General features: G+C 32.8%; 7 protein-coding genes, 6 long non-coding RNA genes and 2 other non-coding genes across 26 annotated transcripts in view; 11 read left to right on the top strand and 4 right to left on the bottom strand.

Annotated features, from left to right (window-relative positions):
* Nucleotides 1-6,296: 6,296 nt before the first annotated feature.
* Nucleotides 6,297-9,313, top strand: LOC143068510 (uncharacterized). Its single transcript, XR_012976187.1, has 2 exons — nucleotides 6,297-6,501; nucleotides 7,291-9,313. It is a non-coding gene; the product is annotated as an uncharacterized LOC143068510 (long non-coding RNA).
* A 2,058-nt stretch (nucleotides 9,314-11,371) lies between these two features.
* LOC143068509 (uncharacterized) lies at nucleotides 11,372-15,969 on the top strand. Its single transcript, XR_012976186.1, has 2 exons — nucleotides 11,372-11,442; nucleotides 14,134-15,969. It is a non-coding gene; the product is annotated as an uncharacterized LOC143068509 (long non-coding RNA).
* Nucleotides 15,970-37,112: 21,143 nt separating this feature from the next.
* On the top strand, nucleotides 37,113-43,536 carry LOC143068508 (uncharacterized). Its single transcript, XR_012976185.1, has 2 exons — nucleotides 37,113-37,216; nucleotides 41,651-43,536. It is a non-coding gene; the product is annotated as an uncharacterized LOC143068508 (long non-coding RNA).
* Nucleotides 43,537-53,600: 10,064 nt separating this feature from the next.
* LOC143068507 (monocarboxylate transporter 12-B-like) lies at nucleotides 53,601-59,604 on the bottom strand. Of its 3 annotated transcripts, XM_076242617.1 has the most exons (6): nucleotides 59,309-59,603; nucleotides 58,385-58,484; nucleotides 58,151-58,294; nucleotides 57,376-57,522; nucleotides 55,832-56,986; nucleotides 53,601-54,802 (listed from the first exon to the last, which is right to left on the bottom strand). In XM_076242617.1, exons 3-6 carry the CDS (start codon nucleotides 58,272-58,274, stop codon nucleotides 54,642-54,644), a joined length of 1,587 nt encoding a protein of 528 aa, XP_076098732.1. In that variant the 5' UTR covers nucleotides 58,275-58,294; nucleotides 58,385-58,484; nucleotides 59,309-59,603; the 3' UTR covers nucleotides 53,601-54,641. The 3 variants fall into 3 exon arrangements, with proteins under 3 accessions (XP_076098732.1, XP_076098733.1, XP_076098731.1); XM_076242618.1 differs by lacking the exon at nucleotides 58,151-58,294 and having other exon boundaries at nucleotides 59,309-59,604; XM_076242616.1 differs by lacking the exon at nucleotides 58,385-58,484.
* Nucleotides 59,605-73,145: 13,541 nt separating this feature from the next.
* On the top strand, nucleotides 73,146-82,327 carry LOC143068504 (monocarboxylate transporter 12-like). Of its 2 annotated transcripts, XM_076242614.1 has the most exons (5): nucleotides 73,147-73,456; nucleotides 77,156-77,299; nucleotides 78,466-78,612; nucleotides 79,375-80,529; nucleotides 81,565-82,326. In XM_076242614.1, exons 1-5 carry the CDS (start codon nucleotides 73,411-73,413, stop codon nucleotides 81,723-81,725), a joined length of 1,653 nt encoding a protein of 550 aa, XP_076098729.1. In that variant the 5' UTR covers nucleotides 73,147-73,410; the 3' UTR covers nucleotides 81,726-82,326. The 2 variants fall into 2 exon arrangements, with proteins under 2 accessions (XP_076098730.1, XP_076098729.1); XM_076242615.1 differs by lacking the exon at nucleotides 78,466-78,612 and having other exon boundaries at nucleotides 73,146-73,456; nucleotides 81,565-82,327.
* Nucleotides 73,682-75,177, top strand: LOC143068506 (uncharacterized). The gene is made up of 2 exons (XR_012976184.1): nucleotides 73,682-74,088; nucleotides 74,823-75,177. It is a non-coding gene; the product is annotated as an uncharacterized LOC143068506 (long non-coding RNA).
* Nucleotides 82,328-89,476: 7,149 nt separating the features above from the next.
* On the top strand, nucleotides 89,477-129,259 carry LOC143068503 (monocarboxylate transporter 12-like). Of its 3 annotated transcripts, none has more exons than XM_076242611.1 (6): nucleotides 89,477-89,610; nucleotides 117,750-117,825; nucleotides 119,777-119,920; nucleotides 123,694-123,840; nucleotides 125,325-126,470; nucleotides 127,110-129,259. In XM_076242611.1, exons 2-6 carry the CDS (start codon nucleotides 117,756-117,758, stop codon nucleotides 127,316-127,318), a joined length of 1,716 nt encoding a protein of 571 aa, XP_076098726.1. In that variant the 5' UTR covers nucleotides 89,477-89,610; nucleotides 117,750-117,755; the 3' UTR covers nucleotides 127,319-129,259. The 3 variants fall into 3 exon arrangements, with proteins under 3 accessions (XP_076098726.1, XP_076098727.1, XP_076098728.1); XM_076242612.1 differs by lacking the exon at nucleotides 89,477-89,610 and adding an exon at nucleotides 89,622-89,699; XM_076242613.1 differs by lacking the exon at nucleotides 89,477-89,610 and having other exon boundaries at nucleotides 119,791-119,920.
* Nucleotides 91,011-94,361, top strand: LOC143068502 (uncharacterized). Its single transcript, XR_012976183.1, has 2 exons — nucleotides 91,011-92,072; nucleotides 93,855-94,361. It is a non-coding gene; the product is annotated as an uncharacterized LOC143068502 (long non-coding RNA).
* LOC143068501 (uncharacterized) lies at nucleotides 100,948-108,192 on the bottom strand. Its single transcript, XR_012976182.1, has 2 exons — nucleotides 107,844-108,192; nucleotides 100,948-104,367 (listed from the first exon to the last, which is right to left on the bottom strand). It is a non-coding gene; the product is annotated as an uncharacterized LOC143068501 (long non-coding RNA).
* A 1,668-nt stretch (nucleotides 129,260-130,927) lies between the features above and the next one.
* Nucleotides 130,928-164,179, top strand: LOC143068500 (uncharacterized). Its single transcript, XM_076242610.1, has 5 exons — nucleotides 130,928-130,985; nucleotides 149,107-149,275; nucleotides 151,260-151,492; nucleotides 155,886-155,952; nucleotides 159,003-164,179. Exons 2-5 carry the CDS (start codon nucleotides 149,107-149,109, stop codon nucleotides 159,188-159,190), a joined length of 657 nt encoding a protein of 218 aa, XP_076098725.1. The 5' UTR covers nucleotides 130,928-130,985; the 3' UTR covers nucleotides 159,191-164,179.
* A 10,942-nt stretch (nucleotides 164,180-175,121) lies between these two features.
* LOC143068499 (monocarboxylate transporter 12-like) lies at nucleotides 175,122-189,088 on the top strand. Of its 4 annotated transcripts, none has more exons than XM_076242609.1 (7): nucleotides 175,122-175,192; nucleotides 177,702-177,792; nucleotides 178,814-179,079; nucleotides 180,611-180,744; nucleotides 182,531-183,331; nucleotides 183,733-183,783; nucleotides 188,783-189,088. In XM_076242609.1, exons 4-7 carry the CDS (start codon nucleotides 180,648-180,650, stop codon nucleotides 189,055-189,057), a joined length of 1,224 nt encoding a protein of 407 aa, XP_076098724.1. In that variant the 5' UTR covers nucleotides 175,122-175,192; nucleotides 177,702-177,792; nucleotides 178,814-179,079; nucleotides 180,611-180,647; the 3' UTR covers nucleotides 189,058-189,088. The 4 variants fall into 4 exon arrangements, with proteins under 4 accessions (XP_076098724.1, XP_076098720.1, XP_076098722.1 ...); XM_076242605.1 differs by having other exon boundaries at nucleotides 180,598-180,744; XM_076242607.1 differs by lacking the exon at nucleotides 180,611-180,744.
* A 952-nt stretch (nucleotides 189,089-190,040) lies between these two features.
* Nucleotides 190,041-197,969, bottom strand: LOC143068498 (monocarboxylate transporter 12-like). The gene is made up of 5 exons (XM_076242604.1): nucleotides 197,755-197,969; nucleotides 195,298-195,444; nucleotides 192,910-193,713; nucleotides 192,511-192,561; nucleotides 190,041-190,595 (listed from the first exon to the last, which is right to left on the bottom strand). The coding sequence occupies exons 1-5, from the start codon at nucleotides 197,966-197,968 to the stop codon at nucleotides 190,207-190,209; spliced, it is 1,605 nt and encodes a 534-aa protein (XP_076098719.1). The 5' UTR covers nucleotide 197,969; the 3' UTR covers nucleotides 190,041-190,206.
* A 20,218-nt stretch (nucleotides 197,970-218,187) lies between these two features.
* LOC143069902 (U5 spliceosomal RNA) lies at nucleotides 218,188-218,307 on the top strand. Its single transcript, XR_012976520.1, has one exon. It is a non-coding gene; the product is annotated as a U5 spliceosomal RNA (small nuclear RNA).
* A 3,683-nt stretch (nucleotides 218,308-221,990) lies between these two features.
* LOC143068497 (monocarboxylate transporter 12-like) overlaps nucleotides 221,991-235,675 on the bottom strand; it is a 17,742-nt gene continuing 4,057 nt past the window's right edge. The window contains exons 3-7 of one of the 4 annotated variants that reach the window (XM_076242600.1): nucleotides 235,514-235,660; nucleotides 230,177-230,980; nucleotides 229,821-229,871; nucleotides 227,325-227,878; nucleotides 221,991-222,057 (exon numbers count right to left, since the gene is read on the bottom strand). In XM_076242600.1, coding sequence (XP_076098715.1) covers nucleotides 227,472-227,878; nucleotides 229,821-229,871; nucleotides 230,177-230,980; nucleotides 235,514-235,660 — 1,409 coding nt within the window. In that variant the 3' untranslated portion in view covers nucleotides 221,991-222,057; nucleotides 227,325-227,471. Of the gene's footprint in view, nucleotides 222,058-226,356; nucleotides 227,879-229,320; nucleotides 229,528-229,820; nucleotides 229,872-230,176; nucleotides 230,981-235,513; nucleotides 235,661-235,675 lie in introns of those variants that run through there. The other 3 variants (XM_076242603.1, XM_076242602.1, XM_076242601.1) reach the window with 3 other exon arrangements.
* Nucleotides 224,499-224,618, top strand: LOC143069901 (U5 spliceosomal RNA). The gene has a single exon (XR_012976519.1). It is a non-coding gene; the product is annotated as a U5 spliceosomal RNA (small nuclear RNA).

The raw sequence follows: 235,675 nt of genomic DNA, 5'->3' as shown, positions 1-235,675 counted from the left end.
AAATAACAAAATATATTTGGATTTAATATAGACAATCATGGACAACAATCCTAAATTGAAACAGGTGCACAGAGTTGGAGCTAGGTTTAACTTGTTGTAGCTCACCTTCAACAAAGGTCCATATGAGTTATTACCATCAATTGGTGTGCATCACTATTAAAACATATTTTAACATAACTTTGTGTGAATGTTCCTTGTGGTATCTAATTTAAAAATTGCATTGGAGATTGATTCAACAAACAAAGTTGCTTTTGCTTAAATTAGAGTATCAGAGATTTATCATATTTTGTAGTAATATGGGATATTATCTTGAAAATTATTTCAATATTTCCAAAAATCAGACAACCAGTTTTGGAGTTATGGTCCCTGATATGTAATTTTTGTTTTAAATTTTTGCAATTTTGAAAACTATAGCAGATGAATAAAACAATTTATAAATTGCAAAAATTATCAGCAAATCACGATCTGTCTCTTTCAAAGTTTAACAATGCGAAATAAGATCTATCTTCCTTGAAAATTTCAGAAAAATGGAATGCATCATTTGTCAGGGATAACTTTTAAAAAAGCAAGTCTGCAAACTAATTTTATTTAAACTGTTTGTAAATTTCCAAATAGTATCTAGTTTATAAATTGTATGAAATGTTCTGACTCATCAATAAACATGACTTCAGTTTCTTTGAATTTGGGGGTCCAACTACAGAAATTGGCTTTTTTCTCAAGCACTATAAGAGATTTAAAAAGATTAAGGTAAAAATAAGAAGATGTGATTTGATTACCAATGAGACAACTCTCTATTAGAGACCAACTAACATAGATAATAACGGCCTGATTTATGTACTTGTGTACACAAATATGATATCAGTGGCGGATCCAGGGGGGGGGGGTCCGGGGGTTGGAACCCCCCCTTTTTTTTGGCCGATCAATGCATTTGAATGGGAGCATATAGTTGGAACGCCCCTTTACTCTGGGTTGGGAACCCCCCTTTTTAAAACGGCTGGATCCGCGCCTGGATATACAGCAACAACCGACAACCTCTGAGTTTATAATGGCAGGGAAACAGTACATGATCGTAAACAAGATCGTTCTACATCATCATTCACTCCTCCTCTTCGTGCTTCTCACAGCAGCATAAAAGGCCACCATATTTGCCTGTCTTTTGGCTTCTTCTCAATCTTCCAGATTTCCTACGGTCTCTCATCTACGCCAAGTCTATTTTGGCTTCCCTCTTTTTCGTCTTTCATCATGTGTCCATTGCAAAGCAATCTTTGTGATATCCTCATTTCAATTCCGCAATACAAGACCAATCCAACGTCATGTCTTCCTTTTAATCTCAGACTCAATACAACATTGACTGATTTTGTGATCCAGGTATTAACTGTTAACAAAACTTTGAATTTTTAAAATACTAAGGCTTTTTCTATCTCAGGAATAGATTACCTTAGCTGTATTTGGCAAAACTTTTAGGAATATTTGGTCCTCAATGCTATTCAACTTCGTATTTTATTTGGCCTTTCTAACATTTTTTTATTCGAGCGTCACTGATGAGTCTTTTCGCGCTTCTGGCGTAAATATAAAATTTCAATCATCAGGGTATCTAGGATGAGTTTATTTAGTCGGTTATCGTACTGGGCCAGAATATCTTGCTGATGTTATGGAATGAGGAAAGCCTTTTCATGTCTGATTGGATAATTCTCCAGCATTCTGCCCCATATAGAGGGACTGACTTCACATTGCTGGTGTATATTCTGATCATCCATATGGACTGTAATTGGCAGAACACATATCTGTCTTTGAAAATTCTGGCTCTAATATCTTTGCTGTTCATATGGTGTTACTAAGCATGCTTCCAAGTTATGTAAAGTCCTCACCTCTTCTATGATGTTATTTCCCTAAGTACACTGGTTGTATTATGTTACTGTTGATGTTCATGAGTATAGTCAGGCCTATACTTTGTGCTGTTTCATTCAGTCTGTTGGCTTTGTTTAACAAGTTGGTCCAGATGCTGGAAAGAAGGCAGATATCACCAGCAAAGGAATTCATGGTCCATATGATGCCTGTGACTTCATTTCCTAATGTTGTTCTTATACACCAATCAATTGCTGTGCTGAATAATATCTGAGATATTATACACGCTTGTCATACCCTATATGTTACTTGCAACAATAACTAATTCTGACTGTTGACCATTATGTAATACACAGCATTCATAGTTGTTGTAGAAAGCTTATATATAATAAGATGATCATTTTAATTGCACCATATGCTCTAAGGATTGACCATAGGCAACTTTTTATATTACTGCTAAGGCCTACGACATTCGATGAGATTAAGGACTAGTTTGTTTTGCCAATCTATACTCTATTATATTTCAGATGGTAAAAATATGGTCGGTACATCCTCTACCTGATCTAAATTCTGCCTGCTATTTTCTCCGAATTTCACCTAAATCATCATCTATTCTGTTTAAAAGTAGGCACTGACAGCAAAGTTATTCTACGCCAGTTGTTGCAGTCACTTCGATCTCCTTATTTGAGTAGTTTTATTATGAGACCATTTGCCAGATATGTCTTAACAGCCCATGAAACATGGTCGTGCTAGTTTCTATGTCTACTTTAGGAATTTCAGCTATTAATGCATGAATGGAAATGGGAATGTGTCAAATACACAACAACCCGACCAAAGAACAGCAAAACTATGTCTAGTAACATCTCCCTGGTGTTCAGTGTCCAAGTGATGCTTCTTTGAAGTTTTCAGTCCAGCTTTTCAGTTGATGACTTTCTGAGGCTAACACTTTACCATACTTGGACTTGCATGGAACACTGGAGCTTGTGTGTTTACCACTTAATTATTTTGTGATTATATGGACAGTCCTAATTTCTCTTTTAAAAGCTGCTGTCTACTTTTGCAAGTGACTCTAGGTATATTGCTTTATCTGATTTGGTTGTACGTTTTACTTTTTTGTCTTTGACTAAATAATATTCTTTTCGTAGAGAAGTTTGAATTCGTTCTGATTTTGTCCTATTTAGTTTTGTCTTTATGTCTTTTCTCTGCTCATCCAGGTGTTATCACTTATCCATTTCTTTCTTTCACGTTTTCTGAGTCCTAGAGTGTTTCTTGATGTTTCTTTAAACACTGTTTCGATCTTACTCCAGCCCTGTTCTAAGCTTTCTACAACGCTTGGCTCATTGTTTTGTAGGATTTCTAACACTTAAAATCCTATTTTGAATTCGATTTAAAATTTCTTCCGAATTTTAGGCTGTTTCAGTATGTGAGAAATTATTTTAAATTAAGGAATGTATCTCCCTCATACAAAGCTCTGATTTCTTGCCTGGCTTTGGCTATACTTTTTGTACCTTTTTGGATAATAGCTCCTTATCTTTTAATAAGCTTTTGATTTTCATCTGTTTAGTCCGCGAGCATCACTGAAGAGATAATCATCTGATGCGTGAACATTGGTACCGTTAATCTTATTGACTGTATCGAATATTTCCCTTTTGTTGGATCTATTCTTTACTGCTTTTCTTAGCTTCAGCCACATTTTACCACTGATCACGTGATGGTCACTACCACAGTCTTCTCCTCACATAGCTCTTATGTTACAAAGTGAGTTTTTCCATTGTCCGTTTATGCTCTATTTTTGTTTTTATCACTAACATTTGTGGAGTTCCAAATAATATAATATGGATGTTTTGTGTGCAAAAAGTGTACCTCCAATAACAAGGTCATTATCTGCACAACAATCAACAAGTAGTTCTCCATTTTCGGTTATAGTGTCAAGTCAATGTTTGATAATTACTTTTTCTCCATCTAAGTTGTCATTTCCTACTTTAGCATTCATGTCACATAAGACAATAAGATGTCATGTCGTGGTGTTTTGCAAGTAATACTTTGAAGTTTCTCATAAAATGTTCTTTTTGTTTCTTCACCCGCATCATTTGTTTGGTGTTCAACATATAATGAATCTTATCTGATCTTATCTTATCTTATAATGTGAGTTTATTGAGGTAATTTATTGTCGGTGCTTTTATTGTTGTTCGGTTAAGACGATGAAATTGTACGATAAGTACTATGTTTATCTGCAGACAGTTAAGACAGAGTAGAACATATTTACGGTTGTTTATTACAAAGCAATTAAATTGCAAGGCAAAGTATAACCACTCTTTCGGGAAAATATCTAAGGTAGAGCTGTTTTGGTTCTTAATATGTTTGGACATTTTTTACTTATTTCACAGTTTGTTGATTTATTTTGATATCATACAAACATACAAAAATTTTATTATTTATCTTTATGATTTGTATATTTGTTAATAAATATTTTCTTAACATATGTGTTACCCATCTCAAATTATGGATAACATTTATGGACGCATGGATATGGATTCAAATGAGGTTAAGTTACTGAATAACTAGCTAATAATGCACCAGGAATATTTTTTAACTTATTGAGCAAAATCGGATGCTATAATCGAAATACTAGCAGTTATTAAATTCAGATTTTATAAATCTTTGAATCAAAGGAAAATATATTTTGAGTTTTTTTGTTTAAATCGTAGCTATGTATGGGCAAAACGTGATATATCCGAAACGCAAAAATTATTGTTGATCGGCCGACGCCAAATATCAGTACAACAATTTGTGTTCACGCATCGATGTCAATATAATGGAATTTAATGCGACTGTCGTACAAGTGAGAGGTATAGCGCTATAAAACCATGTTTAATCCACCATTTTCTACATTTGAAAATGCCTGTACCTAGTCAGGAATATGACAGTTGTCATCCATTCGTTTGATGTGATATCATTTGATTTTGCCATTTGATTAGGGACTTTCCGTTTTGAATTTCCATGGTGGTCAGTATTTTGGTGATTTTACATTTTGTTAGAATTGCAACTGTTTAACATGGACTCATTTAAAAAGGGGGGACATGGAGAGCATTCTTTTACGTATTGACTTTCAAATATTTGGTATAGAGGGTTCCTGACTAAGGTTAAATCCTGAAAAGCGCTTCAGATTTTAATGTAATTAAAAGAGGGTTATTTTCATTATTTTACAGTATTATGTTACTCTATCGGTACCGCTGCTGGTGGATTATCAGTGTCGGAGGGTATTATCAGCTCAATCGTCAGTACAGCACTGTTGATTTATATATAACAAACCTTTCTCAAATATACGTTTATAAATTTATGAGTTATAAAGAAACTAAGGTATTTACTCTCTCAGACAAAATATACCTTGGATTTGGCTATTCGATTGTTCTATTTGTACAGATCTTTATCTGTTTCCGTTCTTATTTTATAGATTTCCTTAGACGTATTTGGCACAACTTTTTTGGGAATTTTGGGTCCTCAATGCTCTTAAACTTTGTACTCGTTTGGCTTTATAACTGTTTTTATCTGAGCGTCACTGATGAGTCTTATGTAGACGAAACTCGCCGCGGTTAGGTGTAATAAATTATAATCCTGGTACCTTCGACAACTAATTATGCATTCTTGGTATTCAAATATTGAGTTCTGAGCGAATGTAATGAATATAAATCGAGAACAGCGTCTTGGACGCATGATTTTCTTATTGTTAAGATTTGAATTTCATTTTTTGGATGTTAAAGTATCATTGTTGTTAGAGCTAACGTGAGGGTACCCAAATCGCACCTATTTTGACTGGTTTTTTTTTTCGCCTACGTTTTTTATGATCCTACATGTATTAGTTTGTGATTAGGTCAGTTTATGGGGAACCACAAGTGGTAGGTCAATGATAGTTGGTATGCATTGGAACATCTCATTGCCATGGAGATTATTTGGCTCCGCCCCCTTAGTCATGATCTATTGACTTTGCAACTTTTGCTTATTTTACATGTATTAGAAGAACTGCTAATGTGAAGTCAGTGATATTTTGAATGCAAATTTATTGTCATTTGCAACAATTCTTTCCATGAAGATTATATAGCCCCACCCACTCTTCATAGTTTATTGACTTTGAAACTTTTACATAGTTTACAAGTTAATGTTTGTACTATCTGTTATACTGAAATAACGAGGTCCAATTTGTTAGCTGGCATTGGGTATATGAAGGCAACAGAGGTATACCGGTGTTCAAAGGTCATAAATCGATTGAGAGAAAACAAATCTGGGTTACAAACTAAAACCGTGGGAAAAACACGCAAAAACATTAATCACAGGGAAACACACAAACAAATAGTATAAAATTCGACACAACATGCAAACTGCAGAACAACAACGACAAACACTACAGGATATAAAATTTGTCACATTGTTTCCTATTATTAAAAGTAGTTTTATCAACATGACTTTATTAGATACTTTTATTCAGTCAAGGACCCGCGGGTGTGTTCCAATCTACTCCTAAAATATTATGCATTTATCAGTTTGTTAATCGTATATCATGCCATTATCAGTAAATGAAGATGTACCCAAGTAACATTTTTGTCAGATCACGAGACTTACAACTGACGTAGATAGTGTCACTCGGAGACGATATCAAAGGTAAATTATTAATTTGTATTTTTACACAGCAAAGAGTATGCTACTAGTAGAGCAAATGCTATTTGAGACAAACACCTTTTTGATATTTATGCATGTAATTTTCGCCTAATTTCGCGGGAATTTCATAGTATGATTAGCTAGTTACTTCATATTTGTAAAACAACAACATATTTTGTTTTTTAAATATTTGGTTCAAATAAAAGTGTAAAGAAAAAACAAACGAAATAAAACATTAACATCAACAAGCAATTTGCAATTGATGCCCTGCTGATAAACATTTTTTTCATGTTTTCAATAATGTCCTGTTGAAATTGAAATGTTCAATGTAAGGAATCGAGTTTGGAAGTAAATCCGACAAAATATGTTTATCTGGATTAAAACTGATTGATTTCTGTTTACTTGAAGTTATATGACAAAATCAAGTTGAGGATTGACTGAATTTTGTTTGCTTAACTTCCAGTAACAAATCTTTCATGTATTTTCAGGACACAGTTATGTACGGTTCATTAAATTCTATCAATTGTTACGACATGGTCTGTGGTTTAATCTTTAATGTCAAGTAACTTGACATTTCAATAAAAATTACAAGAAGTAAACTCGTAGTCTTTAAACATCGAATACCACCTCTATGTTTTTCTGTTTGATACCCCAGATAATTCTTAATTTTTTTCATAGACAGACAATTCGTTCAATTTCCTGATGAAGTAGTAAAAACTGTTGATTTCATACCTCTGATATATACTTTTTTATATTGGTAATAATACATATAGCAAAACTATACTTTTACAGATGTCTGATTTGATACTTTGTGGTCCTTGTGGTAATGCGAACAATAATAAAAATGCCGAGAAATGGTGTACTGTCTGCACAGAGGGATTATGTACAGATTGTGAGAAGGTTCATAATTCTATCAGAACATCACGGAATCACAAACTTAAATCCATCGAAGACAATCGACAAATTAAAGATATTTCTAGTAGTCTAACTTGTAAAGACCATGAGAAGCGTCTCGAACTGTACTGTAAAACACATGATGTTGCAGTTTGTGTAGGTTGCATTCCATCTCATCATCAGACATGCACTGACGTCATTCCTTTAAGAAAAGCTGCTGTAAATACCAGAAATTCAACTGCACTGGCCGATTTAGAGGACACTTTAACCAGAGCATTACTAAATGTTCACCATATCATAACCGATCGTGCTGAAGCATTGAAAAATATTGATTGTCAAAGGCAAAACATCAAAGATACAATAAACAATACACGAGCAAGAATAATGAAAAAAATTGACGACTTAGAACAAAAACTACTTCTTGAATTAAACACAAAATGGGGAAATTGTAGTTCTGAAGCGACCAAACTTTTGAACCGTTTAAAAAAATCAGAACGAGATTTAAATTGTCTCAAGGAGCAAACATCGCAATTGAAATCACTTGCATCAGACATTCAACTTTTCCTTAGAACGCGCCAGATCAACGAAGCTGTCTTCAAGGAAGTGGAAACTATCAAAGAAGAAATTAAGTCTTTGTTCAACTATGAAATACACTTGGAGTTACAATCTTCTATCGTGTCATTAATGACTATGGTGGATCAGCTCGGAAAAATATCCGTTGAGAAGATCTCCATTACTTTACCGTTCAATGCAGGGAAAGTAGATCAAGCTGATATACAACTTTCGGTGCCAGAAATGAAAAGTATTGATAGCATCCAGGTTAAGTTGAAAAAGAGATTTAAAGTGAAACAAAAAGAAGACGAAGAGATTTGGCTAAGTGGATGTACTATGTTACAAAATGGTAATTTGATGATTGCTGATTATAAGGGAGAGGGTGTACTAATGGAATATAATGAAGACGGTCAGCATATTCGTAACATACCATGCTCGGAACCCCCGTTTGATTTGACAGTCATAGACAATGATCGTATTGCTGTTACTTATGGGCACAGGAAGTACATACAGATTTTGAACACAAAGAACCATATTGTAGAGAGGAAAATTAAATTTGATAAAGACTGTTACGGGATATCATACCAGGCTAACAAACTTTTTATTATCATTGATGATGAAATTGTGATATTAGATATCGCAGGAAACGTACTTATAACATTAACAACTGACTGCCGGTTCTATTTAGAAACAACCGTGGATAGAATTTATTATAACAGAGATCATACTGTACAATGTATCTCCATGGCAGGTGAAGAAATATGGGTACATAAAGAGAATTTTTTAGTCTCTCTGGGCGGCATTACTGTGGATGATTATCAAAATGTATTAGTTGCGGATGCAGAGTCGAATTCGCTGATTGTAATACAAAATGATGGAAAATCAAGTAAAACACTACTTTCCGAAACCGATGGTCTAAATAGGCCAACATTTCTTCATTATAACAAAGACAACAAAAGATTACTGTTGTGTAATGAAGATGGAAGTGTTGCTCTTTACAATGTTGAGTAATTTTATGAACTAAATTTCATTTGTTTGTGCATTTATATTATTTTTCATGAATGATTAAGTAAAGCAGAAACTAATTTGGCAATTCATTTTCCTAAACAAATCATGCTTAAAAGCAGTCTTTAATTCAATTATGAAAAGGAACAAATTATTTTAAAGATATCTTCCAATTTACAAATGGTTGTGCAAATAAATGCATCATAGATACCAAGATTAAAATTATGTCATAACTATGATTAAAACAGAGTTTGATTTTATGTTCATATATTGAAGTTAGTTATTTAATTGCTTTTTTATGGACAAATTTAACATCATTTCATTAAAAAAAATGTGTGTACACATTATAGGCATTTTTTCACTAGTTACTAGTACTTTATTTTCATTTGATGAAATTATCACAAGCTGAATGCATACATGTTTATTTGTATTTCAGTGATTTGATATAAGGGATATATCTCTAGTCCTATTACGTAAGACTTCTTAGGTTCATATCGTTTTCATTCAAAGTCTTTTATCGGATATAAACCACACAATGATAGTTAAGGATGTTCGCTACTCTGTTAAAAAATAACAAGCTTTTTAAAAGACTGTTATGAATTGATAGTATATAAATAAAGAAACTAAAAAAGTAGAAAAAAATGGAGGGTCCGTGTGCTCGTTTTCGAAATATAAGCCATTGAAAATTTGGCGGGAAATAATTCTCTCTAGATTTTTCATATATTTAACATTGGCACCTTATCTGTTTCAAAAACTATGAAAAAATAACAAGAATTCTATAAAATTTTGAAATATGGCTTTTCAAACTTTATGTTATAAAATTATAAAAAGAAAAGTAGGGGTTATTGGGCAATTTTTTTTAATGACAATACATGGATAAAACAAGAGGATTCCGAAAATCTGACAAAAAATAAAAAAAATGGAGGAGCGAACATCCTTAAATAAGATATGCGATAAAAGCTGTTGAATACAAACAATATGAACCAAGAAAGTCTGATATTATAGGACTATGCATTTCCACAACCTTTGCTTTTCATTTAAAAGTCTCACCAAATTACAATCATTTCGTAAATTGAACTGTTCAAGATTAAGACGATATGGTATGATTGCAAATTAAACAACTCCCCGCCAGAGACCAAATGACACAGCAATTAACAACTAAACGTCACCGTACGGCCTTAAACAATGAGTATAAATCATTCTGCATAGTCAGCTTTTAAAGGTGCCGTAATGACAAATGAAAAACCATTCAAACGAAACAAATAATGGCATCATTTATGTGCAAAGTAATGAACGAAAACAAACACAAACATGATATACAGCAACAAACGACAACCACTGAACTATAGACTCCTGACTGTCATAATTCTGAAACGGTACAGGCACTTCTTTATTTTGAAAATGGCGGAATGAACCTGGTTTTGAAGCTAGCTTAACCTCTCACTTGTATGACAGTCGCATATCATTCCATTATATTGACAACGATGTTTGAGCATACAAACAGACATAATATGTAAAAATGTGAAAAATTTGGGTACAGCCGTCAAAAATGTGTTATTATCTTAATCACATTTATAGCAAATAACTATTTCAACCAAGAAAAACAGAATAGCATATAGACCCTCTATAAATAGAAAACATCAGCAAAATAAAAGACAATAAAACACAAAAAAAAATCCATAGGACAGAACCCATTGGCGGGAGTGTGTCAAAGAGACAACAACCAAATTTGGTTCGGATATTTAATAGTTGTATATATTCGAATTTGTTTTTATCAATTGTATTGATCTATACGCTCTAACAGGGTCTTTTGACATAGAAATAACGTAGGCTACTTTGATTTGGTTTTGATTAGAGGACAGAACCGGTTTGATGCTTTTAAAAGGATGAGAATTTTCGTACCCATTGATTTTTAGAACGGATAACGTGTATTGACATCTATATACCTAGTCCTAATTACAGCAGCATGCCCTAAAAGGATAAGAATAACCAGGTTATATCGGAAACAATGGCGTTCTGTAAAGGCTGGGTAATTAGTAATTGGAGTAATTCTGGAGTGTTGAGTTGTCACTGAAATGTACGTATTATATTTTGCGTTTTGTTTGACTCATTTGGGTGAAATTCGCAAATTAAATGATATTGTTTTTTGCTATAATGATGTTCAAATTATAGTAAATTAACTCGAGCCGAGAGTGCTCTATTAAAATCAAACTACTGAAAAAAGTATGAAATTACTCGCAGAAAAATGTATTGGTCTAAACCGTGTCCATTGCTATCATACATTACTATTTTAACTTTAGTTGTAACACGTTATCCTAAATACCTGTTATATCATTATGAGATAGAAAATAATGATTGAGAAATTTAACCTCAGTTCATAACTATTTAAATAACCAGGTAGAATTTGTGTGATAACGCGAGACTTGCCATTGACAACAAGCTGATGTAGACACTAGTCATTTTATGACGACAGTGAACGTAATTAAGCAACATGTAAGTCTTTCAAAGAAAATGTTGTACTTCTAGAAGAGCAAAAGTAGTTTGAGTGAACACACTTTTAGTTGATAGATAAAGGAAGATGTGCTATGAGTGCCAATGAGACAACTCTCCATCCAAGCCACAATTTATAAAAGTAAACCATTAAAAGTTAAGGTACGGTCTTCAACAAGGAGCCTTGGCTCACACCGAACAGCAAGCTATAAAGGGCCCCAAAATATTACTAGTGTAAAACAATTCAAATGTTTATTTTATTAGTTCACAATCTTGAAAGGATTTCATTTTTCGATTTACTTCCTTGTTTCATAAATAAACGAAAGAGAATTGTCTTTAGGTTTGGTTTGATTACAAATATAAATCTTCAAAAAACTACAAAAGCAATGAAATATGAACACAACAAGCAATTGTATGTGAACCGAATGCTCAGCATCAACGACCAACACTGTCATCAAAGATCATTTATTAGAAATAGAAAAAGGCAACAGTAGTATTTCGCTGTTCAATAGTCATAAATCGATTAAGCAAAAACAAATCCGGATCATAAAACAAAACCGAGGGAAATACATAAATTATTAGAGGAAAACAACGGAACAGAAACACTGAACTGTAACAAAAGCAAACGCCAACATACATAGGAACATTGACCTCTAGAATTCTATTTGTTCGTGTCGATGGTTTAATATGTTGGCGTGTACCTCATATCTCATTTTGACATCTATATGTCCTTGGTTTTGTGCGTTGTACAGTTACTGGATATCTTTTAATGAAGTATACCTCGCTTCTTTCCAAAATAAAATTAAATTTGAGAGGGAACTTGAAAAAAAAATACCAAAGGTGGTATCAAATCTTTTTCATAATAAGCACTTTGTCAAGATGTAACGCGTGGTAAAACTGTTCCGAAATAACTCAATTTATTGATTAATTTAAACGACGTTTCACTCAAATTTGTTTTATGATTCTTTATAAAAATTCAACAAAAATATTTATATTTCCAGTATTTGAGTAAGAAAAATGCCAATTCATTTTTTACTATTTTTTTTTTAAAGTCATAAGAAACGAGTGACCGGTGAAAAATATTGTTCTTCCAATTCTTAAACCAATGCATACAAACATCATTAACTTAGTCTTCTGTGCTCGAATTTATCATTTTTTTCGTGTAAATATCGTATAATCGTCAATTTTTTTTTCAATCGGTCAGTGTTGTTGTGAAAATATGGCAGGTAATTAAAGTTCGTGTTTTAAAGCCGAAGTTTAACGATTGTCACCTGTTTGTCAACAATTGACGAAAAATAAACAAAAAAGCATGGAAATTGAGCACGTGTTTAACATGTAAATTCAGATAATAGTTTATTTTAAGGATATCCATGCGTATTGTGGTCACCGGATTATAACGAGATGGGTCACACTGAGGTCATCTTGCATACGGAAAATATATCGGGGGAATAGCTTGCTGGAAGGAAGCAATTCAAATAAAGTAAACTTCTTCTAAATATGAATAAATTAAAGAATTTTCTTCAGAAAAAAGTATATGAACATAAGTTTTACAATGAAAACTATCCATTGAGTTATAAAAAACATATGCACTATTTTTTTTGGACTTGAGGTTTCTTATGACTTTAATTTGTTCATTTTTGACTAATTTTTTTTTAATTTGTTCATTTTTACCGCCTGGTCTGTGAATAGTAAATGCTCAGTAAATTAAATCTTTGATAAAAATCACAGGAGGTAAGAATAAACTTCTTACTATTTTTCATTGCACATACCTCAGATATTTCTTTATTGAAACATAGTAAAACACTACTCATTAACAAGAAATGTAATGATAGCCACACTTCGATTGAAAAACTACACATATATCATAAATATATTTTGAACCGTTTTTAGTGTTGTGTCGTTGTTCTCCTCTTATATTTAATGCGTTTCCCTCGGTTTTAGTTTGTTACCCCGATTTTGTTTTTTGTCCATGGATTTATGAGTTTTGAACAGCGGTATATTACTGTTGCCTTTATTTAACTATCCATTAAATTGAGAATGGGAATGGGGATTGTGTCAAAAAGACAACACCTCGACCAAAGAGCAGAAAACAGTCAAAGGCCACCAAAGAGTCTTTAACACAACGAGAAAATATCGAACCCGGAGGCGACTTCAACTAGCCCCTTATCAAAAATGAGTTCTATTTCAGTGAAAATGAACATCCCAACTAAACTCCGAAACATTTAAATAAACTTAAATTAAAAACATACAAGACTTACAAATGTCAGGGGCTGCGAACATAGGACAGACGCAGACATATCGCCGGGATGAATACTAAGTTGATATAGGTGCCAATGAGAAAACTTTCCATCTAAGTCACAATTTGTACAAGTAAACCAAAAAAGGTCAAAGTAAAACCATTCAAACAGGAAAACCAACGGTCTAATATACATGTATATACATTAAAAAAAAACGAGGAACGAGAAAAAACTTATGAACCACTTCAACAAACGACAACTACTAAGCATCAGGTTCCTGATTGTCAGACAACTTCTTTAACTTTCATGAAAATTTAAAGAATGAAATACCAGAATAGACAGATGTTTTTCTTGCAATTATCTAATCAGATAAAATTTATAAAAACTGAGGATATCATACCCATGTAAATTTATTATAATGGTAAAAATTCATACAGAAGAAAATATACTTTTACAGATTTAACACCATGTCGGATTTAATAATCTGTGGTCCTTGTGGTTATGCTGACAACAACACAAATGCAGAAAAATGGTGCACAGTTTGTGAAGAGGGATTGTGTGCGGACTGTGAGAAGGTTCACACAACTATAAAAGTATCACGTGACCACAGGCTTATATCAACAGAAGACTTCCAGCAGATTAAACATATTTCTGTCAGTCTTACCTGTGAAGAGCACGAAAAGCGACTTGAACTGTACTGTAAAACTCATCATGTTGCAGTTTGTGTATGTTGCGTTCCATCTCACCACAGAACATGTCATGACGTCATTCCGTTAGATAAAGCTGCTGAAAATGTAAAACATTCCACTGCACTGGCTGATTTAGAGGACAATATAACCGGCACATTACAAAATATTCAACAAATCATTACCGATCGTGATTCAGCGTTGAACAGTTTTGATGATCAGAAGCAAACTATCAAAACTACAATCAATGATACACGAGTGAGAATAACGAAAAAGTTAGACGACTTAGAACAAAAACTACTTCTCGAGTTAGACAAACAACTGGAAAATTGTAATTCTGAGGCCACCAAACTTTTAAATCGTTTAAAAAAATCAGAACGAGAGTTAAGTAGTCTCAAGGGGCAAACATCGCAATTGAAGTCATTTGCATCCGACATTCAACTTTTCCTTGGAACGCACCAGATCAATAAAGCTGTCTTTAAAGAAGTGGAAACTGTGAAAGAAAAAGTCAAGTCAGTGTTCAACTACAAATTATACTTACAGTTTCAACCTTCTATCATGTCGTTGATGAATGAAATGGACCAGCTCGGGAAAGTTTCCGTCAAGAAGACTATCGTTTGTTTACCGTTCAAAGATGCAAAGGTTGATCAAGCACAGATACAACTTCCAGTGCCAGAAATGAAAAGTATAAACCACATGCATGTCAAGTTGAAGAAGAGATTCATGGTGAATCCACCAAAAGGTGAAGATATTTGGCTAAGTGGATGTACTATCTTACTAAATGGTAATTTATTGATTGCTGATTCCTGGGGAAGTATTTTTGCACTAATGGAGTATAGTGAAGACGGTAAACATATCCGTGACATACCATGTTCTGGACTACCATGTGATTTAACAGTCATAGACAATGATCGTATTGCTATTACTTATAGTAACAGAAAATACATTGAGATTTTGAACATAAAGCAAAATACTGTTGAGAGGAAAGTTGAATTTGCTAACTCCTGTTATGGAATATCATACAATGCCAACAAACTGTTTGTTATCATTACAAATGGTATTGTGATATTAGATATTGCGGGAAAAGTACTGGAAATATTAACAATTGAGAGCGGATTATACTTAGTGACAACCATAGATAGAATTTATTTTACCGACGAAAGTAATGACATTTTACGTTGTATCTCCATGACAGGTGAGGAAATATGGGTACATAACATGGAATCGTTAGTCTATCCAAGGGCCATCACTGTGGATGCCCATCAAAATGTATTAGTTGCTGATAGCAAGACGAAGGCTGTGATTGTAATACAACATGACGGGAAATCAAGTAATATATTACTTTCCGAAATCGATGGTCTGAATACGCCAATTGCTTTATACTATAACAAAGACAACAAAACATTACTATTGTGTAATGAAGATGGAAGTGTTGCTCTTTACAAATTTGAGTAGTTCTTTGAACTAAATTTCATTTTTTTGTGCATACTTCTTTAATATTCACGAATGAAGTAAAGAAGAAACAAAATGACAATTCATTTATATAAACAACGCATGCATTAGAACATTTTTTTTTAATTATGAAAAGGAATAAATTAATACAGAGACATCTTCTAATTTACAAAATGAAAAACGGTTTGTGCACAAAAAAATCATCATATATACCAGGATCAACATTTTGTAATGAGTATAATTGAAACAAAGTGTGCATTTATATTATATATTAGTATTGCAAGTTAGTTATTTAATTGTTTTGTTTGTCGGACAAATTGAACACTACTTCATAAGATCTAAAAACAAAATATGTGTGTACACATTATTGGCAGTTTTTTCCCTAGTTACTTTAATTTAATTTGATGAATCACAAGTTGAACGAAATTGATAAACTGAAAAGTAAGATCGTATTCTTTTTTTGAAATTGTTTATTTGAATTTCAATAACTTTTTATTCGTCAACTTATCACAAAAGAAAAGGCATGAGTGTTTTCGGCTCCACGTTTCCATGTGTGTTGGCGTTTGTTTTTGCTGCACTTCGGTGTTCCTGGTGTTCCTTTGTTTTCCTCTTATAGCTGTTGTGTTTCCCTCGGTTTTAGTTTGTAATCCGGATTTGTTTTCTCTCAATCGACTTATGTCTTTTGAGCATTGGTAAACTACTGGTGTCTTTATTTACTATCATCTTATAACTGTAAGCAGCAAACATGATCAGAAGTCCATGAACTTACATGTAATTCGACATTACCGAAATTGTCGATGGAATTTAAAAGAGTTATAGCCCATATTACCTTATATAATGAAAAGAAGATATGGTATGATTGCCAATGAGACAACTCTCTAAATGAGACCAAATGACACAGAGTATACAACTATACCCCACCGTTCGGCCTTCAACAATGAGTATAACCCATATTGCATCTTCAGGCCCCGACATGACATATACAGCCCGTAACAGAGTAGTGATCGAATTCGCGTTTCTTTACCGTCAGAATAAGTTACGTTATCGACAGACTTATTTCAGAAGTGACATAATTTAATTTTCTTCATCGACAAAATATTTCATGTCCAGCGTGTAAGTTTTCATTGTTTAAGTCGAAGTTTTTTTTTAACACAGTAAAACATTTTTTATAATCAACCTCTGTCATTGGCATTTTCATTTTAACGGTAAAGGATCAAATACGGGATCTCCGAAATTTATATCATTTGTTACGAGGAAAGATTGCGATTGTTGGTTTATTCACACCTTTGAAGTATTAAAATTATTTCAGTGTTTATTTAAAGTTAAATTTATTTTCAAATCTCTTCTGTTGAAAATTGTCGAAACTTCCGTTTAAGATTTCTGCTGTAAACTATCTATTTTATAGTTAAGACCATTTTATAATAAATACCCTTTTGTACAAGAATACTTTCTTTATAGAAGTATAGATCTGCTGGTTATAGATTTTTTTTTATAACTTTCATTATTGTGACGACGCGCTATGAAATTCAGATTAATTTATAAATGAAGTTGTATATAAATTTTTGGTCATAAACACAAATCGTTTAAACAGTTCGACGAGTGCGTCAATGTTTCAGTAGTCTGTTTACTGTAAGTTACTAAGCTTGGCCCGATTCATCTGTCATTTATGGAAACTAATTCACCACTTTCTGAGACATTCATTTTTATTTCACCATCAGACATGGAGCTACATTTGTAACTAAAGGAAAACTCTCAAATTAAAGAAATTTGACGATATACTGAAACTTTCTTATAATCAATTAAACGACTGCTTTTTAAGGTCTTTCCTCTTCTTAGATATGTGATTTTTCACGGTCAAACTTTTTCATTGTTAACGGACATTTTGAGATTTTTTATTGTAAAAAAATGGTGTTTTTTTAAAGAAATCAACATTCAAAATTTAGAACTTCATGAACATGTACAGGAAGCTGAATTATTGCACAGCTATGTACTACTTAAACTTGTACATCGATCTGTTGAGTCCTTAAAATGTTCTGACCGTCCTAAGATTTAACGTACGGAAATGTTTCGGTAAATTAAATTCAAATCCGAATTGAATGTTTATGACACACAAATAGAGAAACCAGAATCTCTTGATGACCAAACGTATGAACACGTTTGGGCGATTTAGAGCTTTTCAGAAGGAGTGAGATTCCACCCTTGTTGAAAGCCTTGCGGAGACCTCTAGATTTTTAAATTCCCTCCGTTTTTCTCATGGATGGAGTGTGGTCTGTCTGTAAATTACCCCATATCTTTTAATTTTCCTATTTACCGAAGGTTCCATGTGAAAATTTCCATTGGATCATATCTGTTAAACTAAATGTACAAAACAGGCTCAAGAAAAGGCGAAATTTCTTTTTCAAACGCGAACTGGAAATCCATTTTTTTTCTAATACAGCACCTTACATTATCGTCAATGAGTTCAGGCATGTGAAAAATTATATAATCATACACAAGAAAGAACCCCTGAACAGGCTTTCAGCAATATTTTTTATCTATTTAATATTAAGTAAATATTAACATGTACATGTATTTGATAAAGTACAGATATAACAAAGAAACTGCCCGGTATCCGACGTAAGAGTACACTTTTTACTGCATGCGTAGTCGGGTGCGTTCACTACGAAGACACTTGTACCCAACTACGCGTGAAGTATGAGTACAGAATCGTCCCATAGAGGACATTTTCTATGTTATCCTAGTATATTATCCGACAGTTAAGAATAGAATCTGGTCAAATTTTGAAGTTGAACATGTTGGAATTTTTTATTTTTGCCACGGACCATTTAATTTTCATGGAGGAAGGGGCCTGGTAGTTTTTAGAAAACAATATTCTGACCCTGATTTTGACTTTAAAAATCTGCTGCCTCAATATTTTGTCATATGAAAAAAAAATTGTCAACAAAATTTTCCTGTATAAACTGTAATAGAAAACAGAGAAGATGTGTCTATGAGACACAGATGCTCCCGCCAAACAGGAAGTAGACGAATGACAGACCTGAAAAGGGGAGACACGGTACAATTCACCTTGATAAAGCTGCAGACCAAATATCAAACCAATCCGACATACACAAGCCGATATATATTTGACAAAAATTTTATAGACCGGACGTACAGACGTACAGACAAGGGTAAATCTTAATGCCCCGTCGCCTAAAGGAGGGGGCATAAAAATCTGACCAGCGAAGCGGTTATTAAAATATTCTGAGATATATAACTATATAACCCCCCTCCCTTTTCCCCTCCTGAAAATCAAACTGTTTCGTGCCTTAGCAGATGTGTGTTATTTCAGCGTGGCGGCCAAACATTTTCAAGAACTCACTGGAAACGATCAAGATTCTATCAAAATTGTTGTTTCATTTACACAAGCACGGTGGGCCGTGGAAGTATCAATGCAAAATTTTCACACTTCTTTGTCAGCTATAGAGCACATTTTTCTTTAGAAATACAGCGTCTAAAATGAATTAATAGTACTCGATATACAATGCAATGAATTATTCCAAACATTTAATAAGTATTCATATCTTCAAAATTTCTGTGCATGAAAATACCAAACTTTTTGTTTCATATTATTAGAATTATTTTCAATATTATCGGTATTAAACTTGATTATCGACACATGAAAGTTTGTCAGCATTGTCAATCTTTTTAACGTTAAAGTACCAATAGTTCGGTCACTACTCAATTAAGTTTGTCGATAACGTAGCTAATTTTGACGGTAAAGAAACATCAATTCGATCACTTCTCTGTTACGGGCTGTATAGAACCATTTAAACAAGAAAAGTAACGGCGTCATTTATGTACAAAATGATGAACACAAAAACAAAAAAAAATATGATATACAGCAACAAACGACAACCACTGAATAAGAGGCTCCAGACATACTATTTATAATAGAAATAGTGTTAACAGCAAAAAGACAAGAAAGAAAAGATTTACTATTTCTAATTTATTCTTGGTCGGGACTTCTTGCCTTCGATGGATTTTGAATAAAAATCTTCCTAGAGTGGATCGTGATATTAACTCATCACAAATAGAAGGATTGAAAATTTGATTTTTGAGCCAGACGTCCGTTTCGTCTACAAAAGACTCATCCGTGACGCTCGCATCAGAAGAAGGTTAAAAAGGCTAACTAAAGTACGAAGGTGAAGAGAGTTGCGGACCAAAAATCACTAATATTTTGCCAAATACAGCTCAGGTTATCTGTTCTAGAGGTAGAAAAGCCTAATAATTTAAAGAATTCAAAGTTATGTAAACAGCTAATTTATAATTATTACCATATCAATGAAAACTCATAGTCAGAATTGCTGACTACTGGGCTGGTGCAACCCCGAGGAATTAAAAATTCACAAGCAGTGGCGTCGACCCAGTGGTTGTAAATAAGCTCATCTCAGCTACCAGGATTGAAATTTTGTATTTGCGATAAAAGAGGGGCGAAAGATACAAGAGGAACAGCAAAGCTCATGAATCGAAATTAAACTGACAACGCCATGGCTAAAATTGAAAAAGACAAACAGACAAATAATAGTACACAAGAAACAACATAGAAAACTATAGACTGAGCAACACGAACGCCACCAAAAAACCGGGGGCGATCTCAGGTGCTCCGTAAGGGTAAGCAGATCCTGCTCCAGATGTGGCACATGTTATTACAAATCCGGTAAATGGTCTAATTCGGTAGGTCACATTCATGAAAAGGGAAGGGTATTGTAGTTTCGACGTAAGAAATATATATATACTCATTTTCCAACTTGCTGTGTTGAAATTTTTGCCTTTGTTATTCATTTATATGTTTATTCTCTGCTGCTTATATAGTTATTTATAATTTTGCCCTTGCTAGTTATTTAGTTTTATTCTAAACTGCTATAATGTGCTTAATGCTGTGGTTGCTATATGCTTTACTTTATTTAATCAAATGCAGACTGACACAAATGAGTTGAAGTTAGAATATGTAAAGTACAGACCACTTTTAAAGTGATGTTTATTTCAAATTAAGAATGAGACACTTGTTTAAAATTATCTTTCCTTGTTTGTGTTGATGGTACATGTACATTATAATGAAATGACCTAACTGTAGTAAGCTTTGCACAATCTTTGCTGAAACTAACTCATTAATATGATAAGCATACACACACTCAGGATGTGCAGTCTGTGTTCGATTGTTAGATAGTTTTGTTAGTTTTTAAGATATATTGATGATGCATTATTTTGATTTACACTGTGATACAAAAGTATTGCTACAGATATATATAGTGATACTACATTTGAAGTCAGTCAGAGTTCTTAATTTTTTGAAATCGTCTCTCAACTACGCACTGTTTTTTAAACAAGAAATATTAACATTTAGATAAATCTTATATATTAAAAGTTACATCTCATAAAGAATATTGATCTTTAATTGTACAAATGTATCAGAGATATAATGAGTATAAAACATCTCTGCCTTGTAAATAGACATAGGATCATATAAATCTGTATATTTGACATGGGAGTTTTAATACATAGATACAAAGGACAAACATAGAAATTCCAATATCTACATGTAGTCATTTGAACAATTCTGACAGTCTTGAAATATTGTACATAATAGGCTTATTTCGATTATATATAGTTCATTTAACTAAAACTGTTTTCAAAAAGAATGAACGCGTTAGACAGAAAACATCTTATGATAAAAATATTGACAAATCTGACTGGATCAGATTTGAAGGCAGAACAATGGACATTTGTATACTTGTGCTTCTTGTGTGATCTTTTCTTTTTTTGCCATAACCACATATAATGGAAAAGTGTCTTTGTGTGTTGGAAAGAATTACAGTAAGGAAATTAAATGTAATATGAAATTATAGGAATGAAATAATCTTTCAAAATATGTACATAACATGAACTATACAGATATTCACTGTTGGGTTTGCTCAAATTAAATTTCCATCTGAATCCAATGTATTTAATAAAATTTATTCTGAGTTATCTCCCTTAGACCATTTAGAGTGAATATCCTATACAACAACAGTGAATGTCTCAGAGTGCAGATTTAGTATTTGATTTTAATGTTGGACTCTGTCTTGCTATTGTATTTTATGCTTTCATATATATGTATTTATTGTAAATTACAAATATGTCTTAAGGTTTCACAGATCTGGAAAAACTATACAGTTTTAAAGGAAAAGAATTTTAAAAGTCCCTTGATTTCACAAATTTCATGGTATATTCATGTATACTCACTCATCATTAGAGTTATAAATATTGATAAAGCTAAATGCATGCATGAAGGGTGATTTTCTTAAAATAATTTCTTATAATTGTCAAGGTCTTTATACAAAGGAGAAACGGAGAGATGTTTTGAACTATTTAAAGTCAAAGAATTTTAATATATACTGTCTTCAGGACACACATTTTACAGAACAAGATGAATTAAACATTAAAAATCAGTGGAAGGGAGAATGCCTTTTCAATTCATTTACATCCAATCAGAGAGGTGTGGCCATCTTTTTTAATGAAAACTTTGATCTTCAAATTCACAAAGTTAAAAAAGATGAGGGTGGAAATCTTCTTGGATTGGACATTACAATTGAAGAACAAAGAATTACCTTAGTAAATATTTATGGGCCAAATGTAGACACTCCTTGCTTTTATCAAAAGGTGGCAGACATTATTGAGGAATTTGATAACCAATCTTGTATTCTTTGTGGTGATTTTAACCTCATTCAAAGTTTTAATCTTGACACCCATAATTATGTTAATATCAACAACCCAAAGTCTAGAAAAAAGTATTACAGCTAATGGAAGACTTTAATCTAGTTGATCCATTTAGAGAATTATACCCCAATTTGAAAAGATTTACTTGGAGGAAAAAAAAAACCTTTAAACAATCTCGTTTAGATTTTTTTCTGATTTCTGATAATATTTTTCACTTTGTTAGCGATGTTAAAATTGATAATAGTTACAGGTCTGATCATTCACCTGTGGTCTTTTCTTTCAAGATTAATGAATTTATAAAAGGCAGAGGCCTTTGGAAGTTTAATAATTCCCTTCTTCATGATACTGACTATGTTAAAGAGATAAAAAACCTCATAAGTATAGTAAAAGAACAATATGCTGTCAAGATATATAGAGATGAAAATTTACAAAATATTGACAACTCTGAAATTGAATTTACTGTTGATGACCAGTTATTTTTAGAAACTTTACTCACAGAAATACACGGTAAAACTATTTCATATGCCTCTTATAAAAAAAAAGGCGAGTATAAAAATTGAAAATGAAATTATTTCAAAATTAAAACAATTAGAAGAAAATGCTCTAACAGTAGAAAATCTGGAAGAGATTGATCAGAAAAAAGCAGAACTTAAAATTTATAGACAAAAGAAGGTTCAGGGACAATATGTTAGGTCAAGAAGTCAGTGGATTGAAGAAGGAGAAAAACCTACCAATTTTTTTTTTAAATCTAGAGACTAGAAATTATATAAATAAGACTATTCAAAAACTTACTTTAGAAAATGGTGTTATAGTGGAAGAACAAAAAGAAATCTTAAATCAGACAAAGATGTTTTATGAAAAACTTTATAGAAAACAAGATTGTTTGAAAAAGGTTGATTTAACACGGGACTTTTGTTATGACGAGATACCGAAGCTTAGCGAGGATGAAAAGCAGTTATTGGAGGGAAATATTATTTTTTCTGAATTAACTGCAGCATTAAAGAGGATGAAAAATAACAAAAGTCCGGGGTCTGATGGTTTCACTGCAGAATTTTTCAAATTTTTTTGGATTGATATTGGTAAATTTGTCCTTAGATCTATAAATTTTGGATATGGGAAGGGCCAAATGTCTGTCACCCAGAGTCAGGGAGTGATTACATGTATTCCAAAAGATGGTAAACCAAAACAATTTCTTAAAAATTTGGAGACCAATTACTCTACTAAATTCTACATATAAATTGGCATCAAGCTGTATAGCAGAGAGAATAAAATCTGTTTTGTCAAAATTAATAAGTTCGGATCAAACTGGTTTTGTTCCAGGTAGATATATAGGCGAAAATTGTCGTTTAATATATGATATTTTACATTTTACTGAAGAAAATAATATTCCAGGAATTCTCTTGCTGATTGATTTTGAGAAGGCATTCGATTCCATATCGTGGTCATTTCTTTATGATACATTAAGATATTTTAATTTTGGTGAATCCGTTATATCCTGGGTTAAAACCTTCTATAACAATATAACAGTGCGGTGACGCAAAACTGTTGTCTGTCAGAATTCTTCACTATAGAGAGAGGCTGTAGACAGGGAGATCCTTTATCCCCTTATATTTTCTTGCTATGTGCAGAAATATTAGGCATTTTGGTAAGAAATAGTAGGGAGATAAAGGGTATTACTATAGATGATACATCATTTGTACTTTCTCAATATGCGGATGATACATCATTGATATTAGATGGCTCGCCAGAATCGCTCGATGCATCTCTTCGTGTTCTCCAATTGTATGCTGAAATCTCGGGACTTAAGATTAATATAGAAAAAACAAGTGTTATTTGGATAGGTAGCAAAAAACATAGCCAGGATCAAATTTGTGTCAAGTGGGGATTGAAATGGGGCTCCAGTACATTTAAGTTGCTTGGAATTACGTTTTCAGTCGACCTAGATAGAATGATTAATTTAAATTATAGGCCAGTTTTAGATAATATAGACAACACTTTGAAATAATGGTCAAAACAGTATCTCACCCCCTTTGGAAAGATTACCATTTTAAAAACTTTGGTCATAGCTAAATTAAATCATCTGTTTCTATCTATCCCTAGTCCAGATGAGAATATGTTACGTAATTTAACAAATAAAATGTATGCTTTTATCTGGGATAATAAACCAGATAAGGTCAAGCGAGATCTTTTATGTCAAGATTATTATAAGGGTGGTTTAAAAATGCTAAATTTAAAAGCTTTTATACAGGGACTAAAACTTACATGGGTAAGACGTCTGTATAATTCGAACTCAAAGTGGGTGAGATTAGTCTCTATTGTGGAGCAAATAAATTTTATTGAAATAAGTTATATTGGGCCTATTAAAAGGTCAACAAATAAATTTTGGCAAGAGGTTTTTGATGCTTGGAAAACCCTTAATCAAATTAGAAAACCAAGATGTATTGATGAAATTCTATCGTATTCTTTATGGGAGGTAGAAAATTTTAAAATTGGTGGTTCAAGAGTCTACTATAAAAACTGGGCAAATGCGGGAATTTGGACAGTACAAGATTTGTTAGATGACCAGGGCAAAGTTATGTCATTTCAAAATTTCCAACAATTATATCAATTTAGGCCAAATATTTTACATTATTATGGAATAGCGCACTCGCTTAATGAGTGGTTAAACACGATTAATATTGAAATAAATGAGAAAAAAATTCATGCAATACTACCTTTTAACATAAGTAACTTTTTTGAATCAAAAAAAGGTTCAAGGGAAATGTACAAAGTATTGAATGAAAAATATGTTACATTTGCTGCAAAGGAAAAATGGGAGAACCATCTTAATATGACTGGTATTAACTGGAAAAAAATACACACTTCGTGTACAAAATTTAGTAAAAGCACTAAGCTTTGCTGGTTCCAATATAGAACTATCCATAGAAATTTGGGAACTAATTCACTACTTTACAAGATGAAAATAAATAGCAGTAACATTTGTACATTTTGTAAAGAAGGACCAGAGACCATAGAACATTTATTTTGGAGCTGTCCGATGGTTACCAGTCTCTGGCATGCACTTAACATCTGGATTTTTGAAATGACAAGTATTGAACTGCCTTTGAATATTATGATTATTTTATTTGGTATCTACGAAAATGTTAAATTGAATTTTGTTAAAAATAAGATTATTCTACTTTCAAAATACTACATTTACAGAACAAAACTACAAGAAGTTTTGCCAAACCTAAATGCTTTAAAAAAAACTATTTAAAGGAACACTTGAACTTAGAAAAATACATTTCATTTAAAAACCGCTCTGTAGAGGAATATAACAAATACTGGAGTCCCTGGGCACCTATCATAGAATAAATAATAAATGTTAAAATTTGATTGAAACACCACTTATGTATATTGCAAGAACACATAAGATTTCAATGTTTATAAGATATTTATTTATTTTCAACCTATTATTGCACCATCATATTTATTCAATTGTTGTTTTATTATTTAATACTTCCTTTGTGTGAAAATGTCATTCTGTATACCTTTGTTCATACATGTTGTGCTAATCTATCTGTTACAATAAAGAAAATTCATTATAAAAAAAAAAAGAAATATATCCGATATCATCTGTGAAACGGTTATTCCATAACGGTCAACCAACTCGTAATTACGGGGCGCCGAATGGGACTCTTGTGGTTTTGTACAAAATTCAATTCTGTCATAATGCCCGCGTCACACTGTCCCGATTTTTATATACGATGGACACCCGAATGCGAAAATTGTAAGTTCGTACGAAGTTGGTCCCGATCTCGTTAAAATACCAAAAAGTGACCGAAGCAAGTACGATGAATAACGAAGTCTATACGATGGTGCCGAAATTATATACGATAGCAAAAGATGGACATACGAAGGTTAACCGAAGATGGGTATTTAAGCTTCATATCTCAGCCGAAGCCTACACGATGGATCACGAAAGCTACACGATGGATTACGAAGGCTACACGATGGATTACCATGATGGCGCGATGGCCATACGATGTCTAAAAGATACGAACAGAATTTCGACAACATATCGTTTCTGTACAAATCGATTTTTTTTTCTAATTCTTATAAAACTTAGTGTATTATCCCCTCGCCTACTACATGTAAGTTGAGTGTAGATTAAATTGTTATGGACACTCTAGAACCAAAATGCTCAAAACTTGGAATGGTGTTACTCGTTAAGAATATCTTAAGCGCTATTGACTTTAAAGTTCAAAGGTCAAGGTCACAGTGGCAGTTGTAATACAAGGTAATATCACCATTGTGGACACTCTAAAACCAATATGCTTCAAAAGATTTTAACCACATTTGGTATATTGTTCCTCCTCGTAATAATCTGACATTTTTTTACGTTCAAGGCCAAAGGTCAAGGTCATGCAGATGGACTTTTTTTCTCATTGAAATAGCATAATACACAGGAAATTGGTTACTGATTTTTTACCTGCTGATTCTAAAGACAATATTAAAGGCATTTCCAGTTACTGATTGTTTTTGTTGATTTCTAAAAAAAATAGTTTATGTATCAAATATGCATATTCAATTTACCATTTTCTGCATGTGTCATATACAAATATAGTGTCCATATTTGTCCCCAATATGTTACATACGAGGGGGTGCCACGCTCGGCATTGCCTTATTTGAACTGTAAAATGTGTGCACTAGTCTGAATAATCACCCATAATTATGCCCATGTTTACTGATCTATCTTAAAGGTAAGGTAATGGGTTCGTTGATCCCTTTTATTCAAAAAGAGCTCTTTCCAGGAGAATATCATAATAATATAGACAAAAGGAAGGATGTGGGGAAAGCAACAAATGCGGCAAAATATGACATATAGAAAACAAAATGGTTATGGAGTAAACATTCGTGTGACAACAACTCAGACGATACATAAAAAATCAGAATAATGAAGAAAAAGTTGGTTTACCAATATACGTGTACCTGCAGTGTTGGTGTACGAGGCGCGTTTATGATTTTCATTATGTTACTTGATATGACAAATTGACAAAAAATAATATTTTACTTGTAAAAGTAAATCCTGAGCCTGTAATAGCTGCTCTTGTTCCATTTGAATTAATAGAAACAACGCTGTCACCTTTCTTGTTCTCATAGAATCATATGATATGAGCTCCATGTTTTGTGAAAGTCTTTCTCAACTGTCGTAATAAACTGACCAGTGAATATCGCGCATGGCACTTTAAATGTATTTTAGCGCGAAATTAACTTACATTTAGCTTGATTTATTGCCGTCGTAGTTCCATCTTGTCGCCTTCGTACTTTTATTCGATGGCAACACGACGGGATTACGAGGTCTTCACGAAGTCGTGTCGACATCGTAAGACCTTCGGGTATCTTCGTGATTCGTTCGTGTAGACATCGTAATGTCAAAACTGCCCGATGGAAACGATGGAAACACGAATGCAATACGATGTGCAAAGATGCGTTCCCGGTGACATTACGATGGTGAGGATGGTGATACGAACTCGATACGAACCCTCAACATCGGACGCACCTTCGGGGATTTTTTAACATGTTAAAAAATTTAGAACCCTTCCCGAAGTTGTCCCCGAAGGCTAGAAAAAGTGGCCGATGGATCTACGATGGTTAAAGATGGCACTACGAATAGCCTGATCTGGATACGATCAGTCCCGATTTTGAAAATTTCCATTATCGTGTTGCCATCGGCGTAAAAATCGGGACAGTGTGACGCGGGCATAACAAAATCATTTTTGTCTTACAAAACTATGTGCTACAGACTTGTTTTGTGAGAACTTCAATTTTGTGATGACAAAATTCATTTGTGTAAACAAAATTAATTTTTGTCATGACAAAATTCATTTTTGTAGACAAAATTCATATTTGTCATGACAAAAGTCAATTTTGTCTAAAAGGTTGCATACAAAATTGATTTTTGTTACCTGATATGGAAATTAAATCACAAAAGTCAATTGTGTGAGGTAAGATTCAATTTTGTGAGACAAAATTGACTTTTGTGAGACAAAATTAACTTTTGTGAGACAAAATTGACTTTTGTGAGACAAAATTGACTTTTGTGAGACAAAATTGATTTTTGTGTCAATTTTGTTGAGACAAAAGTCAATTTTGTTAATTTTGTTGAGACAAAAGTCAATTCTATCAATTTTGTTGAGACAAAAGTCAATTTTGTTAATTTTGTTGAGACAAAAGTCAATTTTGTTAATTTTGTTGAGACAAAAGTCAATTTTGTTGAGACAAAAGTCAATTTTGTTGAGACAAAAGTCAATTTTGTGACGACAAAATTCATTTTTGTGACGACAAAATTCAATTTTGTAACAACAAAATTGACTTTTATGAGACAAAATTGACTTTCGTGAGACAAAATTGACTTTCGTGAGACAAAAATCAATTTTGTTGAGACAAAATTCAATTTTGTCAATTTTGTTGAGACAAAAGTCAATTTTGTCAATTTTGTTGAGACAAAAGTCAATTTTGTCAATTTTGTTGAGACAAAAGTCAATTTTGTCTCACAAAAGTCAATTTTGTCAATTTTGTCTCACAAAAGTAAATTTTGTCAATTTTGTCTCACAAAAGTAAATTTTGTCAATTTTGTCTCACAAAAGTAAATTTTGTCAATTTTGTTGAGACAAAAGTCAATTTTGTCAATTTTGTTGAGACAAAATTCATTTTTGTCAATTTTGTGTAACAAAAGTCGATTTTGTATGCAAATTAGTTCACAGAAACCAAACTAAACTAATTTGAATACAAAATTGACTTTTGTCGCCCAATTTTCAAATTAGGTAACAAAATTCAAGTCTGTGTAAGAAAAATGAATTTTGTCATGACAAAAGTGACTTTTGTCCGCTGATAGATAATTTTGTATGACAAAATTTTAAATTTGTAGTATGATACAAATTTTGTTAAACTGAACTTATTTTTGTTGAACAAAAGTCACTTTTGTCCGTACAAAATTGAATTTTGAGTACAAAACCACAAGAGTCCCATTCGGCGCCCCGTAGTAATGGCGTCCGTAAAATATACGAAGGGATGATTTCAACTTCACCATTTGGAACTCTTTGTCTAATAGCTTCCTTGTAAGCAGCAACCCTCTATCAAGAAAATCATGATAGGAAATACAAAAGCGGGAATATCGTTTCAATTGGGAGATGCATACTCCGTATGCAGGTGCTGCTGGAATTTTGCTACATAGAAATGGAAAGTTCACAATTAAAATATGTTAAAAGATAAAACATGGTAACAATTGTTTGCCTAGATTGTGAAAGATTGTTTTTGCTTAAGGTGTTAATTTTGCTGAATTTTTGCCATGTCAGTGATTTATGCTCATGGTTTGACATAATTCTAAGACGCTCTACTTACAGAAAGAATGTACAAGAAATAAAGAAAGTGTTCCCCACTTAGGGGGAGGGTTGGAATCCCGCTAACATGTTTAACATCGCCACATTATTTATGTGTGTGCCTGTCCCAGGTCAGGAGCATGTAATTCAGTGGTTGTCGTTTGTTTATGTGTTACATATTTGTTTTTCGTTCATTTTTTTTTACATAAATAAGGCCGTTAGTTTTCTCGTTTGAATTGTTTTACATTGTCTTATCGGGGCCTATTATAGCTGACTATGCGGTATGGGCTTTGCTCATTGTTGAAGGCCGTACGGTGACATAAAGTTGGTAATGTCTGTGTCATTTTGGTCTTTTGTGGATAGTTGTCTCATTGGCAATCTTCTTTTTATATCCCCATATTGTTTGTGACTTTCGATCGAAGTACTTTTCCAGGTAAAACTACAAGATCAAACTGTCTGAAAATATTGTATGATTGCTTGTTTCAAAATCGTTTAAATGTTAGACGAAACAACATGGAATTTTAACGAAAATGCGTTTTTGTTATAATTAAAACGATATGGAAAGAAAGTTAATAGGCATACACACAACCACTATGTGTACCATGGCCTTATTCATTTAAAATGATATGCAATTAAAGCTTTTGCTACAGCCGTTACATGTTTCTAGCAACCCTGGGAAAGTGCATTGCCCGAGTTTTATGGTTCGATTAGGTATGTATGACCCTATATGAAAAGGTTAAAAAAAAATACAAGCTAAGGTTTTCCTTTCAATAATTTTTATTCAAAATATACTGTGTTTAGTCTTTTTCATTACCGGATGCAGGGCACATCATTAACCAATTGTTTTGCTTCATGTTAATTCATTTTTAAATATTAGTGACCAGACAATTGAATACTAAAAAAAAAATAAAATAACTAAAAATACCGACCTCTAAGGAATATTCAAAACGGAAAGTCCTTTATCAAATGTCAAAATCAAAAAACTCAAAACATATCAATCAAATGGATAACAATTGTTACATTTCTGAATTGGTGCATACATTTCCTTATTTAGAAAATGGTGGGTTGAACCTGGTTTTAAAGTTAGCTAGACCTCTCACTTGTATCACAGTCTCATATAATTCCATTATCTTTACAGCGATGTTTGAACATAAAAACAGACGTAATATGTAAAAACGTCAAACATTGGGCTATAACAGTCAAAAATGTGTTATACAACCTATACCATACATTACCATCAGCTAAAAAATTTTGAGAGCGTGAAATACCTTTGTAAACAAACCAACAACATACATGAGAATCCACTAGAATCCTAGACTTCCCCAGCAGAAACATTGGTTGCTGCTAGTCATCCGTCAATATCACCACATACTGCATAGGCACAGATCAGCCAATCAATTGAATACCCTGCTATAGAAAACTTGATCATGGATATCGCAGAGCGGCTCGTTTCTGCCTATAAGGAAAACTAAAATCTTGTTACGAATATAGGGCAATGAACAACTAAAATGAACATTTGTGTTTACGCTGAAGTGAACCAAACAAAGATTATACCAGTTTTCCAAAATTTTAATATTTAACGTCAAACTCTCAAATCCATTTTCAAATTTGTGCAGAAAATTAAGAAAAATGTTATGATTCCAAAAGAACCTCTCATAAAATTGGCGTCTACTGAAAGGGGAAACAGGTTATTTAATGATCTGTGTTTATTAATTGTGAACTGATAGTTATCAAAGGTACCAGGATTATAATTTAGTACGCCAGACGCGCGTTTCGTCTGCATAAGACTCATCAGTGACGCTCATATCAAAATATTTATTAAGCCAAACAAGTAAAAAGTTGAAGAGCATTGAGGATCCAAAATTCCAAAAAGTTGTGCCAAATACGGTTAAGGTAATCTATGCCTGGGATAAGAAAATCCTTAGTTTTTCGAAAAATTCAAAGTTTTTACTGAAACTTGCATGGTTTTTTTTCCAATAGTTGTTTGTTATTATAGTGATTAAGATTAGAACACAATGTTGACTACTGTTTCCCTTATCTTTGACATTTTATATCTGTTATGGATTTATTGGTTGAAACAGAACATATTTAAAAAATTATTACAGATGGGGACTGCTCCATCAAAACGATCAGAACATCAAGTTTTACCATTCTTCCTGATGCTCCGAATTCAGCAGTCCTATCCTGATAGAACTTATTACCATTAAGTGACAAATTCTAATCGTTTTAATGTTTTGGGATCTTTTCTCTTGGCTATTATTCCTAAATCTTTAATAGCCAGATAGAAATTGAATGAAGCAAAATGACAAAAAAAGATAATTTCTACAAATGCGTTACCTGAATGAAAAACAATTGACTCACTATAGGTCTTATTACGACTGCTACTGTTGGATTGTTAAACAATTGTCAGGTTATTGTTTATAACTCATGCCATAACCAGTTGATTTACACGTACTTGTGCAAATAAGTATTGTCTTTGGCTTATTGTCTTTTCAATATCCAATCAGTATGAATGTATGATTGCATGTGATAGATTGAGAATCGAAACGGAATGTGTCAAAAAAGACAACAACCAGAACAAAGTTTGTTTGGATATTTGATTCATGTATACATTTGAATTTGTTTTATTAATTTTATTGATTTATACGACCTAAGTGGTTTTGTGACAAAGACATAACGTAGTCTGTTTTGATTTGATTCGATTATATGAGTCCCCGGTTTTTCTGAAAAAAAAACCGTCGTTTTGAGAAAATTAGTTGACCATCCTCCTTTTCTTTCGAAACCACTTGAACACCTTTTATCTTATTGAATTAATAGAAAGTCAATCATTCATAGCTCATGAATTACACACATGTTCGTCGTCCACCTCGAAAGGATCAGCTAGTTTACCGAGGTCCCGAAACTTTGTTTATCTAGATTATAATACTTGCGATGCGCGAGCACATCTAGGATATTTGATTCTGATCTACAAACATTTTATTATAATTTGAGCGCAAAATATAACAAATCGGACCAATGATATACTTATATTGAGCACACATAATGATAACATTGAGCGCACTAAAAGTATATTTAATACACAAAGTATCAAATTGAGCGCCTAAAATAATAATTTGTGCGTCTAATATTTTTCATTGTTTGTAATGGTCTCAAAAGGAGTTTCTTAGAAAAGTAATATAGTTGTGTTGTGTTGCCTATCTCTTTTTCGTTCATACAGAGGTATACATCACTTTGTAATACGCGTATGTTTTTTGTTTTATGCGTATTATTGTAAATTGAATAATTCTTGAGTGTTGCGTGTTATATTTTGCGTTTTTGTTCGACTCTTTTGGTTGTAGCTTGCAAATAAAGTGATATTATTATTTCTATAGTGAAATAAATTTATTCGAAGCGAGCGCGCTCTAAATCCAGCTGCTTGATACAATCGGACAATAAACTGTAAAAAGTATTAACTAACTTTCATGAACGTATTGCGCTTATTCTTTTACATTGACACTGTACTATACTATTTCATCTTTAGCTGTAAGAAGTTACCAAAAAAAAAAAACCAGTTACAGTCTATGGAAGAAGCAAGTCGATAAAACTTTTCTTATATCAACGAGCGATATTGTCTTATATCAACGAGTTGCATTGTGGGAAATTTCAGACGAATGTTTGTACAAAGAAAGGCAGATTTCTCGGTATAAAGTAATGACTCTAGTCTTAAAACAGGGTGACATCTAACACGACATACGTCTGCTGTATAATTTCCATGAATTATGTTATGTAATAACAAGCAAGATGTATTTAAACGAGAAAATTGAATTGTTGAATAAATGAAACATAAATGCACGATTTATCATTTGTAGATGTACACATCATCAATAAATATCATGTAGCAAATTCAGTGGAATGCAATTGAGATGAATTCAATTGTTTGCTAAGCCAAAATCACCTATAAGTCAAAGATACTGCTATATTTTATTATATCAATGCGATATTTGTCTTATATCAAAGCGATGTTTTTTTAATATCAACAATTTATGAATGCGATACTTTTCTAATATAACTGCTATAGTTTTCTAATATAAGATGAATACGATGACTAGTCACAATGCATGTCAAGAAAACCGCAAACATAATTCACAAACTTAGTTCATGACCGGCTTAATGTTTGAGGATCAATATCACTAAAATTTTGTATCTGTAACAAAATTAACGCTTACATGAACTTATCATTTCGAAAATGTTGCTTGACCCTATTGATAGTTGAAAGTGTTAACAACCTGTTCAGTCTATTGTTTTCAATCACATGGTTTAACCGACTAATTCTATTTGAAGTGATGATGTAATGGCGGAATTTAAATGCGGTTGTAAATAAATAGTCTACCGACCTATAGATTTTTATAAAGGTCCGTCCAGTTGCGGATCAAGGGGGTTGGTGGGTCCGGGGGTTGGAAACCCATTTTTTTGGCCGATCAATGCATTTGAATGGGGACATATAATTGGACCCCCCTCTTTATCCTGGGTTTGGAACCCCCTTTTGAAAACGGCTGGATCCGCCCCTGAGGTCACACTGATATAGCCTATCCACATGGGTAATATCGAAATAGACAAAAAAATATCATTACTTAAAAGAGAAAAAAACATTCATTCAAACAATCCAATCCTATACAGCTCCAAATAACAATAAATATTCAAATGGTAAAATAAATATTCAAAACAAATCAAAATGTACAAATGCTGATGTCCCGAACTTTGAAGATACCAACTGAGTAGCCTCAGACTATAAATTGAACAACTTCAGATACAACGAAAATCTAAAATCTTGTCAAACAAAAAATGTATTTATTATTAACATAGAAAAAAAACATTGAGATGGAAAACAGTTCTTTTTGGATATCAAAGACTTTTCCCGTTGGTAAATCGATATCTCCATGAACATAATCAGCTTGCCGCGTTGACGCTCTTTTAAATCGCGATGACCATGAGGGCATTCTGATGTAATGTTGCCACAGAGATTTGACTTTCGTTTTTGACTAGTAACCGATCGTATAAATACGCGAACATTAATTAGTGCAAAATAACAATTTGTATCGCTTGTTATAAATTAATTTCTTCACAAAATACGTTTAGAAAACAAATAAATAAGATGTAAATGTCTGTTGACGTTAGAAATGTGTATATATCTTTTCTATATTTATAAATTTAGATCGTTCAGTGCTGTTTATTTGGTATTTTTATTGACGTAATCGTTCTTGTACCATCATAACTATCGTTACCGTTAAAGCTTTAGAAGTGTGCTAGTTCATATTGCACTTTACAAAAGATTCAGCACCCTAATGACGTTTTTGGAGGACTGGAAAGCAGTTATTTATAAGGGGAAATTTTAAAGATTTATAGATATAAGAAGATGGTGCATGAGTTCGAATGAGACAACTTTCCATCAAAGAAATATTTGTTTCAAGTAAACCATTATAGATCAAAGTAGGGCCTAAAACAAGGAGCCTTTGCTCACAGGGAACACCACGCTATATTTAGGAACCAAACAAATACTAGTGTTAAACCATTCAAACAGGAAAACCAACGGTCTAATTTGTATAAATTAAGGAGATTCAAAAGTACAGGTCAGATTTTGTCGAATCAATCTGAACGAGGACAGTATGATTCATCTTTGTCACAAGTTAGTTTCATTGTTATCAATAAAGAAAGTCTTCCATGCGTGCGTTGCGAGCATATCAGATATATATTATTTCGGTGCGTTCATTATAAAATTTGCTAAATTATTATATACGTGAACAATAATTTTGATACTTAGTTATTTGATTACGACACTTTTTATTAAACCCCATCGGTACTGGCATTTTCAAATTTTGAAAATGGTGGATTGAACCTGGTTTTATAGCGCTAAACCTCTCACGTGTATGACAGTCTCATCAAATTCTGTCATAGAATGAAATTCAAAACAGTGTGGCTGTGGCCATTGATTGGTACATTAAATTCATCCATTGACTGGGACAATTTAGGTGAACGTTTGTATGTAACGACCACTGCTCACTATGTACTTTTTAAAGACACTTAAACTATGGGGTCACCAAAGGTTCTCAGCACCTTAATAAAGTAATTCGAAAAATTAATCAGAAATAACATGATGTTTTGATTTATATCAATTATATAAATCAAAACATAAAGGTTATTCCTGGTTAATTTTTCGAATTATTTTATAATTAAAGGCGTTAAGAAACCTTTGGTGACCCCACAGTTTAAATGTCTATCGTAGGTACGTCGTGAACAGTGGTCGTTACAGACAAACGTTCACGTAAATTGTCCCAGTCAATGGATGAATTTAATGTGTCAATCAATGGCCACAGCCACACTGTTTTGAATTTCATTCTATTTATGTAACGTTGCGTGAGCAAAACAGACATAATAGGTAAAACTGTCAAAATATTGGTACAGCAGTCAAATACTAATAAGTACTAATATTGATATAACAAAAACACCGCTATGATATATCAAAAGTATCGCATTGATGTTAGAACTAAGGCAGCAACCATTTGATTTTCTGGGGGGGGGGGGGGGGGGGGGGGGGGGGCTATGGTTTTTTTTTCTGGACAATTTTTTTTTTCGCCTATGGCGAAAAACAATCTATTTTTTTCGCGACAAGTCGAAAACAATATTTTTCTTTCAATTTTAGCATTACATATAGTGGCAGCTGAGGGTGAAACAAACAATTTTTTTTTCTCAGAATCAAAAACAAATTATTTTTTTCTCCAAAAACTGGAAACAAACTTTTTTTTCCAAAAAAAACCAAAGCCCCCCCCCCCCCCCCCCCCAGAAAATCAAATGGTCAAATGGTTGCTGCCTAATAGCATTTGTATATTTATGTATATAAGAAAAACACAGCACTTCAAATTTTACACGGACATGAACGTTTGCTTCTAACTAACTTCTGAATGTATATTTAAACTCAATTGATGTTTATTTTTTAACAATAAGTTTTAAAGTTAGTATTTTCTTAATTTTTCGTTGCCAAAAAACAACATTTTCCGCATGGAATGTCTGCATGTTTACAATTGAGACAATATCGCTATGTGATATAAGAAAAGTTTTTATCGATTCGCTTCTTCCATAGACTGAGTTAGATAATAATCTATGTTGGATAGAAAATGATGTTTGAGTAATTTAACTCCTTTGATAACTATTTTTAAATCACCAAGGTAAATTTGTGTGGTATCGCGAGACTTGCCATTGACAACAAGCTGACCATGCTGGCGTAGACACTAGTCATTTTATGATGACAGTGAAGGTAATTAAGCAACATGTACACGGCCGACACTCGGCTAACCGAGAGATTGGTCGGTTAATCTATATTGAGTATGCGGCTATATGGGAGATTGGTCTGTTAATCGGGTTGGTTATACGTCTGTTAAGAGTAAAACGCACAATTTAATGTTAAACTCTATTAAATATAAAGATTTTTGGCATATTATAAGAACCAAATCAAAAAAAGAAAACTGTCTGACAAAATGATGTCTATCATAGAACATTTTCCACTTGTAAAAACATTTCATAGTCTACGCAGTTTTCAGTAAAATCAAAAGGCGTCGCGCAAGTATGTAGTATTTATGCTTATACGCATAGCATTTTTTTTAATAAAAGTCGGAACAAACAATTTTAGATATCATTTAAAGGACACAAAATAGTACTTTGGTTCTAAAACATAAATTTACATTGGTAAATATTTCATAATTGTAATAAAAAGTGAATATTACCACGTTTTAGTGAAAATTATGGGAATAAAGTCTGTTAATGGGTTGGACAATTGAAATTGTGTCAGTTAAGAGTAATTTAGCCACAGTTATTTTTGCTACCTTTATATTTTCCTTTAGAAAAAGTTAAGAATGAGATGTTCCTGAGTAAAAAAAAAATGATAATACGGTGCAACAGTATCCTACGGAAGCGAATTAGCGCAACACATTTTTTTTTTAATTTTTCGTCCTATATTTGCGTTACAACGCAAACCTTTTGCGTTATAATGCAAACCTTTGCGATAAAACGCAGACCTTTGCGTTGTAACGCAAACCTCTGCGAAATAACGCAAACCTCAAATATCTTGATTTCAATTGTTCATTAAGTTTTGTAAAAAATGTCCGTCTGTCATTCATTTCGATTGTGATTTACTAGTAAGAGCATTTTTATTTTGACTTTCTTTGCATTTTATTGAAGGGTGTGTCACTTCAATATAGTGTGATATGGATTGGCCACTGGAATACGCATGAATTTATTATTAACGTTTTCAATCAGCCTCAATTTTTGTGTTTGTTCAAAGTAGCACGTTCTGAAATCCGACTGAAAGTGTCTTTCTAATACAACACAGGGTACATATAACGTGTTGTCATTCTCATATGCACATGATATTTGTCACTGGACGTTTAACCCTAATTCGTAAGCATCGTCCAATTGGTTCTTTATTTCTATTACTTAATCATATGTTGTTTACAAATCATTCTCAAGTAGTAAATGGAAATGAGCGAATGCAGCTACATTTGGTCATCTTGAGTTTAGTTCCTTTCTTCATAAGTGTAGAGGAGAACGGCAGTTGTCCGCATGTAAACCTCTAGCATTTGTCACCAATTAGAGTACATCGAAATCTGTTACTGTTTCAACATCCAGGGATGTTTCTTAAACAATTATTATTTTTTCTCTCTTATTTAGCAATGCATCACTCTCTTCTGTCCTTATCTATTATTCTATATTCTGCTACTCCATCCAGATTATCGTGTATACCATGAGGGTTCGGATTGGGGGGGGGGGGGGGGGTGTTTATTTCTGTATTCTTTAAATTGTTATGTCACGTTTCCTCCGTGACTTTTTTTCATTTTACCTTTTATTTATCTTACTCATTATTCTTTCTCTATTCTTTATATTTTAGCATCCCAATATATTTTACTTACTGATGTTTAGTTACATTACGATGTTTATCTCTGATCTATATACTGGTTACCAATGTAGATGACAAATTGGTGTCATTCATGACAATTAAACAGAATCCACATGACATATGCGACCATTCTTGGATGAAATTAACATTACTTTAATATTACACTTTTTGAAACCGTTTTTATCAATTTTCAATTTCCATTGTTTAAATTGTTCATTGTTCATGTGTTGTTTCCGTATATTTTATGTTTCATTGCTCATGTGTTGTTTCCGTATATTTTAGCCGCTCGTCTTGAGCCTACCCATTTGATCCGATAACACCCCATATAGCAATAAAATTATACTTTTATTGCCATTCATAACTCTTAACAGACCAATTAACAGACTGGGTTTTATACATCCGACCCATTAACAGACCAGGTTTTAAATAAAGATTGATTTATGTCACCAAAATACAGATTTTCGTGAAGATTTTTCACACAATGATTTCATTATGGTTAACAAACATAATGCCTGTATTTTCTCGATGTTCAAAATATTGCATGCACGTAAATTCAACCAACGTGTCATTTTGTGTACAGTTTGTGTGTGTAAAATGTGTATAAATTTATTGATGAGTAACCCGCCTTTTCATTTTATAGATCGTACATTGAAGCTAGAAAAATAATAATTACACCTCTGGATTCAGTACATTGAATTGTTTTGTTAGACATGAATATTTTTTATGATAAAAATATATTTAAAAAGTTATACAATGAAACATGCTGAACTTTCAATGATTTTCTCGATAACACCTGATTAACAGACTTTAGCCAACCCGATTAACAGACCAACCGCCGATATAGCCGCATACTCAATACAGATTAACCGACCAATCTCTCGGTTAGCCGAGTGTCGGCCGTGATGTAAGTCTTTCAAAGAAAAGGTTGTACTTCTAGTGGGGCAAAAGTTGTTTACCTTAAGTCAAAACATTTTTAGATATGTTGATTTTATAATTTCATTTTATGATTAACTTCCTTGTTTAAACGGAAGAGATAGTGTCTAGAGATTTGTTGGATAGCGAGTATAAATCTTAAAAATCAACAACAGCAATGAAAAATTAATACAACTAGCAAATGTAGGTCAGAATTGAATGCTTAGCATCAAACGCCAACACTTTCATAAAAGTTCATTTATTAGAAATAAATAAATGGAGCAGTAAAATATTGCTGTTCAATAGTCATAAATCAATTAAGCGAAAACAAATTGGGGTCACAAACCAAAACAGAGGTAAATTCTTAAATTATTAGGGGAAAACAAAGGAACAAGCGAAGCATGGAACTGCTACAAAAACAAATGCCATCATACATAGGGACAATGACCTCTAGATTTCGATATGTATTTGTCGATGGGTTGACGTATTTCACATCTCATTTTTACCTTTATATAATCCTTGGTTTTGTGCGTCGTACAGTTGCTGGATTTTTTTGTAGTGATGAAGTATACCTCGCTTCTTTCCAAAATAAAGTTCATATTTGAGAGGGAACTTGAAAAAAAATACCAAATGTGGTATCAAATCTTTTTCATAACAAGAAGGTTGTCAAGAAGTTTGTCAAGATGTAAGGCTTGGTAAAACTGTTCCGAAAATAACTGAATTTATTGATTTATTTAAACGACGTTTCACTCATCAATTTGTTTTATTTCTGCTTTATTAAAAATTCAAAAAAAATATTTATATTTTCAGTATTTGATTCAGAAAAAAAAACTGAATTTATTGATTAATTCATACGACGCTTCACTCATAAATTTGTTTTATTCCTTCCTTATTAAAAATTCAATCGAAAAATTTATATTTCCAGTATTTGAGTAAGAAAAATGCCAATTCATTTTTGACTAAATTTTGTTATTTAAATTTGTTCATTTATGACTATTTTTTTTAAAATTAATTTTTAATAAGGTTAATTTTTACCGCCTGGTTTGTGAAAAGTAAATGCTCAGTAACTTAAATTTTCCATTAATATCACAAGAGGTAAAAATAACCTTCTTACTATTTTTCATTGAACATACCTCAAATATTTCTTTATTGATACATAGTAAAATACTACTCATTAACAAGAAATGTAATGATAACCACACTTCGATTGAAAAACAACACATATATCATAGATAAATTTTTAACCGTTTTTAGCTATCCATTAAATTGATAATGGGAATGGGGAATGTGTGATAAAGACAACACCTCGACCAAATTTCAGAACACAGTCAAAGGCCACCAAAGAGTCTTTAACACAGCGAGAAAATCTCGCACCGGAGGCGACTTCAACTAGCCCCTAATAAAAAATGTGTACCAATTCAGTGAACATGGACATCCCCACTAAACCCCGAAAAATTTAAATAAACTTAAATTAAAAACATAAAAGACTTACAAATGTTAGGGGCCCGGGCTGCCAACATAGGATAGACTCAAACATATCGCCGGGATGAAGACTAAGTTGATATAAGAGTGCCAATGAGAAAACTTTCTATCTAAGTCACAATTTGTAAAAGTAAACAATAATAGGTCAAAGTAAAACCATTCAAACAGGACAACCAACGGTCTAATCAATATATAAAAAAGGAGAAACGAGAAAAACTTATGAACCACTTCAACAAACGACAACCACTGAGCATCAGGAAACATGTTTTCATGAAAATTTAAAGTGTGAAATACCAGAATAGACAGCTGGTTTTCTTGCAATTTTTTAATCAGATGAAATTTATAAAAATGATGATTTCATACCAATGTAAATTTATTATAATGGTATAAAATCATAGAGAAGAAAATATACTTTTACAGATTTAACACCATGTCGGATTTAATACTTTGTGGTCCTTGTGGTTATGCTGACAACAACAAAAATGCAGAAAAATGGTGTACAGTTTGCGAAGAGGGATTGTGTGCAGACTGTGAGAAGGTTCACAAATCTATAAAAGTATCACGTGACCATAGGCTTATATCAACAGAAGACTTCCAGCAGATAAAATATATTTCTGTCAGTCTAAACTGTGAAGACCATGACAAGCGACTTGAATTGTATTGTAAAACACATGATGTTGCAGTCTGTTTAGGTTGCGTTCCATCAAATCACAGAACATGCTCTGACGTCATTCCGTTATACAAAGCTGCTGAAAATGTAAAACATTCAACTGCACTGGCTGATTTAGAGGACAATATAACCGGCACATTACAAAATCTTCAACAAATCATTACCGATCGTGATTCAGCGTTGAAGAGTTTTCATGATCAGAAGCAAACTATCAAAACTACAATCAAAGATACACGAGCAAGAATAATGAAAAAGTTCGACCACATAGAACAAAAACTACTTCTTGAATTAGACACACAATGTGAAAATTGTAATTCTGAAGCGACAAAACTTTTAAGTCGTTTAAAAAAATCAGAGCGGGATTTAACTTGTCTTAAGGAGCAAACATCTCAACTGAAGTCATTTGCATCCGACATTCAGCTTTTCCTGGGAACGCGCCAGATCAATGAAGCTGTCTTCAAAGAAGTGGAAACCGTTAAAGAAAATACCAAGTCTGTGATCAACTATAAATTATACTTACAGTTTCAACCTTCTATCATGTCATTAATGAATGAGATGGAACAGTTCGGGAACATATCCGTTGAGAAGACGACCATTAGCTTACCGTTCAAAGATGCAAAGATTGATCAAGCCCAAATACAACTTCCAGTGTCCGAAATGAAAAGCATTAACAACATCCATGTAAAGTTGAAAAAGACATTTATGGTAAAAAATAACAAAGGTCAAGCAACTTGGCTTAGTGGATGTACTATATTACTAAACGATAACTTGATGATCGCTAATTATTTCGGAAAACATATACTAATGGAGTATAGCAAAAAGGGTAAACATATCCGTGACATACCATGCTCTGGAGTACCGTTTGATTTAGCAGTCATAGACACTGATCAAATTGCTGTTACTTATGGTATCAGAAAGTACATAGAGATTTTGAACATAAAAAAAAAAATACTGTTGAGAAGAAAGTTGAATTTGAACAAAGCTGCTATGGAATATCATATCAGACGAACAAACTTTTTGTCATCATCGGAGATGATATTGTGATATTAGATACGACGGGGAAAGTACTGAAAACATTAACAGTTGACTGCGGATTATACTTAGCGACAACCATATATAGAATTTATTTCGCCATCAAAAGAGATCACACTGTTCATTGTATCTCTTTCACAGGTGAAGAAATATGGGTACATCAGGAGGATTCATTAATTAATCCGGACGGCATCACTGTGGATGGTGATCAAAATGTGTTTGTTGCTGTTGAAGCGTCGAATTCGCTGATAGTAATACAACATGATGGGAAGTCAAGTAAAACATTACTATCCACAACTGATGGTCTGACCGGCCCAACTGCTTTACACTATAACAAAGACACCAAATTATTACTATTGTGCAACAAGCATGGACCAGCTGCTCTATACACTGTTGAGTAATTTTATGAACAAAATTTCATATGTTTTTGTGTTTTATTCAATATTCCTGAAAACAAACCAGTCTTGTATTTAATTAAGAAAAAGGAATGATTAATACAGAAATCTCACTCAAATTAGAAATGTACTTCTTTGATCAAAGCATGATGACTATGATTAAGACAGCGGTTGTTTTCAAATTCATTTCATTAAAAGATTATAAATTATTTGTTTTGCTTGGTGACACATTTTAACATCCAGGATAAAATGTGTACACAATATCGGCTGGTTTTATTTTTCTAGTTAAAATATTTTTATTTATTTTTTTGGGGGTGGGGGGCTTTATAGCTTGCTGTTCGGTGTGAGTCTAGGCTCCATGTTAAAGACCTTACCTTGACCTATAATGGTTTTCTTTTTTAAATTGTGACTTGAATGGAGAGTTGTCTCATTGACACTCATACCAAATCTTACTATATCTATATGATAAATAACGTATAGAACTTATGCCAAACAGCATCTCAAGATGCTCATCAGACACGGACATCTGTATTTATGTTTATGATTTTGTCTTGCATATTAGCATCAATGGGGCTACATATTCCCTTTATTTAATGAAAAACTGTCAAACTAGTAAAATTTTGATATCCAGTTCATAAGTAAATGGTTTACCCAAAAAGATATTTACTGCAAGAAGTTATTTACAAAAAATGCTAATGTGGCCGGGTAAAATATGTCTTTATCACACCTGGCCAAAATGCCATGTGAGATATTGCCAACACTTACTGTCCAACGTCGTCGTCCGTGTTTACGTAAACCTTTTCAAATCTCTCCTACTCATAGGACGTTTAAATAAAGTTATTTACTTTTAAAAAAAATAACCTTCTTTTGTATTTATTTTTCCGCAGAAAATCATGATAGCAAAAATGTTAAGGTACAAAAAAGAGATTTTACTTTTTGTTATATTTGAAGGATAATCAAGAGGAAATTTTGTCACATATACGATGTATGTGTTAACTTGTTTTAGTCGTTCTTTGTTTTCAATTATTATAATAAAATGCTCCGCAGGGCGCAGCTTGATACGACCGCAGAAATCGAACTCTGAACAATTGGGGCCAGTATGGACACAACATTCAAGCTTGATACAGCTTTGAATTTGGATTGTGATTAAATATTTGACACAGCATAGGTTTCTGACACAGTATGAATGTGGTCTAATGAACTTAAAAAATTTGAATTTACCAATTATGGTCCAATATCCAAAATCAAAATACATGGATTTATTCAGCATATCTAAGAATCCTAAGAACTCAATCTTTTATAAAATCTAACAAAGTTTAATTTTGGACCCTTATAACCTCAATGTGGACCAATTTGATAACAGGGCCAAAAAATCAAAAATCTAAATACATGGTTAGATTAAGCATATCAAAGAACCTCACACATTCAATTTTTGTTAAAATCAAACAAAGTTAAATTTTGGACCCCAATTTGGACCAACTTGAAAACTGGGCCCATAATCAAAATCTAACTACATTTAAAGATTCAGCATATCAGAGAACCCCAAGAATTGATTTTTGTTAAAATCAAACAAAGTTAAATTTTTGACACTTTCGACCTTAATGTAGATCAATTTAAAAACGGGACTCAAAATCAAAAATCTAAAAACAAAGTTTGATTTGGCATATCAAAGAACTCCAATAATTCGATTTTTGATGAAATCAAACAAAGTTTAATTTTGGACCATTTTCACCTCAATGTGGACCAACTTAATAATGGGGCCCAAAAATTAAATATCTTTATACATGGTTAGATTGAGCATATCAAAGAACCCAATATATTACATTTTTGTGGAAATCGAACAAAGTTTAATTTTGGACCCCAATTTGGACCAACTAGAAATCTGGGCCCATAATCAAAATTCTAAATACATGTTTAGATTCATCATATCAATGAACCCCAAGAATTCATTTTTTTTTGTTAAAATCAAACTAAAGTTTAATATTGGACCCTTTGGGACCCAAAATTAAAATCTAAATACACGGCTTGATTCAGCATATAAAAGAATCATAATAATTTAATTTTTGATGAAATCAAACAAAGTTTAATTTTGGACCCTTTGGACCTCGTGTTGAGTGTTGACCAATTTAAAAACGGGGCCCAAATTCCAAAAACTTAATATAAGGTTAGATTCAGCATATTAAAGAACCCCAAGAATTCAAGAATAAAACCCCAATGAAATTGGTTAAGAAATAAGCAATTTATACAAAGTATAAGAAAAGTTTGTTCTTGGCCCCTTTTCTGGCCCCTAAACAGTTTGGGCCATAACCCCCAGAATCAATCTCAACCTTCTTTTTTTGGTATGGAACCTTGTGGTACATTTCAGAAAGATCCATACACTTACGCACAAGTAATTGTAAAAGTCTGGAAACTAGAAAATACTTATTTGGGCCCCTTGTTCCTAAACTTTTGGGACCATTACCCCCAAAATCAATCTTAACTTTTCTTTTGTGGTTTTAAACCTTGTGTTTGAATTTCATAAAGATCCATTTATCTAAAAGTTATTGTCCGAAAACAAATGTCTTCTCACGACGCTGACGACGACGACGGAAGACGACGACGACAATGTGATACCAATATACGAGGCTAATTTTTGTGCGCTCGTATAAAAATAAATGATGATGTGGTATGATTGACAATGAGACCACTATCTAACAAAGTCAAATGAAGTGAATTTAAGCAATTGCACGGCATTGAACAATGAAAAACTATGTATTAATTTTTTTTCTTGTGAGCTTATAACCAACAGAGTCTTTGAAGGTACCGAATAAATTTGATTGAGTTCTAATAGGAGGAAAGAAAATAATAAATATCACCAATTTTCCAATTGTCTTGATAATTTTATTATTAATTATATTACTTACCAAACATAACAATTTGCGACAGAATCAGAAATGCTACGTCTGGTGCAAAAGCGTTTAGTAGATACCCTGCAGGAACCTGTAGCTCTTATATATAAAAATGATAGAATCTGAAGCGAGATGTTGTATCAAATACTCTCGCTTATACGTTTTCAAGACGAAATATTCAACTCAAACTAGCCCTAACATAAAAGGTACACTCGATTTTCTCTTTTTGATACAATCGTTACCCATTTTTGGGAATTTTTTCTTGAGTCACATAATGGAAGGGCAAATACAAAAATTACTGAACTAATAGATTGATATGCTCTCCGTCCGTGGTAATTTTTTGTCGAGCCTGCAACTTTTGTTACGGATAGTGATCCGGCGGCTACGGCGTCGGCGGCGGTGGCGGCATTAGCTAACTTCTTAAAAGCTTTATATATTAGAAGGTGGAAGGCCAGGCCTTGAAGGCATAAAACTTTGATCAGTGCTCAGAGCACAAAAATCATGCTCGAAACATGAAATCAAGCGTTTTGATTGGTTGATTCTTGAGTCTGAGTACAAAAATTGTGCTCGAAAGTTTTATGACCGCAAGGCCTGGATGTTTCATACTTTGTATATAGATGCCTCATGTTACGAACTTTCCGTCAGTCACATGTCCAATGTCCTTGACCTCATTTTCATGGTTCAGTGACTACTTGAAAAAAAAGTTCAAATTTTTTGTAATGTTAAATCATCTCTTATTATAAGTAATAGGATAACTATATATGGTATGTGCGTACCTTGCAAGGTCCTCATGCCGGTCAGACAGTTTAGACTTGACCTCGACGTCATTTCGTGCATCAGTGAACAAGGTTAAGTTTTTGTGGTCAAGTCCATTTCTCAGATACTATAAGCAATATGTCTAGTATATTCGGTGTATAGAAGGACTGTAAGGTGTACATGTCCAACTGGCAGGTGTCATCTGACCTTGACCTCATTTTCATGGTTCAGTGGTCAAAGTTAAGTTTGAGTTTTGGTCTATTTTTCTAATACTATATGCAACAGGTCAACTATATTTGGTGTATGGAAATATTTTATGATCTACATGTCAGTCACGCAGGTTTTATTTGACCATGACCTCATTTTCATGGTTCATTGCTAAGTGTTAAAAGTATTTGTGTTTTGGTCTTCTTTCTTAATTTATACGCAATAGGTCAACTATATTTGTTGTATTGAAAAATTGTTAGCTGTAAATGTCTGCCTGGCATGGTTCATCTGACCTTGACCTCATTTTCATGATTCATTGATCAATGTTTAGTTTTCTTTGTTAATGTTGAGTTTATGTGACTAGTTGTAATAAAGCTTTATATTTAGGACTATCAACACAATAAAAATGATTAATAAAGAAGGCGAGACATTTCAGCATGTGCACTCTTGTTTTTTTTTTTTAAATCGGAGGTTATGCATTTTATACATCCAACTTGATAGATACCCATGTCGTCGACTTGATATCTAATCATAGTCTGCTTAACTTTGTAATAGATAAATTGAAAACTTATGCAAATGGTGTTTTTAAAATAAAATACTTCGTAATTGAGCAGAATTTTTTCATTTTATTTGTTTCTATGAACTTTTATTTTTTTTGTTACGATAATCATTACAGAGAGTATTTATCGCCTTCCCAAACAAAGAGCTTCAATTATTTTGTTCTATTTCAACCGGGTTTCCGTCTGCAATGATGACCAATTAACCTTAAGGATGTACACCTCTGAGGAGCTAAAAATTTCTAGAATTAAACTTTTTTTCTTTACCTGATTTTTAGGTTTATAAGACTGTAACAAAATATTTGGTGAAGAAAAAAACATATGGTGGTGCACTTCTTTTTCTGCTACGGCCCTTTGAAAATGCCCAATTTTGATGATTTTCCCATTTTTCATCGATTTTTACGTATTTTTGGGCTATTATCGTGAAAAAAAATTACAGTTCCACAATTAAACTTTTTTTCATACTTTCTATAAAGTTGAAGTGGACCAATCTGAATAAATCTTACTTAAAAAAAACTATAGGTAGGTGTTAATATAAGAATGTTTTATCATATTTTGACGCATTTTTGTGTAAAATTTACCATGCTGTCAATTTTGTATTTTTGTGATTTTCTCAGTTTTAAGAACAAAATGCATATTATTTCAACTTTTTTGTTATAAATGATTAAAAATATATATATCTAAGAAATTTGAAAAGACCAAAATGATATGGGATGTACATGATTCTTGAAAAATATTTTTTTTTATCCCTCACCCATTTTCTTAAAATTTTGGCTGAAAATACTGACTTGATTGGTCATAAAATTTGAAAACTGGATTACTCAAAAACCGTTCATTGTAAATACACAATTGTTTCACAGAGTTATGCTTGATTATAATTTTTTTTAAATTCATTGATATTTTCTACTTGTACCACATGTTTTGGAAATAATTCAAGAACGAGATTTCAACGAGACTGAACGAGACTGAAAAGTCAGAAGAATACATCCTTAAGAAACACCATATACTGAAATCATATCACAAAAAAAAACTTGGTTTATAAATCCTATGGTCTCTGTCGTTTAAAAGGACATTACTTGAAATTATTCCCAAAGAAATTCTTCGTGTCTTTTGGTTTTCTTGAGCGTTTTTAGTTTTTTCTTCAGTTGCCGTCTAATTGTCATATACTACACAACTCATTTAATCAAATTCTATATTTGAAACCATTAATCTTTGACCCCATCCCGACCCTATTGTTAAATATCAAATAATTCTTTTAGTACCTTAATAATAAAAATGTATGCAAACTGAACACTTTTACACTTATATAGAGCTAAAAAAGAAAAGCAGCATTTGATTCTTATATCGTTGTCATGGAGAGAACAAGCAGTTATCATCGGATGCTGCTTTTTGTTGGAAATGAATACTACGTAATTGTATCGAGTAATCAGTATAGGTAATATATCTTCTTTTTTTAATGTTCAATTTATAATAAGTATCTTATTTGTGAGAATACACACCACACATAACCACCCATGCCCAACTTCGGTCTACTGGTCGTTGATACTCAGTCTTTGTGACGACAGTATTTTTTCATCTAAGAAAAATGTACAAAAGATAAAAATTCTACGTAATTTGCACACTATCTTCATGTTCTAAATAAAGCTTATTAAAATACAAACATTTCGATTAAAAGAGAATACACAGCTAGATTAAAAATTATCAAAATATGCCCTTAAACATATTTAATAACGCCACATTCTGTTTGTATCTGTCCATACTCTGGTGCCAGTGTAATTCAGTTGTTATCTTTTTGTTACTGTCGAAGGTCGGTAGTTTTAGTCGGGCACTCCGGCTTCCTCCACCAATTAAAACTGGCCGCCACGAAATACCCTAAATGCGGTGATTAAAAGTGGCGTTAAAAACCAAAATTAAAAAAAAAGAAGTTGTTGCTGTTTTTCATATTTTCATTCCGTTTATTGTATTTTACAAATCAAGCTGTGAGTTTTCTCGTTTGAGGTTTTTTATTTCTATTTTACATGTCTGTCAGTGTGCCTTTAATAGATTGCTATGCGGTATAGGTTAAATGTTGCTCATTTCTGAAGGCCTTATTCGGTTATTTATATTACCTAACATATCTACGTCAATTAGTATCCATTGGAAAGTTATCTCATTGACAATCATATAACATCTTCATCCTTTTATAAACTTACATGTAGATATAGCTATGAAAAATATTTTTTTTAGATGTAGCTGTGAAATATTTATGCCTCTTGTAAAACAAATCAGCACCTGTTACACGATCAACGCTGGTTGCTGAAAGTGAGGAATGCCAGAACAACAATATGTTGGGAGTTATAAAAACAAAAAGGATTTTCTTTAAAACAACCGAAATGGTCGGAGTGACTTCAACATAACTTGAGAATGTGACATTCTGATTTTAAATGATAGGTCACGAAGATTAGTATTAAAATTGAGAATTGAAATGGGGAATGTGCGAAGGAGACAACAACCCGACCATAGAAAAGACAACAGCAGAAGGTCACCAACAGGTCTTCAATGCAGCGAGAAATTCCCGCACCGGAGGCGTCCTTCAGCTGGCCCCTTAACAAATATATATACTAGTTCAGTGATAATGAACGCCATACTGAACTCCAAATTGTACACAAGAAACTAAAATTAAAAATAATACAGGACTAACAAAGGCTAAAGGCTCCTGACTTGGGATAGGCGCAAAAATGCGGCGGGCTTAATACAGTTTGTTCCAAGGAACTAAAACTGCATGAGTGATTGTCCAATCTAGTATGTAGTTTTTGTCTAGTTGCATTTTAATTTTAAATGCATTTAAAGATGAATAGAACTGTTATGATAAGTTGGTCCTGTTCCAACTTTACACGATGTATTTCTATTTTATATATTAAAGCCTTCATATAGATACTAGTAATGGAATACTTTTGGCGACAGAGGATTGCAAAGTCTTGGTTATTATTCGTCGAAAGAAAAAAAAAACCGAACAACGCATCAATTATTTTTTATGACTAGCTTTTAAAACATATTTGCTTTATGAAAATTGGGGAGATATTTAATATTCATAGATATTATTTTTTTTGTGTTTACTTCCTTGATCCTAGATATGATCTCTATGTTTCATCTCAAAGAGAAATAACTTGGGAATGTTACCAGTATAAAAACACATGGCAGCAGTGAAAAAATAATTCTGAGGAAGACCCAAAGTAAAGGTAGGGGCAGTACAGAATTTATTATACATTTTAACTCTTAGAAGTTCGGGGCATATACATGTTGAAAATGTGCCGCACAGCACTATGTTTTGACCTTTGAATAAAAATGATCAACTGTCCAATCTAAGATATAACGTTTTACGAAACTTCATTGTAAAAGTGGCACAGCTTAAGCTGCAAAGGAAGTTCCTCTGGAAAATTGCAATGCCAACATTTACAGAAGTGCATTTATGACATATAAGATACATTCTATTTGACAAGTAGACTAACGGTTCACTTTTCTGCAGATTCGCATCATGGACAACTTACTTATATATCTCCGATATAATGAACTTACAATTTTTCAGTACGAATGTCCTGAAAAAGGCTGTTTATTGTTTGTGGTGTTATAAGGTGTTACGAATCAATATAGTAACATCGGTATGATTTAATTAACCTGTAATTCAAGTGTTCAGCACCTTCGGCTAAGTCTCGGTATTTAATCACTTTGGCATTCCATTATTTCACAACACCTTGACAGAACGATATTTATGACCTACACATATGACAGATTTAAAAACCAAGGAAAAGAATATATCTCTTTATATTATCTCATATTATACTATTCTGGTTGTAGAGATTACAATATTTACAGGTCTTCGAACTAGATTTATCCGAGGATTTATCCCGTTATAAGTATTTTATTTTGATATTATGCTGTTGTACTTTTTGATATGGAAGGTGACCTCAGGTTGCAGCCCTTTTTATTCGTAGCGCATGTAATGTCGAGGGGTTAAATCCTATTTTGGGTAACAGCCGAATGCATATGAACCTACACTCCTAAATCATCTGTATACATATATTTGATTTTAAAGTAATCTATAGAGGTACTACCACTTAAACATGAATCTGTCGTAGGGTACACCCATTCCTTAAAGGATGAACAAATGCACTGTTACAAAAAGTTGTTGAATTGGTACATGTATGTTACATACACAATATAATCAACAACCACACTTGAAAATTCTTACCCCGATACTGAGATATGAGTTTAAACGGTGTAGCGTTAAAATAGTTTGCACTCTATAGATATAATACTTTAGAATTTTCAAGCAAGACTGTAAATTCAGTAGTACGAAATGTCTCAAATCTTTAAAAAAAAAAATAAAAAAAAACCCAATTACAACTAATAAACATGAACTGTGTTTTTCCGTAAATGTCAGTTCGTCTGTGTTGGCAGTTATGATGTCTCTATTAAGCGTATTACAATAACACATCATTTTCATAAAAACAATGTTCCTATCTATCAAAACTGTTTTTCGATAGATCTTGTTTCTGCTATATCTGTTGCAGTTGTAACGAATCCCCGGAAACATACACAAGTTGGACATGCAAAGATTTGAGTATTTGGCAATTTACGTTTTGCCTGATAATATGCATGTTCGTTTTGGAAATACGTAATGACGCCAAGTGGCTGGTATTTATATTGGGAATAACTGTACCTCTCCAATCGCAAACTTATTATTTTACTGTTAACGCAAAAGGGCATAACTTCGTTCTCATTGTAATCTTAATAGCCAGGTTTATGATAAACGGGACGGTTTATCCTTTCCTATTAATTCTTCTTTCCTTCTGTTGGCTCCAACGTATACGTTTTTATATAGTAGTTCGACTCCAACGTGTTACTTGTGAAGCATGAATTAGGCGTGATAAATTGTAAAAATATTTGAATGAGCTCTCGTCGCGATATAGCATTTTTATGTTCATGCGGCAAAAAGCAAACACCAATCAATCAATCAATCAATCAATTAGACGTGTTCAGTTATCAAAACGGAGAAAACATGTCAACGTTGAAAGTGAAAAAATAGGTAAATCCTTTAATTGACTGATTCGATCCATAAAAACGTTTTCTTATACAGATTAAACGATAATTCACATATATTTTTAACCTATATATAACAATATGAAATCAAACAGACATAGAAAAAATAAATTGCACGAGTTCGCTTACTATTGATGTCTACATTTTTGTTTATAACGTGTTACATGACCGTCGACAGTCTTCGGAGGTCACATCACTGGTTGATAAGATGGTGTCTAGATTTGAAATCAAACAAAAAGCTAAAAAATATAAGAAGATGTGTTATGAGTGCCAATAGGACAACTCTTCATCCAAGTCACAATTTGTCAAAGTAAACCATTATATGTCAAAGTATTGTCTTCAACACGAAGCATTGGCTCACGCCGAACAGCAATCTATAAAGGGCCCCATGAATGACTAGTTCTAAACCATTCAAACGGGAAATCCAACGTTCTAATCTATAAATAAAAAACAGAAACGAGAAACACTTATGAACCACATCCACAAACGACAACTACTGAACATAATGTATACTATCGGGCCCATTCATTACATTAAGTAAAATTGAGAATAGAAATGGGAAATGTGTCAAAGAGACAACAACCCTACCAAATAAGTTTTTTTATATTTTGGACTTTTTAAGACTTGGATATACGTTTCAGTACGTGTATATAACAAATCAAATATGAGAATTTGAGTAAAATCGGCGAACATGACTTTGACACTAATGCCCCTTTAATATTAATAGTATTGACGTATTGACGAGAGGCGGTTTTGTTTTTCATCTCTTGAGTTCAAGTATACAACTTTCAATTAAATAATACAGTTTATTTAAAGCTTTCTTTGAATTTGATTCAAAATACAGCACATATATATCTGCTAACTTAAGTAAAGTATATAGAATGAAATTCAAAACAGTGTGGCTGTGGCCATTGATTGACACATTAAATTCATCCATTGACTGAGACAATTTACGTGAACGTTTGTCTGTAACGACCACTGTTCACGACGTACCTACGATAGACATTTAAACTATGGGGTCACCAAAGGTTTCTTAACGCCTTTAATTATAAAATAATTCGAAAAATTAATCAGGAATAACCTTTATGTTTTGATTTATATAATTGATATAAATCAAAACATCGTGTTATTCCTGATTAATTTTTCGAATTACTTTATTAAGGTGTTGAGAACCTTTGGTGACTCCATAGTTTAAGTGTCTTTAAAAAGTACATAGTGAGCAGTGGTCGTTACATACAAACGTTCACCTAAATTGTCCCAGTCAATGGATGAATTTAATGTGTCAATCAATGGCCACAGCCACACTGTTTTGAATTTCATTCTAACATGTATAAATAGTACAAATATAACTCAGCAAACAAACAAATTGTTTGATGAACTCTGAACACAGGCCAAATAAAAAAAATATGTGTGTTTCCTATTACCCTACCCTTCCTATTTTAAAGCTAAAAAAAGCATACCCTACAGGTTTGTTTGGCATTTTTCAAAAAGCCACGTTAAAGTCGGAATGTCCCTCCCGTAGATCCAATGTAAAACAAATGGTAAAATAAAAAAATAATCCCTCCCTATTTTTTTCAAAGATGTAATAGGAAAGACACATATTATTTTTTGGCCTTATGATTATTAAAATAAGTAATATAAGTATCGAATGGATGATAAATGCAACAAAATAAAAGTCATGATTTACAAACAGTTCAAAATATCCAAATCTATGATGAATCAGCAACATACATAATAAAACAGTAATTCTTTGGAAATTTTGTGTCAGACCTTTGCCTTCCCAGTTAATTGGTATGTCATGAACACTCATCGGCTACTAATGGTTGCTTAGTCTTGATTGTTTTCAGATAAACATCGTTGTTGTCGTCTCAATTCCATTTTCTTGACTATTGGTAAACCGAACAACAATAGTAGCGCCGACAATAGATTACCTACTCCCATTATGTAGAATGTTCCGGTGTACGATCCTGTGCTGTCTCGCATGTAACCTTAAATATTATTTAAAAAAAACTTAAGTATATAAATCAAATCATAAAAAATAATTCCTAAAACAAAATTTATTAGAAACTGAAAGTTATTAAACTATCTTTTATATTTAGGTTTACATAATCAGATACTGATTTAAAATTAACGGGCGAATGAAAAATCCTTTACATATTGTACATTCAGGAATGGTTCATGTGAGAAAGAACTGAGGATGTTTTGAAGGAAATTTCTTCTCTATGTTTTGTTTCCTTCAGTTTATGATCTAATATGTCAAAATTTTGAAAACTGTAACACTGTTTACATAGCGAAATGACCAGGTTATGTTTGAGGAGTTATCTATTCACGAGGCACCTAATATTAACTTCCGTTTGTTTATGAAGGGTTACTCATTGAATTCTTTACTTTTTTATGAATTGTTTTTTAGACCGATGCTTTTTCTTGTGTTTTACATTTTCTTCCTTGATTTTGTCGGTCTTAGACTTTTTTTTTATTTTCCTTCGGTATCTTTCTCCTTTATTTTTATTAGTCGAGCATAAATGAACTTATAATTGCTTCTGATTCTGAAAAAAATGTAATTGTAAGTATAGAATGCTTCTCATTATAAATTTATAGGGTTGTAAAAGCGTTGACCGAAGTACATTTTGTATGAAGCCCAATGAAGTTACAAAAGAAGCATTCAATGCTTAATTGCAAATTATTTATATTGCCATAACGACAAATGATCAGCATTTTGTTTTATTAAATTACCATGATTACGATCGAGTTACCCGTTGAACTATTCAATATCATGGTAGAGATACATAGGCAAGCCGTTCTGTCTTTGTTTTTTTTCTGTTACTGATTTAAAAAAAAGTATGATGTGAAGTAAACGTTTAAGGATATCTGAATAAAAGCTGAAACAATCTGCCAAGCGATCTAGGGACATACTTCGCAAAATTAGCATAAGTGAAGGAAAATTGAGCATCAGTGTCAGACTAAGAAGGGAAGCTGTACAACACGGTAGATACACGGTATTCGTAAAAACATTTTACCTAAAATCGGCGCCATTGCTGATATTGAAACTCCGTGAACCTGGATTACAAATGCCAAAGCAGGTGACAAATTCTTTGGACCTACAGCATCAACCAGTAAAAGTGCTACCACGGAATTATACAGTCCACCAAATAATCCATATATAACACAATACGCTATAAATGTGTGGAACTCACGAATAAAAGAATTACACATACATGTTACTCCCATTATAATAAGTGATGCTGATATTATAGAACTTAGTTTAACCCGTTTGGAGTCGGCAATTAAAGCAACACCAAACCTTCCAAAGAAGTCACACGTGCCAATGATGGTCACTAAGTATGAAATTTCTCTGCCTGAAATTCCACAGTCTCGTGCATATGGTGGAATATATGCCAATTGCAATCTAGCACTAAAAACTGCGAGAAAACCTAAAAGATATACTAGCTTCAAATGATGATTTCGTAAAATCTTGAAATTAATAACACTCAAGATGTACTTAGAAAAACATGTTTCTGTTTCATCATCTTCTGTTTCTCTTTTAGTTACTTCCACATTTTTTGCAAGGAAAACACTTTGCACAGAGGAAGACACATCCGCTAAACTACCAAAGATAGCCGATAAATTCGTAAACTTAGATGCATCAGCTGACTTTGGAATGCCAGTTTGATGAGGGACAGTTGTTACACGATATTCATGCAAGTTTTCTGAAAACGTTCTCATTCTGTAGTGAGTATTCGGTGGCGGAAGTTCTATCAAAAGTTTTTCATGTTCATTTTTTGCTTTTTCGGATTTGTAAAGTTTGCTCCTTATATCGTCAGCCGATAAAGACAGGTCTTCTTGATTCAGGTTAATTGCAATGTGGTTTCCATTTTTTGCCTCATCCTCATCATCTACCTTTACTTCCATATTCAATTTATCTTGTGGAACGGTGTTTGTCAATGGTCTTAATAATGCACCAGATACTACGATATTTAAAAGCATCCCAGAAACAACAATTTGAGCACCCTGTAGTCCATACGTCTCTAAAAGAGCCTGTATAATCAGGGGAAGCAAAAGTCCCCCAAGACTACCACCAGAGTTTGCTAAACTGTTGGCTAGACCTCTTCTTTTGTCAAAATATGAATTTAATACTACTACTGATGGCCCGGATGCTGCAGCTTGGCCAATACCTGAACATAAAATACATTAAAGTAAAATGGTAGAATATACTGCAGTTGCATAATGTTTTCTGAAATATATTAGTTCAGTTGATAAATTCAGATGCAAAATTTATATCGTTTGTGCAAAAAAGGTTATTATTTTATACCATGCGCACGATACATGTTTCTGTAAGGATTATTGTGAAAAAGTGAGAAAGAACATGAATGTATTTATTAATGTTTGTTTTTATGCATGAATTTATGTTTAGTGTTTATCAATATGCATATATGTTTAAAAAAACAAAATACTATCTCAGGTAAATATTACTACAATTATCAGAGAAGAAATAATATAACACAGGTTAATATATCGTCCCATATAAGTAATCCTGCATTGGAGGAATGTAAAAATGACTTACCAAATAATACTCCTTGCGACAGGAGTAAGAATTGTACATTTGGTGCATATGCATTCAGGAAATATCCGGCTGCCATAAGAACTGATCCAAGTATTATTATAGGTCGGAAAGTAAAGAATCTATTTCCAAAGGTCAGTATTAAAAATGCTGAAATGAACAAAAATATATATAAATGCATTTTTAAAACCCACAACTGTTCTTCAAAATTTGTGAAATGTTAGGTTCAAAATAAAAAAAAACCGTATTTTCCAGTCATACAGCCAAAATACAGATCATACTTCTATTGCATCACTGGCTTTCAAATGTTTAGGTTTGAGATTTTCCGAAAAGGTAAATCCAGGAAAGCGCTTGGGACGTACGAAATTTATATAATGTTCATTTCATTGAAACAATTGACCTAGTCGTCATATGCTTCGCCAAACTTCTAGTTTCACTAGTCTGACCTCCATGAGACCAAATGAGCGGTAAACAATTTCAGTGCAGTGATAATTCTGGTGACTGAGGAACTGATGTGTTTACGCTTCAAGCTACTTATTCGCTTAATATATGATATACGGTTAGTTTATGAATACAGATGTAATAAATACGTATACAAACAAGTTTTTCTATAAACAACATAACCCAGTGTAGAAGACAAGTTAACTGTGTTCATATTTGGGTTACACTGTACCAAATGAAAGTAAAGTCGTTTAAATATGTCAAGAATGGTTATTGCAACTATAATAAACATTAAAAGGGCATTACTTAGATATTTTCAGTTCTAAATTATACTTACAAGACACACTAAACATTATTTGTTGTGTTGATATTATAAGAGATACCGTTGATGCATTACTTTCGAAGGCTTCAATATATTCTACGAAAAACATTCCAAATGCTTTGTTTATGCCTATCACCATGAAGGATCTTAGAAAACATGCTGAAATAACAGGAAATAACAGAAAAAAAGTAAGACAAATTGCACAGATAAAAGTTAAGATATAGTTTCTTATTTATACATGATATTTACCTCTATTGAAATTAGTCTACTATGCAGATACTTATATATCTCAGATTGGTAAGATTCATAGTCTTTTTTCAGATAAGGTTGAATATCTATTGTATCTCTTCTATCAATAAAATTAATAGGAAGAAATGAAAAAACGTAGCTTAGAAAACTGCCTAGCAATAGAGCTACCTTTTATAATTTGTTTAATATTTCATGAGATTTTTGTCTCGTATGCATTCATATCACGTCCATTTGTACTATTTTTATGTATTTTCCTTTTTATTTGACTGTAAATGTGTGTGATAGGGAGCAATAAAGAGATTTAACTGTAACGTTCATCTAATCGTTATGGTTATACAGATTATGTGGAAGAATAAAAAGTCGCATGGTTAGTTTAACAGAGGAATTAGTTTAAGTAAATTAAATTAAATAGGTGGAATATCATACGAACTTTTGTGTATAGGAAAGCGAGATGTTCGATAATCCTGAACCTACCACTCTTTATTATAATTAAAGTAGACAGTTTAGTCACTCAAAGTTGCTATATTTGTCTGCTTTCTTGCTGCGCACTAATATTATTAAAATTATCAAAAATAAAACATATCAAGCAAACAATACAAAGCAACAAAATGATATAAACTATAGGTAGGATATTAATAAGTACAGGTATATATTAATAATATATGTACATGTTGACATATAGTATTTGCATGTGTCCTTGATCCTAGAACATATTATATATATATGTAGAGAATGAAAGGAGATTGTCTTAGATGGCATTGTTAATACATTTACAATGATGAAATTAACTGAGAAAAATAAAATAAAATCTGATTTTAAAGACGTTTATGGTACCATGATTGATAGTATTTGTCTCGAGTGGTTTTTCTTACACGTGATCGATTTCAGTTTCAAATCTTTCATTACAAAGAAAGTTGACTATACCTGCTAATACAATCCAAGCCCAACCTCTATCCACGGATCCTTTCATTCTCTTTTTTCTGTTTTTCTGCCGACTTTATTTCCCACGTCCAAGTTACATAAGTTCGTCCTACATTTTCACATGACCAGTTAATGTGCAAAGTATTTTTCCATGATAAGTAATGAATTTTTGTGGTGTTAAATAGAATATTTGTCTCTAACGAGATGTTTAACCGGTATCAGTAGTATTTCGTTTGTTGATAACGATAAAATGACATTGGAATGTTCAAACTGACAATAAATACTCAGACTGATGAAAATGTATGTAGTGATTACACTAATACTACGATGTATTTCGTCAGAAAATAACAATCGATTTATAGCAATAAGATAGCAATAATCATCTGATTTATCCTTGCATATACATGATATGTATATAATGATTTTTTCAATCCTCCTCGAGTGACCTTAACCTTTTGCTCATAGACTTGATATATATATATTATATATAGGGTTGTCACTGACTCAGACGTACTTATGAATATAATTATTTTCTGTGACTGTATCTTACATTAATTTGTAGGATCCTTTACTATAGATAATTTAGCTGATCTGTAACAATAACATCTTCATGCCTTATATATCATGTACTGTAGTACGCCGCTAGATTAAAACTGACGTGGAAAGGTAACATATGGCCACCGAAAGCTCTTTTTTTGAGAGCCCAGGTGGTCGTGTGGTCTCAGAGCTCCAGATAAGCTGCGTATTTGCGTGATCACGCAATACAAATAATAAAAAACCCAATGCAATTGCCCATTGCAGGGTTCAATAACCCAATTAATTCAAAGGAAAACCCAATTATATTCCAAAACCATGAGTTCTCAACCCTTTTATTGACTACCATTTGCGTTATTTACCCTTATCTGTTTACAGTCGTTGCGTAAACTATTTTTATAATATTTATAATAGGAAATTTCCTTTCGTTCTAAAAATAGATCCCTGCATCAAGTAGCTGAAATGGGTCCCTGTTAGAGTTTTCCGTTGCTCAATAGGTACACGTGTTTTTGAAAACATTTCGATCTTCTCGGCGTTTATCCAATTAGCGTGTGTCATGAAGTCATATTTTTTCGCATTGCTCGGATTTATCATAACATACATTGAATTAAAACAAAAGTGAATGTCCGGTAAAAATATTGAATAGAAGCATGTTTTCTGCTTCTTTTGAAAAGCTTAGGGAAAGTTATGATGATAACAAGACTCAGCCAGTGTTTTTACGAAGCGTCCATCGAACAAACAGGCGTGTGTGCGTACCTTAACGAGAACATTGCTAATATAAGCAGGGTTTCCTCAAAAACGAAATCAGTTGGAAAAAGTGAAAGGCCAAATCAATTATGACATGATAAAGCATCAGAAACCAAAAGTTCTAATAAAAGACAACTAAACCCAGATTTATGAAAATTGGAATAAAACAAAAACATTCAAGTATAATTAGAGTTTATATACTATTTTTTTCATTTTACGGTTAATTAATGAATACACACACAGGCACTGGTATCAGAATTTATTATATAAAGGTGAGGGCCCTCATGGGGTTTTTGATTATGTGATTACTTGGCCGTTTTTTTAATGATTATTTGATTATTAAGCCAAATATTTCATGATTATTTGATTACCTAGGACTGTATTTTTAGTTTATGATTATTTGATTACTAAAGATAAGCAAATATTTAATGATTATGTGATTATATTGGCAAAAAAATGGTGATTATGTGATTACTAGGACCCCCCCCATGAGGGGCCTCAAAGGTATAAGACGAGTGCCTGTGAATACACATATATATCCGTTTTTTTACAGTTTATATGAGAAAATACAAAACTGGCAGAAGGTTTGAAACGGAACACAAATTAAACCTACAATTGCTTCTCAGTCAATAAACCAAATAAAACAGCTAGCAAATAATCCTAACCCTAACCCTAAACCAAATAAAACAGCTAAACAAAGAAAGAAACATGGAAAAAAAATCTGGGGTTGATATTGCCTAAATATTCAATATTGTGTTGATGAAAAAACCCAATACATTAAGGAGCTTGGTGGTGAAAAACCCAATTTGATATTAACATGAGGGGTGAATTGGAATTGATAATGCAATCAAAAAACTTTATCACCCAATTATATAAGAAAATGGTGGGTAAAAAACCCAATTTGTGAATTCTTATCTGGAGCTCTGGGTCTAGCGGGACGGCTGCAGTGCAGGCGATTTGGTGTTACGATATCACAGTAGCATGGGTTCGAATCCCGGCGAGGGAAGAACCAAAAATTTGCGAAAGCAAATTTACAGATCTAACATTGTTGGGTTGATGTTTAGACGAGTTGTATATACATTATGTACACAGTCATGTATCACCATCATTGATGGATACATCTGTTGTAGGGTTGTCACTGACTCAGACGTACTTATGAATATAATTATTTTCTGTGACTGTATCTTACATTAATTTGTAGGATCCTTTACTATAGATAATTTAGCTGATCTGTAACAATAACATCTTCATGCCTTATATATCATGTACTGTAGTACGCCGCTAGATTAAAACTGACGTGGAAAGGTAACATATGGCCACCGAAAGCTCTTTTTTTGAGAGCCCAGGTGGTCGTGTGGTCTAGCGGGACGGCTGCAGTGCAGGCGATTTGGTGTCACGATATCACAGTAGCATGGGTTCGAATCCCGGCGAGGGAAGAACCAAAAATTTGCGAAAGCAAATTTACAGATCTAACATTGTTGGGTTGATGTTTAGACGAGTTGTATATACATTATGTACACAGTCATGTATCACCATCATTGATGGATACATCTGTTGTAGGGTTGTCACTGACTCAGACGTACTTATGAATATAATTATTTTCTGTGACTGTATCTTACATTAATTTGTAGGATCCTTTACTATAGATAATTTAGCTGATCTGTAACAATAACATCTTCATGCCTTATATATCATGTAATATAGTACGCCGCTAGATTAAAACTGACGTGGAAAGGTAACATATGGCCACCGAAAGCTCTTTTTTTAAGAGCCCAGGTGGTCGTGTGGTCTAGCGGGACGGCTGCAGTGCAGGCGATTTGGTGTCACGATATCACAGTAGCATGGGTTCGAATCCCGGCGCAAATTTACAGATCTAACATTGTTGGGTTGATGTTTAGACGAGTTGTATATTATATATATATATATATGTATATATATATATATAAAGTTCAATGAGACTAATTTGAAAATAATGGAATCAAAATGACATTATATAATATAGTGCCTCTAAAACATCTCCATAATATTATCTACTATATATTAAACCCGTCGCCCAATCTTGCTCGTTTCTGACATGAATCATACGTCACGCAAAACGGAAAGGAAATAAGCAGTATTTTTTTTAAAGAAGGAGACAGTCTTCTTCATTTTCCCCTTAACACTATCAAAACAAAAAATAAACAGGCTACTATATGTATTCCAATGAGTTTGAATGTGCCCCTTTCCTTACAAATGTGTTATTTACTCTCTCGAGTTTTGTAACACTTATATGAATTTGATGAAAATACAAGAAATAGAATTTTGGTCATAATAAATAACATAGAGACAAAATCAAAACGCTCTTCATAAACACTCTTTAACTTGCTGACCTGATTTCAATAATTTGCGAATGAATGTATGGTTTTATTATCTCGCCTGTGACGAATGTCGTAAAATGCATTACATCCCAGCTCCTTGGTTCTAACAGGGTTGATCTGAGCCTGATCACCCCTACCAGCTCACCCCCGTTTCAGTTTCATTGTGATGCATGCTTTCCTTTGTTCTGTAACATTTTGGCGGGAATGTCAAATAAACTATAAAACTTATGATTAATTATACGGAAAAGACTATCTATCAAAATTCACAGGGATTCGAACTCAAAACCTTTAGCATACCAAGCCACGACACATACCAATACACTAGGACGACTGGATACGAACTTTAGTAACTTAACATACTTAAAGGAAACAAGATATTTTTAAAAGTGAGGCGAGTTGGCAGACCTTTATTCAGTGGAGTTTAAACCCTTTTCGTTAATAAGTGAGTTGTCAGACTGTTCAATTTGATTTTACTACGTTTCAAAAGTGGGGCGAGTCAGTAAACAAGAGGGGGGCGATTTTTTTTAAAGTGGCGATATAGTGTGGGTCGATTTGCCATTGGGGCGAGTTGGCATTGGTTGATATCTACTCATCGTGTTCGGGGTCATAAAGGGTACACATCATATAGTAATATATAAAGTATATTATTATGGTTGTGTGGCGTTCTAAACTAGATTTTATGAATTGTAAATGGTTTTTAGTCTAATCTATAACAGCCTGGATGTAAAATAGTTATCCCATTCGGCCATCGGGGTGATCTTACATTGACACACCGCGTCCTCATGGGATAACTATTTAAGACATAGCGATACATATACCGAGTCAGAGGTGTCCTTGATAGAAGTGGGACATTTAAAGACGTATCGTATCTGTATCTGATACGTTGACATAGGCGGATCCAAGGGGGGGGGGGGGTCTTTTGTGGGAAAAATTTGGTTGATTATATAGGGAATCACTGATGCATGACTGGAGTGGGCCCCCCTTAGGTCAGTCAGCGCCCCCCCCCCCCTTTTTAGGAAAAGTTCTGGATCCGCCACTGGTTGACGTATCTATTGGTTATTGTTAAAATACATATATAGCAATAGAGAGAATAGGAGTTGGAAGACATAGTCAAAGGACAACGACATTGTGTTGTCTCTTTCATTTTTAATATAAACTGAATTGTTTTTTAATAATTGTTTAATAGATATATAAGATGGATTTACATTATTGCTTCTTGTATACCATAATCCTAATTTTTCAAATCTATTTTTACATTTATTGCCCTAAAAGTTATGTTTCTACGATACATATATTCACACTTCCTATAACCGTGACAATTTTGATTGATTGATTGTTAGTTGCTAAACGCCCAGCAGTCCCACAATTATGCGGCAGAAGATAACATTTACACACATTTTACAATCACGTGTTTTTCGTGTCAATCCATATACTTGTATATGTTTTTTAACACCCGATATTTAAATCAGTAGAATAATCTAGGCGTGAAGTTAAATTATAAAACAAATAAAGTTAACGTTAACAATATTTATACGCGCACTTTAAATTTGGGGATAAATGGGGACTGAACCATTCAACATAAGCAGAGTCGGATTGATGACTGATACCAATAATAATACATTTATGAATTAGCAGGCAATAGTTTTTTTTCAAACATTAAAAATGAAAGAGAACAAAAATTGTCATCACCCTATCCCTTTTTGTTCCCTCTCTTTCCCTGTTCTAGCAATTTTTATCACAGTTTTTACTCAATTATTAGCATTTTCAAGGTTTTTATTTAAATTCATGTCTGAAAAGTGATGATTAAAGGTTTAAATATCGAGTGTTTAGTTATAAACAAGTAAACATAAATTGGTTGAAAACTATCGTGTAATAAAAAAAAAATCGTGCTAATGACCGAAAGACATCTAACAAAACAAAAATAAAACATATAAACATGTTCTATCTAAACACATAAATAATGAATTATAAGCAATAACCCACAGATACGTTCATATACGTCAACGTATCAGATACGGATACGATACGTCTTTAAATGTCCCACCTCTAGAACGAAATTCATAACAGTGTGGTCGACAGTAAAACGTTTATTAGTAATTGTACTGAAAAGTTTACCTTTAACTTGTTTGTCGTGGGCGATGATTTTATGCTCACTCAGTCTATCGGAGGCCTTCAAGTGGGGATTTAAATAATCATTTGTTACACATTTTGATACATAAAATGAAACTTTCTTTTCACATATCATTTAAGGAATTTATTTTAAATAATTGTTATACCATCACTTACAACAGTTTCACTTTTAAGAATATTAATGTCCAGAGCTGATATCAATAAATAATAATAAAAAAAAAAAGTTTATTCATGGTAAAAAAAAACAAAAAAACTTTTAAGTTAATAGGGACCCGCGTTATTTCAGAAAATATCTTATTGATTAAGAGAACAAAAACTTCTACGTTGTGATCATTTAAGAGTGGCCTTCTATTTATTCAATGCTAACCATGTGGGCTTTGTTTTTTTTATATACCATAAATCGATTCGTTCATTCAGATATTTGTCAGTTTGCCTTGGCTCTTCAAGTCCAACACACAACTTCTCACGAAATTGGTATTTTTCTTACAAAAATTACATCCATGTGATGTATTCTTTTCATGGAGAATGAATGTTGCACCTTATTTTATTTGTTATCGTTTTTTTTTGTGTGTATCATTGACGTATAAGACAACCTGAATCTTCTTTATTCAAATTTAAAACATACGAGATGGCAATTATGACACAAAATAACTAAATTAAACTTACAGCAGAAGAAAGATAATGAACATCGCTTTTATAGTCTTCTAAATATCGAAGACGCGTGGTCTTTTTAAAAATGATGTAAATTTATAAAGGAAACAACAAACAAAATAGTACGAATATTTATATTGGAAAAAGTAACGGTGTGTAAATCATAACAATTATTTTATTTCAATGAAAATCAAACTGTTGAATTTTTTCCGCTGCGAGCAAATTTTTTATTTTGGTCGCATTTTGAAAATCAATAAATCTTGTATTCTTGTTGGAAGCTGCACTGTGTAGTTGATACCCGTTTTTTTCAATGCCACACAAATCCAACACAGACAAAAAAAAAAATGGTAGGTTCAAGAAATAATTGATGCAAACTATACTTTATTGTAGTTTTAACATGGGTAGGCATTATATTCATGATTATTTTTGCCCGAGCGATATCGAAAAACTATTATAAAAAGTGTCCTAGTTCAGTGAAAATGTACGTCATACTTATTTCCTAAACAAATAAATAAACAAACATTAATTAACATACAACACTACCAAAGGCCAGAGACTCCTTACTTGTATGATTTTGTAAAAAAATGCATCTTTTTAAAACAGTCGAAAACAAAATTGTCTGTCCAATGGAAAAGTCGAAGCCCAAAAAAGATGAACAGTGCATTATAGAAACATAGAAGCTGGTTGAAAAAGTTGACAAGATCTATTTTATAACTTGAGTATGGCCTAATACTATTAACCTGAAATAAATATATTTATAGCAATTCCCTTGATACGAAAGATCTACATGTTGCCTTGGGCTTTTTTTTTCTTTTTTTTTTTTGCTCTTTGGTTGGGTTTTTGTCTCAATGACAATTCAATTTTCATTCTTATCATAGATATAACTGCATGTTAAAATAAGAATATGAAGTGTGATAGGCAATCAGACACATTCTTTCCAGGGACCAACAGGCGTTATCAAGCTATAGGTCCCCCTATGGCCTTCGACCATTAGCAAAATACACACTTTATAGAATGAAAGCTCCAAGAGGTCTTGGGATGAAAAAAACAAACATAAAAGATGAGCGAGAAAAAAAATAGGGATACCGCATGGAAATTGGAAAATGGTCCGCAACATTAATTTAGTCAACTCACTTAGTTGAAATTAAAGACCTGGCGAATGTTAGCCTTTTGCAATGGATGTGATGTATGTTTAAAAAAAAATCATGGTTTGTTTGGACATTTTTATAAATCAAGTCTTGTTTTTAAATTATTTGCAAGTAAGTTTTAAGGCAGCAACCATTTGATTTTCTGGGGGGGCGGGGGGGGGGGGGGGGGGCTATGGTTTTTTTTGGAAAAAAAGTTTGTTTCCAGTTTTTGGAGAAAAAAATAATTTGTTTTTGATTCTGAGAAAAAAAAATTGTTTGTTTCACCCTCTGCTGCCACTATATGTAATGCTAAAATTGAAAGAAAAAAATTGTTTTCGACTTGTCGCGAAAAAAATAGATTGTTTTTCGCCGCAGGCGAAAAAAAAAAGTTTGTACAGAAAAAAAAACCATAGCCCCCCCCCCCCCCCCCCCCCAGAAAATCAAATGGTTGCTGCCTAAGTCATGAACAAATAATCACTCACAGAAAGACGTCAAATCCATCAACAAAAGAAAAAAGTTAATAGACGACCGACAACACACAGAATATCATGTATGTGTTCCGGACCATATGAGTATTTGGACCATACGCATATATCATGACCATAAGGGTATACTAATATGGTCCAACCATACACGTATGGTCCAAATACTCATAAGGTCCGGAACATATTTTATTTGCGATCACAAATGCACGAAGACGTCCATTTCTATGTAAATTGGGTCGATTTTTTTATATAGATAAGATGAATGCGTTTCTGTTGCCAAGTGTTTTTCACAAGTATAGTAGCAGTATAGCAGAACGGTTTAAGTTTCCTATATACACCAAATGATACATTTTGCCAATACAATAACGTAAATGCATGCAAATTTCACAAGGTTTAATCCAAATAGCTTTCTTACTATCCAATGACTTTCAAGTACGAAAAAGACGGGGCAGAAGTATATTTTGTCTTTATGTTTCGTATTTGCACAACTTTTGAAAGTGGATTATGCATTCGTTCTAAAATAAAATTAGACCAGATAAAAGTTAAAAGATTACATAACTCGACAATCGCAATTGTTAAATCCGAAAAAGATAATCAATCAATACATGCATTCAGTAAGTCATTCTTTTTTCTGAAAGAACATGGCTTTGCGATATCTTATTATGAAAATTGATTGTCGAAACATAACAAAAACACAAGTAAAGGACGTTTAATTAATCAATATAAATCAAAACACAAATTCCTGATTAGTATTTCGAATTATTTTATATAGGCGTTGAGAACCTTTGGTGACCCCACGGTTTAAATGTTCATATTAAGGACGTCGTGAGCAATGGGCGTTATAGACGAACGTTCACCTAATCTGTCCCAGTCAATGGGATATTAAAGTGCGCCAATCAATGTCCATAGCCACACTGTTATGAATTCGATACTAATTATGTGTATACAGCTGGATAATGTATCACCAGGGTTCATTTGCACTTTACCTCAACTCATGTTTCAATGGGAAACAGTATGTGCGTTTCATAATTACTTTAAACCAATATTTTAATCTCATTTGATGTACATTAATGTATATAGAGTAGTTGTAAGATGTATACCTGTCCTTTTGCCGGGGTTAAAATGGGAAAATGATGCCAATTTCATGGTTCTGATGTAATTGTTAGTGTTTCGAGAATAAGTCCATTTTCTCAGTAAGTAGTTTTCAACATAAGATTTTCAATCATAGTCGATAAAGCAGGCCATGCCATTTCACCATTGTTTTAAATTTGGGTCTTCTTTTTTCTTTTCCATTAGTAAATTCCATTAGTTTGACAGCCTTATCGAACTCTAACTCTAACACTGTTAAATATGATTTCATCCTTTAAATGTAGAATAATTTGACCTTTTCCAATATAACCGTAAACCCTCATACTAGACTTTCAAATTAAATTCATCATTAGTTCATATAGATTAGATCGTTTGTTTTTCCTGTTGGAATAGTTTCACACTAGTCATTTTGGGGCCCTTTATAGCTTGCTGTTCTGTTAGCCAAGTCACCGTGTTGAAGACCGTACATTCACTTTTGCAAATTGTGACTTGGATGGAGAGTTGTCTCATTGACACTCATACCACATCTTCTTTTATCTTTGTACTTCACACCTTTTTCCAGTAAGTATTGTGATAAGTGGTTTTGGAGTGATATATAGAAATTTATATGTTCGACCTTTACAGTAAGTTTTGAATAGATATATTTTAAAACAAAAAATGGGGGGTTTGATTCGCATGCGCTTGGGTATATGATACAAATATTTTGTTTAAATGTTTTTGTTGTTGATTAAAATTTTCAATTTTCTATGTTTATAATACATATATCTGTCACTTCTGTGCATGTCTCAGTTAGTTTCGAGTGATTTAAACGACTCAGAGTAAAACCCCAATTTTACTATCCATACCAAGACAAATTGGGTTTTTCTCTGAATCGTATAAATCACTCGAAACTAGGTGAGACATGCACAGAAGTGATAGATATGTATTATAAATATAGAAAATTGAATATTTTAGTAAACAACAAAAAAATAAAAAAATAAATGATCTGTATCATATACCCAAGCGCCTGTGGTTTGATTTCGATAAGTTTGAGTTCAAAAATTACTTGAGAAACAAATTGTTAGCAGACTTTGAAATTGACAATTCTTAGTCTGACGAAACACTTTAACGTTTTTTTATTAGTTTTCAATTACACTATAAGGAAGAAATGTACTAATGAGCACTTGGACGGTAAAAAGACAGCACATCATGAAATTAAGAGTGCCTCTTTATTTCATCATTCACCATTCTGGTCACGTTAGTTTTTAATATATGAAATGAAATATATAATAAAAATGTTGCAGCAAGACTGACTGTTGAGGTTATCCAAAATACAGAAATTGACTACATGTTGAATTATCATTATTGTAATTAAAGCTTAGCATTTGAGCTAGTCTTTTCGTATAGGGCAATACATGCTACACTGTGGGAGGGTGGGGGTTGACAAAAACAAATGTTGACCGCAACAGAAAACTGTAATTGTATACCATATTATACATCGTATTACACCTTTTTTGCCATGTTACACTTTTATTCCTTGGTTTGTTTTGTACATGGCCGTGAAACTTTTTCCGTATGTTTCGATTAATTTTTTTTTTTGCGTCAGTCTAAACATTACAGAAAAAAGGAAAGTGTTTCTTACTAAATTTTTGTGTGTATTTCCTAATGTCCATTTCTGTAATTTACAAAATAACAACTTATACGTTGGCGTGAAGGCAGGTTCATCCGGCATGCATATGCAAGCATTCGTATGATAATCCCAGGCACTTTGGTCTTGAATGTTTACAAGATATGATTAAATCGTATGTCACAAACAAAATGGTGGAAACGTATATTATATATAAGTTTATGGAAGAGGGTTTATCTTGACTGGTGCTTATAAGAATTATGCTAATCCATAAGCATAACAATCCATATTAAGAGTCAATTGAAAATACGAAGATGTTGTCCTTCTGGTCATTACAGTTTCACTCAATCGTATAATAGTTTAAAGATAACAAGCATAATAACTTCTCAATGATATCCTTGACGATATTGCTGAGGTACATGTGAATCTTGCATGGTCTACTGATCATGTTTGCCGGATACAGTTATTCTCTTTCTAGTATAGTTCCACGAAAATAGCAAAATATTTAAAAGGAATAAAGCATTGAAAAATAAATGAGGCATCAACAACTCTAATCAATGCGTCCATTAGCGTGTTTGAAAGTCTTTACGTTTTGACTGTATTTGCTACTGAAGATTTTTTCCCCCCTCTAATATAAATTTTCAAAATATACAAACACATAAGATGAGTGGAGGAGATGTCGTCTGTTTGAAAACAATAAATTGTAAAGGATTTAATTGGCAATTTCGATTGTAATGCGTATTTGTAGTTTTTGTCTTGTTTAAGTTGCTAATGTTGAGAAATACGCCAAATATGCATATATTTGCAACACTAAGTTGGATTGTCGCCAACAAACTAGTTTAACCCAACCCGTCTATTTCTATGAAAAGTAAAATAACAAAAAATACCGCACTCCAGGGAAAATTCAAAACGAAAATTTCTTTATCAAATAGCAATATCAAAAGTGTATGAATCTTTCTGAAATTATACCACAAGATTCCATACTACTAAGGGATGGTTAGGATTGACTTTGCAGAGTTATGGCTCAAACCATATATGAATTCGGGGCAAAAAAAGGAAAAAACAAAGGTTTTTTTCTGGTTAAAGACAGTTAAGACAATTTGAAAGCAGTGTAAGGGAGGTAATCCAAAAGTAATGTTGGCACTACTTTACACTGCTTTAAAAGATGTGTATTGGAAATTTGCCAATAACTTCAGTATTAATTAACTCTATGGAAATTTGCAAACAACTTTTGTATAATAAACTCCATTGGAACTTAAGTATTATTGGAAATTTGCCAATAATTTTAGCATAATTGGAAATTTGCCAATAACTTAAGTATAGGTAAATATAAATCTTTGAAATTTTTACACAAGGTTTGAAACCACAAAAGGAAGGTTGGGAGTGATTTTGTGGGCTATGGTCCCTTTCAGAGGCGGATTTAGAGGGGGGGCCCAGGGGGCCCGGGCCCCCCCCTTTTTGGGAAAAAATTTGGTTGCTTATATAGGGAATCACTGAAGCGTGACTGGAGCGGGCCCCCTCTTAGGTCAGTCAGTGGGCCCCCACTTATGAAAATTTCTGGATCCGCCACTGCCTTTGGATTAGGAATAAGGGGTATAAAAGGGGCCTAAATAAGCATTTTCTGATGTCCAGAAAAAAATGGTGGAAAAGTGTCTATAATTGCCTGATATGGTATCACAAGTTTCCACACCACAAAAGGATGGTTAGGATTGGGGTTGTGAGTTATAACTCTATCTGTTTAGGAATTAGGGACAAAAAAGGGGGAAAACAATTTTTCTCATTTCAGATTCCAGAAATTAAAAAGAAAATTTCTTCAAATATTTGTTTTGAGGCAATTAATATTCAACAGCATTGTGTACTGCTCAAAAGACCACAGAAGTCTCACCCTGAACAGTTGGGGCAAGTATGAACACTACATCATTGAAGCTTGATACAGATCTGAATTTGGATTGTGAATAAATAGTTGACACATCATAGGTTTCTGACACAGAATGAATGTAGTCTAATGATCTTAACAATTGTTTTGTTGCTTTTGAGCAATACACTATGCTGTAATTTGCCCCAAAGTTGGTCCTCAGGTGCAAAAAGCGTCAATTTTGACGGTTTTGTTTTTAATCTTTTTCTCGACCTGTAAGTCCGAGAGCTGATAATAGATGCATTCATCTGTAGTTTTCATGCAGAGTGGACTTGTTAGGTCGGAGTGAAACTGGTCTAGGTTCATCAGTGCAAAGAAGGTCATTTGCACCAAAATTACCTTGCCAACATTTCCGATTTTTTCCGATTTTGAACTTTAACTAGAATTGCAACCGGAAGTAGTCGTTTCATCGGCGTATTTTGATAATAAACACGATCAGTTGTTATGTGCCTTTAGGTTAACAGTATTTGCCAAGGTGTCAGTCCTCTGAACTCCGTGTTTCAGACCTTGAAGGTGAGCCCACCCCTCCAAAAAAAAACAATTTTATCCGATATCAAATTTTAAAGTTCGTATTTGAGCGCAAAATGAATATTAAAAGTGAGAAAGATGACAATCAATAGTGTCAGATTGAGGAAATGTGCATACACTACGAATTAAATGGCATAACGATGACCTCTAAATGTATGGAGCACCATTGATGCCAAAATAACGGTGATCTGGGTACGGCTGTAATATTACGGCCCCCGCACGACAAGGATTAAAAATTTATTCATTCCCAGAATCATAGAGTGCATCTTATAATTCACAGTAGTACATTTTTAGCTAGTTTTGATGAGAACACTTATCCTTCTGATTGTCTTTTAGTTTCCAAGCACAGCTCTTAATATAACAATATTAAATGACAAAACTATATCAAGTCAATACGAAACCATATAGTGTAATATCGGAATATCATTAAGTAATGACTATTCCATATTGAGTTATATTAAAACATCATTACTTAATGTCAAAACCATATTATTAAAGTAAAGACAAAATATCATTAATTAATAATAAAAGGTGATATCAGAGTTCCACATAAGACAGCTGTGGCGTTCCATAAGTATTGCTATATTGTTGCTATTTCAGCAAAAATCGATCGTTATTTCCTGACGAAATACATTGTAGTATTAGTGCAATCACTACATACATTTTCATCAGTCTGGGTATTTTAATATTGTCAGTTTGAACATTCCAATGTCATTTTATCGTTATCAACAAAATCAATAAACGAATTACTACTGATACCGGTAAACATCTCGTTAGAGACTGAGGTTAGAGACAAAGATTCTATATAACACCTAAAAAATTCATTACTTATCATGGAAAAATACTTTGCACGCTGAATGTTCATGTGAAAATGAAGGACGAACTTGTGTAACTTGGACGTGAGAAATACAGTCTGCAGAAAACCTTAAAAAGAGAATGAAAGGATCTGTGGATAGAGGTTGGGCTTGGATTGTATTAGCAGGTATAGTAAAATTTCTTTGTAATGACAGATTTGAAACAGAAATCGATCACGTGTAAGAAAACCACTCGAGACAAATACTATCATGGTACCATACGTCTTTGGTGAAAGTCAGATTTTATTTTATTTTTTCTCGGTTAATTTCATCATTGTAAATGTATTAATAGTGTCCGATTTTATGTTTCACATTTCTCCTTTCATTTTCGACATAACTATACTAAGTTCAAGGATCAAGGACACATGCAAATACAATAAGTCAACATCTATTTTTAATATATACCTGTACTAGTAGTTTATATCATTGTTGTTCTGTATTGTTTGCTTGATATATTTTTTTTTTGACAATTTTGTTAATATAAGTGCGCAGCATGAAAGCGAACATGTATAGCAACTTTGAGTGACAAGATAATTAATGATAAAAAAAATAACAAATCGTGAGAACTCTCCAATATAAATATATTCAGTGGGCGAACTGGTGACAAAATATTACCTCCCCTGTAAACAATGCGCTCTTCTGACTAGAGGTAATCGGTAAAAAAAAACGGATGATGCTGTAATTGTTTAGCTTGTTTAAAATGAGCCAGCATTAACGAACTAAGACGTGTCAACATAATGTGAATATGATAACGAATCAGGTAAATTATTTCTTGTTAAGTTTATCACCTCATCGTATCATCATATGATAGGTAAATGCGTGAATTTTCGATTTTCAGTGTCGTCAGGGATCAATCTTGTAATCATGACATCCTTTCATTATTTTTTTTTTAAATATTATCCAATGGTCGGAATACCTTGATTTTCTCCCAATTAGTAAAGTTGATTATGTTGCATGATATATATTTTTATCGGGGGAAAAAATTGATATGCAGCAAAGTCTGGCAGTTTTTAATTTGTGTTGCTATGTGAAATAATGGGAGGTAAATTAAAGTATAAGAAGGCGCGCTTTTTCAAATAGTAAACAATTTAATTCAGATGCATAGTATTTTGTCAAATGATAAAAAATATCGTAGAAACTTACTAGAAATTCATCTTATTTATAAAATATATACAACATGACATACTGAAATCTGAAAAGGGGTAAAACCACTATACCTTGAACAAATTCAGTTAAAAAAAAGGGGGGGTGGTGAAAATGCTACGAAATTTAGATTATATTTATCTGGGGTCTACAACCAAAGGATGATGGGACATGCAACTAACTACTTTTTCAATTTGATTGTAAAGTAAAATGGCTGGGGTTTTGTGGGGGGATTTTTTTTTAGCATCTCTGTTCAAACGTACGTTGGTCTAATATTTTCAGGTTCTCTTTGGATTGCCAAATAATAATTATATTATAATCACCTAATTGAATGTTCAAATTATTTTGCAGTGATGTTCTGTATGGAAGGAAGACTGTCATCAAATCTAACAGTTCCGGATGGCCTGTTAAACTAATTGCTTAACATCAATAACGATGTAAGATTCAAGTGTCTGATCCAGCACAAGTTTAGCCAGATTTCCCACACTATGTATATACAGTGTCTGGCATTGAAAGGATATCAAACAGATGTTTTATGGAATGATTCTCACGTACATATGACAATCATATGCATAGGAATGTGGAGCTAGACTCTTTCATCGAACAATTTAATTTCCAATATAAACTCCGAAAAGACAAGAGCATAGAAATGTACATCAATGAGAAACATTCTTTGTGAATAAAATCCTTCCAAAACTTAAATGTATCATTAGTGTTGCATTATTTATCAGTAGCGATAATTAGATTCCAGTCAGATTGCCCAACTGAAGGTTTTTGTTGGAAATGTTTTGTAAATCTTGGCTGTTTTGCAAGACAATATAAAAAAAAAAGATGTGGTATGATTGCCAATGAGACAACTATCCACAAAAGACCAAAATGACACAGACATTAACAACTTTAGGTAACCGTACGGCCTTTATCAATGAGCAAAGTCCATACCGCATAGTCAGCAATAAAAGGCTTGGCTGTGCAGGTTGCTCGGCCGCCCCTTTCAGTATGAGACAATATTTTGTTTATTACTAGTATATACTAAATCACTGACGCAAGACTGAAGCGGGCCCCCTTTTAGGCAGTTAGTGCGAATCACCTTAGGTTTCAACCATTACATGCTTAATCGGGGGAGGGGGAAGGTTTTTTCATAATAATAATACATTGAGATTTAACATATACTTTCCTATATGTAGTGTTTTTTATGTATTGCCAACAAAATTCCTCAAATTTGGGATCATAATATTGTTTAAGAAAAACACCTTACCCCCTGTACTTCATAAAAGTGCAAAGTCTTCTTCAATGCACGTGCATAGTTAATTCGGATCACATATTTTCTATTCCGATATTATAAGAATTCGAAGGTTCATATCATTTACAATATCAATCAACATTTTTCTGGGATTTTTTTTTACTACCAACGTTTAACCTCGAGGTTACATTGTAGTAAAAAAAAATCCAATAAAAACGTTGAATGTAAATGATATGAACCTTTAAAGTTTTATATTATAGGACTCATGTTTTTCAAATATAATGTGTTGTTCAATTATGTTATGATGATTTTAATAAACTTCACATTAGGTTATTTGTCACGTATATTGATTACATTAAATCGAGTTGTCCCAACGATACACTTGTCGGTGTGCTCGATCATACGAATTTACCGACATTCATATAGACAAAATGACCCAACTTTGAAAAATTCTTGTGACGAAACTACATTTCGGAACACGTTAAAAATTGGATACTCAGAAAGCTGCATTATTAAGGTTTGATATATATTTTTTTCAAAAAAAAAGAAAAATATGCAGTCAAATCTGGCAGTTTTTTACACACCCCTATGTTGAACAATAGATTGTTCAATTAACAGCATGTTTGGCAATTAAAAATTCATATATTAACAAATTTAGCTTACGCATATACTTTATTTATAGTGGTTGTATAAAAGTTATATAATGGTTTTGTGTTTTAAGAGATATTCATCCCTATGCATATCGGTTTTTATGCGTAAATTGTCTCTCCTTTTTTTCTACCTTTTCTATCTCTTTCATAAGAAGAGTGATTTTTCTATTGTTCTAGTGTCACTGGAAATCCCACTGTATTATAGAGTGGTGGGTTCAGGGTAAGCGAAACTCTCGCTTTCTTATACACCAATGTTCGTATCTGTTCGTATGAACTTTCATGATTTTCAACCAATTTAACTATTACTTATTTCCTCTGTTAAACTAACCATGAGACGGTTTATTCGTCCACTTAATCTGTATAACCATAACGATTAGATGAACGTTGCAATTGAGTTTCTTTATTGTTCTTTTTATCACACTCATTTACAGTCGATTAAAAAGGAAAATACATTATTCAAAAATAGGACAAATGGACGTGAGATGAATGCATGAGACAAAAATCCCATGAAATATTCAACAATTTATAAAAGGTAGCTTTATTGCTAGGTGCTTTTCGGCTACATTATTTTTATCATTTCTTCCTATTAATTTTATTGATAGATATAGAATTAATAGATGTATAAATAGTTATTAAACGATCAACCTTATCAAAAAAAGACTATAAATCTGAACAATCTAAGCTATATTACATTGTATAAGTATCCAAGTATTTCAATTGAGGTAAATATTATGTATAAATAAAAAACTCTATCCAAACTTTTTTTTTCTTACTGTCATTTCCAATTATTTCAGCATGTTTTCTAAGAGCATTCATGGTGATTGGCATAGACAAAGCATTTGGGATGTTTTTCGTAGAATATATTGAAGCCTTCGAAAGTAATGCATCAACGGTATCTGTTATAATTTCAACACAACAAATTGTGTATAGCGTGTCTTGTAAGTATTATTTAGTACTGAAACTATTATTTCTAAGCGATGCCATTTTAATGTTCATTGTGATTTACAACAATTCCTGGAATATTTTAAACTTTTCTTTTTGATACAGTGTAAAGAGTTTGTTGATTACAACCCCACTACCTAATCTGACTGAGTCAATGATACCTGAGAGCGCCAAGAAATGGTATTGTCCACGCTGTTAGTATGGTCTCATGGAGGTCAGACTAGTGAACATAGGTATTGTCCACGCTGTTATGGTCTCATGGAGGTCAGACTAGTGAACATAGGTATTGTCCACGCTGTTATGGTCTCATGGAGGTCAGACTAGTGAACATAGGTATTGTCCACGCTGTTATGGTCTCATGGAGGTCAGACTAGTGAACATAGGTATTGTCCACGCTATTATGGTCTCATGGAGGTCAGACTAGTGAACATAGGTATTGTCTACGCTGTTATGGTCTCATGGAGGTCAGACTAGTGAACATAGGTATTGTCCACGCTGTTATGGTCTAATGGAGGTCAGACTAGTGAACATAGGTATTGTCCACGCTGTTATGGTCTAATGGAGGTCAGACTAGTGAACATAGGTATAGTCCACGCTGTTATGGTCTCATGGAGGTCAGACTTGTGAACATAGAGGTTTGGGGAATCATATGACGACTAGGTCAATTGTTTAGATTAAATTAACCGTAGTGCTTTCCTGGATTTAGCTTTATCGGAAACTCTCAACATACCCGTAGCCAGGGGGGTTAGGGGGGTGTCCGAACCCCCCCTTGAAAACAAATAATGACTGTTAAAGTCAACGTTCTGTTCGAATTGTGACTGTTAAAGTCGAGTTTTTGAGGCCAACGAACCCCCCTTTGGAAATTCCTGGCTACGGGCCTGCTCAAACCTAAACATTTGAATGCCAGTAATGCAATAGAATTATGAACTGTATTTTGGCTGAAAATACATTTTTGTACTTGTAATCATATACGATTCATATACATGTACTGATTTTTTTTTCACCCTTGTAAATTTAGAATATGTTGAAACTCAAGCTATGAATAACATAATTAATAAGTTATTGCGTAGAATTTTGAACCAAATATTTCACCAATTTTGAAGCATTGCAGTGTTGGGGTTTAAAAAAGCACACATATATATATTTTTTAATTTCATTTCAGCATTCTTGATACTGACCTTTGGAAATAGATTCTTTACTTTCCGACCTATAATAATATTTGGGTCTGTTCTTATGGCAGCAGGATATTTCCTAAATGCATATGCACCAAATGTACAATTCTTACTTCTGTCACAAGGAGTATTATTTGGTAAGTAAATATTGGTTTAAACGATGGGCTGTTAGTATTCTCGTTTTACATTTGTGATTTCGGGGCCTTTTATAGCTGTTTGACTATGCGGTACAAGCTTTGCACGGTGATCTATAGTTGTTAGTTCTATGTCATTTGGTCTCTTGTGGGGAGTTGTCTCATTGGCAATCATACCACATCTTCTTTTTAATTTTATATGGGAAGCTGTAGGTAAAACCATACTTGGATTTTTCTTTAATAAAGAATACTCTTCTAACATCTATACAAATTCAGCATGATTGAGATCAATAATGGTTAGATTTTTCCTTTCTTCGGTTCGATTCTTGTTTTGCAAAAACACTTTTATATTGCTTCATAAATTATCAATTGAACTAATTTTGTTATGATATATATAGAACTAGTATATGTCACAGTAAATACCAGTCGTACAAGGTTTTATTATAACATATCAACTTTGTTTTAAATGAAAATTTTGCTCAATTTCAATAATGATCATGTTATCTACAGTTTTCCTATCACAAAAAGAATTTGTAAAGAATTAGAAAATGTTTTGACTAAAGCATACATCAAGCAACTTGATGTAAAATAATATCAGGACGAGTGTTTTATTTTTTTGTACTTTATTGATATGTATTGTAAAACTATATTATTAGGGGCCTTCAAGATTATTACTTAAACACTGTTCACCCTTTCCGAAAACATTATGCAAAGTAGACTCTACAGTATATTCTACCACTTTACTTAAATATGTTTTATATTCAGGTATTGGCCACGCTGCATCAGCCGGACCTTCTTTAGTAGTACTTAATTCATATTTTGACAAAAGAAGAGGTCTAGCGAACAGTTTAGCAAACTCGGGAGGTAGTCTAGGAGGACTTTTGCTTCCCCTGATTATACAGGCTCTTTTAGAAACGTATGGACTACAAGGTGCTCAAATTGTAGTTTCAGGGATGCTTTTAAATATTGTTGTTTTTGCTGCATTATTAAGACCATTGACAAACACTGTTCCACAAGATAGATTGAATTTGGAAGTAAAGGTAGAAGAGGATGATGAGTCTAAAAATGGAAACCACATTGAAATTAACCTGAATCAAGAAGATATGTATTATTCTGCTGACGATATAAGAAGTAAACTTAACAAATCAGAAAAAGAAAAAAAAGAAAACGAAAAGCTTTTGATTGAACTTCCGCCTCCGAATACTCATTACAGAATGAGGACGTTTTCAGAAAACTTACATGAATATCGTGTTTCAACGGTCCCTCTTCAAACCGGGAGTCCAAAATCAGCTGATGCATCTAAGTTTGCGAATTTGTCGGCCATTTTTGGCAGTTTAGCGGATGTGTCTTCCTCTGTGCAAAGTGTTTTCCTTGCAAAAAATGTGGAAATTCCTAAAAGAGAAACAGAAGATGATGAAACCGAAACTTGTTTTTCTAAGTACATTTTGAGTGTTATAAATTTCAAGATTTTACGAAATCATCATTTGAAGCTATTGTATCTTTTAGGCTTTCTCGCAATTTTTAGTGCTAGACTGCAATTGGCATATATTCCACCATATGCACGAGACTGTGGAATTTCAGGCAGAGAAATTTCATACTTAGTGACCATCATTGGCACATGTGACTTTTTTGGAAGGTTTGGAGTTGCTTTAATTCTCGACTCCAAAAGAGTCAAACTAAGTTCTATTATATCAGCATCACTTATGATAATGGGAGTAACATGTATGTGTAATTCTTTTATTCATGATTTCCACACATTTATAGCCTATTGTGTTGTTTATGGATTATTTGGTGGACTGTATAATTCCGTGGTAGCACTTTTACTGGTTGATGCTGTAGGTCCAAAGAATTTGTCAACTGCTTTGGCATTTGTACTCCAGGTTCACGGAGTTTCAACATCAGCAATGGCGCCGATTTTAGGTAAGACGTTTCTACGAATACTTAAAAAGCTGTTATGCGTTATCTACCATATTGTACTACTTCCCGTTTTTGCCGGACTCTTGTACCTAATTGTCTTTCACTTTTGCGAAGTATATAGTTAGATCAGCTTTTATTCAGAAATCTTTAAACGTTTAGTTTACGTCTATATTTTTAAAATTAATCCTCTGTTTTATATTTGAGAAATCAGATACAAAAAATACAGAGCTATAAGTGAAACACAATTTTGATAGAACGGCATGCCATATTTATCTCTACAATGATATTGAATAGTTCAATGGATAACTCGAGCGTAATTTAAAAATAACAATGCTGGTCATTTGTCTTAATGGCAATATAAATAACTTTACATTGAAATCTGGAGGTAGTAATCAATTGAAATAGTAAATTTGATAGTTTTATCAAACCAAAGGCATTGAACACTTTGTTCATAGTATCGTATAGATGAGAAACTATTAAGTATATTTATCTCGACTTATAAAAATAGAGGAGGAAGATGATATCGAAGGAAGACTTCGATTTTTTTTAGTCGAAGACCGACAAAATCATGGAAGAAAATGTAAAACACAAGAAAAAACATCGGTCTTCAAAATAATTCTTCAAAAACTAAAGACTGAGTAACCCTACAAAAACGAAGTTAATATAGGTGCCCCATAACCTGGCCATTTCGATATGTTTACAGTGTTTCAATTTTCAAAATTTGGACATCTACGATCATATAAACATGAAAAAGAAGGAAACAAAACCTAGAGAAGAAATTTCCTGCAAAACATCCACTAAAATAGGACGGGAAGGACAGGTTAATATTTCTCTCTTACATGTACCATTCCTGAATGTAATTGTGTAAAAGGATTTTTCAATCGATCGTTAGTTTGAAATCAGTATCGGATTATGAAAACCGAAATACAAAAGATATTTTATTATAACTTTCATCCTAAATAAATTTTGTTTTAATAGGAATATTTTTCAATATTTGATTTACTTACTTGAGTTGACTGTGTTTAAATTATATTTAAGGTTACATAAGAGACAGTACAGGATCGTACACCGGATCGTTCTACATAATGGGAGTTGGTAATTTATTGTCGGCGCTACTATTGTTGTTCGGTTTACCAGTAGCCAAGAAAATGGAATTGAGACGACAACAACGATGTTTGTCTGAAGACAATCAAGACTGACCAATCAGCAGTAGCATAATATTAGACTACGTGTTCATGACATAACAATTAATTTGGAAGGCAAAGGTCTGAGAGGAAATTTCCAAAGAATTGCTGTTTTATTATGTATAGTGCTGGTTCATCATATATTTATATATTTTGAATTGTTTGTAGATCATGACTTTTATTTTCAGTGTTGCATTTATCAGCCATGCTATACTTATAGTACTTATTTTAATAATTATAAAGCCAAAAAAAAAAATAATATGTGTCTTTTCTATTACAGCTTTGAAAAAATAGGGAAGGTAGGTAGGGGTTATTTTTTTAATTTACCATTTGTTTAACATTGAGTCTATTGTAGGGACATTCGGACTTTTAACGGTGCTTATAGAAAAATGAAAAAAAAAAACCTTTAGGGTAGGCTATTTTTAAGCTTAAAAATAGAAAGGGTAGGGTAATAGGAAACACACATATTTTTTTATTTGGCCTTAGTTCAGTGTTCATCAAACAATGTGTTTGTTTGCTAAGTTATATATATATACTATTTATACATGTTATATACTTTACTTAAGTAAGCAGATATATATGTGCTGTTTTTTTAATTAAATTCAAAGATAGTTTTAAATAAACTGTATTATTTAATTGAAAGTTGAATACTCCAACTCAAGAGATGAAAAACAAAACATACTCTCGTCAATACTATTAATATTAAAGGGGCATTAGCTGTCAAATTCATGTACACCGATTTTACTCAAATTCTCATATTTGATTTATTATATACACATACTAAAACGTATATCCAAGTTATAAAAAGTCCAAAATAAACTACTTATTTGGCAGGGTTGTTGTCTCTTTTGACACATTCCCCATTTCTATTCTCAATTGTACTTAATGTAATACATGGGCTCGATAGTATGCATTATGTTCAGTAGTTGTCGTTTGTTGATGTGGTTCAGAAGTGTTTCTCGTTTCTAATTTTTTATATAGATTAGACCGTTGTTTTTCCCGTTTTAATGGTTTAAAACTAGTCATTTTTGTGAGGCCCTTTTTAGCTTGCTGTTCGGTGTGAGCCAATGCTCCATGTTGAAGACCATACTTTAACCTATAATGGTTTACTTTGACAAATTTTGACTTGAATGTTTTCTTATCTATGAGTTTTTTGTTTGTGTTCAAATCTAGACACTATCTTATTAAGAGGCTGTCCAAGTAAATATCAGGCAAATCCTATGATATGGGTGGCACAACAGAATTTTTTTCCCACTGAATTTTTGGTCCCAATGCAATGTTTATATCATACAAAGGATATATATGTTAAAGATATTTTTGAATCAACAGTGGATGGCTCAGAAAATGATTTTAAAGTTCACTAACAATGCAACAAAATTTTGTACAAAATGAAGAGTTATCTCCCCTTTTCAATGAATTTTCAGTGCTTTTTATGTATTTTTTTTCTCTTTATTTGTTGCAGTTAATAAAAAAACAAAATTTAACTTTGAGAAAGAATGAATTTGTGATATGAAATAGATGAAAAAATTCTGAAAACAAAATATGTCATGTGCCATCCACTGCCTGGTTTTTCCATGGACACCCTCTTAACCAGTGATGTGACCTCCGAAGACTGTCGACGGTCATGTAACACGTTATAAACATAAATGTAGACATCAACAGTTAGCGAACTCGTGCAATTTAATTTTTCTATGTCTGTTTGATTTCATATTATTATACTAGAACACACCCGTGATATCGCGGGTCCGTGACTGAATTAAACATTAAAGTATATAACTATGCGCAAGCCTTATTTTAGTATTAGTATTGTCATCTGATAAAGTCATGCCGATTATAAGATACACAGTTTTCTCTGCTTTCAAATCTTTCTGTTTGAACCCGTCGAACTGGAACTTATCAATTATTGATAATATTAATTATTTGGAAAACAAAAGGTCCTGGAATGGAGTATTTTTTAATCAACAGCGTTGTCCTATATTAGTTATAAATAAAGTTGAATTCGTTGATTCGCTGTTTTATGTCATGCCCGCTAACAAATTGAAAACTGTACCTATACGCCTTATTTTTTAGTATTCGTATTGTTATCTTAGAAAGTCTAACTGATTAAAATACTACAATAGGTAACAATTTGACAATTAAGTAGTGTCAACCCTGTGATTATGACCCGTGTAATACTATATAGCATATTAATCCTGAATACACCGTTTGGTGGTGCGCCTGTCAGATGCGGAACGTACAGATAAGGTAATCGGTAACAGGTGAATATACTATTGGTATCGGTATCGGACTCGACCCGGAACTTCTTAATTATTGGCAATATTAATTACGTGGAAAACAAAAGGGCCTGGAGTTGTGTAATTTTTAATCTACACCTTTGTACTATATTAGTTATATATAAAGTTGATTTTTTTGATTCGTCGTTTTTACGTGATGACGGCTGACAAATTGGACCTCGTAATTTTAGTATTATAGATAGGATAACAATATATGTGAATCATCGTTTAACCTGTATAAAAAACTTTTTTATGGATCGAATCAGTCAATTTAGGATTTACCCTTTTTTTTACTTTCAACGTTGACATTTTTTTACCGGTTTTGATAACTAAACACCTGAACGCGCCTTATTGATTGATTGATTGATTGATTGCTGTTTGCTTTACGCCGCATGAACACAAAAAGGTTATATCGCGACGAGATTTCGTACCACTGAATGCACGGTCTTGCTTGAAATTCTAAAGTACTGGTATTATATCTATAGAATGCAAACTATGTTAACGCTGCACTGTTAAAACTCATATCTCAGAATCGTGGTAAGAATTTTCAAGTGTGGTTGTTGATATTAAGAAACTTGTATGTAACATACGTGTACTACGGGGCGCCGATGGGACTTCAACTTTTTCTAATCAAAATCATTTTGTGTACACAAAATTTAATTCTGTCATAAAATCATTTTTACAGAGGATGACCTTGAGGTCACTCCGATGTATTGTTATCGCTTAAATTTCCGTCATGCATAAATTAGTCAAATTAGTTTTGGGTTTTCAACACCAGTGAAAAAAGTGCATTTTCATACCTGCGATTTCTGTTCTCCGGTTGTACGATGTTTCAACAAAATATGGAATCCTTTCAGTTGTTGATTTAGTGGTGAAAATTTGACTGAATTATATCTTAATAAATACGGTTTTATATGTTTAATTGGTGTTTAAGAAAGAGGTCAGGTGCTCTTGTTCATTCATAAAATTATCGTTCATTCATAAACTACTAGAACACACCCGCGAAATCGCGGGCATATACAGCTTGTGAACTGTTGTAGGATGAATTTTTGTAAAAGATATTATGTATGGAGAATTTCATAGAAGGTATCAAAAGCCATCTCCCTTTTCCCAAAGTCCGATATTTGTTTCCTTTCTGTTAAATACAATTCTTTTCGTGTGTCTGGCCTCAGACCACAATTATTCTTCTCCTTTGCTACAAGGCTTCTTTTTGGTAAAAGTCAAATCAAATTAAAAATTTGCACTGTTTCAAACATGAAATAAATGTAACTGCTTTTATATAGATCATTATTAGTCTTGATAAAATACGCTTCTAGGTCAATCCATCAGTGCTTTTTTTTTCTTTTTAGAGCCTTATTAGTTAACATGCCAATGGTAGGATATGAATCATGTATAAATGACTAAGACCGACTAAGGCTAATTTGAGGGGTGGTCGGAGGGGTCCTGATCCCGAAATCCCGGGCTAATAACCATGAAATCCCGAGATGTAGAATTTAAAGAAATTCATATCCCGAAATCCCGAAATCGAAAAATATATTCCCGGATCCCGTAAGGATCAATCCCCAAATCCAGAGCTTAAAAACACCCGAACCCGACGCCCCGAAAGAGGTCATGCCTCCCTCTCATCTCTACCGTACTTTCATTTTTGCCAAATCACTATTTTCCCTTTCAACAATAAATGTTTATGCCCCATTTATGGGCATTATGTTTTCTAGTCTGTCCCGCTTCAGGTTAAAGTTTTTGGTCGAGGTAGTTTTAGATGAAGTTGAGCATGTTTTACCGTTATTTTAATATGTATGCAAGGAGTATGATCCCTTAAATAGTAAACATTTCAAAGAAAACAGTAGACAGAATCAGGGACTTTCTATACTAACATAGAAAGTCCCTGACAGAATACAGAGAGTATATATTAAAGTACTACAACCGTAGTTTACTTGTAGATATCATAAACGCGGAAAATAATTGTCCTCTCTAAGGATGTATATATAATAGTTGTGATTCTTGCGATCTAAACACCATGATGTGAAGAACGCTCTAATGGCCTTTTTAGGTTGTTTTAGATGAAGTTGAGCATGTTTTACTTAATTTAATATACATGCAAGTGGTATGACCCCTTAAATAGTAAACATTTCAAAGAAAACAGTAGACAGAATCATAGACTTTCTATACTAACATAGAAAGTCCCTGACAGAATACAGAGAGTCTCTATATATTAAAGTAGTATAATAGTAGTTTATATGTAGGTAAACTCGAAAAATAATTGTCCTCTCTAAGTATGAATAATAGTTGTGAGTCTTGCGATCTAAACATCATGATATGGAGAACACTCTGAATGGCTTATTTATTTTTCATTTTTGTTATCCATCATTCGATTGGTTGTACTTGTGTCACATGTTTTACTTATTTTAATATATATGCAACTGGTATATTTAATCTTAAATAGTAAACATTTCAAAGAAAACAGTAGACAGAATACAGAGTCTCTATATATAAAGTAGTATAATCGTAGTTTACATGTATATAAATGCGAGAAATAATTGTCCTCTAGAAGGAGCTATAATAGTTGTGGTTCCTGTGATCTAAACACCATGATATGGAGAACGCTCTGATTGGCTTATTTATTTTTCATTTTTGCTATCTATCATACGATTGGTTGTATTTGTGCATGTTTCAAACCGGAAGTCTTATCTATGACTAAAAGTCAGTCCGATGACGGAATCATATCCGGACTCCTTTTGGTGTCAGACCACCAATTACTCCCTCCAATTTAGAACGTATGTAAAAGTAGCCCTACTCTGACACAAAATAGTGCTTTTGATGTCCTTGTTTACTTAAACTAACCAACAAATTTGCAGAAATGAAACTTTTGGTGAAAGAGAAATATATCTAGATCATTTTGAGCCAAAATTTACTTGTCTATGAGTTTGCATTAAAAATTGAGGATTAATGCGCTCCATAGTATACTAATTTTAGATTTCCAGAAAACCAGGTTTTTGTCTTGGAGTACCTCTGTTTGAAGGTCAGTTATTTTGTTAGAAGGCTTTAAAGGTATGGTGAAAATTGGCATGTAGAAAGCTGATACATGTACAATTAAGGATATACCTGGTTTCTATGAAGTTAAACTTAAGGTAAAATATTTAGAAAGCTGTGAAAATTGCAAAATTTGGTTGAACAGATAGGGATTTTTAATTGGTGGTCTGACACCTTTTTTGTTGTTTTTCTCCCAAAATAACTTAATCTGAATAATTATAAGAATGGATGACAAATGCGACTATGCATGTTACCTATAGGACACAGAGGCATGGTGATTGATTTATTGTGGAAGGAAGAGAAGCGACACACAAAATGAGGTCTTCTCGTTTAATAGTATAGAATCGTAAAATAAAAATCACTACACAGGTTATACGTGTAGTGTAAATGACTACCTGTTATCTAAAAATAGCGGTCTCACTAATAACGACAAGAAGAATTTTAGCGACAAGAAGCGTCAAGAACGGACCAGAAGAATAAATTTAGCGACAAGAAGACTACATTTTGTATTTAGCGACATGAAAACTTCTCGTATCGCATGAGGATGACACATATCAAATGAACAATTATGTGTGGAACTTAGTTTTAAGAAATGATGTCAAAGTAACACTATGAAAATATTTTTAGTAAGGTGAAATATATATTTATTTTTTACATGTTTATGTCTTGTAAATAAACTCATCATAGATACCAGGACTAAATTTTGTATATACGCCAGACGCGCGTTTCGTCTACAAAAGACTCATCAGTGAAGCTCGAATCCAAAAAAGTTAAAAAAAAAAATTAAAAAAAGCCAAATAAAGTACAAAGTTGAAGAGCATTGAGATCCAGATATTTTATTTCTGTCCCATTTTTAAACATTAGCGTCTCGAAAGGTGAAATGTTTTAACTGAATGGTTAATTTAAATTAATTATGAAAATTGTTAAAATTAAATCAATAAAAGTAATTATTGCCCAGTTACAAACACTACCAGGGGATAATCCATAATTATCCCCAACTTTAGCCTGGTAAACTTGTTGTCTCCTTGTGAAATATAAAACATATTAAAAATGATTTCCTGCTTAAGTCTTTTATTGATATAAAGTCAAAACCTTCTTGCTTTTCACTAGACAACCATGTCCTTTCAGGTTTAATTCTTATATATGTAGATGAAAAATAAAAGTCCCCAAAACATTAACATGGCAGCAATTGCTTTTACAGCCTTTAAGGCTTTGATTTCTTTTACAGAAGAGTGTCCACCATGCACTTGCACTGCACTATAATAATAGTAGTATAGAATAATCATATACAAATAGATGAAAATTATATAAACATGCAATCGTAATATTAATAATATATATAACAACAAACCAGTGTATTCTCTACGACTATTATTATATAAGTATAATAGTCCAAGGTATACTGATTTCTTGCACTACAATATAATAGTTATTACGGTGAGGTTGAATTTCCTGTCATTTATTCATCATCCAAGCACGAACTTGTATCAGAAAAAAATATCTTAGTAAATTAACCCCAGTTTCAGGTATAGAGATGTGATCTGTTCCTGTGACAAGTGCTTTTGACCATCCACAAGAACCTGCGGTCATCCGATGTTCAGTACTTCAGTACTTTGATTGTGTTTTAATTTCCATATCAGGTAACAAAGGTCAATTTTGTATGCAAATAAGTTTATATTTAATAATCCATTTGACAAAATTGAATTTTTGTCACGCAAAATTGAATTTTTGTCACGCAAAATTGAATTTTTGTCACGCAAAATTGAATTTTGTCATGACAAAATGAGTTTTGTCTACAAAAATGAATTTTGTCATCACAAATTGAAGTTCTCATAAAACGAAGTCTGTATCACATAGTTTTGTAAGACAAACATGATGTTGTTATGACAGAATTGAATTTTATGTACACAAAATTGATTTTGATTACAAAAAGTTCAAGTCCCATTCGGCACCCCATCGAATTGACTGATTCGACCAATAAAAACGTTTTCTTGTACAGGTTAAACGATGATTCACATATATTTTTATCCTATATAATAATATGAAATCAAACAGACATAGAACAATTAAATTGCACGAGTTCGCTAACTGTTGATGTCTACATTTATGTTTATAACGTGTTACATGACCGTCGACAGTCTTCGGAGGTCACATCACTGGTTAATACGATGGTGTCTTGATTTGAATACAAACTAAACTAATTTGCATACAAAATTGACTTTTGTCGCCCAATTTTCAAATTAGGTTACAGAGGTAAAGTCTGTTTTACAAAAATGAATTTTGCCATGACAAAAGTAACTTTTGTCTACTGAAAGATAATTTTGTATAAAATCTAAACAAAATACATATAACGGGATAAATCTAGTGAGAAGACCTGTAAATATTGTAATCTCGACAACCAGAATAGAATTATATGAGATAATACAAAGAGACATAGATTTCGGTGGTTTTTTTTTTTTTTATCTGATATATTTGTATGTAGGTCATAAATATCGTTCTATCTCGGTGTTGTGAAATAATGAAATGCCAAAGTTTGTTCAGACAATTTATGATAAAAGCCGAGACTTAGTCGAAGGTGCTGAACACTTGCATTACAGGTTAGTTTAATCATACCTATGTTTCTATATTGATTCGTAACACCTTATAACACCAAGAACAACAAACAGTACATACGTACTGAAAACATGTAAGTTCAGAATATCGAAGTTTTATTATCAAGTTGTTCATTACGGAAGCCGATAAGGGCCATTCAAAAAAAAAAAAAGATGTCGTAATTACGACATAGTTTGTCGTAATAACGACATCGCTATGTCGTTAAAATGACATAGTATGTCGTTATAACAACATAATTTTAAGTCGTAATAACGACATGATTTGTCGAAAGAACGACATAATTATGTCGTAATTACGACATATTATGTCGAAATTACGACATAACATGTCATAATAACGACATAACATGTCGTAATAACGACATAATATGTCGTTATTTCGACATCGCTATGTTGTTTAAACGACATAATTTGTGGAAATAACGACATAATGATGTCGTAAATACGACATAATCTGTCGAAATAACGACATAACATGTTGAAATAACGACATAACATGTCGTAAGAACGACATAATATGTCGTTATTTCGACATCGCTATGTTGTTCAAACGACATAATTTGTCGAAATAACGACATAATGATGTCGTAATTACGACATAATATGTCGAAATTACGACATAACATGTCGAAATAACGACATAACATGTCGTAATAACGACATAATATGTCGAAATAACGACATGCTATGTCGTTATTACAACATAATTATGTCGTAATTACGAGATGGTTTTCTCGTTACCGCGTTCGATTTGACATTGTCACGTGTATATTGCCTTCCGGAAATGGTAGACAGTACAAAGAAGAAAGGTTTGTTTTTAAGAATTTTCATTGTAAATAGCCAAATTATTTTATGAAAATGGTCAGTAGACACAAGCAGGATTTCTAGAAAAGAGGATGGACACGGAGTGGAACAGGATTCAATAAGGAAACTCACAAAACTTGAAAAATACAAGACCAAGAAGTTTTTTGGGTGTACAGGCGCGGGGAGGGGGGGGGGGCAATGTTGCGACTGGTTTATATAAAGCATTATCGTCCGTTTAATTTAAGAAATTTCTTTAAGAAATGCCAGAATAACCTTTATTACGGAATAGTTTAGCTAATTATTTTAATTTAGCTAAGAACTCAATAAAAGTTTTCCCGTTTGAATGGTTTTACACTAGTAATTTTGGGGCCCTTTATAGCTTGCTGTTCGGTGTGAGCCAGGGCTCCATGTTGAAGGCCGTACGTTGACCTATAATGGTTTACTTTAAAAAAAAAAATATTATTTGGATAGAGAGTTGTCTCATTGGCACTCACACCACATCTTCCTACATCTATATAGTACATAGTGAATAGAAATGAGACAATGTATATGTGTTATTTTATTTTTGTTTACTTCAAATTGGATACAAAACGGCTAAAACACGTATCAAATATAATTTTTTTTAAAGATTTAAAACTGTCTTTGTCGATATTTTCACTATTCTTAAACAGCTAAGCATAAACCATATATTTCCCATACACAAGCATTAGCTGTAAAAATAAAACGGGGGTCCAATATGAAAATTAATGCAGTTTTGAATAGGTTATTGGCTGCTCGGGACTATTAACGGTTGAGTGCTAATCTCTGTCTATTTTTTTTTATTTCAGATTAAAATGGATATTGATAGAACATCTATCTGTAAATTCTATTTTCGTTTGGGATTTGAGTACAAATACATCTTAAAGTTCCTCGCTGAACAACATGGGATTGTCATTAGTATGAGAACCTTAAAGAGGACACTAAAGGGGGCCGGATTAAGGCGGCGCAAGTCAAAGACAGATGTATTGGAAGCAGCGCTCTTCATACAAGACAAGATTTCGAGTGGTGCTGATTACGGATACCGCTGGATGCACCTTCAGTGCACCCAGAATGGACTAAATGTTCCTCGTGATACAGTTGAAATGATGATGAAGCTTCTTGATCCTGTTGGCGTTAAGATGCGTTCAAAGAAAAGATTAAGACGGAGACATTATTTTGCAAGGGGCCCAGATTTCGTGTGGCATCTTGATTCGTATGATAAACTAAAACGGTATGGTCTCTGCATAAATGGCTGCCTTGATGGATTCTCCAGACAACTTATTTGGCTAAATGCATATTCAACCAGTAGTAATCCCAGAATTATTGCAGGCTACTATATGGAGGCTGTTAGCAAGATAAAAGGGTGTCCTTCTCGAGTACGTGGAGACCATGGAACAGAAAATGGTCATGTAGCAGCGTTTCAAAACTTTCTAGCTGAAAAAGAAAGTTTTATTTACGGACCAAGCACAGGAAATCAAAGAATAGAGAGTTTTTGGTACATTTTGAGACGCCAGTGCTGTCAGGTTTGGATTGAAAAGCTCGGTGTCTTGGTAGATGATGGTCTATATAATGGCGATCTTCTTGATAAGAATTTGATACAGTATTGTTGCATGTCTGTGCTTCAGGTAAGTTACTGCTCTAATTACATATTTTTAACAAAACTGAACCTCTATTTTTTTCTACTAACGATTCTATTTTAATATCGTTGCGAAATGATAATAGGTTACCAGCTGACAACTTCGGTTTTCCAGATATATGTTGACTCAAAGTATATAAAACAGAAGATGTGGTATGATTGCCAATGAGACAACTGTCCTCAAGAGTCCAAAATGACACACCCATTAACAACTATAGGTCATCATACGGCCTTCAACAATGAGCAAAGCCCACATTGCATACATTATATTGCACTATATAAGGGATATCAGTACAAGATCCATAAAATTTCAATTAAGAAAAATAATAGTACAGTTCCTATTTTATCTTAGTGACTTACAAATATGTAAGAGATTGGAAGTTTAATTATTCGGTATAATAATAATAATAATAATAAACCAATATACGCATACTGTCAAAGTATATATATAATTCATTAGCACAAACTTTAGAAACAGTAAGATTTTGCGAGTCTTGGTGAGTAGTGGAACCGTTTTTAAAACAACTATTTCGAAGCGAGCGTATATAAATTAAATATTTTTGACAGTTTATCAATATGGTCTTTAAAACTGAAACTTCATATCACGTGAACCGACTTAACTGAACCCGTTCATATAAGAAATTACTCTTCTATTTTTTTTCTCTGCCAAATAGTTTAGAAATAACATACAAATTGTGCTCCATCCTAATAACTCGCGTAGTACCTTATCACATGTTAGATGTTGTTTCGATAAGAAGCAAATAATGAGAACAAAACCGCTGATGACGTCATGTTCACGTTTATAAAATTATGTATATGACTTATAGTAAAAAAACCACTTTCAGATAATCAGAATGTGTGTTACATCCAAACTTAGAATTTTCCCTGTGCTCATCGTTCCATTTGTACCAGGTACTGTGCGCTTAATGAGTATACGTTAATTGTACATTAAAAGCTAATCCTTATGAGCATGCCTTTTTCAGACGGAAAATGGGCTTATAAGTTATATTAGCATAAAGAAATCTACGGGTAACCAGCTTTACGAGCAGTGTATATTGTTCCTGGCTATGCCAAATCAGCAGGCTGTCTGGTTTCATATACAAGGGTAATATGTTGGGAAGGTATATGTGTGTTGCTACCTCGTTGTCATGCATGCGGGGTTAATAGTCAAGATTCGAAATAACTCCGACATATTTAATTTATATCTCAACATAGTCCAGATATGTTTAACATAACTTGTCAATAAGCCAGAGTGGACTTTTGTGCTGCTTTTTATTGTTTGTTTAAAAAAATGGATTTAAACTCGTGTAATTTTCTGTCGAATTTTTTTAATGAAGGATAAAGGCCAGACCCATTTAACTTGATTGAACGGGGGCAGTTCATGTTCATTTCCCTTTTTTTTTGAAGTATTTTTTTACGCGGCGTGACCGATTTTTTATGTATTTTGACGTTATTTTTACTCAGAATATTTCTTTTTTCTTTTTTCATTGTCTAATTATATTTGACGGCAAAAACATACCCCTCCCCTCAGAGTTAAAATAATCGGCTCCTTAAGTTACTTGTACTTTTCAAGTGCATGCATAGTTTGTAACAGGTCGAACGACGACGTTCTTAAGCTGCTTGTTTGCAGCTTATATAAGTCCGTGTACCATTATTCTTTGAATTTGAGTGTTGTAAGAAATCGAAATTTAAATCAGATTCACATTGTTGATTTTGACAAATTAGCAGAGATATCATCTGTTTTATTGAATGTCTTTCATTTTTATTTTAGAACGAATTGAATGACGTGATGACAACCTGGAATATACATCAGATTCGCCCTACAAAAAACCAGAATTGTCCACATGGCAGACCTATGGTCATGTATATGATTCCGACTTCATATGAAACTCGAAGTTACAGAATCGAAGTGGATCAAGATAAAATCGATGTCTGTAAAACTGAATGCATCTTTCGTCAAGATCAAGTTTGTGATGAAGACATATGGGATCTATGTGGAATTTACATGAAGGAAAACGCTCTTTCATTACCAACCAGCCTTGATACAGCAATTGCACTGTACAAAATCCTGAGGGATTTATTTCATGAAGATATATAGCTGATACAATGTGAATGTGAACACCATGACCGAGTAACCCACATGATGATATTGATATTCGTTCTGTTTCAACATGTAAAATTTTGAAATAAGCATTGAAAATCAGACGTATACTCAGTAAAATCAATATAGTGCTTTTAAAACCAAAAAATAATACAATACTACAATACTGTTTTCAGTCTCTAGATAGTTCATGTTTCGTTCTGTGTTGACCAAAAGATAAATGAGGCAAATTCAATTATTTGAAGGATTCAAAGTTATGACCCACCTACGATACTAGAGGGGCTTTATGTTTTCTGGTCTGTACGTCCGTCCGTCCGTCTGTTCGTCCCACTTCAGGGTATAGTTTTTGGTCAAGGTAGTTTTTGATAAAGTTGAAGTCCAATCAACTTGAAACTTAGTACACATGTTCCTTATAATATGATCTTTCTAATTTTAATACAAAATAAGAGTTTTGACCCCAATTTCACGGTCCACTGAACAAAGAAAATGAAGATAATTTGGTATGAGTGCCAATGAGACAACTCTCCACCTACGTCACAGTGTAGTTTAAGTAAGCAATTAAAGGTCACATTACGAGCTTCACCGCTCAGCTGTAACTCCCGACGATCAACACGTTATACTTGTACTATATTTTGCCTTTCTGTTTTTCGATTCGGTCGCCACTCATGAGTCTTTTACAGTCGAAATGTGCGTCTGGCGTAATTCTAATAATAAGCCTGGTACCTTTTATATGTATTTATAAGGCTACCAATGGGTCTTAAATGTATGACCAGGTTGTTGGTCACCTCTCTCCTATTCCTTAGTTTCGGGGGAAACTAGCGGTAGTTTAGATAAAGTCCAAGTCGCTTGAAAGTTTACATATTTATTTCACATCCATATAATTCAAATATCAAAACATAACTGAATAACAACATAAAAATAAATACAAAATAGAAATACAAAAGACTGATTGACATACGGAAAAGGAACCAATCAAATATCTTTTAATAAATAATATTAATTCGCGTTTTGCCGAAAGCGGGAATAAGGATTAAAAACATGCTTCGTATAAGTTTGTCAAGAATGGCTTTCGGCAGTTATCACTTAGTGTCAAATTATCTATGTTCTTTGTTACAAAACCTTTTATCTTAAAGACAGATATAAATCTTTGATAATTAATCTAAATGAAAGGATTATAGTTAAGTGTAAAATACAAGTAACTTTTGAATAGCGTAGAATACAATAAACTGATAAATTATTAAAACGCAATGAGGACTCGGAATAATTGATAAAAAAGCAAATATTATAAAAATATACAAAATCCTAAATATGAACTTTGAACGAATAATTGTCGGGTCATAAATGCACCGAAAAACTCCCTCACCTAGAGGCGTGCTTTATCGGTCCCTTAACAAAATTGTCTACCAGCTCAGTGATAATGGACGTCATACCACAGGGACTCGGTTAGCAGATTAAAATTTTGTAAATCAATGTTTTTAATTACTTTTGTTATTATTTCCTGTCTATTTCATATGCATTACTATATGAACGTATTTAACGTTGCCATCACTATTTCTTTGTTTTCTGGCAATGTGCAGTTTACTATCCACATCCATATACTGAAAAAAACCTAGATTTTTTTCAGTATATGGATATGGATAGAACTATATTAACGTATTTAGCGTTGCCATCACTATTTCTTTGTTTTCTGGCAATGTGCAGTTTACTATCCATATCCATATACTGAAAAAACCTAGTGATGGCAACGTCAAATACGTTAATATAGTAATGCAAATAGACAGGAAATAATAAGAAAATTAATTAAAAACATTGATTTACAAAATTTTAATCTGCTAACCGAGTCCCTGTGCGTCATACTAGTAAACTCCGAAATATACACAAGAAACTAACATTGATAATCATGCAAGACTAACAAAGGCTAGAGGCTCTCGACCTGGGACTGGCGCAACAATGCCGCAGGGGTTGAACGTGTATTTTGAAATCCCAACCCCCACCATCTAATACTACTAGCGTATGGAGAGAAAAAACACACAACAACACGCATAGTAAAACTAAGTTCAAAAGAAGTCCGATGTCAGAATAGGTAACAAATGAAAATAAAAAAATATATATCAGTATATGCATTCTACACAGTAAACTTATTTAAGATTTCCAGAAAACAAGGGGTTATTTCAGTAGTTATTGTCTTCCAGAAAGCAATTCTTTCGTAGTAGACTTAAAACATGGGTTGAAAATTTATATGTAGAAAGGTGATTCATGTACAATTTAAGATATAAAATTGAGTATGGAATGGGGAATGTGTCAAAGAGACAACAATCCGACCATAGAAAAAACAACAGCAGAAGGTCACCACAGGTCTTCAATGTAGCAAGAAATTCCCGCATCTGAAGGCGTCCTTCAGCTGGCCCCTAAACAAATATATACTAGTTCAGTGATAATAAACGCCATACCGTAATTTCCAATTTCTACACAAGAAACTAAAATTAAAATGATATAAGACTAACAAAGGCCAGAGGCTCCTGACTTGGGACAGGCGAAAAAATGCAGCGGGTGTTAGAAAGTTTAGAAAAAAATCGTAATAAATCTGTGAAAATTAAAAAAATCGGTAGAATAGATAGGGATGTGAATTGTGGTCTGACCCCTGAACAACAGGCTCCTGACTTGGGACAGGTAATATAAATTCTAGTATCTGAGAAATTAAAAAAAACGCAAAAATTTTACCGAGTCACTCATGTGTAAAATGTAGATCAAAGTGATCTTTTTGTTTGGTGAACTACCCAAGGTCTATCTACTGACCAAATATCATTGCTATCCCATATAAAGTATATGTGAAACAACATGAAAGGCATAACTTTACTAGTCTAAGATAGGGTCGGATGTATGGACGACCAGACAAGGGCAATACTATATGCCTCCTTGACCTATGTGATTTGGGGCATACAAATCATAAAAAGTTTAACATAACCAATGGGCTGTGAACTTGAAGACCAGTGTCAGATGACAGGTTTCAGACGGCAAGTAGCAGTACACCCCTGGATGAATCCATTGACCAAATATCATTGACCTACCATTTAGTTACTGAAACAGACTTTAACAGGTTGTTAACATAGTTGGTGGACCATGAAAATAAGGTTACGGTCAGGTGACATGTGCATCTTCAGCCGATTCGATAGATCAATACATTCATTTACCACTCATAGTTACATTGAATAAAAAAACATAAAAATTTTCAACCTGGTCGGTCAATGGGTCATGAAAATGAATGAGGTCAATGACAGGTGTCAGACTGACCTAAACAAACCTGCGAAGTGTTCCATAGACCAAATACCATTGGCCTATCACTTGCAGTTACCGAGAAACAGACCGAATCACAAAAAAATATTTACGCCGCTGTCGCAGGAATTGCAATTCATATATAGATATAGGAAGATGTGGTGTGAGTGCCAATGAGACAACTCTCCATCCAAATAGCAATTTAAAAAGTAAACCATTATAGGTTAAAGTATGTCTGGCTTTCTACGACTTTCATAGCAGGCGAGTCAAAAACTTGTTACTTCGCTCATGCGGTTTATTTTAAGTAGATGTGTCCATGTTGTCGCTTGTTGGTCATAATCGACGGACGCCAAGTGGTGACAATAGCTTCCCAAAATATATTTCAACTATGATGATGGGTCAAACTTGGGAAGAACAAAATTTGCAAATATTATATGTTATTCAGGTCTTAGACAGGGTATATACTGTAACATTCCCGGCTAACAGTTTATATCCCCTGAGCCGAAGGCGAAGGGAATTTAAGTCCTTAGCCTGGAAAGTCACAGTATATACCCTTTCTGAGACCTGAATTACACATATATTACGGATTACCCCTGACTTAATGTTATTTTCCAGTGCAGGTATTTGATTACAACACATAAATATAAGTTGAAAAACCCAACCTGATATGTTCGGCATACGTGAAGGATTTTCTAATTTGCTGTGAACATAATTTTATCGTGTATATAATAATTCATAAGAACAATTTCAACATTAAATTTAAGTATTAAAAGCGTTAATTGCGTGATTTTGTATCAAACATCTATTATTTACTGAAGCACGTCATTATTTTCCCTCTGTGAGCCTCTGACAGTGTGATAACTTTTGACTACAATTGGGGATGAAAACGTCGTATATACCCCGGGCAGTTTCCTGAATATATACTGACATCTCTGTGTTGTTATCCAATCAAAACCTTATATGTTTATGTCCAGCGCGCCGGTTACAGTGCAGGCGATTTTGGAAAAAAAATCTCAGTAGCATGGGTTCGAATCCCGGCGACAGGAGAACCAAGAATTTCCAAAGGCAAATTTACAGATCTACCATTGTTGGGTTGTATATATATCGGTCATTTCCCAAAAATGTCGAATTTTCAGTACACCCATGCTAATTTTTTTTTTAATTTCCAATGGAAATTTCAGTTGCAATGGTTTTAAATGAAAGCTTGTAGGATTTGTGATTCAGAACATTAATAATAAACACACCTAACATCTATTTTAAGGCCGATTTTGGGGGGGGGGGGGGGGGGGGGGGTATTTGTGTGCGTACGGTATCAGAAAAAGACCATTCAAATATTTTTTTTCCCGATTTTCTGATCGCCTTGATATCTGCAAAAGAGACTTTTTAAGAACGTTTATTATTACTCTAAAGAAAAATCGTAGCTTCTTTATCATTGTATACGTAACATATTATCTACAAATTAAATTCAATCAGCGTACGGGAGGTTCATGTCCATCCTGTTACCGCTACTAGTATCAGCCGTTAAACTTTTCTCCCTTTGAAATACCTTAGAATCATTCCATACATGATACACGGAATATGCTAGACCTATGGCTTATAGTATCTAACATATGGACTTAACCTTGCTTACTGATCCATGAGGTGGAGGTGAGGTGAAAACTGTCTGACGGGCATGATGATCTTGCAAAGTACGCACATACCAAATATATTTATCATGCTACTCATTATAAGAGAGAAATGCATTTTAAAAAGAAATAACCACTTTTTTCAAGAAGTCACTGAACCATGAAAATGAGGTCAAGGACAATGGACATGTAACTGATGGCAACTTCGTACCATGAGGCATATATAATCAACGTATGAAGTATATAGGTCTTCCACCTTATAAGTTATTAAGCTTTAAAGAAGTCTGCTCACGCCGCCTCCATATCACTATTTTTATGTTTAACTTTCTGCGAAATAAGGCTTTCTAAGGAGGAAACCTGAACACATCAATTTAAGAGCAAGCATATACGTCCCTAGTAAAACTATCACTAGAGTATGTTGGCTCTGTTTGTGATCCATACTTACAACAAGACATAGATAGCTTTGAAAGGTCCAAAAGAGGGCTCCGCGTTTTGTAACAAAACAAAAATGTGTCCAAAGTACACTGATGCCCCACTCGCACTATCATTTTCCATGGTCAATGGACCGTGAAAATTGGTAAAAAATATAATTAGGCATTACTATTACAAAGATCATATCATAGGGAACATATGTACTAAGTTTTAAGTTGATTGGACTTCAGCTTCATCAAAAACTGCCTTGACCAAAAGCTTTAACCTGAAACTTGCACTTTCATTTTCTATGTTGAGTGGACCGTGAAATTGGGGTCAAAAGTTTAATTTGGCTTTAAAATAAGAAAGATCATATCATAAGGAACATGTGTATTAAGTTTCAAGTTGATTGGACTTCAGCTTAATCAAAAACTACCTTGACCAAAAACTTTTAACCTGAAGCGGGACAGACGAACGTACGCACAGACCAAACACATAATGCCCCTCTACTATCGTAGGTGGGGCATAGAAATCAGAAACACCTCAACCGTTGGTAACATGTTACACCATCTTGAACGGCGCAGTCTTTCTCATAGAAGAAACGACTCCGGATTGGTAATGCTATATAAAATTGAACACAAAAAGGTTGCAATACCTAAAAATAATAAATTTATCCCACAAAAAAGACGAGCAAGGCATTATAATTCGAACAGCTTCCAAATTCCATCCTGCAACACACAGAACAGAAAAGATCCTATATTCCAAGAACTATTACCGAGGAACAAACTTCCGGAAAACATTGTAAACTGCACTTCAGTAGACTCTTTCAAATCTTCAATTTCAAAGCATCAATATTAACTCAATTATAACATCTTACTTAATAATACAAACCATTTTTTTATTTTTCATATTCTAAAAAAAATGTATATATATATCAATTTAAGTTTCCTCCTGAGACATACAATGTAATCTTCAATTTGTTAAAGGCGGTCACTATATGGTAGAATAGAATAGAATAAAATCGGCTAATCAGAACATTGAATTGTATCTTTGATCGATTCTACAAATGTTCATTTAAACATGTGCGTGCAGCAGAAGTCTTTGTGACTTGATTCTGAAACTAATAGTAGTCTCAGCTTGATTGAAAGGCACAGGTCACTCGAGGATCTTGAATTTTCTCGGGATTTGGAGTTTCGTGTGGACCGGCTTTTTTTTTTTATTTGTAAAGAAATATAATGGACGAGTCGCTCTTGTTCTTCCCATGGACCTTTTAGTGTTCCGTGACAAGACTGTTTCTGATACTACAGACCATGTTTAATGAAAATGGGATCAAAAAGAATTTTGACACGCTAGCTAAGCAACAAACAGACAGAAGCATATTATTTCTATATATATGCACATTTCTAAACACTGCAATATATATTACCTGAAATTCAATATAACAAAAGATGTAACAAACTTTAATGTTTATTTGAACACAAAAAAAACAATCTTCTTAGATTGAATATAAATCATGTTAAAAATAAGTTGAGGATTTACACATGTAGAGTTAAAAGTATCCACAAGTCTATTTGTATCTGGCTATGGGAAACTGTTTTAACATTCATTCGCTATTTAATATATCTTGATTGATATTAGATATATTTACTAGCTATACAAGACATCTGAATTCATAAAGAAATCTTTAAAATAGTACATCAGATATAAATTCGTTAACTCAGTGATTATATATCTGAATTCTTATAAAAACATCTCATGTATAGTACATGTTATATGTTATAGGTTATGTTTATTTAGACATCTGAATTAATATGTTTTAAGATATGCCTTACAGGATTTTCGAATATATTATATTATTGTAATTCAAGTATATGATATATTGTAGATGTCTTAAATAGCAAATAAGTCCGGAAACGGCTTAACTTGTCACATATAACACCCTTTGATATTAAGATTAAAGAATATAACAAATAAAAATAAAAACTTTTTGTCATTCTACAATAACATGGTGATGTTTCATCAACCGATATAAACTAAGCAAACAGAAAATGTTCTATCATTTTAAAATAAATAGCTGTACCTTCAGCTCATGGTCATAATATGACCGTCATCCAGAAATGATTTCAGAAATTTATATTTTTTAGTTTAGGTTCGGAAACAGGCTCCCCTTTTTAACGAATCAAGTCTTATAACTCCAAAAGGTAAAATAAGATATTAATGAAATTGACAATAATTAATATAAATAATTTACCATCGAAGCCTTTTTTAGTATCATCCAAACTGTGGACAACGAATGGACAACAAACAGTATAGTATTTACCATAAAATTTCGTCTTCACAAAAACAATGATATCTCATCAATTACTATAAAACAAGCAATTGTTTGTTGGTCATTTTACATATTCTACCAAAACAATTATGTTTCAGCATTAGAAAGAACAAAAAATTAGTCACAATAGCTGAAATCCCAAATAGTATATACATATATACTCAAAAATGTGTTAGCTCATGAACATAATATCTGATAGGTTGCCTGCACATAAAGTTGTCTGAAAATAATATGCTGTCATTGCTGTATCCATCTATATTGCCCGCGACCCATTACATATGTTCATTTGCCATCACATTTTAGTGCGATTTCATCAATTTAAACCAATTTCTCACTATTGTATATGTTGTTTTACCTATAATATGTCATTTAACCTTCTGATTTCAGGTTTTATGCACAATGTGATAAAAAAGGTAAAGATAAATTACTATTGCAATATTCTATAAAAAGTCAAAGATACTGCTTCTCAATGAAGTATGTCTTTTTGTGAATTAGATTAAGTTTCAGAAACAAATTCAGATGTTCTATCTCAAAATTATTGTCATTTGTGTATTGAAATTCTACAGGAATGTCTAGAATTCATCAACAGTTGCAGCTATATGATATCCATCACCCAGAAATTATGTTCCAGGATTTGATCAAACTCTGATCGAAAAGACATAAAGTCTTCGAAAACTTTGGGCAGTTTCAAAACACAACCACAAGTATGTGCTGTTGGTCTACGCTCTAAACCAGTGAGGCTATTAAATTCAATAGTGATGCATTCAGCTGTCAACAGGTCTGAGCCGGTACAAAACCTTAAAAATCTTTTCAAAGTATCTGCCTCAAGGTTTTTCACAAATCTCTTAAGGTAATTGGAAACTTCTGAACAAGGTGCATCCATAAAATCTGGAAACTTTAAAATTTGAACAACTTTTCTATTAGTTGGTTGAAGTTTTTCATATAGCTCAGATAACTTCTTCAGGTCTATAAATTTTGCGTTGGTTTCTTCAAATACTGTTTTCCAACAATCTATGATATACTTTGGAGCTTGGATTATTTCTTTATGTGCGATTTCTTTTAAAATAAGCTTTATATTATTGTCTGTAGGTCTGGCCTTACATTCATGCGTCTCTAGTGCATCTAACAGTTCGTCGATATCTACACTGGAAAAATCATCCACAGCTTTCTTAAACACTTCTCTATCTGGTACCGATACAAATTGATAAAAGTCACTCATCAATTCTTTTGTCTCAATTTCATCACCTGGAGCTATACATTGTTCCATAAATGTCTTGGCCAATTGAATAGGCCAATAGCCACTAAACTTATATCCATACATCATGATGCGGGCAACAGACTTCCACTCCATATAGCCAAAATCATGTCTGAGACTTGGAATTTTAAATGTCTTACCTAGTGTACAATTCTCTAGAAAATAGCCCCAAAATTCGCTCAACACATCTCTCAACACACCACCTGTATCCTCTGCAATTTCCTTCTCCCCGTTCGGAAGGACCCGAATAATTGAAACCGGGTTGTTTATCAAGGATGGATCTTTGAAATAACATATCATCTCCATCATTGATAAACTTCCTCTGTGTATTTTAAGAGAGGCAGATGTTGGAATATCCTCATTTTCGAGATCTGGTCCAACATTTTGGAATGTTAAATGTGAACTTATATCACGGTCTGCTAATGGCGTACTTGTATTAGGGACATATCTTAATGTCACATCATTATTGTTTTCTCTTGGAACATTGTCAGTGCGGAAAGCTATTTCTGGGTCATATAGCTCATGATCACTTTCAAAGATTTCAATAGGAGGTAAAGGTGGAATATTATCAATGCTTCCAAAGAAAAAATCAAGTTCTGGATCTGGTAAGGAATTGTCAGACTGGTCTGTGTCCAATGCTGATGGTTTTATGCTTGCTTTTGTATTTTTAGGTGTTGTTGAAAGTTCTTTATTTTTATGTGTAGTTGAAAGTTCTTTATTTTTAGGTGTAGATGGAAGTTCTTTATCTATAGGTTTGGTTGAAATGTAAAACCTTAACATGGAAACCCCAGTTTTGTCGTACCATTCTTCAATGGTGTCTTCTGATTTGATCAATTCATGTGAAAAATCTCTCAATTCTATTTCAAAATCATTTATGTGTCCTATCTTACTCACTCCACCAGGGAAAAATACGGACTTGCCTTTTACCAAGACTGCTTCCGTGCCATCATCTTTATGAAAATCGAATTTTCTTGTACTTCCACCATGCATTTTCAGTTGTCGGAATTGGCTGGCAGACACGTCATAGTTCAGCCAGCCGATTGAGACCTTTTTGGTTTTTTTCCAGGCATTTGCGTTCCCAATCAAATGTGATTTTTTTACTGGTTCCTCATCGGAGTCTGAATCCACTTTCTGAATATTTAATCTTTTACGCAACTTCTTGATTAGTGTGTTTTTTTTGGTTTTCGGTCCCTTCTTACAAAATTCTCTTAAGACAAACCGATCGCCAGCTAATGGAATATATTCTTTCAACGAATCATCTGGAATGGCTTGCAATATATCACGATCAATCTAAAAAAAATAACAGACATAATTATGACATGCATTTATCATTGTTAAGGGATAAACAACATCTGTTACTAGAAAAATGTAGAGGCTTGCTTCATTTTTGGAGCTTGGAAAAACCTGAATTAACAATACATAGTCCCCTACCGGCTAAAACATAATTGTACTGGAGCAAAATGTTCCTCTCTGAACCAACCACTACTCCATCTTCTTCAGAACGACCATTAGATAAGAAAGTCCTTCACAAAAACTTCTAGATGAATGATTATTACCTTCTGATCATGCTAATAGAGACGGGTTAATATTTCAATATTCACAGAGAAGAAGACTGTAATATATGCCATGAAACTGATACATTGTAACAAAGAACATTTCCTCTTTAAATGTAAAAGAAATAATAACTGATCTAGTTATAAGCTACATGTATATACGGATGATGATTGTATGTCTATTTCTAAATACAAACAAGTAACCAAACTATTAATCTCTGTAATAAAAAATCATAAGAACTTATCAGCATTTTTTTTAAAGTCAGTCGGTGGAACTAGGGACCGAAGCAGTTATTTTTCTTGATGAAAGGATGTCGACATTCAAGGCATTAACCATTTGATCCACAAAAAAATAATTCTTAGCCAGCTTTATTTGATAATTAACATATCTATAATATAAAATTAAAAAAGACCTAGAAAATTCAAATTGCACGAGTTTGTATTGTATTGTAATGTATTGTATTACATTGATTGCAGTGTACAAATGTATTGTATTGCAATACAAGATGATACTAAACAATACAACACAATACCATTGTGCATTATATTGTTTTTTATTGCATAGGAATATAATATATTTCCCACAGAAAGTAACCAAAAGTTAGTGATTTATCTTCAAAATTCATGACGTCATCAATGACAAAATCTTAGTTAAAACCATGTTTCAATTTCAAATATTATATAATTATACATTAAAAGGGTGAATATATTGTCCCTCGTAGAACAGATATTGCACTCGTAAAAGGTAAAATCACAAAAATACTGAACTTAGAGGAAATTCTATTCGGAAAGTCCACAATCACATGGCAAAATCAAATAACAAATAGATATAGGAAGATGTGGTGTGAGTGCCAATGAGACAACTCTCCATCCAAATAACAATTTAAAAATTAAACCATTATAGGTTAAAGTACGGCCTTCAACACGGAGCCTTGGCTCACACCGAACAACAAGCTATAAAGGGCCCCAAAATTACTAGTGTAAAACCATTCAAACGGGAAAACCAACGGTCTAATCTATATAAACAAAACGAGAAACGAGAAACACGAATATATTACATAAACAAACGACAACTACTGTACATCAGATTCCTGACTTAGGACAGGTGCAAACATTTGCAGCGGGATTAAACGTTTTAATGGGCCCAAACCTTCTCCCTTTTTCTGAAACAATAGCATAACATCACAACATATAAAAACATACGATAAAATATCAATTGGCAGACTTAACTCAATCAAAAAACAAATGGACAAGAACTCATATTCCTAACTTGGTACAGGCATTTTCTAATGTAGAAAATGGTGGATTTTAAAAACCTGGTTTGATAGCGCTAACCCTCTCACTTTAATGACAGCCTCATCAAATTCCGTTATATTTACATTGATGCGTTAACTAAACAGACACAACTAGATACCATTGAGATGGGAGCCATCTCTGTTGGCCCCGCTGTCAATAAGGTGGGGTAAATAAGTTGTATGGATAATCTGATATGAAGCGTTATTTGAAGTTATTACATAGTCTCATGTGTGATTTTATTCTAAGATTTTAAGTTAAAACTGATAAATATTCTCAACTTACTTTCATAGTATAATATTGATATGACTGCATGATGTGAACTCATTGTTGACTACTCTAAGGTGACTTCTGGATATATGAATTGATGTTTGAACAATATGTTTAAAGGTGCTGCCCAATTGATATTTGTCACATATTTTTAGAATTATGACCCACCAAGTATAAAGTATGAAATATTAACGGTTCTCGAGAGGTAGAGCGGACACAATTTGTTAAGAGCAAAGAACAGATGAACAGACCGACGGACTGACTTTTGACCTAGGATGCATATATTATGACACATTCTCTGGTGTTGGTTAATATATATGTTAAGTTGAAAATGTTTGTCAGGTATAAAGTATGAAATAATAACAGCTGTCCTCTCAAAATATAGTGTGGATCAAATTTGTTAGCGATGGACAGACCAACAGACAGACAGACCTTTGACCTAGGAAGTTGTACATACATCATGACCCACTCTCTGGTGTTGGTTAAAATGGATGTCAAGTATAATATTTGAAATCATAACAGTTCTCAAGATATAATAGAACGGACACGATCTTCACCACTGTGAGGACACAGGTTTGTCAACTGAAACCAAAGTTTATTTTACCTTGACCTTTGACCTAGGATGTTGTACATACATCATGACACGCCCTCTGGTGGTGGTTAAAATGGATGTCAAGTATAAACTTTGAAATCATAACGGGTATCAAGATATGGAGCGGACACGATCTACACCACAGGACACGGGGTTGTCAACTGAAACCAAAGTTTTTGACCTTGGACCTAGGAATTTGAACATACATCATGACACACACCTCTGGTGGTGGTTAATAAACATGTAAAGTATATAGTATAAAATCATAATGGTTCTCTAGATATGGAGCGGACACAAAGTGTTACGGACGGACATACTGATCACTATAGGGCGCCCCGCCTAAAGGCGGGGCCCTAATAAATAAAATAGTCAAAATATGGGTACATCAGTCATCATCGTATAACAATTTTAAAAGGAACAATTTAACAGAACATAAAAACATATAGTATCTACAAACACATTCATTGGTGCAAGCTCGCGTGATAGAAAATTCTACTAGGGACAATATTATACAATTACTGTCTTTTGGTGAGGTAAATGTGTGGTTTTGTTGACTTTTGAAAAAAATTATATTCAATGAGGCCAACGGCCGAAGTGAATATTAGTTTTTTTTCAAAAGTCAATAAAACCACATATTTACCGAAACAAAAGACAGTATTAAATGTATTATTCCATATTCCGAGAGAAATTAATGTAATGGAAAATATTTACCAAAACCAATTGTACATCAAACGTTTTTTTTACCAAAATTATACACGTAAAAGCACGCGACGTTTTGCGCGGTGAATATCCTTTTTCCGCAGGTGAATATGCTTATTTATTCAAAATCCCATTCATATGAAAAACCTACTAATATTTTATCAATATGGAATAATCCCCAATATTCATGCAATAATCCCATATTGTATTATACATGTATTGCAAATGTATAGTTTTTCAATGCACTGCAATGTAATACAATATAATTTACTATTGTATTGTATTGTATTGTTTAGGTTGCAAAGTTTACATCCAAGTTATTCGAAAATAAGTGTTAGTTAAAACTTAAGAATACTTACCAACTTGTTATCACTCAAGTTTTTTATTTGTGTATCAGTTATCCCACGTTCTTTCAGTAATGCTATAATTTTCTCCTCCATATTTATTGAGCTTGCTGAAATTTAAAAAAAATGTGATGAAAAGATATGCGCAGAGTAACATAAAACCATTGCAGCACTATCAAGGCAATAAATTGAACTAAGTCACAGCTGAATAGTTCCTGTATACTTATTTTAAAAGAAATATCAAATTTTAGGTATGGCAGCATACCCTTCTATGATTCACTTTTCAAATTAAAATGGAAGAGCCATATAGTTTACTGTGGATTCATTTATTTTCGTGAGTACCAATTTTCGTGGATTAAGAAAAGCTTGCATATTTGTAAAGGCGAAAAAGAAAGTGAATCGTGAAGCCCGAAAACAGTATTTTTTCAATCTTTGCATCCAAATTGAAGATTACTAGTATGTCATATATTTTACATTAAATATATTTGCAGAATAAAAACATTGGTAATGACAGTCCAAGACAACATATTAGTCCCCTCTAACTACACGTGTGTTAAGTAGTAGTTTACTCGTAGTAGCCCACAATGCAATGTAGTTCATTGAGTCGATTGGTCGGTTTTTCAAGGCCTTATTGGCCTTCGGTTTTGGAAATTACAATGCAAAATTCTGACGTCAGAAAATCTAGTGTTCTCGAAATGTTATATAAGTGCAAAGCTTGAGCTCTAAAAAATTTCGACAGTATTCGAACACACGGATCATCTGTCCACAAATTAATGGTACGACAATTTTCAAATTGACTTAACCAATGTCTTATTTGGCAATTTGTCCGATTGTGTGACCTTGTCAACGCGGGTTTAAACGAGCGCGGAAGTAGTCTCGGTGGTGACGAAAAGCGTGTTTGTGAACTCCCTGTATATTTATCCCGAACTGTCACAAAAGCAGCCCAAACTCTTGTTACCTCTGGTATATCATACTGATCCCCCTGATAGATACTCTCATACCTAGCTAGGAATAGGTGCCTTTTTAATGAGACTATGTAGTGATTGAAGTCGCTGGGGAGTAGATTTATATCTCTCGACCCGATCAGGTTTGGCGAGAAAGTAACTCTTATGTTATGCTCCTCCTTAACAGGAACAAGTCTTCTTCTCCTGGGTCTAGCACCTGCATATTCCATGAAGAATACAGGAGAACCAGGTGTGCCTGTACCCATGTCATAGAATTGAGCCCAAGCTCAACCTAAACTCATTCTCGTCAATCTTTTGTTTCATTTCCCGCAAACAATTTTTTTAAAGCGATTTAACTGATTATTTTAGTTTTTATAAATAAATTTATCGAGTTTACATAATATATGTGGATATGTGACGTGGGTGCCAGTGAAACTAAACTGGGATGCTGTCACCGAACTTTATAAAAACTAGACAGCAACCCAAAATTTCATCTAAATCTAGATCTAGGTAGGGTTTGCCCTATGCTTTCGCTCTAGGACTTCTTTCAAGGTGATGCCCATCTTCGCTAGCCAAGGGTTACGATCCACTCCCACTCCCGCTCTCTTCTGAAGAGAGCGGGAGTGGATCGTACTGAAGAGAGCGGGAGTGGATCGTACTGAAGAGAGCGGGAGTGGATCGTAACCCTTGGCTAGCGAAGATGGGTGATGCCCGACTTATATCTTTTAATTTATTTTTGGTATTATTTTTACCGGTCTATGCCACCAGTTTATAATTTGTTTAAATATGCGTATTCTGGAACAAGATGTCTGAAGTTCAGTACTCTTCAAGTTTCGGTCAGGAGTAGTCCAAATAATTATGACGTCTTGAAAGGCTATTATAACTAAGGCGTCAAAGAAAAAAATTATAATAGCCTTTCAAGACGTCATAATTATTTGGACTAGGTCAGGAGTAACTTCTGGATTCTTTTTTAAATGGTGATTATAGAAAGTCTAGACACTCCGATGGCTAACCAAGTCATAACATTTGACCTTGACCGCAGTCATGCTATCAAAGTATCGGACTAAATGATCAACTGGAATAATAATCTGGACCGTTACCAAATAAACAAGGGTCTGGTTCACCAGTCACCGCATTCCCGTCCAAACTCCGTAGTTCTGGTAGTAGCAGTAGTCGGACCCCGATATAAACTGCACCTCTGTATGAATCTTTGAAGTTTATTTACACTCGGATATGAATTGCAATCCCACACTCACTCTGTATTATAGATTTGTATGTTACAGAGTAAAGTTTAACCTAAAACATTTCAAATAAACCTTGGGGTAAGCAAGGAATGTAGGGGCAGACAGACGATAGTGGTCAAGTACGACACCACAATTGCAACTGACTTGTCAGAAAAAAAGTTTACGTTACCGGTATTAGATTAATATACCAAATATACAAGTAAAAAAAAGGAAGGGAAGATAAAACAACATTACACTCGTTTTGTCCTGAATATGCTTTCTCTCAAATGGTTTGTAATCTGTTACCACTAAAAGGGAAGTAAACAGGATGAATGTTAATCAAAGGATCAACTCAGGCAAGGGACAAGGCGTAATAAAATAAATCAGTAAGGTACAAGTTCAGTTTTATTAACCAACACACATATGAATCAGCTGCACATTTAATTTGTTATGTTACAGTTTGGCGAGTCAAGGGTCTATTTCTACAGTCTATATTATGATTTCTTAGACCAAGAATAAATTCTTTCAGTATCTTATTTTCTTTAACGACTCACTCTGCCGTTTTGATCAGGGCTTGCATATGGATTTCGCTTGTTGACGCTCCAATACTTAAATTTACCGTCTACAAGTTCAAGTCATAGATTTGACACGCGTGAATGTCGACAAATTATGGCCCCAAACTTTTACTGACTTTAACCCACAAGTTATAATTAACTTTAACATAAACAACAGTCTACTGATCAGCTGAACAGTCCGTCGAATCTCGTTATTCGCCAACTGACAACTTTCAGAATTTTTCAAAACCTTTCAATTCCTCAATTCTTAATACAACTCATTTAACCAGCGAACTGCTTTCTAAATAAATTACGCCTGGACACGTTAATATTCTCAAGTTTTCGCTAAATCTCCAATGCAAACCGTGATCAAAAACCAGCGTTTGAGCCAGATTTAGTTAATCAAAATATATTCATAAATAGGAGGGAGACTTCCTACCTAGAACAAACAGTAAAACACATTTTATTTAATACACTAGTATATAAAATAGCGCGAGATTTCCCACTGAGACCACTTCGAGAAATTCGCGCATATGGACTGAAAATTCCCGTCATTGCCTTACCTCTTAACACCTGAGAATCTGAGCTGAAAATAATGTTCAGAAGACAATCACTGCACGAGATAATTTTTTCCCGGGAAATCAATCGAGCTCTGATTGGTTGAGAAAGGAAAAATATTTTGAACGCTAATGCGAGGTTCGTTACGTCATTAAAAATTAAGGAGTGAAAAGAAAAAGCTCAATGGGGTAGAAGACATATATAAATCAACACAATACATCATACAAAAATAGCATATTATATACATATATGTACCCAGAGGCGGATTTAGAGGGGGCCCAGGGTGCCCGGGCCCACCCTTTTTTGGGGGGAAAATTGGTTGCTTATATAGGGAATCACTGAAGCGTGACTGGAGCGGGCCCCCACTTATGCAAATTTCTGGATCCGCCAATGGTATCTATCATGCAGTTGTTGAGTCCACCCTCCTCAGTGAATATGACTTTTTGACAAAGGGAGCCGTATATTGCATAATTGACGGACATGAAAGACATAAAACGAATGTATCCAAAAAATCCATATTATCTTTATCAGAATGGATATTTCTAACTTTCTGCAAAAATTCAAGTCTCAAATCTTTATTGTTTATACATGTAAATAAAAAATGTTCTTCATCATCTATTTTATTTAGACAACAATGTTGACATAAACTTTCTTCCCTTCTTTTTTTTGTATCTACTCCTTTCAATTTCCAAAATATTGTCACTTACCCTTAATTTAGTATTTTTTTTCCTTATTTCAAAGTTATTCTCTTTAAGTAAATAATTGGCTCAGTTTCATATTTCTTTTTGATTTTACTATAGATATATATACTGAAATAATTTATTTTTTTCTGTTAAAGAATTACATTTTTTAAAGAACAGCTTTTTATAGTTTTCTTGCATAATATCTTTCATGTGTTTATTTTTCTTTTATAAAGTCAATATTTTGTATATCAGATATATTCAAATTATTTTCACGAGTTAAATGTTTTACAAACGTATACAAAAGGTCCCTGTTTCAACCAACAGTTTACCTGTGTAATATGCATCATATAACAGCGGATTAATTTCTGTGTTGAATACTCTTGCCATATATTTTAGTGCTTGAACCTTTACATATGCATGAACATCTATTGGCTAATGTCCTAACTCTGTCCTTGGTGCAATGTTAACTACTTTTTTAATTAAACCTAGAATTGATTTGCAAAATTTTAAATTCACCTTTTCAATAAAGCTATTATCAATTGCTGTTAGTTAATCAAAATCTTTATACTAATGAAATAAATAAATAAAAAAAAAAAAGTGAACCACAAATTTTATAATACAATTACACTATCCGAATGTATCTGCTATGATAGGGTGCTGTTTTGCCTCAAACATTGAAATAACAGCGTGGATATAAATATTTTCTCATAGCTTCACCGAATAATGTTATGTAGTACGCTAAAATGTCGTATCCACAGCCGAGATCCCCGGCACAGGACTGGACCCTGGGTTTATTACCGACTATCCTTTCATGTTTAACTATGCCGACGACACTAACCAAATTTTATCCTGTTCTTACCAGAAAACATTTAAAAAAATACCCTGTTCTAAACTGAAATATTTAAAATTATACCATGTTCTGGACATAAGTATAGATTATTACATGGCATTTGTCATATCAAACCGTTTATCGGCCCAAGGTTGTGATATCACGAACGAGGGCCGATAAAGTGTCTGATATGAAAAATGACATGTAATTATCTTTTTATCATATACTTCAGCACAAGATATACAGACAAGAACTATTAAAATTGAATTTTGCTTCTCTTTGCAATTTCAGAAAATATTTACAGACAACCAAATCAAATTCTTTACTTTAATTGTTTTATTGATATATAACAAGCATTTTATTTGTTTTGTCACAACAATTATCATGTTCTTCAATCATATTGTCACCTTATTTAATATGTCTTTCAAAAAATGTTTTACTTAATTCATTTTTGCTCCTCAACTATTTTATCACTTGCCGTTTTCCGCGTAACCGTTCTGTTGTCGTTTTCAATAAAATTTCCGGAAATGCACGAAGTTGCATGTGATAAACGTCACGGAAATTAACGGAAAGGCATGTGATAACATTCCGGAAGCATTCAATAAAGGTACCTTTATCAGCCCGCTATGGCAATTCTTAGAAATCTGGTCAATAAACAAATTAATCCTTTCATAGCCTTTTGATATTTTCAAATGTTATTGAACTGTAAAATTTTAGTAAATATTTTACAAGTATATGATAAATATATATCATCATGGAAATAGATGCTGTCCTAGACCTGGGTTCTATAACCTCTATACTGTATTTTTAACTGTTTAATTAGCAACCCTATTTTAGAAAAAAAGACCATGTTCTCACCAGCAGACCATGGAAAATCGACCATGTTTACCGGCACACTCATACCTCTATAAATATGTGTGCGTAATTTTTATATGATTCACATTTAAATGGAACTACAAAATAACCAAATCATTTGCTTTCCATGTTTGTTATAAAGTAAATATCGTGACAAATCAGTGACGAACTGAAACCTGTATAAGCAACTATTAAAAGGTAAATGTATGGCCTTCAACAATGAAATAAAACCTAAAGTAAGCCGCTATATTAAAACAGTATCAACTTATTTCATAATCGTTTTGTTAAATGTTTCAATGTTTTTTTTATAAATAGCACAAACATGTTATGTACAGATATGCAAAGGGTCAAATTTATTGAAAACAAATCGGGTGATACTATGTCCGGTTTGGAATTGATGTATTTTTTTTTACAATTCCCCGTGTTACGTGACATCAACGTTAATAAGCACAAAAAAAATGTAATTGCTGAAATCATGGGCATTATAGAAAGCGCATTACATGTACATTGTATATTACGATAATTAAATTATTTTGACCACTCTCTTTATCAACATGCTTTCAAAATCAAAACTGAATATTATATGTTTCAATAGAATAAAACTGTAAAGACTGGGTCCATATCTCATAAATATGCATTTGAATGTAAACTTTCATTTATATTGATGATCTATGTTGCCTGGTGCTTTTGTGACATTCTCCTCATATATCTGGTTTTTTTTCTACAGTTAGATTTTTCGCAAGATTTTTACGGGGAGTTATATTAACACATCCATTCTTCTTTTCTATGCACACCCCACAAACAAATTAATACATAATTTCTTACTTGTATAATCAATCTTCAAATTGACATTATATTTTTTCGGAGCGCAAGAGTCGTTTAGTGATTGTAAACGATGTTAATCGGAAAACAATTAATCAAATGCATATGTTTCAACCAAACATCGTTAAATTTGCCAATATAGCGGTATATTATTTTTTTCTCGCTATTTTTGTTTACTTTTGTTTCTTTGTTTGAGATATAATGTCTATTTCGCTGAATTAAATTAAAAACATAAACTGTTTAATAGTATCTCTCCATTCTTGACTTTGGATGTAAATATGACCATTAACTCTTACAATATACATTTAACAATTCTAAACATACCTTTCTTCTTTGTACTGTTTGCCATTTCCGGAAGTCAATATACACGTGACAATGTCATAACTCGCACGCGGAAACTATCTCGTAATTACGACATAATATTAACATGTCGTAATTACGACAAGATATGTCGTTTAAACGACAAAGCGATGTCGTTATTACGACATAAGGTTGTCGTTATAACGACATCTTATGTCGTAATAACGACATCGCTTGTCGTAATAACGACATCGCTTGTCGTTTAAACGACATATTTTGTCGTAATTACGACATCTTATGTCGTAATAACGACATATATTACAACATATTATGTCGTAATAACGACATCGATATGTCGTTATTACGACATAATATGTCGTTATTACGACATAAGATGTCGTTATTACGACATAAGATGTCGTTATTACGACAAAGCGATGTCGTAATTACGACATAAGATGTCGTTTTTACGACATACTATGTCGTAATTACGACATATTTTTTTTTTTTGAATGGCCCTTATCGGCTTCCGTAGTTCATGATACGAATCTGCAGAAAACATTAGTCTACATGTCAAGAAAAGTTATTATAACTTAACTAATTCTTGCGTTAGTGATATAACATTATTACCGGTCCAATGTTTTGGCTTTGTGTCTCTTCTGTTGACCTTTCATAAGGCAACTAATATTTTTAAGTAAGTCATAGCAATTTTTTTATTTGTAATTTGTCTATAAGGAAAAAGTACCAACACTGTATGTGTCACTCTCTATCGCCAAATGTGTTCCATTGCTAGTAGATACGTATACGAAGGCCTAAATTATAAAACACAAATACATCGTGTAAAGCTGGACCATGATCAATTTATCTGAACAGTTTGGTTTGTTTATGTAATTTTTACCTGTTTCTTGTTTCTTTGAAATAGATTAGACCGTTGTTTTTCCCGTTTGAATGGTTTTACACTAGTAATTTTGGGACCCTTAATAGCTTGGTGTTCCGTGTGAGCCAATGCTCCGTGTTGAAGGCCGTACCTTGACCTATAATGGTTTACTTTTATAAATTGTTATTTGGATGGAGAGTTGTCTCATTTGCACTCATACCACATCTTCTTATATCAAGTTGTATGCGTCTTTAAATATACATTTCAAATTTAAAGGCAACTGGATAAAAAAAAATAGATTTTAAGATCACGCATGCAGTTTGCATTTCTTGGAACGAACTGCATTAATACTTACAGTCGGAAACCCGGTTGAAGTAGTACAAAAGAATCGCAGCTCTTTGTTAGAAGAGAATGCGATAAATGCTTACTGTAATGTTTACTATAGTGACAAAAACTTAAAAAGTTAAAAGAAACAAATAAAATGACAATTTTCTTCTCAATTGCGAAGTGTTTCATTTTAAAAACACATTTGCATAAGTTTTCAATTGATCTAGAACATAGTTAAGCAGAACAATTATCAAGTCGACGACATGGGTATCTTTCAAGTTGGATGTAGAAAATGCATAACCTCCGATTTTTTTCAAAAAATTACCACGGACGGAAAACATCAATCTATTAATTCAGTAATTTTCGTGTCTGCCCTTCCATTATGTGACCCAAGAAAAAAATCCAAAAAATGGGTTACAATTGTATCGAAAGAGAAAATCGAGTGCACCTTTTTATGTTAGGGCGTGTTTGAGTTGAATATTTTGTCTTGATATCGTACAAAGCAAGCATATTTTATACATAGTCTCGCTTCAGATGCTATCATTTTTATATATCAAAGCTACAGGTTGACTTTATAACATAAAAAAATCACAGTACTAAAAGATGAAATATATGGGTCAAGTGAAATACCTATCTAATGAATCACAAAAACAGAGTAGGTGTGTTCGAATAGCTATTTTTTTTTTAACTAAAAGTGCTTGACGACAGTCTTTCAAGTTGGGTGATGAAAATGCATATCTTCGAAAAAGATATATTTTTTTGTGTGTGATAACTAGGGTTTAAAATCTGCAACCACTAAAAAAATCTAGTCTGCCCTTCCACGAAATATTTAATTAGAATTTTTTTAAATGTTTATGAATTTTCGAAAATTCCACCTGACAACCGATCAGACAATTATAGTTTTAAGTTGAATCAATGCAGACACGATCATTTACTGATGTTCATTAGCTAGTTGATAAATTTGTCTTTTAAAATACAACTGACATATAAGGATCGTAATGGTGCAATGTGGATAAATTTATCGGTTTCCAAGAGCAAAATTAGCAGCGCGTCATTCCTACAATTGATTCCATTTCTACGATTGTGAGAATGAACTGGCGTAATGAGCAGATAATTTTGACAAAGTAGACTCCTGACTGCTTATATTCGTAAAAAGTAAAATAACAAAAACGTGAACTCCGAAGAAAATTTAAAATTGAATGTTCGCAATCATATGACAAAATCAAAAGTTCAACCACATCAAACGAATGGATAACAACATAAGGTATCATTTCAAAATTAAAATGTCAATTTCTGAGGTTATGTTGAATGTTACTGCGATGTTTTTTTGGTTATTTGATATAAATCATATGTAATACTAATAGCTAAACGAACATTTCATTGGTTGAGACTGACAATGTGATTTTGATCAAAACGGTTTCTTAACTCCACCCTCTCAAAACACATTAATGTTTTGGCTTTCCTCATTTTCATTACCCAGCCCTTATAGGAAAAACAGATGCAGTGTGTATCATTTTTGTATAGTTTGTATAGATAGCCGTATAAAGCCTTCAGCAATGAGAAAACCTATAATGCATTGCAATTTATAAAAGTTCTAAACATGTAAAATGTAAAAAAAAAACAAAAAAAAAAAAAAAAAACGAGAGAACTGGTTTATGTAAGAAGCAATAAATGAAAAACAAATATGACAAAAGTGAGATACAGCAACAAACGATAACCACTGAACTAAAGACACTATACAATAAACAGACACAAACGGAATGTGGCGTTATGAAACATGTTTGCAGGCGCATAACCATTCCTTGATCCGGTAGTTTTGAATCTAACTGACAGGGCATTTTGTTTTTATCGAAAAATTTGTATTTTAAGGAAAGCTTTGCTTAGAAGTAGGAGATAGTGTGCAAAATATAAAGATTTTTTATTTGCTTTACAATTTTTTTTTTCTTTAGAAGAAAATGACTGTCGTCAAAAAGACTGAATACCAACGACCAGTGGACCGAGGTTGGGCATGGGTTGTTATGTGTGGTAAGTTTGTTACAAATCAATGGTGAAAATTAAAAAAAGAACCGATGATAACACAATTATTTTGATCATTTTAATTGGTCGAATCAATCACGTAGTATTCGTATCTCAACAAAACGCAGCATCCTTGACTGCTCGATTTCTCCATTACAACGATATAAGAATAAAATGCTTCATTTTTGTAGCTCTATATGAAAGAGCCATCTGATCACGTGTATTAGCAATGTGTTGGGTTTTTATTTCGTGTGGTTTGTTTTATTTGATTTTTTTTAGGGTGGGGTGTGGTTCGGTCAATTTTTCTCAGTATTAAATATATGATTTGATTCAATGATTTATCAGTGTTGTAAATGTCGATAAGACCGCAACCAAATATTAAAAACACACTCAAGAAACCTTCATTTGGAATATTCAGGTTTTCCTAACAAATGTTTTTTTATGATATTTTTTTGGCATCTTGAGTCAATTGCGGATCCAGGGGCCAATTTCACAAAACATCGTAAGTCTAAGATTACACTTAAGTCGAGTCTTAAGTCAAAAACCAATTTCACATAAGAACTTACGTCAAAACTTACGACCAACTTTGATCGTAAACTTAAGAGTGCCTCTACCCACTCTTGCGTGTCTAAGAAATACTTACGACCACTCTTACGATTATCTTAAGTATTTATAAAATGATCGCCGAGTTGCCAATTTTATTCTTTATACGTCACTTACGTAGCAAAAGCATGTGAAGAGACCGTACGAACCCATTAGATATGTATACAGATGCCGAGATCATAAACCGCTATCGTGTCAGGTAAAATTCGATCACGCCCGCTCGATTAGTATTTATATCTGCGCTGTACCGATGACGTCCCCAGGTCGTGGTGTTAATGTAATAACATAAACTTATAATCGTCCGCATTCAGCTCAATCACCGGGTATTGTCGGTACAGCGGACATAGGCACCAACCAAGGGGGGAGTGATCGATATTTACCTGTACCGGTAAGACAATCTTTGTGTTGTTTACATAATATCAATGTGTACTTCCTTTGATCTAAACCGATAATTGTGGTGTTTTTTTAAGAAATATGATTTAATCGTTGATGATTAAAGAAGTTTCATTATTTTCCAAAACAAGAATACTTACTAAAAACATGTGCAATTACTTGTCAAAGACTTTGGTGCTCGTCTGATCCACAGGTATTTGGGGCATTGACCCCCCAGTGGCGGATCCAGGGGGGGGGGGGTTCCGGGGGTGCGCACCTCCCCTTTATTTTTGCCGATCAATGCATTTGTATCGGGACATATGTTTTGCACCCCTTTGCACCCCCCCTTTGCCCTGGGTTAGCACCCCCCCTTTCGAAAATTCCTGCATCCGCCCCTGCCCCCCTTTTTTGGACCTCACTAAAAAAAATTGTTAGGTGTTTTTTTTTATTTATTTACAATTTTCTACAATGTATAAACATATATCAAGTCTCAACAATCCATTGCTAGTCGATTACAATAAATTTTTTACTATCCATACGAGCCCCAATAGAAAAAAGAAGCTTCTTTTTTCACTCGGGGCTCGTATGGATAGTAAAAAATTTATTGTAATGGTCAGATCCCCTGATATGATTCTGTATTCATTGCAACTCTTATTGTGTGTGCGTTATAAGAATAGCTTTTCATAAGTGTGTGTGGGGGGGGGGACTGACCTAAGAAGGAGGGGGACAATCAAGTCATGTATCAGTGATTCCCTATATAATCAACCAAATTTTTCCCACGAAAAGGGGGGTGGGCGGGCTCACAGGGCCCCGCTGGATCCGCCTATGAGAGTACTGTTAGATTGATTGAGTATTATTGTTTGCTTCAACGATCATTTCAATATGTAATGAATATGTGTGACGAGAACAATTGCATGTATTCTTAGAAAACAATAACAAATTAACATAATATTTTTTTGTTTCACTGTTGATATATTTATTGCAGCCATATTCTTACAGCTATTCCTAAATGTTGGTATCTCCAAATCTTTTGGACTGTTCTTTATCCAGTTCATAATCGTTTACAAGACAAACGCTTCGCTGATATCAGGCGTTATAGCTTTACAGACAGCAATGTTCAGCCTTTCGTGTAAGTTATTTGTTTTAAAAAACAGAAAATTCCCAAATAAAAACATAAAAATATGTGTCTGTGTCTATATTTCCTCAGTCTGATTTGAAAAAAAAACAGGGAGTAAGTAATTAAACCGTTGCCCCTGAGAAAAATTAGTCCAAAATTACCGTTCTTAGTCATCACACCTTGAAGAACAGCAAATGGATGATGCTGCAATCTGATATCGCATAAAAGTATTAGACCAACGAAATTAACCATGACATTTTTCAGTAATACGATAAATATCTATAAGAGAAATAGGTAACATTGTTCAGTCATAATAGAAGGGACAAGAACACATTAAAAAAGAAGAAATATATGCTGAAATTTTTTTCTTCAAAATTTTAAATTGACTGAAAATATCTGTAACACAGAAAATGACGAGGCTTACACAAAGCGCTTGTGTTCTAGGCAAGATACAATTGATAAGTCAAAATATACCAATTATACAAAACTATACCATTATAGTATCAATTTTAGTACTTTTATGGTTCACAAGCTTCATTGATTAATTTAACTATTTCTATTTTTTTTATAAAAGCAATGGCAATTTCAGAATCGAAGTTTAGTGCTAAAATTAAGTTATAGTTATTGACCAAGCAAGTCGGTATATTGTATTTAATCTGCACAGCTTGTGTGACCCTGATTAACCCGAACGACGTGCAGATTAAATCCAATATACCGATTTGATTGGCCAATAACTGTTTTAACACATGACGCCATCAATTTACGTGAACGTTTTAGAAATATGCGGAAGATATTCCGCAATCCACGACTCCTATGAACGTTTCTTGTATAGTTAAGAAAGGGGGAAACGAGGCTTTATGTAGTAAGAGGTTGGTAAGTTTTAAATAATATTTGTTTTTATATTCAGGCTTCATCCTAAATTGTTACATTCATTTTGTTAAATTTATTTAAAAAAAATTCTAATCACTCAGTGACGATTCAAATCGGTGTTATTGAGTAAAGATTAATTTCTTTTCTTTCCTTAATGATATGTTTGATATGTTTAAAGAAAGATGAACCGAGGAAGATGTTAGTACATAAATTTAAGATGTTAAATAAACAGAAATAATGATTCTCATTCCAATCTTTAACACACACCCCTTTCCGACCCCAAATAATTCGATACCCAAAGAGTGCCTTTATATGAATTAATATGCAAAAAAATCGTAATGAATTTCATTGAGTCTAAAACTTATTCAAATCAGATTTAATTTATCTAAATATTCTTAAATACATGATTTTTTTGGCAGAAACTAGAAAATAATGTTATTATCTGTTCTGACTTTAAAACACTGATTTAAGATTTACATTGTGTACATACGAAACAAAATAAAATATGTTATGTCCCAGTTTAGATAATAAAAAAGGAAGGAGAAACCTTTTTTTTTCATCAGGGGCCTGGTTTGCCAAGACGTCTAAAAAGGTCTTTTTGACTGTAATCACTAGTTAACACTGAGGGTTTGAGGGCGAACTCCCCCATGCGGGAGTTTTCGACTCCAATTTCAATTGATTGGGACTGTCAGTATTCCTGTCAAAGGTGTGTGGTTTTCTCCGGGCACTTCGGCTCCCTTAACCAATAAAAACTGGGCGCCACGAAATAGCCGAAATGTTGCTCTTAAAAGTTACGTTAAAAACACAAACAATCAATCCATCATTTTGTTTTCTTATTTTGAAACTACGATGTTTGTACAAAGTGTTTAATTGATCAACTTTTTTTGTAACTTCAAGCCAAATGGCGGATTTAAAAAAAAAATGGGGGGGGGGGGGGATAGGTTGTTCATCCTTGAATTGGACAAGTAACATTTTTAGTCTCGCTACAATCGGGCCAACCTTAAAAATATGTTTGTTTGCAGTTTTCCGACTGTACCTTCAGACTGAATGGTCGGTAGGTAGGAAAAATATTTTATTTTATCAGCCAAAATACAGTTTAAACAAGCAGTTACACTAAACCAAGTTTCTTGTGAAGAAAAAAAAACATTTTAAAACAACAAACACTGGACATGCTGAAAACCAACATCAAATGAACAGGCATTTTCAGATAAAAAACTTTTTAACCAAAACTGAAACTTTAACATAGTGTCATTATCCAATTTATGACATAAAATATGGTATAATTATTAAACACTTATAAACAAGGAATGTCATTATGACTAGAACTGTTTTAAAGAAATATATTCAGACATGTATGCTTCTTGACTAGAATGTTTTCATGAGTAGAGTATTTTCATCAGAAAAATGTATATATTAAAGACTTATAAGACAATGTATTAAAGAGTGTATTTTTAATAAAAAAAAATAACCATTGAATCTTCCTCAATTGAAAAAAAGGCAACTTGAAAAAAAAGTATTAAGACATTCGACTGTTTTCATACCTCTAACAATATTTAATTATATGTGATAAGGTTATATTTTTGCCAGGCTTTAATGAAAACCAAAGAAATCTAGTTTGGGGTGAAATCCATAGCACCCCATTAAAAGTAAATGGCCTGTACTGAAATGTTTTTAATGCATAAAAAAAATTGGCAGCATAGCTCCTAAGGACATGTTTTAATTGAATTCACACAGGCCACACAGTTTGGGTATATTTAATATTGTAAGAAAGAATAATTGAAATGAGTGGGGCAGCCCCCCTTATCCTAAAGGAGCATACTCATTGCAATCGAAGATAGATTTAATATAGAGAGAGTATATTTATTTTTCAAGCTAACCATTTATTTTCTCTACATCTTTGTGTAGTTACGGTTGCTTCTTATTGATTTGGCATGATCTATATCCATTAACATTTCAAATGAGCCCTTCCTCCGTACCTGCGTACAGGCGTGTTTACAGATATCCATGAAGATTTAAGTCACGGAGGAGTGGTTTCATCTTTGTCGTCTTCACAACGATTTGTAGAAAATATGCCATACTTCAAGCTGCTGTCGAATTTTTTAACCACTGAAATTGGTTCCATAAAGTCAGGCTCCACAGATTCTGTACCCGATTTGTTTGAGACAGAATGGTTATCGTGTCAGTTATGAATATCCGCTGCATCATCGTCAATGATATCATCACACATCATTACATGTGCCTGAATCTGTATAAACAGTTTACTAATAAACTTTTTTGTTTGTTATTTGTCTTAAAATTGACACGAGACGACAGCGAAAGTACTCCTCCGTGACTTCATGGATACCTGTAAACAATTTCCATGTGCTTTATCATTAAATGGTCACATGAACGCTTGACGGGAAGCTAAGAAAAACCGAACTTGAAATGCGTAATTGACCCAGACTTTAAATCATTTCCGGAAAGGACCCAAAGTTCCGGATCGCGTCAATAGAAGTATTAAAAAAAAATTCTTCAAATTTAAAGCAATAAAATTTTCACAGTCGGGAGGATTTTCAAGGGTCGGTCGGTAAACTGCAAACAAACAATATTTTAATTTAAGCCTCGTTGGTATTTTTTAATTTTATAGAATACATGTAACGCCCCTGTCAGAATCCAGGAAACGCCCCTAAAGGTAAGAATAGATTTGAACTGTGCAGTTATCTGAGGTCGTTAAACCTTAGCTGTGCATTATTAAGATTATAGCACAGTAAGAACAAAGAGATTTTACCCATGTCATGTGTTAACATGATAAAACTGCACTGATTTAAAATACTTGTAGAAAGTCTCCAGTATAGTTTATTAATCTTCGCCGAAATTTGAGCAATAACATTTTTAAAACCTAGATTGTAACGACATCTTAAATTGAATATTTTCAGCGTTGTTCATACTTTCTTCGGGAACTAGGTTACTTGGCCCACGAAAGTTAGTCATGATTGGTTCAATGTTTGTTCCTGCTGGATATCTACTGAACGCGTTTGCACCAGACGTAGCATTTCTGATTCTGTCGCAAAGTGTTTTGTTTGGTAAGTTATTTATCATTGCCAAGACAATTGGAAATTGGTGATGAAACATGTTTTTTTCCCCATTAGAACTCCATTAAATGTATCCGTTAACTTCAAAGATTCTGTCTGTATAAACTCAAAAGAAAACATTATTATAAATAGTTTTTTTTTTCATTGTTGAATTCTACATGTAATTGCTTACATCCACTTCATTTGAACTCTGGTGGATAGTGGTCACATTGTCAATCCTACAACCACAGGCACTTGTCTCAGATTTTTTCCCCCCTATATACCTTAATATAACACAAGGTACTTAACTAAATTTTTTGAAAAATGACATCCAGTCCCGAATTCCCGTTATTTTTCGATTTCTCGGTTGTCAATCCTACTTAAACGTATTATGCCGTAAATCTTAATTGTTATATTAAGGTATATAGGATTTTTTTTTCTGAGACAAGTGCCTGTGCATACAACTTCTCCTTAATTTTTATAATAATGAAAGAACGACCAAAACAAGTTGACACATACATTTTAAACATAAAAATTAAATATAGAAAATAATCGAGAGAACCTCAGATTAAATTCAGTATTCGTTTATAGTATGTTAATTTACGTTTTTTGCTTGAGTTAAGCCTTCCAATTGATATTTTATCGTGTGTCAGTTTTCTATGTTGTGATGTTATAGTATAACGAAAAAGAAAAAGGGAGAAGGGTTGGTACCATTAAAACGTTTAATCCCGCTGCAAATGTTTGCACCTGTCCTAAGTCAGGAATCTGATGTACAGTAGTTGTCGTTTGTTTATTTAATTTATACGTGTTTCTCGTTTCTTGTTTTTATATAGACTAGACCGTTGGTTTTCCCGTTTGAATGGTTTTACACTAATTTTAGTAATTTTGGGGCGTTTTATAGCTTGTTGTTCGGTGTGAGCCAATCATTGGCGGATCCAAGTGGGGTGGGGGTCCGGGAGGTCTGAAACCCCCTTTTTTTGGCCGATCAATGCATTTGAATGGGGACATATAGTTGGAACCCCCCTCTTTTGTCCTGGGTTGGGAACCCCCCCTTTTTAAAATGGCTGGATCCGCCCCTGCAAAGGCTCCGTGTTGAAGGCCGTACGTTGACCTATAATGGTTTACTTTTATCAATTGTTATTTGGATGGAGAGTTGTCTCATTGGCCCTCATACTATGTCTTCCTATATCTACTCAATAATCAAGACTACTATATATAATACTCAATAGCTTTATAACTGTTCATAACACCGTAGTTGTATTTTCATGTATACGTTTCTTGATCCAAAATACAAGAGTGTTGACTTGCACACATAATTGGTAACAACCTTTGAGAAAATTCTCAAAAAAAAAATGTTATAGCAAAAGAAAAGGATCTCAGTTTCCAATAGTTAAATATATACAACTGAACATAAATGAATACTTAGTAAACAAAAGTGATTTCTCAAAGAAATGCTACATTTTCTTTTTTGAAATAATCATAGTATTATATTTTAGGTACTGGATGCGCACTAACTTTAGGTCCTGGATTAGTTGTTCTGTCTTCATATTTCGATAAAAGGCGTGGCTTTGCAAATGCTTTTTCAAGCATAGGAGCAAGCATTGGCAGTTTGGTATTTCCTAAGATAATTCAGGTGCTGATAGATGTGTATGGACTACAAGGCGCCTTGATTTTTGTATCGGGGATTCTGTTTCACAATTTGATTGTCGCAATGCTGTTGCGCCCGTTGCCACCGTTGATTGAGACTGCCGGGTCGATAGAGGGAAATATCGAAAAAGAAGAACTTCTTAAATATACCAACAAAGAAGCTGAGCTTAGTCAGTCGGTCCATTCAAAATCAGCAAAAGAGAAAAAACATTCAAATGAGGATATCAAAGACCTCGGTTTCGGACCAAATCAAAATATATCTTCTTCCATAGAAGAGAAAAGTTCGCAAATTTTAAACGACAAAGAAGACGAAAAATTAAAGCAACTGGAGGAGACTTTTGGTATATCTTACAACGAAAAGAATCTGAGTATGACCAAGGAACTTTGTCGAAGCTCACTGGACTTGTATACCAGTACGGGAAGTATTTCATGTTCTATACACAACTTAAGTAAAAATGAGAAAGTTGGTGTCTCTAGGTGCTCACAGTCAAAAGCAACATGTTGTACAAAGACATCATTGACAAGTTTGATTGATTTCAAACTTTTGAAGAACCATAAACTTCAACTCGTATTATTTGTAGCATACTTTTGTATTTTCAGTTGTGGCTTGACCATTACATACATTCCTCCGTTTGCTCGTGAAAACAACACTTCAGACGAAGAAATAGCTATCATTGTTATGCTATTTGGAGCATGTGATGTTGTGGCTAGATTCTCAGTTGCTTGGATTTCAGATTCTAAGAAAATCAAAAGAACGAATATTTTAGGAATTACCTTATTTATAACTGGTACCGTTACTATGTTCAACAATTTCTTTACTAATTTTACCAGTTTTGCAATGTTCTGCGTTGTGAACGGACTGTTTGGTTCAATTTACTTTCCATTTGTTCCTTTATTATTGGTAGACAGCGTCGGCGCCGATAATTTACCTTCTGCACTTTCTTTATTGATACTTGTGCATGGCATATCAATATCGATCATGGCACCATTAATGGGTATGTTTTAATTATGTCCTAGTTATTTGGATTATTCATTTACTAGTATTTTAAACTCTTTTGACTCAGTCATGACTTTGTTATATTCAGTCCAAAAATCCTAACGTTCAATCAAATAAATAGCAATGAGGAAAAAAATAAATAAGAAAAAAACCTTTGAAATTACATAAGCTGAAACCATCGGAAATGGCATAACTGAACGTGTAAGCAGTGAAACACAATTTGATAGAACATTTATGTCCTACAACTTTGTTTGAATTGCTCTACCGGTAGAGTTGATTATCTTATAAAGAAAGGATTTAAAAAAATATTCCCCAAATACAGACAAGACAACAAAAACAAATCAATGGGTTTCTGATTTCTTCCGCACATATATACTGATGGAACTTTGATAAAAAAAAATCCCCACCTTCTAGTTGTACACATGCAGTCAACGGGAAGGTACCTCATTGCATCAGACACTAGTATACAGCTGTATTTTCATATTTTCACTATGTGTCATTGTATTACTAGTATACTTTATGTTTCCAGCTTTACAGGTCTCCGTCAAACGTATGTGGATTATGTGAGAGGATAAATAGGGGTAGCGTCATAAGTACTAGTATTCTTAAATTTTCATATATTTAATTCTTCTTTTAGGTTATATACGAGATAGTACGGGATCTTACAATGCTACGTTTTATGTCATTGGTTGTGGGATGATTATCGGAGCTTTAGCATTGTTTTGTGATTCTTGGGTCATGAAATTAGAGGAACAGAGATTACAAAAGAACAGAGAAGTTAATAGCGAAGTGGAAGAACAGAAATGTCAGAAAAACGATATAGGCCATGGAGAATCGACAAATTAATTCATCCTTGTCTACTAGATATAAAATCATTTGAAGAATTGATCCTTAAATTCTGTTTGTTATTTGTGCTTGGTTGCTATCTCGTTCGTCTCTTGACTTAAATCATCCTTCTATTCATACTTAGTACTATATACATATAGTACATAGATGACATCTTTAAGAATAAAAAAGTATGTGTAGAGTAAAACTTCAATGAGACATCTCTGAAACATCGAGTGGTCAACAAAACCAACCAATAAGAAAAGAACCCACTTTATAATTGATCACCAAAACACATCAATGAAACAGGTCATTCTAGTAACATTGAATGGTCACCAATAAACATCAATCAGTCATCAATGACCCATATATGTATGCAACATTCAATGGTCACCAAATAGTATCAATGAGACATCAATGACACGGGCATTTATGTAACATTCAATGGTCACCAATAAACATCAATCAATCATCAATGACACAGTCATGCATGTAACATTCAATGGTCACCAATAAACATCAATCAGTCCTCAATGACCCATATATGTATGTAACATTCAATGGTCACCAATCAACATCAATCAGTCATCAATGACCCATCCATGTATGTAACTTTCAATGGTCACCAATAAACATCAATCAATCATCAATGACACAGTCATGCATGTAACATTCAATGGTCACCAATAAACATCAATCAGTCCTCAATGACCCATATATGTATGTAACATTCAATGGTCACCAATCAACATCAATCAGTCATCAATGACCCATCCATGTATGTAACTTTCAATGGTCACCAATAAACATCAATCAATCATCAATGACACAGTCATGCATGTAACATTCAATGGTCACCAATAAACATCAATCAGTCATCTATGCACAGTCATGTATGTAAGATTCAATGATCAACATCAATCAGTCATCAATGACACAGTCGTGTCTGTTACATTTCATGGTCACCAATAAACATCAATCAGTCATCAAGGACACAGTCATGTCTGTTACATTTAATGGTCACCAATAAACATCAATCAGTCATCAATGACACAGTCATGTCTGTTACATTTAATGGTCACCAATAAACATCAATCAGGCATCATTGCACAGTTATGAATGTAAATAGATATGTAAGAATGGTACGTTACTGGTTGAAGTTATTAGAATCTAATAATTGTATATTCAGTAGTATTTATGAAGACATGTACGAATCTAGTTTTGTTAAACCGAATGATAACTGACTCAACTGGAGTTGTAAAATAAGAGACATACTAAACAGGTATGGATTTAATGATATATGGTTAGCACAAAGTGTTGGAAATAGTCAATTATTTTTGCATGAATTTAAAAAAAAGAATTGTTGATAATTATATAGCTGAAGGCTTGTCTTTTTTCGAAAATACTTCAAAATGTAATTTATATCAATATATACATGATGGACATACTTTGCAATTTTATTTGAATCGACCATTGAACAGTTTATACCAGTCATATGTAACTAAATATAGAATCAATTCACATTCACTTAATGTAGAAACTGGAAGATACTTTAATATTTCCAGAAATGAGCGTGTTTGTAATATGTGTAGTAAGAAAGTAATCGAAGACGAATATCATTTTATATTAGAGTGTGATAAATATGTAAATGTCAGAAGTAAATATATTAAGATATATTATTATAGAAACCCATCTACCTTCAAATTAGTTCAATTACTATCTGTAAGAAATATTAAAGAATTAAATAATCTGGGTAAATACCTGTATGAGGCAGAGAAAATTCGGAACACTTAATTTTTTTGTTAAATGTACCTTTATTACCAATGTAAATTATATGCCAAACTCCGCTATATATTAATGCTGTATATGTATATGTAAACTGTATAATTTGTGTATGTATTTAATCCTATGAGCTGTATATTTGCTTACGGAATAAAAAAAAAAGAATTATTATCTACGTAACATTGACTGGTCACCAATAAACATCAATCAGTCATCATTGCACAGTCATGCATGTAACATTGAATGGTCACCAATAAACATCAATCAGTCATCAATGACACAGTCGTGTCTGTTACATTTAATGGTCACCAATTAATATCAATCAGTCACCATTGCACAGTCATGCATGTAACATTGAATGGTCACCAATCAACATCAATCAGTCATCAATGACACAGTCATGTATGTAACATTGAATGGTCACCAATATAAAACATCAATCAGTCATCATTGCACAGTCATGCATGTAACATTGAATGGTCACCAATCAACATCAATCAGTCATCAATGACACAGTCATGTATGTAACATTGAATGGTCACCAATATAAAACATCAATCAGTCATCATTGCACAGTCATGCATGTAACATTGAATGGTCACCAATAAACATCAATCAGTCATCATTGCACAGTCATGCATGTAACATTGAATGGTCACCAATAAACATCAATGAGACATCAATGGCACAGTCATATATGTAAGATTCAATGGTCACCATTAACATCAAACAAAACATCCAATAGTCACCAAGCAATGAAAAGTCATTGTAAAATATATGAAATATACATTGTCACCGTTTAACCTTATGAAACATCTATGAAGTAAGCAGTGGTGACTTAAATTTAATACCACCAATGAAATATATACGAAACAACTTAGCTAGGAACAATGTTGTACTAGTCATATGAAATTGTATTTGTTCTAAATGTTTAAAAATGATATGACTAGCTATAAGGACCTATAACATGTTCAAAAGTTTACAGCATCTGAGTGTTAATGGTATAGGGCGATAGTTTATAGGAACGGGTTTGTCGCCTTTTCAAATGCTGGACATACACTTGCATGACGCCAGTTATCTGGGACTTTTCAAAGTTCATTGATATATTTGGAATACGATAGATTGGCAAGATTGGAGTGATAGATGTCTTTTAGTCTTTCGTGATTTTTTCAAGATTAATTCAGCCTAGCTGCTTTGTTAATATTGATGTTGTTTAGTACAAGTACACGTACAAATAAAAATTTATTTGTATGTTATTTGTACAATAGTTGGCTAATTACAGGATAAACATCAATCAGTCATCAGTGGCACAGTCATGTATGTAACATTCAATGGTCACCATTAAAGCAACCATTTGATTTTCTAGGGGGGGTGGGGGGGGGGGCGGGGGCTATCATCATCCGGTATTTTTTTTTTCGGACAAACTTTTTTTTACGCCTTCGGCAAAAAACAATCTATTTTTTTTTTGGCGACAAGTTGAAAACAAATTTTTTTTTCTTTCAATTTTAGCATTACATATGAACTCCCGGGCTAAAAAACACCTGATCCCGAAATCCCGGGCTTAAAAACACGAAATCCCGAGGTCCCGAAATTCGAAAAAAAAAAGAATTCCTCACATATAGTGGAAGCTGAAGGTGAAACAAACAATATTTTTTTTTCTCCCAAAACTGGAAACATACCTTTTTTTTGCCAAAAAAATCCATACCCCCTCCCCCCCCCCCCCCCCAGAACCACTTTTAATCGAAAAACATTTGATTCAAAAGTCAAATAATTTTAACAGTTTTCTAAACCCAGGTGACGGACAGACGGACATGTGTAGGTATGCGTTATCTCCCTTTTATAGCGTTTTCATTTACACCTTTCCCGCGTATCGATTATTGAAGAAACGAAACTGAAACCAAGCAAGGTAAAACAAAAAAGGAACAGGTAAATAACCAGATTAATGGTTGATGGGTATTGTAGTTATAAAAACATAGTATTCTAAGACGGACAAACTATATACACAATGTAACTCGTAGAAAAGGGAGGTCACGATGACGGTAGTCGTAGAGGATGATATCGGCTAAAAATAATGATATTCTCTTTGGATTTTGAGTCAGTACTGTAGAAACACACACTGGGACTAATGCACGTCACTAACACTGCCTTTATGTTCAGTGTAAAAACATCTTCTGTCCAGAGGCGGATTTAGGGGTTAAAAAGGGGGGGCAGGGGCCTGTGTCCCCCTTTTTGTATGAAATTTTTTGTTAATTATATAGGGAATCACTGAAGCATGGCTGGAGGGGCCTCCTCTTAGGCAGTCAGTGTGAAAGTCCAGATGTTATCATCATTAAAGCTATTTGTAAACATGTGAAAATGTTCAGCGGTTTTTCATTTTTTGCTGTTACACATTTGGTGTAATGTTTATTATAGGCACTGGCTACCACAGTCACTTGTCTCAGAATATTTTTTTCCTATATATAGATTTATATAACATATAAAGGTATATGGGAAATTTTTTTTCTGAGACGAGTGCCTGTGCTGGCTTCCATGGCTACAGTTACATCAAAATGTAACAACTATAAAAATGCTATTGTTACATTGGAGACTAATGAGTGGAATGCAGGGTTGCTTAGGGAATTGATTAATAACGAATGCAACCAGGTAACAATAATATTTGTGTCTACGGTTACGGCGCAGTCTGGTGTATTCGCGCACCTAAGACTTATGACTTCACTTCATTCAACCAAGGAGGTTATATGAAAAGGAGAGTGAACACTCTGCTTGATACAAAATTAGCATCCCCAGGATAGCAGTTGGATCAGAGAAAAATGATAAAATTATAAAGAAACCAACATGTTTATCACCTACTTGACATGGCCCTCTGATGTACCGGGCTGTTACCGCGAGCAGTTCGGCTATTAGATAAATCGCATATGTTACGTGATTGTTATCAGTGACTGGGTCGTTAAAGTTCAGGTGTATTTTTAGTAACAGTGCAGTGCATAGGTGTTAATGATTTGGAAAAAGATTTGACGCGCAATTTCAAAATCAACCGTCTGTCTACGGTGAAAAAAGATAAAGAAATGACAAAGTTATGAGGGTTTAAAGGAAAGTTAGTGAGCGATTTTTATTCAACACTACATTGCTTTAAACAAAGATTTATGCTTCACCTGTCAATTTCTGTTTATGAGAATTGGCAGGTAATAATCATAGAAAATATACAAATATGCAAAGTACTTTAATTACGGTGACCGGTAATGACTGAAAGGAATATTAGCAATTGAGAAATTTATCGGGAACAACGTAAAAGTGACTTTCTGTTATGACTGTTGAAATAAACATTGACGGCAATGAGACGGATATTCGTTTTATTTCTATTGGTAATAAGTTTACTTTAACATAAAATTTTAATTTTTAATTACTTAATAAAAAATATCAGAAAAAATCTGATTAACATTCAATAATTGTATCTCCAGTCAGTTTATGACATGTCGGGTGTTTCCGTTCTTACTCAGGTATGTAATTAGGACAAAATCTCCCTCTGTGAGAGAGTCGATCCCAACTAATTAACACCCACTTACAGAAAAGTCGGTAACATTTTATGTGTAATTATCGTCTTTCGTCCTCTCTCCTTCTAATATAACCCTGTTCTGAGAGTTCCTCCAATGTCCGGTGATTTCGTGCATGCCTTCCAAAAATAGCTTATTTTGAATAAAGAAAAGATTTTATACTACGAAATATTGCTGAGTTTGAACCAAACACACTGCCAAGGATGCAGAGCAAAAATTATTTCAATCTGATATAAATTTGACTTAAACATGTTAAATAAAACAAACTTTATCTGATGATGTAATTTTTTTTTATGGAAATTGGTCAAATATGGTAAATCACGGGATTGCAGTTATTAATTAACTCTAGAACTTATCAATTTTATTATTTTTTATCCCTTCGGAAGGCTAAAACATTAATAAGAGTGATTTTGTTTGTGTAACTGTGTTGATACATGTATGACGAAATCAGCTAATGCCTGATATCACAGGCCTCGCAGACACTGGGGACTCTATTGTACATAGTGTTATTGCTACGTTTATGCACTTCAATGTAAGTTGAGACTAAGGTTTCTGTATTTTTAATATTTTTAATCTTTAATTTTACAATATCGCATATATATATTTTTTTTTATTTATTTACAATGGCAATTTCTACACATCAAGAACAAAAAAATGTTTGTTGTTTTTAGAGCATGTTTCTGTCTGACGCTTTTTAGCTCACCTGGCCCGAAGGGCCAAGTGAGCTTTTCCAAACACTTTGCGTCCGTCGTCGTCTGTCGTCGTCTGTCGTCGTTAACTTTTACAAAAATCTTTTTCTCTGAAACTACTGGGCCAAATTAGACCAAACTTAAACACAATCATCATTGGGGTATTTAGTTTAAAAAATTGTGTCCGGTGACCTGGCCAACCAACCAAGATGGCCGCCATGGCTAAAAATAGAACATAGGGGTAAAATGCAGTTTTTGGCTTATAACTCAAAAACCAAAGCATTTAGAGCAAATCTGACAGGAGGTAAATTTGTTCTTCAGGTCAACATCTATCAGCCCTGAAATTCTCAGATGAATCGGACAATCTGTTGTTGGGTTGCTGCCCCTAAATTGGTAATTTTAAGGAAATTTTACTGTTTTTGGTTATTATCTTGAATATTATAATTATTATAGATAGAGATAAACTGTAAACAGCAATAATGTTCAGCAAAGTAAGATTTACAAATAAGTCAACACGATCGAAATGGTCAGTTGACCCCTTTAGGAGTTATTGCCCTTCATAGTAAATTTTTAACCATTTTTCGTAAATCTTAGTAATCTTTTACAAAAATCTTTTCCTCTCTAACTACTGGGCCAAATTAATCCAAACTTGGCCACAATCATCATTTGGTTATTTAGTTTAAAAAATGTTCGGCACGACCCTGCCAACCAACCAAGATGGCCGCCATGGCTAAAAATAGAACATAGGGGTAAAATGTAGATTTTGGCTTATAACTCTAAAACCAAAGCATTTAGAGCAAATCTGACATGAGGTTAAACAATCTATTAGGTCAAACATCTATATGCCCTGAAATTTTCAGACAAATCGGACAACCTGTTGTTGGGTTGCTGCCCCTGTATTAGTTATTTTAAGGAAATTTTGCAGTTTTTGCTTATTATCTTGAATATTATTATAGATAGAGATAAACTGTAAACAGCAATAATGTTCAGCAAAGTAAGATCTACAAATAAGTCAACATGACCAAAATTGTCAGTTAATCCATTAAGGAGTTATTGCCCTTTATACTCAATTTTTAACCATTTTTCTCAACTTTTAGTATTTTTTAAAAAATCTTCTCCTCTGAAACTAGTGGGCCAAATTTAACCAAACTTGGCCACAATCATCATTTGGGTAGCTAGTTTTAAAAATGTGTGGCGTGACCCTGCCAACCAACCGCCATGGCTAAAAATAGTACATAGGGGCGAAATGTAGATTTTGGCTTATATCTCTGAAACAAAAGCATTTAGAGCAAATCTGACAGGGAATAGATTGTTTATCAGGTGAAGATCTATCTGCCCTGAAATTTTCAGACAAAACAGACAACTTGTTGTTGTGTTGCTGCCCTAGAACGGCAGCTTTGTGAAAAATTGTGCACATCCTGCTACAAGCATGAAATTTGGCATAGACCTTCCTCAACTATTACTCTTTTATTTCAGATAGGGAGGCATTTGAAAAAAATGTCTCACTTCCGGTTAAATCCAAAATGGCGGACATCATACTTAAATCAGCCCAGTATCAGTGGCTAGTGTGTGAAAATTTGTTTTTATCATGCTGCTATAATAATATTTGGTACACACCTTTGTTATGTACTATTTTTGGATATATTATATAGATAAGCTGTCTTTAAAAACCCTACTTCCAGTAAAATCCAACATGGTGGACATTTTACTAAAATAAGCTTATTTTTTAGGGAGGGTGATTGAATTGTGTTTTGATGTATTGCTACTATCATTAAATTGTGCAGGAACCTTTCTGTGATGCTGCTAATAGATACAATGTATAAGACATATGTCTTTAAAATCCTTACTTCCGGTAATATTCAAAATGGCGGATATACAAAATATAATTATTTTATTTTGATATTCAACTTTTTTCAAAATGTAAAGCAATGTTGTTTTTTTTTGTTGTGCTGGTCATTAAACCTTTGGCTTTAAGTTATCCTTTAAACCTCTTTTTTCTATTCTATAGTTAATGTTTAAAGACAAAGTTAACACTTCCGGTAAATAAAACCAATATGGCGTGAATTTTAAAGATGAGTCCTTAGTCAAGATCTTCGATGTAGAGTTTTGGATAGATTGATTAAAATAAAATAAAATCACTTAAGTACTAAAACATCTTTAAAATTACTGATTTATGGCCGCAAATACATGTTTATTCACAATCAGAGAGCTGATTCTCCTCATTTAAAAAGTCTGTAGAATTGTTTTTTAAATCAATAATGTAAAAGCTCCTGATGAGGTGAAGAGGCCGCACAAAGAGTTGTCCAAAAGGGTTTCAATTGATCATATTTTCCCCTTCGCCATTCATAAGCGTCTGGACTAGTAAGCATAGGAACCAATTCCAAGCTTGTTACTCATCCACGACCGCCATGGTATATTGCACGTTTTAACTGCTGAAAAAAACTAGACCGAGTCGTTCAAATAGCCTCATAAGCGTCTGGACTAGTTAGCATAGGAACAAATTCCAAGCTTGTTACTCATCCACACCCGCCATGGTATATTGCATGTTTTACATGCAGAAAAACACTAGACCGAGTCGTTCAAATAGCATCAATAAATCTTTCTTTTTCCAAAAACATGTTTTCTTGCTGTGTAAACCCCATCTGATAAGTTTGTTCGATCTTACTACAAAACCAGTATCGTTTTATCAATGACATTATCAAATCCATATCTGGTGATGTTGGCTGATCAATCATCATTCTTAATCATAAAGTCACATCTTTAAAAGCCATCCATGTCAACAACAAAGTTCCCTTTCAAGTAAACGTGCATTTGAAAGGTCATGGATAGATATATATCTAAATATTTTCCCACTTCCAAATGCAAGCCATAGTTCGTCTGCCCCTATGTCACAGAATAACGAAACAGCAATGACAGCAACATCAGTATCGACTTTTCGAGTCATAACTCAGTTAAGTCTGTGTATCACTGCATCAGACACATGTATCTTGATTCTAGTATAAGCCTCTTCATGTTAAAATGAGATTAAACTTGAAACACCATCATGTGGTGGATAACACAGAACATCCTGAGCATTTGTTGCTACAACTACCTTTTCCTCAAAATCTATTGATCAAGCTCCTGTGAATAAAAACTTAAAAGTTCTTTCTTAATGTCGTCATCTCTCAGAAAAAGCCTATTTTGAGAAATTTGTTTTGACCCTGGATTTGTCTATGTATTCGCTTTCCCCTAAAAGTAGCTCTTGTTTCTTGTAGCAGCCTTCAAACTACTGGTATTGTCTATGTAAGCATCTGAGACTACATCCACTGTTGTTACAGTTTCAAGGTATTTCATAATGAGTATGCGGATAGGGTATTATGCCCTTACCGTAAAAAAAAACCCGTGAAACTGTTACAAGAGTGGATGAAGTCTTGGATGCATACGGTAGTTTTAGCAACACATGTTCAGGATATTCTATCTTAACCACCACATGAAGTATTTCAAGCTGAGCACCATATTCACATTAAAAGGCTGACACTAGAATCATGGTGCATGTGTCTGATGCAGTGAAACACGAACTTAAACGAGTCATTATTCGAACAGTCGTTACTGATGATGCTGTCATTACTGTTTCGCTATTCCGTGACATAGGGGTACCTAGACAAACTATGGATTGTTTTTAGGAGGGGGAAAAGCTTTGGATAGATATCTACCAATGACCTTTCAAATGCACTAGCGATGAGTGATCACACACACACATATTGTGATCCATGTATTTACCGGTTGTTCTCTGTTTGCTTGAAAAGGGGAAAAAAGACTGCATGGGAGACATTGATGGCATTTGAAGATGTGACTTTAACATACATACCTGTCAACCTGTGACGATGAAAATGCAGGTCATGACCTGCATTGAAGAATCAAATCTCAGGTCATAGCGCGTACGAACTTTTTCGAGCTGAATTTCAGTATTTATGGTACATTTTCTTATAATGTATATCAAAGATACCAAAACATCAATGCATGTTCACTTGGTTAAGTCATTTTAAATCTTATTTATTATTATTTCATTACACTTTTAAAGATTTTTATAAACTTATGTATCATAGTCTTATGTCCTTTACTTTTTGTCATCATCTAAGATTTTTTTTAATGAGACTACTAGCCTTTAAACATACCATGTAGAGGTATTACATGTATGACATTCATATTGCAATAGACAAGGAAATTAGACTATGATAAAATATATTAATACAGTTAAAGGAAGTATAAATGTAAAAAATAATTTTCAACTTTTTTTTAAAAATTGTATAAAGGTATAAAAATAATGAAAAGTTATTTTTCAATATGTATTTGAATTTTATATTATTATGATTTAATCTTTTTCACCCATAAAACGTAAAATATAAGGAATAATTTTGAATGGTGACAAATAAGGGGAAGTAACTCTTAGTTGAAATATCTTTGTAAAACAACAGGGCAATTTATTTACGACCTAAAGCTAAGGTAATTGGTGTTAATCACCAAAGCTGTCAAGTGAAGCCATGCACTTAATGGGTCACTTAATTTGACAGTTTACATAGCTAGATGAACTGCATGTTCATGGAAGAATTACGAATTTGCCGGTATTTCAAAGATATTACTTATGAAAATCAATCTCAAGGCTAAGAAATACGGGTGAAATCGGGTCATTTTCGGAATTTCCGGGTTATTTCAATGACCCGGAGGGTGATCCAGGTGATCCCTTAGAATTGTGAAAATCTCGGGTCACACCCGCAGAATCCGGGTCAGTTGACAGGTATGAACATATAGAATGATAATTGGTCCGCCTAAATCACCGGTGTTTACTGTAAGATCGCACAAACTTATCAGATGGGGTTAGCATGGTTATCAAAGCAAGAAATAACTATTTACGCAAAAGGGAAGGCTTATTGAGGCTATTCCCTCAACTTAGTCTAGTCTTTTCCAGGATGCAAAAAGTACAATATACTACGACACGTGTTTGACGAGCTTGAAATTGACTCTTATGCTACCCAGTCCAGGTGCTAATGGATGACGAAGGACAAAGAGGATCACTTTTAAAACTCTTTCTGAGGCCTCATCATTTTGTCAGAAGCATGCACATTAATATTGTGGATGTAAGAAAGGTTGCCGCGGTTGTTGTTAATGTTGAAAATCAATCTTTCGTACCCTGCATCGTGTGCATGTGGTGGTGACTGGGAATTAACATGTTTTTTGGGTCACATAGTGGTAAATTTTAAAATGTTTTAGTACATAAGTGATTTTTATTTTATTTCAATCAATCTATCCAAAACACGACATTTATGTCAAATTTTTACCGGAAGTGTTAACTTTGTATTTAAATATCAACAACAGAATATGATTCGTGGTTTAGAGGATAACTTAATGGCTAAAATTTAATGACCACCACAGAAAAACCCACTTTCTTCACATTTTGAAAAGAAGTTGAATATCAAAATAAAAAAAATGATATTTCTAAGTCCGCCATTTTGAATATTACAGGAAGTAAGGGTTTTTAAGACATGTGTCTTATACAATGTATCCCTTAGAAACATCAAAGAAAGGTTCCTGCACAATTTAATGATAGTAGCAATACGTTAAAACACATTTCAATCACCCTCCCTAAAAAATAAGCTTATTATAGTACAATGTCTGCCATGTTGGATTTTACCAGAAGTACAGTTTTTAAAGACATCTAATCTATATAATATATCCAAAAGTAGTACATAACAAAGGTTTGTACCAAATATTATTATAGCAACATGATAATAATACCTTTTCACATACTAGCCTTCTCCTTCGATATTGGGCCGATTTAAGTATAATGTCCGCCATTTTGGATTTTACCGGAAGTGAGACATTTTTTTTCAAATGCCTCCTTATCTGAAATAAAAGAGTAATAGTTGAGGAAGGTCTATGCCAAATTTCATGCTTGTAGCAGGCTGTGCACAATTTGTCTGAAATATGCTTGTAGCCACTGGACTACCCCAGAATTAGTAATTTTAAGGAAATTTTGCAGTTTTTGGTTTTTATCTTGAATATTATAATAGATAGAGATAAACTGTAAACAGCAATAATGTTCAGCAAAGTAAGATCTACAAATAAGTCAACCTGACCAAAATTGTCAGTTTACCCCTTAAGGAGTTATTGCCCTTTATACTAATTTTTTTAACAATTTTCATAAATTTTTGTAAATTTTTGTAAATTTTTGTAAATTTTTAGAATATATTTTCCAGTGTAATTACTGGGCAAAGTTCATTATAGATAGAGATAATTGTAGCAAGAAGAATGTCCAGTAAAGTAAGATCTACAAACACATCATGAACACCAAAACACAATTTTGTCATGAATTTATCTGTGTCCATTGTTTAATATGCACATAGACCAAGGTGAGCGACACAGGCTCTTGAGAGCCTATGGTTTAGTGAAACCACTCTACAGTAGGCATCACAAACCAGTGTTGCAGCAATGTACTTGTCAGTTTTGAACACTTTACAATTCCACTCTGCAGAATCCCTTTTGAAGTTATTGAAACTAGCAATGTCTCAGTGCCATGCTTCATCATGTTCATATGTTGTTTATTTTTACTCTTGCGATGTTTCAGTTTTCGTCCAATATCTTTGTTGAAAGCATGTGAGGTTGTTTCATGTTGTCTTTTAACATAATTGATTAGAAATTTTGAAAAAATTAAATAACTTTACTTAGGCCACACCAATTTGATTCCTTGTTCGACGGACCCGCCTGCACCTATTTTTTTCAAAACAGAATCTTTTAATTTGTTTTATATTCCCGCTTCCCGCATCCGGAAATGTAGTCATGTCCATTTCCCCCACCGTTTTTTTTTGTAAATATTATAAAAAGATATCAACATTTGTTTTTAAAATCACAGTCTAACATGTATATAACGAGTTTAAACATAAAAGAACCCCACCACACTTTGTAAATATCTGTGAAAATATTTGTTTCAGCATGAAACCTATTTATCCAAAGCGGGAGTGCTCCGATATAAATTTATAACAGTGGAAATACCTGTAAAGAACAAAAAATTGGTTACTTTCCCCCTTACTTATATTCCCTATCAAAAAATGTTTGTTGTTAGAATAAAGTACAAAGAACTTCTGAAGGATTTGCCTTCAACTGCAATTATATTGTATGCTAGTGAAACAAAACTATCCATAGCCGCTGCATGTTTATGCACCTGTCCTGATTGATTGAGGGGCCTGTCGTTCAGCAGTTATCGTTTGTTGATGTTGTTCATTGGTATTTTCCCGTTTGGATATACATGATATATAAATTAGATCGTTGGTTTTCCTGTTCAAATTGTGTACGCTAATAATTTTGGGGTCCTTTATAGCCTGCTGTTTGGTCTGTATCAAAGCCCTGTGTAAAAGCCGTACTTTGACCTGTGTTTTTAGCTCACCTGGCCTAAAAGGCCATGTGAGCTTTTCTCATCACTTGGCGTCTGTCGTCGTCTGTCATCGTTAACAATTTTTATACGACCGCAAAATTTGAAAAATTTTTCGTCGTATATTGCTATCACGTTGGCGTCGTCGTCTGCGTCGTCGTCGTCTGCGTCGTCGTCGTCGTCCGAATACTTTTAGTTTTCGCACTCTAACTTTAGTAAAAGTGAATAGAAATCAATGAAATTTTAACACAAGGTTTATGACCACAAAAGGAAGGTTGGGATTGATTTTGGGAGTTTTGGTCCCAACATTTTAGGAATTAGGGGCCAAAAAGGGCCCAAATAAGCATTTTCTTGGTTTTCGCACTATAACTTTAGTTTAAGTGAATAGAAATCTATGAAATTTTGACACAAGGTTTATGACCACAAAAGGAAGGTTGGGATTGATTTTGGGAGTTTTGGTTCCAACAGTTTAGGAATTAAGGGCCAAAAAAGGGCCCAAATAAGCATTATTCTTGGTTTTCGCACAATAACTTTAGTATAAGTAAATAGAAATCAATGAAATTTTAACACAAGGTTTATGACCACAAAAGGAAGGTTGGGATTGATTTTTGGAGTTGAGGTCACAATAGTTTATGAATTAGGGGCCAAAAAGGGGCCCAAATAAGCAAAAGGGTCCAAAATTGAACTTTGTGTGATTTCATCAAAAAATAAATAATTGGGGTTCTTTGATATGCCGAATCTAACTATGTATGTAGATTCTTAATTTTTGGTCCCGTTTTCAAATTGGTCTACATTAAGGTCCAAAGGGTCCAAAATTAAACTTAGTTTGATTTTAACAAAAATTGAATCCTTGGGGTTCTTTGATATGCTGAATTTAAAAATGTACTTAGATTTTTAATTATTGGCCTAGTTTTCAAGTTGGTCCAAATGGGGGTCCAAAATTAAACTTTGTTTGATTTCATCAAAAATTGAATAAATGGGTTCTTTGATATTCCAAATCTAACTGTGTATGTAGATTCTTAATTTTTGGTCCAGTTTTCAAATTGGTCTACATTAAGGTCCAAAGGGTCCAAAATTAAACTAAGTTTGATTTTAACAAAAATTAAATTCTTGGGCTTATTTGATATGCTTTATCTAAATATGTACTTTGATTTTTGATTATGGGCCCAGTTTTCAAGTTGGTCCAAATCAGGATTCCATATCAAGTATTGTGCAATAGCAAGAAATTTTCAATTGCACAGTATTGCACAATAGCAAGAAATATCTAATTGCACAATATTGTGCAATAGCAATTAATTTTCAATTGGAGTTATCTTTCTTTGTATAGAATAGTAGTTGATAATATATGTTGGAAATTTGCCAGACATGACTATGATGTCATTTTCTATTTTTATTTGCCAATAACTTTATGTAAATAACTTCATTGGAAATTTGCCAATATAAAATGTTGCTGATGAAGCTTTTTTTCCTTATCTTATCTAAAATGTTTTTAGATAATGTATGTTGGACATTTGCCAGACATGACTATGATGTCATTTTCTATTTTTATTTGCCAATAACTTTATGTAAATAACTTCATTGGAAATTTGCCAATATAAAATGTTGCTGATGAAGTTTTTTTTATTGTTTTATACAATAAACAATGTATATTCACTTTTACTACCAACCAATCTTTACCATTCAGTGATAACAAGCACTTTATTTTACATTTTAATATTTTATGATGTATTTAAAAGAGTAGTTATTGTTGCAAACTCCATTAGAAATTTGAATTGATATCAGTTTTGGAAAAAGGGAAACGGGGATGTGAAAAAAAAGGGGGGGGGTTAAATTTTTCTCATTTCAGATTTCATAAATAAAAAGAAAATTTCTTCAAACATTTTTTTGAGAGGATTAATATTCAACAGCATAGTGAATTGCTCAAAGGCAAAAAAAAAACTTTTAAGTTCATTAGACCACATTCATTCTGTGTCAGAAACCTATGCTGTGTCAACTATTTAATTTTAGATTTAAAAAGTTTGAAGAAGAAATCTTTAATTGATTTGTAAAATCTTGACATTTGTTTTGTGTAAAAAAAAACCATGTAATGTCAAAAATTTGATCACAATCCAAATTCAGAGCTGTATCACGCTTGAATGTTTTGTCCATACTTGCCCCAACTGTTCAGGGTTCGACCTCTGCGGTCGTATAAAGCTACGCCCTGTGGAGCACCTGGTTCAAACATCTTCTCCTCTGAAACTACTGAATGGATTTGAATGAAACTTAAAATGATTGTTCCTTAGATTATCCTGCACAAAGTGTGTGCTTAGATTTTTGATCCGTCAAAAAACATGGCCGCCGTTACTTAAAATAGAACATAGGGGTCAAATGCAGTTTTTGGCTTATATCTCAAAAACGAAAGCATTTAGAGCAAATCTGACATGGGGGTAAAAATGTTCATTAGGTCAAGATCTATCAGCCCAGAAATTTTCAGATGAATCAAACAAACCATTGTTGGGTTGCTGCCACTTAATTGGTAATTTTAAGGAAATTTTGCAGTTTTTGGTCATTATCTTGAATATTATTATAGATGAAGATAAACTGTAAACAGCAAAAATGATCAGCAAAGTAAGATCTACAAATAGGTTAATATGGCCAAAATTGTCAATTGACCCCTTAAGGGGTAAATGTCCTTTAATGACAATTTTTCACAATTTGTTCATCATATTTGCTAACTTTAAAAAATCTTCTCCTCTGAAACTACTGAATGGATTTGGATGAAACTTAGCATGATAGTTCCTTAGATTATCCTGCACAAAGTGTGTGCTTCGATTTTTGATCCGTCAAAAAACATGGCCGCTCTTACTTTAAATAGAACATAGGGGTCAAATGCAGTTTTTGGCTTATATCTCAAAAACGAAAGCATTTAGAGCAAATCTGACATGGGGTAAAAATGTTTATTAGGTCAAGATCTATCAGCCCAGAAATTTTCAGACGAATCAAACAAACCATTGTTGGGTTGCTGCCACTTAATTGGTAATTTATTTTTAGCTCACCTGGCCTAAAAGGCCATGATTGCTTTTCTCATCACTTGGCGTCCGTCGTCGTCGTTAACAATTTTTCAAACATCTTCTCCTTTGAAACTACTGAATGGATTTGAATGAAACTTAGCATGATTGTTCCTTAGAGTATCCTGCACAAAGTGTGTGCTTCGATTTTTGATCCGTCAAAAAACATGGCCGCCGTTACTTAAAATAGAACATAGTGGTCAAATGCAGTTTTTGGCTTATATCTCAAAAACGAAAGCATTTAGAGCAAATCTGACATGGGGTAAAAATGTTCATTAGGTCAAGATCTATCAGCCCTGAAATTTTCAGATGAATCAAACAAACCATTGTTGGGTTGCTGCCACTTAATTGGTAATTTTAAGGAAATTTTACAGTTTTTGGTCATTATCTTGAATATTATTATAGATAAAGATAAACTGTAAACAGCAAAAATGATCAGCAAAGTAAGATCTACAAATAAGTTAATATGACCAAAATTGTCAATTGACCCCTTAAGGGGTTATTGTCCTTTAATGACAATTTTTCACAATTTGTTCATCATATTTGCTAACTTTAAAAAATCTTCTCCTCTGAAACTGCTGAATGGATTTGGATGAAACTTAGCATGATTGTTCCTTAGATTATCCTGCACAAAGTGTGTGCTTTGATTTTTGATCCGTCAAAAAACATGGCCGCCGTTACTTAAAATAGAACATAGGGGTCAAATGCAGTTTTTGGCTTATATCTCAAAAACGAAAGCATTTAGAGCAAATCTGACAGGGGTAAAAATGTTCATTAGGTCAAGATCTATCAGCCCTGAAATTTTCAGATGAATCAAACAAACCATTGTTGGGTTGCTGCCACTTAATTGGTAATTTTAAGGAAATTTTACAGTTTTTGGTCATTATCTTGAATATTATTATAGATAAAGATAAACTGTAAACAGCAAAAATGATCAGCAAAGTAAGATCTACAAATAAGTTAATATGACCAAAATTGTCAATTGACCCCTTAAGGGGTTATTGTCCTTTAATGACAATTTTTCACAATTTGTTCATCATATTTGCTAACTTTAAAAAATCTTCTCCTCTGAAACTGCTGAATGGATTTGGATGAAACTTAGCATGATTGTTCCTTAGATTATCCTGCACAAAGTGTGTGCTTTGATTTTTGATCCGTCAAAAAACATGGCCGCCGTTACTTAAAATAGAACATAGGGGTCAAATGCAGTTTTTGGCTTATATCTCAAAAACGAAAGCATTTAGAGCAAATCTGACTGGGGTAAAAATGTTCATTAGGTCAAGATCTATCAGCCCTGAAATTTTCAGATGAATCAAACAAACCATTGTTGGGTTGCTGCCACTTAATTGGTAATTTTAAGGAAATTTTGCAGTTTTTGGTCATTATCTTGAATATTATTATAGATACAGATAAACTGTTAATAGCAAAAATGTTAAGCAAAGTAAGATCTACAAATAAGTCAATTTGACCAAAATTGTCAATTGACCTCTTAAGAAGTTATTGCCCTTTAAAGACTTTTTTCACAATTTGTTCATCATGTTGACTTACTTTAAAAAATCTTCTCCTTTGAAACTGCTGTATCAATTTCAGCCAAACTTAGGCTAAATGAGTTTTAGAGTTTCAGAGTATCTAGTATAAATTTTATATTTCATTTCCTTGTATGTCAAGAAACATAGCTCCTATGGCTAAAATAGAACATAGGAGAAAATGATTTTTTTTTTGCTTTTGAAGAAAATAGGACGATTCAAAGAACATTTAAATAAATTGAAAAGCCAAAATAATCATTGATATGAGATTAAACCAAAAAAATTCAGGTGAGCGATTCAGGCTCTTGAGAGCCTCTTGTTTTAATACTTTATGCATTAGGTCAACTATATTTGGTGTATGAAAATATTTTATGATCTATATGTCGGTTACGCAGGTTTTATTTGAACTTGACCTCATTTTCACAGTCCATTGCTAAGTTTTAAGTGTTTGTGTTTTGGTCTCATTTCTTTATTTATAAACAGTTAAAATTGAGAAAGGAAATGGTGAATATGTCAAAGCGACAACCACCCGACCATAGAGCAAACAACAGCCGAAGGCAACCAATGGGTCTTCAATGTAGCGAGAATTCCCGCACCCGTAGGTGTCCTTCAGCTGGCCCCTAAAATATGCATAATAGTACAGTGATAATGGACGTCATACTAAACTCCGAATTATACACAAGAAACTAAAAATTAAAATCATACAAGACTAACAAAGGCCAGAGGCTCCTGACTTGGGACAGGCGCAAAATTGCGGCGGGGTTAAACATGTTTATGAGATCTCAACCCTCCCCCTATACCTCTAGCCAATGTAGAAAAGTAAAAGAATAACAATACGCACATTAAAATTCAGTTCAAGAGAAGTCCGAGTCTGATGTCAAAAGATGTAACAAAAGAAAATAAATAAAATGACAATAATACATAAATAACAACAGTCTACTAGCAGTTAACTGACATGCCAGCTCCAGACCTCAATTAAACTGATTGAAAGATTATGTCTTCATCATATGAATATCAGGTACAATCCCTCCCGTTAGGGGTTTAGTATCATACTATCATAAAATATATGAGAAGAACATAACCCGTGTCATGCCAACAACTGTTTTTTTAGAAATAAATGTGTTTAGTTTAGTTAGTCATATATATTTGTAATATTGAAGAATTGTTAGCTGTACATGTTTGCCTGGCATGGTTCAATATGTTCAATAAGGCATTGTTTACCAGGTGAGCGATTCAGGCTCTTGAGAGCCTCTTGTTTATTATCAGGTTGAGAACAGCCCTCCCTCAGACAAGGGGTCATTTTACTGATGTAGAAAAGAAAATAGAAATACCAAGGATTTGTATAGTTCTTCTATACAAAACCTTTGAAAACTTAGAATTTTGTACACAAAAAGAGGAGAGTAACATCATATTTTAAACAACTTTTTCTAAAAGAGAGGTCCACTTATTTTGAATAATATTAAACTGTTAAAGTAAATGTGTTAACATGGTTCAAGGATTTGTATAGTAATCCTTGCATGGTTAAAGTCCAGGAATATTACAAAATTCTTGGACATGTTTTGACCATTTAATACCAGATAGATATATAGTTCTTTGAGAAAATATGAGCCCTTTTGTACAAACAAATTTATTACAACTTATATTGATCCCTCATAAAACATGTAAAAGGGATATTTATAACATTAAGGGGTTGTCCCCAAACTGATTATGACTTGGATGGAGAATTGTCTCATTGTCAGTCACATATACATAGACCAGATTTAATTATTTCTTGGTGAACAGGGAAAAAATACTTCAGAAATTAAAGAAATGTCAAAGTACAAGTGATAAATCAAGCTTTAATATTGTCAAAACCTACTATTTTATGTTTACAAAAAAAAATTATCTCTCGCCTTTACTTTTCAAGCTTTGCCTCAAAAATTTGCAAATTAAATATTTTTTTATTAAAATTTTCAAATCGCTCGCTTGCCCCAAATTTTGGAGTCCAAAAATCCGTATAACAAGAAATTAAATTGGTGTGGCCTTAACATTATTATTTTCATTATAAAGTACATCGAAGAATTACGCAACAAAACATAATTAAGGTTAAAGTTTTATAAATCTAATGTAACAATAACACAATGTAACTGTAGACACAATATTATTGTTACATTCATAATTAATCAGTTCCCTAACCAACCCTGCATTCCAGTAATTAGTCTCCAATGTAACAATAACTTTTTTATTTTTGTTACATTTCTTCAATGTAACAGTAGCCATTGCATTTATAATATATTAAGAAACAGAAAATATTCAAATCATTTACTTAAAGGACAAATGTACATGTATTACTTATATTATTTTAAGTACATAGACAATTCAATTATATAACAATGTTAAAATGAACTAAATACCTGGTAAATAGGTTTACTTAGTTCATCAGAACAGTATACACAAAATTGTATCGATAAAGATATAATAGAGTTAATTGAATAATTGTAATTATAAGAAACACCTGTTGTCCATGTTGTTGGCTTAATTACACTATGTATACTGCACTGTACTGTTAAACAATCTCCTTCACAATACAGTTTGTGGGTATATAATCATAAGTTACTTTCAGGTAGTTTTGTTATTGTTGTTAGCAAGTAATTGTCTGTACAGATAGTAACAAGCTTTAAGACTGTTTGTATCTTGCATGTCTGTTTTTCTGCAATGTATTTTGAGCACAAAAACAAATTTGGAATAACAATTTTTATTTACACTACTTATTTTTCAATTATCTCAGTTGTTTGGTGCATGCATTACTTCAAAATGTGTTAGCAAAATATACTTAAGTACAATAACCATAAGATACGAGATATTTTAATTTACACTTGTATTTCAGATGTCTGTGATGCCACCAATATGATATATTTTACACTTGTATTTCAGATGTCTGTGATGCCACCAATATGATATATTTTACACTTGTATTTCAGATGTCTGTGATGCCACCAATATGATATATTTTACACTTGTATTTCAGATGTCTGTGATGCCACCAATATGATATATTTTACACTTGTATTTCAGATGTCTGTGATGCCACCAATATGATATATTTTACACCTTGTACATGTTGTATTTCAGATGTCTGTGATGCCACCAATATGATATATTTTACACCTTGTACATGTTGTATTTCAGATGTCTGTGATGCCACCAATATGATATATTTTACACCTTGTATTTCAGATGTCTGTGATGCCACCAATATGATATATTTTACACCTTGTATTTCAGATGTCTGTGATGCCACCAATATGATATATTTTACACTTGTATTTCAGATGTCTGTGATGCCACCAATATGATATATTTTACACTTGTATTTCAGATGTCTGTAATGCCACCTATATGATATATTTTACACTTGTATTTCAGATGTCTGTAATGCCACCTATATGATATATTTTACACTTGTATTTCAGATGTCTGTAATAAATTATGTCATGGATGTAGAAGTACAATAACCATTAGATACTTATTGATTTTGACATTTGATTGGGGACTTTCCTTTTTGAATTTTCCCTGGAGTTCAGTATTTTTGTGATTTTACTTTATACGAGATATTTTACACTGGTATTTCAGATGTCTGTGATGCCACCAATATGAGATATTTTACACCTTGTATTTCAGATGTCTGTGATGCAACCAATATGATATATTTTACACCTTGTATTTCAGATGTCTGTGATGCCACCAATATGAGATATTTTACACCTTGTACATGTTGTATTTCAGATGTCTGTGATACCACCAATATGAGATATTTTACACTTGTATTTCAGATGTCTGTAATGCCACCTAAATTATATCATGGATGTGGAAGAGGTGTGTTTGGTCTTAAACAATGGGATAAACCACTACGTAGACCAAGAGTTTTGATTCCAGATACCCAACAAGGAGAAAATATAAAAAGTCCTGATGCATTAAAAAGTCCAGAGATTAAATGTGGTGGTAGGTACTTGTAGACACTTTGATATAAAATTTAACATGCAGTTTGATGATACATTGAATTTACATACAGTTACTTCCCTTTGAGTTAGAATACATTTGTCTATCACATCAAATTATAGCTTTTGATTTGTCCAACTGTCAAAAAAGGTGCACATGCTCTTTTTCAGTCTTATGCTTTTAAGGGCTTAGGCTCCATTGTTAATCTTAAAAGACCTTTCTTTAATAAAAGTAGAAAAAAAGAGAATAATAGCCACTATAAAATTAAGAAGGATGGATGGTTTAATGTTTGATAAGTTGTGTTTTATTAAGAACATGTTGTAGAATGGTTTTGAGATGGGATGCTGCTTTGTATTAAATGTATTAATCTTAAGTTGGATATTCAAAAAGCTTTTCTGAGGAAACTTAACATCCCACACAGAGACATTTTCTACTCATACATGTAGAGTTATTTTAAGTCCAATATTAATGTTAACATGCTGGTATTTTTGTCTTGGTTCAGTAATAGGCGATACAATATCCCGCTTACAGTGTCATATTTTTCTGCAGTGGATTTTGTTTCAAATAGTCAAAGACAGGTTGTTGCTTTGAAAAAAATAAAGTTGTCAATTCATTATTGTTGTCGAGCCTGCAACTTTTGTTGCAGAAAGCTCAACATAGGGATAGTGATCAGGCGGCGGCTACGGCTGCAGCGTTAGCTAACTTCTTAAAAGGTTTATATTTTAGAAGGTGAAAGACCTAGATGCCTCATGTTACGAAGTTTCCGTCAGTCACATGTCCAATGTCCTTGACCTCATTTTCATTCAGTGACCACTTGAAAAAAAAAGTTCAGAATTTTTGTAATGTTGAATTCTCTCTTATTATAAGTAATAGGATAACTAGATTTGGTATGTGCGTACCTTGCAAGGTCCTCATGCCTGTCAGACAGTTTTCACTTGACCTCGACCTCATTTCATGGATCAGTGAACAAGGTTAAGTTTTGGTGGTCAAGTCCATATCTCAGATACTATAAGCAATAGGGCTAGTATATTTGGTGTATGGAAGGACTGGAAGGTGTACATGTCCAACTGGCAGGTGTCATCTGACCTTGACCTCATTTGCATGGTTCAGTGGTTATAGTTTAGTTTTTGTGTTTTGGTCTGTTTTCTCATACTTTATGCAATAGGTCTACTAGTACTATATTTGTTGTATGGAATGATTGTAAGGTGTACATGTCTAGCGGGCAGATGTCATCTGACCTTGACCTCATTTTCATGGTTCAGTGGTCAAAGTTAACTTTTTAAGTTTTGGTCTTTTTATCTAATATTATATGCCAAAGGTCAACTAGATTTGGTGTATGGAAATATATTATGATCTATATGTCAGTCCCGCAGGTTTTATTTGACCATAGCCTCAATTGCACGGTTCATTGCACAGTGTTAAGTTTTTGTGTTTTGGTCTATTTTTCTTAAACTATAAGTAATAGGTCAACTATATTTGTTGTATGGAAGCTTTGTTAGCTGTACATGTCTGCCTGGCATGGTTCATCTGACCTTGACCTCATTTTCATGGTTAATTGGTCTTTGTTTAGCTATCTTGGTTAATGTTAAGTTTATGTGACCGTTGTAATAAAGCTTTATACTTAGGACTATCAACATAATATCAATGATTAGTAAAGAAGGCGAGACATTTCAGTGTGTGCACTCTTGTTATCAAGAAGGCTTCCTCATAAGGCTCATTACCTAATATCTATTATTTACATGTCCACATGTGTTTTCAAGGTGTTAGTGTAAGTGGTTTTTTTTTGCCCTGTGATTTAACTTTTAAAACCATATAGTTATGAAATTTTATCAAAATTGAGATAAGAGGTAAGCTGCTGTCTCTAGATATTCTGAAATACAACTAAGCCTACTTCAAAATATTTTAAAAGCCCTGAATTCATTATCCTAGATGTTCTATTTAGATTCTGTCTAGGCACTATCTAATAATGATTTTATTTGTATTATAGACTGGGCTAACTATGCTGACAAAACAGATGAAGTCAATTTAATTCCAAATCAGAATTTAGTAGTGAAATACAGTTATAAAGCTAATGCAGACAGTCCATTAGGAGAACCAGAGCTTACCGTAACACAAAAAGATACGGCTGTCTTTATATCATATCATCAATATAATAATCTGTGGTCCAAAATTAGAAGTTCTGACGGAAGAGTAGGATATGTACCAACGTCATATGTCATGGTAAAGTTATAGTCATATTAGTTATTAAAAATTACCATTGATTTATCAAACACTTATTTTGACGTGCTCCATGATTTTTTGTTGATTGTTTTTTCTGTATCTGTATTTCTCACTTCTGTGTATGGATGAATACATCCCAGATTCCTTTTGGCTATTGTGTGACTGGTTGGTCTGCACACAAGGTAGGTCCACTTGCTGAGGAGTACTGATTTAAACTTGGTTGGAGTGACACACACTACTGAGTCCTCACGATGGTTCCAATCTATTGCAGTGCGCACTGAGATAAAGTTTATGAACTTGTCGGTGTTACTGTTTGGGACTATAGATATAGGAAGATGTGTTATGAGTGCCAATTAAACAACTCTCCTTCCAAGTCCCAACTTATATAAGTAAATCATTTAAGGTCAAAGTATGGTCTTCAACAAGTAGCCTTAATCTCACACTGCACAGCAAGCTATAAAGGGCCCCTAAAAATTACTAGTGTAAAACCATTCAATAGGGAAAACCAAGGGTCTAATCTATATAAAAAAATGAGAACGGAGAAACCACATTAACTAAACCTTAAAAAAATATTTGGTAAAGCACTTTTTCATTTTCATGATTCTGTAAATTTGAGTAATAAACTCAAAAGTTAATTAGCTTGCAATCAGGGTCACTGAATGAAATATTATTTGTGGATGATACAATGTATGTTATAGATTCATAATGAATTTAAAAGAATGTCCAGGGGGACTTAGTTTCAATTAGCATTTATGCATTCATTGGTTCAATTTTATAATAAAAAAAAACATGCAAAGAGGACTTAGTTTAGTATTAATCATGTTAATGCATTCACTTATTAAAAAAAAATCCTTAACATTATAATTTCAAGAAACTTGTGTCATATGACTTTTGATAAAACTACATATCTATTTGTCACATACTTATTTTTAAAGTTAAATGGACTTTTATTATATTTGACATTTAAAAGAGTGTGTAGACAAATACAAGAAAAAAAAACATCATTTAGCGCCCACCTACTCATATTTTTTGTAAACATCCAATGCAATTAAAAAAAAAATATTTGATTTACAAATTTTATTGCTCTTTTAAAGCTTTGAAGTACGAAATTAGATATTATCAATTCCACTTTTATAATGTTTTTTTTATCAAACCCTGCAAGTTAATTTATTATTTATTTTTATTTTCTTTTTAGTTTCAGAGCAATTCATCAAAAGTTTAAAAAATTATCAAGTACTTCATTTATTTCCTACAGAAGATGAACATTAAAGAACAAAATATTTTACCATAGACACTGGTACACAATATTCCTGATAATTCATTCAATATACTAACAATTCATCAATTATTTGACAACATTTTCAATTTTTACTTGACAAACAGATGCTTTAGGTAAAATAAATAAATGTTTATTTTTGATCATTAGGATAAGATTTGAAAAGATAAACAGGCTATTACTGATCTTTGAAGAGTTGACTTTTGATGTACTTTTAATGGAGAAGTATGGGGTAAAACAGTAGACTCCTTTTCTTGTGGGTTCCTAAAAAGAAGAAAACACATAAGAAGCAGTATAATTAGGAACAAATATCTGATTTCACATCTGCATGAGAATAGCCAACATTAAATAACCATAATGATAAAGTTTTTTCTCTTCATCTAAGCATAGCAGTTTTAAAGTATTAAAAGATTTTTATGCCTCATTTATTGTCATTTTTTTTCCTGGTCTGTGCATCTGTCTGTTTATTTGTTCATTCGTCCGTCCATTCGTCCTTCTGTCATGCTTCAGTTGAAAAACTTTGGTTGAGGTAGTATTTGATGAAGTTGAAGTCCAATTACTTGAAACTAAGTACACAATACCTATGATATGATATTTAGGAGATAACTGTATTGTATTTTAAGCTCCAACAGCATCAATTGGGAATTTGATGGTCGCAAATTAAATTCACTGGCGACGCGTTATGTCCTAATGAAACTAACAGAAAACAACGTTAAAACATGTATTTAAAATCTGTTATTTGCCGTCTGCGCTTGTGTTAGCGAGGGATAAAATTAACGAATATCACGGCTCAAGCCATGTGTAAATTTACAACAAATCTATGGCTTCCATGAATTATTTCGATTCTAATAAGACAAATACGATCATGAAAAAAACTGAAGCGATGATGGGTATACCGTGTGTGTGGCTGTTCTATTTTACCCACTGTTCGATAAATGTAAAACAAATCTAATAAACTTGCATGAATGATTTCTTAACTAACCGCTAGAAAAAAATGTGATTACTTTTTTTACTTCTCAGTAAACCCAACATTTGCAATTTTAGATTTGCATTTTTTATCGTAAGCTACCGTCAAATTCACTGTTGACATGTTGTTACCAAGGAGCCGCCATGTTGACTTGCTGAAATCAGTAAATGTGCGAATATTGCAATAGAACAGAAAACAAGCAACACCTACCTCAATACTTTATTTTAATGCAATTGTATCAGAGTTAAGAAGGTTAACGCAATAGAAAAACCTTCAGCTTTGACGTTTTCATTCGTATGACATCATGTTTTGAAATGACGTTAATGCGCAAAAATCATTACTGGAATTTCGCGGAATTTTAATTTGTTTTGTTTTTGTCCATTTTTCCGTTCTCTAATGTGTTAATTCTTTTTGTTATGCATCAGAATCAGAATAAATGTTCTGTAGGGTTTTTGTCGAGCCTGCAACTTTTGTTGCAGAAAGCTCGACATAGGGATAGTGATCCGGCGGTGTTAGCTCACTACTTAAAAGCTTTATATTTCAGAAGGTGGAAGACCTGGATGCTTCATACTTTGTATATAGATGCTTCATGTTATGAAGTTTCCGTCAGTCACATGTTCAATGTCCTTGACCTCATTTTCATGGTTCAGTGACCACTTGAAAAAAAAGTTCAGATTTTTTGTAATGTTGAATTCTCTCTTATTTTAAGTAATAGGATAACTATATTTGGTATGTGCGTACCTTGCAAGGTCCTCATGTCTGTCAGACAGTTTTCACTTGACCTCGACCTCATTTCATGGATCAGTGATCAAGGTTAAGTTTTGGTGGTCAAGTCCATATCTCAGATACTATAAGCAATAGGGCTAGTATATTCGGTGTATGGAAGGACTGTAAGGTGTACATGTCCAACTGGCAGGTGTCATCTGACCTTGACCTCATTTTCATGGTTCAGTGGTTATAGTTAAATTTTTGTGTTTTGGTCTGTTTTTCTCATACTATATGCAATAGGTCTACTATATTTGTTGTATGGAATGATGGTAAGGTGTTCATGTCTAGCGGGCAGATGTCATCTGACCTTGACCTCATTTTCTTGGTTCAGTGGTCAAAGTTAAGTTTTTGAGTTTTGGTCTTTTTATCTAATACTGTATGCCAATGCATAGGTCAACTATATTTGGTGTATGGAAATATTTTATGATCTTTATGTCAGTCACGCAGGTTTTATTTGACGGTGACCTCATTTTCACGGTTCATTGCACAGTGTTAAGTTTTTGTGTTTTGGTCTATTTTTCTTAAACTATAAGTAATGGGTCAACTATATATGTTGTATAGAAGCATTGTTAGCTGTACATGTCTGCCTGGCATGGTTCATCTGACCTTGACCTCATTTTCAAAGTTCATTGGTCTTTGTTTAGTTATCTTGGTTAATGTTAAGTTTATGAGACAGTTGTAATAAAACTAAGCTTTATACTTAGGACTATCAACATAATATCAATGATTAGTATAGAAGGCGAGACATTTCAGCGTGTGCACTCTTGTATTCAATTGTAATTGTTAACACAGCGAAATCCACAACCGTTTACACATAGGTTACGATACATGTGGATTTACGAGGGAGGCATATTTAAACAGCCATTTGTGTACATCTTGGAGTCTGCGCTAAGTATAGATATATCGAGAATTTTATCACGGTGTTGTTTACAAAGCGAAAGAAGCACGTCATATTAGAATTGTCAATTGATGCCATGTAAATAAGTGACGTTATCCAATCAACAGAAACGTTACAAACGTTGTTGCATTAGAATTGTTATTTTAATGCCAAATAAGAGGTTTCCCCCCATTTTCACAGTCCACTGAACATAGAAAATGATAACGCCGATGGGACATCCATGTACTGGGGACACATTCTTGTTTTTATATATATTTATATGTTTAGACTAGCATTTGACCCCAAAATAAAAAAAAACAATGCTGAAACGAAATAACAAAATAATCGCAATACCAGAATATAATACATTTGTATCAGTAAAGAGAATCAAAAACTAAAAATACAGCAAACATAGCCACATTTGATTTGGTACCAAGATAAAATATCCAAAAAAAATGTACATACTGTACAGTGTAAAGAATTTTTTTTACATATATTTTTGTAGGCAGTAGAGGAAGAAGTTACAGCATTACCATGGTTAAAGAAACCTGAGCCTGTCAAACAAGAGGAAGGTATGTTTGTTCAACACCAAGTTTATAAAAAGGAAAACTAGGTTTTAAAATTAAAATAGAAGACATGCAGAAATTCTTTCTTGTCAAACAAGTAGAAAGAATGTCTCATCAACAAGTTAATAAGCAGAAAAATGATTCTTTAATTAAAATAGGGTAGAAATTCATACTTGTGGAAATAAGACATTTACCTATTTCAATTAGAATTAGTAGTAAAGCCATTTTTTTCACAAAGATTTTGACGGAGAAAAATGGGCCTTCTTTTCTGCCAGAATGGACAGGAAATCGGTTGATTCAGGGTCTGATTTATCGAATTTTAATTGTATATGCATTAATGAGGGGTGTAAAGGGGGATACCTGCATGGAAGAATGTGAAATAAAATTGGCATTTCAAGATGAATGAACAATTAAAAATTTCTTGCACGTTGATCTTTTTGCAGATTTCACGAAACACAGTGGATAATGAACTTTTTTTTTAAGGCTGCACGTGAAATAAAAATGGCAAAACATGTTGCACGAAAATACCCATTTACCACCCTCATTAATGGGTTAGAAGTCAACTAAAAAGAACACATGTATTCATAGCAGACTTGGGGTCAATTACATTGGAATGTAATTAATTAGATTAAACATTACATTGAAAAAATGTTCAATTACACTAATTACACATTACACAGTTTTTGAAATGTAATTAATTAAATTACAATTACTTTACTAAAGTAATTAATTAAATTACACATTACATTTCATGATGATATTTTTTAACAATATTATACATGTATATAAAATACATGTGTAAAATATTCATGTAAGCATAGTTTAAGTGTTGCATTTGATAAGCAATATTTATTTTAATGTTTTGTCATTTAGTCTGAATATCTCTGGTCTGAACACTTTGACAGCAATTCTAAACAGTCTTTCGACAGGAGCTAATGTCACAGATATTGCTTGATCAGAACATTGACGTTCCATGATAAGAAGATCATCATATTGATAGGAGAGGGAATTTGCTCCTATTAACTTGCCAATACATTATGATTAAGGGGTATTTTGACATCTCAGAAAAATGAAGTCATTTAAATTAATCATAATTTAAATAAATATTTTTTTTTTTTACTTTAAAAATATTAAAAAGTGTGCTTGTCACAATATTGAAAATAATTTTTAGTACAAACAATGTATATAACATGTATAATGTCTAAATATTAGTAATATTTTGCTAATTGGATAAAGTACATGTAAAAGTGGTGTTACCCCTGGACATTTTAATCTGATTAATTGCTGTTTGTTTTTACAGCTATTCATTTTTAACCGGATTTTTGTGACAAAAATGTCGGTTATTGATTTGGGGATGTACGGCAGTCGGGCGGGCGGGCGGGCGGGAATCAAATGTTGTCCGTGCATTAACTCATGAACCGTTCAACCAAAGCTTTTAAAATTTTAATATGTTGTTACTGACAACTAAATGAAGGTCAAGTTCAATAATGGCGATTTTGACTTTTACCGTTCAGGAGTTATGGTTCTTGAAAGATTGAAAAATGGAGTTTCCAGTCGTGTCCCTGCATTTACGCATGAACTGTTCTTCCTAAGCTTTCCAAATTTTAATATGTTGTTACTGATGACAAAATGGAGATCAAGTCCAATAATGGCGATTTTGACTTTTACCGTTCAGGAGTTATGGTTCTTGAAAGATTGAAAAATGGTGTTTCCAGTCGTGTTCGTGCATTTACGCATGAACTGTTTTACCAAAGCTTCCCAAATTTTAATATGTTGTTACTGATGACAAAATAGAGGTCAAGTTCAATAATGACGATTTTGACTTTTACCGTTCAGGAGTTATGGTTCTTGAAAGATTGAAAAATGGTGTTTCCAGTCGTGTCCGTGCATTTTCTCATGAACCATTCAACCAAAGCTTTTGAAATTTTTATATGTTGTTACTGATGGCAAATTAGAGGTCAAGTTCAATAATGACGATTTTGACTTTTACCGTTCAGGAGTTATGGTTCTTGAAAGATTGTGAAATGGCGTTTCCATTCACGTTGTTGCATTTACTCATGAACCATTCAATCTAAGCTTTTCAAATTTTAAGATGTTGATACGGATGACAAAATGGAGGTCAAATTTGATATTGACGATTTTCACTTTCACCATTCATCAGTAATGGTTCTTGTGATATTGCCAGGACACAAATAAATATTAATAAATCCGGTTTGCTGTCGTTGTGACAGCCTCTTGTTATTTCTATAATCCTTTTGTGTATACTAGTTTAACAAAATGATTGTGTGCAGTGATTTTAAATTTTAAATGAACTGTCTAAGAAAGATTTTTCACAGTGACACATTTTTTGTTTTTATTTAATAAGGTGATTAATTACTTATCAATCTATTTAGTTAAAAGATCTTTCTTAAAAACTGAACAACACTAATGTATGATCCTCACATTTTTTTTTAAATTATAAGACTATTAAAAATTTTATGTAGGTCAAATAAATAATTTCAAAACTTCAGAATAAATTACAGACTTCATATATTAAAAAAGTATGTGATATCAGTATTTGAAAAATAAATATAATTTTACAATTTATATTATTTTAAAACAAAAATCCTTATCTTGAACACCATAAAAGTACATGTAATTGAAATGTAATTCAAAAGTAATTGAGCATTACATGCTTTTTTCAATGTAATTAATTAAATTACCATTACATGTAATTAAAAAAATGCTCAATTACACATTACATTCAATTACATGGAAAATTGTAATGCATTACACTTAATTACCATTACATTTTCAATTACCCCATCCCTGATTCATAGATCATTGAAAAAGAAAGTAAAGTTAGCAGACATATGTCATAATAGAAAAAGATTCGACTACCATATCCCACCATCTAATCTCATGTTAATTTTGAATATAAAAATACTGGCAAGCATTATGGTTTAAGTAGAAAATTTAATTGTCTCATGTGGAGTTATAATGTATTACACTTGATGCTGTTCTAGAATCTTCATATATTAGTAAAATGCACCATAACTCTTTGTCTTTTTTTCCAGTGCAATTTAAACCCTACAAGTCAGCCTATGCTAAGAATGGCCTTGCAGAAACAGATGCTGAAAAAGAAGATAATTTGAAAAAGTATTACTGTGATGTGTGTCAAAAACAGCTAAATGGACCTCAGCCTTTCATAGCCCACATGAATAGTAAAGCTCACAAAGAGGAGGTTGAAGCCCAACAAGATTAGACAATTCAGACAATATTTTTTTTTTAGAATATGAAAATTTTCCTCCAGGATAGGAGTTTGTTAAGACTATTGGCAGGGATGTCTTATTAGATATTATGATCTTCGAGAACAATTGATTTTTAGCTTTTTCTTATTTTTGCAATTTTAAAAGTTCATTTTGTACATGTATAAGTTAGCTTTTGCTGTATATATTGAAATGTGGTTTTTTTCCCATATATAATCTATAGATATTGTTCACGAACATTAAGACAGAGTTGTTTATTTGTTATATATGTGAAGTTTGGATGTATTGACTTTTCATAAAAAGAACAAGATTTGGTGCCTTGATTTTTTTCTTCAGATAGGTTCATTAACTGTAATTATTTTTATTTAAACAAGACCTTAGAAAACGAACTGGTAACTTTTAAAATTTGAACCACTGTTATTATTATTATTTGAAAATGATCAAACAGTTTAAAGGGAACAAACCTTTGAATAAATTTTACTTAAAAAACTATAGGTAGGTGTTAATATAAGAAAGTTTTATCATATATTGATGCTTTTTTGTGTCAAATTTACCATGCTGTCAATTTTGTCAATTTGTGATTTTTCTCAGTTTTAAGAACAATATGCATATTAGAATGAAATTCAAAACAGTGTGGCTGTGGCCATTGATTGACATATTAAATTCATCCATTGACTGGGACAATTTAGGTGAACGTTTGTATGTAACGACCACTGCTCACTATGTACTTTTTAAAGACACTTAAACTATGGGGTCACCAAAGGTTCTCAACACCTTAATAAAGTAATTCGAAAAATTAATCAGAAATAACACGATGTTTTGATTTATATCAATTATATAAATCAAAACACAAAGGTTATTCCTGATTAATTTTTCGAATTATTTTATAATTAAAGGCGTTAAGAAACCTTCGGTAACCCCACAGTTTAAATGTCTATCATAGGTACGTCGTGAACAGTGGTCGTTACAGACAAACGTTCACGTAAATTGTCCCAGTCAGTGGATGAATTTAATGTGTCAATCAATGGCCACAGCCACACTGTTTTGAATTTCATTCTATTTCAACTTTTTTGTTATAAAAGATTGAAAAAATACATATCTTAGAAATTTGAAAAGAAAAAAATAATATGGGATGTAAATGATTCTTGAAAAATCATTTTTGTCGAGCCTTCGACTTTAGTCGAAAAAGCGAGACTAAGCGATCCTACATTCCGTCGGCGGCGGCGTCCACAAATATTCACTCTGTGGTTAAAGTTTTTGAAATTTTAATAACTTCTTAAACTATACTGAATTTCTACTGAACTTGGACAGAAGCTTGTTTATGATCATAAGAAAGCATCCAGAAGTAAATTTTTGTAAAAATAAAATTCCATTTTTTCCGTATTTTACTTATAAATGGACTTAGTTTTTCTGCGAGGAAACATAACATTCACTCTGTGGTTAAAGTTTTTAAAATTTTAATAACTTTCATAAACTATCCTGGATTTGTACCAAACTTGGACAGAAGCTTGTTTATGATCATAAGATAGTATCAAGAAGAAAATTTTGTAAAAATAAATTTCCACTTTTCCGTATTTTACTTATAAATGGACTTAGTTTTTCTGCGAGGAAACATTACATTCACTCTGTGGTTAAAGCTTTTAAAATTTTGTATAACTTTCATAAACAGTATACTATCCTTGATTTGTACCAAACTAGGACAGAAGCTTGTTTATGATCATAAGATAGTATCAAGAAGAAAATTTTGTAAAAATAAATTTCCACTTTTCCGTATTTTACTTATAAATGGACTTAGTTTTTTTGCCAGAAACAAAACATTCACTCTGTGGTTGAAGTTTTTAAAATTTTTATAATGTTCTTTAACTATCCTGGATTTCTACCAAACTTAGACAAAAACTTGTTTCTGATCATAAGATATTATTCAGAAGTAAATTTTGTAAAAAAAAAATTCACTTTTTCCGTATTTTACTTATAAATGGACTTAGTTTTCTTCCAGTTAAAATTACATACAGTCTGCAGTTAAAGTTTATAATACATTTATTAGATTCATAAACTATCCTGGATTTTTTTACCAAACTTGGAAGCTTCTTTCAATCAAAAGACAGTATCGAGAGGGAAATTTTTATTGATGTTTTTCCTCATGTTTGTTGAGTCTGCGATTAACAGCAAAAGTAGGCGAGACACTGGGTTCCGTGGAACCCTTACGAATTTTTTGTACCCCTGACCTATTTTCTCAAAATCTTTGCTAAAATGACTGACTTGATTGGTCGAAAAATTTGAAAATTGGATAACTCAAAAACTGTTCATTGTAAATACACAATTTTTTCACAGAGTTATGTTTGATTATAATATTTTTAAAACTTGTATCACATGTTTTTGAAGAAATTCCAGAACGAGATTTCAACGAGACTGAAACGTCAGAATAATGCATCCTTAAAAAAAATGTGTACATCTACCTTCACTGTTGCAAAGTGGTTGGATTTTTCATTAGTGCTATATTTGATCTTATTTACATTTTTGAAAATGATCAAACAATGATCAGACTTTGATTTGTGTGATTTATGTGTTTAAACCCTCATCATGTAGCACTCATGCACATATGATGTGTAATAGATTTAATTGCCTTAATATTCTATGATTCATTTGAAAATTGGTGATGGTATTAAGATTTTTGTATAAATAATTGTTGTTTAACATAGGGATGGGTTTATCATTATTATATACCATTTATGATGGCTAAAATATTACTCATTTTGAATATGGATAAAAGCATAGAATTGTTTGACTGGAAGTTTTTTTTAGATGTTTGAAATATTTCCAGATGTAGTTGCATAAAATTTCCATTTTAGTGTTTTGGATCAGATAATGTCTTATAATTGCTTGATCTCCCCAATAACTTAAAGATGTTAAAGATCTCAATTTGAAAAAAAACTATATGTTTTCTCCAAACCATGACATGTGGAAAGAGTTAAAAGGAGGAGCAATTTATTATTGTCTTCCAAGATCATCGAATGCCTTTTTGTATTTATGTTTTCCTAATATTTTGCTTTTTCCCATACAAGGTTTTCTGTCTCACATTATTTTTGTTTTTGTTTGTATTTTTCATGTGCTATTTATTGGTGGTTAGGAAATGCATAATAAAATCACATTTTGTATGCTGCATTGTTATCACTGCTTTCTAACAAAATTAAAATGTCTGCATGCTAGAGTGATAATAAAACACATAATTTCAATGACATATGTTAAATAATTTTCCGTTATATAGTATGGAGATACCTACTTTATAATTTGACATTCCACACAATTGTTATACTTTTGTTAAGATTCAGCTATGTTTGCTTTATTTTTCCATCCTTTTTTATTCCTAAAATTTATATTGATTCTGCTTATATAAATTTGAGATTGTTATTATTCCATTATAAAGATACCATTGACATTGTATTATTGAAGATCAATATCCTAGATTTCATTCTTTTCCCCCTAAGCTCTGTAAGATTGAACTGGTTTCTGATGTATGTAATTGATTGGTATATGATCTTGTAAATCATGTGTAATAATTTTTGAACAAATTCTTGGTCAACATAAACTTAAGTTTTACAAATGGAATTACTGACTGAAGTACAACTACAGCTGCTAATCTTTTATCATATGAAAAAAACTTTGAAGGGTACAGACATAATATTGTGAATTTAAGAATTGCCATTATATTGTGTCAAAAAAAAACTCCTGCCATTTGCTGCTTTACAAAGTAAATGTCATAAGCATATCATATCAAGGCAGCTTATATCTATTACTATGAAATATCTTCATTATTCCATCATTAAAATAAAACATAACATATATATTTAACTGTTCAATACCTTGATAAGTGAATTTTGATTTGTAGAACATAGGATAAGCCCAAAAATGTGAGAGATAAGAGTTGTGTTTAAAAATTGAATGTCTGAAAGGGCTGGTTTTTTTTATGGTTGTAAGAAAGAGGAGGGTTTCCATATTATGCATATAAAAAAAAGTTGCATTTTACAATCCGACATCGAACTGAGAGACATTGATTGATATACTTTTGATCAACTCTGTCAGGTATTAGCAGTAACAACTAAGTCGAAAATATCAGTGAAGAACTAGATCACAAATAATATATCTAGGTTAAAGTGACCAGACAGCCTTTTCGATAATTAGTAAAATTAACTTCAATTTTGAAGGTTGAAGATTAAAACTATTTTTGCATTTAACAGCCCAAATGATGGCTCTTCTCATACCTCAGATAGTACTAGATTGATAGACAAGTTGTTTTGTCATGTGGAACAAACGATAATTTTTATTGTGAATGTTATAATTGTTATTTAGTTACCTTATATTGTACTGTTTGTGCCATGATTAGTAGTGTAATTTCCCCATATGTTTGATTATTTATCACTAGTTTTAGTCCTGTTTGTTTGTTGTCAATTCACTTTTTTTTCTCAGGTAGCCTTAGATCAATTCTTTAAATATTTGAACAGTGTGACTTGTGACATATGAAAATTATGTTTGATGACCAGGATATGTTAAATCCATTTATTCCAATTGCCTCATTATTTGTATTGTATGTAAATTTTCATGATATCCATAGATCATACCATTGTATAGATATTTGAATGTTTTAAATTTGGACAGAAAAAGAGCAAAACAATCTTTTGTAAATTGCAGATGAAAGATGTCAGAACTCCTAAAATAATATTCTATTGATTACAGAAAATGTACAAACCAAATAGTGCTTATGTAGAAAAAAACAGTCAAAGATTGACAGAAGATAGCTGAAAGATTTTTTTCAGGTTTGACCATATGCTTTTTCTTGCAAAATATGTTTAAAGTTTTTGAAATTATAAAATGAAGAAACTTCCATTATAAGATGATGCATTAGGCAAATAATTGTAAGATTTTCTAGTCATTAATGTACACAGTAGAAGCTTTTCCTTTTTTGAATTAATAAATTTAATGTTTTTACAGTCTTTGTTTTATTTGAACTCAACATTCATAGAAACTGAATTTTCTCATCTAAATATTTAGCCGTGCTTCAGTGACCCAAGTGGTCTAAATAGTTACTACTGTAATCACTAGCCAGTCAATACTGAGGTTGTGAGTTTAAACCCCGCTCTCTTGCTAGGATGATCAGTTTCCTATTGAAGGTCGATGGTTTTCTCAGGGGACTCTGGATTCCTCCACTAAGAAAAACTGACTGCCACGAAAAATTATAAATGCAGTGCTTTAAAAGTAGATGAAAATAACCTTTTAAATTTTGTGCATCCACATCTCTTTATTTTCTTGATTTGCCTTCGTCAGGAAGCGTCAAACCAAAACATTTAAAGCTAGTGATATATCAATTGGCGCATATGTTCAAAGCATTATTGCGAAAAGGGACCTAAAGAGAATAGCCAAATTCATCTACTTCATAGAAATACAAAATTTGTTGGCCAGTACACAAATAGTACCCTATTACCGTAGAATCCCAACTGTCTACAGAAATATCTATGTGCCAAACTCAAAATTTATTTTTTTATTATGCCCCATTTATGGGCATTATGTTTTCTGGTCTGTGTGTCCGTTCGTTCGTCCGTTCATCTGTCTGTCCCCCTTCAGGTTAAAGTTTTTGGTCGAGGTAGTTTTTGATGAAGTCCAATCAACTTGAAACTTAGTACACATGTTCCTTATGATATGATCTTTCTACTTTTAATGCCAAATAAGAGTTTTTCCCCCATTTTCCCGGTCCCTTGAACATTAAATATGATAGTGCAAGTTTCAGGTTAAAGTTTCTGGTCAAGGTATTTTTAGCTCACCTGGCCCGAAGGGCCAAGTGAGCTTTTCCCATCACTTGGCGTCCGGCGTCGTTAACTTTTACAAAAATCTTCTCCTCTGAAACGACTGGGCCAAATTAAACCAAACTTGGCCACAATCATCATTGGGGTATCTAGTTTAAAAATTGTGTGGCGTGACCCGGCCAACCAACCAAGATGGCCGCCATGGCTAAAAATAGAACATAGGGGTAAAATGCAGTTTTTGGCTTATAACTCAAAAACCAAAGCATTTAGAGCAAATCTGACCAGGGGGTAAAATTCTTTATCAGGTCAAGATCTTTCTGTCCTCAAATTTTCAGATGAATCCAACAACCCGTTGTTGGGTTGCTGCCCCTGAATTGGTAATTTTAGGGAATTTTTGCTGTTTTTTGTTATTATCTTGAATATTATTATAGAAAGAGATAAACTGTAAACAGCAATAATGTTCAGCAAAGTTAGATTTACAAATAAGTCAACATGACCAAAATGGTCAGTTGACCCCATTAGGAGTTATTGACCTTTATAGTCAATTTTTAACCATTTTTCCTAAATCTTAGAAATCTTTTACAAAAATCTTCTCCTCTGAAACTACTGGACCAAATTAATCCAAACTTTGCCACAATCATCTTTGGGATATCTAATTTAAAAAAATGTGTCCAGTGACCCGGCCATCCAACCAAAATGGCTGCCACGGCTAAAAATAGAACATATGGGTAAAATGCAGTTTTTGGCTTATAACTCAAAAACAGAAGCATTTAGAGAAAATCTGACAGGGTTAAATTGTCTATCAGGTCAAGATCTATCTGCCCTGATATTTTCACATGGATCGAACAACCTGTTGCTAGGTTACTGGCCTGAATTAGTAATTTTAAGGAAATTTTGCCGTTTTTTGTTATTATCTTGAATATTATTATAGATAGAGATAAACTGTAAACAGCAATAATGTTCAGCAAAACAAGATCTACAAATAAGTTTCATGACCAAAATAGTCATTTGACCCCTTAAGGAGTTATTGCCCTTTATAGTTAATTTTAAGCATTTTTCATAAATTTTTGTAAATTTTTAGAAAATATTTTCCACTGTAATTACTGGGCCAAGTTCATTATAGATAGAGATAATTGTAGCAACAAGAATGTTCAGTAAAGTTAGATCTACAAACACATAATTATCACCAAAACACAATTATGTCATGAATTCATCTGTGTCCATTGTTTGATATGCACATAGACCAAGGTGAGCGACACAGGCTCTTGAGAGCCTCTAGTTTGATGAAGGTGAAGTCCAATCAACTTGAAACTTAGTACACATGTTCCCTATGATATGAGCTTTCTAATTTGAAGCCAAATTAGAGATTTTTCCCATTTTCACGGTCCAATGAACATAGAAAATGATAGTGCGAATGAGGCATCTGTGTACTAGGGACACATTCTTGATTTATGTTAATAGTGAAAGAAAGAAGGGCAGAAATGTGATACTTTGAAAACTATTTCTATAACAAAATTTATCTTCATCAAACGGATGGACAACTGTCATATTCCTATTTTAACCAAGATAAGTACAAATTACATAATGTAGGTCCTACACCAGTATACATGTACCAGTAATCCTCATTCGGATACAATTAGATGAATAAACATGGCAAATCGCAGAATCTATAAATACATGTACTTTATCTTAATATAAATGAGAACTGAGTTCAGTGTAACTAAACGAAACAAAATTACTTGCTACTGTCGGAGTTTTGCTAAGCTGAAATGACGAGCAGAGTGTACACGATTTTAAAGAAACGAATGGAATATGCAATCTAATGCTACAAATATGTAGGCAAAAGTTTTTAAAAACTGTTTACATCCCTTTTTAAGCAAATTGACTTTTTCAAACTTGATAACTTAGTTTTTAAATCATTTAAAAAATATATACAAAGATGAAAAATCTGTAGGCAGAAAACTTTGTGTAAATAGTTGACTGCACAGTATACTTTATTGTGGGATGTGCATTGGTAGTAAATTTTACAGGTATTGGAGACGTATAAACGCGAGTGTCAATTCCTATTGATGTTTAGTTAACTTGAAATTATTCAATACTATATGATGCATACGATTCTTAATTCTGATTCTGTTGAATTACATTATTGCTACCATGAATACTACTCCGTGAAAACCGTTAGCGTTTATAAGAATTTGACTTCATACGACAGTCCTGTGTCAACAGTCTTGGAATATTTACACTTCTGTAATCAAATGACCATTTTAGTCTATTTGGTCTTTGTGTGGGCAAACGTTTGTTTGGATTTCTTCCAATGAAATGTTAAACTTTTTAGCATTGCATCTATTATGGGACTGATCCTCATGATTGTTGCAAGATACTTCTTCTCTAACAATGTATTTCGTAGTACATCTCCAATTGCTTGATATCAGTGTGAAAACGGACGCAAGAAGAAATAGAACACCTGAAATATATCCATAATCAATGTAAATAACGTTGATTAAGCCAATTAGCTGAAATGGTCTCAATTCAATATTCCCCATCCAATAAAAAATGAATTGCATAGATTGAAAGGTATACGTGTTTCAAATAAATAAAAACAATAAGAAGGATCAGCAGCTTTTAGAAAGCCTATTTCATTTAACTGTTAGAAATTAAAGGGATGAATCTAAACACAGGATGATTGAATCAGAGGTACTTGTCTCTAAATACCTAAATATATGCATTATATTCATGTAAATATCAAAATATGTTTGTAGGACTCTAAAGTGCGATGGTACTCTAAAGTACGATGGTCACGCTAAAGTGCGATGGTCTACGCTAAAGTGCGATGGTGTCAGAGACGCTAAAGTGCGATGGTTGTTTGTTTTTTATATGCGATCAGATGACACGCTAAAGTGCGATGGTATATGACACGTTAAAGAACGTTGGTTTACACGCCAAAGTGCGATGGTTTAACGGGAATGGTGTTCAGGCAATGTCTTTTGATTTTTGCTGTGTTAATATTAGTTTTTGTATATTGTTTATAAATTATGCCGTTGTTTTTCTCTTTTGAATAGTTGTACACGAGTTATTGTGTGGTTTATATAACCAGCTATTCGACTATAGCCGATTGTTACGGCCAGAAATCGCCTTTAAATTGTAGCCAACAAAAGACACAAATCAATAATAAAATTTAACAATATTTATTATACAAAAGTTTACAAGAAGTATTACACAAATATTACTGTCAACTTAACTGTCAAAATACGAGTCCAATCTTTTATCTTTGTCTGTATCCGGATATCTTTCGGAATCCAATCTGAATATTACGTTCACTACTACGGTCACAATCCGGTATGATGTTGTTTGTAGAATTAAAGTGTCAATCCAAATGCGGTGAATACTAATGTCTATCGATGTCTAAGTCTAAGTCCAAGAGCGATAGTTTAACTTTAGTGTCTGTATATATATAGTTGTCATGGAAGATTCTAGAACAGTCTATACTGGAACATCCTAGAAAGTTACAACAGAAGTTTCCAGTAAAATGTAGAAGTTTATATAACGCATCTTTTATTAGGATCATTCTGGAAAGTTCCAATCATTCTGTAATTGTTCCAGTGATTTCTAAACTGCACAGTTCTAAGATTATTCTGTAAACAACTATCAGGCCACACAACACAAATCAGGCCAACATAAATAAATACAATAATTACAATATCATAACACCGATACTCAACGCCTTGGGTCATAAGTTATTAAGTGCGCACATCAGCAACACGTACCAATTGTTTTGCAATGGTCGTTCTGATAACCTGAAGTCATAAAACTACTATTTATCTGCTGGGTTAGCCATACGCTTCCGTTCTCAGATCGAGACTTGTGTCATCCTCAATCATATGATGATACTTCACGACATAGAAGGAGTTTCTAAATTAAATTTGGACGATTTGAAATACTTTGACACTTGGTGTATTTTGACTTTTTCTCTCTCTTTTACGGTTTGCACCTTCCCCTTACTGTCGCCAGTTTTCTATGTTGATGAGAAAACCTTTTATTCACTACCCTGACAGAAAAACGTTTGTCCGTGTCGACACAGCGAGTTCAAAGGTTTTGTACTGTGGGCGATTTTGTTGGAAAAAAATCGTCCGCATACAGTCTTCTATATCACCTATTAAAAATGTTTTGTTTCATCTATATATCTTTTTTTGTCTTGTAAAAAACCTTCATCGGGAGCCATAAATATTCTCGTTTACCGGCATGTCAATTTTTGTATTTTCAGACTGCTTGAAGCATCATAATGCAAACGTTCACACTTTCGCGAACAAACACGCATTCGCGGAAAAACGCACTTTAGCGTGTAGTGGCATCGCACTTTAGCGTATACCATCGCACTTTAGCGTGACCATCGCACTTTAGCGTCCGTATCGCACTTTAGAGTCCTACATGTTTACTAAGCCTTTTCTTGCTAATCAGGGAGTCAAACAAGGAGACAGTTTAAGTCCAACTTTATTTAATATATTTGTTGATGACATAGGAAAATACTTAGATACAAACTCAACTAGTGCAGTTAATTTAAACGATCAAAAAGTGAACAATTTATTGTATGCTGATGATTTATTATTGATATCGGAATCTGCAGATGGTCTCCAGAACTCTCTTGATTCTTTACAAAAATATAGTACTGAATGGAAACTGGACGTGAACCTTAAGAAAACAAAAATTATAATTTTCTCTAAAAATAAAGTAAATAAAGAAAACTTTTACTTTTATTACAGTTCTAATGCAATTGAAATTGTTGATTGTTATAAATACTTAGGAGTTGATTTTCATAGCTCTGGAAAATTTATACAGGCAGTGTCAAGCCTCTCAGATAGAGCTAAAAAAGCATATTTTGCATTGAAATCAAAACTACCATATAGTGAAAATTTGTCTGTTAAGACATGGCTCCAGCTTTTTAATTCAATTATAATTCCTATTTTAACTTATGGATCAGAAGTATGGATATCAGAATTCAAATCAAATTTTGAAGCATTAGACAAACGTAAATTAGAAAAAACACAAAACTCTATATTTAAAAACATACTTGAGGTTCATGCAAAGTCTTCCAATCTAGCAGTGCGGTGTGAATTGGGCACATTACCCATTAGCATAAATGTTATCAACTTATGTATAAATACTATGTGCGTCTCAGTGATATTGGTGAACGGTCTGGTGGTCCGCATGAAATTCTCAAGGCTGCTTTTTAAGTGGACAAAACTCTTACAAATAGAGAAAATTCATGGTCTAATAAACTATCTGAATTAATGAAATATATTGGAATACCCTTAAACAAACATTGTAATAGTAATTTCAAACAGAAACTAGATTTCTACAAAAATAAAATTATATTTGAACTATCTAAGATAAAAGATGGAAACTGTAAAAATTTAGTAAAATTTATACTAAATTTAAACAGCAAGAATATTTAAACTTTAATATTCCTAAATACCTTAGAAAAAACTCACTAAATTAAGAATAAGTGCACACTCATTAGCAATAGAAACTGGTAGGTATGCAAGACCAAAAATACCCTCTAATGGAAGATTTTGTAAATTTTGCACAGGAAAAATTAAAAATGAGATACATTTCTTGATTGAATGTCCGCAATATAACAAAATTAGATCTAAATACAAAATTAATGATATTAATTCAAATGGTTTGGATGAAAATTTTACCAAAATGTTAAATTCTATGTCTGAAAAAGAATTAAAATCTATTTGTATGTATATTGAAGAAGCTCTTGATTTGAGAGACCACCATACCGTTTCATCAGGCAATAATCTTTTACAGTAGTTCGCGCATATACATATATATCTTATATTGTGTGTTTAAGTAAATTTATTAAAATCTAGAATAATACTGATGTATTAATTTATGGTATCAATATCAGTTTATAATGTAATGACATACATAGAATTGTCTTATGACTTGTTGTTACATGCATCTTTATTTCATTTATATGTTGTTTTAATATTATAATTGTCTGTATTTGGATCACGCCTCTATTGTGCTCTTTCCAATAAAATATTGAATTGAATTGAATTGTAAAATTTAAAGGATCATATGACTTTAACAAGTATTTATTAAATATAGCCTCAAATATACCGGGATTCGAGTTTCGTCTACAAAAGACTCTAAAGTGACGCTCAAATAAAAACAAGTTAAAAATGCAAAGCAATGGTACACATGAATGTTGGTAAATGATTAACTTTAATATCGACATAACTATCTACCGATGAGATACATGAGAATAGTAAATACAGAACCAATGAGAGCTGTGTATGCATTGTCTTCCTCAAACCTCTGTAGTAGAGCCACATGGACAACACAAGCTCCGTATATCAGTATCTCTGTTATGATACCAGCAATACATGCTGCTACCATAATCACCCACGCCCATCCTTGATCTAAATCTTTATTCTTCTGTACGTTGTTTTTGTCGAGCCTGCAACTTTTGTTGCAGAAAGCTCGACATAGGGATAGTGATCCGGCGGCGGCGGCGTTAGCTAACTTCTTAAAAGCTTTATATTTTAGAAGGTGGAAGACCTGGATGCTTCATACTTTGTATACAGATGCCTCATGTTACGAAGTTTCCGTCAGTCACATGTCCAATGTCCTTGACCTCATTTTCATGGTTCAGTGACCACTTGAAAAAAAAGTTCAGATTTTTTGTAATGTTGAATTCTCTCTTATTATAAGTAATAGGATAACTATATTTGATATGTGCGTACCTTGCAAGGTCCTCATGTCTGTCAGACAGTTTTCACTTGACCTCGACCTCATTTCATGGATCAGTGAACAAGGTTAAGTTTTGGTGGTCAAGTCCATATCTCAGATACTATAAGCAATAGGGCTAGCATATTCGGTGTATGGAAGGACTGTAAGGTGTACATGTACAGCTAGCAGGTGTCATCTGACCTTGACCTCATTTTCATGGTTCAGTGGTTATAGTTAAATTTTTGTGTTTTGGTCTGGTTTTTTTTCATACTATATGCAATAGGTCTACTATATTTGTTGTATGGAATGATTGTAAGGTGTACATGTCTAGCGGGCAGATGTCATGTGACCTTGACCTCATTTTCATGGTTCAGTGGTTATAGTTAAATTTTTGTGTTTTGGTCTGTTTTTTTCATACTATATGCAATAGGTCTACTATATTTGTTGTATGGCATAATTGCAAGGTGTACGTGTCTAGCGGGCAGATGTCATGTGACCTTGACCTCATTTTCATGGTTCAGTGGTCAAAGTTAAGTTTTTTGAGTTTTGGTCTTTTTATCTAATACTATATGCCATAGGTCAACTATATTTGGTGTATGGAAATATTTTTTGATCTTTATGTCAGTAGCGCAGGACTGGTTTCTTTTGACCATGACCTCATTTCATTGCACAGTGTTAAGTTTTTGTGTTTTGGTCTATTTTTCTTAAACTATAAGTAATAGGTCAACTATATTTGTTGTATAGAAGCATTGTTCGCTGTACATGTCTGCCTGGCATGGTTCATCTGACCGTGACCTCATTTTCAAGGTTCATTGGTCTTTGTTTAGTTATCTTGGTTAATGTTAAGTTTATGAGACAGTTGTAATAAAGCTTTATACTTAGGACTATCAACATAATATCAATGATTAGTATAGAAGGCGAGACATTTCAGCGTATGCACTCTTGTTTTGGATTCATTTTTTTTTCTGTTAACATGTTTTATTAAGAAATCATCATATATATAGCTACAAGGGTAAAGACATAAATACGAAATATACAAAAAGATTCAATAACTGGGATAAGGAAACAAGAGCAGTGCTCTTATATAAATCCGTCTCCTTTTTGGATTCATAATATCCAGCCCTATAATTGGAAAGAAATTATAAGTAATATTAGATAAATCAGTATTAAATGGTTATTTTTCTAATACCCTTTTCAAGTTATTTTACATTACATCATACGAGGTAATAAATTATGAAAAAACCTGTTAGGTATATATATAGATACACTAATCATAGATACCAGGATTAAATTGTGTGGACCATCGTTATCATTTGTCTTTAAAAAAAAAAAAAAAAAAAAACGAACTATCTGATCTGATAATTCTAAACAGTCCATTAAAATATTTATAATTCAAATTCGATTTTTGCTGCTAATAGTTTAAACAATTAAAAAACGATTTCAGCGTTTATGAAATCATAAAGTCTATTTATCGATTCCTTATGATAAATTACATCATCAAAGACTTTATGAAAATCATCAAGGCGACATAGAGATATATAAACCGAAGAAAAATATTACTTTTTCAAAAATAAAATCTACTTCTGTACTGAGCTAAAAAAAAATCAAAGAATATAGTATAGCATACTCCTGCAAATATATATATATCTTCTAAAGTAAAGCTCAAATAGGCCGAGGAAGGCTAAATTCTACCATATTAGATAAAAGTTTATATGTGGGTGATGGTATTTTTAAACAGTTCTATCTGAGAGCATTCACAGAGGGTAGTTAAACAATAGGGGTGAGGCTGGAGGCATAATCCCCTATGGATTTTATTTACCCTCTATGGTTCGTAAGGGGTCAGTAGTTAACCGTATAACGAATTTATCGCACGCTGGACTTTTTCCGCTGCCTTTTGCTAAAAAATAAACAATGAAACACAACAAGATTAACAGATGACGTCACCATTAACGCGTCATGAACCACCTATGAAATCTACTTACCCCGTACGGTCTCAAAGGGGGTCACCACGTGATGGCGTTAAACCAGTCACAACGTGATAATTTAACCACGATGCAATAAATTATGATAATAACCCATAATTAGAATTTACATGTTGGGTAATGCATGTAAACCAAGACACAAACTGTGTATCGTTCCCTTTGTTAGTTCTTGTGATTTTGTAGGGAAACACATCAACTATAAGAGGAAAAACACCACAACAATTGAAGCACTGAATTGCAATAAAAAAAAAACCCAGAAACAACTGGACTATTTGATAGACACTGCCATATTCCTTACTTAGTACAGGACATTTTCAGAAAAAAAGATGGGTTATAATCCTGGTACCTTTGATAACTATTTACACTACTAGGTCGATGTCACTGCGACGTTTCATCCCCGAGGGTACCACCAGTCCAGTAGTCAACACTTCGGTGTTGACATGAATATCAATAATGAGGTCATTTTTATAAATTTCCTGTTTACAAAACTTTGAATTTTTCGAAAAACTAAGGATTTTCTTATCCCAGGCATAGATTACCTTAACTGTATTTGGCACAACTTTTTGGAATTTTGGATACTCAATGCTCTTCAACTTCGTACTTGTTTGGCTTTATAAATATTTAGATATGAGCGTCACTGATGAGTCTTATGTAGACGAAACGCGCCTCTGGCGTACTAAATTATAATCCTGGTACCTTTGATAACTATTGAACATAGAGTGAAACTAAAGGTACTGTGAGCAAGTTCACAAAGGTGATATCCATCCAATCGCCTTCCAACTCGTGAAAAATCCCCAAATCTTCCATTTTAACAATTTGACTGTAACCAAATTTCTTTATATATTATGCGTTTCACTTGTGTGCAGTATCAATGAAATCCGTTCAGGCAATTGAGAGGAGTTGCCCTTACACGATCTTTTGACAGACAGACATACAGAGAGACAGGGTGATTTCTTTATACAACCACACTATGTTTGTACAGAAATAAAAACCTTCATAATTTTGTACCTCAGCACGTAGTTTTATATCCATACTTCATACGCGCCTTAAGGTAAATGGGTTGTTACACAAATATGCATGTGGAAAAAAAGTACCTGGTACCTCACGAATATTGATAAAAAGTACTTGCTTCAGATTGACTGAAAAAAAAATATTCTTGCTTGGTTTGCACGTAATGAAAAATATTGCTTGATATAAAATTCTAGCCCCAATCCCCAATTGAGAAGTCAAATTGTCTGTGCCATATTAATGAGTTTTGCTTTCATTGAATAGATACGCGAGACAAAGGTCAATATCAATGAAAAGGGAGCAATACGATACTTATTCATGAATTGTTAACACCTTATATTTACGTATTTAAATATTTGCATACGATTGTACAAAGTATAATATATTAAAGCGAGTGCATTAATTATGGCTGTTGAATCGCCGACTTATGTGTAGGAATGATCTATTTTAACAAAGGAAATATTGTACTATACACGTAAGTGCTAAGTTGATATACAATAATCAAAAGGCTGTGCAAGACACACAAATACTAGTCAGGTCCATGATAGAAATTGTTATATACTACTTTGGAACGAACGAATCGAAAAAAGTTAAGTTTAAAGAACAATTTTTTCTTTCTTCATTTCATAAAATATTTACTTTTTAAATAACTATTTATCAAATGTTATAATATAAACCGCCGTCCAGAATCGGTATTATTCTAAAATAAATCCAAAATTAGTGACAATGTGCAAAATTAAAAATATAGTTTAAAACTATTAATAATTGACGATTCTAGGTCATCGTTAGTAAGGGATTATTTACCTGTAAATGTGACCTTGTTTAAAAGTACAGCATGCGTCACAATATTTTATCTAATTAATTGGTATTCTTATATATTGCTTTGCTTTATCTATTTTCATGATTTACACAAATCTGTTTATAAGTGCGAGGTTTTGCTAGCCACAAAACCAGGTTCAACCCATCATTTTTTTCTTAAAATGTCCTGTACCAAGTCAGGAAAATGGCAGTTGTTATCTTATAGTTCGTTTCTGTGTGTGTTGCATTGTCGTTTGTGTTTTGTTTACCTCAGTGTTTGTGGTTTCGTTTTTTCCTTTTATAGTTGATGGGTTTCCCTCGGATTTAGTTTATAACATGGATTTGTTTTTGTCTCAACCGATTTATGACTTTCGAACAATAGTATACTACTGTTGCCTTTGTTTATGTAATATCTTGAGTTTTTAAAAATTATATCTGAAATTGATAAATATATATACATACATACATATATACTATTAAGACGGTAGCCGAAAATGACATGACAGTTCATTTAAGGGCATCTTAAATTAACTGTCATTTTCGGCTACCGTTAGCATCAAGTCAAATTGGTTAAATTTTACCGCGATTCGTCAAAATATCCTTATCGCCAGAGGTGTCAAATAATTATCGTTACTGTTATTTTTGAGATTTTGATTCGATGGATATACAGAAATACTGTGAAACTGTTCACCCGCGTTTTTCTTTGATACAAATTCTATCAAAACTATTGATTGTTCAACCCTTCATACCACCATTCCTGATGTCAGATTGAAAAATCAAACGACAGAAATAATTCAATATTCTTCCAATATACAAATGGTAGAATACGCTATGAATCTATTGCTTTGGAATACCATACGTCATATTTTGTTAATAGTGAACAAAAAATTAATACATCCTAAATTGAGGAACAAGTGATCAGTATGCTGGAGTTTCATATTGACAACTTTTTCAACAAATTGTCGACATTCCGATGGGAACGGACTGTGCTCCTCCCCTTGCTAAACTCGTCTTATTTTCATGTATGTCGGTGTTCCTTCAGACATATGTCAAAAACAAGAAGATCAAAGAAGCAAGATCAAAGAAGCAAGATCATTTAATTTCACATTCAGATATATTGATGATTTTCTGTCTATTTTCAATCCAAACCTTTCTGATCCATTAATGTATCCTCCAGAACTAGAAATTAAAGAAACAATAGACACACTTACCCCGGTCTCATTTTAAGACTTGTACCTCAAATTTTTGATAAACGGTCATCTCAGTATCAGAATATATGTCAAAAGACGAATAATCAATTTCCCTCTACATTCTAGGTACTGACGTTGTTTGTCATCTTCATTAAATGTGATAGTTTTCTTTTAATTTGTCCTTATATATTTTTAATCTTTTTTGTTTAGTATCCTTTTTGTCGTGGCTCCTTATTCATTCATGCCTCCATTGCGTTATTGTGCGTAAGGATTTTTTTTTGTATTCTTGTGATTCATTTTTGCCTATGTGTTTTGTCTATAAAGTTTTTACATGAATAGAAAAAGATAGTACAGCATATTTCCATACAAAAGCAGTTAAAAGATATCAATTTGATGATCAAATAGTTATCAAAGGTACCACTATTATAATTTAATACGCCAGACACGTGTTTCGGCTGCATAAGACTCATCAGTGACGCTCGGATCAAAACAGTTTTAAAGCCAAACAAGTACAAAATTGAAGAGCTTTGAGGACCCGAAATTCAAAAAAAAAAATGTGCCAAATACGGCTAAGGTAATCTATTCCTAGGATATAAAAATCCTTAGTTTTTTCAACAGGAAATTTATTAAAATGACAATATAATTGATATTCATGTCAACACAGAAGTGCTGACTACTGGGCTGGTGATACCCTCGAAACTTAGAATCAATTGAGATTTCAATCCAAATCATTAACTATAAAATTATAATAGTTCTACCCTACTGTCGCCACATACATATGAAAATACTAAAACTTATACATGTACACGGTTGTTTGAACATCTGACCACTTGCATAACTGATAAGATAATAAATCAATCGTTGTTGAATATATATCAAAGTTAAACGAGATAGGACTATTAAACATTTCTTTATACAACTGAAATATGATAATTCTGGTAATTTCTAGTTTAGAATATTTAATAAGTCATTTATTACTTTCATCTTGTTCTCTAGTTCGTAAGCCTTTGATTTCTGACCTCAATTTTTAACCTCAGATTTGACAAAGGACAATGAACTGGTTTTACAGTGTTAGATAATTTGATCGGTAAGTTTTTCACTCATTATCATTTAAGCAAAAGTTTAATCATTTGTAGGGAAATTTGAATATTTTAAGTTTTTAAACAACAGAAAACATGCCATATATATGAATGTAGTTATGATATCATTAATGCTAAGACAGCACAAAATGCGTAAGTAAGTCGTTGTGCTATTGGTAAATGATTCGTAACAATTAACTAAAAACCAATGTAGAAGGACAATATTTGTTTCAATCTTCGAATCTTTGAAATTATTCAATTATTTATTTTGTCTGTACGTTCGATAGCCTACATGTTTTGTCCGCAATAATCACAAGTAGAAAATCATTTTCGATAGAACTCGTAGAAAATCATCCGCACATAAGTGTGTTTGGTATACGATCGACATATATGCCACCGACCTCTTATAGATTTTTGTCTATCTGAGAGATATAACCTAAATAAAAATATTAGGTTAAACTTTAAAGTTTAATTAAAGCCGACACAGATGCACTATTCATTTTCCTATCTTAAATTAACAAAAGAAGGTTTGTGGTAAAAATAAAAATAAAAAAACCTACCGAACTCAAAACAGACAATCCGTAATCAAATGGCATTATCAAAAGCTCAAACGCATCAAACGAATGGATAACAACTGTCATATATCTGACTTGGTACAAACATTTTCTTAAATAGAAAATGGTGGATAAAACCAAATTTTATAGCTAGCTAAACCCCTAAATTGTATGACAATTCCATCATATAGACACCGATTTATGAACAAAACAAACAGACATGTAAACATGTCAGAAAATAGGGGTACATCAGTCAACATTGTACTATTATCTTAATCACTATAAAACAAACAAATGTGTAACAGAGAAACACAAAAGGGCATGTAGACAAAGCACATTTGAAAAAATGAGAGACAAGAATACAGAAATTTTACAGACAGTGTCGATAAAGGGATAACCGCTACAATAGATGGGTTTAGACTTCTTTCAAACAGGTCAATCACCGCTGACGAGGTTTGACGTTTTCTTATTATAGAATGATAATCGATCCAAATAATACCAGTCAGAAAGCTCCGTAGTGAGACAAAATGATTCAGAAATACAGCGATCAGCGGAACAAAGATTTGGATCAGGGTTGGGCTTGGGTAATTATGATTGCTGCAACGGGAACCATTATGATTAACGCAATACTCCTTTATGCCACTGGAGTCCTACATGTCGCCCTTCTGGAGAAATTTGAAGAAGACAACGCCTACACATCATTGATTGGATCAATATACAGCTGTCTTTACTCATTTGCAGGTATTGTTAAAGCAATAATAAACTTATCAAAAACGAACAAATGCACTAGCAAGCAAGCAAACAAAACTTGAACCAAACAAAGCAACCAAATCATACGACTTTCTTACTCAAAATTGCTTCTTGTATATTTTTCTTTAAATACGATCTTGAAAAAAAGTTTTAAAAATATGACTCTTTTTGTGCAAATCCATATATGGTCAATTTTCTTGAAAGAGTTGTAACCTTAGTTGTAGCTCAATAACATTATTTGAAAGTGACCGTTTACTTTTGCTTTTTGCAGTTTGATAAATTCAATTGGGTCTTCCTTTTAACCTTGCTGGAGTATATAAAGTATATACCTCTATTGATTTGAAATCGACTACAATTAGTACAAAGGAGTAGGTCCAGTAAGACCGCTTTTTGGCCCCAAATTATAGCAGTTTTAAAAAATTGTTAAAATGTAAACTTTGGTGAAGTTGAAATCATCCCTTCGTAAATTTTACGGACGCCATCAAGAGTTGGTTGACCGTTATGGAATAACCGTTTCACAAATTATATCGGATATGTTCCTTACGTCGTAACTACATTCCCCTTCCCTTTCTTGAATGTGACCTACCGAATTAGACTATTTACCGGATTTGTTATAACATAAGCAACACGACGGGTGCCACATGTGGAGCAGGATCTGCTTACCCTTCCGGAGAACATGAAATCACCCCTAGTTTTCGGTGGGGTTCGTGTTGATTATTCTTTGTTTTTCTGTGTTGTGTTCTGTGTTCTATTGGTTGTCTGTTTGTCTTCTTTCATTTTTAGCCAGGCGTTGTCAGTTTGTTTTCGATTTGTGAGTTTAACTGTCTCTTTGGTATCTTTAGTCCCTCTTTTAGTTATTTATTGGAAAGCAGAATGCTTCTGCTACATAAACATGGGCTTTTTTTAACAATACAATGCACATATATCGGGTACTAGCATCATTAAGTCTAAATAAATTACTGAAATCTTCACAATTTTAGCATATAAGTTAAATTTTAGACGGTTTCCGTCTTAAATGAAAGTGGCCGCATTTGTGTTCATTCTTGATATTGAAATGTAAGTTGTATTTGATCATAACACATAATATAAGGTTGAGGATAATACACAACATATATAAGGGTTGATGATGAACACGGATGCGGTCACTTTTATCTTTGACAAAAACTATCTGAAAAGTGGCATTTTTGGTATAATTGATAGATGATTCATATTTAAGCTTGAATCGGAGCGTATTTAATGACTAAATCAGTTAAAATCTTTCACATAAACTAATTGAATCAACTGAAATAGAAATTTAAGTGTTTAAAAAGTGTCAAAAATATTTCGTCAGATGAACCTGAAATTTGAGGCCAAAATCGGCCCTTATCGGACCTACTCCTTTTACCTTTTCATTTATTCTAAAGGTTAGTTGAAAAAAACGAAGACTTTTCTACTTCAAAAAAGGCGTAATTTATCATTTATGAATTTGCCCCATAGAAATTCGTTATAACTTGATTTAATTGTATACAGGTCCTTTTTCCAGCATCGTAATAAATGCATTCAGCTGTCGAGTGGCCGTGATGTTTGGAGGAGTTGTAATATTGGTCGGATTTGGACTGAGTTTTTTTGCTGCTGTCAATCTCAACTATTTACTTGTAACGTATGGATGTGTTGCTGGTAAGTAAGCATAAATTGCCTAATAGAATCATTTTCATAACAGCGTAGGTAAGACCAATTACTTGGCGCACTCAATTATCAATTAACTGTGTTAAATTAGGTGAACGTTCGTCTGTAACGCACACTTGTCATGTCGTACTAGTTATAGATATCTAAACTGTGGGGTCGCCAAAGGTTATAAATAAAAAGAATACTAACAACTAGCACAGAAATAAAGCCAAAAATGGTGTACAGTGGTTTGTTTGATTGTCTTGTTTTTAAGTCATGGCGGTGTCAGTTTATTTTTGACTTATGTGTTTGAATGTCCCTTTGGTATTTGTCTCTTGACAAATTATACAAAAACTAAGTTTTCAACTCAGGCAAAGTTTGTCATTGATGGACATGGCTATTTTCTTGAGTTCTTTTTTATTTATATAGCTCTTCAATTGTTTTGGTTCTCTTAAATCATTGGGCTTAAAACTATGTGGTTTTGAGTATTCCTGGTGAAAATAAATCAAGGAAAACACTTCGGAAGCATTAAATTTGTATAACGTGTTGGTTTTTTTTTTTTTTTTTTGCATTTTCAAATTTCTCTCTAATACTACATGCACATGTTTGCTTGACATCTTACCATAATATTTCTATTTTTAAACATCTGAAAACAACTTCCCCAATCAATTCACACTTTGTCTTGTAATCTTTTGATCAGCATTTCCTTGTAGGCAGTACCATTATTTGCAGTTTTCCCCTATTTTAATCTCCGTTTAGAAAAATAATTATAAAAAGAATTAAAAACCAATTGTTCAGAGAACAATTGAAGGTCTTTCCACCAGTTAATCTATTTTAATATTAAAATATAAAAAATCAGTCTAAAATGTCAGTTCATATGGCTTTATGATGTATAGATATGAATTTAAAGCAAAGGTCAAAATCTAGAACGTCAAATTAACCTATGACCTTGACCTCAATTTCAAGGTCACAAACTGAGGATCTCAAATCAAAAGACCCTAGGTCTCTAATATGTATGGTTAATAAGTTATATCACTTTACACATAATTTAAGATATGATAGGGGCGAAAACTCCCATTCATTGTTTACGCACCCTTTCAACTAAAATTATTTAGTTACCACATGTCGCAACTAACAATTTATACAAAATAATTTGTCCATATCTTATAAGATAATGAAAATGAGTGAAAATAAGACAAATTCAAAAATTAGAATATGACCTTGACCTTTGACCTTGACCTATTTTTCATTTTTTTGGACCAAGGACCTCAAATCAAAAGATCCTAGGTCTCTATCACTTATGGTGTTCCAGTTTAAAATACATTTCAAAATTTCAAATACAAAAGGGGAAATAACTCTCATATGGAGCGTTCATATTGCTTCGGTTGAAATTGGACAAATCATGCGAAGGATATAAAGAGCAATTCTATAAAATAAATTTGTCGTAATCTTTTACGGTTGCGAAGGAGTCGTGGACACAAAAAAAAAACAGTGTTTGGGGAGATAACTCCTACAAAGAAAAGTATTCGGTTACGCAGGGTAAATTTCAAAAGTGCATAAACTGTTCGACATCATATACCAAATATCTAAGCGACATATTGCGAAACAAATGTTTATCGCAAGAACAAAATTTGGCGGAAGAAAAAAAAAATAATCAGAAGAAAAACAATAGGTCTTTCCACAGAAAAGTGGAAAGACCTAATTATACAATATGATATCTCTTAGTTAATGGGTTCCTTTCGTTTTGATATAACTTGTTACAAGAATGTTTTCTTATAAACTTATATATGTTTTATAGGCATTGGCGTTGGTCTAAGTACGATTCCAGCCATAACTGTTATTGTTTATTTTTTCAACAAAAAGTATGGTGTTGCAATCGGTATAGTAATGAGTGGAGCAGGTATTGGCACATTTATTACAGGTCCATTGGTGCAATATCTCATCATGGAATATGGACTTCAAGGTACTTTTCTTCTCTTGGCTGGACTCGGAGGAAATGTTATCGTCATGGGTGCTTTGATGTTTACTTCTGACTTAGAACATAAACATAAAAGAGAAGCAAAGTTGAATTACAGCAAAGAAGCAACAACTAAACGACATTGCTGTATGAATTGTGATATACAAAACATTCTTCATTTTGACATTTTTTTAGATAAAACTTTTATGTGTTGTTGTGTTCAGTATTGCCTATGGATTATGGCTTTTTCTATACTTATGCTCCATTTGATAAATTACGCAATAATTCAGGGAACTACAAATGAAGCAGCTGCATTTCTGATGGTATACGTTGGTATAGGATCGACAATCGGAAGGCTTATATCAGGTCTTTCAGTCGGTTATAATGGTTTAGATCCAGTGTTATTAAATTTTGGATGTAATGGCATACTAGCCTTAGCAACTGCATGCTTTCCCTTTTATTCAGACAAATATTTAGGACAAGTTATATTTGCTGTTATATTTGGATTATACTCTGGAGGCTTGAGCACAATGATTAGCCCTTTGTGTATGGATTTACTCGGGGCTGAAAAGGTTGCTAGTGGAATCGGTACTTTATTTTTCATTGGTGGAGTTGGATATCTTGCAGGACCGCCAGTAGCTGGTATGTATATAATCATCATAGTTATAATCAATTAGATTAATTATAAAGAAATAGGATTCAACTCGACCCGGAAAATTTTGACTATTATTTTTTTACTAAGCTCTTAATCTGTTTCTATTTTTTTACATCATTATTTTTCATTTCATGATTCAGCTTTGAGAGTTTTCGATGAAGGTGAATCCAGAAAAGCGCTTCGGACGCATTAACATTTAAAAATAGTTGTTTTAATTTTTAGGTAAAATAAAATCCGGAAGAATGTTGTTTATTGCATCAATCTCTGATATAAACATCGATAAACTATTGTCCAATTTACTATATATGGTAGAATAAGATATAACTATAGTGAAAGGGTATTGGACGTAGACCTTTTAAAATAAACGTAACTATCAATCTCTTTACAGGTGTGATTTTAGACTACAGAGGAGAATACAAAGAAAGCCTATATTTATGTGGTAAACATTTAAGTTTATTTTTTTATTTTAGTTTATACTGTCACAATTGTCCCATAATGTTCATCGATCTGTGTGAGAAAAATATTTCTCTTCCACATAGAACACTAGTGATTGGTCGAAAACTCATTTATGACGTCAAATTTTCTAAATTTCTACTGAAAATGATGTAGTCAACTATAGATATAGGAAGATGTGATGTGAGTGCCAATGAGACAACTCTCCATCCAAATAACAATTTAAAAAAAGTAAACCATTATAGGTCAATGTACGGCCTCCAACACGGAGCCTTGGCTCACACCGAACAACAAGCTATAAAGGGCCCCAAAATTACTAGTGTAAAACCATTCAAACGGGAAAACCAACGGTCTAATCTATATAAAATTAAAAAAAAACGAGAAACGAGAAACACGTATAAATTACATAAAAAAACGACAACTACTGTACATCAGATTCCTGACTTAGGACATATTTCACATGGCCATAAAAGAGGGAGGTTTGGCATGCCACAAAACCAGGTTCAACCCACCATTTTTTCATTTAAAAAAAATGTCCTGTACCAAGTCAGGAATATGGCCATTGTTATATTATAGTTCGTTTCTGTGTGTGTTACATTTTAACGTTGTGTTTCCGTTGTGTCGTTTGTTATCTCTTATTTTTTAGTGTGAATTCACATTACTATAAGACGTGTCACGTTACTTATCTATCCCCAATTCATGTATTTGGTTTTGATGTTATATTTGTTATTCTCAAAGGATTTTGTCTAATGCTTAGTCTGTTACTGTGTGTGTGTGTGTGTGTGTGTGTGTGTGTGTGTGTGTGTGTTACATTTTAATGTTGTGTCGTTGTTCTCGTATATTTAATGTGTTTCCCTCAGTTTTAGTTTGTTACCCCGATTTTATTTTTTGTCCATGGATTTATGAGTTTTGAACAGCGGTATACTACTGTTGCCTTTATTTAGGACAGGTGCAAACATTTGCAGCGGAATTAAACGTTTTAATGGATCCAAACCATCTCCTTTTTTTCTGAAACAATAGCATAAAATCACAACATAGAAAAACACACGGTAAAATAGCAATTGGCAGGCTTAACTCAACCAAAAAACGTATATGCCTGATGACCCAACATATAAGGGTGCAACTGAAAACCTATAAAAGGAAGGATACACTTTGTTAAGATATCGTTAAAAAAATATTACAGAAACATATTCCATCACTTTATCTCGTACATTATTATATTTCTCCTATCTCAACAGTTAGATTTTAAATATTTAACTGTTTCAAAAATGTGGGAACGGAACTGTACGGTTTGGTAATGTTTTGGTCATTCGGGAGACTGTCAAGCGGGACTCCTACATTTGCAACAATAACAAATTGCCTAATGGAAAGTTTGATGAACTCAAATAGATACTAAATAACGTTTATGCTTCAAGTTTTGGTAATCAAAATATTCTATATGTAAATATAAACCAATAAGCCAGGTGAGCTAATAAAAACGACATATGCATCTAAACGTTTTCCTTAAAATAGTGGGCTCCGAGTAAATCGATCAAAACTGTCATGGAGCAGCGATCAAAAATGTTAAATAAACATCGAAAACCCATCGCTACTACAAGAATTTTTACATGTACCTTTTCTGATATGTAGTATTGCCTGACTGAAAGTTTAAAAGTCATTGTCTCAGTACAAAGCCAAATATATGCATTTTCTCAATGTCATATATATTGATTGACTGTATATAATGTATTTAATGAATTTGGCTAAGGAAAGCTCCAAGTGATTGTACAGGAAAGCTCCGAGTGATTGTACAGTAAACTTGCTTACTCAGAGCCCCACCATCTTAAGGAAAACGTTTGGATGCATATGTCGTTTTTATTAGCTCACCTGGTCCGAACGGCCAAGTGAGCTTTTCTCACCACTTGGCGTCCGTTGTCGTTAACTTTTACAAAAATCTTCTCCTCTAAAACTACTGTGCCAAATTTAACCAAACTTGGCCACAATTATTATTGGGGTATCTAGTTTTAAAAAATTGTCCGTTGACCTGGCCAACCAACCAAGACGGCCGCCATGGCTAAAAATAGAACAAAGGGGAAAATGCAGTTTTTGGCTTATAACTCAAAACCCAAAGCATTTAGAGCAAATCTGACATAGGTAAAATTGTTTATCAGGTCAAGATCTATCTGCCCTGAAATTTTGTAGATGAATCGGACAACCCGTTGTTAGTTGCTGTCCCTGAATTGGTAATTTTAAGGAAGTTTTGCTGTTTTTGGTTATTATATTCAATATTATTATAGATATAGATAAACTGTAAACAGCAATAATGTTCAGCAAAGTAAGATTTACAAATAAGTCAACATGACCAAAATGGTCAGTTGACCCATTTAGGAGTTATTGTCCATTATAGTCAATTTTTAACCATTTTTCGTAAATCTTAGTAATCTTTTAGAAAAATCTTCTCCTCTGAAACTACTGGGCCGAATTAAAACAAACTTGGTCATAATCATCATTGGGGTATCTAGTTTAAAAAAATGTGTCTGGTAACTCGACCAACCAACCAAGATGGCCGCCATGGCTAAAAATAGAACATAGGGGTTAAATGCATTTTTTTGGCTTATAACTAAAAAACCAAAGCATTTAGAGCAAATCTGACAGGAAGTGACATTGTTTATCAGGTAAAGATCTATCTGCCCTGAAATTTTCAGATAAATCGGATAACCAATTGTTAGGTTGCTGCCCCTGAATTGGTAATTTTAAGGAAATTTTGCTGTTTTTGGTTATAATTACCTTGAATACTATTAAAGATAGAGATAAACTGTAAACAGCAATAATGTACAGCAAAGTAAGACCTAAAAATAAGTCAACACGACCAAAATGGTCAATTGACCCCCTAAGGAGCTATTGCCCTTCATAGTAATTTTTTAACAATTTTCATACATTACTGAGACAAGTTCGTTATAGATAGAGATAATTGTAAGCAGCAAGAATTTTAAGTAAGATCTAAAAACACATCACCATCACCAAAACACAATTTTGTCATGAATCCATCTGTGTTCTTTTTTACCAAGGTGAGCGACACAGGCACTTTAGAGCCTCTAGTTATTTTATTGGTTTTTATTTACATATAGAATGTTTTGATTACGAAAACTTGAAGCATAAACGTTATTTATTATCTATCTGAGTTCATCAAACTTTCCATTAGGCAACTTGTTATTGTTGCAAATGTCGGAGCCCCGCTTGACAGTCTCCCGAATGACCAAAACATTACCAAACCGTACAGTTCCGTTCCCCCACTGAGGTCTCGAGTGGCGAAATATCGTAACACATTTGATGCAGTGATTGACTCAAAATTATAGTATAACAAATTGCATTCTTATTATTTATTAGAAAACTTTATTAGTATACAAACAGAACCAAGATTAATGCACTGACTAAGGGGATTCGACTTCGGCTTACTATCATACTCTTGACGCAGGTTGATACTCTTACAAACGAGATTCTCGTGCTTACTTCTGTTATGATTATGTAGTAATACATATGCGAATTAAGGCAAATAACGAAAGTCTATTGTTCATTCTTCTATTGGTTTTAATTTACTGTAATGTCATATAGTTTGATTTTGTTTTTATATCTCGAAGAAGGACAATCGCGGGCCATTAGGTTGAGAAATCATAACATTATTATAGACGATACACGCGATTTATCTATAATCTGTAAGAGAAAAGTCAACACCCTAAAGGTCTTAAGTTCATAATTTAAATAAGCAATAAAAACATTAAATTAGTTTTTATGTGAATAACAGCATGGATTAAGCTGAACATATAATCAGTTTACGTTTTTTTACTTCTCCCTAGGAACCTTTTTCCAAATAGTTACAATCTTATTGTCAATTTTAAGCTTATCATTAATGGGCCGTGCATTAAACATTAGGGTGCAATATTCTCTGATAAACTTTATATCACCACAAGATTCTTGATATTTGTAAAAAACGGAAATGTAGCATGATTTGAAATGAGTTCAAATGAAAATTGATATCAGCAGTTATATACAGCAGTAATGCTTTCTACAATGAAACGCCAATACCGTAAAGCAGGCTAAAATAACCCGATATGAACAACAGGAAACAATACAATTGACGGCTTAATTACTACAAAAAAATTACAATATATATATGTTGTGTACAAGATGTAAGTTTGTACAAATTATAATTTGTACAGGGTCTTTGTACAAGTTATAAGTTTTTTGACACCTACCTTCTTGCAACAGGTGATACAGGTTTAACTTATAAAATGTACCACTGTAATGTTTTAAATTCAAAAAAATATACGTCAACCTAACATTTAGTGCTATTCTCCTTGCCTTCAAACTGGAAATGAGGATACCTGAATGGTTTAAATTCTAATTTTTTTTTTTCCTTATACCATATTCATATCTATACAAAATCTTTGTGAGGTCTTATTATAATTTTGTATCAATGCTCAGTATTAGACTGTATCATGAAGTTGTGAAAAAATGACAGAAATATGCAGAGCAAAAGACTATGTGCTTGCATCATCTATTTTTGTTCAGCAGGTCATAAAACACTGATAACTTGTACAAAAATTCTGTACAAATTATAATTTGTACAACATTACAACTTGTACACAACATATATATATATATATATGACAAACATGAACCAGCGAATACTACTTAACCACGGGATCCTGACTTTGGACAGGCGCATTAAGAACCAATAACTTATTGTGTTGCTGCCATTAGTGTAATTTTCTTCCAATTTCATTTAAATTATATGAGTCAATTAAAATTGTTTCATTTATAAACACTGTATCATGTGTACTAAAACAGGAGCATTGGTTTATGTAAAATGCCAATAAAAATACAGTTTTAAAACGGTATTTTTAAAAAAATAATTAGAATAAAATCTTGGGTAATTATATCAATGCATTTATTTTGATAGTGACGAATTACAATCTCTAACAATTTGTCATATTCTTATTTTCCAGGTTGTCTTTTCCTCCTGTCCGCTATTTTTACACTTGTTACAAGTTTATTCAGAACTCCATCTACTGAACATCAGATTACTCTTTCGTTGGACAATTTAAAAGATCCAAATTTTAAAATATTTGATGAAAAATTGTTAAATAATTTGAACGTATCCGTAGAGGTTCTTCCAGTTGAGACAGCAATATGTACTAAGGAAAAAGATGCACATCAATATTATGTTGTTGATGATAAAACAAATGAACAGACCCCTTTAACAACATATTGTGCGACATAATAATTTAGATTAAAATGATGTGAGAAAGTAGTTTTAACTAATATCTATAAGTTTGCAGCATAATTCATAAAAGTAAGCTGTTAGAGTTCTTGTCAACGTACCTTTGTATTGTTGCAGGAAATTGAATAACAACCATAAAAGAGGGACGAAAGATACCAAAGGGGCAGTCAAACTCATAAATCTAAAACAAACTGACAACGCCATGGCTAAAAATGAAAAAGACAAACAAACAACAGCACACATGACACAACATAGAAAACTAAAGAATAAACAACACGAACCCCACCAAAAAACTAGTTGTATGCATGAACATTTAATTTTTGTTCCCTACTTTTATTATGCTGGAGACATTTTTCTTCTGACATTTAAACTCAATTCCAGATGGAACTTAGTATGTTTTTAATCACTATTTCTGTCTTCATATAGGTATTTGTTTGATATTTTACATTTTTTTTATCCAATTATGACAAATTTCACTTGCATGTACATAGCCATTCGAAATGTCAACATGTTCATAGCAAAACGGCGGACGAAATTGTCTACTATATTGACGAAATTTTCAATCAAAAAGTTAATACACCTCAATTTAAATATTTAAATCAAATAAAACAAAAACAAAACGAAAGCGAAAGAGAGGAGTATCGACGTGTTACCTTACAAAAATATTTTGTAGAGAAAAAATCGTGCCACATAAAAAAATCTTACACCTAACTGCGGCCAAGCTTGGCGAGTAAGATTTTTATGCACAGAATTCAGTCTTTTTATAATATAGAAAAATGCTATGGTACTTTAAACGCAAAATGTTCTAATGTAAATTGAAATCAAATAGATTACAATTTAACCATGTTTATGAAGACTCAAGACATGCACGATTTTTTCTCTACAAAATATTTTTGTAAGGTAACACGTCGATACTCCTCGCTTTCGTTTTGTTTTTTGTTTTATTTGTTTTCATTTGGTTGTGGTACAGTACAGCAACAATACGACGAAGTACAAACAAAACAGCCGATTTCTAAGTGCAGAAAATCATAACGAGTTAATAAAAACCTTAATTTAAAACATTTGAAACCTTTGATATGTGCATTAAACAAAAGCACACAAAAATCATTCACCATGATAAGAACATACATACGTTAGTTTTCACTTAATTTATTGCACATTAATAGGAGAACATTCATCTGTACTAAGATCCTGTTGCAGTATATGGTCATTATCAGACGAATTTTGTAGTATATCAACTGCCTTATAACCGTTTTTTAGATTGTGTCTTGATTTTTCGTACAACGATTTCGTGTCAACTCTGTCACTTCTGTCAGCATTTTTTTCAGCAACATCACTGTATTCGCTTATAACGCCTTTCGAATGACATATTGGATTTATTTGCATCGATATGTCAACGTCAGGATGCAGTTCATCATTCAATGCGCTAAATGAAGGACCTCCGAGATTCTCTATTGATACCACAAATATCTCTTTTGTTGGAATTCTCCAGTTGTTTGAGATCAATGTAAAAACTGCTGCCAGGAGAAATAAAATACCTAAAACATATAGAATCAATATGATAAAATTTGTCAGTTACGAAATTTATTTTCTATGAAATAAATGTTTCTTCATTATCTTTCCGTATTATTCATACTGCCAGTGTGATGAAATGTTTCACAGCTAAATTCCATTTCTTTCTGAATGACAACACATGACTGATACACATTCCGCAATATAAAGTTGGAAAAAAACGTGTACACCGTGTTAGAATTTACATACAGCTTGTACGTGTTCAATTTATACGGAAAATCAACAAAATTTGTTCTATTCTAACGTGATCGAATAAGAGTTTTTAGAACAGATATATGTTTACATATTTAAATGCACATTTGTATCGGTAAACACGTTCTCAAATTAATCTCTGAATCCTCATTCCTCCCAAACAAGAACATGGATTTTGCTTTCCAATTAACTAAATACATTTCCGTTTTAGTTATGTTAGATAACAATGACGTTAAATAGTCTTAAATAAATTGGTTGGCGTTTTATTTTTGTTGAAAGTTGAGATTTCAAAGACTGAAATTCCGAAAACTTCATAATTCCTGATTTCTAAAATTATACGTTGTAAATCCATTACATTTATCAAAGTCATTGTTAAAGCTACAAAGGTTCATAGATTCTGAACTGTCATAGCGAAACGCGTCAATTGTTTCCGTCGAAAAATCCACGTAAAAACTATTAAATGAACCTAGGACTATTTCATGGCAATACTACTGAAATATTGTAGGCAACAACGTATAACTTCTGAAGACATTGATTTTGTAAATGATAAATTCAAAAAACATTTTTCACAGATTTTCTTTGAATATTTAGTCGTTTATTTCGTATATTTCATATTTGGTTACAAAATACAGTATTTCTAGATTCTTTCTTTTAGTTTTTCCGGAAATATGGTACACAAATAAATCAAAAATTAAAGTTGTTTATTTTCCTCCTTTTTTCAAATCGCTGGCTGGTGGTACGGTCTAAAAGAACCCAAACAAATTTTAAACATTAAAATGGTTTATTTAATAGTGTCTCAATTATGTTGCATTACATCTCAATACTGATCAAGTTTTTATATTTTCAAGAATCTTTGATACAATTAGTCAAAAACATTTTCAGAACGGATGGGAAAAGATCACTTATAATGTAGTTAAACTATTGTCAACAAACTGAAATACACAGAAATATAGTCACTTACCACACAATACAGAACAGTAGTCACTTACTGCACAAAATAAAACAATAGTCACTTACTACACAATATAAAACAGTAGTCACTTACCGCACAATATAAACCAATAGTCAGTTACCACACAATATAAAACAGTAGTCACTTACAACACAATACAAAACAGTAGTTACTTACCACACAATACAAAACAGTAGTCACTTACTGCACAATACAGAACAGTAGTCACTTACTGCACAAAATAAAACAATAGTCACTTACTACACAATATAAAACAGTAGTCACTTACCGCACAATATAAACCAATAGTCAGTTACCACACAATATAAAACAGTAGTCACTTACAACACAATACAAAACAGTAGTTACTTACCACACAATACAAAACAGTAGTCACTTACCACATAATACAAAAAAGTAGTCTCTTACCGCACAATACAAAACAGTAGTCACTTACCACACAATACAAAACAGAAGTCACTTACCGCACAATATAAAACAATAGTCAATAACCACACAAAACAAAACAGAAGCCACTTACCGCACAATATAAAACAATAGTCAATAACCACACAATACAAAACAGTAGTCACTTACCGCACAATACAAAACAGTAGTCACTTACCGCACAATACAAAACAGTAGTCACTTATCACACAATACAAAACAGTAGTAACTTAAAACACAATACAAAACAGTAGTCAATCATCGCCCAATACAAAACAGTAGTCACTTACCACACAACACAAAACTATCTTCGTATGTTCCACCATTGTCAACGACAAATCCTTAAAAAAAAAGTTTCTTTAAATTGCCGAGAAAAGTTTATAAATCGTGGTTTTAAAAGGATGAAACTTAGATAAATAGAAATTATCATTTCAACTAAAACAAATATTATGTTATTATGTGACAAAAGAACTTGTCCTTGCCCTATGTGCCAAAAGGCATAACAAGGACTAAGTAAGTAAGTAAGTAAGTAAGTATGTGACAAAAGAAAACCACATACATATGTCCCGAGTTCAAATGAGTGCGTTTTATGATAGAAAATACTCCTTAAACAAAGCAAACAAGCTAAATAAATGTGCAGCCGCCATGCAAGTTTCGGCGTTTAAATTTTTTTTAACTGCATTACTAACCTGCAATTGGAGGACCTATGATATATCCAACCCCACTGATGAAATACATTGTTCCTATTCCACTGGACACCTTAGATACACCAATAAGTTCCATGCATAGTGGGTTGATCATTGATGTCAAACAACCAGAATAGAAACCAAAGAGTAGGGCGAAAATTGTTTGACCTTGGAATGTACCGGAATATAAAGGAAATAGTATTGTCAACAACCCAACGATTCCATTAAATCCAAAATTAAGCAAAACTGGATCTAGACCATTATGTCCAACTGAAAGCCCTGTTATGATTCTACCGAAGAAGCCACTAATTCCCATGTATGTTATTAGTAAGGCCGCATTTTCTTTTCTGGAGCCTTGCAAAACTGCATAATTTGTTAAATGCAAAAGCAAAATGGAGAATGGAATACTCCACAGAAGATACTGAAAACTGCAAAACATAAATGATTTATCTGATAAAATGTCAAAATGTAGGAGATTCTTGAAAGTGTATAATATATTGCTATTGCTCTTTGAAGTCATCCTGTCCATATCACGTTTCCTTTTCAAGTCATTCTTGTGTCTGTTTTCAAGGTCGGAGGGTCGCATTAGTGTTCCAATTACGATCTGATTACTGGAAAGAGCACCTAATACAAGAAAAGCACCCTGAAGTCCATACTGATTTATTAATGCTTGTAATAAAGGACCTGCAATAAACATGCCAATTCCTGCACCGCTCACTACAACAGCTAATGCTAGTCCACGTTTCAGATGGAAGAAATATCCAATCACTACAAGTGGAGGCGTTGAACATAAACCCAAACCTGTCCCTGAAAAAGAGATGGATGTTTTTAAAGTGACAACAACTACATATAATACTAGAGGAACAAATTTGATGATTTTCAAGCAAAAAACTGAAACTGATATAATTTAGGTTGTACCAAAAGTTCTCTCATTTCGCTCAAACTGAAACAGGTATAAGTTTGATTGTACCGAAAGTTCTCGCCTTTGTCTGTTCTACTTGCGTGTACAAACTTTATTCAAGTTTATTTGCAAATGTGCTTTCTATTCATGTTTGAATTTCAAATTATCCCAAAGGAGAAAATTGAGCAATTCATTGTGTAAATATACTTAAAAAAGTTGGTTAAGTTATAACGGTCACTGTAGATTAATTATATTAAATGTCAATACAACATTTCAAGCCTCAAGTTAAACACTTTACAAGTTCGTTATGCAACTTTTCTTCGGACATATCGAATACACAAATAATCCAATTGATATATGGATTAAACTTTATCCAGTTACTGATAATTAAGGCCGCATTTCTTTCTAACCAAACTTTTGTAAACTTTGTGTCGCATTTGTTGTTGTTTTCTAAACGCTACAAAAGTAGAAACAAATACATCGTTTAATAAGTCTTTATTGACCATGTTTGAACTTTCAATAATGCATGCAGTAGCACATGTTGTTGGTAAACAGACTTTTTACAAACGTAGAAACAAATACTTCGTTTAATCAGGTAAAAGTAAGAAACAAATGTAGCGTTTGTACTAACAAACGACAAACGACAAACTGCAGACGCATTTTTAGCGTTTGCATAGTTTTTCAAAGTTTGTATAAATTTTGCAAACGTATGTTTAAAAGAAATGATCAAAATATGTGCGCGCTTAGCCGTTTGTATTTGAAAGAAATGCACTCTAAATAAGACATCAAACAAAATAAGTGATGACCATGTAGATTAAATAGCGATCAGTTGGGTGTTTCCAACAACAATAATGTGAGGAGAAAAGAAGGAAATTTAACAAAAAATTATCAAACCTTTTAGCAAAAGTATTCTACAAATAACTTAAATGAGCCTCAGTTTATTGCTAACGAAAGTACTATATAAACCTGTTTCGTCCAACGTTAAGCACTTCTGTGTTGCGGCAAGTTAAACTATATTAGAAACTTCGTTTCTATTCTTCACAGCCAAAACAGTCCTATCCAAAGCCGAACAACGGCAAAGTTACAGGTCCGTCTAAAGACTTACACGAGACAAATATAGTCCTGATATGATTCTGCTCTAACCCACGGCTCCAACCCATACAGTTTAAAAAGGGTAACATACGTCAGATCTTCTTGTACTTATCATTTGACAGTTTTTATATATGCACGTAATCGAGATGTGCTCAGTACTATAGTGATATCTAAATTTCAAGACCATTCCATAAAAACGCATTTATCAAATTTGAATCGTAAACAAAATCAAAATGTACAAAATATACTTTTTCATCGTTTTAAATGTTGGCATGAACTTACCAAATACTAAAACGTGAGACATAGTCTAGTGAACCAAAAAAGATTTCTAAACTAAACATAAATGCTAATATATAAAAAATTTCGAACTTCAAGCTAATTTTGTATAATTTGTATACCTGCTATAATTCCATAAGTTATTAGTATGTAATTCAAATTGTGAGAAGTGAAAAAGCTTGAGACAAATCCAATGAACATTACAATGCCTCCAACTATCATCGTTATTCGACAACTATAAATATTTATGAGCATACTGGCTAATGGTCCTAAAATAGAAAGCAGTTCGTTTACGTATAAAAAGATATATATTAAGAGTAACTTAGCGGTATACTATTTATTTATGTTAATCAATATATTGTTAAAATGGTAACGTACAGATTTGAAACACTTATTGGCGATATTTGGTATAGCAGACGTTACTATTAATAAGTTTTAAGTTCAAACACACGTATAAAAATTGCGGTTTATATATATATAAACAAGTCTAAATTGAAAACTACGTTCAAACTTATGAACCTATGATTGCGTTGGATAAAAACCGCAATTTTTATACGTATGCATGTAAAACAAATTTCGTTGTGTAAGGGTCTAAACACAGCACAAACACCATTTTCCAAAAGACCAAAAAAGTGAAAAAGTATATTTAAACAAAACGCATTTGACTAACAGGTCGAACAACTGATATTCTTTAACCCTGCTGACTGCCATTAGCGATTCCCCAAATAAAATTGATCACAAGATGTAACAAAATGGATCTTAATATAACTTTAATACTAAAAAGAAAACAATTAATTAGTGGCTAAATAAAGGCAACAGTAGTATACCGTTGTACAAAACTCATAAATCTATGGACAAAAAACAAAATCGGGGTAACAAACTAAAACTGATTGAAACGCATTAAATATTAGAAGAGAACAACGACACAACATTAAAATGTAACACACACAGCAACGGACTAAGCATTAGACAAAATCCGATGAGAATAACCAATATAACATCAAAACCAAATACATGAATTTGGGATACAAAAGTACCGTGACACGTCTTATAGTAATGTCAATTCACACTCAAATATATAGGAGAAAACAAACGACACAACGGAAACACAACGTAAAAATGTTACACACATATGTTATGCCACAAACATAAGGTGTTAATATTTTTTTGTACACCAGATCCGGATTTCGACAATAAATGGCTCTTCAGTGATGTTAGGGATCGAAACGGTATTTGGAAGGCCATATATATATATATATATATACTACTTGCAGTGTTGAATTGTATTAGACTGCGACGGCACTTTAAGCATTTTTATTTCAAATGTTATAAAACAACTTGCTACCAGTGTTCTTGAAGATTTCCCTACAATTTTTTTTATAAAAAACATCGGTATTAGTAAAATTTGGCAGATCAGTGACAATTTTCAGTAATTTAATCGTATTAACAGTTCTTCAGTTATCATAGACTTTACTGGCATAATCAAATATCAGTATTTTCTCTAATTTTTTTGTACACCAGATCCGGATTTCGACAATAAATGGCTCTTCAGTGATCGAAATGGTATTTGGAAGGCCATATATATATACTACTTGCAGTGTTCAATTGTATTAGACTGCGACGGCACTTTGAGCATTTTTATTTCAAATGTTATAAAACAACTTGCTACCAGTGTTCTTGAAGATTTCCCTACAATTTTTTTATAAAAAACATCGGTATTAGTAAAATTTGGCAGATCAGTGACAATTTTCAGTAATTTAGTCGTATTAACAGTTCTCCAGTTATCATAGACTTTACTGGCATAATCAAATATCAGTATTTTCTCTAAATTTGACTTGTTATTACAATATTTCAAATTATGTAAGAAAGTCTTTATCGGTGTCCTATTGTCTATATCACTCTGCTCAGCTCTTGATAAAATTGTAAATCCCGGCTTTGTGACGTCAAATACGTTCACCTGGCCATAATAATATTTGACCTGGACATATTTGCGACGTCATAATGTTCGATCCGACATTGATAAGTTTGACCTGAACTTATCAAGTCATCTTCCGGTTGTTGGTGAAACTAAGTAAACACTTCCAAAATACGCAAAAAAAGCACTTTTTTACAAACTTTAAGGTTAGCAAGAAGCTTACTAAAACAGGTTATCTGCATATTGATATTGTAAAATTTCTGCTGCTCGATACAATATGAACGCTTTTTAATCTCGTTCACTGAGCTCACTCGACAAAAATCTACATATCGTGACTCGCAGCTGATTCTTCACAATATCAACATGGAGACAATCTGATAATCTGTACAGATATACCTGATATAACATCAAATGAAATAACCATTTCCTGTTGTTATAGAGGTAACGCATAAGTGTCTATGATTAATATTGACTGCAAGGCATATCGGTTTAGTTCAATGTAACTGTTAGGTCCGGAATTTTGAAGCGAATGATCCAACCAATGCATAATGTCCTTCAATTCAGAAAAAAATATGATTCGGCAAATTTAGAAATGTCTTAACATTAAAACTTGATGTATGTAAATTTTATATATTATAAGCACTAATGATTAAGTATGAAGTACCTATGAGAGAGAGGAGACTTGTAAATATAGAACCAATGAGAGCTGTGTATGCATTATCTTCTTCAAACCTCTGGAGTAGAGCCACATGGACAACACCAGCCCCGTAGATAAGTAATCCGTTTATGATACCAGCAACACATGCTGCTACCATAATCACCCACGCCCATCCTTGGTCTAAATCTTTGTTTTTCTCTACGTTGTATTTGGAATTCATTACAGCTACAAGAATAAGAGAAAAATTAAGTCATGATAAACACAAACTTATAGCAACAGTCGTTTGGAAGACTCAGTTTTCATTTACACACCATGCACAAGCCGACACGTTCAGTGTGGCAGATATTTCAGGCTCAAGACGGTCACATTCATTTATTAATAAAAGACATTTTGTAAGCAGACTGGAATTATTTTAGGTTTAGGCAGCGAGTAGATTATAACAAAGTTCATTTCTTCGACCTCATGTAAAATTGATTTACTGTTTACTTTCGCCTCTCATGTTTTGTAAACTGTCATTTATTTTTCAACCCGAACAAGGCATATGCATTGTCAAAGGGTGCCCTTTAATTGTTCAAGTCTTTGGTCAGTTAACTTGGGCTGGATAATTGTATAATTTTCAATCATATTCTACATTAAAAAAAAATTAACAATATGTTTCGGCATAACACATGCAACGGCAGTACCTTTCCAGTAACTATTTATGTGTTGCATCTTAATATGAATTGTAACACTTTATAGTGACTGGAAAGGGTAGGAAAAAAATCATCAGATGAGAACATGTAGAAGACATCTGGAAACAGCACCAGCTCATAATAGATAGAAACTCAGATTTTGATAGGTCCCCTTCAAGCTAAAACATGTTTATCTCTTGTGAAATAATATATAAAATATGGTAACACTGTACATAGTGAATAAATAACGATATCAGTACGTGTTTTACTCTATGGTCTTGTTATTAGTCCTCGGCCATCTGTTTTGGCCTTTACCTTCGTGTCAGGACCAATAACAAGGCCAATAGAAATACTCATTCCCTTTGAAAGGGGCAAAAAAAAAACGTTGACAGAAATGTTCCTCGTAAATTGAGTGTTGTAAAATTCCAAATTTTCGGCAAGAAGGAAATGAATGCACGGCTGGTGCAAAAAATGCATATTCGCTTTAACTAATCATTCCATAGTTGCAAACCAAAATTAAGCCATTCCCCTTGATAGAAGTCAAAGCAAAATGACGAAATATTATACTGTAACGAAAACCGAGCTGCCAAGACTTGGTAAAATGCTATAAGAATCCGTATGCACTTTGGTATGGTTGGTTCCTCTGGTAACGTAACACCTCGGATAAATAAAGATAGATTGGGGTATAGGTTTTTGGTCTCTGAAAGTGTGTGAATTTGAATAATGGTAACCCTCCGCATTCCCATTTGAATGAATAATATATATAAACAAGTCTAAATTGAAAACTACGTTCAAACCTATGATTGCGTTGGATAAAAACCGCAATTTTTATACGTGTGCATGTAAAACAAATTTCGTTGTAGAAGGGTCTAAAAACAGCACAAACAACATTTTCCAAAACACCAAAAAAGTGAAAAAGTATATTTAAACAAAATGCATTTGACTAACAGGTCGAACAACTGATGTTCTTTAACCCTGCTGACTGCCATTGTCGATTGCCAAATAAAATTGATCACAAGATTTAACAATATGGATCTTAATATAAATTTAATACTAAACAAAAACATTTTTTAACTTGTGGCCACGATGTTATGCCACAAAAAATACGGTGTCAATATTTTTTTGTACACCAGATCCGGATTTCGACAATAAATGTCTCTTCAGTGATGTGAGGAATCGAAACGGTATTTGGAAGGCCATATAAAAAGTACCCTCATTTTTAGATAGACTCTTAAATTTGAAGAGTCAAAGGGTGAACGGATCATATAAACCAGAGAGAAAATGTGATACAAGCCCAAACGAAATAATATTGTATACTTATTGACTGGGTATGAGTGGAATAGTAAGTCTATTGTCCCCGGGGTGCAACTATTGCCCTGAGGCGTAGCCGAGGGCAATATTTGTATCCAAGGGGACAATAAACTTACTATTCCACGAATATCCAGTCAGTAAGTGTTTTATTATACCATAAGAGACATCAGCCAATAAATGTCGGGACTAAATCAACTATCAGTTGAAAAGCAGGTCACGGCTTGACCCCAAGTCTATCAGCAACAATAGAATCACGTGACCATGAAAATTCAGTAAAACTACGGATGAGTCAAACCTCATATTTACTCACTACATACCACTGTCATAATTAAAACTTATTGATCCAAATAATCTTAAATATACATAGTCATAACTCGTCAAAACACATCAAATCAAAGTCCTTTATTCTTTATTTTATGTTCAAAATTGAAGTTTGTGTGAAAATTGTTAAGTCTCCTGATCGAAAAATCAAAATATAACTTAAAATGATGGGCTGAATTTAAATTTAATGAAGCATCTCGTTAAGACAAACACTCGATATGAGTATCTAGCCAATTGAATTTTTAATAAGCAAACGTCAAGTTATTTCGACACAAAGCGGCGATTTTTTGCCGATTTGTGCAAGGAGTTGTCTCCCCTTGATATCACAAGTCAAAGATAAAAATCCAGCAAAATGAATAAAAAGCAGTTTACTTTACCAAAAAAACGTAGAAAATAAATGAAATTCGATTTACAACATTGTTATTACATTATAAAGAAGAAATACTTCCCTGCTTTTCAGAGATGGATTAAATGTAAAATTTAAAAGACAAAATATGAGTAAAATTTAAGAAATTTAAACATAATTACATTTTTTTTTAGCTTTTTGATATAAATTAGCTCTGGCAGATAAAATTTACTTTGCAATGTTTATAAAGGCTTATATATGGAATCACTTCTTGTAGAATTATAGTAAAACTAATCGCCGTATTTGAATATCAAAAAATAAGACAACGCGTGACCGAACGACGTATGGATTAAACGAGTGCGCAGCACGAGTTTAATCCATAGCGGCGTTCGGTCACAAGTTGTCTTATTTTTGATATTCAAATACGGCGATTAGTTATACTTTTTATTACATTTCAAATGGCTTTTTTATGAAATTAATGTAGAAAATGTAAGGGACTATATGTTTTTCCTACGCATTTACAATTTGTTTTGATCCGACGTTATCGACGTCTTGACAACGCCTATTGTTGTATGACGTCAGAGAGTGAAATAACCACGTTTATTTCACATGTGAAATTATCGGTTTTTATTTAACTGGGAAATCAATGTAATTTATTGCAACCAATGTAATAATTTCTTTTAAAACACTTCCAATAATGTTTAATGCAATAAAACATATGTTATACAATTTGAATAATCTTAGTCTGAAAATGAAAATAATAAATAATACTGATCATTCTTATTTTGTATTCTATAAAGCGGGACCAAGAGTCAGACAATAAGTTTCTTCAAAGTGAAAAAGCCTTTCAACTCAAGCCTTTGTTTCTTAGTTAAACATTACAGTACTGCCTAGAAAATATCCTAATATTACAGAAAATGGATAAGTCTTATACCAAAAATTTTGACAGAAATTTCTATCAAAAATAATACTGTAAGTGAAAGTGACATAACTTTAAATTTTAAAATCATTATTATCAACAAATTCAATTGTAAGGATAGCTAGCACAGCTATTAGCACTTGCCTAATTTCTCAGTGTATTTTATTTAGGTTGACAGTAAACATTTTGAGAGAAAAATGGAGCTTCAGCTGCTTTACAAATTTATAAACAAAGTATTGTAGTTTGACCTGAAAAATTGGAATTTTATCTCAGAAATGAAATAAAAGTTGTTGGGACAAATCTTGTGCATTTTACTTAATGTTCAATGATGATTAAAAATGACAAGAATCTGCCATTTGAATAAATTCAATTTTCTTAAAACACATCTCTTCTTGTTTGACTTGATAAATAAGCTAGCTTTTGCTCTTGTTATTTAATGTAGCTTACCTAGCAAAGAGATAATTAAATAAGACAGGTTTTTAACTAATATAAATATAATTAACTGACCTTCATCTACTTTTCTCATATGTTTTTTTCCTCCAGAAATCTTTGCAATGCATTTTCTATTGCTGTTTTTTGTGCTTTCGTCCATCCATAGGCTATCATTAATTTGATTGATTTGGCGGTCTTTTTGACGTTAAGTACGACTGTAGCGCCACCTAATTAATTCCCCTTGTTATTGTTGCTGATAGAGCTAGATGACAACGGACGTTTCCAAGGACTTGCTTTCCAACTGTATCTTAATATAAAGAGCAGAAACGCAATCATATCTTTTCATGTTTATTTCATATATATTCTGAATGGTATGGCTACGTTCTGCACTGACATCAACCCTAGATACAAGAGGTAAAACGCGACGCTGTTACTCCCGCGGCATTCTCAAAATTGGCCGATCCCGTATTTGAATTTGAAATTCCCTGAAATATGACGGCGGTTGCAGTCAAATAGTTTCACCGAGGTCCAATTAGTTGGAAGCTATTGATCGGTTCAATAGTTCAACGCTTGCAATTTGAAAAAAATATTAAAACTATTGTGTACTTATTTTATATAGAAAATGATGACTGAAGTATAATAAATACTATAGATATGTATTGTTGAAATAAATGCATATATTTTATTTATACATAATACGGCATTTTTTTTTTGTTGAAGTTTTTACGTGATAATCTGCTTAATAGTTTGGTTTTGAAAAACCATGGTTTAATATAAAGATTGATATGTTATTCCATTAAAAAGAATTATGACGTACTTTGTTCATGAAACTTCAACTGGCGGAGCTTGGACTATGGTTTAATCTGATATTTTTTTTATGTTAAACCATGATTTAAAACGCCTCTTTGTTACGCCTGATTGACAGTTTAGTGAATGCACGAGGACAAGGATTTCGTTTGTTTTACAAATAGGATTTCTACTTACTGGGAATTCCGTCACTGACTTCATCAATTTTAACAAAACTTTTAGACACACCTCTTACGACTCATGAAAAACAGAGAAGGTATCTGGTTCATGCTTTTAGTTTTAGGAACAAACCATTTAATTTTCAGAGGAGGGAGGACTTGCTGTTAATACCTGAACCAGATTAATTTTTGCCAATATATTTAATGAATGCAATAAAATTTTGTTGCAATACATATTGTATTTTTTATGACAAAAAAGAGCCAGAATGTTTTGTTCTTAAAATTCCCAGGCCCCAAAAAAATCAAATGGTAGGTGCCTTGTCGCTCAATTCAGAAAAATAACTTTTTGTTATGTCTGATGTGCCGTTTTCCCAACTGGATCGATTTTCTCGTGCGCAAGCTAAGCAGCAGGCTAAAACGACACTCCCACTGCATTTTAATTAGATAAACAATCACCAGGCTACTTTTGAATGATGTTACAAAACATATACACCACGCCCTACTCATTAACATATTTAAACAAACTCATCCTGCGGATTCGTCGTTTAAATATGTTAACTCGTTAATAGCGTGGTATATATTCTAAATTGTTTATTAACTTTGAGCCTTACGGCTCATCAGTATAATCAAGTACATGTACAGGGTATACATATGGCATATTACAAACAATATAAACAATATGCATAATAAACAATAGGTGACGTCAGAAGTTTCATCAATACAAAATATCTTTTATTATCTTAGATGCTCATCATAAAAATAACAAGATTGTTATTGGCAGGAAATGGCCACAGCATTTATTAACAGATATGATATATGTACTATTATATGAAATGCAATTTGTGATATGATATATGTACTATTATATGAAATGCAATTTGTGATACATGTAGATCTATGAACTAAAATTAACTGATAAAAATGCATATGTGTCTTTGAAAATGTTATATGATGATCGCCGAATATGTTTGAGGTGGCAGACCATATATGAAAAGGGGAAGTTCAAGATAAGCTATTAACCCTGGAAATCAGAGGGTAATGCTATCATACGATTACAATAAGTCTGTAAACTGCAAATATGTTAAAAAGACCTTTTGGATTATAGCTCTTCATCTTTTATATAAGCTTTGGATTTCAAATATTTTGGCCACGAGCATCACTGAAGAGACATGTATTGTCGAAATGCGCATATGGTGCAAGAAAATTAGTACCGTTAATTTTATTACTACCACTGGGTCGATGCCTCTGCTGGTGGACTATTAGTCCCCGAGGGTATCACCAGCCCAGTAGCCAGTACTTCGGTACTGGCATGAAAATACGGATTTTTTGTGTTATTAAAATTTGCTGTTACAAAATATTAGAAATTAATTTAAATTAAGGAATGTATCTCCCTCATGCAAAGCTCTGATTCCTTTCACGGATTTGGCTATACTTTTTGGACCTTTTGGATTATAGCTCTTCATCTTTTATATAAGCTTTGGATTTCAAATATTTTGGCCACGAGCATCACTGAAGAGACATGTATTGTCGAAATGCGCATATGGTGCAAGAAAATTAGTACCGTTAATTTTATTACTACCACTAAGTCGATGCCTCTGCTGGTGGACTATTAGTCCCCGAGGGTATCACCAGCCCAGTAGCCAGTACTTCGGTACTGGCATGAAAATACGGATTTTTTGTGTTATTAAAATTTGCTGTTACAAAATATTAGAAATTAATTTAAATTAAGGAATGTATCTCCCTCATGCAAAGCTCTGATTCCTTTCACGGATTTGGCTATACTTTTTGGACCTTTTGGATTATAGCTCTTCATCTTTTATATAAGCTTTGGATTTCAAATATTTTGGCCACGAGCATCACTGAAGAGACATGTATTGTCGAAATGCGCATATGGTGCAAGAAAATTAGTACCGTTAATTTTATTATCTAAGCGCAGCGAAATCTGCAATAAATCAAGCGACTAACCCTGGATATCAGAAGTTATCGCTACCAACGCAAAGTTTACATGTTTGAATGTAGATTTCTTTCCAAGTTATCCATTCAATTTCTATATGCATGTAAGTCCACTCCTCGCCCAGGATTCGTCTTTTTTCTTGAATGACCGTCTCGTCATTAAAACTTTTGTACATCTTTCCACATTCAGTGATGGTTTAATCGATGTAGACAATACAATTCTGAAATAAACAAACAAAACAAAACAGCAGTATCTTCCGTAGGAATTGCATTCTACTAATTTAAGGGAGGGTGGGCGGGTTTTAGAAGATAAATCTATGGCTAAAAATGCGTCTGCTTTTCCTAAATATCGACGTCAAAAGGAGGATTATGGGTAAATCAATCACTTGTAAAGATCGATAATCCAACTAGAAACCAAGTACTATTACTTGACGAAGTAGTATAACGACGGACAGTGGTATGAGCACTACCGATAACTGATTTAAAATTTAGATTTTAAATCTTATTATCTTAGATGCTCATCATAAAAAATAACAAGATTGTTATTGGCAGGAAATGGCCACAGCATTTATTAACAGATATGATATATGTACTATTATATGAAATGCAATTTGTGATATGATATATGTACTATTATATGAAATGCAATTTGTGATACATGTAGATCTATGAACTAAAATTAACTGATAAAAATGCATATGTGTCTTTGAAAATGTTATATGATGATCGCCGAATATGTTTGAGGTGGCAGACCATATATGAAAAGGGGAAGTTCAAGATAAGCTATTAACCCTGGAAATCAGAGGGTAATGCTATCATACGATTACAATAAGTCTGTAAACTGCAAATATGTTATCTAAGCGCAGCGAAATCTGCCAAATTGGCGGTACTGCGACAATTTTAGCCTACAGTTAAAATTTTCACAGAACCTATTAACAAGGCAGACTATGTCCGTATACTGTGTGGTTTTAAGTCCTTTACAAGTTAAACTTTGAAAACAACTTCGTAAGTTAAACTTTATTACGATTTTTGTCCATTTGTCGATTTCTAAATTACAATTATTAAACTTTCTGTGTATGTTTTTCCGTTATCCATTTTCTTTATTTACGAAATCAGGTTAATAAAATGTCTATTTATTGGATTTGAACACGGTTCAATTATTCAAGTATTATCCTTCAATGTAGTAGATATACTGATTTGCGAAAAAAAAAATATAAAAAAAATATTACTGGTCTAGGCCATCAACTTTTAAATTAATAGAATTATTGTCAGGTGAAAACACAAACAGCTTTGTAACTTGGGAAAATTTATCCATTTCTCTTTTAAATTAAGAAACAGTTTATGATAAATATTATTTGAAACAGTTTTGAAAAAATTAAGGTTTTTAACAACTTATGTGTCAGATAGGTGTCGATCTTTTAGAAGATAAATCTATGGCTAAAAATGCGTCTGCTTTTCCTAAATATCGACGTCAAAAGGAGGATTATGGGTAAATCAATCACTTGTAAAGATCGATAATCCAACTAGAAACCAAGTACTATTACTTGACGAAGTAGTATAACGACGGACAGTGGTATGAGCACTACCGATAACTGATTTAAAATTTAGATTTTAAATCTTATTACAATAAACTGTTTCTTAATTTAAAAGAGAAATGGATAAATTTTCCCAAGTTACAAAGCTGTTTTGTGTTTTCACCTGACAATAATTCTATTAATTTAAAAGTTGATGGCCTAGACCAGTAATATTTTTTTTATATTTTTTTTTTCGCAAATCAGTATATCTACTACATTGAAGGATAATACTTGAATAATTGAACCGTGTTCAAATCCAATAAATAGACATTTTATTAACCTGATTTCGTAAATAAAGAAAATGGATAACGGAAAAACATACACAGAAAGTTTAATAATTGTAATTTAGAAATCGACAAATGGACAAAAATCGTAATAAAGTTTAACTTACGAAGTTGTTTTCAAAGTTTAACTTGTAAAGGACTTAAAACCACACAGTATACGGACATAGTCTGCCTTGTTAATACTTGGTCTGGTAACTAATATATATGCTTACATTAAAATAGCTGGGAATTAGCGAGAGTAACTTGCCCAGGGTAATCTTGCTATTTTTTTGTAGATTAACTGTTACTTACTATAAAGAACAAATCATCAAAATGAATAGATAAATAAACTCATCATAGATACCATTATTAAATTTTGCATTTACACCAGACGCGCGTTTTGTCTACATAAGACTCATTAGTGACGTTCGAATCCAAAAATTTAAGTGAACCGATCTATACAAGTTTGCGCTATTTGAAGTGTTACCAAATCAAACTGTAAAGAATGAACAAACAATAGTCAGTTATTGATTGGATGTTATTTGATTTACGCCGCATTAGTGAACAAAGGCTATATCGCGGCGAAGGTCGGTATTAGCCCAGTGGTAATGTTTATCGTCTTTCATAAGACTATTAGTTAAGCTTGTCACACTTACTATAAAACCACTGTAAGAATTGATTGAGTGTTATATGCTTAACCTTCGATGACAAATATTTAATTGAAGCACAGGACGCGAACAAATCAAAATTTAAGACAATTGCTTGACCGTGTGAAGGGCTGGAAATATTGGATATCATTGGAAAATGAGGATATTTTGGATAAGAACAGGAATTTAGGCTTCAGACCCCTCAAAATGGTTGTTGCTAGGGTTCTGAACGTGCAGAGAGTGTGGCACTATAGCTCTCTCAACACAAAGCATGAGATTTAACTAAAACGTTTTACTGCTGGTTGGCAGAAGACCAAGTGATGACCATATGAATACACCCTATTGAACTCTGGCATTCGACTTACACGGTCTATCAAAAACAAGGACCCTTCATTCACTTCGATCAGAGATACTGGGTTAAATTTAAATATAATGGTTTCCTTGTTTTTTCTTACACGGAATACTGGTAAACGATATAAAAGAACGCCTTAAAACTCTTATCTTAATTTGAATAAAGAAAAACTGTTCCGAGGTATTTATTGCATTGCTTATACTATTTAAACATGTCAAGTAGTTGTAAACAAAATACAATGTGGATTATGTAATTATTTGTATGACATTTTATACCTATACGTTTGCATGCAAATGTTTAGCCCCTCCTCCCCTGTCCAAACCCCTTGAAGAAATGCTCGAAAGAGAGCACTAGGAAAAGAAATAATGAAATAATCTGAAAGGAAAAAATATTTCATGTCTTGGTATCAGTATTTCTCAAATTTGCTCGTTGAGGCTTCCTATAGCAATTATATGTAGGTCTGAAATTAAATATATGACTGTTTCCTCTTTGCAACCTTGCCATTACATTGACTTTCAATATTTTGCATCGTCTCCTCTAAAATGCTGATTAAACAAATATGTAAGGACTTCCAGAAGGAAACAAATACGGAATAATAAAAGCAGAAATACACATTTTTTTTGGAAGTTCGACCATACACTCATATATTAGTATCAGATATTAAACAGATACTGCTGATATATGTTTAAATTTGCGTGGCTATTGGGACCATATTCACTGTTGTTGTATACTGACATTGCGGACCCATTAAAGAATAATGAATTGCTTGTAATAAAGTCACTATTCTTACCTAATCTCAGTCTTTTAGCACATACTACAATGATTATGTACATACATGTATGTAAAGATAAAGGTAAAGATAAAGATATTTTTCATATTAGGTCCCTCGGTCATATACTTTTACAACGTCCTATATTCTAACATGACATTCATATAATAAACCTAATTATTGATAAAAAGTCATACAGGCTATTTATTATTATATGTTAAATAACAAAATACATTAGAGTTGCTACTCCAGAGATAAGGCAAATGTCCTCTCGCTTGATTTTATCTGCAGCTATTTCTATAGTATTGTTTAATTTTTATGTTTGCTGGAAAATGTTTATATATACTATTTGATTGCATAGCTGCATCAGGTACCAAGACTTACAGAAGAAAACAAATACGGAATAATAAAAGCAGAAATACACATTTTTTTTGGAAGTTCGACCATACACTCATTTATTAGTATCAGATATTAAACAGATACTGCTGATATATGTGTAAATTTGCGTGGCTATTGGGACCATATTCACTGTTGTTGTGTAACGTGTAACCGGGTGGGGACGTTTATATATTTTTATCTCGGGTTCGTACCAGTTTCCTGGGATTTGAAAAGCAATTCAAAAGTTCTAAAGTCAATAAAAAGTTTACACTACCACTAACAAATATGAAACAAACACTACATAAAACGAATTTCAACACCTATCAACCCAGCCCGAACCTATTGAATTAAAACTGTTTAAAATCCTTTCAGTCCGATACTGTTTAAACCAACTGTTTGAAACTATAGTCTGAAACCTAAATGTATGGAACGGGTCTGAAACCTAAATGTATGAAACTGGTCAGATGGTTTGGAGCTATTGTCTGAAACCTAAATGTTTTGAACTGGTCTGAAACCTAAATGTTTGGAACGGGTCAGACGGTTTGGAACTATTGTCTGAAACCTAAATGTTTGGAACGGGTCAGACGGTTTGGAACTATTGTCTGAAACCTAAATGTTTGGAACCGGTCTTAAACCTTAATGTTTGGAACATGTCTGAAACCTTAATGTTTGGAACTGGTCTGAAACCTAAAAGGTATAACACTTTATTTAATAAACATGTCTATAACTGTCTGAACAACAGGGCAGCACTAAGGCATGGTATGTCAGCAAACACTCACTGCAATAGTGAGAGATGTGAGACGCAAAACCTTAGCACCAGCCCTGTTTGGACAATCTGTACCGAACCAACAGTCTCAGCTTTTCTATATTCTGTCGCAGGTTCCAAGCACTACACTTCACTTAAACTTAACCGACTGCCTGCTATAAACTACTTCCTTTCCAACCTTTCCGATGTTCACTGTCTGCTGTCTTCGGTACAAATGACAACTTCTGAATAGCTACCCACTATTTATACTTAGAACGCGGACCTCAAAGAGAGCACCCTAGCAACAACTGTACAGGTAAAGCATCTGATAGCAACCATGGATAAAGGGATGATTTTAGATACAGTTTTCAACGATAATAAGATTAAATGGGAAACTCATAGAGATATCGGAAAATATATAACTGTAGAAATATTAAAATATTATTAAACTATAAATTCGTAACAGTTGTATACTGACATTGCGGACCCATTAAAGACTGTTTGAATTGCTTGTAATAAAGTCACTATTCTTACCTAATCTAAGTCTTTTAGCACATACTACAATGATTATGTACATACATGTATGTAAAGATAAAGGTAAAGATAAAGATATTTTTCATATTAGGTCCCTCGGTCATATACCTTTACAACATTCTATATTCTAACATGACATTCATATAATAAACCTTACTATTGATAAAGAGTCATACAGGCTATTATTATATGTTAAATAACAAAATGCATTAGAGTTGCTACTCCAGAGATAAGGCAAATGTCCTCTCGCTTGATTTTATCTGCAGCTATTTCTATAGTATTGTTTAATTTTTATGTTTGCTGGAAAATGTTTATATATATTTAATTGTTTAGCTGCATCAGGTACCAAGGGATGAATTTTTATGATTGTGAGCTTAATAGCTCTAACACACTTCATCAAACGTGGTGCAGAGAAACAAACATAAAGGTAACAAAAGTTCAATTTTCTTCACATCAAGTATCCACTTGTATTTTTTGTCTATCTGATGAGTTAAGACTTTCAACTGATTTGTATAGTTCGTTCTTATGTTGTGCTGTTATACCACTAACCCAGGTTAAGGGAGGATTGGGATCCCGCTAACATATTTAACCCCGCCATATTCTGTATGTATGTGCCTGTCCCAAGTCAGGAGCCTGTAATTCAGTGGTTGTCGTTTGTTTATGTGTTACATATTTGTTTTTCGTTCATTTTTTTTGTGCATAAATTAGGCTGTCTGTTTTCTCGTTTGAATTGTTTTACATTGTCATTTCGGGGACTATGTGGCATTGGCTTTGCTTATTGTTGAAGGCCGTACGGTGACATATATTTGTTAATTTCAGTGTTATCTTTGTCTCTTGTGGAGAGTTGTCTCATTGACAATCATTCGTTTTTATATATAGGGCAGTAATAGGGTTTGAAGATAGTGAATATTTTCTTACTATGCAGACACCAAAGGGATTGTGTTCAAGGTATCATGTTTCCTAAATAGACCTCCTTGTGACTGAAGCAGACATGAAAGCTGCATCATTAATTATTTTTAGAAATAAATGTACTAGCAGTGAGAATTGACTGATCTTCTGTGTATACTATCAATTATGTGGTCATTTTTATAAATTTGCTGTTTGCAAAATTATGAATTAATACTGAGAATTTTCTTAGATTACCATGGCCGTATTTTGAACAACTTTTTTGAGTTTTTAGTCCTCAGTGCTCTTCAACTTATATTTGTTTGGCTTTTTAACAATTTTCATCTGACCGTCACAGATGAATCTTAAACGAACGCGCGTCTGGCGTATCAAATTACAAGCGTGGTACCTTTGATAAATATTTACACCACTGGGTCGATGGCACTGCTGGTGGACGTTTCGTTCCAAGGGTACCACTAGCCCAGTAGTCAGCACTTCGGTGTTGGCATGAATATCAATTATATGGTCATTTTTATAAATTTATTGTTTGCAAAATTATGAATTATCCGAAATACAAAGGATTTTTTTTTTATCCCAGACATAGATTACCGTAGCCGTATTTGGCACAACGTTTTGGAATTTTGGGTCCTCAATACTCTCTACAACTTGATACTTGTTTAGCTTTTAAACAATTTTGATCTGCGCGTCACTGGGTGATGAGTCTTATGCAGACGAAACGCGCGTCTGGTGTATCAAATTGTAAGCCTGTTACATTTGATAACTACATTCATCAGCCATATTAGTTTATCCCTTGAGTTAAGATTAGAAAATTAGGACAACTTTTAGTTATTTCTTGAAATAGTTGAATGTGGTCTCAAATTTAACACATTGAAATAGGAAATGATATTCATCCTGCCAATCTCCAGAGTTACAACGAGTACTCCATTCTTAAAAGAGAAAAGAAAGATATCAAATTACAATATTTATCAAAAATACTTTTTTTAGTGATATTTAGTTCTATTCTATTTAATTTTTTTGAGGAGTAAAACGAGATTAACATTCAAAATGAAGTTATGTTTTTAAAGAAGATCATCTTACATACTATTTAGCGCACACTTTTTTAAAAACACTTTTCCAATGTCACTATCATTAGTGATTCCTGGTTAATTATAATGTTTTGTTATATCATTGGATCTATTCATGATTTTTGGTAAAGTCCAGAGGAAAGAATTATGTTAAAAAGTCTTCTAAGAATAGGCTCATGTTTGAACAAATCATTTGAAATGTTATCAAACCCAAGGCTTATGTTAGATTTTAGTCTGGTTAAAACTAACGATATTTCAGTAACGTTTATGGACATATCAAGCTCGTTAAATAATTTATTTTCTATACTATACTGTTCCTTGAATTTGTCTCGTAAAGTATTCAGATTTTGAAAGTTAGAAAACCATGTAGATGAATGAATTTTAGACCGATTGTCATAATGTTTTATTGTTTTCTTTAAGCCATTCATAAGGTTCCAGTATAATTTGTGATTGTCTGTGTGTACATTTTTAAACTGTTTAAGCAAGGATTTTGTGTTTCCCTGTTCCCTTGTTCTGTCGTATTCACGACATATAATGAACCGTACTTGACTAGTTCGGTGAATGACGAGTAAAGTTGCAAAACATATCACCCAGCGCTCTGCCATTTACAAAGCTTAGTTGATTACTAGTACATAGAATGAAATTCAAAACAGTGTGGCTGTGGCCATTGATTGACACAATAAATTCATCCATTGACTGGGACAATTTACGTGAACGTTTGTCTGTAACGACCACTGTTCACGACGTACCTACGATAGACATTTAAACTGTGGGGTCACCAAAGGTTTCTTAACGCCTTTAATTGTAAAATAATTCGAAAAATTAATCAGGAATAACCTTTATGTTTTGATTTATATAATTGATATAAATCAAAACATCGTGTTATTTCTGATTAATTTTTCAAATAACTTTATTAAGGTGTTGAGAACCTTTGGTGACCCCATATTTTAAGTGTCTTTAAAAAGTACCTAGTGAGCAGTGGTCGTTACATACAAACGGTCACCTAAATTGTCCCAGTCAATGGATGAATTTAATGTGTCAATCAATGGCCACAGCCACACTGTTTTGAATTTCATTCTAAGTATAACCGGTCCTTCCCAATGAATCTAAAATTGTATCTTATTTTTTTTTTCTGAGGTTTATCAACACGTATTTATTGGGGAAACTTGCCACTATCAGTAGAAATATAGACGGACAGGTTCCACAGCAATGCTTACATTGAAATTCCCACAAAGTAATTTTTACCGTGTTTTTTTTTTTTTTCGGCAATATATTTGGCATTGCAATCTAGAATGGCATGGTCGAGTCAGTGAGTGTATGCTTAGCAACTAGTTGAAAAATATACTAAACATATATACAGATCTCCTGTAAAACCGAATAATTCTTTTGAAGAATTACCCATTAATAATCAGGGTTAGTATCATTTAAGATTTTAATATATGTTTCTTATTTCTCTTTAATCAAAACTGTCAACCTTAAACAAAATGTCTGTTTGGATTGTTTTCTGCAAATCGCATAAAAATAAAAAGATCCAATTCTGTTCATGTATATGTTAGGACCTGTATGTGTTTTCGCTAAAAAAAAAAGCATATCATATTTTTCAATATTTTGTAAGAGAAAAGGATCATGCGTTTTATCCAAGGCATAGATTACATTAGCCGTATTTGGCACAACTTTTAGGAATTTCGGATCCTCAATGCTCCTCAACTTTGTACTTGTTTGGCTTCATAAATATTTTGATATGAGCGTCACTGACGAGTCTTATGTAGACGAAACGCGCGTCTAGCGTACTAAATTATAATCCTGGTACCTTTGATAACTATTATCATTATCTTTTAAAATCAAGCTTCCACATTTAAGAAAGATATTTTGATGGAAGTTTGGTTTAATAATTTTCACAGGACAGTTTTATAGTAAGTTTTCACAGAATATAGAAGTTTTATAAAAACAAAAATATATGAGACAAACAAAAAATATAATTATCCAAGACCTCTTTCTTTGAAAGAACTTAATAACAACAAATTACAATAAAGCTATGAATGTTATTTGTGAATTCGATCTCAGATATTATATATTCTACAATAAGTATATTTGATACTAATGATCGAGAGAAATAAAATACAATTAAGGGGGAAAAATAACAGAACAACTTACTGTTGAGAGTTCTGAAGTTGACCACAACTCAATGAGATTCATTCATAACTATTACCACATCCTCGACCCCGGATTTGTATCTTCCTGAATTTACTTCGGGACCCTGTACGTATATGAAATACGAATGTTCACCACAGTGTGTATTACTCTTTTGATGTTGCCGGCAAGTATTGAAAAAAGTTCATCACAATAATACAGAACTCCGAGGGAAATTTCAAAAGGGAAAGTCCCTAATCAAATGGCAAAATTAAAAACTCAAACACCTAAAACCAATGAACAACTGTCATATTCCTGACCTGGTACAGACATTTTCTTATGTAGTAAATGGTGGAATAATCCTGGTTTAAAAGCTAATTGAACCTCTCACTTGATGACAGTCGTATCAAATTACATTATATTAACAATGATGTATGAACAAAACAAAGACATAGTAGGTAAACATGTTAAAAAAGGGGATACAGCAGTCAACATTGTGTTATAATCTTAATCACTATAAAAACAAACTAATATGATTTCCTTTTTCATTTAAATGAATTTTTCGTTGCAGAGCAAAATGGTTTCAGCTTAATATTTTTCCAAACTGTCCCTCCGTAATTGTAGTTGTAAATGAGATGATGCATTTAAGTACTGGTTATTTAACTGCTAAAAAATATAAGTTGAAATAAAAGCATTTTTCCTATACATCTATGTAAATTTGGCGACAAAATTGACAAAATTACAACAATAAAAAGAAATATGGCACTCCGATTTTTTTTTTTCATTTCATATTTCTGACAATGAAACTATATATAACCAAAGTGTATTTCAGAAATCGGGAAATCTGCTATTTGGTATCGTGTTACTTTGATAATATAAGATCTCTAGCTGAGCAGAGGAAACATGGACAAAAAATTACAAAGATAATTAAAAAAATTCGATAATATAACGATAAACTTGGTAAAAATATTTTGACTAAAAAGTAAAATCACAAAAATACTGAACTCCGAGGAAATTTCAAAACGGAAAGTCACTAAGATTGAATAACAAAAATAATATTTTCCCAACCAAATGGGGTCTGGACTTCGCATGCCTTTTCCATTTTAATGTTGTATTGGGTGTGGTGGTGGGGGGGGGGGGGGGGGGCTCTTTTATGCTGATGTTTTCATTTTTCGTTTTTCTTTGCGGGTGGTAGCTGATGATAAGTTGCAAAATTAACAATGATTAAAGAAAGAAAATTACTACGTTGACTAAAAAAATATTTTAGCTTTTGACTTTAGTTTTTCCTCCTCTGTAGTTCTACTGCAAATAACTTCGCATTCTTAAAATTCAATATATATATTTAACACTTTGTCATTTTGGTGTTGATATTAAAAAAAAAAAACCATTGTATATGCGACACATGGATATTAAAAAAGGAAAGAGAAAATAAAAAATAACAAACACAAATTAAAAACCAATTGTTCAGAGAACAATTGAAAGTCTTTCCACACCAAAGTAATTTGGATAAGAAGGTAGTTTCTTTATACTGATGCGAAAAATAATGGTTTAATTATCTTTTTGAGTGATATAAGGGAAATAATATGCTACTTCCGGTGAAATGAATGTCACATCCGGTCTCATATGATAGCTTCTTTCACACTGATTCCAAAAATATATAGTTTCTATATACTTTTGTATGTAAAATGGGAGATAATTGGCCACTTCCGGTTTGTTGGAAGTTATTTTTAGTCTTCAGTAATCTGTTCATGTATCTATATGACAAATAATATGGATTCTGAGTACTTTTATGTGAAAAAATTGCAAAAAAAACTACTTCCGGTTTCCTAAAGGTCACTTCCGGTAGCCATTTTTAAGGTCATTTGTCACTTAACCTTTTGTATAAGGTCAAATGTCTTTATAATGAACTTAATTGAAGTTATAATCAAATAACTTCATATCAAGACATTTCAGGGGCACCAACTCCTATAAGATGCCATTTAAATGTATAAGACTAAATGTAGCATATCTTCATTACAATAAAGCTGATATTTTGCACTTGTTCTTTTATATGTATCTCTCAAAGTGTCGGAGAAAATGCAAAAACAAGCAAAAATCACAATTAAGAACTTGACCTTGACCTTTGACCTTGACCTCATTTTCTAAGTTAGGACCTAGGGGACTCAAATAAAAACATTCCAGGGTTATACGGTTAACTGTTTATGAGTTAAATAAACATACCGACAAATTTATTTTGTAAAGGTAGATAACTCCTATAAAATTTCATCGAATCGCTTCGATCCAAATACGCCAAAAATTACTGAGGATGTAACGAACAATTTGTAAAAAGAATTTTGTCGCTATCTTTTTTTGTTACGAAGGAGATACGCTTTGATGATAAACAGTGAAAAGGGAGATAACTCTTACAAAGAAAATGGTTCGGCTTAGCAGGGTGAAATTTAAAAGCGCATAAACTATACGATACAATATGAGAAATATCTAAGCGACATATTGCGAAACAAACATTTATCGCAAGAACAAAAGTTGGCGGAAAAAAAAAAAAAATAATAATAATTAAAAACCAATTGTTCAGAGAACAATTGAAAGTCTTTCCACACCACAGAAATTTGGATAAGAAGGTAGTTTCTTCATACTGATGCGATAAATAATGCTTTAATTATCTTTTTGAGTGATATAAGGGAGATAATATGCTACTTCCGGTGAAATGAATGTCACATCTGGTCTCATATGATAGCTTCTTTCACACTGATTGCAAAAATATATAGTTTCTATATACTTTTGTATGTAGAATGGGAGATAATTGGCCACTTCCGGTTTGTTGGAAGTCATTTTTAGTCTTCAGTAATTTGTTCATGTATCTATATGAAAAAATATATGGATTCTGAGTACTTTTATGTGAAAAAATTGCAAAAAAAGCTACTTCCGGTTTTCTCAAGGTCACTTCCGGTAGCCATTTTTCAAGGTCATTTGTCACTTAACCTTTTGTATCAGGTCAAATGTCTTTATAATGAACTTACTTGAAGTTATAATCAAATAACCTCATATCAAGACATTTCAGGGGCGACAACTCCTATAAGATGCCATCTGATTGTATAAGACTAAATGTAGCATATCTTCATAACAATTAAGCAGACATTTTGCACTTGTTCTTTTATATGTATCTCTCAAAGTGAGTGAGAAAATGCAAAAACAAGCAAAAGTCACAATTGAGAACTTGACCTTGACCTTTGACCTTGACCTCATTTTCTAAGTTAGGACCTAGGGGACTCAAATAAAAACATCCCAGAGTTATACGGTTATCTGTTAATGAGTTAAATAAACATACCGACAAATTTATTTTGTAAAGGTAGATAACTCCTATAAAATTTCATCGAATCGCTTCGATCCAAATACGCCAAAAATTACTGAGGATGTAACGAACAATTTGTAAAAAGAATTTTGTCGCTATCTTTTTTTGTTACGAAGGAGATACGCTTTGATGATAAACAGTGAAAAAGGAGATAACTCTTACAAAGAAAATGGTTCGGCTTAGCAGGGTGAAATTTAAAAGCGCATAAACTATACGATACAATATGAGAAATATCTAAGCGACATATTGCGAAACAAACATTTATCGCAAGAACAAAAGTTGGCGGAAAAAAAAAAAAAATAATAATAATAATAATAATAATCAGAACAAATACAATAAGTCTTTCCACAGAAAAGTGGAAAGACTTAATAATAATAATCAGAACAAAAACAATAAGTCTTTCCACAGAAAAGTGGAAAGACTTAATAAATTAAAAAAAACAAAATATCAGAAAACATGGAAAAAGAAAATATTGCCCCCAAGTTTATGCTAATATATGTGTATGTGCTCATTGATGGGTGTACATACTGATTATTTATCGAAGATGAACACTGATTACCTCCCTTTTCTTTTGATAGTTCACGGAATGTTATCTTTTTCTAATTTATTCCATACAGACAGCATATACTATTAAAATTAGCATGATAATGATTTATTATAACTAATTTTTTTCAAATATGTCATTTATGATTGTTCATCTATTAAAGAAATTGAGTATTTGCAACATGTTTTCCTCATTTAGTTCAATTTCAATACCATTGTAAAGAATTTATCCTATTGATATACAAACTAAAATTTACTAGGTTTAAATTACTCTGGTTTCTCTTCAAACCACGAATAAATCTTTCGCCTTTTACTAAAGATTTCCGTGGAGAGGAACAATTTAATGAGTCTATAGACAATTTTTCTCAACCCTGTTAACTCAGGGTGACATATCAATCAAATAATACCCGTTAGACAATTAATACAGAGGCCTATTTGAAATTGGTATCGATGTCTGTTTGGAAAAGAAAATAACATGCCCATCAACTAAAGAAGTTTAATATTCAAGGTTTAAAAATCCACCTCTTCCCATCCATGAGAATATTGAATGGTCGTTACTTTTTCATACGTTTCAATATCCATCAAACACAACTATGGATATAATAACATGACTTTTGACGGATTCAAATGTTTTGTTGTGGTCTCTTGGTTTTGGTGTTCTTTACAGTTTTAATACGTATTTGTTTAATAGTTAGCTTTGGGTCAATTTTCTGTCATAAATTACAATTAGCGACACGACAAAATAAAAAAGAATTTTCACTGATTCGTAAACATTTTTAGTTGGAGGGGATCCAACGTGAGCCTTATAAGTATGCTATAGTTTCTCTCTAGCTTTCAATATTATCGTAAGCATAACAAAAAGCTTACATTTTTATCATTTACCATAACTTTTCTATTAAAGTTGACACAGTGATTTAGATATAAAGCGGTACGACTTAGCAAGAAGAGGTAAGTCAATTTGTGCACAACTTAATTCATTTAGAACCAACAATAATCTTTCACTAAATGCTCTATCGTTATTATAGTTCAGATTTCTATCATTTTTTTCTTTGATCTTATTATTATCAAATAGGCATAAAACACATTGTCTATTTCAATTGATTTTCCCGTATTGTCCTATAAGCGTAAAAAATATAGACATATTTTATTTTAAAGCGTCAAAATTTTGCACTTATCCCAGTTGTCTTTCTTCCAGTGGTAAATCTTGTAAAATTTTAAACATCCTGGTAGGCAACAGTTTATCTGTTTGATTTAGTTATGTTTGCTTCTATGCCACACCAATATTTTTATAAAAGAGGGGCGAAAGATACCAAAGGGACAGTCAAACTCATAAATCTAAAATAAACTGACAACGCCAAGGCTAAAAATTAAAAAGACAAACAGACAAACAATAGTACACATGACACAACATAGAGAACTAAAGAATAAACAACACGAACCCCACAAACTAGGGGTGATCTCAGATGCTCCGGAAGGGTAAGCAGATCCTGCTCCACATGTGACACCCGTCGTGTTGTTTATGTGATAACAAATCCGGTAAGTAGTCTAATTCGGTAGGTCACACGCCTGAAAGGGAAGGGGATTGTAGTTACGACGTAAGGAACATATCCGATATCATTTGTGAAATGATTATTCCATAACGGTCAACCAACTCGTGATGGCGTCCGTAAAATTTACGAAGGGATGATATCAACTTCACCATTTTGAACTCTTGATTTAATAGCTTCCTTGTGAGCAGCAACCCTCTATCAAGAAAATCATTATAGGAAATGCAAGCACGGGAATATCGTATAAATTGGGAGATATATACCCCGTATGCAGGTGCTGCTGGAATATGGCTACTTAGAAATGAAAAGTTCACAATTGGAAGCTGAAATCATGTCTTTTGTCGTTAAGTTTTGTTTTCAACTGACCCTCATTGTCAATTTCTAGATGTAAGTCAAGATATGAGACCGACTTAATTGTATCTGTAGTATCCTTTATCTCTAGTTCGATGGGATGGATGCGTTCCACATAGTCACCAAATTTTGAATTATTTAGTGAAAGAACATCATCTATATAGCGGAAAGTAGAGTTAAAGGATATTGCTAACTTCTTGTCTTTCTTCCTTAGAAGTTCCTGCATGAAGTCTGCCTCATAATAATAAAGAAACAAGTCGGCAAGTAGAGGGCACATGTTGTTCCCATTGAAATGCCGACAGACTGTTGAAAAACACGTCCTCCGAACGTAACAAACATGTTGTCAATCAAGAAATCAAGCATCTTGATAATATCAGTTTCAGAAAATTTTTTGTTTGAATCAGAGTGATCCTTTACAAAGTAGGATTTATCCCTCCCTAAGACAAGATACTTGCATCTACGTTGGCCATTCTTTTTTATGAAGCAAAGCAAAACCAACTCTTTCAATTTATCTTTTAGTTTGGAATATTGAATACTCGTGTAAAGAGAAGAAAAGTCAAATGTTTTAATACTGTTATAAGATGATATAACTTTTGTTATCAACTACTTGCTAAAACAGGTTGCAAAGATAGCAGAAACCGGCAAAATCCTCTATACAAAACAACATATATTTTGGTTTATGGGACCCCATCCCCCCCGCCATTTTTTTCCAAATACTTATTTGGTCAACTTTTAAAACACAAATATTTTGAAGACGAATATAGTGTAGCGTCATAAAGATATATACAACTTTGAAAGTTATGGGCCAATATTTCCATTGTTAGCAGCTCCTCTATATTAAGTATATATTAACATAAAACGAAAATCATCTATATGATCATCCAACCGAGTAATGTTCTATAAATTTCGATAGTTTTACGTGTGTCATCATGATGTGGAATACCCTTTTCAGATGTAATTTGCAGTATTTCGACCTTCCTCTGTTCCTCGCGTGTGAATTTCAAAATGTGGCATCTCCAGGTTATTATATTACACGATCATCACCAGTAGAGCAGGAACTTTACCTTTTCGAAGCACTTGATAGATCACTTGTAGATTAATTAAAACATGTTCTATATTGCTTATGCTTTAGTTGTGTTCTGTGCTATGTTGTTTCTACTTGTTATATTCCTGTTTGTCCTTTGTCCTGGGAAAACTTTTTAAATCATGTCAAGTTTTAGTTTCAAGAGCACCCAAGTTCAGCCCCTGTTTTTAATGGGACTTGCGTTGCTCAACTCTGTTTTTATTTTATGGAATATGTTTTCTTTTTCTGTGGTCACATTCAACTGATTTTTTCGACTAATTTTCTTTTTTGCCGCCTTACTATCTTAGTTTTTTCTCTATATTTGGGTATATCAATGTGAAATTTAATATGAATTTAATTTATTTATATGACACAATGCATCTTAAACATGCACACTTATGTTCAACAATATAAAAAATAAACACATAATTGTTGTGACCAAATTATACACAGTAAAAAGAGGTAAAACATAATGGTTCATATCAATTATACACCGTATAAATAGGCAACACACTAATGGTCTTATCAATTAAAAACTGTATAAAGTGACAACAAGCATTGGTCATATTAATTATTCACAATATTAAGAGGAAACACATAATATGTCGTATCAATTATACACAGTATAAAGAGACAAAACATAAATGATCATAACTGTAATACCTTGTATAAAAAGGCAACAGATAATTGGTTATATCAATTAGACATTGTATGAAAAAAATACATAATTAATTAATAATCTCAATTCTACACAGAGATTCAAATATCCTATACTAATTATGACTCATACCAGAATATTCTTACACTTTTGTTCATAGTAGGACAGGCTTATTATGAACTGTATAAAGCGGCACCTCAGAATTGGTCATATCTATCACCCACCATATAAAGATACAATCCACATTTGAGCACATCAGTTGTATACATGTATAGATGATTATCTCAATTCTACAGCGATATTAAATTCTATAAGTATATTTTAAAACATTTAGATTCACATATTCAGTGCAATGATTATTTTCAAAATATGAATCTGCATTGAATACATGATTATATAACCATGTAAATAGATGATATTTTTCTATAAATACGTTTGAAAGGTTACACGTCGATATCCCATTGAACACGTATATGTGGTTTGGAGGTGTTTACAATACAGTATGAAAAGTAGAATACCTGAAATTATTAAAAAAAAAAAAACACACAAATAAAATTGAGAAAGGAAATGGTGAATATGTCAAAGCGACAACCACCCGACCATAGAGCAAACAACAGCCGAAGGCAACCAATGGGTCTTCAATGTAGCGAGGATTCCCGCACCCGTAGGTGTCCTTCAGCTGGCCCCTAAAATATGCATAATAGTACAGTGATAAAGGACGTCATACTAAACTCCGAATTATACACAAGAAACTAAAATTTAAAATCATACAAGACTAACAAAGGCCAGAGGCTCCTGACTTGGGACAGGCGCAAAATTGCGGCGGGGTTAAACATGTTTATGAGATCTCAACCCTCCCCCTATACCTCTAGCCAATGTAGAAAAGTAAAAGGTATTTCCTTAGTTTATAAACGAATTAATGATTAAACATCTCGAACCTTTGTTATATGCATTAACAAAAAAGCAGAGATTTTTCATCTTGCTCATCAGGTTTGTTTCACTTAAATGCACTGAGCATTAATAGGGGTGTTTTCGTCTGTAATATAATCCTGTTGCAATATATGGCCATTATCCGACGTATTTGGTGGTATTGCAACTGCCTTGTGACCGTTATCTAAACTGTGTCTGAATTTTTCATACATCAGTTTTGTGTCAACACTGTCTTGAATATTATCGTCAGCATTTTGTCGGTAATATCACTGTATTCGCTTATTATTTCTTTAGAATGACATATATGATTCCATATGCTAAATGAAGGATCTTTCAGATTCTCTAATGATACCTCAACTATCTCTCATGTTGGAATTCTCCAGTTGTTTGAGATCAATGTAAAAACTGCTGCCAGGAGAAATAAAACACCCGGAACATATAAAATAAGATGCAAGTAAAATTGATATCTAAGTCATTCCATGAAATCAATGACCCTTCATAAGCTTTCAATATCTTCCATACTGCCCGTGTGATAAAAAAAAGTTTCTCTGCTAATTCCGTTTTCCTGAAAGACAACACACGACTGGTATACATTAAAAAAATATAAATAAAAAAATACGTTATATGTTGTTCACTGATGGTAAGTTATAAGTTTTATCTTTGTTAAAAAACAAACAAATATGATTTCCTTTTTCATTTAAATTATTTTTTTCGTTGCAGAGCAAAATGGTCTCAGCTTGATATTTGGTTAATAAGAGGATTAGTTATCTTAGCATTTGTATTTTTTTCAAACTGTCCCTCCGTAATTGTAATTGTAAATGAGATGATACATTTAAGTACTGGTTATTTACCTGCTAAAAAATATAAGTTGAAATAAAAGCATTTTTCCTATACATCTATGTAAATTTGGCGACAAAATTGACGTGTACGTTTCAAAATTACAACAATAAAAAGAAATATGATTTTTTTTTTCATTTCATATTTCTGAAAATGAAACTATATATAACCAAAGTGTATTTCCGAAATCGGGAAATCTGCTATTTGGTATCGTGTTACCTTAATACTTTGATAATATAAGTTCTCTAGCTGAACCAAGGAAACACGGACAAAACATTTCAACGATAATTAAAAAAAATCGATAATAGTCATAATATAACGATAAACTTGGTGAAAATATTTTGACTAAAAAGTAAAATCACAAAAATACTGAACTCCGAGGAAAATTCAAAACGGAAAGTCCCTAAGATTGAAGTAACAACAATAATATTTTCCGACCAAATGGGGTCTGGACTTCGCATTCCTTTTCCATTTTAATGTTTTTTTGGGATGGGGGGCTCTGTTATGCTGATGATTTTTTAATTTTTCGTTTTTCTTTGCGGGTGGTAGCTGATGATTAGTTGCAAAATTAACAATGATTAAAGAAAGAAAATTGCTACGATGACTAAAAAAATGTTTTAGCTTTTGACTTCAGTTTTTCCTTCTCTGTAGTTCTACAGCAAATAACTTCGCATTCTTAAAATTCCATATATATATTTAACACTTTGTCGGTTTGTTGTTGATATTTAAAAAAAAAATTGTATATGCGACACATGGATATGAAATAGAAAATAACAAATAACAAATAACAAACACAAAATAAATAAAAAAAAAACAAAATATCAGAAGTTGAGAACACATGGAAAAAGAAAATATTGCCCCCAAGTTTATGCTTATATATGTGTATGTGCTCATTGATGTGTGTACAAACTGATTATTTATCGAAGATGAACACTGATTACCTCCCTTTTCTTTTGATAGTTCACGAAATGTTATCTTTTTCTAATTTATTCCATACAGACAGCATATACTATTAAAATTAGCATGATAATGATTTATGATAACTAAATTTTTTTAAATACATCATTTATGATTGTTCATTTATTAAAGGAATTGAGTATTTGCAACACGTTTTCCTCATTTAGTTCAATTTCAATACCATTGTAAAGAATTTATCCTATTGATATACAAACTAAATTTTATTAGGTTACATTTACTCTGGTTTCTCTTCAAACCACGAATAAATCTTTCGCCTTTTACTAAAGATTTCCGTGGAGAGGAACAATTTAATGAGTCTATAGACAATTTTTCTCAACCCTGTTAACTCAGGGTGACATAACAATCAAATAATACTCAATACACAATTAATACAGAGGCCTATTTGAAATTGGTATCAATGTCCGTTTGGAAAAGAAAATAACATGCCCATCAACTAAAGAAGTTTAATATTCAAAGTTTAAAAATCCTCCTCTTCCCACCCATGAGAATATTAAACGGTCGTTTCTTTTTCATACGTTTCAATATCCATCAAACACAACTATGGATATAATAACCTGACTTTTGACGGATTCTAATGTTTTGTTGTGGTCTCTTGGTTTTGGTGTTCTTTACAGTTTTAATACATATTTGTATAATAGTTAGCTTTGGGTCAAGTTTCTGTCATAACTTATAACTAGCGACACGACAAAATAAAAAAGAATTTTCACTGATTTTTAAACATTTTTAGTTGGTGGGGATCCAGCGTGAGCCTTATAAGTATGCTATAGTTTCTCTCTAGCTTTCAATATTATCGTTAGCATAACAAAAAGCTTAACTTTTTTTTATCATTTACCATAACTTTTCTATTAAAGTTGACACAGTGATTTAGATATAAAGCGGTACGACTTCTTGCTAAGGTAAGTCAATTGGTACACAACTTAATTCATTTAGAACCAACAAGAATCTTTCACTAAATGCTCACTAAATGCTCTATCGTTACATTATAGTACTAGTAATTAAGATTTCTATCATTTTTTTTCTTTTATCTCATTATTATCAATAGGTATAAAACACAATGTCTATTTCAATCGGTTTTCCATTCTGGTAGGCAACAGTTTATCTGTTTGATTTAGTTGTGTTTGCTTCTATGCCACACCAATATTTTTATAACTTTTGTTATCAACTACTTGCTGAAACAGGTTACAGGGCAAGCGCAGATAGAGATAGCACAATCCGGCAAAAGCCGCTATACAAAGAAGAAAATCACCAGTTACGTACAAATTCTATAAATTAATTATTTGTTGCAGATATCGAGGAAATAGATTTTCCGAACTCGTGGTTTTGACATGGTTATTTCTAACATCTGAAGACAACATATAGACATACCTTTTGGAGTTTCCTGAAAATGATCTTAATCGCCACATTTATCTCCTTTGGGAGAAGACAACATATATTTTGGTTTATTTTCCTTGTAAGCAGCTCCTCTATATTAAGTAGATATTAACATAAAACCAAAATCATCTATATGATCATCCAATTGAGTAATGTTCTATCCATTTCGATAGTTTTACGGGCGTCATCATGTTGTGGAATACCCTTTTCAGATGTAATATGCAGTATTTCGACCTTCCTCTGTTCCTCGTGTGTGAATTTCAAAATGTGGCATCGCCAGGTTATTGTAGAACACGATCATCACCAGTAGAGCAAGAACTTTACCTTTTCTAAGCACTTGAGTTCACCTGTAGATTAATTGAAACATGTTCTATATTGCTTATGATTTAGTTGTGCTCTGTGCTATTTTGTCTCTAAATATCTGTGTCTATGTTGTTTCTACTTGTTATATTCCTGTTTTTCCTTTGTCCTGGGAAAACTTTTTAAATCATGTCAAGTTTTAGTTTCGAGAACACCCAAGTTCAGCCCTCCCTGTTTTTAATGGGATTTTCGTTGCTCAATTATGTTATTCATTTTTTTGGAATATGTTTTCTTTTCCTGTGGTCACAGTCAACTGTTTTTTTTCGACTAATTTTCTTATTTGCCGCCCAAGTATCTTTGTTTTTTCTCTGTATTTGGCCATATTAATGTGAAATTCAAAATGAATTTAATTTATTTATTTGACAAAATGCATCTTAAACATGAAGCTCTTAAGAGCCTGTGTCGCTCACCTTGGTCTATGTGCATATCAAACAAAGGACACAGACAGATTCATGACAAAATTGTGTTTTGGTGATGGTGATGTGTTTTTAGATCAGATTTGCTCTAAATGCTTTGGTTTCAGAGTTATAATCCAAAAGCTACATTATATCCTATGTTCTATGTTTAGCCATGACGGCCATCTTGTTTGGTTGGCTTGTTCACCGCACACATTTTTTAAACTAAATACCCTAATAAAAGATTTTGGCTAAGTTTGGTTAAATTTGGCCTAGTAGTTTCAGAGGAGAAGATTTTTGTAAAAGTTAACGACGACGGACGACAGAAGACGGACGACAGCGCACAGTGATGAGAAAAGCTCACTAGGGCCAGGTGAGCTAAAAATGAACACACAAGTGGTCTTACCAAATTATACACAGTAAAAAGAGGTAAAACATAATGTTTCATATCAATTATACACCGTATAAATAGACAACACACCAATGGTCTTATCAATTAAACTGTATAAAGTGACAACAAGCATTGGTCATGTTAATTATACACTGTATAAAGAGGAAACACATAATATGTCATATCAATTATACACAGTATAAAGAGACAAAACATAAATGATCATAACAGTTATACCTTGTATAAAAGGCAAAACATAATTGGTTATGTCAATAAGACATGTATGAAAAAATACATAATTAATAATCTCTATTCTACACTGAGATTCAAATATTATTTACTAATCATGCCTCATACCAGAAGATTGTCAAAATTTGAATCTGTATTGAAAACATGACTATACAACCATGTAAATAGAGGATATTTTTCTATAAATATGTTTGAAAGGTTACAAGTCGATATCCCATTGAACATGTATGTGGTTTGGAGGTGTTAATACAATACAGTATGAAAAGCAGAATACCTGAAATTATTAAAAAAATACAAAGGTATTTCCTTAGTTTATAAACGAATTAATGATTAAAACATCTCGAACCTTCGATATATGCATTAACAAAAAGCAGAGATTTTTCATCTTGCTCATCAAAGACCAACTTAAGGTTTGTTTCACTTAAATGCACTGAGCATTAATAGGGGTATTTTCGTCAGTAATATGATCCTGTTGCAATATATGGCCATTATCCGACGTATTTGGTGGTATTGCAACTGCCTTGTGACCGTTATCTAAACTGTGTTTGAATTTTTCATACATCAGTTTTGTGTCAACACTGTCTTGAATATTATCGTCAGCATTTTTGTCGGTAATATCACTGTGTTCGCTTATAATTTCTTTAGAATGACATATATGATTTGGAAATATATCAATTGATATATCAACGTCAGGATGCAGTTCATCATCCCATATGCTAAATGAAGGATCTTTGAGATTCTCTGATGATACCACAACTACCTCTTTTGTTTGAATTCTCCAGTTGTTTAAGATCAATGTAAAAACTGCTGCCAGGAGAAATAAAACACCTGGAACATATAAAATAAGATGCAAGTAAAATTGATTTTAACTAAGTCATTCCATGAAATCAATGACCCTTCATAAGCTTTCAATATCTTCCATACTGCCATTGTGACAAAAAAAAGTTTCTCTGCTAATTCCGTTTTCCTGAAAGACAACACACGACTGGTATACATTAAAAAAATATAAAGAAAAAATTACTTTATATGGTGTTCACTGATGGTAAGTTACAAGTTTTGTCTTTATTAAAAAAAAATATCCTCTATGAAAGGCGCATATTTTGTTTTTAAGAAAGCTGCATTGTATCATTGCCATTTAAACCTTTCAAATGTCAACATGCAACAACCATTCCACATAATTCTAAGCCATATATCTTTGATGAGTTATTTTTATACACATTCAAATCAAATTTAAATGTATTCTACCTTTTTTTTTTAAAACAAAGGAAATAAATCAATTGCAGTGAATAAATAGTAAATATATGTTAACAGAGAAAGCAATGCGTAGTGGTTATTAATTGCAAATAAACGGTGTCCAAAATGTGTGTTCGAATTAACGTACAAATTGTACTTATAGAATTGAAACTAAAATTCGAAAAATGCATTTTTTTACTTATTTTTTCAATTTTGATGCGTTCGGATACATAATCACGTTTGTAAAGATTGTAAAGATTTACATTTGTATTAGTGAATATGTTCTTAGATACTCTATGAATCCTCACACTTCCGAAATCTAAACAGGAATTTGTCTTTACCACAGACAGATATTAATATTTCCTAAATATTCTTAGCAACAGCTTATAAATTCTAAAGACAATTTGTAGATTGGTTTTGTAAATGATAATTTTATAATCGTGCTTTACTGATTTTACTTGATTTTTTATCAAACAGATATTTCATTTAAGATATTTTTCAGTTTATTTAACGGAAAATAAGAGGCATATACTTTCTTTAGATTTGAGTTCAAATTCCATATGCATATTTGTAAATGTTTTAACTATTTATTTGCAACATCACTCATTTGCTGTTATTTCTGTATACAATTATTTGTATATTATATCATTGAAGATCGTTATAAGCCTAATAACTAGCATTTATATATACTTTTGCTGTCATGACTCTCGAAATAAGACTTCAAAATTATAATCATCCACTTCCGTTTAAAAATGATAATATGTAAAATTGGCCATATCTTATTTTCGACATCAACTTTTCAGTAATAAAACAAACTAACTTAGCCCACCAGATATATTTAAAATATTTCTTCATATCAACAGCACAATAAAATTTACAAAAAGAAGAAAAAAGAAATATGATAGGTGTTTGCACTTACCAACTGTTTTACCCAACTACTTTTATTCCGCCAAGTACCTTGTCATATATTCAAGTGTATATATAGTAAGCAACTATAAAATATTCATTTCTCAAAATATGTCAAATTGTATACTTACAAAAAATACATCTATAGATGTAATAACTGTTATGAAATACAGTTTCATTACAGTTAAATAGTAATCAAACCCATCTGGTCATCAGACTTTTTATAACTTCTTTTTTAAAGTTATCCGGAAGTGTGCTACAAAAATAAATCAAATGTTAAAATTTAGATTCTTTGGGTGCTTTGTCCTTTACTTCATGCTGCTGGCTGGCTGTATTGTCTGAAAGAAACGAAATAATTCTTAAACATTAAAACGGTTTTGAAACGGGTTTTCAATTATCTTGCATTATCATGTCTGAAATTAACTTATTCTAATGCTGATCAAGATTTTAAAATTTCAAAAAAATATTTGGATAAAATTTACCCAAGACATTTCCCGAATAGTTTGGGGAAAACATGTATAATGCAGTATAACTTTTTTTTACAAACTGAAATTGACAGAACTAGAGTCACTAACCACACAATATAAAACAGCATCTATTTACCATACAAAATAAAACAAAAGTAACTTACCACACAATATGAAACTATCTTCGTATGTCCCACCATTGTCAACGAGGATCCCTTTAAAACAAAAAAAAATAAGACACTTTGAATTGCTCAGAAAATTTCAAAAAAATCGTTGTTTTGAAAATAAATATAAAAATGTGATTGTGCAAATTACCATAACAACTAAAAAAATGTATATGTAACAAAAGAAAAAACATATACATGTCTCAAGGTCTATGATTGGTTTAAGAATAGGCTAGACATAGAGTATTTCAGAGTAATGCTCTGTCAACTGATAGTAAATACTAGTTATCATATGCATTATAATTTAACAACAAACAGGTTTCTCCGTTTTAGAAAAGTATAATTGAATAACTAACCTGCAATTGGAGGCCCTATGATATATCCAACTCCACCAATGAAATACATTGTTCCTATACCACTGGACAGCTTGGATACACCAATCAATTCCATGCATAGAGGGTTGATCATTGTTGTCAAACCACCAGAATATAAACCAAAGAGTATTGTGAACATTGTTTGACCTTGGAATGTACCGGAATATAGAGGAAATAGTATTGTCAACAAACCTACGATTCCATTAAATCCAAAATTAAGCATAACTGGATCTAGACCATTATGGCCAACTGAAAGCCCAGTTATAATTCTACCAAAGACGGAACTAATTCCTATGTATGTTATAAGTAAGGCAGCATTTTCTTTGCTGGATCCTTGCAAAACTGCATAATTTGTTAAGTGTAATAGCAAAATAGAGAAAGGAACATTCCAAAGTAGATACTGAAGACTGCAAAACATAAATGATTTATCTGATAAAATGTCAAGATGAAGAAGATTCTTTAAATTGTATGATATATTGTTATTGCTCTTCGAAGTCAACATGTCAATGTCACGTTTCCTTTTCACGTCCATTTTGTGTTTATTTTCAAGGTCGGAAGGACGCATTAATGTTCCAATTACGATCTGATTACTAGAGATTGCAGCGAGCACAAGAAATGCACCCGGAAGTCCATACTGGTTAATTAATGCTTGCAAAATAGGACCTGCGATAAACATGCCAATTCCTGCACCGCTGACTACAACAGCTAATGCCAGTCCACGTTTAAGATGGAAGAAATATCCAATTACTACAAGTGGAGGCGTTGCGCATAAACCCAAACCTGTCCCTGAAAGAAAAATCAAGAATGTTATTATGAGGGCAAAAATATATGATACTAGAGAAACAAATTAGATGATTTCTAAAGAAAATGCTTGGCTCAAACTGAAACAGGTATAGTTTATTTTCGCATGTGAAAGATTCGTCTTACTTGTGTAAACTTTATTCGCGTTTATTGGGTAAAGCACTGTATATGCTCTTTTAGATGTCAAATTCTCCAAAAATAAAAATATTCTTGAAGTCTGCTACTTCACAAATACTTATATTAGATACTTAGATACTTTCAATGACCAAGTTATTTTACAGAAATCAGTTGCTTTATGTTTTATCCATTAATATGTTCTTTTACTATTTATCTTAAATGATCAAAGTAGTACTACTTTAACATCGGTTAGATTTCTAGTGTTCTTGACTCTTTTTAATCTTTCCAGCGGAACATTAAAAGATACATTGAAAAACGTACAAATTAAAAGATTCTAAATGATCAAGCTTTCACATTGCGTCAACAAGTTAATTCCTCTTGTTTATAATAAATAGGATTATGAAGTCAGAGCTAATAGCAATAACTCCAATATCGGTATTTAAGATTTTGCAGAGATGAATGCACAGTAGTTTCGAAGGTAAGACTATTATCATGTAATTAATCACAAACAGGAATCAGGCTGCCAGTCAACAGAAAAAAGGAACACATTTTATTTGAATACTTGAATTCAGTTTGCAAATGCTGATCCAAAAGAGGATTAAACCCTTAAATATCAAAGCAATCTCGAACAAATCATTTTTAGTCTTAACACATTTGCTTAATTCAGATGTACCCAGTACAATATTGAAACTAGAAGTTCAAGATCTTTCCAAAATACGTTATTATAAAAAAAATTACATCGTGAATAAAATTCAGAAAGTAAAAAATACAGTTTTTCGAGTTTTTATACGACCGCAAAAATTTGGTCGTATATTGGTATGACGTTGGCGTCGTCGTCGTCGTCGTATGAAGCCATTTGGTTTGGTTTTCGCACTCTAACTTTAGTAAAAGTAGATAGAAATCTATGATTGTTTTGGGGGGTTTTGGTCCCAAAAGTTTAGGAATTAGGGGCCACAAAAGGGCCCAGATAAGCATTTTTCTTGGTTTTCGCACAATAACTTTAGTATAAGTAAACAGAAATCTATGAAATTTTAACATAAGGTGTATGACCACAAAAGGAAGGTTGGGATTGATTTTGGGAGTTTTAGTACCAACAGTTTTGGAATTAGGGGCCAAAAACAGGTCCAAAAATAAGCATTTTTCTTGGTTTTTGCACAATAACTTTAGTATATGTTAATAGAAATCTATGAAATTTTAACAAAAGGTTTATGACCATATAAGGAAGGTTTGGCTTGTTTTAGGGGGTTTTGGTCCCAACAGTATAGGAATTAGGGGCCAAAAAGGGCTCAAATAAGCATGTTTCTTGGTTTTCGCACAATAACTTTAGTATAAGTAAACAGAAATCTATGAAATTTTAACATAAGGTGTATGACCGCAAAAGGAAGGTTGGGATTGATTTTGGGAGTTTAAGTCCCAACAGTTTGGGAATTAGGGACCAAAAACAGGTCCCAAAATAAGCATTTTTCTTGGTTTTTACACAATAACTTTAGTATATGTTAATAGAAATCTATGAAATTTTAACAAAAGGTTTATGACCACAAAAGGAAGGTTTGGATTGATTTTGGGAGTTTTGGTCCCAACGAATTAGGGGCCAAAAGGGTCAATAATTAAACTTTGTTTGATTTCATAAAAAATTGAACTATTGTGGTTCTTTGATATACCGAATCTAACCGTGTATTTAGATTCTTAATTTTTGGTCCCGTTTTCAAATTGGTCTACATTAAGGTCCAAAGGGTCCAAAATTAAACTTAGTTTGATTTTAACAAAAATTGAATTATTGGGGTTCTTTGATATGCTGAATCTAAACATGTACTTAGTTTTTTTTATTATGGGCCCAGTTTTCAAGTTGGTCTAATCGGGGTCCAAAATTAAACTTTGTTTGATTTCAACAAAAATTCAATATATGGGGTTCTTCAATATGCTGAATCTAACAATGTATTTAGATTTTTAATATTAAGAACCGGTTATCAAATTGGTCTACATTGAGGTCTAAAGGGTTCAAAATTGAACATTATTCATCAAAATTGAATTCTAAGGTTTCTTTGATATGATGAATCTAACTATGTATTTAGATTTTGGATATTGGAATACCACAAAGGGATAGTAAGAATTGTCTTCGGGAGTTATGGCTCAAACCGTTAAGGAATAAGGTGCAAAAAAGGGGGGAAAGGGTTTCCAGGTTAATGGACTATTACTTAAGTACAAAACATAATTTAAAAGCACTGTAAGATTGGTAATTGTAATTCACTTTAATATCTCACCTAAACTGCTCTTAAATTATGTATATTGGAAATTTGCCAAAAACTTTATTATTAATAAATTCCATTGGAAATTTGCAAAAACTTTAGTTTAATGAACTTCATTGGAAATTTGCCAATATAAAATGTTGCATTGGAGTTATCTTTCTTTGTCCAGAATAGTAGTTAAATCAACTTAAATCATGACTGCATGACATTTTATATTTTATGATGTATTTAAATGAGTAGTTATTGTTTAAAACTCCATTACAAACTTAAATTGAGATCATTTTTTGAAAAAGGGAAAGGGGAAGGTGAAAAAAAAAATTGGTGGGGTTCAATTTTTCTTATTTCAGATTTCAGAAATGAAAAAGAAAATTTCTTCAAATATCAAAGGATTAATATTCAACAGCATAGTGAATTGCTCAAAAGCAAAAAAAAATATTTTAAGTTCATTAGACCACATTCATTCTGTGTCAGAAACCTATGCTGTGTCAACTATTTAATCACAATCAAAATTCAGAGCTGTATCCAGCTTGAATGTTGTGTCCATACTAGCCCCAACCGTTCAGGGTTCTACCTCTGCGGTCGTATAAAGCTGCGCCCTGCGGAGCATCTGGTTATTAATGTTGGTATCAACTTGCCCAATCTTTAACAAGTTGAAAATGATACTTAACAAAAAAGGATATACTTTCTTAACTTCATATCAATGATATTATCTATACTATTAAACGAGAAGACCTCTTTTTGTGTGTCGCTTCTCTTCCTTCCAAGATAAATTAATCATCGTGCCTCTGTGTTCTATATGTAACATGCATGGTTGCATTTGTCATCCAGTCTTATATTATTCAGATTGAGTTATTTTTGGAGAAAAACGACAAAAAAGGAGTCCGGATGTTGATTCCGTCATCAGACTGACTTTTAGTCAAAGATAAGACTTCCGGTTTGAAATAGCACAAGTACAACCAATCGTATGATATATAACAAAAATGAAAAATAAATAAACCAATCAGATCGTTCTCCGTGTCATGGTGTTAAGATCGCAAAAACCACAACTAGTATACCTCTTTAAACAGGGCAATTATTTTTCGCGTTTATCTACATGTAAACTACGATTATACTACTTTAATATATAGACACTCTCTGTATTCTGTCTACTGTTTTCTTTGAAATGTTTACTATTTAATGGTCATACCAGTTGCATATATATTAAAATAAGTAAAACATGTGGAAACAAGAATATGTCCATAGTACACGGATGCCACATCGGCACTATATTTACTAAGTTTCGAGTTGATTAGACTTCAACTTTATCAAAAACCAACTCGACCTAAAACTTTAACCTGAGCGGGACAGACAGACGGACGGACGACCGAACGAACGCACGGATGCACAGACTAGAACACATAATGCCCATAGGAAGGGCATAAAATTTATTGTTGAAAGTGAAAGTAGTGATTTGGCAAAATATGAAAGTAGGGTAAAGATTAGAGGGAGGCAGGATCTGTTTCGGGACGTCGGGATCGGGTGTTTTTAAGCTCGGGATTTGGGGATTGATCCTTACGGGATCCGGGAATATATTTTTCGATTTCGGGATATGAATTTCTTTAAATTATGCATTTCGGGACTTCATGTTTTTAATCCAGGGATTTCGGGATCAGGACCCCTCCGACCACCCCTCAAATTAGCCTTAGTCGGTCTCAGTCATTTATACAAGATTCATATCCAACCATTGGCATGTTAATAAGGCTCTCAAAAGAAAAAGTACTGATGATTGTCCTATAAGCATATTTTATTAGACTAATAAAGTCTATATATAAGCAGTTACATTTATTTCATGTTTGAAGCGATGCAAATTTTTAATTTGATTTGACTTTTACCAAAAGATGCATTGTAGCAAAGGAGAAGAATAATTGTGGTCTGAGGCCAGAAACACAAAAATAATTGAATTTAACAAAAAGGAAACAAATATCAGACTTTGGAAAAAAGGGAGAGGACTTTTGATACCTTTTATGAAATTCTCCATACATAATATCTTTATCTTTTACAAAAAATCATCCTACAACAGCACAAGCTGTATATGCCCGCGATTTCGCGGGTTTGTTCTAGTATATATATTATATGTATGTATCATTTTAAAAACTATTTTGTATAATTTGTATACCTGATATAATTCCATAGGTTATTAGTATGTAATTCAAATTATAAGAGGCGAAAAAGCTGGAAACAAATCCTATGAACATTACAATGCCACCAACTATCATAGTTATTCGACAACTGTAAATATTTATAAGCATACTGGCTATTGGGCCTAAAACAGAAAACA

This window comes from Mytilus galloprovincialis, chromosome 3, assembly GCF_965363235.1.
Source record: "Mytilus galloprovincialis chromosome 3, xbMytGall1.hap1.1, whole genome shotgun sequence".
In the NCBI taxonomy this organism is placed as follows: domain Eukaryota; kingdom Metazoa; phylum Mollusca; class Bivalvia; order Mytilida; family Mytilidae; genus Mytilus; species Mytilus galloprovincialis.
This window is presented reverse-complemented; position numbering and strand designations above follow the sequence as displayed.

Excerpts from the sequence above, each read along its gene's own strand:
- LOC143068507 (XM_076242616.1), bottom strand. The coding sequence starts at position 59,354 with ATGAAAGGATCCGTGGATAGAGGTTGGGCTTGGATTGTATTAGCAG. Across the intron at positions 58,295-59,308 it reads GGCTTGGATTGTATTAGCAG|CATGTTTTCTAAGATCCTTC; the intron begins GTATAGTCAACT and ends CTGTTATTTCAG. Across the intron at positions 57,523-58,150 it reads AATAATGTTTAGTGTGTCTT|CATTTTTAATACTGACCTTT; the intron begins GTAAGTATAATT and ends TGTTCATTTCAG.
- LOC143068499 (XM_076242605.1), top strand. The coding sequence starts at position 178,866 with ATGATTCAGAAATACAGCGATCAGCGGAACAAAGATTTGGATCAGGGT. Across the intron at positions 180,745-182,530 it reads AACGTATGGATGTGTTGCTG|GCATTGGCGTTGGTCTAAGT; the intron begins GTAAGTAAGCAT and ends TATGTTTTATAG. Across the intron at positions 183,784-188,782 it reads AGAAAGCCTATATTTATGTG|GTTGTCTTTTCCTCCTGTCC; the intron begins GTAAACATTTAA and ends CTTATTTTCCAG.
- LOC143068503 (XM_076242611.1), top strand. The coding sequence starts at position 117,756 with ATGACTGTCGTCAAAAAGACTGAATACCAACGACCAGTGGACCGAGGT. Across the intron at positions 117,826-119,776 it reads GGCATGGGTTGTTATGTGTG|CCATATTCTTACAGCTATTC; the intron begins GTAAGTTTGTTA and ends TATTTATTGCAG. Across the intron at positions 123,841-125,324 it reads GTCGCAAAGTGTTTTGTTTG|GTACTGGATGCGCACTAACT; the intron begins GTAAGTTATTTA and ends ATTATATTTTAG.
- LOC143068498 (XM_076242604.1), bottom strand. The coding sequence starts at position 197,968 with ATGAATTCCAAATACAACGTAGAGAAAAACAAAGATTTAGACCAAGGA. Across the intron at positions 195,445-197,754 it reads AAGTCTCCTCTCTCTCATAG|GACCATTAGCCAGTATGCTC; the intron begins GTACTTCATACT and ends TTTCTATTTTAG. Across the intron at positions 192,562-192,909 it reads CATAGGTCCTCCAATTGCAG|GATTTGTCGTTGACAATGGT; the intron begins GTTAGTAATGCA and ends TTTTTTTTTAAG.
- LOC143068504 (XM_076242614.1), top strand. The coding sequence starts at position 73,411 with ATGAAAGGATCTGTGGATAGAGGTTGGGCTTGGATTGTATTAGCAG. Across the intron at positions 73,457-77,155 it reads GGCTTGGATTGTATTAGCAG|CATGTTTTCTAAGAGCATTC; the intron begins GTATAGTAAAAT and ends CAATTATTTCAG. Across the intron at positions 77,300-78,465 it reads AATTGTGTATAGCGTGTCTT|CATTCTTGATACTGACCTTT; the intron begins GTAAGTATTATT and ends ATTTCATTTCAG.
- LOC143068500 (XM_076242610.1), top strand. The coding sequence starts at position 149,107 with ATGTCTGTAATGCCACCTAAATTATATCATGGATGTGGAAGAGGTGTG. Across the intron at positions 149,276-151,259 it reads TCCAGAGATTAAATGTGGTG|ACTGGGCTAACTATGCTGAC; the intron begins GTAGGTACTTGT and ends TTTGTATTATAG. Across the intron at positions 151,493-155,885 it reads TACCAACGTCATATGTCATG|GCAGTAGAGGAAGAAGTTAC; the intron begins GTAAAGTTATAG and ends ATATTTTTGTAG.